Raw genomic sequence first — 288,358 nt, 5'->3', positions numbered from 1 at the left:
AAAAAGGAAGCGCAAAACGACAAAAATGAGGAATAAAACAACAAAAACTTGGGACAAATGTCGAAAGTCAGACAAAAACAATGAAAACAAGACAAATATTACAAAAAGAGACAAAACCACAAAAAATGACAGACACGAAATAAAAGGTACAAAAAAGTTACAAAGCGACAAAAAACACAAAACGACTAAAACGCTACACAAAATAATGAACAAAGCAAAGCACTAAGAACAAAAATAAGACAAACACTTGAGACAAAAGTCAACAAAAACAAGACAAATATTACAAAAAATGACACACGAGACAAATATGTAGACAAAAAAGTTACAAAGCGACAAAACCACACAAATAAGATGAAAAATGACAAAAGCGAGAAACAAAATGACAAAAAACAAAAGCAAGGCGAAAAGGAATCGCAAAACGAGAATCCAAGCGACAAAAGTCAGACCAAAAAAAAAGACAGAATATTACAAAAATGAGGCAAAACGACAAAAGAACAACGAACAATCTAGTATTTTACCTTAGGATCAAAATAACTTTTCATGGTCGAGAACTTATTTTAAATTTATCGCTTTACTAATTTACAATCTGCAGTTAATGTCTTCTCTGTAATTTTTACACTTTGAGGACCGGATGGACCCTCTGGAGGACCACTTTTGGCCCGCGAGCCTCATGTTGGACACCCCTGATCTAGAGCAACCATTTTCTATTTGTTCCAAACATTTATTTAGTAGTTTTACCAAAGAACTTAATGAAGCAGTGATTTAACGGCTGACATAAGGTTTGGAAGCAGAACGGTCTGGTTCACTTTCTGTAGTTTTTGAGAGAAATGGGTTCAAAGTTTAATGTTTTCCAGAATGATCTAACTGTAGGTCACTGTCGTGTTATGTTTGTGTTAGACCACTGTGTCACTAAAACCGAGACCATCAAATATTATGGAAATGATATGAACTCTGTTTGGATGTGTTGGGCTCAGACCTCTCTGCCTCTAACCTCCAGTGTGGGTGACGTGTCCTCTTTGTTTCAGATCGGACTCAGAATGCCCAGAACACGCTCTCAGGGCCAAGCTCAGTCCACGCTGCCGTTTCCTCGACGCAAATCCTGCAGAGCGTCGTCCCGTTCCAAGACAGAACCCCAGAAATCGGTGGCCGAGCCTCAGCCCGTCTCTCCCATCCGGATCGGACCGCTCAGCCCCAGACGTCCGGCCGACCTGCCCACCCTGCTGTCACCCAGGCGGCTCGCTGACACACCCACCCCTCTGTCCCCAAAGCAGCCAGTCGCCCTCCCAACCCCTCTGTCGCCCAGACAACCTGCAGCCCAGCCTCCTTCCTCTCCTGGTGTCCAAACCCGACTTCCTCTCAGCCCTCGGAAACGCAAAGGTGAGATTCTCCAAACCAGTTTTATCTTGTGCACTGAGAAAGTCTTTTCATAAACTGTAAATTATTTTAGGGCTTAAAGCGACATGTAGCACCCAGAAAGGTGACCTGAATAAACATGCGTTATGAGGACACAGCTGTTCGAGACAAAGGAACCAATCAGAGGGCAGAAATCTAGGACCGGTTGCCTTTTCTGGCTGCCTGTAGAGCCGGTCAGGTCTTTCTTGATTCCTAAAGAAATAAAACCAGCCATCCATTGAATTCCAGTCAGTAAAATCTGGATATCATGCCTGGAAGGTGGGATGCTGTTCCTAACTCTGGTTGGAACGGATCAGCTTCCACTGTGGAAAAGGACACGACTTGTGGGGATATATCCTGTGTTTGTGTAATCTGATCCAACAATCCAACACAAAACTCTGCACTAAATTCTACTTTGGCAGCTTCTGTCTTTTTCAGTGACTTATTTCCTGATATTTTGCTTCTCTAATGCATGTAAAGCTGCTTGTGACCCTCACAGGATGAGTGGTACAGGTCTGATGACAGAAGGAAGCTGCTGTTTGGTGTAATAAACATGTTATGGGATGGTGTTGGGGTTTCAATCAGACTGATGAACCGTTAAAGGACATTCTTCTTCAGGGCTTTCTGATGGAGGGCTGCAGCGATGGCAGAGACCCCAGGGCAGTAAAACAGCCCCACACCCTCCTCCCGTTGTGGAATGCTGTCAGGCCTGATCTGCTCTGGGTGTCTGGTCCAGATGAAAGTAGCTGTGAATAAATTAATCAGCTTTACTAACATGTTCACTTCTGCTGCTTATGTCTAAGTTTGGTTTGATGATCTGAAACGGTTCACCGAGAAAAATGATGGTTTAAATTGTCCTTAGAATCACAGACGAGGTGAAACAGTTTGGTGTTTTTTTTTCTCCAGGTGATGACAACGGCTGCAACCTTTCTGTGTTCAGTTCACCACCGAAGCAGAACAAGCAGACCCTCGCTTCACCCCGAAAGCTGGGTTTCGATGAGAACTCTCCAGTCGCGGCTCACCAGCAGCTGGTCCTGAACTCACCCCAGCAGTCTCCTGCAGCCAGATCGTCCCCGAGGAGACAGGAGACGCCTGCTGGGAGTCCTGTCCACAAAAACTCAGAGAAGAAGCCACCGGTAGCTCGACTGTTTGCAGAAAGTAAGAGCTCTGAAATGTGTGGTCAAAGGTCCTGATCACTGCTGCATTGAACAAGGACAAAAAAGACCAAAAACAACAAAAACTAGACATAATATTACAACACAGAGACACAAAGCAACAAAAAATGACAAAATGAGACAAGCGGCATGAAAGAAAACAATAAAAGAGATCAAAAATTAGAAAATAAAGTTACAAAAAGACATAAAATGAGACAAAAATTAAACAAATGAGACAAAATGAAACAAAGCAACAAAAAATGTTCCTATCATCTTATTTTCTCAGTTAACGGAATAAGTTCTTGTTCAGAAAGCAACAATAAATCACAGCTTTCCAGAGCTGCAGCTCAAATACTTTGATAGACGGAAAATTGAGAGAACCAGCAAATATTTCTATTTTTAAAAACGGAGTTTGCAGGGTTTTGATTGAATCACTTTGTCTTACTTGGTTCAAAAACAAAAGTAAACGTCGGATTTTAATTAGAATTAAAATCTCCTCTGGTTGAAGCCCTACTTTAAAATGTTAAGACAACAATGAGTGTTTTCTTAGACCTGCACCTCAGTGATCTCTTTGTTAGGATGGATTTAAGTTGAGTTTTTTGGTAGCGTTGTTAACCTGCAGCTTCACTGTTTCTCCTCCAGAGTCGAGGTTTCAGGACGTGAAGCAGGCGCTCCACACCGCCGTCCCCGAGCGTCTCCTGTCCAGGCAGGCAGAGCGGGCGTCCATCAGGTCCTTTCTGGAGGAGAAGGTGCTGCAGCGGCACCCCGGCAGCCTCTACATCTCTGGAGCCCCGGGAACCGGCAAGACGGCCTGCTTCAACTGTGTGCTGCAGGAGATGAAGGTGAGCTGGACCTCAGTGGAGCAGTCTGTGGTGTTTGTGGCTCTAGTGACACCTAGTGGAGGCTTTAGGGAACTGCAGAGAGATGCAGCTTCATCTGAGGAGGTCAAGAAATGAAGTTCTGCAAATCTCTATTAAATGCTTAACAAGAAAAGCACTCAGAGCAGAACTCTGCCAAGACTCCTCAGTCCTTCTGTCATTTCTGATGGATAAATTTAGAAAAAATTTGCAACGGATAATCATGACAACATAGAATGAGTTAATATAGATGTACCCACAAACAAGATGACCTTCTGCTGAGCACAGGCGTGTGTTATACATGTGTACGTTATGTATGTATACTGAATCATGTGACCTAAATATGTAGCAGGCAGCAGGAATTGATGGGACTCAGAAACACCCCCACAATTTAATCATTTGTTCCTTGTATCATTTCTGACAGATGAGTCCTCAGTGGTGGATTTATAGTAGGATCACAATCATGTGATCGTCAGCAGTCAGCTGATGTAGTGTTCCCTTGTCATAGTTACAGTGACGCCATCTCACAGTTATACAGAAACCTTTAACAAATCCGTGGATCCAGACTATAAGTCGCATCACTGCCAAAATCTAATCACTTGGTCTTTGTGTCATTTCTGACCTCTGAAAATTTCATCCAAATCCGTTAATCTGTTTTTGAGTAATGTCTCTAACAGACAGACAGACACCGATTGTCACATAACTCCACCGTTCCTTGGCAGACTTGTTCAGAGTCATGATGTGTGTCTGCACCAGCTAACCAGTGTGTGTGTGTTTGTTTGTTTGTTTGTTTGTTTTTCAGGCTGAGCTGTCGTCCGTTCAGACCGTGCTGGTGAACTGTATGAGTCTACGCAGCTCTCACGCCATCTTCCCGCTGCTGGCCGACAGGCTGAAGGCGTCCGGCGGACAGAAGGGGCTGCAGAGGCTCCTGACGGCCCCGGGGCCCACTGTGTGAGTAGAGCTGCCTCCATCCGGTTGTTTCTGATGAAGGTTTGCTTTCCTACCTCTGCTCACAGTAGCTGGATTCACATCGGCACCAACATGTTTAGCTCAGTTAGAGTGACTCATGCACTAAATGTATCAAACATTCGCAGGTGGAAAGTAAACTTTTTTTTAAAGATCTTGAGTGATCAAGAAGTCCTTTGAGAGTTTGCTGGTTGATGCAGGAGGAGCCTGACTCTGTGTTTGTCCCTGGCAGGCTTCTTGTTCTGGATGAGATGGATCAGCTGGACAGCAAAGCTCAGGACGTCCTCTACACCATCTTTGAATGGCCGTTCCTGCCCGAGTCTCGCCTCTGTCTCATCGGTAAGACTTCAGCCCACACCCAGAACTCTGTTTGTTTCTGCTCAACAAACAGCAGCAACTCGTGGTTTCGTCTGTTGGCTTTCTGGAAATAATAATCAGTTCTTCACTACGTTCAGCCCAATTTGATCTCAAGTAAAATCGCAGCATAATAACCAAAAAATAACCACAACTCCACATTTTCTCTTTTGGTTAATGCCAAAATATTCACATTTATTGAACTTTCTCTTTGTAAAACATTATGAACAAACTGAAAGTTATTAAGAAAATAAGCTCAATTCAACATTTTTGGCCTCAGTTTATCATTTACACATTACAACTTCCAGATCAGTTTATCTAGAAGGAACAAAACATTTAGTCTGAGACCTGCAGACACAGAATCATGTGTTTTACTTTAGGACCAAAACAGCAAAAGTCAGACAAAAATGAGACACAAATGACAAAAAATGAGACAAACAAAATGAAACAAAACAAAATACACAAAAAATTTGATAAAAAAAGTTGCAAAGCAACAAAAATGGACACAAGCAAGAAAAAAATGCTCAAATGACACAAACAAGACCAAAAATTAGAGAAAAAGAATCAAAACTGCCACAAAATAGACAAACAGAAGCGAGACACAAAAAAACACAAAACGACAACACAAAACAACGAATAAAGCAAAACACAAAATGACAGAAATAAGACAACAAAAAACAGAAGGGAGACAGAAACTAGTGACAGATATGTGAACGGTGTAAAGTTTGACTTTATGATCAAAACAACTCGTTGCACTGGAAAAAAATGCTGCTCTCAAAAACAAAAAAACTTATTTTAAGGACCTTGAAATAAGTGAAAAAAATCTGCCAGTAGAACAAGTGAAAAATGTCTTGGTGAGATTTCTTGAAATTTGTTTATAATATTGAGATTTCAAAATTAGCTGGGAAAACTTATTTTAACCTATTTTTTCCCAGGATTGCCAAGCTTAGGCGTCTTAAAATAAGCCAGACATGCTAAAAAAAAAAGAAATAGTAGATTTTTGCTTTGATGTAACCTCCTAATTTGAGACGTATTAAACTTACTTTGTTTTCTTGTAAAATACGATTCAAAACGAGATAATTTCAAGAATGTTTGACTTTACATATTTAAGATGCGTTGTCTTGAAACAAGTCCCTCTATCTGCTGAAATGTCACTTAAGTGAATTTATCTTAAACCAAGTGGGATGAGACGTTTTGACTAAAAATAAGACAAATAGACGTGGTCAGATTTAGAGTTTTTGCAGTGTGAGATCTATAAATAATGTTACATTTCCATTCATCTCCACATCTGTGAAGTAATCCTGACCCCCACACTAAACAAACTAAAGGAGGAACTAATGATGGATGATGATAATAATAATAATAATAACTTTCCTTTAGAACAGCGTTCATAAAGTGCTTTGACAGTTAAAACATGCGACACAATCAAACAAGATACAGACAAGGCAGAGCAGTCAATTAAAATAAATAGTAATGACCATGAGGTAAATGAATAATTAGATAGATTAGCACTCAAATCAAACAAAGGAACTGAGCAATTTGACAATTAAAGAATAAGATTGAAGGTTAAACTTAAATGGAAAATTAAAGACTTAGAGACATCACACCAGAGAACCAGGCAGCTAAAAGTAAAACAAAACAAGATAGAACATCTAAAATAAACAGAACTCGGTACAGAATAGAACAGAGAAACCAAATTAAAGCTACAAGTAAACCTGACATTAAATGAGGTCTATAAAAGAAGTTACTGACTGTGCAGGTCGTTCCAAAAAAGCTTTACTTATCCTTCTGCCTCGTAAATGTAGAAAATTCATCCGTAAAAAGTTCATAAAAGTTGTCACAGTACGGAGGACAAATTTAAAACAGCAGGTAGGGTTCAGGGCTTAGTTCAGGAAACTGGACTTCTTCTTGTGATCCTGAAGACGTTTCATCTGAGCAGCTTCTTCACTTCTGACCTCATCTGCTCAGATGAGAGGCGAAACGTCTTCAGGATCACAGGAAGTCCAGTTTCCTGAACTAAACCCTTCACCTGAAGATGAGCTGGATGAGTGAGAACCTTCACAAAACACCACTTACTTTTAGTGAAAAATGACAGTTTATCTCAGTCATTTTTATATTTTATAAAGTCATAAACTGCCCTGTGTAAAATGACTCTGTACTAAAGCATACAATGGTGGAAGCTGAATAAACAAATGATATATTTGGTAGTTTAATGGACTCACAACAGTTTTAGCAAAGATTCTAGTATATAAATAAACCTTTGAATTGGACAGATACCGGCCAGGTCACTCTGTTACTTCAAAGTTTGGAGCAAAATATGCAATTAATGTGTGTATTTAATGAATACTGTCAGACTTTGAGGCCACGTTGGTTTTCTGTCATCCTTTGATTGTTGCGGTTGTGAATCGGTCTGTAAAAGCATCCGTCTAACCTCCTGCTCCTCTCTGCAGGCATCGCCAACGCTCTGGACCTGACCGATCGCATCCTGCCCAGACTGCAGGCTCGTCCTCACTGCCGCCCTCAGCTGCTGCACTTCCCTCCCTACAGCCGCCAGGAGCTCGCCGCCATCGTTCAGGACCGACTCACGCAGGTAAACTCAGCCTCTTCCGATGTGTTCTCGGTTATTCTGCTGCTGGCTGTGAAGACTCATCCTGCTGTCTTCTCCTCCCAGGCGTCGGCTGAAGGGATCCTGGACGCCTCGGCTGTTCAGTTCTGTGCCAGGAAAGTGTCGGCCGTCTCTGGAGACGCCAGGAAAGCTCTGGACATCTGCAGGTCAGGATTCACCCTCCATGGTCCTTCTGCTGGCTGGAAGCACGCCTTTTCAGTCTAAACGTGTCTCCATTTAAAACATGCAGAGGTTGATGCTTAAATCAGATGATGATGTCTGAAACCTAAGCAGACGACAGTTTTTGCCGTTAAATTCAGATTAGAGACCTCGAGCTGCTGGAAATCTCTCATCACTCAGACATTTTGGCTGTTTTTTTGCTTTGAACAAACTGAATCTTTGGAGTAAAACTGATTTCCGTTGAGCTCCATTAGACTGAATGTTTCTTAATTTCAGGAGAGCCGTTGAGATCGTGGAGTCTGGTGAGAGAAAGAAAGCAGCTGGTCCAGAAGCTGAAGCTAAAGGTGAGTTCAGTTGTTTGTCCTCATCAAACGGTCAGTCTAAATGATTCTGCTGATGGATCAGAGGGCACTGAGCAGAGCGTCCTGTTGACGTTAGCTGATGTAGTTCATTCAGAGTGAGATGGCTCTAGTGCTGAAACCTTCTCCTGGGTGTTTGTTTGCAGCCTCTCGGGTCAGCCTCCCGCAGGTTGCTCGGGTGTTGTCGGAGGTTTACGGCGACCGCATGGCGTCTCAGAGCGGCTCAGACGGAGAGAGTTTCCCCCTGCAGCAGAAGCTGCTGGTCTGCTGCCTCCTGCTGCTCGTTCGCAACGGAAAGAGCAAAGAGATCGTCCTGGGAAAGGTGAGCCACTCAGCTGTGTTTAGAGACCAACAGCAGCTCTCATTGGTGCTTTAGTTTGCTGCAGATTTTCAACCACCTTCTGGTCTCTTTGAATGATGATGATGCAGCTTTAACGGTCAAAAATGATCCGGCCATGATGTTTGTCAGCAGAGAACACCTCCTAATAATCCTTTTTCAACTTGAAGTTTGATGACTTTTCCTAAAGTGACCAGCATCCTCAGCGTCTTCCAGCACTGATGTGAGCCGTTGTTTGTGTTTCAGCTCCATGAGGTGTACAGTCGGCTGTGCGCTAAGAGGCAGGTGTCTGCAGTCGGTCAGGGAGAGTGTTTGTCGCTCTGCAGTCTGCTGGAGAGTCGAGGAATCTTCTCCCTGAAGAAAGCCAAAGAGGCTCGTCTCACTAAGGTACGAACTGGACAAAGGATCAGTCAAACGCACGATAAAGAGCTTCCTTGGTCCAGTCACACTCTCATGTTTGACTTTTGTTAGTGGTTTCAGATGATCTAAGAGAAGCTCTAACTCAGGGGTGTCAAACTCAGTTCCTGGAGGGCCACTATCCTGCATGTTTTAGATGTTTCCCTCTTCCAACACACCTGATTCAAATGATCAGCTCATCATCAAGCTCAGCAGAAGCCTGATAACGAGCCTGATCATTTGAATCAGGTGTGTTGGAAGAGGGAAACATCTAAAACATGCAGGATAGTGGCCCTCCAGGAACTGATCTTGACACCCCTGCTCTAAATGGTTAATAAATCCACTCTGGGGCCAAAAAATTCTTCAGCTGATTTTGTTTCTCTTCAGACAGTTTTCATTAATGTATTGTTTTCCAAAAACGTCTGAAGAAACGTTGCTGAAAGCACCTTTGTCTGATTTTATGGGGGGGGGGGGAGCCAAGCAGTATTGATTAAAAGCATGAAAATAAAAACATCAGTCAATCAATCCCACAAGCTTTCACACTGAGATCAGAGCTTTAATGATTGAATGATTAAAGTTTGGTTTTCCTGCAGGTGTTTCTGAAGATCGAGGAGAAAGACGTTGAAAACGCTCTGAAGGATCGAACGCTGCTGGGCAGCATCCTGGCTGCAGGACTCCCCTCATGATCCCGTTTAGGATTTTTAATTCAACGATGAGCTGTGGTTTTTTAGTTTTTCAAAAGTTGTATTTTTATCTCATTTTTGTTGGGAAGTTGTACACTTTTAATGAAAGCGTTTTAATATTTTTTTGTTTATTATTCTTATTATATTTTTGTCCAGTGTTGAGCTGAAAAGTATCAGTCATGAAATAACAGCATTTGTTTCAGTTTCTGTGCTGAGAATAAACAAATGTGGACATTTAATCAGCTGGTCTCACGCTGCTGTTTTGTTGTTGTGGAACTTCTCATATATATGACAGCTGCTGCTTCTCAGGATTTTAAAACCCAAACAGATTCATTTTCTAATGAATCATCCAGGGATGACTTGGTCCTCATTGCTGCCTTTCCACATCCCGTCTCTGCTGCTGTCAGTGGGTCTGAAACGTTTAAAATGTGTGAGGCTGTAAAGCACAGTGAGAACGCCTTTCAAAGGAAGCTGCTTTGTGTTTTGTTTGTTGGGTTATGATGGCCTGAGCAAGCAATAATAACAGCCATTAAGATAAAACCTGCCAATTTAAATGGAATAAAGCCAATAACATAATAACTTATTTCCTTTTATGGATTATTACATTATCGACTGCAGTTACATTTTCAAAGGATTTTTTTTTACCAATGTTATTTTTATTGTTTCAACAACAAAAATATGATAAAGAAACAATTACATGTATTAAACAAACATGTCATCCCCCCCACCCTCCAAATTATTCAGATTCTTGGTTGGGGTTTAAGTTAGTGAGTTATTGTCTCTTCCAATTCACTATAATGGAGAAAAAAAAGGGGAAAGGAAACCCCCCCCACACACACATTTCTCCTGTATTGATTACTGCAGAGGACCACTGTTTACCGTTTACACGCCCTCTGGTCCGTCCATCACAGATCTGTTCTTGAAACATAGTTAAAGCGGTCCCACATCTGATGAAAATGATGCTGTTGGTGTTTTCTTGTCTGTAATTTTCTCTTAGGGGAGCGTTGAAGATCGCTCAGACAACTACTTGCTCACTGCTGGTCTGATGTTTTTCCATGAAAGGGCTTTTACTTGCTTTGCCATTAGTATACATAAATCTACAAATATTTGTTGATTCTTTTTTAACTTTAAATAATCTCTATATGAACCTAATATAAATAGCAGTGGGAATAAAGGTACTTGAATCTGTAAAATATTTTGAATACATTGTTTCCCTTCTCGCCACAATTTTTGTATTTCCGTACATTGCCAAATACAATGAAAAAGTGTACCTTTTCCTTTGTCACACTCAACACAGGTATCAGGTATAGCGCTATTATATCTGTTAAGTTTTTCAGGAGTTATATATGTTTGCATCAACCAATTATACAGTATTGCAGTAGCCTTAGGTGAGTGTTAGTAGTTCTTAGTTGTGCTTTAGAACAATCCTCCTCCACTGTTCCATTGAGAGGTCCACCTGTAGGTCCTCCCTCCAGCCGTCCTGCACATGTTTCTGTACTTCCATCTACCAGGCATTTATACATTTTGGAAAGTAAACCCCTCCTTAAACAGTTGATATTCATTAGTTTTTCTACGGTAGACATTTGCATAGCGTTTGATTTTGTTGCGTTCTGATGAAATTTCTCAACTGCAGGTATTTAAAAAAGTGATTACAGAGTATACTGAATTTATGAACTATTTCTCCAAATGTCATCAGCACCTTTTGTATGTTGTAAAGATCTCCTATTTTACTCAGTCACCTCTCTGGGATGTTTCTCTGATATTTTTTAATTTGATGCCACACTGGAATCATATTTTTCATATATATATATATATATATATACATAATGTAACTCGTTAATAAGCACCTCTGCAGAGGACTGATCAAAAACTACTGCGTGGAATTTATTTTTTGTCCTCAGCATTATCTTTTACAGTGTAACTATATATAGGTATGAAAGATATAACATTAAAACAAAAGCATAAAATACCCAATAAAGCAAAGCCAAGGGCTATTCTACATCCAGTTTTGCAATAAGACACATTCAAACGCTACATGTATGACAGCTTTTGTGTTTTAAATGTAAATGCAGAACATGATCACTGCATGTACTTCTGGGAAATGAAATGGAAAAAATATCAGAGTTAAATTTCAGCAATGGAGAAAACACTGAGGTCTTGAGTCTGAACATGCCACTCATCAGGACAAGCATGATAAAAACCAGTAGATGGCGCTAAAGGACCACTTGTGTCAACATTTTGCACTGATTGACTCTCATCTCTCATAGACGTCTATGTGGCATCAGCATTCATTTCTTTGATTTTTAAAGATCATTCATCATCAGAAATCCAGTATTTTAAAAACCTGCTGAGAAGACTAGACACTTAGATGCAGATGTGCTTGGGCTCAGTATAATATAAGTCCCACTATTTCAGACTGAAGAGAGACGCAGGAACTTCAGGGAGGATGAGCTGATCTCATCTGTTCAGCCTGGAGGACCGAGGAGGAGCAGGAACGGAAAAACTGCCTTCTGGTAGTCACATCATGACATCTTTCCCCCAACCTCCACAAACAAATGATTCCCGCTCAGGCTGATCGACTAGCCAAGGTTTTTCAGCAGAATAACAGTGTACTCACCTTCTATTCTCTTCAACATCTGGGAAATTTGGGGGAATTATTCCCTTTCTTGGCAAAATTTTAATGATAAAAGTGCTGTGCTGTATCTGACAGATTCAAAACCAGGAAGGACTGGAAACAGCTAAGCTGGTTCTGTCAGTGAATAACAAAATAATAATAATAATAATACATCGAATTTAGATAGCGCTTTTTAGGTCACTCAAAGACGCTTGAGTGTACAAAATACACCTACCAGCAGTTCAAAAAGATCATGAAGCACTATTCTTTATATTTTCCTTGTTTAAGATGAACATGTGGCTCACTTCATAGCAATATTTACTGAGAAATTCTATGAATGATTTTGGACATTGCTGTTTCAGTAAAAATGTACAAAGGAATAGATAAAATGTATTATTAGCATGTTTTACTCTCCATCTTACTGTTTTTTCTGACTTGTTTATGGTATTTCCAGCAAGAAGACATTTACTTAGCTTAGCTGTACCTGTGACACTTTTAGATTGGGTCTTACTACAACTTAGCTCTCTTTGGCTACTATGCAGCCAATGAGAAGCAAATTCATGTTCACTGGCAGATGACAAATGGAACAAATGTGACTTTATATTGTTTTGCACCATTTATTTAACAATTTATATAGACAGAGAACCAGATACAGCTGTTTCTTTACTGAAACTAAAACGTCAAGCTAGTCGTTGCGGTTTTAAACAGGACCAAGTGGAGCTGTATTATTCTATACTTTCCTCCTCTGGTATCAGTTATGAGAGATGAGTGAGCTGTTGAAGTGTTTCCTGTCATTATAACAGATGAGGTGACAGCAGTGAAAACTGAGCTACGCCATACCAAACAACCCTCTTAATGCATGTTAAAATGATGCTTTTACGTAAACTAATAAAACAGGGGAAGAACAGGGCTCAGAGTTCAGAACCCATCTGTATACCACATCTGCATTCTTTTACTGTGTACACTGATCAGCCACAGCACTGTACACAGGCAAAGGGATTAACAGGATTCATCTTGTTGCAGCTCGAGTAAAATGCCTTTTCTGGGTGTCGTCTCTCTGCTGCATTAGAAATCAGTTAATCGTCATATGGATATGGATTCAAATTTAAACTTCGATCAGAAAAACGTTGAAAATATCTGACAGTGTAGCATCCTTCTCTCACCTAACTGCTCTGACAACGGTCTGCACATTCTACGGCTCCTTTAGCGCTCCTTTAAAACATTCTCTTTCAAGGTAGCGTTTCCGTTTAGGTCTTCCTCATTAAGAAATTAACTAAATATATAAGATACGGTCTCTTCAAACACAACTTCAACTCCTTCAGTAGTACAGCTGATAAATAAATCTGTTTCTAGGTGTATGAAGTAGATTTTTATGAAGAGTTTGTCAGTTTCATTCTGCTCCTTAAAAACTATATTATTTACAGCAGTGGAGTGACTGCATACATGACTGGATTTAATCACTTCAGTAAAAAAAAAAAGAATATAAGAGTGCAGATATGTTTGCTTTAATGAATGCCAGTGTGTCCTGAAACACAACCTAAACACAAATGACAGCACTAATAAAGTGTTCTCTCACTGACGTGTATTTAATTGGAGTGCTGGATTGTTGTCTGCTTCATTTTGTCCTTCAAATGTATTTAATAGGTTGTTAGATGTAAATTCTGAAGAAGTGCATGGAATTTAGTGTGTGGTACAACATTTAAACTAACATTTAGAAAACTGCAGCATATTCAGTTTGTATCACAAAGTAAAGCAGCTGAACAATGAACAAAAGTCGCAATTTTTGTGTACAGTGGATACGGAAAGTATTCAGACCCCTTGAAATTTTTCACTCTCTGTGTCATTGCAGCCATTTGCAAAAATCAAACAAGTTCATTTTATTTCTCCTTAATGTACACTCAGCACCCCATCTTGACAGAAAAAAACAGAAATGTACAAATTTTTGCAAATGTATTAAAAAAGAAAACCTGAAATATCACATGGTCAGAAGGATTCAGACCCTTTGCAGCGACATTCATATTTAACTCACATGCTGTCCATTTCTTCTGATCCTCCTCGAGATGGTTCTGCTTCTTTATTGGAGTCCAGCTGTGTTTAATTAAACTGACTGGACTTGATTAGGGAAGGCACACACCTGTCTATACAAGACCTTACAGCTCACAGTGCATGTCAGAGCAAATGAGAATCATGAGGTCGAATGAACTGCCCAAGGAGCTCAGAGACAGAATTGTGGCAAGGCACAGATCTGGCCAAGGTTCCAAAAGAATTCCTGCAGCACTCAAGGTTCCTAAGAGCACAGTGGCCTCCATAATCCTCAAATTATCCTTGGTGAGAGAGGTAAAGAAGAACCCAAAGATCACTGTGGCTGAGCTCCAGAGATGCAGTCGGGAGATAGGAGAAAGTTCCACAAAGTCAACTATCACTTGTCAAGTGGGGCCTAGTTATTTGAGATCCCAGGAGCAACCACCACCTAAATAAAAGCTTTAAGCAGACCAATGAAAAGTTAAAATGAGAAACTATATAAGTTAACCACATGATTATGCTTATGTTTGATGCAAGAATGATTTTAATAGGCTGATATATATTCTGGAAATGATGATTGCTATAGAAGAGAATGATTTAAAATAAGTTATTTGATCATGCTAAGAAAAATGATTTAAAGAAGTGATTCAGTGTAACTAAGTGAGTTTTGAATGGAAGTAATCTGTGCTGTTCTGAGCTGTATGCAGACAGGATGGGAAAAGCAGAAGTCTCCTCAGAAATGAGGAACTTGGAGTTTCCACAGGATGACAGGATGGGCTCAGGCCTACATTGTCATGACAACTGAAGTGTGTGTAACAAGTGGATGTGTTAACAGAAAAGATGGAAAGAATGATGTATGCGTGATAGGAAGAAGGTTGTGTCTTAAACCTATGAATTAATTACCTGGGCGTACCTATTAGTTAGAATTGTGTGTGGAAATGTGTATGTGCTAAGCTGAAGTCGAACTAGGGTATAAAACCCAGAGACACAGACACTGAATTGGGAGTTCTCCCCCGGAGGGGAGAGATGCTGCTCGCCGGAGCTGCCGGGGAGCATCGCCAGAGTTCTGAAGAATCTTCACCGGACCCTTTTGCCCAAGAGACGTGAAGACAACGCGGGACTTAGGCTCCAGAGATCGCTGAGGACATCGTTGGAAGCAAAGTCCTTTTCTGACTTTGTTCAACAAGCGAAGACCACACTCTGCCAAACGGAGAGTCCTAAGAGGTTCTGAAGTTATCCAGAAGAAACCAATAGAGGGAAGAACCGACTACACCCGAAGAGGCAAAGGAGGCAACAGCACCGGGCTGTTCCCCTCCCCGGGGCTGGGAGACCCAGTGACCCACTACAGCCTGAACAGACGAGGGTTTTCCATCACCACCATACCACAGAGAAGACAGCTGGGGCGTAAGCATTAACGTTCCAGCCAATTCCAGAGGTAACTGCCAGACCACGATTGGCTTACAGGACTCCTCCGCTCCCCCCTGCCGAGGGATAAGATCCTTTTGTCCACAAAGAAGACATCGTACCGAGTCCTCCGGACAACTGAGTGCTTTTCCCAGACGCAAGACAAGACCGAGTGATACGGTAGTGGCCATGCTGTTCGCTCTCTCTCCTAAATTTAATAATTAGAGAAGATTGTCAGGTACGCTCAATTTATTTACTTTAGTCTCATTTTTAATCAGAAATAATTAATTGTTTTAATCATGAATTGATGCTGTGCTCTTGCTAAAATTTGCTTAATAAAACGCTCTGTTGCATTTAAAGAGAAGCCTAATGAAATTATTATAAACCACTGAAAATCTGCATAGTGGTAAAAAGTTAAGTTGATTGTGTGCATTCAATCCAATGGTTCTTTAAGGTTACTTAGTCCAAAGTGAGATTGTTTAAACATTACCCCTGAGGTTAGTTCTTTCCAAACCTCTAAAACGAACCCAGGAATAGCACCAAGTGCAGGCAAGTCCTTAAGAGAGAAGCTGACCGATAACGAATGTGAATGATAGATCAATTCTACTACTAGAAAGGCTGCTTGGTGGAATAGCATTTATCAGATAAGAGGGGTGAGACATTCGGATGCAAGGCAGTTAGAACCTGGGCGAGTATCTCTCGATTCCAGCTTAATTTATTCTGCTGAAACCTGTTAGGTGAAATACTAATAGGCAGATAGAATCTAACCCTTTAAACGGAGAGCTGGACCAACTTTAACCTGAGGCAAGGGTTAAAGAAGGCTATACTGAACGACACACTGCAAGCCTCCACCAGTCAGGAATTTATGGCAGAGCGGCCGACGGAAGCCTCTCCTCAGTGCAAGACACTTGAAAGCCCACATAGAGTTTGCCAAAAAACACATGAAGGACTCCCAGACTATGATAAATAAGATTCTCTGGTCTGATGAGACCAAGATTGAACTTTTTGGTGTTAATTCTAAGCGGTATGTGTGGAGAAAACCAGTCACTGCTCTTCACCTGCCCAATACAATCCCTACAGTGAAACATGGTGGTGGGAGCATCATGTTGTGGGGGTGTTTTTCAGCTGCAGGGACAGGACGACTGGTTGCAATTGAAGGAAGGATGAATGCGGCCAAGTACAGAGATATCCTGGAGGAAAACCTCTTCCAGAGTGCTCAGGACCTCAGACTGGGCCGAAGGTTCACCTTTCAACAAGACAATGACCCTAAGCACACAGCTAAAATAACAAAGGAGTGGCTTCAGAACAACTCTGTGACCGTTCTTGACTGGCCCAGTCAGAGCCCTGACCTAAACCCAATTGAGCATCTCTAGAGAGACCTCAAAATGTCTGTCCACCAACGTTCACCATCCAACCTGACAGAACTGGAGAGGATCTGCAAGGAAGAATGGCAGAGGATCCCCAAATCCAGGTGTGGAAAACTTGTTGCGTCATTCCCAAGAAGACTCATGGCTGTACTAGCTGAAAAGGGTGCTTCTACTCAATACTGAGCACAGGGTCTGAATACTTCTGACCATGTGCTATTTATGTTTTTCTTTTTTAATAAATTTGCAAAAATTTGTACATTTCTGTTTTTTTCTGTCAAGATGGGGTGCTGAGTGTACATTAATGAGAAATAAATGAACTTTTTTGATTTTGGAAAATGGCTGCAATGACACAGAGAGTGAAACATTTCAAGGGGTCTGAATACTTTCCGTATCCACTGTATGACATTTGGGCAAACTATTTCACTCATTCACAGGTGTAACCAAGGGCATCATTGACAAGGATCACATGGGTGAAGTTCCATCACATACGGTGAAAAAACGGTAATTTTATTATCATACTGTATTATATTCCTGTATTATAATAATCTTTATTTTGATGAATATGCACATCTGCAGGGAGATGCTTTGTTTGCTATTAAAAAAATAAAGAACATAATTACACGTGTTGTGAAGTTTTTCATGTGTGGTGATGATGGAATTAAGAACAGATTATGACTACCATATAAGTTGTTCAATAAAACAAATCAATGAAACAAACAAAACATAAAACAAAAGACTGAAAAAATATCTGAAATACTAAAAACCTATGTTCACTGATTAGCTAGTCTGTATAAGTAATTCTTACTTTTTTGACTGAAGGCTTCCTGTAAGCTATTTCAAAATAAAACTGAGTAATATGTCTATATACACAATTATTACTTATAGTTTCGGGAATATTTGTAACATATTTTCTTAGAGATAATGGTTGTGAAAGATCAATATTAACCTTAACAACAGATAACAAGTTGAATGGTGTTTGTAGGTTAAGTTTCCTGTAAGCTATTTCAAAATAAAACTGAGTAATATGCCTAAAATATACACAATTATTACTTACAGTTTCGGGAATATTTGTAGCAGATTTTCTCACAGATAATGGTTGTGAAAGATCAATGTTGGCCTTAACAACAGATAACAAGTTGAATGGTGTTTGTAGGTTAAGTTTCCTGTGAGCTATTTCAAAATATAACTGAGAAATGTTCCAAAAATATGTTCAATGATTAGTCACAGTTTCTAGAATATTTTATACATGATTTTCTGAGAGATAATGTTTGTGAAAGATTAATATCAACCATACAAATAGATGATGAGTAGATTGGTGTTGATCAGATTAAATTGTTGTGACCTATTTCAAAATAAAATGGAGAAATATTAATATCACACTCAATGGACACGCATTTTTCTGGTATATATTTAAATGTTTTATTTGTAGGACATAATGGTCGTAAAAGAACAGCAGAACACATGACAAATATTTTGTGGTTGGTCGGCTGAGAGCATTTTCCAAATATTGAAATATAAATAACTCTTGTTGACTGAACACTTCTTCTTTGTGAGGTGTTTTTAAACGCATTTTCTTCTAGATAATGCTTGTGAAAGATGCATGATAAACTTAAACAGACAGTGTTTGTCAGCAGTGGCGTATCCAGGACTTTTTTACCGGGGTGGCCTTGATGGGACACAAAGCTAGTGTGGGGTGGCTATGGCATAGCGGAGTTTAATGCCATGTACGCAGCCGACCACAGTTCAAACCCCAGTACTTTGTTGCATGTGACATCCCCTCTTTCTCCCATGATTTCCTGTCTCATAAGTGTTGAATAAAGGTGTCTATTCTGGTTTATTTTTAAATTCCATTTCCCATTATTACAGTCCTCAATTATATCTGGTTATTTTAACGACTCTAAATCAGTAAAATATGTTCAGGATAGGGTACAAATTTTCTAAGAGCCATTTCCTTGGATTAAAGTCCTCATCTCTTCACAAATTAGATTAGATTAGCAAAATTCAACTGCTCTCAACTCATCCTGTAGAATAACATTATCAGTCATCAGCTCATCAACTGTGTCACCTGTACTGTTGCTTTACTAACTGAAGTGCCATCTTGTACCAATTACTGCAGTAAGTTGCTAGGAACGCTAGATTCATAACATCGAATTTTAAACAAAAAAATTGTCTCAGATTAGTTATTTCACCGGTAATCAGCTGTGTAATACACAGGATGATGTAGAGAGCTGGTTAGATCATGGGTAGGAGAAGCCAGACACGGAGCTGAGGGGTTCTATCCGTTTTCTCAGCGTTTATTTCACTCTAGCTATGACAACCTGCTAATAATATATTATTCCTTACATACATCTTACATGTGAAAAGTAATCCCACGAGCTCTTGTTTCCTTACAGCGCTCATTAGAGCATCCATAGGCTGAACAGAAGTCCGGCATCTAAGTGCTGACTGGCAAAACCAGCATTGTAAAAAAATATCCGAGCACCTTGTATAGTAGCTACATGTGTGACGTTTCTATCATTGATTGACAGAATTAGGGTCCGAGCACCGAGGGTGCGAAGGACAGGCGGTGCCAGGGCACCGACTGTCCAAGGCACCAGCGGTGCCAAGGACCCTATTGAAACCCTAGGGTTTATTAGGGTCCGAGCACCGAGGGTGCGAAGGACAGGCGGTGCCAGGGCACCGACTGTCCAAGGCACCAGCGGTGCCAAGGACCCTATTGAAACCCTAGGGTTTATTATTATTAGGGTCCGAGCACCGAGGGTGCGAAGGACAGGCGGTGCCAGGGCACCGACTGTCCAAGGCACCAGCGGTGCCAAGGACCCTATTGAAACCCTAGGGTTTATTATTAGGGTCCGAGCACCGAGGGTGCGAAGGACAGGCGGTGCCAGGGCACCGACTGTCCAAGGCACCAGCGGTGCCAAGGACCCTATTGAAACCCTAGGGTTTATTATTATTATTATTATTATTATTTTTTTTTTTTTTTTTTCTCCCGTAAAGTAAATTGGCTTTTTGGCGGCCTTATCATACTCCAAAACGCGTGAAATTTGGCATGCACATCAGGACTGGCGAAAAATTTGATATTTTATGGGAGTTGCGCATGTGCGTGGCAAAATGGCTCTATAGCGCCACCTGCAAACTTGAAAAAGTAGTCATTAGGCCAACTGCCACAATGTTTCATGTACAGCTACAATATTTGGTGGGCATATGCAGAACATCTGGACACACCAAAAAGTCAATTACAGCCACGCCCTAAACCCAACAGGAAGTCGGCCATCTTCAATTTGCTGTAAATTTTTCAAACTTAATCGCTCCTCGGGAAATGACTTGCCTTTTTGGCGGCCTTATCATGAACCAAAACGCGTGAAATTTGGCGTGCACATCAGGACTGGCGAAAAATTTGATATTTTATGGGAGTTGCGCATATGTGTGGAAAAATGGCTCTATAGCGCCACCTGCAAAATTGAAAAAGTGGTCATTAGGCCAACTTCCACAATGTTTTATTTACAGCTACAATATTTGGTGGGCATATGCACCACATCAGGACACACCAAAAAGTCAATCACAGCCACACCCTAAACCCAACAGGAAGTCGGCCATCTTGAATTTGCTGTACATTTGTCAAAATTTATAGCTCCTAGTGGATAAGTCTGAGAGAACTGAAATTTGGCCAGTACATGCACCAGACCTTTCTGATGAAAAGTTATCAAAAACTCAACCAGAAGCCAAAAGGTGTGGCCATGGCGGAGCCTCAAACAACTGATCCTTCGCCATGAAACAGGAAGTGGTGTCTAATTCTTCTCAACATGCTCCAATCTGCCTGAAACTTTACATGTATGATGACAGTCCTGTCCTGATGTCATCCACATAGGGATATTCATTGACAGTCATAGCGCCACCTTGTGGTTTCAGGAAATAGACATCTTTTACACTTTCATGCCCTATTGTTACCCGGTTGATCATATTCACTTCAAATGCAGTGACAACAGCCTAAACACATTGATGATGCATCCCAGTGAAAATGGTGACTTGTCATCAAAGGGCGTGTCTGTGGCGGCCAAACCAATTTCGATGTTTCGCCATGAAAATTTAACGATTCATATCTCAGCTGAACAACATCCTATCTGCCTCAGACTTCACATGCTGGATACCAGGTCCAGTCTGAACACATCCACACTCATAAATTTTGAAAAAGTCATAGCGCCACCTGTTGGTAATAGTAAGTTTAAGGCCTTATATTTTCAGGTACAATGGCCCCAAACTTGGTGATATCATGCTGGAAATTGGTCAGTCGAGTCTTCACCTCTTGACAATCACACACTGTGAAGGGTGTGACATTTCATGCAACGCTGTTGCCGTAGCAACCAAATATCGCCATGAAAAACAAAGCCCTTTCTGACAGGTTAGGAATACTCCAATGCTCACAAAAATTACCACACACATCACCATTGACCCAAGGAACAACACTGTATGCATCTCGGCACTGCACATGCTATAGCGCCCCCTACAGTATTTTTAACAAACAGCCCCCCCAGCACGTTTCACCTACATCCATGAAATTTGGGAGGCTTATAGAGCACATCAGGACGCACAAAAAAGCCTCTTGGAGCCATGTCCTAAACCCAACAGGAAGTCGGCCATCTTGGATTAATTGTGAGATTTTTGATGATTTTTCTCATTTTTGAGAGTTAATACCTCCTAGGGGATAATTCCAGGAGACCTGAAATTTTGTCAGTCCACACAGCAGGACTTGGTTTGGAAAAGTTATCAAAAGTTTAACCAGAAGCCAAATGGCGTGGCCATGGCGACCATTAGAGTTTTGATGCTTCGCCATGAAACAACAACTGCTGTATAACTCTCCTCTGCATGCTCCAATCTGCCTCAAACTTTCCATGTGTGATCACAATCCAATCCTGATCACATCTACAGGCCAACAGACACTCTCAGTTGCAGCGCCACCTGTTGGAGGGACAATAAATGCTGTATAACTGGCCTCTACATGATCAAATCAGCCTGAAACTTTTCATGAGTGATCAGAGTCCAGCCCTCATCACATCCACTGTTTGAAATACACTCTGAGTTACAGCGCCACCTGGTGGTGGATGGGCAGGAAATGCTGTATAACTAGTCTGAACATGCTCCAATCTGGCTGAAATTTTACGTGTGATTAAACTCTGGTCCAGATGTGATTCAGAGGCCAGCACACACTCTCAGTCACAGTGCCACCTGGTGGACGTGCATGGATTCGCCGACCAGCGTGGATGCGAGGACCCGTCCATCGCTGCTTGCAGCTTTAATTATTATTATTATTATTATTAGGGTCTGAGCACCGAGGGTGCGAAGGACAGGCGGTGCCAGGGCACCGACTGTCCAAGGCACCAGCGGTGCCAAGGACCCTATTGAAACCCTAGGGTTTATTATTATTATTATTATTATTATTATTATTATTATTAGGGTCCGAGCACCGAGGGTGCGAAGGACAGGCGGTGCCAGGGCACCGACTGTCCAAGGCACCAGCGGTGCCAAGGACCCTATTGAAACCCTAGGGTTTATTATTATTATTATTATTTTTTTTTTTTTTTTTTTTTTCTCCCGTAAAGTAAATTGGCTTTTTGGCGGCCTTATCATACTCCAAAACGCGTGAAATTTGGCATGCACATCAGGACTGGCGAAAAATTTGATATTTTATGGGAGTTGCGCATGTGCGTGGCAAAATGGCTCTATAGCGCCACCTGCAAACTTGAAAAAGTAGTCATTAGGCCAACTGCCACAATGTTTCATGTACAGCTACAATATTTGGTGGGCATATGCAGAACATCTGGACACACCAAAAAGTCAATTACAGCCACGCCCTAAACCCAACAGGAAGTCGGCCATCTTCAATTTGCTGTAAATTTTTCAAACTTAATCGCTCCTCGGGAAATGACTTGCCTTTTTGGCGGCCTTATCATGAACCAAAACGCGTGAAATTTGGCGTGCACATCAGGACTGGCGAAAAATTTGATATTTTATGGGAGTTGCGCATATGTGTGGAAAAATGGCTCTATAGCGCCACCTGCAAAATTGAAAAAGTGGTCATTAGGCCAACTTCCACAATGTTTTATTTACAGCTACAATATTTGGTGGGCATATGCACCACATCAGGACACACCAAAAAGTCAATCACAGCCACACCCTAAACCCAACAGGAAGTCGGCCATCTTGAATTTGCTGTACATTTGTCAAAATTTATAGCTCCTAGTGGATAAGTCTGAGAGAACTGAAATTTGGCCAGTACATGCACCAGACCTTTCTGATGAAAAGTTATCAAAAACTCAACCAGAAGCCAAAAGGTGTGGCCATGGCGGAGCCTCAAACAACTGATCCTTCGCCATGAAACAGGAATTGGTGTCTAATTCTTCTCAACATGCTCCAATCTGCCTGAAACTTTACATGTATGATGACAGTCCTGTCCTGATGTCATCCACATAGGGATATTCATTGACAGTCATAGCGCCACCTTGTGGTTTCAGGAAATAGACATCTTTTACACTTTCATGCCCTATTGTTACCCGGTTGATCATATTCACTTCAAATGCAGTGACAACAGCCTAAACACATTGATGATGCATCCCAGTGAAAATGGTGACTTGTCATCAAAGGGCGTGTCTGTGGCGGCCAAACCAATTTCGATGTTTCGCCATGAAAATTTAACGATTCATATCTCAGCTGAACAACATCCTATCTGCCTCAGACTTCACATGCTGGATACCAGGTCCAGTCTGAACACATCCACACTCATAAATTTTGAAAAAGTCATAGCGCCACCTGTTGGTAATAGTAAGTTTAAGGCCTTATATTTTCAGGTACAATGGCCCCAAACTTGGTGATATCATGCTGGAAATTGGTCAGTCGAGTCTTCACCTCTTGACAATCACACACTGTGAAGGGTGTGACATTTCATGCAACGCTGTTGCCGTAGCAACCAAATATCGCCATGAAAAACAAAGCCCTTTCTGACAGGTTAGGAATACTCCAATGCTCACAAAAATTACCACACACATCACCATTGACCCAAGGAACAACACTGTATGCATCTCGGCACTGCACATGCTATAGCGCCCCCTACAGTATTTTTAACAAACAGCCCCCCCAGCACGTTTCACCTACATCCATGAAATTTGGGAGGCTTATAGAGCACATCAGGACGCACAAAAAAGCCTCTTGGAGCCATGTCCTAAACCCAACAGGAAGTCGGCCATCTTGGATTAATTGTGAGATTTTTGATGATTTTTCTCATTTTTGAGAGTTAATACCTCCTAGGGGATAATTCCAGGAGACCTGAAATTTTGTCAGTCCACACAGCAGGACTTGGTTTGGAAAAGTTATCAAAAGTTTAACCAGAAGCCAAATGGCGTGGCCATGGCGACCATCAGCGTTTTGATGCTTCGCCATGAAACATCAACTGCTGTATAACTCTCCTCTGCATGCTCCAATCTGCCTCAAACTTTCCATGTGTGATCACAATCCAATCCTGATCACATCTACAGGCCAACAGACACTCTCAGTCGCAGCGCCACCTGATGGAGGGACAGTAAATGCTGTATAACTGGCCTCTACATGATCAAATCAGCCTGAAACTTTTCATGAGTGATCAGAGTCCAACCCTCATCACATCCACTGTGTGAAATACACTCTGAGTTACAGCGCCACCTGGTGGATAGACAGGAAATGCTCTATAACTGCTCTGAACATGCTACAGTCTGGCTGAAATTTTAAATGTATGATTGGACTCTGGTCCAGATGCGATTCAGAGGCCGACATACACTCTCAGTCACAGCGCCACCTGGTGGACGTGCGTGGATTCACGACCAGCGTGGATGCGAGGACCCGTCCATCGCTGCTTGCAGCTTTAATTATTATTATTATTATTTTTTTTTTTTTTTTTCTCCCGTAAAGTAAATTGGCTTTTTGGCGGCCTTATCATACTCCAAAACGCGTGAAATTTGGCATGCACATCAGGACTGGCGAAAAATTTGATATTTTATGGGAGTTGCGCATGTGCGTGGCAAAATGGCTCTATAGCGCCACCTGCAAACTTGAAAAAGTAGTCATTAGGCCAACTGCCACAATGTTTCATGTACAGCTACAATATTTGGTGGGCATATGCAGAACATCTGGACACACCAAAAAGTCAATTACAGCCACGCCCTAAACCCAACAGGAAGTCGGCCATCTTCAATTTGCTGTAAATTTTTCAAACTTAATCGCTCCTCGGGAAATGACTTGCCTTTTTGGCGGCCTTATCATGAACCAAAACGCGTGAAATTTGGCGTGCACATCAGGACTGGCGAAAAATTTGATATTTTATGGGAGTTGCGCATATGTGTGGAAAAATGGCTCTATAGCGCCACCTGCAAAATTGAAAAAGTGGTCATTAGGCCAACTTCCACAATGTTTTATTTACAGCTACAATATTTGGTGGGCATATGCACCACATCAGGACACACCAAAAAGTCAATCACAGCCACACCCTAAACCCAACAGGAAGTCGGCCATCTTGAATTTGCTGTACATTTGTCAAAATTTATAGCTCCTAGTGGATAAGTCTGAGAGAACTGAAATTTGGCCAGTACATTCACCAGACCTTTCTGATGAAAAGTTATCAAAAACTCAACCAGAAGCCAAAAGGTGTGGCCATGGCGGAGCCTCAAACAACTGATCCTTCGCCATGAAACAGGAATTGGTGTCTAATTCTTCTCAACATGCTCCAATCTGCCTGAAACTTTACATGTATGATGACAGTCCTGTCCTGATGTCATCCACATAGGGATATTCATTGACAGTCATAGCGCCACCTTGTGGTTTCAGGAAATAGACATCTTTTACACTTTCATGCCCTATTGTTACCCGGTTGATCATATTCACTTCAAATGCAGTGACAACAGCCTAAACACATTGATGATGCATCCCAGTGAAAATGGTGACTTGTCATCAAAGGGCGTGTCTGTGGCGGCCAAACCAATTTCGATGTTTCGCCATGAAAATTTAACGATTCATATCTCAGCTGAACAACATCCTATCTGCCTCAGACTTCACATGCTGGATACCAGGTCCAGTCTGAACACATCCACACTCATAAATTTTGAAAAAGTCATAGCGCCACCTGTTGGTAATAGTAAGTTTAAGGCCTTATATTTTCAGGTACAATGGCCCCAAACTTGGTGATATCATGCTGGAAATTGGTCAGTCGAGTCTTCACCTCTTGACAATCACACACTGTGAAGGGTGTGACATTTCATGCAACGCTGTTGCCGTAGCAACCAAATATCGCCATGAAAAACAAAGCCCTTTCTGACAGGTTAGGAATACTCCAATGCTCACAAAAATTACCACACACATCACCATTGACCCAAGGAACAACACTGTATGCATCTCGGCACTGCACATGCTATAGCGCCCCCTACAGTATTTTTAACAAACAGCCCCCCCAGCACGTTTCACCTACATCCATGAAATTTGGGAGGCTTATAGAGCACATCAGGACGCACAAAAAAGCCTCTTGGAGCCATGTCCTAAACCCAACAGGAAGTCGGCCATCTTGGATTAATTGTGAGATTTTTGATGATTTTTCTCATTTTTGAGAGTTAATACCTCCTAGGGGATAATTCCAGGAGACCTGAAATTTTGTCAGTCCACACAGCAGGACTTGGTTTGGAAAAGTTATCAAAAGTTTAACCAGAAGCCAAATGGCGTGGCCATGGCGACCATTAGAGTTTTGATGCTTCGCCATGAAACAACAACTGCTGTATAACTCTCCTCTGCATGCTCCAATCTGCCTCAAACTTTCCATGTGTGATCACAATCCAATCCTGATCACATCTACAGGCCAACAGACACTCTCAGTTGCAGCGCCACCTGTTGGAGGGACAATAAATGCTGTATAACTGGCCTCTACATGATCAAATCAGCCTGAAACTTTTCATGAGTGATCAGAGTCCAGCCCTCATCACATCCACTGTTTGAAATACACTCTGAGTTACAGCGCCACCTGGTGGTGGATGGGCAGGAAATGCTGTATAACTAGTCTGAACATGCTCCAATCTGGCTGAAATTTTACGTGTGATTAAACTCTGGTCCAGATGTGATTCAGAGGCCGACACACACTCTCAGTCACAGTGCCACCTGGTGAACGTGCATGGATTCGCCGACCAGCGTGGATGCGAGGACCCATCCATCGCTGCTTGCAGCTTTAATTTCTCTTGTTTCTCGTGTTGACGAACTTGACCAACCATGGGCGTAACACCATCTCAGAAGTGAGGGGGACAAATTTTTCAGAGCGATTTATCATTCTCTTACATTTAATTGCACCGTCCTTAGTGGCTAAAGAACCACATAATCCCTAACAGCCACAGTACAATACCAGGGGACCAACTAGGCTAGTTTTTTAAACTATAAAGCATAAAACTTTAAACTATTAAATCTAAAGTTTTAGTGGCCAAACTCTAGTTGACAACAATGTCCCTTGAACATCTACTGGACGAGTAGCCAAAGGTGCTAAACACTGAACATGAAATGATCAGTACTGCCTGGTTTCTCCCTGCAATAGATATCTTATTCTCAGGAAGTTAAAATCTCTCCTTACCTGTAAAGACCCTACATCCTTGTCCCTGCTGCTGGCCTCTGATCCATCTCCTCCCTGACTCTGCTCTTTCTGTTATGGCAATAAACATAAAAAATGTGGTAAGAAAAATTCTGAAATAGCATTAGGAAGAGTAAAAGTTGCAGTAGAATTTAACCTCAAAATCACTTTAACCCATAGATACATATTTTTTTCTCAGCCACTTAAATATATTTTTCACCTCTGCAGACCCTGCATGGTCAACATTACTGCTGGCCGCCGCCTCTGGTCCATCTCCTGCCTGACTCTGCTCTTTGTTATGGAAATAATCATTAAAAAATCTGAAAATCAAAATTCTGAGATAGAATTTGAAAGAGAAGCAGTAAAAATAGTTGTAAATTTAACCACTTTTATACCATAGATAGCCTATTCTTTTTTCTCCTCCCTGACTCTCCTCTTTTGGGACCAAAAGACTTAAATACATGGAGAGCAATTGTGAGCACATCTTCTGCCCAGAAATGAAAGAGGACTGGGTTTATTCCAAGAATAAACTAATTAGCAGTAATGTAACAGAGGCAACCACATTTGAATTATTGTTAACTAGCTTAACATATTGATATATTGCCACGTTTTACCTTGTCATCATTTAGCTAACAAGTCTAACATTGTTTGCATCCAACAAGGTCACACAACTTACACGGTTTGTTTGGAAAGAACTGTGTAAAGTTTTTTGCTTCTTGCTGGCTCTGGCTGGTTTGCTAAACATTACTCCAGACGCACGTTCAGCACTGCTCAGCACAGCAGCACGTCTCCTGTGGAACACCTGCGTTAGCATGCGCTCATGGTGCATTCAAAGACGGCTCGGGAAAACACGTTACTGGATGCTAATAACGGGTTTAGCTGTTGTAACGGCTGAAAAAAGTGCGGGGGACAGATGTGGAAAGTACGGGGGACATGTCCCACACGTACCCCGCGTCCGTTACGCCCATGTGACCAACTACCTATCAGATCTGGGGTGGCCGCAGGGGTGGCCAATGAGATTTCAGGGGTGGCCCCGGCCACCCCAGGCCACCCCCTAAAATCGCCATTGTTTGTCAGGGTTTTTTTCTCCTTGATTATCCAAACAGAAAAATCACCGATTGCAATTTCGCGACGGTCCCTAAACGCTCCGACTGCCGCACGGAACTCCGACGGAAAGTCAGCCTTGCTCCTTTTAGTTTTCGCCACAGTTATTGTGGTTGGTGAGTTGATGGCAACTGTGAAATGTCTCTCCGACTTAACTGTACAAAATAATTTCAACCTGGCTGGAATTGGTGTGGTTTTCGCGACGCTATTAAGGCTAGAAACGGAAAAAAACAAGCGAATGTCGAATATAAAACCAATTTCACCTCGGTTGGGTGGCCTTGCGTTTGTCCATTACCCGCTATTTCAGCTTGCACGAATGAGGCAACCTCTTCCAAGCGTGTGTGGTTTATCCTTCGGAACAGTCGCAGTTTTCGGAAAAGTCTCTTTAAAGTTCTAACACTTATCGCTACAGTATGTCTGTGGGCTAAAAGAGAAAGTATTTCTTTATTACTAAATCCGAGTCCGAAGTATAATTTCACTAGTTCATCTAACTGACTGAACGGCATTTTGTAGAAGCAGTGAGCTGGTTGTTAGTCTCAAAAGCGAGAGGAGCTGGCTGCAGACCTCCAAAAGGTCGACTTTATTCTCGACATTATATTTCAACTTTATTCTCGACATTTCGACTTTTTTTCTCGAAATTCATGATGAAAAAAAATTCTACCCCCTCTCATTTTTTTTCTCACGGGTGGCCCTAATGCTCTTCTGTATTAAAATGTTTCTTAAGAGCATTCACAAAAATTCGCTGGATTTTGGTTGATTTTTATGTGAATGTTCTTCAGGAAAATATTAGAATAGAATAGAATAGAATAGAATAGAATAGAATAGAATATCTGTTTAATTTTGAATTGAATAGCCTGACTGCTGATGGCAAGAAAGATTTCCTAAATCTTTCAGTCTTGCAGCGCAGGGATAGGAGCCGTCCACTGATGTTTGTTGTTCATTGAGGCAGATGTGAAGTGGATGGTCCATGTTTGTAAGAATGGCCTCCATCTTGCTCAGTGCCATTATGCTATTAGAACCTTTACTGATATATATGGAATCACTTTAGATATTTTTAGGATTTTTTTTGGAAAGTTTTTTACTCATTACATTTATTTTGGGGATATTTTTTTTCCCAAAAACTTTTAAGGGAAACTTTAAGGGAATATTTGGAGTTTTTTTTTCCTGATGGTTTTGCAGATTTTCAGAGATTTTGGGAATTTCTTTGCTGAATTTTTGGATTTTTTTCAAACAAGGAAACAATACTTTTTGATTCCTGTAAATGAGGACAACAGGAGGGTTAATAACACAAAATAGACTGCACTGTCTTGTTAGTTATTTTATATGCTTTACTTGTTTATATTTATTGTACTGTGTTTTTAATGCATGAGGGTGTTTTCTATGTTTGAGTGGGCTTTTAAAAATTTGTCTTACAGCCATGACAAAAGATGAATTTGTTTTTTACTTGAAACAGACCATAAAGTTATCTATCCAGTTTAGTTAAGTTAGAGGAGAAGTCCAGTTGACTTCAGCCTGGTTTATTTCCCTTTAATGTGATTCTATGTCTGCATGGATCCTGCTAACTTTGCACCTTCCTCCTGTGTTGTAGAGATTCAGGGAAACGAGTAGAAGTAAACAGAGTGAGAGCTCCCTGCAGCTTTCCAAATATGTTTTTTTGTTGTTGTTGAGAAATTAGCCCCAGCACCAGCTACTTTGTGAACTGCATTAGGAATCTCCATCTGGGGCAAACTGACCACTGAGGTGTCATTTACACCAGCACCACTTTTTGAAATGGATGATTTTGTCTTCATCATTTTCTAAAAGCAGAATAATAAAAAGAAGTCACCTAACAGAAGAAAAGTTCATTTATCTAATATGAACACTTGCAGTTCAATGTAAATCTAACACCAAACATTTGTTCTTTTGTGAAGCTGCAGGGAATTCACGTTTACTTCAGTATACGCTTTGACCCACAGATAAGGCAGAAATAAATCAAAATCATCCGATAATTGTGGTTGGTGCAACAAGCTAATCCACAAACTGAGGGCTTCAGTCCTCCGTGAGGATAAAACAGAGCTGAAGTCAGTAGAGAATAAAGTTTAAAGGATAAGTTGGACTGTAGCTCCTCTGTGTGAACTGGATCTGTTAGATCTGCAGAAGATGTGATACTTCTCTGAGCAACCCAATTTAAGATTTGCCTTTTTGTTTTTTGCTTAAGGAGAAGGACGTGAATTTTTTTTTTTCCAGAGAATCTGAACATAAACACAAACATCAGTCTTTTCATTTGAAAAAAAGAAACAATATATATGCTGGTCACTTATAAAATGCTGTTACTACGGTAACAGTAGGATTTAGTTCCATCTTTAAATACCATCGAGGCACACACATATGAACTATTCAAATCAGACTTTATTCAAATAAGATTTATTCACAGCAATGCCTAAAGTGATGAAAACATAAGCTGTGCATGTTTTCAAATACAAATACAGTGAGCAAAAATGTAAACAGTCAGTGGAGATAAAACATGATGAAATATTCAGATGTATAAACATTTCATCGAATCTGCTGCCAGAAAACCACACTAGAAAAACACTTTCTCCAACACAACTCCACCGTATATAATAGCTTATATTTAATGTTTTTTATGTTAAATAAGGAACTTTCTATTATTTTACCATTAAATTAGCTGCTCAACAACAGTTCAAATACTTTCTTGTGATTGTCTGAACATTTGGATGCTCAAAAATAAAGTATTATAAACATAAGCAAAGAAACAAACACCACAATGTTTTTGCAAAAATCAAGAGACATTTTCTGGCGGTTTTTTTTTTCTCTTTAAGATCAAGCTGCCCTCAAGTAGATTCTATCTTCTATCTGGTCCACATGAATTTTTAATAAACCTGACAGTTCAGACTGCTGGCTAGAGAGAGTCATGTGACCCCAAACAGAGGATAAACCAACAGAACATTCCTCTTTTATGAAGCCCCTGCATGATATTTTAAAGCACATTTACTGACCTGACCTTTACTACATCGACCGTGAGCAACGACCCTCAATGGAACGTTAAAATGATGTTCACCTCTGAGTAAACTGTCCTGCTGTGACTTCAGACCCAAATTTGTTCAAGCCAACGACATTAACGACACAAACAATTTGAAATTTAAAGCAAAAGTGAATTTACAGACGTTTGCAGTAGGCTTTCGGTCTGTGACAACACGTCCAGCTCAGCAGATCCACGTGAACATTTACATACTCTGGGTCCATTCTAGAGAAAAAGTTCATTCTTTTTTAAACCTGTCCTGATTCATCCATGTGGGAGAAGCTTGTCTAAAAGAAAGGCTGATTTCTGAACACTTCTCTAACAGTTACTGTTGATCGTTTTAGTCAACTTCAAGAAAAACACCATCATGAAGCTAAAAGTACCATGAATATTTAGTCGGCAACTGTGACCCACGAGGAGACGCACGGATTCCCACATTTATAGTTTACTTCTCAACTTTTTCCACACCAAGTTTCTCCAAAACGTTAATTTCTGTCTAGATTTTGCTCCTTTAGGAAATTTTCTTGTTGTTCGTTATGAAAAACAATTAATGCAAACTCTCTAAAATATCAGTCGGTTCATACAATCAAGTGGTTAATATTTAAGTGGTTTGTCCTTAAAGTTCAAAATATTTCATGGATCCAGCTGCTTAAATGTGAGAATTTCCTGCTTTAGTGTCAAGATCATCTGTTCTGTGAAGGAGTCACTGTGGACTTAACTGAGACAACTAGCAGAATAATCCCTAAGAAATATGATAATAGATGCAGCTTTAAAGCACATAGCTGATTGTATTTAATATACTTAATCTAACTTACTGTAACGGAGCATTTTCACAGCATGGTTAGGACATTCATTTGAAAGGAACCTCTGATGCTTTTCCATATTTTCTGTCATATATGCACACTACTGTTCAAAAGTTTGGGCTCACACAGGTAATTTCACATTTTCCATGAAGCCTCACACAAAACTGCACAAGGGTCTTCTAATCATCAGTGAGTCTTCTAACACCATCAGCTAACACAATGTAGCATTATTATGGAGATATTCCATTAAAAATCAGCCGTTTCCAGCTAGAACAGTCATTTAGCACATTAACTATGTCTACACTGGATTTATCATTCATTAAATGTTGTCCTCATTAAAAGAAATGTATTTTCTTTTAAAAATAATGACATTTCTAAGTGACCCCACACTTTTGAACAGTACTGTTTGATATTGGAAAGTCAGCTGATCGTATATGAAGACAGCAAAAATATCACATAATGAGGTGAAAGCGATGTAAAGTAATCCTTGTAAGAAAGACGAATAAGAATATTTTTAACTGTCAATCATGCAGACTTTCTGTAGTGGAGTCCCAGAGTAAAATACTGGAAAGAGTTGGACATTAGGCCCCTTTAAGTAAAGAATCTGAGAACTTTCTTCACCGCCACACTAAAAACATTGCTGTTTCAGACTGGACATGTTGAAAATGATGAGGCGTTTCCAGTTGTCTCACAACACAGTGAGCAAAACCTTGTGAAAATAAATAGTAAATAAATCATTGTGCACATTCAGAGCAACGAGGTTTAGCTGGTGTGAAACTCATAAACATTCTCAGTGACTTTGATGCATTCAGCTTTAAAAGTAAACTCACAAACAGTTCGATATCTTACAAAGTGAACGTTAGCCCTCGGTTAGTCATGAGACGAGAAGATGACGTCTATTTACAATCTTTAGTTACATCAACAATTAACAGAACAGAAATTCAAAACCCCGTAACAACATCTAACACCTGCAGACTGAGCTTTACTTCACATCCTGTTTGTCTGATCGATGGAAAGAGATGAAGTTTGATGTCTAAACACAAGGAGGTAATCCAATATTCAGATTTAGAACAGTTCATGTTATTTTGGCTGCAAACATTCTCCTTTCATCCCATCTCTGGATATAAACTGAACATAGGAGAGAGGTATGGCAGAGACAGAGGACTGAATCAGGAGGCTGATTTCAGAGTGTGCAGCAGGAAGCTGTTGTGACACTGTTTTACAGATCTGTCATTCCTTCATTATTTCAGAGGAAGCTTCCTGGAAGGAATATGCAGCTTGAAGAAATGAATGTTCTTCTATTATCAATTTATTACTGGAAACCTCATTCATACAGATTTTAAACTGTGTGCTGGACTGTGTGAAGCTATTCTGATTAAATAATTTGTCAGACTAAAGGAAATCAGTGTCTACTTTGTTTTTGCATGTTCAGCTGAATTACCGATCATGGAGTTGAAGTGAAAACAATTTCATTTCACCTGTACCAAGAGAAAACTGCCTCTATTTGTCTGATAACTGGTACCAAATGATGTGGTTCTTTCCAGGAAGCCACTAGGAAATGAGTACATAATATATGACAACCGTGAATGTTTAAGCACCTTAATTGGTATATAAACACTATGTTCTGCAACTGAAAACGCTTAAAGAAAACCTTAAACACAGAAAGTATAACCTCAGAAAATAAAATGTGGCAGAAATTGTTTAGCTGAGGTGATAAGCTGCCTCCATCTGGATAGATCTCATCTGTTTAGTTAGAAAACGACAGCCTTCAGGCTGTCGCTTATTAATTAAATATAAAACAGTTATTTCTGTCTTCATCCTTGAAAATTTCAGTTTTTTATTTATTTATTCAATGACATCATTGTGAAATTAGTGGTCTTTATTATAGCACTAAAAGACTGCAGGAAACAGAGTGTGAGACCTGATTTCTCATAAAGCAAACAATTCTGTTGTCTTTATATACATAAACATAAATCAGCAATATTAAAGCGCTGCACTTTCTAAATCTCACCTCCTCTTTAGTTAAAAGATTTACTAAACCACTAAAAGGGGCTTGAAGTGATCTGTTTCTGTTTGCATAATCAGCCCAAAGAAGCTGAATTAGCTCCTGCTGTGATTTAATCTTTTCATTCTGAATGAAGAGAAACATGTGAAGCGTTTAGCACTGTGTAAACAGAAAAGATTGATTTTTCATTGAAATGAAAAGAAACAAGGAGCTGCTTGATGTGATAGAACCTGAAAAAACACCAACTATACTCTGAAATTGTTTAACAGTCCACTCATTGAAATTCATGTACTAAGACTGAGATGAATTTAAAGCCAGCACAGCTTAGAGCACAGCTTAGATATCATTTGTCCTCTAAAAATACCTTAAAAACTAAGTTATCTGATAAAACGCGCCTTTCTATATTTCTGCTAAACTATCCGGCAGTAGTTTTCTTCTAATTTAAGTCTTTAGTTCAAAATACTCAGATATCAAAAATATTCCAGTTTGGTCCTTTCTGTTGCCGTAGAAACACACAGCTGCCTTAGAGAGAGAGAACGGAGAAACATGACGAGTGTGAAGGAAGAGTAAGAGCTGGATAAAGCACAGCAGAGTGTTTGGAGACTTTCATGCACAGAAATAAAAATACATTCAGGAAGTGATTGTTCTTTTAACTCATGTAAAGAAAAGCGTAGAAAGAGTTCATCTCATCTGTTTGTTTGTTCATTCTCAAAATGCAAATAGTTTCCACACAAACAACAGAACCAGAGAAACACACGGAAGTCCGTCACATCTAAAAACTGAAACGTTCCTGCAGACTGAGCCGCTGCCGTCGGGGGGAAACAAACAAAGGGAAGAGCGACTTCTTAAAAAGCGTTTTCTTTTCTGATTCCTTTGAAATAAAGATCTGTTTCTCCAGAAATTTCATGAAATGAAACCCTTTTTTCCTCACAGCATCTGTATGACTTCACCAAAACATCAAGAGTATCGACCGAAAGAGCACTAGCAGCCTGCCAAGGAGAGCTTCGTTCAATACAAATGATACTTAACATATTACAAAGACATTTAAACAGGCTTTAGTCTATGAATAAATGAGCACACAAACTTTAAACTCAGTGTTTTCATCCTCAACAGCAGCGACTCACTCTGAAAGGAGCAAACAGGTGACGCTGCTCCTGTTGTCTCGTTAATTCATCATAAATAACTGTGTAATCTAAAATAAAGTGAGGAGGTGGCAGAGTGTACAAGGGAATACATCCCAGGTCTGAAAGGAAATGTCCTCTTCAGCATAGAAGATGTTAGCTGAACGCATGTTGGAGTGTTTCCGCTCCTAAACCTTTTTTTTGGCCACTTGGGGGCAGCAGAATCAGTCACCATGTTCATTAGCTGGTCTGCTTTGTTATTTTTTAAATACTATTATGTCTAAAGAAAAACACAAGTGACCAAAAGAGTACAGCTGTGATTAGACTATAAAGCTTCTTAAAGCTGAGGAGAGCTGCAGATTTATTTGTTTTTTTTCTCTGTGTGTTCGTCAGCATCAGTTATCGTTCACATTAAATACTGTTCTCACATCATCGTTTCATTCATTGCTGTGATAAACATATTAAAGACCGAGGTCAGAAAAGTTACGTCACATGCTTTAAATGGCCACTGTCTTCCTTATTATGGGGTGAAAATTAAGGCTGAGCTATGTGAAAACTGTAGTTTACGTTTTGCAAATTTAAATGAAGTCAATATCAAAAATGTTGAGCTTTCATTGTGATGAGCTCGTATTAGCTGAACTGATGTGACAAACAACACTCAATACTCAAATATCTTTCTGTGTTGCCATAACTTACAGAGAGAACTGACAAGTAGATTTCTCCACTATGACGCGTCATATCCTGGTCACAAGTTCATGAAAAAAAGCCCATTTATACAGCCATGGCCATAAGTTTGGACACAAGTACCATGACGCATGTGAATCTTAGAAAATACCACAAAATACTGAAGTGTTTGGGTGATAATACACAACTCCTGAGAACTATATTAAGTTTCATATTTAAAAAAACATCAAAAGAGTTTGGTGTCATTTTGTTATTCTTACCAAATTCGTTTGTGAAAGTACTGCATTTTTTTGTTATTTTCTTCTCATATATGTTTTGGGAACAAAGTTGTTCCAATTGTTGGAATTTATTGATAATATTATATCCCTTGTTGATTTGTTGACTAATTAAACTGGTGCTGTCAAAAATATTAGTTATGTTCTGTAATAGACATCAAAACAGACATAGGAAGTCATGCTGTGTCCAAACTTATGGCCATGGCTGTAGGATCTTTATTAAAAATGTTCTCTGTCTTTGTGTGAGATTTCTATGCTTAAGGATACTGCGACAGGCTTTAAAAGATCTGGTTTGGATCACAATGGAGTTAATAAATGATGTTGAGCTGGACAGTCCCTGAGGCTTATGGGTACTGCAGTATTTAAAGAGACTTAACTCACCAAACTAAGAGGAGGAAGGTGAAGTTGTGTCTCTGTCTGACTTCCAGAGGTTCCTCTCTCAGCGTGTTGCACAATAATGAGTTACACTTAAACTGAAAAAGCTACATTTTGCATCTACCCCTCCTTTCCTTTATTTTTCTGTCCAATAAGGAGACCACACAGCGATGTTTTGGGATGATGGGCTGTAACGAGACAACGTGGTTTCAGTCTGTCTTGTTAATCCCCCTCTAGAAACGATCTACACCTCCTGACATTTGCTCTCAAATAAGGAAGCGTGGTTTTCAGGGGTTTGGGTGGATCCCATCTCTACCTCAGCCGGGCGGAGAAGCAGCGCATGTACTCCGTCATCCAGCGGTCGTCCACTACTGTCAGCTGCGACCGATTCATCTTCTCCAGGTCAGCTGATCGAGCTCGCCGGCGGTCCAGGTTGGAGCTGCGCTTATCGGACTCCCTTCTGGTCTGAACGCAGGCGTCTGATGTGTGGCTCTGTGAGGAGAAACCAGAGAGAGGAGCCGTTTCCGAAAAGCACACCGGTGTTTCATTATTAATGTTGGCAGAGTGTTTGGTGACACGGCTTCACTTCTCTGGTGTCCTGTGAACGAGGCCGAGCTGCTCTGAAGGACTCAAACTGCTCTGACTTTTACTTCACACATCCAAGACCTTCACAAGGTCAGGGGTTAATTTAGCAGGAATAATAAGAAGAAAAGCGGTTGCTAGTATCAGTAATTTGTTATTTATTAAACCAGGTTAGTCCCACTGAAATCAGATTGTACTTTGGGATGACAAACTGCAGAGTATCCACAGACTGGAGATTGTGACTTCCATGTTTCCTTGTTTAAAGACAAGACAGATAGGAATGAATAATATCCCAGACAAATAAACACAAATGAATGAGATGTCGGGCGCTTAAAGATGTCCAGCTAACTTTAGAATAGAACACAGTGGTGAGTAAGGGGAGCACATCTGATGATGAATCTCAGCGCTCCATGGTACAAACTATCCAGCAGGCTAAGACAACTAGCAGAAGCCTTCAGCACATCTCCATAGTCAAAAACAGGCAAAAAGGTTGTTTCTAGCAATTTCTGTTTAACACAAAAGGAAAAGCAAGACTTGTTTCAGTAATAAAAGGCGAATAAGAGCTTTGTTTTTTTCTACCATACACTGAATGTGCTCCTTAAAAGACAAATCAATTAAAACTACTACATATTTAAAAGTAGATACTAACTCTATTTGTTGACTATTTCTTTAAAAAAAAAATCCAGATAGTGCTGATCTGGCAGTTTTTGAAGAACATACATTTAGTTTTGTCTGCAGAAGGTCAGCATCTATCAAAAGTTGTAAACACTGAAAGGCCTCAGCAGGAGTGCAACTTGTCCTAAAAGCTTCAGAAGAATAAATGTAACAAATTATTGCTGTCCTTCTGAAGAATGGTTAGCACGGCGAGGACATTTAATGCTCCCACTAGTATTAAAAACATGGTTTGCCTCTTAAAAGGCTTTTAAAATACACACAGTGTCTAAACTGAGACAGACACACATCACCGGACGTCCTGCTGACCTCCATCTGCCTCTCGGTCCAATCTAACCGACTCGATGGTCTCCGGTTCTCCTTCTCCTTGGTGCTGATCGGCGGTTGGCTCTTTGCTCTCGACGGTTTGCGGACAACAGCTGGTTTGCCATCATGGGAGCTGTCCTGTTGTCCCGGCTCAGAACGAGGGGTGCGACGGCGGTGACGTCGGCGTGGTGCCGGATTCACCGGCTCTCCATCAGAAGACGCAGTGTCAGCCGGCCCGTTGTCTGTTGCCGTGTCGTCTGAGGGTCCGCTGGTGTTCGGAGCCGCCGTCACCGAACCTCCGCTGTCCTCATTCACACCGTTTTCTACGACTGGAGCTTCAAAAGACAAACACAACCAGGAGCACACAGGAAACAGTGTTAGAAAGGTTAGAGTCACACAGGCAACATGATTCTCACTGGATTGGAGCAAAAATGACCAGATTCATCCTACAGTCTGATGAGTGCAAGAGTCATGTCACAGGACAGCTTCACAGTTTCACAGATCTGATCTAAAATAATATCCAGTTGCTCGTGTGAGTATTACGTCACTTATTTCTTGTTGAAATAAGTCTTCCTGTGCTTACGGACCATCAATATTTTCCTACCTATTGCAATTTCAGTGTAAAAGCTGGGAGATATGATATACAGTCCTCATTCTGTGCAAAATTATGCATCTAGAGCTATAATGGGCCTTCACCTGTCTGAATTGCGCAAATCAAGAAGATATCCTTCAATGTTTTAGTCCTTTTCAGTACAAGGTAAACACTTCGCACATCTATCAAAAAACAGGTGCGAAGAGAGAAAAACAGACCATGAGGACTGCAAAAAGAGGCCCCCGCACACTGTCCAACTTGCAATATATCCTTTATTGTAGTAGTGACGTTTCGGTACTAGACCTTCATCAGACAAACATTTTAAGTCCATGAGAAGCCATCTTAAATAGGGAGTGGTTGTTCCTCCACAGCCAATCCCATTCACACATGCACATGAAAGTCATTAGCCCTAATTTAATACAAAACACAGAACAATTAATAACAAACAAGCATAGTGACTGGCTAAGCCCAACTCCCAAAGGAACATGAAATACTGTTAAAAGAATTTTATAATATCCATCAGAGGCTCAGAAATGTATATATATACAAAGATGAACACAATCAACAGGTCATATGATTAGATAAACCTCATGATATATGTGCATATTTCATATGTATCCAGAAGTAGTTAAAACTAGACAGGATCTTCCACTCAAATAGGACATTAAAATTCATGCTTCAGCACAAGGTCACAGAAACATATTTAACAGCAGTTCATCATTTAAGCCCTTTGGGGTCAATGTTTGGAGGGTATAGATCCAGTAAGCCTCACGCTGTTTTAGTAGCTTGTCGTGGTCACCTCCCCTAAGTGGCGGGTCTACCTGTTCAATGCCACAGAAACGTAAAGAGGAAATGTCATGATGAGCATCATTAAAATGTACGGCCACGGGATAATCCCGATCGTTCCTACGTACAGAACTTTTATGTTCACTTATCCTATGTTTAAGTTTTCTTGTGGTTTTTCCCACATAGGCCAGACCGCAAGGACAGCGTATCAGGTAAATCACATGTGTAGATGCACAGGTGATAACACTGTTGATGGAATATAATTTACCTGTGTGAGGATGCGAAAAATAACTAGTTTTTCTAGTATTATTACATTGCGCACAACTGCCACAGCGGTAGTTTCCATTTGGGAGAGGGTGCAAGCGTGTCTGTATAACTTGACTGGATTTCATGTTATCATTAAAATTAGCACGAACTATGTGATCCCTTATATTTCTCCCTCTTTTATTTACGAACAGAGGAGGATCTTTGAACAAGGAGGCAAGTTCCGGATCGGACTGAATAATATGCCAGTGTTTATGGAAGACAGACCTGATTGCAGCAGAGTAGGCAGAATACTGAGTTATACACTTAACAGAAAATTTCTTTTGTTTTTTAACTCCCTTTTTTAACAACTCACTAACTAACCCTCCTAATCAATTCATCATTGATTTGGCTAGTTTTGTGATGAAATACAATTATTTCAGCTTTGAAAATGACTTCTACCAACAAGTGTCAGGGACAAGTATGGGTACCATCTGTGCACCTAATTATGCAAACTTATTTGTTGGATTTTTTGAGAAGAATTTTATCTTCAGTCCAGACAAAAATACACATTTGCTCAGGATTATAAAATGGTACAGGTTCATTGATGATATTTTTTGTGTATATAAAGGAACCCCTGATGAACTGGCAGATTTTATTACTGTGTTGAACAGTTTTGATAGTAACTTACAATTTACATCAAACTACAGTGATGAAAGAGTAAGTTTCCTAGACATGTGGGTCATTAAGAACAGTGGCTCTCTCATAACAACTATCTATCGCAAGGACACAGATAAAAATACTTTACTGTTGGCCACCAGTTGTCATCCCACTTCCTTAAGAAAGGGTCTTCCCATTAGTCAGTTTCTCAGATTGAGACGAATTTGTTATTCTGTGGAGGACTTTATTGAAAAGGCAGTGGATATGAAGAAGAGATTTGTGGAGCGGGGGTACCCATCATTGTGGATTGATCAAGCATATGAATTGGCTCTTAAAAAGACACGTTCTGAGTTGTTAAAAAAGGGAGTTAAAAAACAAAAGAAATTTTCTGTTAAGTGTATAACTCAGTATTCTGCCTACTCTGCTGCAATCAGGTCTGTCTTCCATAAACACTGGCATATTATTCAGTCCGATCCGGAACTTGCCTCCTTGTTCAAAGATCCTCCTCTGTTCGTAAATAAAAGAGGGAGAAATATAAGGGATCACATAGTTCGTGCTAATTTTAATGATAACATGAAATCCAGTCAAGTTATACAGACACGCTTGCACCCTCTCCCAAATGGAAACTACCGCTGTGGCAGTTGTGCGCAATGTAATAATACTAGAAAAACTAGTTATTTTTCGCATCCTCACACAGGTAAATTATATTCCATCAACAGTGTTATCACCTGTGCATCTACACATGTGATTTACCTGATACGCTGTCCTTGCGGTCTGGCCTATGTGGGAAAAACCACAAGAAAACTTAAACATAGGATAAGTGAACATAAAAGTTCTGTACGTAGGAACGATCGGGATTATCCCGTGGCCGTACATTTTAATGATGCTCATCATGACATTTCCTCTTTACGTTTCTGTGGCATTGAACAGGTAGACCCGCCACTTAGGGGAGGTGACCACGACAAGCTACTAAAACAGCGTGAGGCTTACTGGATCTATACCCTCCAAACATTGACCCCAAAGGGCTTAAATGATGAACTGCTGTTAAATATGTTTCTGTGACCTTGTGCTGAAGCATGAATTTTAATGTCCTATTTGAGTGGAAGATCCTGTCTAGTTTTAACTACTTCTGGATACATATGAAATATGCACATATATCATGAGGTTTATCTAATCATATGACCTGTTGATTGTGTTCATCTTTGTATATATATACATTTCTGAGCCTCTGATGGATATTATAAAATTCTTTTAACAGTATTTCATGTTCCTTTGAGAGTTGGGCTTAGCCAGTCACTATGCTTGTTTGTTATTAATTGTTCTGTGTTTTGTATTAAATTAGGGCTAATGACTTTCATGTACATGTGTGAATGGGATTGGCTGTGGAGGAACAACCACTCCCTATTTAAGATGGCTTCTCATGGACTTAAAATGTTTGTCTGATGAAGGTCTAGTACCGAAACGTCACTACTACAATAAAGGATATATTGCAAGTTGGACAGTGTGCGGGGGCCTCTTTTTGCAGTCCTTTTCAGTACAAAATGTTTCCCTAGACAGTGATTCTTTGTTGAGCTAGAGTGGAGAGAGAAACACCAAGTGGAATATTTGGCAATAAAATAGTTTGTAACTTAGCAGGACATTTAAGTGTGATCCAACCATCCATCATCTATACACCACTTAATCCTCATTAGGGTCACAGGGGCTGGAGTCTGTCCCAGCTGACTTAGAATGAAGGCAGGGGACACCTGGACAGATAACAGTCTGTCACAGGGCTACACATAGAGACAAACAATCACTCACATTCACACCTACAGGCAATTCAGAATCACCAGTTACCCCCAGCATGTTTTTGGACTGTGGGAGGAACCACGCATGCACAGGGAGAACATCTGAACTCCATGCAGAAAGATCCTGGGAAGGCTGGGACACAAACAGGGATCTTGTAGCTGCAAGGCGACAGTGCTAACCACCACCTCGCCGTGCAGCCCTTTAAGTGTGATAAATGACAGATAAATTACACAGAATATGGACTGTGGGTTTTGCTCTCTGTCTTTGGTCTCTTGTCTCTGGTTTTAATCATCGGTACGATCAGGATTAATCAGCACAGACAGAGAAACATTTGTTACATGCTCCTGTTCAATGAAACTGAGGAGGGATGTCGTGCCTGAATGTATGTAAACTGCAAGTCCTCCTAACAATGTCTATAGGCCTTTTATCTGCTGTAGGGAAGTTCAGAGCTGGTGTTCTGACAGCGTCCTGTCTGAAATGCAGCCATGGAAATGCTGAAAAAAGCACAATATGCTCCTCAGTGAGTGAGCAGGAGAAAACAGTCCCACCTGACCGCTGAACCTTCAGTCCAAATATTTTTAGCATCAGTGCCTCTTGAGGTAAACCAGCCTCTGGCCTTCCTACTGTCACAGAGATGCTCACACAGGAGCACAAAGAAACACTTCCTCTGTTAGACTATTCCAAACGTTTCCTGGAAGCCAGACAGGAAAAGAAGAGGTAGAAGAGCAAACAGGCTCGTCTGAAGCTTAATATTTCACTTTCAGCTACCACCAAACAGAAAGCACAGCTCAGTGGGACTTGCTAATAGGATTCGTTCTGGGACGGACATAACAGCTGCGATTAGTCATTTAATAGATTAATATACTGACAGAAAATTAATTAGTATCATAAATTATTCCAGTAAGTACTATTCTGAGTTAGATTTTTGTTTTTTCATGAAAAACTAAATTTTTCTTGGTCTCTGATTTGAACGTTTGCCCTTATCAACAATTTATTACCTTTAGCATTATTGTTTTTGTTTTTTATCTTTGTTTTATTACTGTTGTAAAGCACCTTGTGATTACTTTTCCTGAGTGTATACAAATCGAACAGTCCAAAACCATATTCTGTTGACAAAGGCACCACCGTGGACTCTGTGATGAATGTTTCTAACTATGACAGTTTTTAGACAAGACATTAATTCATTAATAAAGGGAATAATCTACAACATATTTGCTAATAGACATAACTAAAAGTAGCAACCAAACTTTGTATCAAAATGAACTGTAATCCATCAAATAGTTGTTGACAAAAATCAATCAAAATGACCAGCTTTAACATCACGAGGGCACAAGAAGTTCAGTTACATGAAGTTAGCAGGATTATTTTCTCGGGAACATGGATGTCTGTAAATAATGTCAAGGTAATTGTATTAGTAGTTGTTGTTATACTTCAGTGTGGACCGAAGAGGTGGACTGATTTACTCAAAAACCGACACTGCCATCACTGGAGTCATGACACCAGCGCGGCTAACAACCTGACACAAATCTGAGAGCCCAAAGAGGCGTCGTCATGCTGCTTGCTTTGTCCAAACAACAAATACATTCCATTTAAAATATTTAAAATGGAGAAAAGCAGAAATTCCTCATATTTTAGAATAAGGACCAAGCATATAGTGTGCATTTCTGCTTAAAAAAAAGCAAAATTGGTGTCTCAGCTAAAGGCTTATTGATGTATTTCAGCACATGAAGTCGTCTCCAGCTCTGTAATAATTACCTGTGGTTGGTGCAGCGTCTACAACTGGAGCCTCTCCTGTTCCCACCTCAGTTTCTCCATCTTCAGAAGGTGGTTTTGGTCCAGGACTGGCTTTCATCTCCCACAACCTCTGTTTGACCTCTGAGGACGTGGCCGGCGGGAGAGACAGAGGAGCAACTTTGTTCCTGGTGATCCTCGGCGTGGACCAGCCGCTGGAGTCCGAGCCGCTGTCCCAGCCCTCCCAGAACCAGGGCTTGTGGGAGTGCTCCATCACCCGCCGGGTCAGACGGTACTTCAGAGAGTCCTCATAGCATTTAGAAAACGTCTCCCATTTAGGATCCCTGAACTTCTTCATATATTCTGTCCTGACTTTTTTGGTCACCATGGTTGTTGTTACTGCTTGGTCCTGATCACTGAGGGGAAAAAAAAAATAAAAGATTGATATTTCAAAACATTTCAAAATGAAACACAGCGGTGAGCCAACAGCAGCTTCAGCCAGAAAAGCCTCACCTCTCATTTCTGGTGAACATTACCACTAAATCAAGCTGTGTCACATTTACTGGACAGTGCTGCACTTCATTGCACTTCAAATGTCTCCTGTCTGATCTGTCCGTTCTTTAGCAGCCACAGTTTTCTATCTCGTCTAGTCAGTTGTTAAGTCATTCCATATCATTTCAACCAGTGGTCCCCACCTGACCCTCTCAGATTTTGCTAAGTTTTTACATACATTTAGTAAATCATATATGATGGGAAAATCCAAAATTTGAATGCTTTATTGTCATTAGTTTCAAAGTTATGGCCATTTGAAGTAGGTAGGGGGGTACCCTATTATTGTCCCTATTATATATCTGTCCGACCTTCAGATTCACTGATTAAAATACATTAAACAGAGAAGGGTTTATAGAAGCAAGTTGTGCTTGGTGTCAAAATTTAGGGAAATTCCTGTAATTTCACATGATGTCTTATTTTTTGATACCACCTCTCCCACATGCTGATATTGACCTTTGAATCCGAAGGTCAGACAGATATTTTGGATTTTTAGCTGTTCATATTTCATGCATTACATACCATAGCACTTTCATTTTATACAGATCCAATCCTTAGATTTATACCACATAAAATCTCTAATGGATATGATGATTAGTTGTTATGTAATGGGTCGCCAAATGTAGCAGTTTAGAAGTTTCCTGATGGATAAAAATCACAAATTTGTCATTCTCTGTAACATGCAATTATAAATATAAAGTAAATATTTTCACATTTCTGAGGACTATAGGTCACTGTGAAATGATTCTGAAATTTTCAGATCTTTATCTTTTGTTGTTCAGAAGTTATAGAAGTCTGAAAATGATGGAAAATTTCAAGTCTTAATTTTGGCTGCAATAATAGGGTACTCCCTATCTACTTCAAATGGCCATAACTTTGAAACTAATGACAATAAAGCATTCAAATTTTGGATTTTCCCATCATATATAATGTAACAAATGTATGTAAAAACGTTTGCCTGGAAAATCCAGACTGACTTTATTTATGTATTAATATAAATACAAATGAAGGCAGTCTGGCATTGTGATGATACGAGACGATTTCCAAAAGGAGGGGCTAACGAATGCAGCTTGAACGAGAAAGAACCAATCAGCGTAACACAGACGTGATGCACAAACAAATCGACCTTGAAGCCATGTAGTCCAAACAACAATGGCATGCAGCCGAGAAAGCGTCGCGGTGAATGATTACTGCCGTTTTTGTCACAAAAATCTGTGAATACATGGGGTACTCTCAAGTAAAACACTTATTTTTGAAAAGGCTACGCAACAAAAGACTCCTTTCGAACGATTAGCGGTGTTAGGAATAACTTTAAATCGGAGCCAAACCAAGTCGGTGCATATGTGTAAAAGTTGCTTAAATTTACTCACGTTTGGAACGGGATTTTCCTCTGTACAAACAATGGCAAGAAGCCGAAAGTAACGAGCCATCCACTGCCTCCTCATCGTCGGAAACGTCAAGTGAAAAGAGGCAACGACTAACGCCATCCAAAACGCCAAGAGACCACAAAAAGATTCGCTTTGGCCCCCCTCCTCCGGCATCATCTTTATGGGTAATCCAGGCGCTGAAGATGACGCAGCATTAACTTCCGCCTCCCGTGCTATGATTGGTCGTACCAAACTGTACCGGGAGGGAAACGCGATTCAATTCGCACAATGCCAAACTGACTCTCCTGTATCTCCTAACATGGAGATTCAGTTTAGATTTTCCAAGCTATAAAAACTTCTGAGAGGGTCAGGTGGGAAGTTTTCTTAAAATTGGTTGATTTCATACGGAATGACCCAACTGTGTGGTGACAGAATAAATGCATATAAAAGATAAATATAGCCTCCAAGTCCGAAATGTTAAGCTAATGTAGAAGAAGTCTCCCTTAGATAGTATATTCTCTCATGCTGATAAAGTGCTGTGTAGAATGGTCTGACTGCACCTCATTATCATTCTGCTATAGGGGAAAAAACGCTCTAGCATGTTTGTATTTCTTTATCCTAAGCACAATTGTTGATTTTCACCACAGAAGTTCTTTAAATACTCATGTAAACCATCTGTGGCCAAACTTTTCTCTTCTATTAATTAGCATTTTGCTGTTTTTTTGTCCCTTTCATTTCATGTTTTTACTGCACTGTGTAAAACACTGTAATTTGCTATCGTGTTTAAAATGTCTGCTCTCCTGATTTCATCTATAATTGTTTTCCCAGTTGCACAGACAGGGCTGAATAAATAAATATATGTCAGTTTAAACAAATACTCTCTATTGATGCAATCTGATGACATTCTTTAAAAAAGGTAATGATTCCTGTAAAAAATAAATAAATCTGGAACTACTTTTCAGGGATCTCTGTGCAGCACGACGCTGTGTAGAACGGTCTGACTGCAGCACCTCATTATCATTCTACTATATGCGTAAATAAAACACTCTAGTGTGTTTGTATTGCTCTAAACCAAGCACAATAGTGTAAGCAGGACTAAGAACGGGATGCTGTGATGGCGGTCCCTCAAAATAGTGATGGGGGAACTGTTCTGGTGGAACATTTGCATGCAAGGAGGCGAGTACTGTCAATAAAATGATCAATTCACTTAAATGGACAGGTGACTACTTATCACCATGTGTAGTGTCTTTAGTTTTTCCAGTCAAATCATTATGTCTGGTTTCAAAAAAACAACATGGTGATGGCCAAATGCCAGACTCAAACTATTAAATACAATCTATAGATAACAGTCATTAAGGAAAACTATAAAATTCATTCTCCTTAACCAACTTCTGGGAACAGCATAAACGTTAAAAACTACTTTACTACTTTATTTGCCAAAAGACAAAGTCTACCACAAATCAAACATGAAGGTGCCATTTCCAGACATTCACAAATGAATGTGTGACTCCTGAGATGTGAGCTACACGCGAATAAAAACCAACCTGATGCATTCAGAGAGAAACATCAGCACAGCAACTGAAGATGCTGCAGCTGCAACGCATGGGCGGGTGGATTTCTGGGGCCAAACGTTCAGATGAGAAGATTTTATCTGAGCCAAAGGTCAGCATCGGCACTGCTGTGTTGTACTTTCCTTGCTTTCCCACCCCTCCCTCTCCTCCCATCCCTCCCCCTTGCCCTCCTCTGTCCTTCTCAACCCCCCCGGCCAGCAGGCAGATGGGTCCCCCCTATATAGAGCCGGGTTCTGCTCGAGGTTTCTTCCCTGTTAAAAGGGTGTTTTCCTTGCCACTGTCGCCTTTGGGCTTGCTCTGGGGGTCAGGCATATGGGTTCTGTAAAGCGTCTTGAGACAATTTGACTGTAATTGACGCTATATAAATCAAACTGAATTGAACTGAATTAACAGCACAGCAGTATTAGACTCAGAAAGCCTCCTGCAGGGCTGCTAATGAATCAGGACAGATAGCAGTTTGCATGCACTAACACAATAAAAACAGCAATGAACCTAACAAAATGCACATATTACTTATGGCATGCAAGTATTTTTACCAATTGATAAATCTAATATAAAACCTGGATTCTGCAACACACTGATGCGCTGATGTGTAAAACTAAAAGTGATGCAGTGAGCTCTTCATACGAACTCACTGCCAGCGTGCAAACCAACTATGAGGAAGCAGTATTTAGTGACTGTGCACCACAGATCTGGGACAGAGAGGACATCACACCTGCTCAGACAGGCTAAGAACATCTTTGAGGTTCTGACTGAAACTTAAAGTCGCTCTCTGGTCACACAATTGCATTTGCCCTGTTCCACTCAGACTGAAACTACCCCAGATGGTCGTTGATCCACCCCCGTGTTTTACTGTAGGGGCAGACAGTCTGGTTTGCAGCTTCTCCAGGCTTCCTCCTAACCAGCGAGTTGGCTGGACTGGACAGCAACTGACAACTGGATTCATCCCAGAACAGAACTTTAGCCCAATCATTAACAGTCCAATCCAGCAAAGACTAACCAGCTTTCCTCTGTCTTTCCTTGATGAAGGGCTTCTTCTGTGCTCTGTGTGACTTCAGACCAGCTTCTACAAGTCGCTTTCCAACTGTCCTTGTCGAACAAGTCCCATTTCTCCACAGTGTTCACTCATTTCTAAGGACCTGGAGGTCTGACAGTGATTCCTGACATAGGTACAGATGAGTGACGGTCATCTGGTGAGTAGAAAGACCTTTCCTGCCGTGACCAGCTAGCAATTTGGTAGTAGCATGTTCGGCTTGTTTTTTCTGGTACAGTCTTGGAGATCTTCAGTTTTCTCACTCAAGCCAATTTCCAGCAGTGCCAAAATGACTGCCTTTGTGGCTTCACATAAGTCTTTTAGGCATGTGTTTTCAGCACTGTGTGAGAGCTGACAGCTTCTGAGTTGTGCTACGGCTTGAAAGTCAGCAGGAAACCACTCCAGGCCTTTGCTTAAGCATGTCAAACAGGCAACCCGGTCTCACGGGGATTCGTGAAACTGTCACGCAAGTTTTAGTTTCGGTTTCGTGCGCACCAACACGGTTTCGTCATGTTTTTCGTGCCGCTCACCACGAAATGTTTTTCGCTGTGGTAATCACATCTGAAAGTGGTTTATACCGGCGGATTCATGACGATCTAAGCTGTCCATCGGCGTATACTGCTTGTGTGATTGCGTTTGCGGCCGCCGGCCGCCGGACATTCTTGAAATTCCTATGCAAATTGGTAAGTGTACCACCGGCTTATGGTTAGGTTATGGTTAGGTTATGGTTAGGGTTATGGTTAGGGTTATGTTTAGGGACGATGTCATGCAAAATATAGCGTTGGATTCGCCACGGTTTTACATTAAAAATATAATATACACATTCTTTTGAAATACGTTCTGAGTGGCACGAAAAGTCCGCCGTTTAAAATACATTGGTGTGCATTTCGTGGTGAGCGGCACGAAAAACATGACGAAATCGTGTTGGTGCGCACGAAACCGAAACTAAAACTTACGTGACAGTTTCACGAATCCTCGTGAGATCGGGCTGAAACAGGACAAAGCATTATGTGATCAGCTACATTTTTTGTCATGTTCATTTTATTCTTCAGGTAACATACGGGCATTAAAATGAACAAGAAATTGAAGAAAACAAGGGTGGTCTAATCATTTTTTCCAAGACCATATGTAGAAAATATTGTAGCATTTCCATACATGTAAAATGTCCTTTATTTATTGTGTGTATTAAATCTGTATCTATATATATAGTGCAATATCCTTTATTTATTGTGTAGATATCATTCATAACATCCGCTTCTAGTTGTTAATAGCCTTCATTCTGTGCATCTTTTACTCCGTGTTTTTATTCTGTTTTAATCCATGCAGTGCATCATAGTTTCATGATGTGATAGCATCTGTGATGTTAATTACTGAACGACAAAAAAAGAGTTTGAATCTGAATGAAAGCTGCTCCACAGTGAACACTGAAATTAGCTTGATTTTTAAAAAAACTCATATTGCAAATAAAGCAGGAATACCCGTCAGAAAAATCACGATTAGATATTTACCCCGAATTGTTCAGCTCTAAATCATGTCTGAACTGGAAACCAATTCTAAAGACAAATATTGACAGAGAAAGCCTCATCCTGCAAAGTTACAGGCTCCTCAGGTTTGTTTCTTATGAAAAACTGTTTTTGAGCTTGTCATCAGTAAACTGCAGCTACAAGCTCTAAAGCACTGACGGCTCATGATGTGTTCCCGCATGTAAAAATAAACCCCAAATGGAGAAGTTAACAAGGGAAAAACCTGATTTTCACCAGAGGAGTTCTTTAAATACTCATCATAAACCATCTGTTCTCAACCTTTTTCTCTTTGGGTTCTCCGGTCTCCTCCCACAGTCCAGAAACATGCTGAGGTTGATAATTGAGGTTAATTGGTGACTCTAAATCTGGGGTGTCAAACAAGCGGCCCACGGGCCAAAACTGGCCCTCCAGAGGGTCCAGTCCGGCCGATGGGACAACTTTGTAAAGTGTAAAAATTACACATCAACTGCAAATTGTCAATTTGTAAAACTAGAAATTTTAAAACAATTTCTAGACCATGACAAGTTGTTTTGATCATAAAGTAAAATATTAGATTGCTCATTGTTCTGTTGCCATTTTGTGTCTCATTTTTGTAATATTTTGTCCAGTTTTTGTTGTTTATTGTCTTTTTTGTCTGATTTTTGTCATTTGTCTCACATTTTTGTCGCTTTTTTGTCACTTTGTGTTTCCTTTTTGTCTTGTGTTTTTTGTCTTACTTTTGTCATTTTGTCCTTTCCTTTATTCGTTGTTTTATAAATCGTTTTTGCCATTTTGTTTCACGCTTTTGTCATTTTTTTTGTCTCATTTATGTCATTCGTCCATTTTTTTCGTTCTGTAACTTTTATGCCTATTTTTTATGCCTTTTTTTGTTTTGTGTCACTTGTCTCATCCATCCATCCATCCTCCATACACCGCTTTATCCTCACTAGGGTCGCGGGGGGTGCTGGAGTCTATCCCAGCTGACTCAGGCGAAGGCAGGGGACACCCTGGACAGGTCGCCAGTCTGTCGCAGGGCTACATATACAGACAAACAATCACACTCACATTCACAACTATGGGCAATTTAGAGTAACCAATTAACCTCAGCATATTTTTGGACTGTGGGAGGAAGCCGGAGTACCCGGAGAAAACCCACACATGCACAGGGAGAACATGCAAACCACTTGTCTCATTTTTTGTTATATTATTTCTTGTTTTTGTCATTTTGTGTCTCATTTTTGTAATATTTTGTCTTGCTTCTTTATAAAATAAAATACTCTGACTAAATGTTTTCTGTCTTTGATCTGTAAGTTGTATGTGTAAATGATAAACTGAGGCATAATGTTGTTGTAATTTAATTTATTTTGCTTGATGAATTTCAGTTTGTTCATAATGTTTTGGAAAAACATAGTTTCTTAAATGTGAATATTTTCAGAAACTTCTTTTTTGCACTAAAACAAAGGAACTATTTTTTAGTTGTGGTTATTTATAGGTTATCATGCTGTGATCTTACTGGTCCATTCCACTGTAAATTGTCTCTAAGTGTGAGTGTGCTTGTTTGTCTCTCTGTGTAGCCCTGTTATTGACTGCTGACCTGTCCAGGGTGTCCCCTAGCTTCACCCTAACCTGCAGCACCTGGTGACGTCACCGTGCCAGGTGTGGTCTACCTGTAAGCCCCGCCCACTGGCTCCCAGCAGATTATGGTCAGAGCAGAGGAGGATTGAGGCTTACTGTAGCTTTACTGAGCTACAACTACTGCTCACACTACTCCACTAACACACCGTCTATTTTAGTCCACACGCCTACATGCAATTGTTAAAAAATATATTTGTTCCCAATGACGGAGAGAAACTCCATCAATTATTAATTTATTTGAGCTGACTAACACCTGAGCCGAGGACCACACTGGGACAATATTCATGGTCTATTCTTCTTCTAATTATTGCTAATTTAATGATGTGTTTCCCAGTAACAGAATACTGGAAGTGTCTGTTGTTTTGAAGGCTGTAATTCTCAGTCACACCCCAGTTCGTCGTGTTTTTAGGATTTTGGCCCAATAATAACGCCGCAAAAAACCCTAGTGAAGTCCACTGTCTCTTTTGGAAGTCAAAAAATGAAAACAAGCGTGTACATTTACGGTTTAAAATGACGAACCGTGTGAAAACAGGCTCCAGCCATGTCCACAGCCGCTACCTCCACCTGCCTGCTCCGTTAAGCTCCGGTTGTAAACACGGTGACAGTTGAACGCGGAGGCTGCCGGTAAGATATTTAAGTCATATATAACATTAACTCACCAGGACTTGGTTCCTGCGGGCTCCAGTCTGATTTACAGCGGGTCTGTCCCTCCAATCCAGCGGTCAGACGACGAGCATCGCTCCGCTGACTGACAGCAAACACCAGAGCTGAGCTAATAAGCTAGCAGCAATGCTACACGGTACTTCCGGCTGAGATTTTCAACATAAAACAGCTGCTGGTAAAAATGCAGCCCAAGCACCGCTTGGTTCTACAACTGCATATTGCTTGTATTACATCGGCTGTTTTTTTTAAATGAATAACTTATGTGATCTTTGTCGACATTTACAGACGTGATCAGCCAAAAAAATGAAATAAATCAATAATTCTAAATATAAACCTCTCATCTGCTGTTCACCTGCTGATAAATTGTGGGTGCAGCCTTTAGGTGGCATATTTTTGGTGTTTATAAGTTTGGAAGGATTTGGGATCAAATTTCATAAAGGATGCATTTTAAAACATTTTTTAATGTACATGGGAAATGCCTACATATAAAATACAGTAGTTTTACATGAAGGATTTTTTAAAAAAAAATCTCATTTTACATTTTAAAATGTTTTCTTTTTATGAAAAGAAGTTGATAAAGTAACACAAGATTCCTCTTCAGTTTAGGGTGGGTTTGCAAATCTATGAAATGAATCATTTTCATTTTTTTATGTTGATTACATATTACCAAGCAGAAGAAGTTTCATTCTGACAAAATACTTTTAACAATTTTTTTTTTTAAACTTCGAAATGGGTCAGTTTTACCTGCAACATAACAGGAGGGCTTAGAGACTGACATTTGTAATTATTTACAAAGGTACAGTTGAACATCTGAGCTAAACCAGGCTTGTCAGCTATTAGCTATCATCCATCCATCCATCCATTCTCTATACATCGCTTTATCCTCACTAGGGTCGCAGGGGTGCTGGAGTCTATCCCAGCTGATTTGGGCGAAGGCAGGGGACACCCTGGACAGGTCACCAGTCTGTCACAGGGCTACATATACAGACACACAATCACACTCACATTCACACCTACGGACAATTTAGAGTAACCAATTAACCTCAGCATATTTTTGGACTGTGGGAGGAAGCCGGAGTACCCGGAGAAAACCCACACATGCACAGGGAGAACATGCAAACTCCATGCAGAAAGATCCCAGGCCCAGGCCGGGATTTGAACCCGGGATCTTCTTGCTGCAAGGCGAAAGTGCTAACCCCTATGTCACTGTGCAGCCCTATTAGCTATCAGCTGGAAAAAAAAAAAATTCATTTTCATAAAAAAGATCTGTGGTTATTCATTAAATATTCAGAGCTATAACCTCACATGCCTTGACCTTACAGTGATAATGGTTACTTCACTATAGCAGACACAATGTTGTAACCAAACACAGGAAGGTGACTAGCTCATGTGACTTTATTGTGAAAGAAAGCCCCTGTGCTTGTAGTATTTCCCTCTGTCTTGACAGAAGAAGAGCAGAATTGTAGGAATGAAACCAGAAATATGATTTTCCATCAAGATGCAGGAACCAGACTGCACATGCGTGCTCAGCCTTCATATGTGCAGCGAGGACAACAGGTGACAACCTGCTGAGAACAGAACGACCAGGCTTTCACTCATTTAACTACAGAAATACAGACTGACTGCTGATCTCTTAAAGGGCCACTGCACCAATTTTACACGTCAAAGATCAGCTGATCAGTACTACTCACTTAGCCTGAGTTTAACAGTTTAACAATACTTTTTATTTTTCTCTCTAAAAATTTGTCAAAGTTTTGTGAAAACTAACTAATGGAGGAAATGTAGGATCCAGTTTGACTTTTACGACTTGGTGAATATCTCGGCCTCTATTGAATTGATCAAAGATTTCGAGAATCCCTGTTTGTTCTGTTCAAAACAAGTTCTTCAACCTCGTGGAAATATAAACTTAAATCAGTGTAGTTACCCTGTGGCACCCCTCACGTCGTTATTCTTTATATTTGCACTGTTAATGTCAGCATCCTCTCAGACTGTGATGCCAAATATAACTTTGAAACTCAACCAGTGATACTGTACTAACAATATGAAATAAATGTTTGTGGGAGGTAAAGAATCCAAAAGGCTTAAACAACTTCCTGATCTTTTTTTCTTTTAAACTCATTTACAAGAGTAGAAAACAGTAGATAAAATGCCTTTTTGACCAAGCAGGGAAAGCATCTCCATCAGCTAGCTCTCAACTGACCTTTGCTTGTGATATGTTTGGTAAGATGTCGTTTGGATTAGTTCTGTCATTGATTTGTCCGTCCACTTCACACCAGTGAAGACAGGACGCTTGAAATTCATTATTCCATAGCCCTGGCTCACCATCGTTTCCCCAAATCTCCAGGAAAATATACATCTTTAAAGGTATTATGTGATTAGTTTTTGGCAGTGAGCTGAAGCCAGCAGCAGGAAAAGGAAATGAACTTGTCTACTGTTAAATTATGACATTGTTGAGTTTGGCTCAGACGTGCTGCTGGATTTATTTGACTCTGTGTTTGTCTTGAAGCTTTAAGAGTCTTATAAAGTTTATTGTGGGTCTGGTTTCACTCATGTCTTTGGAATTTGACCAGTAAAGCTGAGATTTCTGAAACCCAACTGCTTAAGCATATTTATGTGGAGATTATAACTGGCAGATGTTTTGTGTCAGTATTAAACAGTTTTAGCTAAGTTTTAATGTTGTTTCACAAATCTGTATTACATATTAATTGTGCACTACTTATTTTTTAGCCCCTGGAAGAAGATCTGTTCAGATATAGAAATGTTTTAGAACTATTTCTCCTGGATTTTATTTTCATTCAATGCTTGATATGTAAACATCACAGAACTATGGTTAATGAGTTAAACTGAATGGACACTTGTACCATAAAATGCGCTTGTTTCACATATAACCAAACTGTAAACACCAGGGGTGTGCTGGAAGTAGAGGTTAAAGAATATTTATTCATACCAATTTAGGACTTTTTTATTACAGCAAAATGTATTTATAGGATGAAATAGAACAATAAAGAATAGGCTAGAGCTTTACTGGTAGTGCAGGGTCAGCAGAAGAGCAGTGCCTTGAAAGAGCATGAAAGATAGTGGAGAAAAAGTAGAATTATTTGTCAGATATCAATAGTGATCAGTAATACCCAGTTGTACCAAAGTTACAGTATTGATAACTGTAGCTATAATCAGACCAGCATTGTCCAGCTCTATCAAAACAATAAACCCCAAAACATACATCTAAAAATGTTCAGAAGCGTAACAATAACGGAGAGCAGTCAAACGTGAAAATCTATGGCTTTTATTTGATTTGATGACTTCTTTTTTGGTCTTTTTTGTGTTTTTTGTTTTTTTTTAGTCTCAGTTGGTCCGAGTTGGAGTGTGTAGTACCTCGAAGCCAACACTCGCATACACACACCGAGCTTCATTCAATACATCACATACACAACAGGAGGAATAAATAAGCTATGTACAGGTTAGACGCCTCATGATCCCTGATGGTGGAAATCAAAGTTCTCTTTACGAGATGATGTTGTTCCAGAGTCCTGTGACAGCAGCGTCGTATTGCTGTGGATCCTGAACCTGAGGTTTTGGAGGCACCGTGTTTAGAAGCACTTGCGGTGGACGATGCTGGGACCGGCCTCGTCGTACTCCTGCTTGCTGATCCACATCTGCTGGAAGGTGGAGAGGGAGGCCAGGATGGAGCCACCGATCCATACGGAGTATTTACGCTCAGGAGGGGCGATGATCTAAACAAAGACAGGAAAATAAGACACATTTATTTTATTGCTTGCTCCTGTTACTACACCATCTTATTACGTGATGCAAGGACAGACATTGGGTATTAAAGCTTTTCAATCTAACTCTGAGTTTAAGATGCTTGTTTTCAATGATTTTCTCATTATTTAGGTTAACCCTCCTGTTGTCCTCATTTACAGGCAACAAAAAATATTGTTTCTTTGTCTGAAATTGTTTTTTTTTTAATTCAGCAAAACAATTCCCCAAATTTCTGAAAATTTGCAAAACCTTCAGGAAGAAAATTCCAATAATTCCTTAAAAATTTCCCTTAAAAGTTTTATTTAAAAAAAAAAAAATCCCCCAAATGTTGCAAGAAAATTCTTATAAATATTTTCAAAAAATGAGTAAAAATCTTCCCCCAAAAAATCCTAAAACTATCTAAAATGATTACATCTATCAGTAAAACTTATAATATTTTCTTTAAGAACATTTTTAGCATTTCTTTTTTTCCACCAAAAAATTTTCAAAGATTTTCCGAAAATGTGGACATCAGAAGAAAATATTTTTTTCCCCCACATTTTCAAACTTTAAGTCAATTTTGACCTGCAAGATGACCCGAGGGTCAAACCTGTGTAATAGTGTCAACAGTTAACCAGAAGAGTGGAGGCCTTTATAGCCATGTTACAGTTATGACAGATGGATGTAATTTCCAGATGTGTCTCCATAACTGTTCAAGTGTAGCCCTGAGCGATGTGGAGTTGAATGAATTCATACTCCTTCTTGTATCAGTGAGAAGAGTGTCAGTGTTGTACCTTGATCTTCATGGTGCTGGGAGCCAGAGCTGTGATTTCCTTCTGCATGCGGTCAGCGATACCCGGGTACATGGTGGTGCCGCCGGACAGCACATTGTTGGCGTACAAGTCCTTACGAATATCAATGTCACACTTCATGATGCTGTTGTAAGCAGTCTCATGGATACCAGCAGACTCCATACCTGTTAGGGTGCACAGCAGAGAGATTCATGTTAAAGAGAGAGAAACTACAGCAAGTATTGTCTTCATGAAATTTCACTTGTTTCCACATCCGAGGTTGCATACAAAGACTTCTCATGATTAATACAAAATAATTCTCACAAATGAAACCTTTAACTTTTCATTATTCAACAAAAACCTTTCAGATTGTATCAGATTTTCTCTCCACAAAATAAAATGAATACAGTTCATAGTACACACCGATGAAGGAGGGCTGGAACAGGGTCTCAGGGCAGCGGAAACGCTCATTGCCGATGGTGATGACCTGACCATCAGGCAGCTCATAGCTCTTCTCCAGAGAGGAGGAAGAGGCAGCGGTGGCCATCTCATTCTCAAAGTCCAGGGCAACATAGCAAAGCTTCTCCTTGATGTCACGCACAATCTCACGTTCAGCTAGAAACAGAGAACAAAGATCAGGCTTTCAGCATATTAAGTCAAAATAACAACCCAAGAGGATTACAAACTGCTGCACAACTGGAGGTTGCTGTAGAAGCCCAAGTAACAATGTTTACATATTTACAGGAGGAATCAACATAATTTTATTACAGATCCATTAAAAAACTTACAGTTAAAGGTCCAAAACTAGGATTAATAGAAAATGTATTATCCGAGAGAAGGGAAAGGGATAATGTCCTGAATTTCAGGTGGCTGTCGGTAGTTTGTGCTGATAAAGTGCTCACCGGTTGTTACAAAGGAGTAGCCACGCTCAGTCAGGATCTTCATGAGGTAGTCGGTGAGATCACGACCGGCCAGGTCTAGACGCATGATGGCGTGAGGCAGAGCGTAACCCTCATAGATGGGCACATTGTGGGTCACACCATCACCAGAGTCCAGCACGATACCTGGGAGTAGACACAGAGATGTTAGACATATGTTTAAATGAGGTCTGTGATTAGCCACATGGAAAGGTTTGAAAAAGATCATAGCTTCTTTAACCCTCATGTTGTCCTCATTTATGGCAGCAAAAAAAATTGTTCCTTTGTCTGAAAAAAATCCCAAAATTCCCAAATTCATAAAAATTTGCAAAAACATTCAGGAAGAAAATTCCTTAAAAAATTCCTATATTTGGCAAGACATAACAAAAATAATAAAAAATTATAAATATTTTCAATAAATGATTAAAATCTTCCAAAACAATCCTAAAAATATCTAAAGTGATTACATATATATCAGTAAAAGTTCTGACATTTTCTTTGAGAACATTTGGGGAAAAAATCAACCAAAATCCAGCGAATTTTTTTAACATTTCTTTTTTTCAACCAAAAAATGTTCAAAAACTTCCCAAAAATGTTGAAAAAGTGGAAGTTTTCACTGTGAAATTTTTCATTTTTTTCCACATTTCTAAACTTTTAAAGGGGTCAATTTGAACCACAGGACAACATGAGGGCTAACACTGTGAAGTTTGTGTTGCAATAATCCTTTCTTGAAGCCGTGGACCTCAGACTCACCAGTGGTACGACCAGAGGCGTAGAGGGACAGCACAGCCTGGATGGCCACGTACATGGCGGGGACGTTGAAGGTCTCAAACATGATCTGAGTCATCTTCTCTCTGTTGGCTTTGGGGTTCAGAGGGGCCTCCGTCAGCAGGGTGGGGTGTTCCTCAGGGGCCACACGCAGCTCATTGTAGAAGGTGTGGTGCCAGATCTTCTCCATGTCGTCCCAGTTGGTGATGATGCCATGCTCAATGGGGTACTTCAGGGTCAGGATGCCCCTCTTGCTCTGGGCCTCATCACCCACGTAGGAGTCCTTCTGACCCATACCGACCATTACACCCTAAGAGGGAGAGGGTGGCAGGTAAGGCCTAACTGTTCACATGTAGCTTGAGACAATTGACAATGTCTAAAATGACAGATAGGTTTGTAGTTTTTATCTGTGATGCTGCGGCTCTTGTCTACCTGGTGACGGGGGCGGCCCACGATGGAGGGGAACACGGCTCTGGGGGCATCGTCTCCAGCGAAGCCAGCCTTCACCAGGCCGGAGCCGTTGTCGCACACGAGGGCGGTGGTCTCATCGTCGTCACACATGTTTGCGAATTCTAATGGGAGAAAGTCAGAGGTGAGACTTTAATACAGCAGGAAGACTAAACAGCACTTAACACGGTGGGGAAAAAGTGGAAAGAATTCCACAGCAGTTGGAGATTAATTTTCTGTCAATGAAATAATTGTTTTGGGTCAAAAAGATTTTAAAAATTCAACTTTTGTTATATCGTACATATCGTTGGGGCTGTCTCTCTAACATAATATTGTAATGCCTTAATTGATTGTTGCATTTTCATTCAGACTAGAAACAAGTGGCTAGAGCAGCAAAAACACAACTCAGCATTTAAAAATTGGCCGTTCTAGGCTGATTTAACTTCAAATAATATTTTAATTAGAATGCATTGCTAATTTAGCTTCTTGTTATAGTACCTGTATGGCATTTATAGACAAACATTCTGCTGCTGTTCTTATAAAGTATTATTTTAAATTATTAGACATTGTCTGCATGACAAAAGCAGCAAAATACATTGTGTTGGTACAATGAACACACACTCTGTGTTGTTTAAAACTGAATAATTACATGCTAACAACTATAACTCAGTCATCTTAAATAGCCTCTCTCAGCCCTGCAAAGTCTGGACTGTGTATATCATTAAACCAGAGTGTATTAATCAGCTAAAAACAGGTTACTCCGACTGTCATGACAAGTAGTCATTAAGAAGCACTGTTAAACCTCCCACAGTATAATGATGCCTTCAATTGTTCCCCATAAACTCCAAAATCTGATCTGTCCTCTGCTGTCCCTCCTTGACGTTGCTCTTGGTGGTTTACTGGTAAACAGTCTTAAATCAACATGAAAGGCACTTTTAGGAGGACAAAAGTAAGCTCAGAAACAAATCAAAATGCTATCTGTACACTACACAAGTTTCTAATGCGCCTGTTTCTTTTGCAGTGTGCCTGTTTTGGCAGAATTTCCGACGGCCCTGAAGGCAGCAGGTCTGGCTCCCTGACAGGAGGTTTCCTCTGTCACAACAGAAGCGGGTTTTTCTACCGGCTGACACTGACCTGAAGCCGGCTGCGGTTCGCTGCCAGTTCCCTTCACTGAACCACTTAGTCCGGATTATTCTCCATCTGTTTCACTCACTTAAACTACAAGCACCGACTTTAACTAATTATCACAACAACTCTCTCCTTCCTCCACCCGCCCCGACGCCCCGCTCCTCCAAGCCGCTTACCTCTGCTCGTCTCCGGCGGTCAGTGAGGCAACTTTGCTGGTTCCAGCTGAGGCGGTGACCGGCAGCGACCACCGGGGTCCTTATATACATCTAACCCCCCGGACAGTTTCCTCCCGTGCAGCCAGCTGGTAGGAATGTCCCGGTATCCACCAGGAATTCAAACGGCGCTTCGTCCATATTTGGTCGCGCGCGGGGGTCGCCGCATGCATGCACGCAGAAGCTCGCGCGTCGGCCGGGCCATATATGGAGAGAAAGGCCGCGCGAGGCTGCCGCGGAGCGCACGAGCCCGTGTATGGAGCGAGACCCACCGAGCGACCGCCGCACGCGGAGGACAGACAGTGATTTTAGTCCAGAAATGCAAAGTGAAGAGTTTGGAAGCAGGAAAATTAATATTAGGCCGTAAAATGGCACAGCTCCTTCCATTCACAGAACACTTCAGTGATAAGCTGACAGGTCCCTCATTTATTTTGTGATAACGTCGATGTAAAGCAGTTCACTTTTGTCCATGAAAGACTTTGCGTATCTACTTCTTAACTTGTTTAGTGTATGAATGCAAATCGACAACTTTAGCAATCAATAATCAGTTACTGGTTTAAATAAACAAAAGCCAATGGACTGCTGTCATAGGATAACAAACAGTTATAAAGTTATGAAGACAACTGTAAACAATAATGACTCCAACTAAAATTGTTTTTCTGTGATTGGCTTGACTAAATCTGAAGTATTAAATACACAAGCTGCATTCCTCCACTGTTTTTCTGTTACACTCATTATATGAACCATTACAGGTGTTCAGTTAACATAATTTTTATTCAAAATTTTGTAGTTGTAGAGAAAAATGGCTTCAAAGAAAAAAAACAACAGGACATTTTTGAACTGAATGTTGTAGAATGTGCCTTTCTGTATCTTTTTTGTGTTATTGTATTCTGCACAGTAAGTTCATTCACAGTCTTTAATCAATGCAGGTTTAGAACAAAGGTTAGATGCTGTGTCTGGTCCAGATCTGGGATGAAGATGGGGTTGTAAATGCTCACAGAGTCTAAGAATCAGACTAATTCCTGGGCAGGTCTTCTGTGGCGCAGACAAGGAACAATCTGGATTGTTGGTGAAATCACAATGATAACCTCCTTAAACAGTACAGAATCACAATCAGCTTTTATGGCCAACACAGCATACAAGGAATTTGGTTTCAGCTGTTGGTGTCACATAAGAAAAGAGAATAATAAAAATTTATACAAAAAAAGAAGAAAAAATAGTAGTAATGAAAATAAATAAAACACAATATATACAGATATTTACAAAACTAGAAAGTAATATATAAACACAGAAGTGCAAAATGATAATTGCCAGAGTGATAATACATTGCAAAAAGCAGAGAATGCTGTTGTTGGTGTAGGGAGCGCACTGCTGAGGCCGTCATCTGTGGCGCCATCTTGCATTTAAGTTTTCTTTTTTCACAGTTGGCCAATATTTGTGCAATACTCCTGTCACTGGAATGGGAAATGTTTTTAAGACGCATTTTTCCATTGAATTCTTTTCACAAAATCACTCTTGTACGTTGAATACAATTTTTTACATTTTTTACATCTTATGTTTATTGTGTTTTCCAGAATAATCAAACATTCCAAGCGCCACTATATTTAAGATGTGGGTCACTAAATTCTAGATCATAAAGTATTACTTTAATTATATAAAACTCAGTTTAGTTTTTTTGTGGATTAGGCCACTCTGCTTCTAACCCCCCCAATTATCCTCATGTCTCCTCACAGTTTTACCTCCTGAACCAATTAAAATAGCTTCAAAGCACCAGTTCAACTTCCATAATTTTCTACTTGCCAAAAAGGGACGCCATCAACTACACTGTGACTGAAATGTTATTAACACATCAAAATGATTTGATTTCATTCAGAGAGTCAAATATTAAAGACATAACCAATAGGATAATAACAAATCCATTAATCAAGATATTAAACATACCAAATATATGCAGTCCAAACATCAGAGACAACACTATAAAGTCTGCCAATCATAGGGCTGCAACTACCAATTATTTTCATTGTCAACAAACCTATTGATTCCTTTCCTGTTTAATTGATCAGTCTTTTGTTTGTAAAATCTCAGAAAATGGTGAAAAACGTAGATTACTGTTTATCAGATTTCAGAAATAACATCTTCAAATGTTTGGTTTTGTCCACAGACCAAAAATGTTCTGTTTACGGTCATAGGGAAGTAAAGCAATCAGAGAATATTCACGTTTAATATGCTGGAGTCAGAAAATTGAGACTTTCTTCCTTTAAAATCACCCAAAACAATTCAGAAATTATCAGAATAAATGACGGTGAAGGGACAGTTTATACGTTTATAGGCTGAGAATCACCTGAAGCAAAGTCCAGAAGACCAAAGGACCTGAAGAGTGTTTAAGCACAGAAAGAAGTAACCTGAATTTAAGCCCTCAGTGGAACGTAAGTGACTTTAGAAATACAGCAAAAAGTCCTTCTGTGGAATAGCTAAAGTGAAAAGTATTGAAGAAAATAGTAACAATTTAAATGCAAGAGACAAAATGTTACTAATAAAATGAGCAGCTAAAACTGAAGTGCTAAAACCAGAAATTAAGATAAAGAATATTGCTGAAGCATTCATTTCTTTGAACACGTTGAACATGTCAACAGAAGTCATACACTGTATAAAAAGCTGAAATTCAAACACTGAAAGTATTTGCTGTGTAAAATAAAACACAAAAAGCAGCTGAAATATTAGTTGAAGTTAAGTAAATGGTGTCTTTGTGCTGTATAATACAGTAGTTAAAGCTGAAGTGACAGTTTGAATAGAATTACTGCAGAAATCTATTCAAATGGAAAACCTTGAAATAAGTTCAAGTGAAATACTGAATGAAACTGACAACCTGTGTTAAGATTGGGGTTGAATTTGGCCAACCTTCTGAGGGTCAAGCATCGAAATAAGGTGAAGAGAAATCAGTAAAAGGAGCTGAAATGTTCGCTGAACTCAGGAAAAACAATGAGGATGTCTGAAACAAAGTCATATTTTGCATATTGATGCCTACATACAAGCAGCAGATTTATTAATGAGAGAGGAAGGAGTGGAAGAGAGGAATAAACAGCTGATCTAAGGTCGTGGAGAATTTCTGTCTAACCCCCTGAGATTCCTCCAGATTTGTTCGGAGGTTGTGTTTCTCAGCTGAGAGCTCAAACAACAATATCCACAAAGCAGCTGAGAGGCATTCACGCTCCATTTATAAACAACAGGCTCAGGACCTCCAACACGTCAGACAGCTGCAGACGGAGACCAGATTCCTCTGAGAGACAAAAATCGAGCCAACAGACCCCACTGTGTTTACCCAACTGTTAGCTGAGCTGGCCGAAGTGTCAGGATTCCCAGAAGCCAGGAGGGTTTTCAGATGGATGATGACCTGAAACTATGACACAAGACTGTAGCCATGAACCCAAATGGGAAGAGGACGTAACTCAAACATACTTTCCCTCTTATAGTCATCACACAGAAAAACATTTGAATCTTCAACACAGTTAATACATTCACCGGCCACTTTATTAGGTACACCTGTTCAATTGCTTGTTAACACAAATAGCTAATGAGTCAATCACATGGCTGCAACTCAATGCATTTAGGTATGTCGACGTGGTAAAGACAACTTACTGAATTTCAAACTGAGCACCAGAATGGGAAAGAAAGGGGATTTAAGTGACTTTGAATGCGGCATGGTTGGTCTGAGTATTTCAGAACCTGCTGATCTACTGGGATTTTCACACACAATCATCTCTAGGGCTTACAGAGAATGGTCCAAAAAGAGAAAATATCCAGTGACAGCAGTTGTGTGGATGCCTTGTTGATGTGAGAGGTCAGAGGAGAATGGGCAGACTGGTTGGAGATGATAGAAAGATCACTCAATCATTTGCTACAACCAAGGAATGCAGAACACCGTCTCTGAACAAACATCACATCCAACCTTGAAGAAAATGTTCTACAGCAGCAGAAGACCACACCAGGTGTCACTCCTGTCAGCTAAGAACAGGAAACTGAGGCTACAGTTCACACAGGCTCACCAAAACTGGACAATAGAAGATTGAAAAAATGCTGTCTGGTCTGATGGGTCTCCATTTCAGCTGCAACGTTCAGATGATCAGAAATTAGCGAAAACATCATTGAAGCATTGATCCATGCTGCCTTGTATCAACGGTTCAGGGAGCTGCTGCTGGTGGTGTAATGGTGTGGAGGATATTTTCTTGGCACATTTTGGGCCCCTCAATACCAACTGACCATCGTTTAAACTCCACAGCCTACCTGAGTATTGTTGCTAACCACGTCCATCCCTTTATGACCACAGTGGACCATCTTCTGATGTTACTTCAGGAGGATAATGCTCCATGTCATGAAGCTCAAATCATCTCAAACTGTTTTTTTAACATGATAATGAGTTCACTGCACTCCAATATCCTCTACAGTCACCAGATCTCAGTCCAGTAGAACCTTTGGGATGTGGTGGAACAGGAGATTCACATTATCGATGTGCAGCCGACAAATCTGCAGCAACTGATGCTATCATGTCAATATGGACCGAAAACTCTGAGGAATGTGTCCAACACCTTGTTGAAAGTATGAAACCAAGAATTAAGGCAGTTCTGAAGGCAAAAGAGGGTCCAACCTTTTACTAGCACGGTGTACCTAATAACATGTACCTAATAACTGATTTTAAGCAAAAATGCTGAAAAGAATTGAAGAGCTAATCAAAAACAAGACAAACAAAATAATGTTATTATTATTAATAATAATAATAATAAAATGATCTCAAACAAAAATATCTTAAAATGAAACTCTAAAAGTAATTTTAATGAAATCCTGATAAACTGTTCCAGAAATATCTCATTATGGCAGAATAGGGAGTTAAAATACAAAAATAAAATGGAGCTACTGAAAGCAGTTGAAGTGTAAAGCTGAACACCTGCAGCTGAAGCAACCATTTCTTTAATGTTCTGCTGTCTGATCTGATTATTACTAGTAAGAGTTAGCTGAAGATGAAACAGTAGAAGGAGGTAAAGAGTAAGCACTAAAATAAATTGAAAAGTCGGTTGAGGTTTAGTTGTAGAAGGTTCCAAAGTGTTGAACCAATACATTCATGACTGCAAGTAAATTTTTATTAAAAGAAATGTTTTCTGTCCTGTGTTTCCATGGAAATTGGCAAAATCAGCAATTTATGTCTATACAGTACATATAATGGCATCTCTGTGATGTTTACCTGAGAAGTTCTGAAACATTAAACTGAGGTTTGTAGAATCTGTTAGATTAGTTACGTACAGCTGGTGTCCCTATTCTAACCTAGTTTCACTATTTTTAGAGACCAGACCCTGAGAGTCCTCTGCAGCCTCAGTGGCTGTGAAAGTGGATCATCGTGGAGGATTCCTGTCAGGGTGGCAGGCAGGCAGTCGAGGAGCCCAGATCTATTTATAATCAACGCCTGCTGTTCGTCACTTAACACGAGGAAGTCCTGACGAATGCAGGCCAGCTCCTGGAGTCGGTCTCTGACGGGCTCAGGTTTCTGTCACTTTCTAGGTCTGACGGCTCCGATGTCAGAGGAGACACTGGAGGCATGGAGAGAAGAATTTAAATGGAGTTCCTGCAGATAAAATGTTAGTCTGCAAGCTCAACATTACAGAGTCTTTATCTTCATATTATATCATGTTTCTGATATCAACTGCTTTAATGCCAAAGTGGAATCAAATAACTCTGCATAGTATTTAGCTACTTGTTTATGTAAGTAGTTACAGCACTATAATTCAAGTCCTCCTAGTGTGCACGGCTGAGCAGAATATAAACATTTAGAACATAAACTACGTCTCCATGCAGCTATAAGGACATTTACAGTGGATTCAAAACATATTAGAGCCATTTCACTTTTACTCATTTTTGTTTCAGATTTGTTTCTATGTGAATAAAATTAGCATTTTTCCCTTCAACCTATCACTTAAATAACCCAGAATGACATAACAAAATCCTATTTCTACCATTGTTCCTGTTTTATATTATCATTTAAATCAAAAACAGAAATCTGTGGTTGAGTGTATCCTGGCTTTTAAAGGGGGAAATACTTGGATTAGCTTGTAGGTTTTTTTAGATCTTTCTTTTTGACAGGATTTAAAACAGTCACAATAACCTCTCCCATTTTCCTTTATTTCGGACCAAAACTAGAGTCTAAAATGTCTGTAGTTTCTGAACAACTCTACCTGTATGTATGAATGAGCTATTTTTTTTTAAAGTATCCAAAAATAAAGGGGATACAAAAACAAATGGACCTTTGAAATCAGTTTAGAGTTATTTCTAACCCTCCCCTTAAACTAAGAACAAAGATTCATATATGATAATTTTTATTCTGTGTTGTAAAACACTACAATATGTTCTGAAGGCAGTAAAGACTTTATCAGTCACTGCAGTGGACATTTATTAAGCGGTTTAATTTGGTAATTATGTATTTATTCATACTGAAAGCTGAATCCAAATGGACTTCCTGAGGAATCTGAAAGGATGAGGATACGATGTCCCACATTCTTCCAGTTTAAAGGTTCTTCTGCATGTATCTTTTTACCATTTTATAACTTTAACTAAATTTTCAAGTTACTTCTATGTCACCAATAACAGATCCTTTCAGTCTTATTTTATTTTCTAGTGTGTGTTCTCTTCTGTGAATAAATAAATGTTTAAGTCTCACTGCTATTTGATCACTTCTTTACACTTAAAAATTCTTTACCAAATATGAACATCTTGTCTCATAAGCGTCAGCAAATGACAGCAGAACCCAGAGATCTGCAGCTCAAATACAGATGTTTGGAAGTTTTTCTGAGACTATAGTCGCTTGGCTTTGAGGAACAATTATTATTGTTATTATTATCAGTTTATTTAAAATGAGGATGAGGATAACAACGCCATACTGACCTCTCTGTATGTTTTTATAAAAATATCAGTCTAGGTTCAGAAATACCAACACATTTATTAGAAAAGAGCAAAAGTAAACAACTCCTGAAAATGATTTGAATGCAAAGGGGAGCAGAAGTGCAGCGGGTGTTACTGGGAGGGGAGGCAGTCGTCACATCTGGGCTTCCAGGTAATGTTCATAATTAGCTCGAAGGACAAATTCAAAATAGGGCTTTGATTTCAAACTGCTCAGCTCGTCCAGCTCCAGCAGCTCTTTGACGTCGGGCAGGTACGTCTGCAGAGGAACGCCTGGATGGAGGAGAGTTCATCTTTTAACGATTATTCTCAAATACATTCTTAAATATGAGAATGGATTTGAATTGGATGACTAAATAGAAACCAAACGAAGGAAACTGACTGATTCCATCTTTTGTGATACCTGAGCTAGAGCGTACTGATGCTGTACTCAACAAAATACTTACTGACTGACTGTTGAAAATCTAAGTCTGATTGTATTTGTGGATGAAAAAGACTGCAGGATTGAACCCCTTCACTGGTTTATTCAAATGTTTCTCACCTTCCTGTATCAGTTTAAGGAGGATCTTGACGAAGATGCTGTCCTTGGCTGCTTCCAGAGGGTCGTCGTTGCCGTCAGCTGAGGACCAGCTGAAAGTCAAACAACGCGTACAACTAAACATCCCAAGCCTTTGCTTTAATGCTTATCTTCCTACTTTTTGTTTTCCAAAACAGAATTTGTACAAAATCTTCCATCAGAGACAAAAAATTTGCAACGTTAAGCAGTTTTTTATCCACTAGAGAGCAGCAGAAACAAGGTGTTGTAGTGAACTGAACCAAAGCCAGCAGTTACAGAGCAGCATTATCGTTTATTTGTTGTGTGCAGTTGTGTTCGTGATCACTTGGCAAGTTCAGGGTTATTTATTCACTCTGTTGGCTCAGTGTTTCAGTCTCTGACAACTTCTTTGAATACTGAATACACTGTGTTTAGCAGCCAGTCTGCTTCTGTCTGCTGTATCTACTGCATGACTGGAGCTTTTTCTGCCGCAAACTATGTAGTAAGTAGACAGTGAACCGCGAAATATCACCAACGTTTTTAGAGTAACATAAATACCAGTGGCTATTTAGGTAAATCCTCAGCATCACAGTGAAATGATTCAATAAAAACTGGACTCTTACTCGTCTCTCCGGAGCGCTTTGCCCAAGATTTCACATTTGAGCGACTCGATGTCTACAGCGTCCTCCTGCAATACGAACACAGAAAATCCACATTGACTTTTAACTGCCCTTAAGCCGGACTCCTCAAACCTCGAACACGCCAATAAAAACAGGAAGCTACCTCTTCGATGTACTCCAGCAGATCCAGAGCCTTTTTGAAGTCGTACTCGTTGGCTCGCCTGTTGTCATCACAGATGTACAGCTGCAGACGAGGAAGATATATTTAAGAGTACTCGAGCTGTTCTACCCCTCTGTGCTTACACTGATACCTCTGACTTGTATCAGAGGAGGAAATCTTGTTTTCTTCTTTTGGAAAAAGGCAGATTTCAGCCCGATTTTACCACAATTAAACTTATTTTTGATGTTATTTATGAGTAACTAAAAATGATCAGTTGTATCTCTTTTCAAAGAGACAGTGGAAGGAAAGAAAACAATCAGATCAACAGTAGGATAATGGTGTGATGCACATGGTCAGGCCCACTGGGAAACAAAACAAGAACTGCTCAGACAGCATGTGCCCTGACCAGGAAATGCTTAATCTTACAGTGACAATAACTCAAGTGCTCTTGTTACATTTAAGCCCGCAATTTGATCCTCCATTTGGTTTTCTACTGTTGAGCTCACACTACTGCTGCTACCTGTGGCTGTTATTGGTCTGGTTGAGTTAGCAGGAAAAAGCAGACTTTCAAACAGTGGGACTGATCTCTTTTAGGAATAAGAACGTGGCACAAACTGTATTTAATTACCTGTAATCCCATAAAAACATCAGTCTGACCAAATGGGATCAGATCACATTCCAGACACAAATCAAGTGAAGATACCGTAGTGTATACAGCGTCTAGTAGTGCTGAGTGGAGGTGTCTGTGGGTTTTCACCTGTATGAGGTTGTGAGCGCTGAGCAGAGGCATGGTGTCGGGGTTCTGCTGCTTCTCCTCCAGCAGCTGTCGAGGCAGTGTCTCCTGGTGCAGCAGGAAGCGCTCCTGCTCCACGATGTCTGATTGGACAGATGAACGACCGCATCAAGTGTGGTTAGAGCACATGTTCACCAGCACATACTGCTCCACGTAGTTTTTCAAAGCGCCTTACATCTATACAACATGAAGCTCTTCTGAACTTTCATTCGCGGAAAAACGGAAAAGCTGTGGAAAGCCTCATTTTTGGCGTCTACGTGTCTCAAAAAAGTAATTAAATGAGAGGCGACAGTGAGCTGACAGCAAACACCCAGTGTTCAAACACAGCTCCAAGCAGTGATTTTCATCCTACATTTTAATTAGCGACTGACTGATGACCAGGATGTGTTTTTACCGTCCACTTGTTTGGTGAGCGCGTCCTCTGGCAGGTTGGAGGCCAACACCGTGAGCTTACTGAGAGCCAGCAGAGTCTTCTTCTTCACAAAGTAACGTGTCTCCATGTTGGCCTGGTTGTAGAGAGTCCTGTAGGCCTGCACACAATCACATCGCTCATTTTACAGGAAAATTTATAAATATTAATGTGCGCTACAAATATCAAGTATGTATTTCTCTTTTATTTCCTCATTTCTATTATTTTTAAATAACACACAGATATTAGTCCAACAAATCAATAAATTACTGCTTTACAGTTTTAAAGTCAACTCAAAGCAAATTCTGTTTTACATTCCAGAATGATTTAAGGCTCCACAGAGCCTGTACACATAAACAGTCTGACCGTCTTTTACTATTAAGTTCAAAATGAATACAGCTAGAAAAGCTGAGAGGGCTGTCAGATATCAAAGGGAAGTGGCGATAATAGTCTGAATAGAGCGTTCTGTGTGTTCGTGTGTGTGTGTATGCGTGTGTCTGTGTCTGTGCGTGTGTGTGCGTGTCGTACGCTTTGGTAGTCGTGGACGTGGATGTGGTGCAGCCAGCTCAGGTGCTGGTGAGCCTGCAGGAAGCTGGCCAGCTGCTGGTGCTGAGCGGCCGGCTGGGACAGCAGCTTCCCCCTCTTTCCCTTCTCCATGTACCAACGAAACAGGAAGTCGGCAAAATTCTACAACAAGAACGGACACATTGGACAAAGAGAGCGTCAGCATGTGTTTATATGGATACAGCAGTTTTTGAATCATCCAGCCCATGTCTGTGTGTGTGTGTGTGTGAGTGTGTGTGTTTACACATGTAACCGTGTGATGGTAAAAACGAGGATATGCCCTTAAAGCTGCTGTCCGGAGTTTCCGTTTGTTTTCAATTTATGTATCATTTTTTAACAAAGCTTAAACGTGTTAGTCTAGTTCGACACTATAATATAATGTTAGTATGACGCGATATGAAAATTTATTCCTGAGCTCCGCCTTCCTCTCATAGACCCCCATGTTATTCCAAAAAGCGCCGGTTGCTGCCGACCAATCAAGTTCGAGCTTCAGCTTTGTCATGCTGTCAATCAACGGTTACGCGCACAGCAAGCAAGCCCATGCAGAGGTGGGCGAGCTACGCACTACGCAACCGCGCGCACATTTGTTTTGCTTGTGGAGGAGCTGAGAGAGCATCAGGGCTCAGCAACTTCCAGAAAAGTTACCAATCCCACGGCTTGTCAGGCCAAGAGACTGCAGGACGTTTTTTGGCTCGGGGTGCTCGCGTCGCGTCGCTCCCCGACCACAGCCTCCATAGCCCGCCTGACGGCTTCGTTTAGATACCCGACCTCTGGAGGAAGATGTTGGGGCGTCTGGGACATACTCTTCGTCAGAGGAGTCATGCAATTCTGAACTCTAGATAGAAATAAATAAACAATGTAACACATATACACGCGTAAATGCACTAAGTTTGATAAACAACGTCATCGAGAGGGATACACGAGTGTAATCACATATTGAAACTTTACTCGTTCGTCCTAGCAGATTCATGTTATTTTGGTATTAGGACAAGTTAGACTCAATACAGCATTCTAACGTAATTCCTTTATTATTTACTAAATGTACTAAATGCAGAAGAGGGGAAAACAGCAAAACAGGCAAGATGCTGCAGCACTCCGGGCACTTCTCTCATGTACTGCGCGCGTGCACAAATAAAGGGGCGAAATCAGAGGGAGGGAGGGTGGGACCAACAGCGTTTTGGGAGACGCTGCGATTCAAACTCCGGACAGCAGCTTTAAGTGAAACCTGATGTACAAAACAAACAATCTGGGGTGATGATGACAGATGATGAAGCTGACAAATATATTTAAATAGAAAAACAAGGATGTGCTGATCTACACCGGCTTCTCACAAATAAATGAATCCCAGGTTTGGTTTAAACCACAGGATGCCCACACTACACCTAACATTTATTACTTTCTGAGTGATGTTACGCTCTTCATAGTCGTTTTAGTATCCTGTAATTTTAAAAAGAAATAGATGTATGTGGCAACTTTGCTGAAAACAAATTAACAGAAGGGTTGTTTTGTTAGAGAGGATTTTTGTCTATCAGTTTGTCAGACCCAGCAGGACCTACACATACACTCTGAGCAGCACACCAGACCTTCAGCTTTCGTGAGGAAAACTTGTCTACCTGATCAGCGAACTTGGCCATGTAGTGCTGAAGGCGGCTCTGGTTGTCGGTCTGCTCACACATCTGAACCAGGATGTCGAAGTCACAGTACTTCTCAGCCAGCGCCGCCACCCACTGGTACTGACCCAGCTCCACTGCAACACACAGCAGCAACACAATCACTGAGAAAAAGTGTCAGGTGATGCTCAACATTCAGGATTCTTTGATCGACATTAGTTATGAGTTTCTGTTATCAATACTTATGTAAAATAATATTCAGCATTTTTGCCTTTATCTGTATAAAGGGAAAAAAACAGACCAGAGAACACTGTTACACAAAATACATCTTCACCATTCAGCCACCAGCTCACCCTCTTATTAGATGCTTTAATCTTTTAAATATCACAGTCAGTATAGGTCACAACAACCCATGATGTGTTGGTCTCTAATTTTTAATTTCTATGATATTAATCTTAGATCTCAGTCCTCTTTAATTGTCCACTTACGCAGCGGTGCCAGCAGCTCGGAGCGCCGCTGGCTGTACTCCATCTCCAAGCTGTTGTAACGCTCCTGCTGGGCTCCTGGAGGCCTCTGCTGCTGGAGAGACGTCAGCTGGGCCACATAGCCGCCCAGGTAGATGTCCAACAGCGCCACCAGCTGCTCACAAAGGGCACTGCGCAGCTCTGAATCTGCATGTGGATACACTGAGCGCAGGATGACCTCGTGCTGGCGGGAGAGGACGGTACGAACGCCACCAACCCCGCCTGATGCTGCAGGAGAAAAGGTCAGGAGGAAGAAAAGGGCTTCATAATTTATAGCACTCCAACAGGCACTTGGCCATTCTGAATTTAAAGTCTTGAACTTCCCACAGCATTGAGATAAATAAGAAAAGGCTTGAAGCAATAAGGCAGCTACTTATAGTCAAAATGTTTACACCCTCCAATACTCAATATTCTGATATTAAAGGTGTCCTGTTGAGCTTTTGAACAGATTTTCTGAGTAGGACTTCGTGAATGATGTGAGAAAACAGGTCAGCGTGTCGCAATAATAACAATAATGTGTTCTATTCTGAATTCCAAAACTTCTCGGTGGGTGTGAAAGGCAGGTTGTCTTTAAAAATAAGAAATCATGACAAAACATACTGGAATTATCAGAGAAAGAAGTGTAAAAGCTAAAAAACAGAACAAAACCGGTCAGTCCTCAGCACAACCCTGAGGGCAGGAAGGACTCAACTGCAACCAGCAGTCAGAGTTTCAGGGATTTTCTGCTAAATTGAACTGAACTGAACTGCAGGATGTTCTTAGAGCAGAGAAGACAAATCTATGAATTCTAAAAATGTAAGAAGTAAAATATCTACAAAATATAGTGAACATTTTTTCCAGTACTGGTAATACCTGAGGTCCCTTGGAAAAATGTTGCACGTGTTGATTTCAGTTTTTTTCTGGTAACCAGAATAATCAAAGAAATATAACTTTCTTTGTGACTTTTTCATGATTTATGAGATTCTAACTTTGTTAAACTGCACAAAAGACATTTCTGAGTTCTGTGTGTTTAGCTGTGGATGTGCTGCTTCCTTAGAGGTGCAGGACTTTACAATGCAGTGAACAATGAGCCCACAGTGAGTGTACATGAAACAAAAGCAGAAGACATCCAGAAACTGCACAGCATTCAGGGAAGGAAGGTTCACACAGAAATGATTTGCGGTGGTCTAAAATCCAAAACCTCATGTTAAATTCTTAACAGAAAATCATTTTGGGGCTGCATAGGACTTTACTTTGTGCTTTCAGTGAATTTCTGAGCTTTTTGCTATCAGTGCCCAAATCAATTCAGAGCTTAAAAAGTAGATGAACTCATACTACCTGTCCATGGGATGTACTCAGGCTCTGCAGCAGCATTTTCAGACGCTCTGTACGTGGAGGCCTTCGTCTCTCTGTACTGACCAGCAGCTTGAAGCATGTCCTGCTCACACACAGTACAACTTTTCATGTATTACCACTATCTAATGTGCATTTATGGAGTTAATCATTTGTATTCTCTGTCTGGTTAGTGCACATCACCCTTCATGAGGTGCTGGACTGTGCGTTTACCTTGATGATGTTGTTAACTGTGATGACCACCTCGGCCCACTGCACTGAGTCCACTGGGTTCTCCTTCAGACTCCGCTCCTCCTCCTCCAGCAGACAGTCAAACACCGAGGAGACCTGAGATACCTGTGAAAGCAGCAAAACAACGGTCCAGCAGCCTGTCAAACCATGTAGACATTTTCACACAGTCAGACACAGACCTCTCTGAAGAAGACGTCAGCAGCAGTGAGGCTGGGCGGCACCGAGGTGTTGCTCCTCTGCAGTGCGCTGCTGATGGCCCGGTTGACCAGCTCGGCGTGTTTGGTGTGGTGGTTCTTTAACACCATGGCCGCCTGCAGTTTCTCAGCATGTTCACACAGCAGCAGGCGTGTTGCCATGGGAGATGAACGCACTGTCACCTGACTGAGCCGGTCCAGCAGACCCACCTAACAGGAGAGGAGTGTGTGAGATGAACCTTAAAAACGGATGCTGCTCACTGAGTACACAGAGTTTACATACACTTGTAAAGACCATGCAATCTATGGCAGTGTTGACTCTCCAATGACTCCTATAACTCTGATCATGATGGAATGATTAAAGCACATGCGTCCTCACATAAACAATCTTGCAGTCTGGTTTTTCATAAATATATTTGAAGTTTTCTGGAAATGTGACAAAATCATTTCTCTCTCATGTATGATGTGTGTTTGGAGTCACTCTCTTGTTGAAACATCCGCCTGCATCCATGATCCAACCTTCTGCCTGATGATTTTAGCTCTTCCTGAAGAATGAGATGCTAATCCTCCTTCGTCTTTATTCAGTTGACTTTGTAGAAAACACCAGCTCCACTGACACCAGAACAGCCCCAGAGAATAATACTACCACCACCATGCTTGACCGTAGGCTGAGTGTTCTTGGGGGTTAAGGGCATTGCTTTCTCTCCTACTAAGTTTTTGTTTCATCAGACCACAGAGCTATCCTCCAAAGGCCTTTGGTGGTCAGTAGCAAATTTCAGCCGAACATTAAGGTGTCTCTTCGAGCAGAAAAGCTTCCTCATGGCACAGCAGCCTCTCAGCTCATGGAGATGTAAAACTGCAGTCATGGACTGTTTCAAAATGACTCCAACGACAATTACCTGACTTGTTCAAGTGTTGGTGTATTTTTGACCGAGCAGATTCCATCATATTTCTAAAAGATCTATACTGAATTTAAGAAAAAGTCAAAATGCATGTGCATGTATTTAACGATTCCATCATAGAAGATGAACAGTTATACGACTCATTGGAAACTCAAGACTGCCTGGTCTTTAGATGTGTATTTAGATTTCTGTGTACAGCTGCAATGACAGCAGGAGACACATCATTTTTACTTATTCAGACCTGTGAAATGAAAATGCTGTTCCTGTTCGTACTGTGTTGCAAAATGACATAGGCTAGATGTTTTTACACTCTGTGTAACCTACACAGTCTGATGTAATCTGGTTAAAGTGCTGTGTCTGTCAGGCTACTTTCATGAAGCCTAAATGTTCAGTTTTTTGTGAAACCGCCACATCAGTGTTCACTCAGTCATAGCTTTTAGTGCTGATAACAGCTGGTGATTGTGTTGTACTGGACTGCATTACATTCAGGTGTTTCTAATATTCAGCCTCTCTTCTGCATGTAAATAGGAAGGACAATAAATAAAGACAACGCTCAATATGATGTTGTCCAGTTTAATATAATCACTAATAATAATCTCAGACATATAACATTTAACTAATTGTTTATGTGTGTGTAAATAAGTGTGTGTCTTTACCTGGAGCAAAAAGTCCATGAAGCAGCCATGAGCCTTCATCTTGTCCTCCAGTTGGTGGAGGATGATCAGAGAGGTGAGGGGAAAGCCGGCACTCTCTGAAACAGCAGAAACAAAATGTTAAATGAAAAGTAGTGGCAAACAGTGGCTGAAAGTGTGTCTGCTTGTTTCTAATGCTTCAGTTCCTGGCTTTAAACCTGTTTCAGCAGAGAGAGCACAGCATTGGCAGCTTTCAGGCAGTAGGCTCATCAAACACTATGACAGGTTTAAGCTTTTTAATGGATGGTTGTTCACTCTGTTTATCCCCCTCCCTGTCCTCCTCACCATCGGGGACCGACTCGGCCCAGCGGGGGTCAGAAGCCGGGTAATCGTCCACCAGGTCCAGGTTGATTTGAGTCACCATGCTGTCCAGCTCAGCTCCCTCCTCTCCATCATCGTCAGTAGGGAAGAGCTCATCTGTGACTGTCTGAGCCCCAACCAGGTCATTACTGACAAGGAGAGGGAAATACTGTTAATCTAGAATATTACAGGAACTATATGTATCATGAGTTTATAAAGGCTAGATTGTAGTTCTTAAGATGTGCTGTAAGGCCAAATGTGTTGAGAGGTTTTAACTCTTTACGCTTCAGTGCGTCGTAGGTGTACCGCCGGCGGTACACCTACTAATTTGCATAGGAATTTCAAGAATGTCCGACGGCTGCAAACCCGATTATACAAACACTATACGCCGATGGAAAGCTTAGATTCTCATGAATCCGCCGGTATAAACCACTTTCAGATGTGATTACCACAGCGGGTGAGAAAAACACATTTGTCCGACAAAAACAAATATTCATCCATCCGTTCTCTGTACACAGCTTCAACGCACACAGCGCGACTCACATTTCCGGGTTCATTATTACACACAGAAAAAAGGATTCCACAAAAAACGGCCATAATCCAACCTTTTACATCCAGACAACACAAGCCAGTAAACGATTTTGTCCAAAACATGTCCTGAAGTCGGTATAAAATCCACGAATCGGTCGTTTTCAAGGAAATGCGCCTCGCGATGTGCGTCCAATATTCCCTGTATTTTTCGTCATTTTTTTAAATTTAAAAATAGAATATTAGCGATTTTTTGTACTGAAAACGGCTGGAATTGACTGAAGCTTAAAGGGCTAACTGTGCAAAGTGTTAAAGGAAGGATGTGATGCTGACTACAAAAAGAAAAAACATTTTCAGTTCATCTCTCCAGAGAGACACTAATGGTGTGCATCACGTTGGTAAAGTGCCACAAATAACTAAGTAACAGATGAAAAGAAGAACACGAGAGATCAGAACAACATTCCTCTCTTTACTTCCACACTGAGAAACTAGTAACTTTGACGCCTTGCACATACAGTATATTGGACGATTCAGAAGACTCTCAATTAAATATTCCAGATTTTAAAAGGTATCTGGAAGCTGTTTATTTACGTACCGACAGAACTGCAGGAAGGCTGCCTTCAGAAGTCTGGTTTTGTCCTCCTGAGCTACAGGCTCTGCTCTGGTCGGAGTCTCCATCGCTGAAACCTTAACAACAACAAAAATTACAAATTCACAATAAACTTAATCAAGTAAAGATTGGTTCACATGGTTCCGTGCTATTTTCTCCATTCATCTTCTATACTCTGGTTTATCCTCTGTGGGGTGACGGTGGCTGGAGCCTATTCCAGGTGACTTAGGGTGAAGGCAGAGTGCATCCTGGACAGGTCTCATTTAAGTTTCCTTTTGCTCTTTTAGTCTTTATCTAAAGATCGTCACTCTGCAGGCACTGCTAGAGTCTTACCTCCGGTCCTGCAGCCAGTGAGGAGCACAGAGAGTCCTCCATGGTCTCCGGCAGGATGGAGGCGCTTTCTCTGGCCACCAGAGCCACCAGGCCGCTGTTCTGGGAGAAAAACACCGGCAGGTTGGCGCAGCAGCCTCCTCCACGTACACCGTCACCTGGACAAACGGAGACGTCAGCACAGACAGATCCTTAATCTATTTGGTGTTTACTTCTCCCACATTTTAAAGCCCAAACAAAAATAATTCCTGTAAATAAGAGCAATGCTTAGTGAACAAGTACCCTGAATTAACTAAAAATTTCTGTCTTTGTCAGCTCATCTCTATGTTTTTTTTCTTCATTAATCAGTAAACAAAACATTTTTCCTAACTTGTGAAGCTGGTGGTTGTGAAGTTTAAGTTCTGAATTATTTTTCTGCAGGGTTCAGTTTGTTCAATAGAAAGCAAAAATATTTAAGTCATTTTCACAGCACCTTAAAGCTGCTGTCCGGAGTTTCCGTTTGTTTTCAATCTATGTATCATTTTTTAACAAATCTTAAATGTGTTAGTCTAGTTCGATACTATAATATAAAGTTAGAATAACGCGATATGAAAATTTATTCCTGAGCTCCGCCTTCCTCTCATAGACCCCCATGTTATTCCAAAAAGCGCCGGTTGCTGCCGACCAATCAAGTTCGAGCTTCAGCTTTGTCATGCTGTCAATCAACGGTTACGCGCACAGCAAGCAAGCCCATGCAGAGGTGGGCGAGCTACGCACTACGCAACCGCGCGCACATTTGTTTTGCTTGTGGAGGAGAGAGCATCAGGGATCAGCAACTTCCAGAAAAGTTACCAATCCCACGGCTTGTCAGGCCAAGAGACTGCAGGACGTTTTTTGGCTCGGGGTGCTCGCGTCACTCCCCGACCACGGCCTCCATAGCCCGCCTGACGGCTTCGTTTAGATGCCCGACCTCTGGAGGAAGATGTTGGGGCGTCTGGGACATACTCTTCGTCAGAGGAGTCATGCAATTCTGAACTCTAGATAGAAATAAATAAACAATCTAGCACATATACACGCGTAAATGCACTAAGTTTGATAAACAACGTCATCGAGAGGGATACACGAGTGTAATCACATATTGAAACTTTACTCGTTCGTCCTAGCAGATTCATGTTATTTTGGTATTAGGACAAGTTGGACTCAATACAGCATTCTAACGTAATTCCTTTATTATTTACTAAATGTACTAAATGCAGAAGAGGGGAAAACAGCGAAACAGGCGAGATGCTGCAGCACTCCGGGCACTTCTCTCATGTACTGCACGCGTGCACAAATAAAGGGGCGAAATCAGAGGGAGGCACCAACAGTGTTTTGGGAGACGCTGCGATTCAAACTCCGGACAGCAGCTTTAAGGGCAAATTAATTCCCGTTTTAACATCATACTGGCAAAAGTATGGGAAATATGCCTGAACGATATTATTCTGGATTTAGAGAGCATTCCTTTGTTTATTTCATACATATTTCAGCAGTGACCAGCTTTTCCTAACAATACGCTGAATTCATCCTTTAAAACAGTCCGTTTCTGGATAGGCAGCAAACAACTGATTGATTCATTGATTAACAATAATTCATATAAGCGCCATAGATTAGTTTACTTATGGTCAGCGATACAAAACATAAAGCATTAGACAGATTTTTCTAAAGTCATAAGCTAAAAGAAAATGATGTTAAGATCAGTTGATCACTTTAAATTTCCTTGTTGTTGAATGATGCTACAGATAAAAAATTACATTTGCATTAGTGATTTGATGCTGTTAGGATGTATTATTGTCACTTTGTTCCTTAATTATGATTACTTGTAAAACCTTTCTATAACGACCTCATGATCACTGCAGTCTTCTAAAACTCCATCACTGTTTGGCTTGTAAAATTTTAATGGATGATTTGTCATCAGATTTTAGTTCATTTTAAAAACCCAATGATTCTTTTCTCATAAATCCTATCTAGTGGTAATACGACACAACAGGCAGCAGAACAGAGATGGTTCCAAATGAGAAAGAGAACTGTGAACAAGGCATACGGCCTAATTGACATCTGACATCCATTCCTCACCTGGTGAGTTAAAGCTGATCTTCTCATCAGGCAGTCCCCCCCTGCTGGTTCCTGTGGAGCAGGCGAACACCAGCTCCTCGTTGTAGAGGAAAGCGGTGGAGCCAGGGGAGCGTGGCAACACCAGCCGAGTGGCCTGCAGGGCCTCCTCACTCTGAAGAAATAACACAGCACGACAAAAAAAAAGAAGCTTTAAAATCAATGAGCGCATCTCCTATTTTAATAACAGGAACTTTCATACATCATAGAGGAAATCTAAATTCAGAACAAGTCAAGAAGTCATGAGTAGTCAGTTTTGGATTCACTTATTTTCAGACAATCATCAGACTTTTAGAGCCACACCAGTGGAAGGTGGATAGAATTTCATTTGTGCTGCTTTAATGTTTTATTCTAAAAAGAAAAAGGAAAGTTGCATCTTCTTCCACAGATGCCTCACATCTCCTTTTTCAGTGACTGCAGCAGCACAAATTATATTCTATTCTCCTCCATTACAATGAGATGGAGGCAGAAATAAAAAGTGACTACAATAGTTTGCATGGCAAAGTTCCAAAAAGAAAAGCACTCAGAGAGAGCAGGACTCTGCCAAGGCTGCTCAGTTTTATGATTTTTGAAGGATAAGTCTGCGGTGGTGGATTTGTAATAGGATCGGAGTCATGTGATCGTCAGCTGACAGTTCACTTGTTGTCATGGTTACAGTGACACCATGCCGCTATCTGGCAATGATACAGAAATCTTTCACTAATCCGTGGATCCAGACTATAAGCCGCATCACTGCCAAAATCTAATCACTTGGTCTTTGTGTCATTTCTGACCTTCACTGAAAATTTCATCCAAATCTGTTAGTATGTTGTTGAGTAATGCTGCTGACAGACAGAAGGACAGATTAACGTCCTAAGCTAGACATATCCTGATCATCACATAACGCCACTGCCTTCCTTGGTGGAGCTATGAAGAAAGGCAGAAGAAATGATCAAACTGAACCTTTCATACATACAATATACAGAAGGCTCTGGATCCTGTGACAAACTGAAGTGAATTTTAGTCCAGTATAATGATCAGGACTGACCTGGAATGGAGAGCTGTACTTGGTGACCTCCACCATGAAAGAATCGGAGATGGAGGCTCCGCTGTCCTGCAGGGTGACCAGGCAGAAGTAGGCCAGGCAGGGAGTGTCTGAGGGATGCCAGGCTGCAGCCAAAACCACCAGACCGGCCCTGAAAGCACACGAGTTCAGCTTCTGACACAGTACTGCAGTAAAGTTTTAGGTGCTAGGAGGAAAGCCAGGATGTTTTCAAAAGTAATGCTACGTAAAATTATTGTTTTACCAAATAACTCCAAATGATGTACAGACAAAAATAAATAAATAAATCAAGAAAATATCTGAAATAAGCCAATCATTGCAAATTATTCAGATCACATCAGACCAGGAAATGTGGTAGCGACTGCCTCCATAGTATGCACAATGCTATATTTAGGAAACAACAGTGTTGCTCACTTGATAAATGTCAAATAAATTGAACTTTATAAGATGAATCAGAGAAGAATTTTATACAACATCATAGAAATTTAACATATCTAAAGGTTCAAGAGTTAAATCAGATTATATAATAAATGATGACCTGGCGAATGGAATCTAATGGGCTCGTGCCGTCTTAAATCATCACATTTTTGGAACAATTTGTAATCACAGACGGTTGAGCAGAAGGCCTCTGATGACTTGCGGTTGAACAACTCCCAGGAAAATCAAAGACACTTACTGGCCGAGCTTCATATCCAGATACGCCACATTCGCTCCTTCCTTCATCTCCTCATAGTTGCTCTCTGACCCCTGGTGGAACAGACATTCTCAGTAAACGGGTTGTGTGTTTTAATCATCATTGCCGCACATTTCTAGTATAAATTGCATAATTCAGACATTTTTGGCAGTCTACCAGTTCTTGCCGATCAGGTACATCAGGCTAGTAAGGTTAGCCTTAAAGCTGTAGACAATGTGGGATCTAATGTGTTAACCAACATTACATATTTAAATCTGTCTTCCTGCACAAACAACCTGCCACTCTTCTGCTCACATATTGCCACACTGATACTGTGGAGTTAATACTAAATGTAAGCATGCTTGAGATAATAAGATAACTTCAATAAAGTTTTGTGAGTATTTTAGTGCCTCAACTGATGTAACAAAAACGTTATCTGATAAATGTATTTTGCTTTCTTGTCGCAAAAGAAAACCCAAAACAAAATAGCGCTGTGGATCTGTTTTAAATGTGGTCTCGTGCATCCTTGTACTGACCCAGATGGCGTCGGCGATGCTCTCGGTCAGAGCTCTGCTGACATCCCAGCTGAGGACCTGATGCTCCGAGCTGTCGTCCACCTCCCATTTACTTAGACTGGAATTAGTTAGTGTGTACAGGCAGCTGGTTGCCTCCACCCACAGCACACTGTGTAGCTGCAGGGGAAACAGAATCAGATCGGAGAGGCTCACCATGCTGAACACGTAAGCCAGGTGCTGAAAATGCTTCAACTGACAGGAAAAAACAAGTGCATTCACTATTCAGCTTCTCATTCTGTGTCATAGGAACTGTTTAAACAGTTCCTGGATATGCATCAAAACAAAATGTTCATTTCCAACCGTGGCTAAACTTTGCAATAAAATACTGGCTAATGGTTTTAGTTTTATTTAATATACATAACATATAATCCAATACAGATAGTTTAGACGAGAATGCCTTCAGATCAATAACTCTGACAGATCTACAGCTCTGCCTCTAGAACATCATGAATTTGAACTCGTTAGCTTTCACACAGTGGGACATGTGGCTCTTTACTGGGCCATGCAGCAACATCAGCAAGTCATTTTTTTAAGGATGCTACGGCATTACTTACCAACATGTTGGTGTTCACTAAGATTGTTTTTGTAGAGTGAGTCTTTTAGCAGCACTTCACTGTAAAATTGATCAACTGAGCAAAAACATGAACCGACCAAAGTGGAATCTCTTGTATGACTCACTGTGTCGTTGGCTGGTGAAGAGAGGATGCCGAACAGGCTGGAAACACGACGCCCGATGCCAGACAGCATGCCCTGACCCTGCTGCAGGGCTCGATACTGGAGCTTTCCTGACAAATCTGCACTCGCTCTTAACAGCTGACCCTTTACCGACGACAAGACGAAGCTTCCACCCTGAGAGAGAAGAGGGTCAAGTCAAGAAAGACAGAGGTATAACAGCAGCAGGAACATCTGTCTGATTAGAACTGAATATACAAACATAACTTTAAAAGATGATTTTACCACCAGTTTTTCATTATGATATGTTTATGTTCCCAGTGATGAATTTCAAATGAAATAAAAACTCATGGATTCACCATTCTGATTTTTTCTAGATCAGCTCTGCTAATGAATCAGCTCCCAAGTTAGACATTTTAAGCAATACAAAGAATCAAAATAAATCAGATTTGCCAAGGATCTACTTACTCTGACAGCAAACACAAAATTGCAGAGATCTCCCAAGTCCACATCTGTCTCGGTGTAGTTGCCCTCTTGGGACAGGTTGGGCCAGAGTCGAGCCGTTCCTTCTGCAGCCACCGCCAGGACAGAAATGGACTGAACGGCAGCGACTTCCAGAGGAGCTGCCGACGTCACGGCCACAAGGTTGGCTGTGTAGTTGTACTCACTGCTGGGCAGCTGCAGCTCCTTACACACAGACAGCTGAAGGAAAACAGAGTTTAGTTTGAAAATTTACAGATATCAGTTATGCATTTGTCCATGGTTTCTCTACGGCTGCAACTCGCTATCATTTTAAGATGTCAGTCCTTTTTGTTAATAATTTAGTAGAGCACAGTTCATATATCAGCCAGTGTTATCACAGACATCAGTATCAGTGTTTATGTTGTCTGTTATGCATCAATATGTTTTTATATAAGCTGTGCAAAAGAAGACACTTAAAAACTTTGTCAACACAAAGTTTGTTCAACAGAGCAGCTCCAGCTCCACCGCCTACAACACTCTCAACGCTGTCTGCAGCACATGTAGCAGAGTGCATCCAGTGAGTACAGTGGTGTTGAGTCAAGTTTTGTCTACATGATAAGTAACTAGTGTGTGGAAATGGCTGGAAAATTTACAAACAATGACCCTATAATTTTTCCTTTTCAATATACCACATATAAGCAAATATATTGATAAGCACAGAGTGAGTGAACAACCAAACTATAAAATACAAAGAGAGAAAAATGCTTTATTGCAACAGCTAAACGATTGGTCAACAGCTCAACAGTTCTTACTGGTATTTTTGGACATAAAATTTTACAGTTATGCCACTGCAAATTAGTAGGTCAGTTGGAGTAATCTGGGATTTCTGCATCTTCGTTTATTGAGCTTAACCTTGAATTTGATAGGACTCTCTATTGGAAATGGTATGTTTTTCGGGTGAGTGTTCATGCTGCATTTTCACAGTTCTGAAACAAATTATTTCTCACAACCTAATGTCAGGAAATCTGAACCTGTTTTCAGTCCCAATTGATGACAACACAAACACAAACACACAACACAAACCTTTGTAGCTCCAAAAGCTTCCCAGTCTTCTCAATTGACCTGACTGGAACAGGTTGTCCTACAGATTCACCTACTAATTTGCTTTCCCTCCTATATTTCTCGCAAATATAGGAGACAATATATATCTGCCCTAAATGCTTAAGGGCAGATTGGTTTGTTCAAAACGAACATACACTAGTGGCTTTGCATTAAATATACATTACATATTAGTTATTTGTGCTACAGTTTGACTGCTCTTTCCCTTCATGAATACACTGGTAGGTTGGCATATTGTAACTGAAGTGCACCTTGGCCACAGCAGTCTGACAGATCTTCCAGATGATCAGTCGCTCACCACAAACCATCCATGCCCAGCCGCTCTCGTTCACCTTTACTGATATCTGCTCATCAGCTAGAGGAGCAAACACAGACAAAACTGTTAGGAAGCTACACTGGAAAATGGTCCACGTTACTTTTAACAAACCTTCAAAATCAGGAAAGTATAGTAAGAGGAGAGTCAACTGGGGGACATCACAGAAAAAAAACAGAATCTGTTGGTCTGAAACCCCTGAAATCAAACAAAAATCTTTTTTTCTCCAACAGAGATGAGGCTTCTCCTACCATCAGCCATTGTCAGCGCCTCCATCACTTTGACGGGTAGCGACGAGCCGAACGTCTGCACATCATAGTTGATGGTTTCTGCAGCTGCATGGCTCTGTACTCGAGTGGGAGTTGACCTGGTGGAGAAAGACATGAAGACAGCAGGGACAGATTCTCACCAACTGGATACTGAGATGAAACTGGAGTCAATGTGTTGCATCAATAAATGTTTCCAAAAGTTAATCTTCTTGCTATAGGTGGAAAAATAAATCCAATCATGATCCTGCAGGCGGTTTCAATCATTTTTGGTGCAAAAATAGTGAAAGACTGCCTTCAAACAGAGACGATTTGCTGTTCTGTTTTTTTTTGCACATCACTGCAAAAAGAATGTTATTTCCAGCCTTATTTCTCTCATTAATACACACAAGACAATACTAGCAGACGCACTGTATACAACAGAAATGAGTATATCACATGAATGTCAAATGACTAAAATGTGATCATCTTATAAGTATGTTTATATCTTATAAACAGATATAAACAACATCTGCTCTCGTGCAATATTAAAAATGAACAGTTTGGATTTACTATGTTAAAATACAGGCCTCATAATAGAAACTCACTGTAACAAGTCAGTACACACATTACTGAGCTTCAGATACATTTTTCACTGCTTTGTAAACAACTCAATTTCTTGTAACATTTTTAAATTCTCCTCAGCATGGAAAATACCTAATTTGTGGAGAAATGTTATATTACGCTTAAGAGACATTTTTTCGGTTGCTGTTGGATCACTGGAGGGGTTGTAATGCTCTGCCTTTATCTTAAAACATCCAAAGGTTAGATTCAAGCCAGGCAACATGCCTCATGCATGATTTTGTCCGTTTGATTTGGATCATTATCATGCTGGAATATTAGTTTTCTGTCAAGCTTCTGCAGACAGGCAGCCATCTTGTCAGACTGTATTTTGCATTTACAGGTATTTATGGTGCCATCTAAAAATGTCATCTCAGCAACACCTTATCACCACCACCATATCTGTGTGTTTCTCTGTCAGGACTATGCATTCACTGGGGTAGTCCTGGTCAGGTTCACACCAATCATGCTGGACTCCATCTAAGCCAAACAAACTGATCCTGGCCTCATCTGTCAGTCTTCATCAAATTAAAGCCTTTATTGTCACTCTATGACAATGCATACAATGAAACTGGGAGTGCTGCTCCAGCTGGTGCATTACAAAACTATTTAAAGAATAAAACAGAAGCAAGAATGTATCAATATAAATATAATACTAAATAAACTACAAGGAATTTAGTGGTATAGTAGAAAAGCATAGCGGAAAATACATACAGGAATTACAGTGGGTAACCAGTTATTTCACGTTCCAGTTATTTCATAGAGGAGCAGCAGTGCGTGTATCCAAGAGGAAAGGTAAAACGTTACTGCTGAGTGTTTGGTTTCCACTCACCTCACCGACAGAGACGTCCTGCGCGGGGAGAACAGGAGGCTGCTGGCCGCACCGGAGACGCTCTTCCTCCCGGTGGTCCTGCCCTGCTGCCTGCGGCCGGAGCCCGGGGCGGTGCGGGGGCTAAACATGCCTGCAGTGGCACCTCGAACTGTTCAACAGTCGAGGAATATCTACTTTCTGTTTGTAAGAGCGTAATGACACGACGTATTCACCACATCCACAGGTCGACTCCAAACAACGCGCGGTGAAGTCGCCCCAATAAAACGTCATCGTCTTTTTCTTCTTCTGCTTCTTCTTCTTCTTCGTCTTCTTATATATTTCCGGCAGGCTGGATGCCTTGCGGCACATTGCTGCCTCTCACAGGTCTCAGTGAGAATGCAAGACTTAGACCATTCTGTATGATTTCCACCGAATGCAATCTTTCAAAAAAATTACAGTCTGCAGCGGTTGATTTGTAGTAGGATCGCAATCATGTGATCATCAGCAGGCCGCTGACGTAGTGTTCACTTGTTGTCATGGTTACAGTGACGCCGTGCCGATATCTCACATCCATCCATCCATTCTCTATACACCGCTTTATCCTCACTAGGGTGCTGGAGCCTATCTCAGCTGACTCGGGCGAAGGCAGGGGACACCCTGGACAGGTCACCAGTCTGTCACAGGGCTACATATACAGACAAACAATCACACTCACATTCACACCTACTGGCAATTTAACCAATTAACCTCAGCATATTTTTGGACTGTGGGAGGAAGCCGGAGTACCCGGAGAAAACCCACGCAGGCACAGGGAGAACATGCAAACTCCATGCAGAAAGATCCCAGGCTCAGGGATCATAGACTGTATAATAATAATTATTATACAGTCTACGGTGGGGACCAGTGTTTACCTGTGCAAGACGAGCTTCATGGTCAAAAACACAGATGACCCCGTGTCCCCACTATCTGTACATAAGTAATACATTACCAGCGACCTGCTATAAGGGCTGACATACTTGATGTTGGGATATACAAGGAGTACACCGATCAGGCATAACATTATGACCATTGACAGGTGAAGTGAATAACTCTGATTAATTCTTCATCATGGCACCTGTTATTGGGCTGGATATATTAGGCAGCAAATGAACATTTTGTCCTCAAAGTTGATGTGTTAGAAACAGGAAAAATGGGCACGTGTAATAATTTGAGAGAGTTTGACAAGGACCAAATTGTGATGGCTAAACATATTGTGATAGACTTTTCAGCTGTATTGCCCAACCCTGAAAGCATATATTATGAAAATAAATCTATTTCCTAAGGAGCTAAATATTGCAAAATTATCTGACTGTTTTTGTCTTGAAAAAGGGGTGAAGGAAGTCCTCTCAGTGATGCACACTGGTGTTGTTCCAAAAAATGATCCTCTGCCAAAATAAAAAATACATCCTTTTGTGATTGTCCTACAGGTTATATCTCTACAATATGAGGCTTTGATGCATTAATAACATTTCACTCACAGTGTAGTTGATGCAGTCACTTTCTGGCAAGAAAATGACATTATATGAGTTGAACTGGTCCTTTGAAGCTATTTCAAGGGAAATGGTTCATGTAGAAAAGAGGAGGTAAAATAATACAGACGCATGAGAATAAATTGTTTTGTGGATTTAAACCAGTTGGTTTTGCAGACGATCACTTTTTTGGCACAACACTGGCAGTAGTACACGGACACACCCACAGACAACACTTCCTAAAAGGTGAGTTTAAAGCAGTGACAAAAGAGGGACAGTCACACCCAGAGGAGCAGGAAAAGATTGTTGTGTCCACAACAGGTAAAACAAACATAAAACTGAAACTATGTTATTTGGAAATGTTACAGAATATTCTCGGTGTGAAGAGAGCAGTTTTGAAGAGAGAGAGAGCGAGAGAGAGAGAGAGAGAGAGAGCCGAAGTAGAAGAACGAGCTAAAAGTGAAACTAAGCTTGTCCTTCAGAGGTAACAGGACATGTGCTTTAGTTTTTGTTTAACTTATCTTTACTTTAACTGCCTGTTAAGTCACTATCTAGCCCTAATAAGGGAACATAATAATGGCGGAACCTGAACCACATGTGAAATCATATTAACGTTTTTGTATTTGCTGTAAACGCTGCTGTGTCTCTGTGTTGACAAAGGTGAGGTGTGTTTCATACAATTAGTCTACAGCATTACCAGCACCTCTTGACTGTGGAGGATCATTTAACAGTGGCAGTGGAGATATCCAGATCAACTGGAAATGGCAATACTTCAGAATAAATGAAGTTCTGCCTTCAAAATGTCCTTTAACCTCCTAAGACCCAAGCTTTGGTTTGGTTTGCATTTTAGTTTTTTTCTACTTACTTGGGATAAGGAGTAACGAATAAATATAATAACTGGATAATATCTAATATCTGATTATTATGTTTATTACATTTACATTATATATATATATATATATATATATATATATATATATATATATATATATATATATTACTAGATTTACATTGTTATTACTATTATTATTATTATTATTTGTAGTAGTAGTAGTAGTAGTAGAAGCAGTAATATTAGTATTATTATTAGTATTAACAATATGCCCTTTTGAAAAAAATTAAAAAACAAAAACATGTCCACATATGTGGACGGCAGGTCTTAAGAGGTTAATTTAAAGTACAAGACACAATTGTATTTAATTACATTTGCTATACTGATACACTAATGTGTTAAACTGAGACCAAATCGTCTCTAGGATTTGTTTCTCTGTGCAGTGTGTTTTGTGTTTTTTGTCTACTCATACAGCTGATCACAAACAGCTATGTCCAGTATTAGTGTTTCATTTGTGAGGTTGGATTTTAGAGGATAATATTGTTTTGTTGACACTACCCATGACTGTAACTTTGCGTTTTATGTGGGCAGCCACTGGAAGGCAGTGACGTGATCTGAATAGTGGGGTGACATGCTGTTTTTTGCTGGTTGAAAACCAGACATGCTGCTGCATTCTGGATCATCTGCAGAGGTTTGACTGCATGAAGGGAGGCCTGCCAGTAAGGAGCTGCAGTAGTCGATGCATGATATTATGAGAGCCTGTTAGTAGGGAGGTTAATCAGAAAAAATAGGCTTTTGACTTCAAGTCATGATGCAAAGGTCCCCTTTGGTATGGAAGTACCTTAGGGTCGTACAAATAAATTTATCCAAAGACACAAGTGAGATCACCCTTTGTATTGGAAATAAACACGTTTTTTCAAAAATGTGGAAAATGGGTTTTTTCAATCCAAAAATACTAGAGTCCATATCTTTGCTTCTGTTGCAGGTATAATGACAAATTTGGTGTCAAAGTGTACATTTTTAGGGTCAAGGAATCCAAAAAAAATAGGTTTCAAGTTTTAAAAAAAACAAAATTTTTACCGTTACCATGACAATTATTGGTAAATATTCATATTTCACATAAAAAATTGTGTCATCAGAGTGACTACTTACCTTTTTCTTCAAAAAAAACTTTTGTATTTCAGCAGTGGAGGTACTTCTTTACATTACATTAGTCCTAAGTAGCATAATATTTCGACCAGTCAGGAGCATAGCATGTGCCAAGATGCACCAGGGACTGTGACAGCTGTAGCAGCTGTTGAAGGTCCAAAGTGGCAGGTTAACACTTTGAGGTTGGTATGACTTTCTCATTGAATAGAAAAAATCTTTTTTAATGTTAGATTAGTAATAAGTAGCTAGCTAGTAACTAGTTAGCTATATTATAGCTAGCTAGCTAATAGCTAGCTACATTGTTGTAGTACTGGCCATTGCCACCTTTGTGGCCCTTGGACAGAAGATCGACGAACTCTGGATTGCCTTTGGAGTACGGCGACACTTCAGGTACAGATCATTTCATTCTTTTAGCTCTAATTTCATCAGACCAATCAATAGCCATTTTTCCTTTACCAGGTACATTCCAGCACATGCTATTGCGCACAGTCTTGGACCATCCAAGGCAATGGCACTGCCAGCATTTCATGCCCTAACAGGGTGCGACACTAACTCGGCATTCTTCAGCAAAGGCAAGAAGACAGCCTGGTCTGTGTGGCAGTCCCTGCCTGAGCTCACCTTACCACTTCAGCTGTTCTCTGGCCCAACTCCCACCATTGAGATGATCAGAATCCACACACCCATGCTCCAGAGATTTGTTTTGATGCTCTATGGTGTATCTGAGGACAACATCACAACTGTGGATGCTGCGCGACTCTCCCTCTTCCTTCACAAAGGAAAAGACTTTGACCACATGCCACCGAGCAGTGATGCACTCCATCAGCACCTCCTTCGAGTAGCTTATCAGGCAAGACAAATTTGTATAGGGGCATAATTTAAATATTGCTAAGAATAAGAAAGGGCATTTGTATCACTAATCATGTTTCTCTTTAGAGTGGACATGTGTGGGGCAATACACTTGTCAAACACCATGCAAGAGCAGCAGGATTCCTCAGACTCTACACCAACTCCTGTACCCACTACAACTGCCACTATTTCAAAGGACTTGCCAGAACTTGTCATTTGCAAGTGTAAGACTGACTGTAAGGCACCTTTCAAATGCTGCATGCAGAGGCTGCCTTGCATGTCTCTCTGTGGATGTCATGGCTTATATTCCCACAGTGGTCATACATCTAAATAGGAAACCATCTCAGCGATGTATTTACACTAAACTATTAGTGTCTATCACTAGAAAATTGTAGGTATGGCAATACCAACTTCTAAAATGTGAACATATTTATGAAATTGTTGTCTCATTACTCAGTTTCTCTACATCCATAATATACATTTTCAATGTTTTAAGTTGTTATTTATTAAATTATTATTGAGTTGTGAATGTTTGGCATGCTTTGTTAAATAATAAATTGCACATTTTACCTTCAATTTTCATCTTAAGAAGAATATTATTGTTTTTTTAGTTTTGGAACCTATTTTATTGGATTCCTTGACCCCAAATATGTCCGCTTTGACATCAAATTTGTCATTATAGCTATAACGGAACCAAAGATATGGGCCTCTCGTGTATGGTCGGTGGCCATTTTAAAAATGGCCGCCCAAAAGGTGATCTCACTTGTGTCTTTGGATAAATTTATTTCTATTGCCCTGAGGTACGTCCATGCCAAAGGGGACCTTTGCATCATGATTTGAATTCGAAAGTTGATTAACCTCCCTACTATGTACCAGGAGCTGTGCTGCATGTTCACACAGGAATGATCTGATCTTCCTGATGTTGTACAGAGTGAATCAACATGACCAAGCAACAGAGGCCACATGAGCCTTGAAGGTTTGCTGGTCATCGATCACAACACTAAATGTAATACAGCACAATTAATTTATACCAGTGCCACTAATTGTCCTTTCAGACATGGAAGAGAGGAGTGCCTATGAGGACAAAGGCAAGGAGGGAGCAATGTCTGCTGAGACTTCTTATTCAGATGGGAAAGAATCTGGACATTCAGAAACACAGTAAGTGCATACAGTTTATGGTGTAAACTGGCTATGATTGAACAACATGAAACTTGAGACTAAAACAAAGAGAGAAGGAGAAGTAGGTGCTGTAACTGTCCTTTTTGCTATTGTTCAGTAATGTGACAGATACTATTTGGTTAATTTTGTATTCATAAAATGTCAGAAAGTAGAGAAAAATACTCCCCAGAATTTACTACAGTCTATGGTCTGAAGAAGGGCTTCAATTAACTATTTAATTTCATTGTTGATTGATCTACTTTTTTTATTGAATAACTGTTTGATCTATTACTTAGCTTGAAGAAAAAGAATAAATATATCAATAAAAATACAAGAAACATGTATGTTTTCTGTAATTACTACAAAGTGACTTGAATGATTAATTGATTATAAAAAATATATAGTGTATAGTGAAAGTAGGTGGAAGTCATATGTCCTCACATTCGAGGCTTAAACCAAAAATGTGTTGATTGTTCATGCTGAATAAATTACTGATATTAACTGATTTTTAAATAAGCTCAAATAATTATTGACCAAAAAACTTAAATAAAATTCTGTCATCTTTTCTGGATTTCAAGAATGTTCCAACTTGTGTGTGTTATTATTAGTGAAAGTACAATGTATTGTGTAAAAGTACAGAGTTCAGACGTCCTTGTGGTGATATCACGGTAGATCTGAGCTGCTGCATGTCTGAGGCTACATTCCCTCTTTTTTTTAAAAAAAAAAAAAGATTTTAGTCTTATTTCCTTACAAAATTGTCATATATTAACATTCAGATAAGTATCAGTTACTCATATAAATTAAAATGCATGATAATAATTAGACTGGAGAATATAAAAACAAAACAACAAGGATACACAAGTACACACACTTTTCAGCAGCTTACTGCTTATTCTGTTGTTCAGTTGGCTGAGTGACTTCATTTGAGTTTTCAGGTCTATGAGAAAAGGTAAAAACTTGAAGTGTGATTTACCAAATTTCTGCTTGTGAATTAAAAAAGAAAATTGCATATGGGATGATGAAATCAATTAGATATTCTAGATTGGCATTTAAATGATGACACTAACAGACAACATCTTTAAAGTTAAAGATTATACATTATCATGTGGGGAAAAGTGAAAGAGATATCAGTGTTTAAAAGTTTGGCAATATGACAGCAGGATATATTTTAGGTAAAATATTGAAATATACTTCTACAGCCTTTTTGTAAGCACAATGTGTGTAAAGTAAAAGTAGCTTTTCACAAATCTGTGGTGACAGTCTGACACAAAACCCTAAGTAGTTAGTAATAGTGACATGTGCTCCATCCCCAGACTGTACATAAAGATGTACTATACCATCTTTCTGTGTACTGCAACACAGCATTTATTAATTACAGTGTCACTAATCTCCCAGACGGACTGAAATCCAGGAGACGAGTGACTTTGGGAACAGAGAAGAGGAGCAAGCAGTGTTTGCAGTGTCTCCTGAGCCTGAACTTTTTCCACCTCTGTCTGTTGCGAAATTTTGTTCAGAAGTCACAGATTGTGGTTATTCAGAAGAACAGTAAGAGCGCTCAGTTTATAGTCGGGGATGGGAATTTTCCGCGGATCCGCGGATTTCATTTCAAGGATCCGCGGATCCTTCCGCGGATTTCATTTCAAGTTTGAACACTTTATTGTCGCTGATACTCCCGCGAGATGGTAACGCCGTTAACGATAGCGAAACGGCTTTTCCCTCACTTAAACGGCTTTTCCCTCACTTTCGCAAGACGGGTTTAGGGTTAGGGATAGGGATAGGGATAGGGTTAGTTTTAGTGTTAAGTCAAAGTTGTTCATGGTGACGTTTCATCTGAGACGGAGTGTCAATGTTTACTCAACCGCTAGAGGTCGCTTAACATCAAAACGTAACACTCGGTCGTAATACGGGCGTGTACAGACGACCTATGTGGTCGTTTTTTCAATGAGGACAGGCTCAACTGAAGAGTTTCATATGGATTTGGTTGCATTAAAAAAAGAATAAGAATAAAAAAGAAAAAGAATAACAAGCCTTAATTTTATGAGACGATCTCCATAGTAGTTTCATGAAGCTACCTCCAAGAGAGGGAGGGGAATTCAAAGATGACAAAATCTCCTTCCAGCACTTCTTATTACAACTAAATAAATCTGTACTCACAGATCTTCTCAGGGTGAACTGCCAGAGGCTGACTTGCTGGCTGACCTGACATCAGTATTGGCATCCAACCCTTCAAGCCTGAAAGAGGTGGATCTGACTAGAAAGTCTTTGAAGAAACGGGAGGTGGAGCAGCTGTGTGCTAGTCTGGATAGTCCACTCTGCAGACTGGAGACTCTGAGGTCAGATTTTCTATGTTTGATCTGTGATGAAAAGTTGATCATGTTAATATTAGCTACCGTGTAAAACCTAAATAATTAGGAATCAAGACAATAAAATTACAAAATTCGACATAGAAATGTCGAAAAATGCATTTCATCCATCAGTAGTGATTGACTACAAGAGTTCTGACAAAGACCTGCAATTATCACCTTCTTGCTTTCTTCTTTATTTAGACTGGGTCACTGCATCTTGTCAGAGAGATTCTATGCTGCTCTGGTCTCAGCCCTCAGGTCTGGCTATCTGAGAGAGCTAGACCTGAGTGGAAACAAGTCTCTGACGGACTCAGGCATGAAGCTGTTGTCTACTGGACTGGGGAGTCCACGCTGCAGACTGAGGACTCTGAGGTCAGTTCATTTAGTGTTGATCACACCATAAACTGTCTAACTTGAAGACATTTTTACTCCGCCAAGGAACACGGCAGAGTTATGTGACAACCCCAAATGGTTTGTCTGTTATCAACATTACTCAAAAACTGACTAATGGATTTGGATGAAATTTTCAGGGAAGGTCAGAAATGACACAAGGACCAAGTGATTAGATTTTGGCAGTGATGCGGCTTATACTCTGGATCCACGGATTTGTTTAAGATTTCTTTATCATTATGAGATAGCGGCACGGTGTCACTCTAACCATGACAACAAGTGAACGCTACCTCAGCGGCCTCCTGATGATCACATGATTGTGATCCTACTACAAATCCACTGCTGTGGACCATACATTTCTGAAAGATTGCAATCGGTGGAAATTATACAGTAACTGAGCAGCCTTGGCAGAGTACTGCACTCTCTAAGTGCTTTTCTTGTTATAGGAGGTGCTTACTAAAATATCATCTAAAGTTCCCTAAGAAGTTGTATGTGTGGTTTGGTGCTGTATACAAATATTGACTTGAACTTTACACTTGTGTAGTTTCTTTTTTTGTGGAACACGTTTACTTTTCATTATGCTAGTATGTCTTCTCTCTTTAGTCACTTGCATCACTTCAACTCTTAGCTCCTTCCAGCCTCCATTACAAAGTTCCTAACTGATACAAATCCTCTAATAATTACAGACTTGTTTGCTGTGAATTAACAGAGAGCAGCTGTGCCTCTCTGCTCTCAGCACTTAAGTTAAACCCCAGCCATCTGCAAGTGCTGGACCTGAGTGGAAACTGTCTGCAGGATGCAGGAGTGAGGATGTTGTGTGCTGGACTGGAGAATCCATTGTGTAAACTTAGAACTCTGGGGTAAGACTGTCTTGTGAAACCTTTGTTGTTATGAATATTACCTAACCATTACAGTGACCCAGTTAAAGAGAACCGATAAAGGTTTTTGTAGACCGTCTGTGTGTAGCCTAAGCTATCTGTCAATGCAGGCTTCCACAGCACAAACCCAACACTGTGCGCTTCTGCCTGTCAAGTAGTAGTTTTGTGCCTGTACAGTGTTCTTTGTGTTCACTTTACTTTGCAGGTGAAAAAAAACATTACATTTATGTAGTCACAGAAAAGCCTAAATGTGCAGTTTGCAGGAGAATGTATCTAATGTAGCTATCAACTAACATCAGGTATTCCGCAAAATGTTTGAGCTTGTTAAAATAAACCAGGCTTTTTAGTCACCGGGTTTTACATTGAGCAGGATTTGAACAACAGCTACACGGCCTCCAGCAGCTTGTTATAAATGTTTCATTCTTTGTGCAGGTTGAGCTCTTGCAACTTGTCAGAGGAAAGCTGTTTTTTTCTGGCCTTAACCCTGATTTCCCATCTTGAAGAGCTAGACCTGAGTTTCAACCGGCTAGGGGATTCAGGAATAAAGTTTCTGTCTGATCTACTGAAAGAACCTCATTGTAGGCTGAAAACTCTGAGGTAGAGAATTAATTTTTTGTTCTGAGGGAAAATTGTGATCGGGGGGTTTGTATATTCAGGTCGTTCTCTCTTTGCAGGTTAGCACGTTGCCTGTGCTCACATGAAGGCTGTGCTGCTTTGGTCTCATCTCTGAAATCTAGCGACTCTAAACTGACGAAGCTGGACCTCAGTAGAAACAACCTGCAGCATAAAGGAATGAAGCTGCTGACTGAGTTTGTGAAAAGTTCAAGCTGTAAACTGAAGACTCTGAGGTCAGTAGAAATTTGGAGTCAGTATTTGGTGCATTCAGCGCTATTGTGCTAAAGTGAGTGAGTGTCAAACTGTCAGATGGGGAACTGTAATGAAATGCTACGAAGAATTAGAGTTTCTGATGCTTAAATAATTAGGTATTTTTTCACTTCTGTATTTGCTTAGAAGTTACTGATGCAAGCATGTATTAAGTCATATTTTGTTTTTGTTGAATTGCTATGTCTCACAATAATCAGATTAATAATCAAAGTAACTTTAAGCTTAAATCCAAGTTCTTCTTGTTTCACAAATGTAGTCCTTATTGAATCTCTGCAGTAACCAAGTGTTGAAGGGAAACCCTGTTCAGCAGCATGTGAAGTGAAACCATAGCTTTTTTGACCAGCAGCGTTTGTTATCCCAAGTTTTATGATTTAGTTCTGTTGATATATGAGTGAGTTTATTAGTTGAGTTGCTCAACATGTAAATATGTGGTACTAATGTCACGATCTAGCCTGGAAACCAAATGAATCTGAGAGCTTGTGTAATCATGTGTCTGTCCTGCTTCTCTTCAAACTGATTTTTACCCCATCAGCCCCTCTGAGACGGTCACAGCCTTATCTAATATGGGGTTGGTCTGATATATTGATTTTACAAAGGAGTATAGTTGTATTTTTGGAGTATTTTAATGTTGTAATGATGTGGAATAATCTGGACAGTATATAACAAAAATAGAACAAACGACTGCACTAAAAGACATTTTTTTCATCTCTCAGTGCTCCATCACATGTTTAGTTGATCTGACTAAAGTTGATCCACTTATGTCCAGAGGTATTTTGATCTGGGCCCATTGAGAACATCCATCCATTATCTATACACCACTTAATCCTCAACAGGGTGGTGGGGGGCTGCAGTCTATAGAAGCTGACTTAGTGGGCAGGGGGCACCCAGCCTCTCACAGGGCTACACACGCAAACAATCACACTCACATTCATTTCTACGGACGATTTAGACTCACCAATTACGCTCTTGTTTTTGGACTGTGGGAAGCTGGAGAAAACTCATGTATGCACAGGAAGAACAGGCAGACTCCACAGACAAAGATCCCAGGCCCAGGGATCTTCTAGCTGCAAGGCGACAGCGTTGTCCACTGCAGGCCCATTGATAACATGCTTTGGAAAACGACAAAGAAGCAGCAGGTTTAAGCCAACAAATTAAGGTTTTGAAAATGAATGAAAACTTTTTTATGGCTCTGTCAGTATGTGCAGATACTATTTTACTGGGAACGTTATGACAATAAAACCTGGTTATGGTAGACTATAGACATAGTTTGTGTACCTTAACCTTACTGTGCTTCCACTAAATAAATACTGGCATTAGTTCCGCCCTAATGTTAGAATGTTGAATCACAACCATAAAAATCGTAATCCTCACACTAAACTATGATGCCATCATGTACAGCAGAAGCTCCGTCATGTTATTGTTGAACCATAAGTTCTCCTTGTTCTTCTCTGCTGTTTCTCACTTTCCCTTGTGACCTTTTGATCCTCTGTTGGGCTTCATCTTTTCCTCCTTTCTGCTTAGGATTGAATTTCCTCTGGCACGCTTGTTACTGTCACTTCCCTCTGCTCTATGTTTTGTAGGTGCAAAGTTTTTTTTTGCCCTCTTGAGTATTAACTGTCTTGATTTATACTCACAGAGTGGACTATGGACGAAACTTGATTTCAAGTGCCATCGGTGAAGCAGGTGTGTGTTGACAAAGTGGTCCTCATTCATGTAAGAAAGGACACAGGGGGACACAAAATGACTGCCATGCAATAACGATATGTATAGTAAGTACTACACAGGTAATGAGAGAAGGGCTCAGTGCATTGAGAGAGGTATAGGCAGCATAACTAGGGGCAGAACTAAGGGGCGTCACAGAGGTCAGTTGTGCCTCATACATGTGGACTCCAGCTCGCCTCAGGGTCACACGAGGCAGCCATAGCTATAAGATTTGTCAAAAAGGAAGATTTTAATCCTGGTCTTAAAAATAGAGAAGGTGTCCGAAAGTCTGAAAGCAAAGAGTTCTGCTAGGATAATGTGCTGCAAGGTTAGAAAACAGTGAAATACAGAAATGCTGTAAATCATGCAAACTAAAGGGATATGAGTTAAATGTATTTGAGGAAGGAAACATGTGCATTTAGGCCCGATATTTGAAACCAGAAAGACAGCAGACAAGCCTACTTTTAATATTACTGATTCCAATTCAATAAGTCATCTCATTTTAATGCATGTCTTCTCTCTGACTGCTGCTGTTATCATCACAGGAACAACAGAGCCCAAGCTGCATGAGCAGAGGAAGGTAAGAGCAGAGCTGTTACTCTGACAGTATTTATGGGTGTGAATTAATGGTGGAAAGTACTCAGTAAAATCAAGAAACAGAGAGGGAGATTTTAAAACTGGGATCACATTTCATAAAACTGATCATGTGTTGACATTTCAAATAGTATTATTACATTACATTTGGTAATGCTTACTCTCCAGAATTCATTCTAGTGTGTACTTTGTTTACACTTTATTAAGCACTTCCTCACATATCACAGGAGGTCATCTAATGAACTGATTTAAAAGTTTCAGGATCCCTCAAGGAATTCTGACTGACAACATTATCCTTTATCGTTTTCTTAATACCGAGTGATTTTTTTCGACGGTCTAGCATAGTGATGTGTTCATAGCATACTACTAAAAATCCTGCTTATAAAAAAATACTTTTGTCTTTTTTTGTCTTTGTGGGATCCAGTGGCCATCACATCCATCACTTTCTATATACCGCAGGTAATAACATTAAATTGCAAAATATTATTTTTCCTGCTTTAAATGATGATAAGCTCTCTCTTTCAGAGGCTGAGGTTGACTTTATGTAACATCTCATTTACTGTCAGTCCAGCTGTGGTCTCATGTTTGTTTTAATACAATGTTGTGTAAATAGTGATTTTGGCATAGAATCATTTCAGGGGTTTATTTAGTTTTATTGTATAGTTTTGTGTGTGTGTGTGTGTGTTTGTTTGTGTTGTGTATGTGCATGCGTGCATGAGTGTAAAAAAGTGCATGGCATAATAACTACCTTCTAATTTTCTATTTCACTGAAAGACGAAGACAAAGTTTGCTTCTTTCAAAAATGTCTGGATTGAACAAGTCTACAGCATCACTTCACCACAGTGCTGTGGGTAAGTACATGAAGTATTTCTTGATTGACTTTGGGTGAGATGAAGCTTAAAACCCCAACCTTACATCTGTTTGAACTCTGCATGTTAAGGTACCAAGCAGGACATTGATTTGCCCATCTCCAGTTTGATGTTGTTTTCCACATTTCTACATTGACCCCTTTGCTTGAAGATTCAGCTGTAGCCATGGTAGTTATGGCTTTGTAATAATAGAGGACACTGGATGACAGAAACCACGAAGAAGTTAAATGTGTAATTTTAAGTTGTATTCAAATATGTTTAACATATTTAATGTCACCATAGTAAGTTTCAAGTCTTTGATTAAAGGCCATGAGACAGTTCCTGTGAAACTTGATTCAGTTGATCGGTTCAATTCCTCTCTTCTTTCAGTGATTGAGAGCTGAATGTTCTTTTATTTTGAATGTGCTCTTGTCTTCATCAGATGAGTTTGATCTCGAACTGGATCCAAACGAAGCAAATGCAAAGCCTGGTACAGACCGACTGACGGTGAGCATAGAGCAGCAGATCCAGGATCATTTATGGGTGTAATACTTTTTGGTTCTGGATACAATTTTCCTGCATATTAATGGCCTCTAGCTTCAGAGGACACAGCAACAAGTTGCTAAGAATGGAAAACAATGCTTAGCTTTTTCTATTTTCCAGGACATTCCGCCTTTTACAAGGGAGAAGTATTCAGCTGCACGGGCTTTTTTACACAGGTAATCAGAAAACAAATGTACCTTTTATTTCCATGTTTTAATTGTTAAAAATATTTCATTATAAGTAATGATTCCTTCTTATGTCATGAATTAGACAAATCATGTGGAATCGAGTATACATACAGCAGAGTGTCACAATGTGTGTGTGTGTGTGTGTGTGTGTGTGTGTCTGTGTGTGTGTGTGTGTCTGTGTGTCTGTGTGTCTGTGTGTGTCTGTGTGTGTCTGTGTGTGTCTGTGTCTTGTGTTAACCACCTTTACATTTGCACATACAGTCTTCCAGAGTGGAGACCTATATTGGGTAAGTGCAGTTTCATGGACTGGTACCTTAATTACTGCACTTAAATTTACTTTCAGACAGCAATACTTTACAGGAGGATTAAAGTTTTATGCTACTTTTTACTGCCTCTGTAATATTGTCAATCATTCATGTCCATCATTTGTAAATGTTCTTTTCAAAATATCCTTTTCTTTCATAACAAATTCATCAGATGTCTCTGATCTCACACTGGGTCCAAGCAAAACCAAAACACAGCTTGACTGGCTGAAAGACAAGCCAGAGAAGATAAAGGTGAGCAGTTCATCCACAAACATTTGTCAGTGTTAATTTATTATTTATTACTCCGTCCAAAGGAGCGAGACAGTGATGATCGGCGTTGGTTTGTCTGTGTGTCTGTTAGCAACATTACTCAAAAACAGATTTGGATGAGACTTTGAGGGAAGGTCAGACATGACACAAGGATCAAGTGATTAGATTTTGGCAGTGATGCAGCTTATAGTCTGGATCCATGGATTTGTTAAAGATTTCTGTATCATTATGAGACAGTGGCACAGCGTCACTGTAACCATGACAACAAGTGCACTCTACATCAGCTGCCTGCTGACGATCACATGCTAGGCTTGCGCTAGCCGATCGCCACAGCACCATTGGCGCATCGTTTTGCTGGATGGCGCGGTCATTCTGAACCGTATGAGCCACAGTGGCGCTCTATTTTTCTTGTAAAAAGCAACAAAAAAGGGTTCGACTTACTTTTTCTTCGAAACGCCCGAGCGATAATATAAGAAAAACAAGCTTTTTCTCTCGGCAGGCGTCGGAAATGGTCGGAGCCACCCGAATCTTGATCACGCGCCCAGGTCATGACCCGCTCTCAGCCAATCACAGAAAAGTATGCTATCTTTACTGTGTGAAATCTCTGAACGGTGTGCCACAAGGCGAGTCATTTGCGATCAGGAAAAGCGAGAAAGAGGAGATTACCGCCAGATGCTCAGAGCAGCCAAGGAGGAGTGTAAAAACGATGAAAATAACAACATACATACATATAAGTAGAAATATAATAGTTAAAATAGAACTGTTTAATTGAGCATTTTTTACCTCAAAATGCACCAGAATGCAGGAAAATGACTCAATTTTTCCCGCTATCACTGACATAGAAATTTGTGGCTTTTTGTGGCTCATTGTTATTCTTATGCGTGAGCCACAGTGGCTCTTCATTTCAAATTCCTAGTGCAAGCATGTTTTCACTTGTTCCCACTTACCTTGCTGCCTATTCAGCCTGTGTTTGTCCTTGGTCCTTGGTCATGTCATCTGTAAACCTTTCCTGTGCTCCTTGCCTGTAGTCTTTAATAATAGCCTTCGCTAAGTAGGTTCACAGAGAAAGTCAAAAATTGACACTTTAATTGTAACATTTTAAATATATGTAAAAAAAGATATAATAGTGAAGTGAAGATGGTGACATATCTGCAAAAAGATAAACTGCGGTCTTATTGTTCTGCAAAAACACTTTTTTTCATCATAACTCATAACTAAGATGAGAAGGAGAGATAGTGACCATATTTTATATTCCATCTATTAAATTCCCTGCATATAGTGTGTAATAAGTCTGGACAGACATGAATGTTCATGTCACTGATGAGATAAGGTGCTCAAGGCCATAATTCTAGTTTATCACTTCAGTGCCAATGATTACTAGTTGTCATGTTTCACAAACTAATTTTGTGTCTTTCTAAAATTTAGACTCCATCACGGTTTACACCTGATCTGGTTAAGGAAGATGGAGTGACTTCGTACAGGTAATCCGACTTGTACTTTGGCAAACATTGTTTCCTCTGTTTTTATGGCTGTCATTACATGTCATTCTAAATAGATAAGATTTTTATCTGTTAAGTGGAAAGATTATGTAACATTGACCATTGCATATCAGTTACAGTATGTTGGATGTTTTGGTGATGGTTGATATAATTTATTATTGTTCATATGTATCATACCACTGTTGAAATTTAAGCTCCAGTGTGTCTGAGACCCATTAGTCAGCTACCGTCACATCTGCAAGCTATAAATGTGACCTTATATGTTAATGTTTATTTCTGACTAAAAACTTGGAAACACAAAGAATTACAAAACATAACTAAAAGTGTCTTTTGCCATGTCCCTTTTGTGTTTGTATTTTCACTGAATAGAAAGAACATTAAAAGTTAGACAATGAATACCAAAAATAATAATAATAATAAACACCATTTGTACGTAAAGTATGCATGTACAACAGTATGTACATGATACAAATACAACTACAGAAGCATGTGCAATATACAAATTGATAATGTGCATTGGATAATACAGAAATGGAGAGAACTATGTTAATATTAATAGTTGTTTAACGGATGAGTATGGACGCATTAAGTTTGAATATATAATGTATTATAAGCACAGCAGAAAATTGACAGTGTGGTGGAAGTAGGGAGCTGTAAACAATACAGACTACAATGCTAAATTTTCTGCTGTGTTTCTAATCCATGTTAGATTTATACTTTATGACTCATCTGTTAAACAACTGTCAATATTGACTTAGTTTTCTGCCTTTTTGTTTTGCTTATCCTAATGAGCACACTCAGCAAAAAAAATTGTGCATAATAGTGTGGTAGAAATAGGGAGCAGTAAGCAGTAGGTTCGACAGGTTAGTGGGGTCAGTAGCTACAGATCAGGTACATGCACACCCAGACTCAGAAATACCTGAACAAAAGTACAGGGAAGGAGAGCAACAGGAAGTCAACAGCATCACCAGTAAAGAATGAAAAAAGACCATTGTGCTCTTTTCAACTTGTCTGTGCCAGAAAGTGACAAAAAAGTCATAAAGTAAACGAATAAAGTCAACTTACTCAAAACTGCAAGCAATGTTTTAACTACTGAAAGATCTTTTGCTCAGGATGAGGTTTTACACAGCAGAGTCATGCTGATTTGTTAGTGTGGCGTACTGAGGTTTTAACATGTCTGTGGTATTTCTGTTGTGTTGCACAGGTTCAAGGGCCTGCGTCCAGGTGTATTCCAGTGTGATTTAACTAGGCTGGTGTTTACAATGACCCGTCAGGGGGAGGTATTATACCGGATCATCCAGTGGGATGAGGGTCTCCTTCTCTCAGCTAAAAAGGTCCCTGCAGGTCCACTGTTTAACATCCAGGGTTCTGAGAATGCCGTCTCTCAGCTGCATCTCCCACACTGTGAAAACCAACCCTGTAAGTATGTCCAGTCTGATACTTAGAAATATAAAATCAAAGCACAGTTATTTCTAAGTATGTGTAATATTATTTAGAATTAAAGATAAGGAGACTTATATTTACAGATGGACGTAATGAGCTCCTGTATGTGGCCCACATCGATGATGATGGAATGAGCATCATTCAGCCGGAGGAGATAACGGATACTCATGTGGTTGTGAGTGTCCCACACTTCTCTGCCTTTGGCTTGGTATGGGATGTGGTCATGAGTTTACTAAACATCCAGAAACCAATACGTGGCCAAGTTCTGCTGTTCCACCGACTGTACATGAGGCAGAGTCAAAAACTCAACATTTTTCTACTGCCAGAAAACGTGCCGCTGCCAGAGGTAAGAGCCTGTCAATAGTTATTATTAATTCATGAAGTCACCATTTTTGGAATGAGCAAAAATTAGGTTTGTCAGTCAGTGATAGAATTTCTTTCTATATTTGTTTTAGAGTTTATGTTATACTTACAATTATTCTCTTTCATGAATTCATTCGTCACAAATGACTCTAAAATTCAACATCCATTTGTTTGGGTATATTTGAAAGGTTTTTGAGAGACAGATATTACTCAGATACTGAATACAGTGAGAAAATGTAATCACTATAGTTAATAAGAAACTTTTTCCTGGCACAAGCCTTTCTCTGATGATTTTGGGTTTTAGTTTAGTTATGTGCTGTGTTATCTTTCAAAATATAATTTTCTTTGTGCCTTTTTTGTTAATTTGCTGTCTTCCTTCTTACAAGTGATATTAATTGCTATGATGTCTTATCCAGAGAAGTCTTTATTTAAACTAAATAATTTTGCAAAATGGTAAGACATGAAAGGATTTTTCTGGTGGGAGCAATGAGCTCCAGGCATTCTTAAGTATGAATTGTATATTTAACACAAACATATGAAAAAGTTGAATGTTTGGTCATGTATTTAAGTCTTACTATGAAATGTTAAGGTATTTTATTCTGTCATTTGTTGTGTAAATGCAGTGGTTATGACTGGTACAGTCAGTCCCTCCTGAACACCAACACATGATGTGAGGTGTCAGTCAGCTTTCACCACCACCATCAAAACAAGGGGAAACATCCTCTTAATAAAATATGGTGATCTTTCATCCTTTTTTTTTGTGAACAATTTTTTTAATTGCTTTTCAAGTAGAACAGGTACAGCAGTCCGGTACAAGTAAAAGGTACATTGCAATCTAATAGAAATAAAAAAATAAGGAAATTAAAGGAAGAGAGAAAAAAAAAACAGGTGACAACCCCCCACCCCCCCAAATTTGGATCTATATTAAACTTTTACAGGATATGACAGACCATGTTTAAACAAGAGATCCAAATAGACATAGAAGTTACAGCAATTCCTGAATCTTACCTGCCATTGATTGCCAAGCCAGAATAGTATCAGCTCCAGCACCGTGCATTCTTGCCACTGAAAGCTCCATATTTATTATGTCAATATATGTGTTAATCCAGTGGAGCTTGGTAATTGTATGTGGAGGTTTCCAGCGTAAAGCCAGCATCTTTTTGGCAGCAGTGATGCCCGTTAGGAGGATGCGTCTCTTCCAGCATGCCAATTTTAAAGGGGTGATATCATTCAGGAGTAGCACAATGGGAGAACATGGCACAGTGATTTCCAGTACATTAGATAAAGTAGAACAGACCTCACCCCAAAAAAGCTTCACATCCTTACATTCCCAGTACATATGTAAATATGAGCCTGTAAGTCCATCTGAGCACAGGGTGCAATTTGGAGATGGTAAACGTTTCATGAGAGTTTCTCCTCGGAGTGAGGTAAGTCCTGTGGATATAATTGAAATGGATCTGTTGATGGTTTGGATTTTTAGAAGCAAAGACAATTGAGGACCAGATCTTTTCCCATTTCAATGAGTCACCTCCATTGTAGTGCTTCATTTCGTTAGACCACACATGTACAATAGGGAGGGTTTTGTAAGAAGAGTCCTGGATAAGTGAACAAATTCGAGAGACCAAACCTCTTTTTCGTCCTTTGTTGTATAATATGGAGTGCAAAGGGTGAGCAGTAAGAGGAGAATTCCATGGCACTCCGTATGCTTTCATAGATGATCGTAGTTAGAAATACAGAAATAAAGATGATCCAGGTAATTGGTAAGACAGTTTCAAATCATTGAAATCACGAAGCCCATTCTCATTATAAATATCAGCCAAAACATGGATACCCCTAGAGCTCCATTCCGGAGATGAGAATAGGACCCCCCCGGTGAGTAGGGAATAATTATGAAAGAGTGGACTATTTCTGTGCCATTTGCATGTGTTCTTAGATTCCTTCTCAGTAATAACCCATGTTGATAAGAGGAAACTCATTATGGCACCAAGTCGCAGCTTAGCTCGTTTCAAAGGGACAGTGGAGTAAATCAGATCCTCTAATCTGTGTGGGGATGCTCGGTTCTTTTCTATAGGTTTCCAGCAGTGGTGTAGTGTGTCACATATGTTTTATGTTGTTGAGATGAAGATAGTTAAAGAAGACCGCAGAGACAGGACGTGCTTAAGGCTGGCTTTCTTTTTACTGTGTGTTCTTGCTCTAACTTCATTGCAGGTGATATACCAGTAATACATGTGGTAGCGCTCCTAGCGGAGACTATTATAACTACACATGAAATCTCCTTTTTTTTTTTTTTTTTTTTTTTTTTTTTTTAAACTTAATGAAACATGCTTTCAAACCAAACACTTATTGTCTAAAGTGAAACAATGTAAACAACATTTTTCTCAGCATGTCTTAGTTGACATTTACTATAAGTATCTTTTAGGTGTTTTTATCACCCTGCCATAGCGAGATGTTTTAGCTGCTGGACCCTTGTTATTTGGTGTAAAAGTCTGTGACGTCGCAGCTGGAACAGTGTTACCGTCTTCTGTGTGTCTGACTTCAGCAGTAGATGTTTCAGAGTCTATAAGGTCACCTTCAGCTGCTTCTTCCTTGCACTTAAGCAAATGTCTCCTATTTCTCCTGAAGACACCGCCTTGAGGTGTGCGAACGACATAAGAGCGTGGCAGGTTGTGGTCACTTTGAACAACTGCTGGTTGCCATGTTGTGCCAACTCTGACTCGAATCGCTTCTCCTTGGTCCAATCCAGGAAGGTGCTTTGCTCCTCGGTCGTAGTAGTGCTTTTGTTTCTCTTGTCTTTTCTTAAGTTTTGTATGAATGTCTTCGTGTAACTCAGGTTGAAGTAATTGAGCGCTCGTTGGTAGTTTGGTTTTCAGACGTCTACCCATTAGTAGTTGAGCAGGTGACAGCTTCACTCCATCCAGTGGTGCGTTTCTGTATTCAAGAAGTGCAATGTATGGGTCACCTTGACTTTCCTTTGCCTTTTTGAGCAGATTCTTCACCGACTGAATAGCTCTTTCACTTTGTCCATTAGATTGTGGGAAACCAGGACTTGAAGTGATGTGTCTAAACTCCCAGGTTTCTGCGAAATGTGCAAACTCTTCACTTGTAAATTGGGGTCCATTATCAGACATTAATGTATCTGGGATTCCATGACGAGCGAACATGGACTTGAGAGCGGTGATCACTTGTTTGCTTGATGTCTGTGGGAGTCTTGCTATTTCTGGATATTTTGAATAGTAATCCACACATATCAAATATTCGTCCTGATCAAAATGAAACAAATCTAGTCCAACTTTTGCCCATGCTCTGTCTGGTATTTCATGACACATAAGTGGTTCTTTGACATTGTTACGCTTGTATGAGTTGCAGACAGAACATTTCATTACAGTGTCCTCAATTTGCTTTGACATCCCTGGCCAAAATAGGATATCTCTCGCTCTTTCTTTACACTTGACGATGCCCAAATGAGCTTCATGTATCTTTAATAGCATCTCAGCTTGCATGCTTTGAGGAACAATCAACTTGTCGTTTTTAAACAACAGTCCTTCAGAGTATGTGATTTCTTCTTTGAAAGTCCAGTATTTTCTTATTTCAGGGATAACATGTTTTATGTTTTCCGGCCATCCTGACATGACTGCATTTTTCACTTGCTGCAGCTCATTGTCATCTGCTGTTGCTCTTTTGAACTGTGCCAATTTATCTTCAGAGATAGGGAGGTTAGTTGAAAGGGCGTTTATTTCTAGTTCCTCCTCCAACACTTCTGTTTGCTCATTTAGAAATGCTCTGCTGAGTGTGTCGGCAATGTACAAGTCTTTTCCGGGTTTGTAAGACACCTGTAGGTTAAAGGATTGAAGTCTCATTAGCATCCTTTGTAGTCTTGGTGGGGCTTTGTGTAGTCCTTTTTTGAACACAGCCTCCAATGGCTTATGATCAGACTCCACATTGACTTGCTTTCCATGCAAGTATTGCTTGAACTTTTCACATCCATAAACGATTGCTAGAAGCTCCTTTTCTATTTGAGCATATCTCTTTTGCGTGTCTGTTAGTGCTCTAGAACCGTAAGCAACTGGCTGCCCTTCTTGCAATAATGCAGCTCCTAAGCCTTCTGAGCTTGCATCTACGGATAGAGTCACTTCTTTGTTAATGTCATAGTACTTCAAAACAGGTGTATTGCATACAAGAGTCTTTAGCTTTTCAAAACTTTGAACCTGTTGAGATTCCCAATGCCATGCTACTTCCTCTTCTAATAGCTTCCTGAGGGGAGCACTCACCTCTGACAAATTGGGAATGAACTTTGCCAAGTACTGCACCATGCCAAGAAATCTCATCAGCGCAGCTTTGTCCTGTGGCTGATGCATGTCTGTGATAGCTCTTATTTTGCTTGGATCAGGCTTGAGACCGTCCGCAGTCAGTATATGTCCAATATACTGGATTTCTGTCAGTCCGATTTTGCATTTGTCTTTGTTCAGTTTTAAGTTTATGCTTCTCACTCTGTCAAGAAGCGCTTTCAGTCTTTTATTGTGCTGTTCTTTGTTTTCTCCCCATACAAGAATGTCATCCATAACATTCACAACTCCTTCCAAGTCCTCTAGCCGCTGAGCAATGTATTTTTGAAACACCTCAGGCGCAGAAGAGACACCAAAGGGGAGCCGCTTGAACCTATAACGACCAAATGGCGTGTTAAATGTGCACAACTTAGAACTGTCTTCGTCCAGCTGTATCTGCCAGAATCCATGGTTGGCGTCCAGGACTGAGAAGTACTTTGCATTTGGCATTTCTGCGACTACTTCCTCCACTGTCCGAAGTGGGTAATGTTCTCTTTTAATGGCGTTGTTGAGGTCTTGAGGATCAATGCAAATCCTGAGTTTCTTATTGGGCCTTTGAACAGTTACCATACTGTTAACCCAGTCCGTGGGCTCTGTTTGCTTTTCCACAACTCCGAGCTGCTCCATCCTTTCTAGCTCAGTTTTGATTTGGTCTTTCAGTGCTATTGGAACTTTTCTCGGTGGATGAATAACAGGTGACACCTCTGGGTCAATCTTGATATGGTGTAGTCCAGGTACACACCCTAATCCTGTAAAGACATCTTTGTATTCTGTGAAAATGTCGGTATCAATGACTTTCTCGATATTGTAAAGTCTTTTTATCAGTCCCATTTTTGCACAAGAACCTCCTCCCAGTATTGCTGGTAAGTTTGACTCTATTATCTGAAACTCAAGTTGATGATTTTCACATTTGTATTCACATTGGAGTAATGCCTTACCCAATGGCTCCACCTTGTGTCGAGAGTAGGTCACCAACTTGAAACTTGACTTCTGTAGTGCGTGCTTTGGGGCCACTTGATTTAGTAATGATAGTGGTAGCACGTTGCAATCAGCACCGGTATCCAGCCTGAATGTGACCTTTTGACCATTTATTTTCAGCACTTCTTTCCACTTTTCATCATCTTTGTTTGACTTTTTGCCATTTCTTTTCCTGTTTGACTGTACTGCTCCAATAAACAGCTCATTTTGCTCCTGTTCAATCTCATTTACAGTTCTTTCAGTGTTTCTCTGATATTTTCTGGGCTTTTTAGACCTGCATACACGGGCGTAGTGGTTTTTACGTGAACAGAGCTTACATGTTTGGCCATATGCGGGGCACTTACCAAACTCGTGTTTGTTTCCACATTTACCACAGTCTTTGTTCTCGTTAGCTTTAGCCTTTTTTTGTAGTTTAGCTTTAGCAAGTTTATTGACCGCGATGTCACTCTCTTCATTTAGCACTTTCATGTGACTTTGTGTGGCTTCGTTTGCTCTGCAGATGTCAACAGCTTTAGTTAATGTGAGGTCTGGCTCTCTTAGTAGTCTAGCTCTGACATGTGCGTTATCCACGCCGCACACAATACGATCTCTGATAAGGGAATCAGTTAACAGTCCGAACTCGCAATCCTTTGCTTTATTTTTCAGATCTGTCACGTATGCGTCGATGCTTTCATTTTTACCTTGAGCCCTTGTGAAGAACATGTGTCTGAGATATGTGATGTTCTTTCTTGGTTCGCAGTATGCACGAAACTTCTCTTTTAGCACTTCTATGTCTTCGTCTCCGGCCACATGTAGAAAAGTAGCGCATTGTACTTTTTGTGACTTCTCCGAGATACCGCTAGCAATGAGGTACAACTCGAACTTCTGGATCCACGTTTTCCAGTTCTCCGCCAGATTTCCTTCGAGGCACAAACCGTTTGGTGGCTTTAGTTGCTCCATCGTTCACTTCTGACACCATGTCACATATGTTTTATGTTGTTGAGATGAAGATAGTTAAAGAAGACCGCAGAGACAGGACGTGCTTAAGGCTGGCTTTCTTTTTACTGTGTGTTCTTGCTCTAACTTCATTGCAGGTGATATACCAGTAATACATGTGGTAGCGCTCCTAGCGGAGACTATTATAACTACACATGACATAGTGGTCCCTGGAAAAGTGGGTATACTCTTAATTTTCACCTTTTTTAAATTAGTCCAGAAAAACGCCCTGTTTTAGAAACAGTGACATAGAAGACTACTCTATTCAATTTATTCAGTCATTTCTACTTGCCCACTATTATAAAATTATCATGACTTGATTAGGAGCAGTTTGTAGTTATTACTGGTCACACAAGCAAACTGGATTAATGTAACGTATTTTTCATGAGGCAAACATGGTGTTTCAGTTACTTTTGAACATTTATTTAAATAAAATACTTCAAATTTGAAGTTGACAGTGCATCCTTGTTCATATTTCATCATGAATTAAACCTCAATATTGTTTTAGGTCGAATCTTAAACTACCTGTCCCCATTCTTGTGTTTTTACTTACTTTAAAATCAACTACCAGCCTAGAGGTTTTCCCACATTATCCCAATCTAGCTAGCTTCAGACTTACGTTTGAATAACGTTAGCCTTTGTTAGTCAGACTCAGCCCGACACTCAGTTTAACCCGTTGTGCTTCAGTTGCGCTTCAGTGTCCCGCCCGCGGTACACTTTGAGATCTGCATAAGCAATTTGCTAAATGTCTGAAACTGCAAACACGATTATACAAACACTATACGCCGATGGAAAGCTTAGATTCTCATGAATCCGCCGGTATAAACCACTTTCAGATGTGATTACCACAGCGGGTAATATAAACACATTTGTCCGACAAACAACGAATATCCATCCATCCGTTCTCTATACACGGCTTCAACGTACACAGCGCGACTCACATTTCCGGGTTCATTATTACACACGGATGAAAATATTCCACAAAAAACGGCCATAATCCAACCTTGGACATCCAGACGACACAAGCCAGTAAACTATTTTGTCCAAAACATGTCTTGAAGACGGTACATGATCCACGAATAGGTCGTTTTCGAGGAAATGCACCTCGCGATGCGCCTCCAATATTCCCTGTATTTCTCGTCATATTTTTATTTACAAATAGAATATTAGCGATTATTTTGTACTGAAAATGGCTGGAATTGACTGCAGCTTAAACCACTAGCGACAAAATATCCTCTCCTTGAAATGTGCAGTCATGTTGCCAGTAGTTTAAAACAATGATTCATTTGGAAACCACCTTAAAACTTACCTGAGAATTATATCGTTCATGAAAGTAGGTTCGCTCGATACGTGCCACTCACTTGAGAGGTGTTTATTCTGACTTTCTCACATTTCCGCGCATCTTTCAAGCAGACCTGTCAATCAACTGGAGTGCCACAGAGGTGTTAACAAAATTTTCCTCTGTATGACCCGCCCTACTCTGCCTCTGATTGGCTCATCCCTAAAGTTAACCAATCGAATCAGTGAAGGTAGCATGTACCAGCCAATTACAGGCAGAGGAGGGTTGTTCATGGCTTCATCATCCTTAAGGAAAAGAGGGCTACCTGGCACACAGATATTACTGAATGATGCGCACCAGAGAGCATTAGAAGTGGGTATACGCAATGCTAACTGAAAAATAAGTGGGTATACGCCGTATACCGCCGTATACCCTGGACTACACCAGTGGTTTCCAACACGGATCAGAATTGGGGTTAAGCCAGTCTGTGAGTGGTCTCAGTACAAATGACCAAAAGTAGTATTTGAAGTTGGGCATGGAAAGACCACCTTCTGTTTTATCACGTTGACGTGTGGTTAATTTCACACACGTTTCCCTCCCCGATTAAACTTAGAGACCAAAGAGTGTACATTTTCCCAGTAGTTAATTGGGGGTGGTAAGGGCAACATCGAAGAAAAAAAATTTATGCGTGGTAAAATATCCATTTTAATTATTGACACACGAGCTTGTACTGATTTTGGCAAGTGAGACCATCTATTTAGATCCGCCTCAATTTTATTATGGACGCCCTGAAAATTCTTGCTGGCAATAGTAGTTAAAGAAGGAAAAATGTCCACCCCCAAGTATGTAAATTGTTTGACCACTGGGACATGCTGAGGTAATGAGCTCAGGTTCAATTTAGAGTTTAGAGGGAGAAGCGCAGAGGTGATCTTTCATCCTTTTGAGTCTCCAAAGCACTGAGACAGCTCCAGACTCAATAACAACTTATTATACTACCCATCTTTAAGCAGTGTGCAGTGAAATACTTCTAAACGTTATCATGTCTGTCACTTTTGTACCAAGTAACTTTAGTGTCTCCAAGCTTTAAGCAAAGGAATTTATGTAATCAGAGTAGTGAAGACAATGTCCAATAAAAAATGTTTTAATTCAACTGAAGGTGAAAAGGCAACAGGGAAACGCAGAGTACATCGAGGCTCCTTCTTCCTGTCAACTCATCCAAGACCAAACCTACAGTTTGCACTGTCCTGAGGCCTACAGAATACAACCTGAGGTGAGTACTTCCAACACAGCTTCTAGAAAATATGTCAGGTCATGCTGGAAGAGGCTGACAGAGTAAATGAAATGTGTCTCATCTCTAATACGATAGTCTGATTCAGTACCTTTTTGTGATTGGTTCAAGATTCCATCCATCTATGTTCTATACATCGTTTTATCCTCTGTAGGGTCCCAGTGGGGGGCTGGATCTATTCTAGCTGCTCTTGGGTGAAAGCATTCAGTGCATACACCAATCAGTCACAACATTTAAACCACTTTCCTAACTGCTTGTGCCACCAAAACAGCTCTGACATGTCAGTTCCTGGTCGGGTGTCTTGAGACGTTGGCAGTGGATCCTATGGACCTTGTGATTTTTGGGGTTGTACCTCTATGAAATGGAATTGTTCTGAGGAACCATGATGCTCGATCAGATTGAGATCTGGGGAATTTGGAGGCCTGGCAACTCCTTGAGCTTTTTGTTGTGTTTCTTAAGCCAGACCTCAGCAATTTTTATATTGTGGTAGGCTGCCATTAGAATGTCCTGTTGCCAGTTATGTTTAGGTCGGTTGTACGTATGTGTCAAAGTAGCGTACACATGAATGACCCAAAGTTTCCCAGCAGAACATTACACTATTGTGCAACGCAAACAGGAAGAGAAAGGTTTAAGCGCAGTGCAAAAAAAAGAAGCAAATAGCCTGGGGGTTTGAGGCAAAGAAGTGATGGGAAACCAAAAGCAACATGGGCTACATGTGAGAAACATGCAGGAAAAGAGGCAGGACTCTGATTTTTGAAGCTAATTTGACAAAAGTGGTGTTTTTTTTATGGTGAATTGACTGTTTCTTTTTATTATTCTGCTATGTTTTGAAGATTTTGAGAGATGATCAGTGAGATTCACTTTAACTGTCAGTGGTTATAATGTTGTGGTTGATGTATGTTAATTAATCAATTTAGTATTTAGTGTGTAATATCCTGTGAGGTTAGCCTTATGCAGTTCATATGTGTGACACTGAGTTTAGTGAAAATGTAAAAAAATAAAACAATGAGGTGACATTTGGAGACACTTCAGGTGTTGTTTCCAGGTTTGTCAAAGTCGTTTCAGTCATTGTAAGTATATATAAACAGTTTCAGTTGTGCACTTTTAACTCTGCATTAACATGAAGTAAACATAAGAAATGTGTTATGATTTGCAGTGTGCCTCATTTGAATTAAAGTATGGACCAAATTACCACCCGACTTTTGAGATTCGGCTACCTCTGAGCACAGAAGATACAACTGTGACAGTCCAAGACCATGAGGGGAAACATGCCTGGGAGTATCATGTTGAACTAAATGGTAAATGAGGTTTCATTCAATCAGAAAATACTCATTCCCACATTCTAAAATTCACTGATTTACTCCTTCTTCTGTTGTGCTTTTTTTTTTTTTTTAACTTGAACACAAAATCAGCAGTTCTACCTTTAGTGGTCAGGGAACTGAAGCAAGTTGTCTTTTTTTATTTGTAATTACTGAAATTTTTCAAAAATCCTGAGTACTGTCGAATGCTTTGCCCCTGAAAGCAACTGTATATATAAATTAAATCTCAGCAAATCAAAGCATGTCCTTCACAGTCTTGAGTCTTGTCATTTGTTTCAGGTTTAACAACAGCCTTGACCTCACTTGCCCTGTCAACCCCATCTCCAGTCAGTGACCCAGCCAGGTTCCCATTTCCAACTAAAGAAAGTGGTAAGCAGTACTGTTGAATGAGAAACAGAAAACCTAGCAAATGATTACGTTTCTGTCGGAAATATTGTGTGAATTTTACTTTTTAACATTTTGCAGAAAGTCTAATTCCTGTCTTTTATCTTTGAATCTTTGAATGTGCAACCTGCATATCTGTCATTATAGATAAACATATAATTAATCCAGGATTAAGTCTCAGAAGTTACTTGACTCAAGGTTCATTTTAGTGGTATGATTATGATTTGGGTTGATATACCGGTCTAATTTACATTTAATGCTCTGCTTTGATAAATCTCCACATTTAATAAACTTGGTTAATCTCCCTGCATGGGGGTAGTTCAGTGAATCTTCTGCTCTTGGTTTCAGTTTCCACTTCAGGCTCATTGTCACAAGACTGGGAGTGTGAACCCAAGCAGCAGGCGTAGACAGGAGGGTGAAGTTAAATATGATTTAATTAAAGAAAACCAGAATATTAACTGAACAGAAACACTGAGTGAGGGAAGCCGGAGGGAAACAACGGAGAGGAAGAACTAAACTAATTAACAAAGGGCGGACCAGTAGGCCGAGAAGAACTAAACCAAAAACTAAACTAAATAGTGGGGAAGATAACTCACAGCAGTCCAGGGTGTCCAGTGTCTGTCGCTCTCTGTACCAGCTGGAGATGAACGTGAGCAGCTCTGTGTTCTCATAGCCTGTGCTTGAAAGAATATTTAAAAACAGGAAAAAAAAATTAAATCTGAATGTCTGAGTGCTATATCTTCTCTTATACACTGCTCAAAAAAATTAAAGGAACACTTTGAAAATACATCATATTTCAATACGGGGAAAAAACAAACTGGATATTTACATTGATATGGACTGGATATTGTGTTAGGAATGAAAAGTGCCACATTGTTTGATGGGAATGAAACTTATCAACCCCCCAGGAGGGCTAAATTCAAGACAGCCCAAAATCAAAGTGAAAAACTGATGTGGCAGGCTGGTCCATCTTGCTGAAATTCCTTGGCACCAACTCAAAATGGTATTCAGTAGTTTGTATGGCATCCATGTGCTTGTATGCATGACTGACGATGTCAGGACAAGCTCTGAATGAGACGACAGATGGTGTCCTGGGGTATCTCCTCCCAGAACTGGACCAGGGCATCGCTGAGCTCCTGGACAGTCTGAGGAGCAACCTGATGGTGTCGGATGGAACAAAACATAATGTTCCAAAGGTGTTCTATTGGATTCAGGTCAGGTGAGCATGGGGGCCAGCTAATGGTGTCAGCTCCTTGATCCTCCAGGAACTGCATGAGTTCTCTTACCACATAAGACTGGGCATTGTCATGCACCAGAAGGAATCCAGGACCACTGCACCAATGTAGGGTCTGACAATGGGTCAAAGGATTTCATCCTGATACCTATTGGCAGTCAGAATGCCATTGTCCAGCCTGTAGATGTCTGTGCGTCCCTCCATGGATATGCCTCCCCACACCATCACTGACCCACCACCAAACCAGTCACACTGAACAATGTTACAGGCAGCATAACGTTCTCCACGGCTTCTCCAGACCCTTTCATGCCTGTCACATGTGCTCAGGGTGAACCTGCTCTCATCTGTAAAAAGCACAGGGCACCAGTGGTGGACTTGCAAATTCCTGTGTTGCCAGCCGAGCTCCACGGTGCCAGTCAGCGAGCACAGTGGGCACTAGAGAGCCCTAAAATTCTGACACTGGGCCCTCAGACCACTCTCATTACATCTTTCTGATTGTTTGGTCAGAGACATTCACACCAGTGGTCTGCTGGAGGTCATTTTGTAGAGCTATTGCAGTGCTCATCCCGTTCCTCCTTGCACAAAGGAGCAGATACCTGTCCTGCTGATGGGTTGAGGACCTTCGACAGCCCTGTCAAGCTCTCCCAGACTAACTGCTTGTCTCCTGAAATCTCCTCCATGCGCTTGAGAATGTGCTGGGAGACACAGCAAACCTTCTGGCAATGGCATGCATTGATGTGCCATCCTGGAGGAGTTGGACTGTCTGTGGAACCTCTGTAGGGTCCAGGTATCGCCTCATGCTACCAGAAGTGACACTTACCCTAGCCAAATGCAAAACTAGTGAAAAACAGTCAGAAAAAATAAGGAAGGAAAAAAATGTCAGTGGCCTTCACCTGTAAACTCATTCCTGTTTTGGGGGTTGTCTCATTGTTCCCCCTCTAGTGCATCTGTTGTTAATTTTATGAACACCAAAGCAGCTGAAACTGACTAAAAAGCCCCTCAGTTACTTACTTGACCAGATCAGTATCCCACATGTTTCACTGATTTGATGCAATACTTAGATTAAAAAGTGTTCCTTTAATATTTTTGAACAGTGTACTATTGGACAGTATGAAGCATTTTTGTTAACACACATTTTACCTTCTAGATTATTAGGGATGGGGTTATACAGCGGTATAACTTATTATTTAATGGCTATTTCTAGTTATTTCTATTTCTACTTTTGTTTTTGTACTAAACTTTTCCAACAACTTTAAAAAATATAAAATATACCCTGGACTAATATGTGACAAGTGAGAATGACTTACAAGCAAAAATACTGCAAAAGAGCCCTCAATAATTGCTTTTAATTTTAATTCTAGTCAAACAGACAGACAGACACACACACACACACAATCTTGTACTTCTATCTTAGTGAGGACATCCATAGGCGTAATGCATTTCCTAGAGCCTTACCCTAACCTTAACTATCACAACTGATTGCCTAACCCTAATCCTTACCCTAACCAAACCTCAATTCATACCTGTTCTCTAAAAACAAGTCTTCACCCTCAAACATGGCTGTTTCAAAGTGAGGACTGGCCAAAATGTCCTCACTTTGTAAAAATGTCCTCACTTTGATAGTTAAATGCAGAAAATGGTTCTTACAATGTAGCAAGTACCAACACACACACACACACACACACACACACACACACACACACACACACACACACACACACACACACACACGTATATATTTGGATATATATATAATTGTAAACACCTAACTTACAATTTAAAGTGTGTATACATTGTTTGGGGCACCCTGTATATACATATATCTATATAGATATTGCAGAAGTTCTGTTACACTCGGTTTCATGATCTTTAGAGACGTTTACATGTCAGAGTGAAAAATTCCATTGAACAAACTGGAAGTTCTACCTTGTGGGCTGGGCACTTGTTGTGCTGGCCACAACAAGTCTGACATAGATCTTTCAGATTTTCACCATTCTTGAGCCTCTCCGCGACTGTCATCCAGCTGATGTTCAGCTGTTTGGCTATGTCAGACTTGTGGCCAGCACGAAGAAGAGCAGATATCTCAACTCTTTTGACTTCCATCTTGATACAACTTCACCGGAGAGCAAATTTGTATTAATGACACCTGCCTATAAGGTAGAACTTTCAGTTTGTTTAATGGAAGTTTTCATGCCGACATGTAAACGTCTCTAAAGATCATGAAACCGAGTGTAAAAGAACTTTTGCAATATCTGTATATATATAGATATATGTATATACAGGGTATATATATATATATATATATGTAAGGTGTTGTTTAGTGTTTTGGCTGTGACTGTACTAAAAGAAATTGCACTTGAAGATCTAAGAGTGATTCATAATGCAATATTTCGCAAATTGTGAGGTGTCCATAAACTTTTCTCTGCCACTGTATATATAGAGTGGTGGAGCCTTAAAGTATACAGTATATATTGTAGCCTTAAAGTATACAGTAAATTAAGACCATAACTTTTAAAACTCACTACTGGTTATTGAATAGAATTATTTTCCTACCTGTCTTCCAGGTCCAGATTCAAGTAGACAAAATCTACAAAGAACTCAGAGTTTCCCAGGGAAGGAGGAGGAGAAGCTGTTCTCTGCTCGGACAGAGTTTGTTAACAGAGTGTCCACGTCTGTTATAAAGGATCTGCTCGATAAACTTCTGCAAGAGAAAGTTGTAAACAGCGGGGAAATGGAGTCCGTACGAGCAATGGCCAGCAGGGCAGAACAAGCAAGAGAACTGATTGACATGGTGTTGAAAAAAGGGCAACTGGCTTGTAAAATTCTGATTGATGCTTTCTGTGAACTAGATCCATTTCTTTCTGAATTCCTGCAATTACAGTGATGCAAAAATAGCAAACAGTGGAATAATGATAACAGTCTTAGATCAGTGAATTTGGAAAACTGGGCATAATGAGAGAGTTTACAGTTAAAAACTTGTTTTGAAGTTTTACTCTGATACACAGAGTTTTGCTAAAATGCAAATCTTTTTGATAATGAGTAACAGCTGTGCCATATTGACTGTCAGGCACAAGCAATGCTGCCTGCTAACTGTTCAACATAGTTTTTGTCTTTGAACAGATTGGTGCAAATATCTATTTAAGTAATCGGCTGATATTTGCACATCAGACTGAAAGTTCATATTGCAAGCTGTGTTTTGTAATACATATTTTCATTACAATGTGTATTTTTATGTGTCATAGTATGCTCAAGTACAACATGGCTTGTGGCCCTACCACCCTGAATATATGAAATTAGAAAAGGGAAATAATTCAGATGATGATATGTTTTTGACTGTCGCATGCATATTTATTATTTGTGTTAAAGATGTTTAAGATGTTATTCTAGATATTTTAAAATGCAAATGTTATATCAATTTTGTCTGTTCATAAAGAACCCAGACTACATTTATTTAAACATTTTTTGCTGATATTTATCATAACTCCTCACTTCACTGCTTTTGCACTTTACTTAAGGAAGCTTTTAAGTTTAACATTGTGGGATCCTTTTATGGGTTTTCTCTTTGTATTCAGTCATGGTAATGCTTAATACAGTCTGTACTATGCAGTGTTCACTGTATATAAATCTAATAATATTACTTATTAGATTAATATTGCCCTGCTACTTTAATATTACTTTCCAAGCATGTGGAACTCACATCAATATGTTGTTTCCTCCTCCATTTCGACGTTGCACTTCCTGAAAAAGTTGTCCGGAGTGTGCGTCGATGCAGACTCGCTATTTAAGGGCTGAACAGTCCACTCCCCCTCCGCACTACGCGGTTTGGGACGGCCCTTAATATGGAGGACCCTCCGCGGGAACGCACAAACGGTAATGCACCTAAAAGTTGCGTGCCAACTGCCATTAAACAAAAAGAAGAAGAAGAAGGAACGCGCAAACGGAGGGGTAGTGTTTTTTTTTTGTTTTTTTTTAGAACAGTATACACAAACAAACAAGGCACATATAATCATCATCATTAACGAACTTCAATCACAGATCGAGCAATCAGAGTAATTCCAAATAGAAAAGAAAAGGAGGGAGAGAGAAGGAAGAAGAAAAGAGAAAGAGATAGATAAAAAAAATAAAATTTGTGAAGGGACTTTTAAATTAAATCAAATTTATCTAATAAAGAAAACAAGTGAAGGGCTTTCCTATTTTCAATTAATTTTAAAGATTTACAAAAAAGTAAGAACTCATTCTTCCAGTGAGTAAAACAGGGTCTAGATTTAAAGTACCTGCATTTGTGAATAAAGAATTTCCCTAAAAGCAATAAAACATTCAGCATAAATTCTAGATTCTTATCATCTTTAAACACACCAAACATAATAGAATCTTCAGTCAGGGGGAAAAGAATGTTTTTTGAGAATAACCAGCTCCTTAAGTCACACCAAAAGGGATGTACCACATTGCAGTGAAAAAAAACATGGTTCAAATTTTCAACATCCACATCACAAAACACACAGTTATTTACATCCAAATTAAATCTTAGTCTTAGGAATTCATTTGTAGGGTAGATTTCATTCAAAAGTTTGAACTGAACTTCTTTGGCCTTGGGAGGTAATGGAAGTGAGATATAATTTTTCCTTATGTTTTTAATTTTCTCCACCTCAAATCGTTTCAAAATATATGATCTTTTGATTGGATTTGGATAGAATTCATTTAACAACAGTCTTCTAATAGCTTTGTTATTACATGCACGATCACAAAACTCAATCCCCCCAATGCACAATTGTCTCAATCTTTGGGAGACTTCAGAATTTCGTATATCTTCTTTTACCATTGTTCTCAAAGAGATGGGTATTGCACTTATTACTTTTGTGTATTCCTTGAAACTACATTGTATTTGGTATTTTTTGCAAAAGTCTTCATGTAATAACGGGTTCCCATTTTCATCTAACAGGTGAGCAACAGCCCAGACTCCTTTTGAATTCCATTCCACCCTACAAACTGACTTCCTGTTCAGCAATATATATCGGTTATTCCAGATTGGTGTATTGTGAGGAGTAAAATTGTGGCAGTATATTAATTTCCAATAGAGAAGAACTTGTTGATGAAAATCAGAAAGTTTGACCGGTAACGATCTACATTCAAAGTCACATCGCAACAGAAAGTCTATTCCCCCCACCTTCTTGAAAATCATGTTAGGAACAGTGAACCAAAGTGAATCCCTGTTTGTGAGAAAAGATTTTAGCCATTTTAATTTTAAGATGCCATTCATAATGTCAAAATCTATCGCGTTTATACCCCCATCTTCATACACTTTGACCATATCATTTTTCCTTATGTATTGACATCTGTTTCTCCATATAAATCTAAAGTTTAAAGTATTTATCATTTTGATCATTTTCTTCGAAATTGGTAAAGAGAAGGCAGGGTAGATGACTCTAGACAGACTATCCATTTTTGTTAATAACACCCTTCCAAAAATGGAAACATCTCTTTGAAGCCATCTATTTAACATAGATTTACATTTGTCCACTGTATCACAGATATTTCGTTTTTCAGTCAACATTTTGTCCTTGGAGATAATAATTCCTAGGTATTTGACTTTCTTTTTCACTTCTATATTACACACAGATTGTAATTGGCAATCATGTAACGTTAGAATCTCACATTTTCTCAAATTGAGTTGTAAACCAGAGGCCTTTGAAAAAAAGTCAATAGATTGCAGAGCCAGTGAAACTTGATCAACCTTCTCCAGAAATAAAGTTGTGTCATCTGCTAGCTGACTTATCACAATTTCTTTCTCCAATACCTTCAACCCCCTAACCCTACTGGTTTTAATTAAAATAGATAACATTTCAGCAACCATTATGAACAATAATGGTGAACTCCCACAACCCTGTCAAATGCCTCTCTTAATGTCAAACCTGGGAGATGTACCATGACCTAAACTTACCGAGCTATTAATCCCATTATACAGTATTCCAATAACATCTATAAATTTATTACCAAAGCCAAAATGCTCTAAAGTTTTTAAAATAAAGGAATGTTCCACGGAATCAAAAGCTTTGTAAAAGTCTAAAAACAAAATGAATCCCTTTTCATGAACAACATGACTATAGTCGAGCAAATCCCATATAAGTCTAATATTATTGTGAATTGATTGGCCTTTTAAAAAACCAGATTGAGTCTCGCTAATTATTTCAGATATACCTACTTTAAGCCGAGCAGCAATAGCCCCTGAAAAAATTTTGTAGTCTATATTTAGCAGCGTGATTGGTCTAAGATTGTCCAATATCCTTTTGTCTTTGCCAGGTTTAGGTATTAAGGTGATCAAACCTTGTTTCATAGTAGGCATCAGCTCTTTTTTATCTATACATTCCTTGAGTGCATCAAACAACAAAATTCTGATTTCCTTCCAAAAGCATCGATAAAAATTTGTTGTGAGTCCATCTGACCCTGGGGATTTGTTTAAAGCCATCTTGGGAATAACAACATCTAACTCTTCAATTCTTAAATCTGACTCACATAACTCTTTAAAGGACACTTCAATATGAGGGATAGAGTTCTTAATCTTGTCAAAAAAAACATCAGCATCCTCTAAGGAATAATGTGAGGAATAGAGATCAGAGTAAAAGGCGAAAACTTCCTTTTCTATACTCTTAATATCTTTGTTTTCCACTCCATTGATAATCAGACTTGAGATAGAGTTTCTCGTTTGTCTACTTTTTTCCAAATTACTAAAATAAGAAGAGTTCTTTTCTCCTGCCTCAATCCATTTTGCCCTCGACCTGATAAACGCACCCTGAGCCCTGTCAAGATAAAGATCATCCAATTTAGTTTGCAATTCTATTAACTTCATCTTTTCCTCAGGACTCAAGGCTGGTCTATTACAAATCAGAGTTATATCCCTAAGTATTCTACTTTCATTGTCCCTTTTCTTCTTATTAAGTTCTTTGCCAAATTGAATAGAAAATTGTCTAATTTTAAATTTAGTAAACTCCCATTTGCCTATTTTACTTTCAAGTGAGTCATTATTGCCATTTTCCTTTAACGGAGGGGTAGTGTGTAGGGGGCGGTTTGGGATTCAGCCCATGGTAACCATAACAGTAACCGAAGCCAGACAGAAACAGCTGATCAACGATAGCTCCTACCGATCAAAGATGCGAGCGGCGAGCTAGCTGGTTAGCCTAGCATAATTTGATGGAGGCTGACTGGGGGGCGGACAACCACGATGGAGCGGCAAAGACAGGCAATACCGTTGTTTCAGCAGGTTACTGAGATGTATTGAAACTCCATCAGCTTGGATACAGTAACTGAGGACGGACAGGAACAGCACGATATGCAGTGAGTACCGTTTTTCATCCGTCGGAACCATGGAACTGAGTTAATCCCGCTAAAAGTTTGAAGCCACCAGGCCCACAGCTACCAGTGCTAAGTTAGCCGGTTAGCTAGGTGCATGTAACCTCCTCCTCTAATGTGGAAACTTGACAGCTTTGCACTAGATTTGTTTAAGACTCCAATTGTTTCGAACTTCCAGGCTAACTGACACTCACATTTACAGCATTAGTTTGGGCGTTAGGAATGGTTTTCGCGGCAGTAAACACGTTAGCGCTACTTTGCTAGGTGAGTAGGTAGGTTAGCTTCTGGAGGATGCTGTGTTCTGGAGGGTTTATTTAGCCATGAGGATGATGGATCGGAGTTTAAGGACAGCAACAGAATGTACTGTACTTTACAGTCCTTGCCAACTGGAAAACGGTCAGATTTGAACAGCTTGTGCTTCCGGTTGCCGGATGAGAGAGAATGTGATGCGCAGGTGTCTTCTCCTCACTGTGACACTGTTTGGCTTGTGGTTGTCAGGTCATGAAGCGGGCTCGCACTGAGCAGATCCAGTATGTGGTGTCTCAGTACCTGAAGAGGAGGCAGTATGTGGACACTGAAAGCTCCCTGAAAGGAGCCAAGCTCTTCCAGTCAGCTGAAGAGATGGCTGCCAGCCTCACAGGTGAGTAAAGATCAAGATTTGGTGTGGCAAGAATAATATGTGCTGCAGCAAAATTAACAGGATAGCACGATCTATGCACAACCAGACAGTTCAGAGGCAATAATTACTCGGACAACAGAGGTAAAAATGAACCACATACCAGGTTATGATGTGTTTCAAAATGATTTCAAGCAACAAGATAAATTAATATGCGATTTGCATTTTAATGCATTCCATTAAAATCCATCCCATTATCTATACACAACTTGGGGATCCTTTTGTGGGGTTTCTCTTTGTATTCAGTCATGGTACTCCACCACTCACGCTTAACACAGGCTGTACTGTACAACAGTGGTCCCCAACCCCTGGGCCGCGGACCCGTACCGGTTTATGGGTCAATTGGTACCGGGCCGCACAGAAAGAATGCATAACTTACATTGTTTCCGTGTTATTTATTATCTGATTCTGAGCGATGTTTTATTTTTTAAAATTAAAATTAATTCTCTCTGCCACGTCTGTCTATGACTCACTCTTGATACGTGTCAAGATGCTTGCCTCGGTCACATGTCTTCCCTACATCCACTACCTACTTAAAGGGCTCAGGCCTAAGCTAGCAAAATGAACAAAAAACAAACGTCTTTAGAAAGTTTCTTTGCGTAGGGTAAAAGAGCCAGTGAGGACACAGAAGAACAGCCTACGACTTCAAAGAAAAGCAGAGCTGCTTTTAACAGACAATACCAGGAATCCTACTTGAAATATGGATTGATTGCAACAGGTTGTTCTCATGCACCGAGCCCGCTCTGAATAATATGCGGCGACCGGCTCTTTAATGAGGCGATGAAGCCTTCAAAACTGCTTCGTCACTTGGGGACCAAGCATTCTGCATTAAAAGACAAGCCTTTGGAGTATTTTGAAAGAAAAAAACGTGAACAAGAAGGACAAAAGAAGCAATTACTGAGAGCCACCACATCAACAAATTCGAGTGCATTGAGAGCATCTTCTTAAGAAGCCGTTCACTATTGGTGAAGAATTGATCCTTCCCGCTACTAAAGACATTTGCCGTGAAATTCTAGGAGAGGCTGCGGTTAAAAAGATAGCACAAGTGCCTCTTTCAGCTAGCACCATTACTCGGCGCATTGGGGAAATGGCAGAGAACATTGAGACACAGTTGCTGGAGAGGATTAATACATCACTGTGGTACGCACTCCAGGTTGAAGAGTCAACAGATATTGACAATAAAGCAATACTTCTTGTTTATGTGCGATATGTTTATCAGGAGGATGTGCACGAGGACCTGTTATGTGCACTATCGTTGCCAATCAGAACCACAGCCGCAGAACTGTTGAAGTCGCTGGATGACTATATATCAAGAAAACTGAAATGGTCATTGTGTGTTGGCATATGCACAGGCGGAGCTGCTGCCATGACCGGACAGCTGTCTGGTTTAACTGCTCGGATTAAGAAAGTTGCACCTGAATGTGAGTCTGTGCATTGTGTCATTCACAGGGAAATGCTGGCTAGCAGAAAATTGCCACTGGAACTTAAAAGCGTATTGGATGATTTAGTCAAAGTTATTAACCACATCAAAGCACACGCCCTTAACTCACGCTTGTTCAGGCTGCTTTGTGAGGTGATGGACGCGGAGCACAGACACCTTCTCTTATACACAGAAATAAGATGGTTATCCCGAGGGAGATCGCTGGCCAGAGTGTTTGAATTACGAGAGCCGCTGCAAAGATTTCTCTCAGAAAAAAAAGTCACCGCTTGCTGCACATTCCAGTGATGAGGAATGGGTTACAAAACTCACTTACTTGTGTGACATATTCAATCTGCTTAATGAACTCAATCTGTCACTTCAGGGGAAAATGACAACTGTCTTCAAGTTGGCAGATAAAGTAGCTGCATTTAAAGCCAAACTGGAGTTGTGGGGATGGCGTGTGAACAGAGGTACATTTGACATTTTTCACACATTAGCGGGGATTTTGGAAGAGACTGAGCCGAAGCCTTCATTCTCCCAGCTGGTGCATGATCACCTGTCTTTGCTTTTAAAAGAGTTCAAGCGCTACTTCCCAACCACAAAAGACCCGCGATTTACCAAGGAATGGATCCATGACCCATTTGCCAACAAACCAGGGGAATCCAGTGTGTCTGTGCAAGAAGAAGATCAACTGCTGGAGATCGCAAATGACGACGGCCTTGAAAGTATGTTTGAGACAACAACTCTGCCGGTGTTCTCTATTAAAGTCATGACAGAATACCCTGAGATCGCCACAGCAGCACTGAAAACCCTGTTGCCATTTCCGACGTCCTATCTGTGTGAAGCAGGATTTTCTGCAGTGACAGCAACCAAAACAAAATTACGGAGCAGACTGGACATAAGCAACACACTTCGGGTGTCATTGTCTCCCATTACCCCTCGATGGGACCGTCTTATTGCTGAGAAACAAGCTCAGGGCTCCCACTGATTCAACGTTATGGGGAGTTGTATTTGTCATGCACTTTATATGTGTTCTTGTGGTGTATTTTATGTTGAAGGCATGTTTAACCTTTACCATTACAAACAGAGAGTGTGGGGCTTGGAGGCCGTTACTCACGTTATGATGTTGGCGCAATGTCACGAGGAGGCTGCTAATAAAGTTGCATACACAGTGGATTCACGTTAATTATTATGTTTAGAAAATACCAGTTTTTATGCCGGTGTCATATAGAAATCTGACCCCCGGGTCACTTTTCTATATAGAATTCTGACCTGCGGGCCACTTTTCTAGTGTAGAAAACTGACCCGCCCCATAGAATTGTGACCCCCTATATGAAAATTTTAAATTTTGCTAATAAAATTTTTCTGCTATACTTACTTACTAGAAAAAACATCTTTTCACCATCATAGCCTATAATTTACATATGTTAATGAACATTCTACAAACTACATTTCTATATGTACACTCGTGGACAAAATTGTTGGTACCCCTCAGTTAAAGAAGGAAAAACCCACAATTCTCACTGAAATCACTTGAAACTCACAAAAGTAACAATAAATAAAAATTTATTGAAAATTAAATAATCAAAAACAGCCATTACTTTTGAATTGTTGATTAACATAATTATTTAAAAAAACAAACTAATGAAACAGGCCTGGACAAAAATGATGGTACCTCTATAAAAGATTGAAAACTATTTGACCAGAGTGACATGATTAACTCAGGTGTGTCATTTAATTGACATCACAGGTGTTTCCAAACTCATAATCAGTCAGTCTGCCTATTTAAAGGGAGACAAGTAGTCACCCTGCTGTTTGGTGAAAAGGTGTGTACCACACTGAACATGGACAACAGAAAGCGAAGGAGAGAATTGTCCCAGGACATCCGAAAAAAAATTATAGACAAACATCTTAAAGGTAAAGGCTATAAGACCATCTCTAAACAGCTTGAAGTTCCTGTGACAACAGTGGCTCATATTATTCAGAAGTTCAAGACCCACGGGACAGTAGCCAACCTCCCTGGACGTGGCCGCAAGAGGAAAATTGATGACAAATTGAAGAGACGGATCGTTGGAATTGTATCCAAAGAGCCCAGAGCAACCTCCAAAGAAATTAAAGGTGAACTCCAAGGCCAAGGTACATCAGTGTCAGATCGCACCATTCGTCGTGGGTGTCTTGAAAGTGTGCAAGGTACGATGAAATCTGAAGACTATCAAGGCATTCTGGAGAGAAATGTGCTGCCTAGTGTCAGAAAGCTTGGTCTCAGTCGCAGGTCATGGGTCTTCCAACAGGACAACGATCCAAAACACACAGCCAAAAACACCCAAGAATGGCTGAGAGAAAAGCGTTGGACTATTCTAAAGTGGCCTTCTATGAGCCCAGATCTGAATCCCATTGAACATATGTGGAAGGAGCTGAAACATGCCATTTGGAGAAGACACCCATCAAACCTGAGACAACTGGAGCTGTTTGCTCATGAGGAGTGGGCCAAAATACCTGTTGACAGCTGCAGAACGCTCATTGACAAATACAGAAATCGTTTAATTGCAGTGATTGCCTCAAAAGGTTGTGCAACAAAATATTAAGTTATGGGTACCATCATTTTTGTCCAGCCCTATTTCATTAGTTTGTTTTTTTAAATAATTATGTTAATCAACAATTCAAAAGTGATGGCTGATTTTGATTATTTAATTTTCAATACATTTTTATTTATTGTTACTTTTGTGAGTTTCAAGTGATTTCAGTGAGAATTGTGGGTTTTTCCTTCTTTAACTGAGGGGTACCAACAATTTTGTCCACGTGTGTATGTATGTATGTGATAGAAGTATAGATTAATCCATATTAATTTGAAAATCTGCAAATATGACAACACTACATCACAGGGAATTTGAATTAGAAAGAAGGAGGTGTTAATCATAGGTAATCGATTGAGTTAATCTTTGCCTATTGTGAGGTTGTGAGTAGATTATCCTAAAGGCTGAAGGTGTTTTTCTCTGATCACACCTCATAGGTGTTTCACATGAGGTGTGAATTAACTCAATTATATAAAGGGCCATGAACATGTCAAGTGTCAGATATCCACCTGATATCCATGAGTACATACCAAGAGTTATCAGCCGATCAGCTTCAGTAGAATGGAATCCAGTGAATTTGACAGCATATGTGCTTTTCTCAACAGTCCAGAAGTAGCCAGGGTAAGTTGAATAAAGTATTTAAACTTGTGTTTATATTACTTATGTGTTGTGACCTAGGTCACTTTTCCATGCTATAGAATATTGACCCCCACTAATAAAATCATTATTTTCAATAATGTGTTGTAAAGTTTTCATCCAGTCTCTCTTATATGCTATAAAGTATTGTCCCTCATGATTTTTCCTATAATCTTATATATTATATATAATTATTATTGCAATATTGAAAAATATAATGTATTTGTAAAACACAATAATATTATTTAATTAATGTAAAGCCTTTGACACAGTTAATCACACAACGTTAATTAGAAAACTTGAACAGTATGATATTAGAGGAGTTGCTTTACAGTGGATTAGCAGTTATTTAAAAAAAACCAAAACGATGCCTACAAATGGGTGAACATCAGTCAAACTGTCTTGAAGTTGGTCACTGTGGCCTTCCACAAGGTTCAGTACTGAGTCCTAAACTTTTTAATCTCTTTATTAATGATATTTGTAAAACATCTCAATTCCTGAGATTTATTTTATTTGCTGATGATAAAAATGTTTTTGCATCGAGATAATTTACAGCAATTGTTGCAGAAAATCACATTGGAAGTTGAAAAAATTAGCAAATGGTTCAAGCAAAATCAATTATCACTAAATGTAAATAAAAGTAAAGTAATGATATTTGGTAATAGTAGCTTTAATGCTCACGATACAATTCAGATTGATGGTACAGATATAGAGAGAGTGCATGAGACAAAATTCCTTGGAGTCATAATTGATGATAGAATTACGTGGAAACAGCATGTAAAACATATCTCGATTAAAATATCGAGAAGTATTTCAATTATGGCCAAAGTGAAGCATTTTTTAAATAGCAAATCCCTTCATTTACTATTTTGTTCTCTGATTTCTCCTTATTTAAATAACGGTGTTATAATGTGGGGAAGCACGTATATGAGTACATTAAAACCATTACTCGTACTACAAAAAAGAGCTGTTCGTTTAATCCACAAGGCCCACTTTCTGGAACACACAAACCCATTATTCCTAAAATCCACACTTCTAAAAATGTATGATATTGTGGAATTTCAACTGGCTCAATTTTTATTCCTAGCTAGAAAAAAACTATTACCTAACAATTTACATAATAAATTTCAAGATCGAACATGTTGCCATAGATTACGCAAGGAATTAAATTTTATTATTCTAAAATATAGGACGACGAGGAAAGGCTTTAGTGTCACAGTTAAGGGGTCGAGATTGTGGAATAATCTGGATACAGAACTGAAGCAAAGCCTTAATATTGTCCAGTTTAAACAGAGATATAAACAAAAAGTTTTTGGAAAGTATAAAGAACAAATAAATCAGTAGGAGTAATTGGCCCAATGATTTAATATTTATTTAATGATGTGTGTGGTGTGTGGGATAGCTGTATATTATTGCCATTCAATTTTTGGCTATATAGAAATAAATTGTTAATAAAGTAACCTTATTCGGGGTGGGATTAAATAAGTTTTGTCTTCTTCCCACTCCCTTTCGAACATGTATGATTTGTAAATTTATGTGATGCCTTGTTTTAGCTGCGGTTTTATTTTGTATAAGCTGCATTAGCTGTCTGTTAATTTCATGTTCGAAATAAATACATTTCATTTCATAATTTTCATGTGTTTAAATATTTTTTACAGAATAATTGGGGGTGGGTCACTTTTCCATTGGGGGGGGGTCAGAATTCTATAATAGCAGACCTGCCAACCTGTACGCATTTTGTGTAGCAGGTATGCAATTTGAAAATACGCTGGTACGCTCCGCCTCATTAAACTACTCAAAAAACTGCAGATATCTGTGAGTGCTGTTAGAAATGTGGACGTGCAATACTCATGCCTGACAACACGATGCAGCAGTGTAGTGGTGCAATTTCAACCAATCATCATAGAGTAGCGCAGAATAACGAGTCTGCAGAACCCTTGTTGGCCCGCTCTCTCCTGTCCTCTGCCTCCCTCCGCCTCTCTCCCCGTTCCCCGTGCCTCCACCCGCAGCAGCTGGCGGTTAAAATGGTAAAATGGTGTGTGTGTGTTTGTGTGTGTGTGTCTTTTGGAAAATATGTACTGTTAATAACGTTACTTTCACGTTGAAAATACGATGTCATATCGGGGAAATAAGCACCGAGAGTTTTTTTCGTATCGACATGAGCGCGAGCTGTGTGCGTGCGTGCGTGCGTGCGTGTTTGCGTGTGCGAGATTAAGTGGTACGCAAAATATTTCACCAAGGTTGGCAGGTCTGTAATAGAAAAGTGACCTGGGTGTCAATTTTCTATCTGACGTCTGTCTATCTTTCTATCTGGTCGTATCATTTTATTTTGTTGTATTTATCCGCCACACTTTAAAAGCCAGTCCGTGAAAATATTGTCTGACATTAAACCGGTCTGTGGCACAGAAAAGGTTGGGGACCGCTGCTGTACAATGTTTACTGCAAGCAAATCTAATAATGTTACTTTACTGCAAACAAATCTGATGTGTGATACCATACCGTCCATTATCTATACACTGTTTTATCCACTGTAGGGTCATGGGGGGCTGGAGTCTGTCCCATCTGACTAAAAACATGTGCTTCAGCTGCTCTTTCCTGGAAGGGTTGTGTTGCTCTACCACTGTAATTGATGTACTCTAAAAGTGTTCTGTTGGAATTAACTGAGGCGACATGTCCATGTTATAGTTTTCACTTTTCTTCTTTAGCAGCTTTATGATTTTAACAGTGTGCCTTGGATTGTTATTCTGCCAAGTTTCTGCAGCCTGGACGTCATCTTGTCAGCCTGTATTTTGGAATATTTGTAAATGTCATCTCACCAACACCTTTTGTACCCATGGGGCTCATCATATCATATCTCATCATGTCATCACTGAGAGGCTATTTAGTTGATTACTTTTGCTGTATATTGTATTTGACAATCTGAAAGGTGTCATGCTGCATAAATAATGTCTTACCTCCATTGATATATTTCTAATTGTTCTTACCTTTTCACTCTCTCTCTGAGCAGTGCAAACAGAGTCAGGATGTGCCAACGTCGTCTCTGCAGCACCCTGCCAGTCAGATCCACAGCAGTATGAGACTCAGTACTCCAGGCTGCGCTCTTTTCTCTCAGGTTTGACATCCACACTGCATTTCACAACTGTAGATGAGTGTTGATTTACATGTCTGTATGTTGTGCTTAGACATTGGCAACGGTTAACAATTCAAAATTCTGCTGTAATTTGTTTTAGAAAAACATCTCCATAGATCAGCCTCACTCGTCCTGTTTGGAATGTGATGTTGTTTGGTGAAAAAGCCCTCAGAATACTTTTTATTTTCCCTAAATAGAAACAGAAATATCCTGGGCAAAAGAGGTGAGCAGCATCCTGTATCCACTCTTCGTCTACCTCCACCTGGACATGGTGCGCTGTGGCCTGAAGGGGGCGGTGGATGGCTTTTACGGTCGTTTCCATGGTGCCTTTCTTCAGGACAGCGAGCAGCGTGCCACTGTAGAGCAGCTCCGCCATGTTCTCACTGCTCAGGACATTACAACCAATCCCAAGCTGAGTGCTTTCCTGGAGCATAAGTACGTGGTTCACCTGACGGAGCCGGCCCACAGCTACCTGCTGCGCTACCTGCAGAGTGATGACAACAGCGCCCTCTGCAGGGCCCTCAGCACTCACCTGCAGGTGGAGGTCACCGCTTCGAGGCGCACAGACTACCAGCTGTATGGAGCTGCCGGCGGTGCAACAGCTGCCCCAAACTCCACCTCATCCTGGGCGGGAGTGGACGGAGCAGAGGGTGGGGAGGGGGTGGAGGTCCCTGCGGGGATCCCACAAAGTGAAGCAGCACTGGAGGCTCTGCAGGACAGCATCAAGAAAGTCCGTGAGGGCCCCCCCTCGCTCACCACCGTCTGTTTTTACGCCTTCCACCACACAGAGCAGATGCTGAACACCGCTGAGGTCTCGGCTGACAGTCGGCTGCTGGCCGCTGGCTTCGACAGCTCCACGGTGAAGCTGTGGAGCCTCCGAGCCAGAAAGCTGAAGGCCAAACCTCATCAGGCGGATGTGTCGCATATCCACCTGGCCTGTGACGTACTGGAGGAGGATGTGAGTAGACCCTGCTTTGGTTCTTAATGCTCGCATAGCATGTTAGGTTATTGTTGTATTTCTTTCTCGGAGTGTTTTTTTACTGTCACTTTATCTATACAATATCAGTAAATGGAGATAACAATCATCACACTTTTTCAGCTTTCAGAGACCAGGGTGAGATTTTCCAGTCAACTGTTTTCATCGGAGACATTCAAAAGTGTTGAATTTGCAGCAAAAAGTTAGCCTAGCCATGCTACACCCATGTTTCTGACGGCACAAGGGTCTAGGGAAGCTCGACAGGGAGGGACGCGGGCTAAAAGGTTGTCTATCAAATCCCTCTGCAGCAATTGGGTAGGTATACAACCAATCAGCGCAACGAATAGGCTGACGTGGTTCCGAGAGCACCGGCGGATTGTGGCTAAGTCCCATTAGCTTCCCAACCAGCGGAGCCGTGGAGCCAACTGGTATATTAAGGATTTGCCATATCCCGTCGGCATAAGTCTAAATACGTCTTTCTTCTCAATGAAACACCTCAGTGCCGTCCTTTGTTTATCTTTCAAGTTGAATTTTAGCTTCAAATCTTTAAGGACTGTGGCCAAAGCCCAGTCGAAAGATAACTGTTTATTGTGCGCTGGTTGTTTCTATCAGAATCGTCACGCCTCTGTCGTCACTTCGTTATGCCCGCCTTCTGACTCTACACTTCATGGTGATTGGTCCGGCCAGTTTTAGGAGAATCCAGCCTCGAGCCTAATGGAGGGTAACTAGACCCTCCCTGGCAGAGAATTAAATTTGTTGCCGTGGGTTGTCTAGTGCGGCTAGGCTAGCAAAAAGTAGCAACTCTTCAGGAACCTTTCCTCTATCATTTTGTTTGTTCTATTAAAGTAGATCATTTATAAATAAAGTGACCAGATGTTTTAACATACTTATAGATATACAAGTACGTTGAATAGAATAGAAATACTGTAATGGTTCTTTACAAACAGAATTTATTTATTAAAGCAAGGATTTTAATTACACTGATTACTGAAGATTTTACAGCCATCAATATGGAGAAGTAATATCATAGTAGGCCGTGTTTAGTTGGAGCAACAGCAGTGTTTCCAGTTGTTATATAAAAATTTTATAGAGAAGCAGAAAGTAACTTTGCCTGTGAAACTGTAAATGATTGGTTTGATTAAAAAAGGTAAATAATTAGACAATCACTTAATTTGTCAGTCTGATAACTAATCAATCACTATGAGTCATCGTTTGTGAATAAAAGGTTTTCTATTTTAGATTATTTGATTTTCTTACTCTGATATGGTTTCTACTGAACTGAACAGCTTTGGATTTTATACCGCTTGTTGGGCAAAAGACATTTGAGGAAGTCTTTCTGGATTTCTGACGTGGATAACTTAAACAATAAATTAAAAAGAAACAACTGATGAATTGGTAACTCTGTAACTAGAAATTCTAATCTATTTTAAATGGTTTATTTCATATATGTCACTTTTTCTGTGGTGTCTCTTCAGGTGGATGAAGAGGACAGCTCCGGCAGTGAGATAAAGACGCTGCGAGGTCACAGCGGCCCGGTGTTTCGCACTGCCTTCCTGACAGACAGCTCCGGCCTGCTGTCCTGCTCTGAGGACACAACAATCCGCTACTGGGACCTGGGCAGCTTCACCAACACGGCGCTGTACCAGGGCCACGCCTACCCCGTGTGGGATGTGGATGTTAGCCCCTGCAGCCTTTATTTCGCCAGCAGCTCCCACGACCGCACCGCCCGCCTGTGGACGTTCTCCCGTACATACCCGCTGCGGCTGTACGCTGGGCATCTCTCCGACGTCGACTGCATCAAATTCCACCCAAACTCCAACTACCTGGCCACCGGCTCCACAGACAAGACTGTGCGGCTGTGGAGCACACAGCAGGGGGCGTCTGTCCGCCTCTTCACCGGCCACCGCGGCCCGGTGCTGTCGCTTGCTTTCTCTCCTAATGGGAAGTACTTGGCATCCGCTGGCGAGGACCAGCGGGTGAAGCTGTGGGACTTGGCATCAGGGACTCTGTTCAAAGACCTGCGGGGACACACAGACAGCGTCACCAGCCTGTCCTTCAGCCCGGACAGCAGCCTGGTGGCATCGTCATCTATGGACAACTCGGTGCGGGTGTGGGACATCCGCAACTCCCACAGCGGGACGCCGGCCGACGGCTCGTCCAGCGAACTAGTGGGACTGTACACTGGAAACACCAGCAATGTGCTCAACGTCCAGTTCATGGCCTGTAACCTTCTGCTGGTGACCGGAACCGCACAGGAGAAGACGGAGCAGTAGCCACGGCTGATTGGTGTTTGTGTTTGAATGAGTCCAGATGTTGGTTTAAAGTTCTGTTCACCAGGCAGACTCTGAGAGGCTAAACCACACCCCCAACAATTCGACTTGAGTTTTCCTCATTAGTTTTTGGCTCAGAAGAAGAAGCAAGACATTTTTTTTCTTAAAGTCTCATTCCTCAAAAACTGGCTTCGATATTCATTTATAGATTATTAATAATATTACCAAATTCTAATATTACCAGAGTGTTGACTACATGTCAGTATTGCAGAACTCCTCAGTTTCTCTTGTACCTGATTATTTAAATGTGTAAAATTTTCTGCTAATTATAGGAGAATATTGTTAATTATGGATTACAAAAAAACTTGCACCGAAAATGATCCTGACCTGCGTGAATACCAAAAGATAAAAATGTCTGACGTCCGTCAGTTTGTGGAAATTTGAGCGACTTTAGCACTGATTAGCATTGTGATGTACATGGGTTCCTGGTGTACAGAGCGTAGGAACTATTTCTGCTGTGTTCTTGAGTTGCACCTCGTTTTCCTGCTAATTATTCTAACTATTGCAATAACAGTCTGATACTTTGAGAAGCACGTGCTCTTGTTTGGAGTCAAAGAACAAGATGGATATCAGTTTGGTCGCTGTGAATCCAATACTACAGACATATTTTACAGACTAGCATAAAGACTGGAGGCACAGTAACATTCAGTGAAATGTGTTTTCAGCCATTAACGTCCACTCCTGCCTCTGAAGTGTGTGCAGACAGCAGCCACTGCAGGCAGCTGGGTTTGATTCTCATGGATAAAATGTTCTCTTGATTTAAAGCCCTGACTCACCTTTCATGCACTACCATGGATGATACAAATGTTGGATTTAAAACGTGGCTGCTTTTATCTGTGAGTAACAGCTGCAGTGATGAGTACGTTTATCGGTCAGTGGATTGACAGAAAAGGAAAGGGAAACTCTTCTCAGAATCATTTTAGCAATTTTGTAAGTAAACAAGAGTCAAATGTTTGCTGTTTCTAGCTGTGATCTCAAAACGTGGCTGTGTGAGCGTGTGACATGGTTGGCAGGAATGGAAGGGAGAATTGAAACAGGCAGTTTTCACTATTTGCTGTCATTTATTGACAAAACAATGAATCCGTATTGAATATTGTCTATTTGCAGGCCTTTCAGACATAAACAGTGTCTCATGTTCACTGGTACCCATCGAGTTGGACTTCTGAAAGGGTGACGAGGGTCAAACACAAACACTGAGTGACCGTGTGGACGTTAAACGACAGAAAACCAAGTGGTTGTTTCTCCTCACAGCAGCAGTGGAAGCTGTTGGTCTGTCGGCCTACTGCAGGATGAGGAACAGTGTATGTAGTCTTATTGAGGACGTTTGTAAAAATCGAAGGCTGCATTTTTCGCACTATTCTGTTTGTAACTGTGCAATGCTTAAAAAGTGTAAATATACTGTATTTTTGTAGTTTTGGGCTACCAAAGTTCTCGTCCAGTTTGTGGTTAATGAGGGCTAAAAAATACAAACCCAAAAGCTGATTTGTTTTTGGTTTGTTTTCATACAGAAAACTTTTTTTTTTTTTTTACATTTCATTCATAAATTCAGCCTGGACATTGTCCTTTATGTTTGCCAGTAAACTTTTGTTCCCTCCTGTAGCCCTAAAACAGAAATAAATAAAAGAATTTATTTGAATTAATGCTTCTGTTTGTACTTTTATTATTTTGTTGCATGTATAATGCGTACCACGAAAGCAAACGTTAAACATAAGATAGGATAAACCTTCACTAACCACACGGAGGGGAAATTTGCATCATTCCAGCAGCAAAGACAGCAAATAATGCTCCCTGCAAGGATCAAGCCAGCAGTCTTCCCCTCCACCCTCTGTCTGATTGCACACCCTACAACTCTGAGGCGCTTGTTCTTTTGGACTTTCTAGTTTCTGTTTTTGTGCCTTTACTCCACAGCATTTACAAGCAAATGATACACTTTTCACTCCACTGAAATGAAAGTAAGTATATAACACTGTGATGTGCTGACCACACTAAGAAACTGCAGCACTGCAAACATCATCCATAATGACCATACAGTTCAATCAGCAGAATGCTGAAGCATATGGCAGCTGCATGAATAATCAAATATAAAGATGTAGACATTAATGCATCTATAATTCTGAATCTACTGTATTTTCATGTAAGTAGAAAATTGGAGGATTTCAAATGGGAGCAGATTATCGACTGAGCATTCCTTGTATGAAGCTCAGGCTTCCTTTAGTCTGCTGAAGCAGTGTTCACGTGACAGTCTGGTGGTCGACGCAGTTCAGTCAACCTGTAACCATGTTCACCTGTTAGGAATACAGCTGAGAGAAGAACATGGGAAAGGCATGGGGGTCATTCCAGAACTGAAGATCATTTGGGCTTCAAAATTGTTGAAAAATGAACCTTCTCTTTTACAATTTTCTGCTCCATATTCATCAGTAATAGGTAATAAACTATCAAAGGCTCGATTGGCTCAGCTTACACATCAGTGGTACCATTTTTATTCCATGTTTTGTTTTTTGTTTGCTAGCTGTACTCTAATCACAGTAACAAGGATGCTAATCCATGCTAATGCTAGCTTTTTCGATGGAAAAAATCAAGAAAAAAGTAAAAAGAATTGGTCTTATTCTGAAAGTATGCATAACAGGACTGCATGAGGTAGAGTGAGGCATTCAGTCAAGGCTGACAATGTTATGAAAATACGAAAAATTGAAGAGAGGACATAGCTTTGCTCTACCCATTCTTTTGAAAACTGGTTGATGTTAATTCCAGCGTTTCATGTGATCCACTGTTTTCTTCTTCTACCAGCTAGAAAGGCTCTGCTAATAAGTTGTGGGACACACGTTCCATGCATAATAATTATTTAAAATATTATGTTGATTACATTTTTTTGCCACTATTACAAGAGACATCGATGAAAAAATAATATGAAAAGAAGGAGATTTAAATGTCATTTTAACTGTTTTATTTGAGACTCTATTTGGTCATCAGGGTGGTGGGACAAGAGAAAATGCATTTTAGGGGGAACTCAAGACTGACTTGATATTTTAAAACATATTTCCAAACATTCTTGTCTCCTAAGTTTTTTTTTTTTTAGATTTGGTCTCAAGACAAGTAAATTTACACAACTGCATGTTTTAGTATTTTGTAAACAGATTATTTGAAATTTGATGGGTGGGACGTAAAATGTCCTCCAGTTCTGGAATGACCCATATAAGAATCAGAAGCTGTCATTTGGAGCCACAAGGAGCTTTCCCAGTGTCTAAATGTGCTTCTACTGGAGGTTTGACAGTGTAAAACACTTTGAGGAAACTGGATCAGTTGCATCCAAATGAAGTCACAAAACGACCACCAAGAGTGCAAACTGACCAAAGAGACCAAAGAGATAACAGTCACATGAGGACTATAGAGGACTAAAATGTCAGAGAAGATAAGAAAAACAACTAGAAAGAGACACAAAATTATCATACTGTAAAGAGACAGACAAAATTAACAGAAATACAAATTCAATACGAATAGAAGAAAGGATAACAAATACAGCTGTGCTCATAAGTTTACATCCCCTGACAGAATTAGTACAATATGTGGCATTCTTTAATGAAAACATGAATGATCAGTGCGTGATAATAAATAACTTTGTCGAACCACTAACCCTAAGTGAAAGAAAAGTTTTTCCATGATCAAAAATATATATATAAAAAAAATAGACAATATTTCACAAATTTTGCCAGGGTACGTAAAGTTATGAGCACAACTGTAGATGAAATACCCCATTAGGATGCAAACTGACTTGACACAAGGATCACAGAGATGATGCAGTCATAAAGATACAGAAAATAAAAATATAGATTCCAAAGATAGCAAGTGCAGTCGCAAAAACCATCAAGCACTATGAAGAAACTGGCTCACATGAGGACCCCCATAGGAAAGGAAGACCAAGAATCTCCTCTGCTGCTGAGGAAAAGTTCATCCAAGTCACCAGCCTCAGAAATAGATAGTTAACAGCAGCTCAGATCAGAGCCCAGATAAATGCCACGCGGAGTTCTAGTAGCAGACACATCTCTACATCAGCTGTTCAGAGGAGACTGACCAATCAGGCCTTTATGGTCAAACAGCTGTCAAGAAACCACTGCTCAGGAAAAGCAACAAGCAGAAGAGATTTTTTTTTTAATTTGTAGATGCATGTTCACCAGTGTTCTCAGACTCTTGGACATCATTTGTCTGGTACTTTTTCTTCTAGTTCTTGAAGTAGATGTACACTGACAGTCAATAGAAACTTTGAGACCATATTTTTCAACACAATTTTTGTTTTGAAGTCCGAAACTGGATTTTCTTCATATGAATCATTTGTTTAGCATATTGGCATACAGAAACAAAAATTTAAAGTTTCAAGAATTATTTCAAAATAAAGAATTTCACAAAAGAAAACGGCACCTGCCAAACACAAAGTCCCAACAGTCAATACCGAGTATGGCCTCCATTTGCTTCGATGCAGGCAGCAATCCGTCGGCGCATGCTTTGGACCAGGCTTGGTCCAAATGTGAAAGCTGCTGCTTTCACATTAATAACGAAGTACTGTTCTTTAGGCTGCACCAGAGTCAGATGAAGGGAGATGAAGAGCAGGCAGAAGATGCTGCTCACGTCCCTCACTCAGGATGTTTAGAATAGATTATCCTTTATTAGACCCACAAGGGAAGATATGCAATGTCGCAGCAGCAAAGTCACAGTAAGAAAAATCAAGATAACCCAAGAATAAATTGAGAATGTGAGCTATTGCCCTTTGGTCCTACTTTTGGTCTAATTAGAAGCAAACTCACACAGCCCCACACACTGCTGCGTAAATCCACACTGTACTTCAGCTATGACAGGAATCCAGTGACTGTGCAGCAGGAATGTGGACGTTATACCTGACAGTGTGGAGTCTCTGCTGTGACAGTCAGGGTGCAGCAGAGACGACGACTCTAAATCTGTCTGAGCTGCTCAGAGACACACTGGGCTCCTCAGCACAGAGATAAAGAGCAAGATGCCAGCCTAAAAGAGACGTACCTGTAGTAGTTCATCCCTTTACTTTAGAGTAGCTTTGTGTTACTTCATGGCTGTTTATCTCGCTTGGTGGTGATGCTGTATATCTTTGGAATCTATATTTTTATTTTCTGTATCTTCATGACAGCACCTCTGCATCTCTGTGATCCTTGTGTCAAGTCAGTTTGCATCCTAATGGGGTATTTCATCAACAGTTGTGCTCATAACTTTACGTACCCTGGCAAAATTTGTGAAATATTGTCTATTTTTTTTTGAAAATATGTTTAATCATGGAAAAACGTTTCTTTCACTTAGGGTTAGTGGTTCGACAAAGTTATTTATTATCACGCACTGATCATTCATGTTTTCATTAAAGAATGGCTCATATTGTACTAATTCTGTCAGGGGATGTAAACTTATGAGCACAGCTATATTTGTTATCCTTTCTTCTCCTTTGACCCATTGTCAGACCCTACATTGGTGCAGTGGTCCTGGATTCCTTCTGGTGCACGACAAAGCCCAGTCTTATGTGGTAAGAGAACTCATGCAGTTCCTGGAGGATGGAGGAACTGATACCATTAGCTGGCCCCCATGCTCACCTGACCTGAATCCAACAGAACACCTTTGGAACATTATGTTTTGTTCCATCCGACACCATCAGGTTGCTCCTCAGACTATCCAGGAGCTCAGTGATGCCCTGGTCCAGTTCTGGGAGGAGATACCCCAGGACACCATCCGTCGTCTCATTCAGAGCTTGTCCCGGCATCGTCAGTCATGCATACAAGCACATGGAGGTCATACAAACTACTGAGTACCATTTTGAGTTGCTGCCAAGGAATTTCAGCAAGATGGACCAGCCTGCTAGCCGAGCCGCGCTAGACAACCCACGGCAACGAATTTAATTCTCTCCCAGGGTGGGTCTAGTTACCCTCCATAAGGCTCGAGGCTGGATTCTCCTAAAACTGGCCGGACCAATCACCATGAAGTGTAGAGTCAGAAGGCGGGCGTAACGAAGTGACGACAGAGGCGCAACGATTCTGACAGAAACAACCAGCGCAGAATAAACAGTTATCTTTCGACTCGGCTTTGGCCACAGCCCTTAAAGATTTGAAGCTAAAATTCAACTTGAAAGATAAACAAAGGACGGCACTGAGGTGTTTCATTGAGAAGAAAGACGTATTTAGACTTATGCCGACGGGATATGGCAAATCCTTAATATACCAGTTGGCTCCGCTGGTTGGGAAGCTAATGGGACTTAGCCACACAATCCGCCGGTGCTCTCGGAACCACGTCAGCCTATTCGTTGCGTTGATTGGTTGTATACCAACCCAATTGCTGCAGAGGGATTTGATAGACAACCTTTTAGCCCGCCTCCCTCCCTGTCGAGCTTCCCTAGACCCTTGTGCCATCAGAAACATGGGATCAGCATGGCTCGGCTACCAGCCTGCCACATCAGTTTTTCACTTTGATTTTGGGGTGTCTTGAATTTAGCCCTCCTGGGGGGTTGATAATTTTCATTCCCATCAAACAATGTGGCACTTTTCATTCCTAACACATTATCCAGTCCATATCAATGTAAATATCCAGTATGTTTTTTCCCCATATTGAAATATGATGTATTTTCAAAGTGTTCCTTTAATTTTTTTGAGCAGTGTAGTTGTTTTGTTTCTTTGTGAAGTCATAATCCTCACTGATTGTTCCACAAGATGGATTTACAGTCTTTTTTCTATTTTCCTTTACTCAGACACTCCTTGTCGCCTTGAATGTTTTTTCCCCACACTGATTTAAAGGGTCTCAGTTTCAATGTCACAGCACAATCTTAGAATTTCTCTAATTTTTCACTCCTATTGCTCTTTTTAACTTCTTGTTTTATCATTTTCTGTTCAGTATCAAACATGAGTTGTCTGCAGACCAAAGCTGTTCCACTAGATTCATTTTTTCAGGAGATATTCTACATTATGTCGTTAAATTTCATGGGTGCTAATAATGATGATCAGGACTGTATGCCAAAGTATTGCAGTCTAATGTAATAATAGATAGGATCAAATGTCACACATTTAAAAAAAATGTTCTGAAATTGCAGGAGGATCCAGTTTTGAATCATTCAGTGTTGCAGTGATACTCCACAGGGGTGGAGTCAGATTTGTTGCACCCTAAAATAAGTTTCTAACCTTTCGTGGCCCTTTATGTGCAACAGAAAGACCTGCTGAAAGATCTGAATCAGATGATTTCTGGGAAGAATTCATTCCTAATGGTGTAGCAACAGATAAATAAAATGTCTAGAAATTACCATTTCGAGGTATTTAATGTATCTGTTACCACACTAATAGGAATGAATTCCTCCTGTGTCCTGCAGACCAAGCCCAAAGAGAGAGAGCGATAAGAGACAAGAGAGAGAAAGAGAGAGACAGTCATCAGGGCGAGGTTTGCTGCCACAGGAGGACAAACCAGTTTCTGTCTGGAGGGTGTGCACCTCGGAGCCCTACCCACCTGACAGACTGGCAGTGCATCAAACACACAGCAGGACAGCCACTCCATCACACTTCACCTCACACCTGCTTCTCCTCCACTCGCTGAGGTTCTTCCTGAAGAAGAAGATGCCTCTCCAGTCCACTCTGTCCGGCAGGCACTCCGTCAAGGCCGAGAACACACAGTATGATGGGAGGTCGTTCGAGGAGCTGAGGCACGAATGTCTCAAGAATGGGGTCCTGTTTGAGGATCCAGACTTCCCTGCCGCTGACTCCTCACTCTACTACAGCCAGAGCGTTCCTGTCCACATTGAATGGAAGAGGCCAAAGGTATGTAGGCGCAGAACATTTCAGATTTCAGCTTTAAGGAGTGACTGACGGGTGCTGTTTGGAGGATTCTGCTAGGAAAATGAGAAAATGTCTCAGACTGAGTTCAGGAGTGTTCTTGAACTCTATGAAGCAGATTGGATTTTAAATGTTGAATGAATGAAATATGGTTTTGAGGTGAACAATTCATCTGATAAAAATAATAGTATTTTCTGGAAGACAGATAAAAACACAGCATATTGTACAAAAAACCATGGAGTGTTTAAAAAACATTGTTGAAAGAAATAAAGGACAGCTGAAAGGAAATTAAGACTCAAATACAATCACAAAAGCTCTTCAATAAAAGCATGTGTTAGAAAGATAAAAAGTTGTGTCGCTTATGCACATTCTTTTATGATGGATCAATAGCTGCTTTCATAATCTTAAAACTGATCTGTTGTAATTAATCTAAATTAAAATCAATGAACTGCAGCACCAGAGCGCTCTGTGGCCGTTATCTGAACAAGGGTTTTCAGCATTATTAGACATGTTACTATGGCACTCAATAAATGGAATGAAAGTTTTTCTTAGGTTTGTTTTTCTGATTTTCAATACAACAAAAGCAATTAAGTATTTGTAGTCTCAGCTGCAAAACCAGTTCTGCAAGAAAAGAGAGTAAATAGAGCCAAGTGCAGGGCCATTCACCTCTCTCTGAGCAGACTTTATCCCCGCTCACGTTAACGCTGTCTGCAGCAGAAGTGGTGCAGCATCATCTGTAGCTGCTCACAACTCACTTTCAGAAGTTTAGTTCAGCAGATCAGCTTTACATTAACACATTTGTGGAAACTGTCTTGATTTTTTTCAGTGAAATCTTTCGATTTCTGCAATGTTGTTGCTCGTTTTTGAAGAATTTGCCTCTTGCAGGTAAAGTTTTGTGCATCTTCCCTGTTGACATACCTGCACCACTGACCTGGCAAGAGTAAACCGGAACATTCGTGTTCGTTGCAATTACTCCACATTTCTGTGCTGGGTGTTCCTTCTCAGTGAATGCCTCAGCTGCCTGCTTCTAGTGTGTATTTTGTGTTGTGGTGACTGGGCATTCAGGCTGATTAATATGCCTGGAATGTGAACACACCTATCAAAGGTGTCACCCGTCATGTTTTTTTTTAACAAACCAACCTGTTCTGTCACCTCCTACAGGAGCTCTGCAACAACCCAAAGTTCATCGTAGGAAGTGCAGACCGGACAGACATTTGTCAAGGACAGCTTGGTTGGTACTCCAGTGATCTGCATGAGTTCCTTTTTACTTTTTCAAATGCACATATTTGACTCATGTATGAATGAAGCACCTGTTTGCCATCACAGGGGACTGCTGGCTCCTGGCAGCCATCGCATCCTTGACCCTGAAAAAAGATGCCATGGCTCGAGTCATCCCCCATGACCAGGATTTTGACCACAGATATGCTGGCATCTTTCACTTCCAGGTACACTGCTGGGACACTCGTCTCTGAACAAGCTCTGCTTCCACATCCTGTAGTTGTGTCTCACTTCCTTTCATTAAATAGATGCATCAGGAAGACCTTGTGTAAGCAGCAGTAGGGTCCATTTAGATGGGATTTATAAACACTGTGTACCAGAGATAGCTGCACCTGCTTGGTCAAAGTGCTGTAAACTCTTCTCTGTTGCTCCCTCAGTTCTGGCAGCACAACAAATGGCTGGACGTGGTGGTGGATGACAGATTGCCTTCAGTGAGAAATCAGCTCATCATGCTTCACTCTGCCTCCAACAATGAGTTCTGGAGCGCTCTGCTGGAGAAAGCCTACGCCAAGTAACATCACCTAAACCATTTTACATCTAGCGACTAACAGATGATAGCAACAAAGATTCTATATATCCTCCAGTTGCAAAGTCCACCTTCCCCAAGTGAACAAACAGTCACCTTAAAACTAAAAACTCTACTGTTTCACTAGGTTTGATCACTTACTCACTCATCCGTGCTAACTCGTGTCATGGTTTTCTGTTTATTTTAGAATGTACGGCAGCTACGAGGCCCTGAAGGGAGGCACCACAATGGAGGCCATGGAGGATTTTACTGGTGGTGTGGGGGAAACGTACGAAACCAAAAAAGCTCCAGGCAACCTGTTCTCGATCATGAAGAAGGCGCTGGACCGAGGTTCCATGATGGGATGCTCTATTGATGTAAGGACCTAATTACTCTTCATGTTCTGTTTTATAGAATTTAATTATTAACTTCCACACCTCAGATATGAGCTTTAGTCAGACTTCAGCCCAGCTCCTCTGATTTCCAGATCACCAGCTCTGCAGAGTCGGAGGCCAAGACGGCCAGCGGCCTGGTGAAGGGACATGCATACTCCATCACAGGCCTGGAGGAGGTAAGGCTCTGCTCCTGATGGCAAGAAACCAGCTTAGATGTAGATATTGCTATCATCATGGCAGATCTATTAAAATCATCAATGGAAAATGATGAAAGCTTCTAAATAATTCAATTACTTCTGCTAGTAAACCATGCAGAGCAGTGCAGAGTATTTCAGCACCTTTAAAACATACAATGATACAAAAGCTCACTTGTTACAGTGATCTTTTGAAAACTGTTCAACATGATCATTCACCTGCAAACTGTGATTTTTGTTGTTAAACGTGAACTCAAAGGTTTCCAAAGAAAAACCAAAACACTCCTGTAAAAGAAAACACACATTATTAAGACATTATCCGTCAGTGGCACAGCAACACATTTAAAGCCACGACTGAAGACTGCATGCTTTTTAACCAAACAACCAAACTCTTACAGTCTCAGTAAAGATATTTCTGTTTTTCAGGTGCATTTTAGAGGGCAGAAGGTCCAGCTGATCCGGATCAGAAACCCCTGGGGTCAGGTTGAATGGAACGGCCCCTGGAGTGACAAGTAAGAATGCTTGCTTTTATAATGTACAATGTATGTGCAAACAAATTTAAAGTATACCCATATACAGATTATAAGGCAGCAAGAAGTGATCAGCTGGAGAAACTAAACAGCAGTTGTGTGTTTTTTTGTCTCCTCTCAGCAGTTCTCTGTGTGTCAACGCCATTTTTCACATCATTGCCTCTTGTAACTGTTTCTAATGTGTTTTTTCAGTGAATTGTTGCTTCTCCCTCATTCCCGCATGTTAAAACCTTTGGTCTGTTTCAGGTCCAGAGAGTGGAATTATATTGACTCAGCAGAAAAAAATCGCATCCTGCAGAATGCAGCTGAAGATGGAGAATTCTGGTGAGGATACGCGCTGAATGCAGACCAAACTCAAACATAAGATACGTGTGTGAAAGTCTGTCAGAGCATTGGCTTTATAGTGTAATATTTGTATGTAGTCATGTAATAAATGAAAGGTCAGGAATATTATGTTAATGAGCCCGAACGTTTCATACCAGAGGCCACAGGAAGTGTGCAGTTATGGACCAAGACTTTTAAGCACATAAATCTATAGAAAGAGGAATTTATTATCACTGGATTTCAGAATTCTTACAGATCTTTGACAAAATGGGAATAAATACCCTAAAATTCCCAGACTGGGTTTTAAAAAAGGAGGAAAAGATGAAAAACATTTAACATCTGGATGACAGGATATAGCCTAAATGAGGAGGACATCAAACAACTTTCACAGAGCAGAAAGAACAAATCTGAAGTACATCAACACGTGTACAAACAGGGATCTCAGTGCATTTTCCTGCAAAATACACCTGAATTAAGAGCTCCTCAGCTTAAGGACAGCAAATTTCCAGAGCACACAAAGGGGTTGGATCCCACTGCTTCATTCACAGCCTTTTAATGTGCAAACAGACAATCCTTGCAGCACTGCTGTGTCTTAGACAGAGCCTAAAATATCAAGAAGTCATTGTTAGTTTTTGTGGACCTCAGTGTGCTTTTGTTTGGTGCAGAGCCAAATAAGCAAATTGGATTTTAAAAATTACATTCTCAACAAACTGAAACTGGCTATAAACTATGGTTGTCTTTAAAGCAGTGCATTACTTGATATTTAAAGTCTGCCGGGATGTCTTTGAAGCACATTGTGAATGTATTAAGTTGATTAAAAAAAACAATGATTGTGGTGTTTGTGTCTCCAGGATGGAATTTGAAGACTTCAAGAGGAACTATGACAAGGTTGAGATCTGCAACATGACCCCTGACTCGCTGACCGATGACACCAAGCGCCACTGGGAGGTCAGCTTGTTTGAGGGAAACTGGATTCGTGGCTCCACTGCTGGAGGCTGCAGGAACTACATCGGTGAGACCACCACATCTGAAAATGAAAGATTATTCTCACACTTCACACATTGTCAGGCACACTCAGAGGTTAAAATGTTGAATTGAATGATCTTTTTTTCTGTATTGATTTGTTGCCTTTGAGCACAGAGTGACTGAAATGCAAACATATTTGTGGTGGGCTCTGTAACTTGAACTGCCCTCTCTTAAGCTCAGCGTCTTTAATCTGCAGACACATTTTGGACCAACCCACAGTTCAAACTGCTGTTGGAAGATGCAGATGACGATGATGATGTGTGCAGTGTGGTGATCGCTCTGATGCAGAAGAACAGACGAAAGCTGAGGAAAGAAGGCCTTGACCTGGAGACCATCGGCTTCGCGGTCTATGAGGTGTGAAAGAAACATGTTTGAGACTCAGACTCCTGTCTGTGTGCTTTTCAGGGTTTTTTGTCTAGTTTTTTTTTTTTTTTTTTTTGCAGTTTGTGATCTATACAAGAGCCGTTTCCTGGCAGTGTTGTCATCAGAACAGAATTTCCTATCGTTTGGGTCAGGAGTTAACACTGGCTTCAACTGCTCATGTTCCTTTATCTGTACCAAGATGGGCTCATTTTAAATGTAGGACAGAGCATCAAAGTTGGTATAACTGACTTAGTAAAGATGTTGTCCTCAGAGTGTTCTTGGGAAAGTAGTGAGGGTATAATATTATATGGTTACATACATTTATGATAAAAAAATGTCAGATTGTATGCAAAGTTAATGTCATACTATATATTTAATTATATTTTACTGTGATGCTACAGATCAGCTAAGAAGTACAGATTTATGCAGGAAGCTGAGAAATATTTTTATTAATTGTACTATATTATTAATTAATAATAGGCTCCAGAAGATGAAGACCAAGCGGGGAAGGATTTCTTCCGCTACCATGCGTCCAAGGCCCGCAGCAGGACCTACATCAACATGCGGGAGGTGGCAGAGCGCTTCACACTGCCTCCTGGAAAATACCTTCTGGTTCCCACCACCTTCCAGCCCCACCACGAGGCCGACTTCCTCATCCGCATCTTCTCTGAGAAGAAGGCCTCGGCGCTGTGAGTGTTCTCTAAACAGCAAACTACAAGTTGATGCAATCCTGAAAAAATAAGACAAACCACAAAAACCACCCCCCAAAAAACAGAGAAGTCTCAAGTCTAATTAATACTAAAATCAGAAATTGTTCTCTTCTCCTGTCCTCCTGTTTACATTTTATTCCTTCTGCTAAATCCTTCAGAAATCCTTCTGTCAATCAAATACACAATCCATTCAGACATTATATCATTGTTGTGGATTTCAAGGAGAGTTTAACCCTCTGAACAACAAAACCCAACATACAGATGATTCAGCCTGACAGCATTTTTCAGAGCCAGAAACTTTGAAAACAGAAAAAAATCATTGGATTTTCATCATTTTGATGGTTCTTGAACTAATTATGTGCGATGGAGTTTGGCCAGGAAAAAGATCCAAAACTAAATATTGAAAATTGTCATGTTTAGAATAGAATAGAAAAATTAAATAATAATAATAATAAATGAGAGAACATTTCATGCCTCATTCAAAAATTTGCCAAAAAATCCACTGTTTGCAGAAACCAGATTCTAGAAAAAAATCAATAACAAACTATAATTCTGCGCTCCTTGGTGTAACCCTGCAGCCATTAGTAACTCAGCTGCAACCAGCTGTCTAATGGTAAAAATTCAGGGGCTATTTGTCTGAACTGCAGGATGTGTTTACACAAAGGACACACGTATGGAAAGAAAATGAAGGTGGAGTTGATAAAATATCTGCACCATGTTCAGCCACATTTTTTCCTTCTTTGGCAACAACTGTAAAAGCATCGTACATGCTGATTCCAGACGTCATACAGCACAAAAGCAATTTCTGAGTTCTCTCTACTTCTAGTCATGGTTGTTCTGCTTCCATAGAGATTGCAGGATTTATTATTGCAGTGAAAAATGAGTCCACACTGAGTAAAAACGTGATATGAGCAAAAAGAAAAAAGTGGGGATTTTAATCTGACAAGAAGAACATTCTTGGGGTAATACAGAGTAAATGTTGAAAATAAAAACCTATTTTAAAAAATAATAAAGATTATATTGGCTTGTCTTGAACTCTCTTGGCTTCTTTTCCTCAGAGAGATGGGCAGCAACGTTGATGCTGACCTGCCAGATGTGAGTAGATCCGCCAGGCGATGATGATGATGATGATGATGATGATGATGATGATCCACCTGCTCAGCTGAGTCTGTTCTTACTGATGCTGTGTTGTTTGTTCCAGCCACCCATGCCCACCCAGCCAGAGGAGGAGACGGATGAGGAGAAAGGCCTGAGGAGGCTGTTTGACCAGCTGTCTGGAGAGGTGAGAAAGCCGCAGCTTCAAGTAAAATGCCGTTTTACATTTTTACAGCACACACCAAACTGTGGAGTTTAGCCTCAGTGATCCCAGCAGCAGCAGGCAGCTGTTAACATCAAGTCATGGTGAAAGTCTGATAAAAATGACTGTTCATAACCAGCTCAACACCAAACAGCAGCAGAGGCTAGGTGGTGAAGAGAGAAAAATACCGATCCACTAAAAAGCCACATATACCACTATGTCCAAAGGGAGAGTTTTCAGCAGTCCAAATGAATGATAATGTTATTCTATACAGTAACATCAGATGTCGCTCCTCCATGTCTACATTAAAATAGCTGAGGATGGTTCAGTATTTTAGGATGATGAGATTTGAGCAATTTTCAAAAACAGCCAAAACATTTCGCCAAACATTAAAGAAAATGTGAATTTGATGGTACTTACTGTAAACCTCACAGGGCTTTTCAAACTAGAGTTTTATATTATGATAAAAAGTACTGTTTATAGTTAGGGTTAGCATTATGGTGCTTTCTGTGTTTTGCTTTAGTATTTGTCATTTGAAGTGTTCTCCATCCTGCTGCGTCTACAGGACAAGGCTATCTCTGTCAGAGAGCTGCAGCAGATGCTGAACGGCGTCCTCAGCAGGCGTAAGTAAACACAAGTTTTTGACTTATTGTATGTCCATTTTCTTCAGTTTTCTTTAGTCTGTCTTTTTTCACGTCAAATTCTGTCAAATAAAACCTTTTCCAGATCATATGTGTGAAATGAAAATCAGCTGGGAAATAAAATTGCAAGAAAAAATATGTGAACCCTTTGGGATTACTCTGATTTTTTTATAAACTGGCCACAAAATGTGTCTGATCTTCATTTAAGTTACAGCAATAGACAAACACAGTGTGCTTAAACTAAAAGTGCACAAAAATTATATGATTTTATGTTTTTATTGAACACAACATGTAAACATTCACAGTGCAGGGTGGAAAAAGCATGTGAACCTTTGGATTTAATAACTGGTTGACCCTCCTTTGGCAGCAATAACCTCAACCAAACGTTTCCTGTAGCTGCAGTTCAGACCTGCACAACGGTCAGGAGGAATGTTGGACCATCCCTCTTTTCAAAACTGTTTCAGTTCAGCAGTACACTTGGGATGTCTGGTGTGAATCGTAGTCTTGAGGTCATGTCACAGCATCTAAATTGGGTTGAGGCCAGAGCTCTGACTGGGCCACTCCAGCAGTTCCTGTTTTCTTCTGTTGGAGCCATTGTGCTGTGAATTTACTTCTGTTCTTTGGGTCGCTGTCCTGTTGCATCATCCATAGTCATTGAGCTTCAGTTGGCTTCACTTTTCCTGCAAAATGTCTTATTAAACTTAGAAGTTCATTTTTTGGTTGATGACAGCAATCCATCCAGGCCCTGAGGCAACAAAGCAAACCATGAGGCTTCTGTCTTGGACTACTTCTTTTTAATCCTTAAATTTGACTCTGATTTATGCAAACAAACTAGCAGCATCTGTGAAGATGATGAATAATTTTATGTTTACAGCTTCTCTAGATACAATGATGACTTAAAGCTTGCTTCAGCTGCTTTAAAGGCTGCGACAGGCTTCACTGGGCAAGTCTAAGAGGCAACTTTAACCTGCTGACCTGTTATAATGAATTCAGTTGTTTAAGGCAAAATTCACAGAAAGTGTCCCCAGTCTTTGAAATCTAGAGACAAGGTTGCTCATCCTCCATGTTAATATGTATAATTCTGGATACACACGAGTTGGACAACATTACAAATGAGAACTGAATGCACAAGGCATCATAGCTGCTTTTTAGGTGCTTAGCAAACATAGAATAAAATATAAACAGTTCAACAGGCTCACTGAAACAACAAATACATAAATGTCATTACTGAAATGTGAAGTTCAGATATTTGCTCGCATTTATGAGTGTTAGGCAGAAGTTGAAGCAAAACCCTCAGCACCAAGAATAAATGTGATTTGAAAATAATGTATAAAACATACATGTGTGACACTGGTTAGAGATCAAAATCATCTCTAGCAGTCTCATATGTTCAGTGTGTGGCTGCTCTCCTCTCACCTTGCTGTGCTGTGCATTACTCGCGGTCAGATTCACTAATATCTTTACAGATGTATTGCATGTAGTTATTTTGTTGAATTTTGTGTCACAGTTTTAATCCTTTGTCCTCAGGAAGAGAGATCAAATTTGACGGTCTCAGTCTGAGCACCTGCCACAGTATCATCAACCTCATGGATGTATCCTTCAGAGTTAACGCCTCACTGCTGATTTTAGACGACCTGTGTAGAAGTAAAGTTGTCTTGACTTCATAATTTTTTTTGTTTTGTTTTGTTTTTGCTGAAGTACAAGCTACATGGGGTCTCTTCACAAAAATCTTCATCAATCTGTGAGAAATATTTCATTATCTATCTATCTATCTATCTATCTATCTATCTATCTATCTATCTATCTATCTATCTATCTATCTATCTATCTATCTATCTATCTATCTATATGTATGTATATATATATATACATATATATGTATTTATATTTATATTATATATAAAATATATTATATTTTCTAACTTTTACACCAAGCACATCATGAACAAACCAAACTGTCTAAACTTGGTATACTTTCACTACTTTTTTCCTTTTGCAATGACAGCAGCTTGCCTTAGTAATATGTCTGTCACTGCACATTCACCCAGTAGTTGTTGTTATATATTAGAGGTGGACTCATGCACTCCACTGTTGTAGATTTGAATGCATTCAGCAGTTCCTGATGTGTTGACAGTGTTTTTTTAGGTACTGCTTTGCAGAGGATACAGTCCTCCAGTATCTTTCTTCCTGTATATGGTGAACTAAAGAACCCCTCAGGAGCATTTTTTCCTCTGATTTCTTGTTGATTTTTATCATCCAAACCAAGTATTCTAGGCTTAATCATTTGCTTTTTCTGCCTGCTGCATTACTCCCCATTCTGTTGGAAAAATCATTTATTTGCATGGTGGTTTATCTCAGCTGGCCTCATAGCGTCGTCTAAAAGATCACACACTGTGGTCTTCCATCACTGCTCTCTAGACACCAAAGACTTGTGGTGAACTGGTGTTAGTTTGACTGAGTCAGGTGACTGCAATGAACGACGACTGAAGAGTTCACTGAGCGACCAGCATGATGTGTTGACTGATAGCAGTTGTAACGGTGCTGATGTGTCACATCATATCAGAACTTTTTTTGGCTCAAAGCTAGTTTAAGTATAAGTACCACAGTGGTATTTGTTTTATGGACCATGTACTGCAAGTGGTGTACATGTACATGCACTTTACATTCCATTTTAATGAATCAGTACAGTTTTACCAGTAATTTAGGATTTTAAGAATCATTTTCAGCTCTTTTAGAACCACAAAGCTATATTTAACGGCTGCATCAGTGATCTCCTTGTTTTTTTTGTTGTTGTTGGTGTATGTATAAGAATTAGAAGAACAATTTAAATATTATGGATAAGTTGATGAGTAAAATGCTTTTGAAGTCTTTTCTTGACACAGTAAACCAGGTGGACAACACAGGGAAGCTGGAGTTCCAAGAGTTTAAGGTGTTCTGGGAAAAGATGAAGAAATGGATTGTACGTTTATTTATGTGTTGAAACAGCAAATCATCTCTAGTGGTGCAGGTTTGGGGAGTCTTTGTAGCTCAGGTTGTTAAGAGAAACCGGTGTTGTTGCAGATGCTCTTCCTGTCCTTTGACACAGACCGATCAGGGAAGATGTCGTCCTATGAACTTCGCAGCGCTCTCAAAGCTGCAGGTGAGAGTCAGCTGAATTCTGTCTGAAGAACACCCCAGTTTTTCCAGTTTTTTATTGGAAATTCTATATGTTAATATATGACTGTTGCCCTGAAAAATGCCTTTTTGTATAATTCTGAATTGTACATTATTTTTCAGTTTGGGTAACCTTTGAGAACAGCCTCTAGCAGTTCACCACTTGCCTTTTTTCCATTTTAAGCTATTCACTGGACTTGAACTACTTGAATTTCGATTAAAAAAATGGAAAAATTGTAGTGTTCTAAAACCATCGACTGGTAGTGTATGTTTCTTCTCACAGTCACATGAAGATGTTCATCAGAATGCGATGTTTTCAAATTAAAAATGTGACTGAAGGACCTTTTACTAACTGCTTTTCTGAGTGAAAAACATCTTACAGTTATTCTTAGCGGATGGACCATACTCCGTGGCAAACAAGAAAACTCTATTTAAGTCAATAATATGTAGATAAAAGCCCAAGATAAAGCCAGTAAAAGGACCTTGAGTTAAAAGCAAGTCCATTATTTTGTATACTCAGTATTGCACATTATAAAATACTGTATAACTGTATTCTGGTGAGAAATACTGTTTACTTGGTGATATGCTTGCAGTATATTATAGTACATACAAGTTATCCCCATGTTTAATACACTGTATATTTCAATACATGTTTGAGTTCCATATTATGCATATAATTTCAGCAGCTAAATTACATTTGACTATTATATATGCTAATATGAGTGAAAGTGGTAGTCGATATGTTTGTTCTGTCATGAACAGGAGCAGTGAAATGGATAATGAAACTGACAAAAGCTATGAACAGTAAAAATTATAAAAAGAATTAACAAAAACCAACAACACTACATCCAATCAAATTAATAGCCATCAGCTTTTGGGTATGATTTACGGTTTATTCATGTGTGCGTTTGGGTTTGAAAGCTAACTGCTGCTGTGTTCCTGTGAAGGAATGCATCTGAACAACAAGCTGCTGCAGCTGGTGGGTTTGAGGTTTGCTGACGACAGCTACGACATCGACTTTGACGATTACCTCACCTGCATCGTCCGTCTGGAGAACATGTTCAGTACGTAAAAATGTTACTATGAAATTATCCACTAAGTATCCAGTAACTACATCTATGCTTTGAAATTATCAAAGTTAAGACTGATGTTAAAATGAGTTTGAAGAAGCTTTTGGCCACTTTGACTGACTGAAACTGTGCGTCTTATGCAGGAGCTTTCCAGGCTTTGGACAAATTTAAGAGGGGGCGGGTGAAGATGAACATCATGCAGGTAAAACCACATCTATGCATCACCTGATTCACTTCATCTGTGCAAGTAATTCAGCTGTTTGTTTAGCCAAACCTGATCCACATATTAGAAGGATTTAACAGTCCTGTGGCTGCTTTTCAGGCTTTTGTTTAAGTCCCTTTACTCTGAAAATGTAAACAAACTTTTCTGAGACTTTATTTTCGCGCAGATCTTTTTGAATTCACTGTGTTTTTTCCTCTTTACTTCACAGTTCCTGATGCTTTCGATGAATGTTTGAGGAGAAGCTGAAAGAAGAAAAACACCAGCAGAAGAACAAAACACAGCAGACAGTCATAGAATGAGATAATCAGACCATAGTGATGCATGCACACATTTTCTTTTCCATGTTTCTCCACATCTGTCCAGTTTATCTGCCATTATTTCATCAAATAATGTGAAATACTGTCTGAGCTGAAGTTTTTTAATTTGGGGGGAAAGGGTTTACCTTTGGATTTTGCTGACTTGAAATTTTGGTATGTTTTCTCTGCTTGCTGGATTAATGGAAATACATTTTGAATAAAATGCTTGTCTTTGTCTTTTCTCTCCCATTTATCATTTTGCAATACCTTAGGTGTATGAGGTGACCCTTAGAGAGGACCCCTAGAATTGAAAGCACTGGACTAAAGTAGGTATCTGTGCACCAGTTAGTTAAATTAAGATTCCTCTCCAGCAATTGCAGCTGCAAAATGCTGCTTATATATTGATGCATCATAATATACCATCCATGGCAGAATGATATTTTTTTAACATATATAGTACGTTTAACCAGTACTTCCTCTGTTTGTCACTCAAGGGGCATTTGGATTTGCATTTTTGCATTATTGCTTTTGTCATTTTAAAATTTTAAAATAGTAAACAATCCAAACACACACCTATGAAACACATTAAAATTCCCCATTAACATTGCTTTGACCAAAAAGAAACTAATGGGAAATATTTCCAAAACTTAAAAAATTCTAAATTCAAACAGTAAAACTCTTTTCCTTTCCCTTCTTTCTTTCTTTTTTTTTGTTTTTTGTTTTTGCAGTGGATGGATGGACATGGCAATTATTTATGATATGCTGTTCACGTGTGTGTTTTCTTTAAGTTGCGTTTGAGACACGGCCACCATGGATTTTATTTTGATAAATGCAGATGATCTTTATGCAAGAGAAGTGCAGTGTAAAAGGCGTCTGGATTGTAGATTGGGTGGGAATATTATTACAGAAGGCACAACAAAACAAATTAAATTCAGCTGGAAAAGTAGGAAGCAAAATGAGTTGAAACCATGAATGTCTAAGATGACGTGGAAAAAAGTCATTTAATGGGTGGTGAACAAAGCATCTTTTTTCAAACCAAGAAGTGCTGCTAATAAAGTCACAAATTTAATTGTTTATACCTATGTTACCTGATGTCTTCATTTCAATTAGCTGAGAGACTCAGTCCACAAAATTAATATTCCTCCTGGAAAACACCCATGACACAGATTTTCTATGTATTAACTGGATTAGAGTAACCTTCTGCCCAAATATATGTCAGTAGATGTTCCTTCTCTTTGATCCTCAGAGTTTGACATTAAAAAGACATTTTCACGTTCCTTTTTTTTTTGCATTGTGAACATGATTTTCTGCAGATTGCACAGTAACAGGTTTGTTTGGCTTCCTGCCCATCTACTGTAGGTGTGGAAGAAATGAAGGTCTGAACCTGCTAAACTTTCACTGAACTCAAAAACTGGCTCTGGTAAATCTCTGCTTAAAGATGTTCAGTGTTCCGTATTTTTCTTATTGTCAACAAACAAAGGACTCAGGCCAACAATGAACCAACTCTGCTAACAAATATAGAATCTAAGACCTGTAAAAAATAATTTCTGTGTACCACAGAGCTGTTTGTAGTTTATTTTAACTCAGTCCCACACACATTGTCTTTCTGTCACACACGCTCAGTTTAGTCTGCTAATGAAAAGAGTCATTCAGCAGTTTTACTTTATGGAATAAAGAAAATAAATTTTATAAAAACAAGACATAATATTTATTAATATACAGAAATGGGCTTTTCTTTGTTTTTCAGCACGACCTGTGTTATTTGTCATTGCAGTGCATAGAAGACAATCACAATATGCAACACATCCTATGTCTTCAAAGTGTTGCATAACTTTTACCGGTATCATAAATATATCATATATAAAAATATTTCAGTTTTCCTCACTAAGTAAATGTGAAATACGATCGTTTATGCACTTGTTTTTGAATGCCGCTATTTTTTAAAAAATAGATTGAGGTATCTATCTATCTATCTATCTATCTATCTATCTATCTATCTATCTATATATATATATATATATATATATATATATATATCTGTCTATCTGTCTATCTATCTATCTGTCTGTCTGTCTGTCTGTCTGTCTGTCTGTCTGTGTTGTTTTTAATTGTTTTATTTTGTTAAATTATGTGAGCTACTGTCTTGTGACAGCTGGTTTATTAATAAAGCTGTTACAAAAAACATTTGGACTATACTAAGTCTATCTTGTGGAAGTACAACCACTGTCTAAAAACGCACTTATTGCGTTACTAACGAAACATACATTAGTATTTAGTCATGGAGGAAAAAACAGGATAGTTTTCGGCAAAGAATGCAACATTATCGCATGTGTTTCTTATCAAATCGCACTGATCTCCTCTCAACCCCCCCCCGCGGTTATTGGAGATGGTTCTTTCCAGTAATGGCTGCTGCTGCATGGCGAAGGAGAGCCCGGCGTGGGTAAACAACGGCGATAGCTTGAGGGTTTAATCGGTTTTATATTGTGACAGCTATTCGTAAACCAAGTTTTTAGGGTTCTTAAACGTGACCTGTTGAAGAAAACCGCCAGAGATTATTTTACAAAATGGTAAGATGAAGTTTGTACGCTCAGCTAGCATGTTTAGCTAAAAGCGGCTAATGTAGCCCATCAAAATCACACTGTAGCGGCAGAAACTGGGTGAAAAAGTGATTAATTAAATGTATGTTTATTGCGATTTTTTGCGAGTTTTAATTTAGTTTGAAAGTACAACGATTAAATTTTGTTTTGTGGCCAACCATCGTACCTGCCTTTTTATCAGCATTGCAAGACATTTGGTAGAAAATGAACTTTATTTTGATTCTGAGTTGAGATCCAGAAAGTCAGATGTGGATTTAATTCTCCAGAAATCCCAAGAGCAGTCGTTGAATTTTTACATCATAGGAAAGCTTAAAAGTTGTCTGTTGTTAAAATGACTAATCGGCCCTTTGCATTCTTTTGATATCAGGCACCTCTCAAGTTTTTAGTTTTTTAGTTCGTTATTTACTACAGTCCTTTAAAGTTCGAATATAACCTGTATACAAATAGGGCTATGCATCATTATTAAGGTTTGTAGTGAACAGTGAGATTAAATATATTAAAAACTATTTAATAGACTGTTGAAAATCTGTGAAGTTGTGGGGTTATTGGTTTGTGTAAGATACACTGACTGAGGGTCATAATGTAGAGAAAATAATTAGTTTCTTTGTCTCTTCCAGCCTCACAGAAAGAAGAAATCATTCATTGAAAAGAAGAAGGCCGTGACCTTTCACCTGGTCCACAGAAGTCAGAGGGACCCGCTGGCTGCAGATGAGAAAGCACCACAGCACGTCCTCCTGCCTGCCTCAAAGGTCCAGATGAGCTGTGTGGGATTTCAAATGTTATCTTATTCTCTGCTCAGAACTCTGATTCAGAAATGATGATTTTACATCAGTAGTCCATTATCTTATTTGCTTAATGACCAAGAACAGCAATTAAGGATGCAAACTGTACACAATTTCTTTAACCTGTAACCGTTAAAATGAATCATTTTTTCCATTTTGAAGTCCTACACATAACATTTCCTAGTTGCTTTTATCAACATTCAAACACAACACACCTGAAATATCAATCACCAAACACCTTGTTTAACAACTAGGATTTGAAAATTCCCTTGATGCTTGTAATATAATTTTAATTTGTTAAATTATTTCATGCAACTAAATAAAAGATAGTTACTCATTAACACGCCTAAAACAATAGAAACCAGTAACCCATGGGTGCAGGTTGTATATATCTGTGAATTCCAAATGGTACATCCAAATAGTTTGTAAGGGTTTTTAGAGGCTAGAAGAGTTTAGCATCTCAAAAGGAAATAATCAGTGAAACATCATTAGATTTATTTGCCCGCCTCTTTAATTTGACCAAACAGACCACACAGTGTGCCACAGTTGAATTCATAAATGTTCTAATGTCATGATTGTGCATTTGACGTTACTCAGGTGGAAGCGGAGAAGAGGCGCGAGGAGCAGAGGCAGTTTGGTGTTTTCTTCGATGACGACTACGACTACCTGCAGCACCTGAAGGAGGCGTCCGGCGCGTCTGAGCTGGTGGCAGCCGGGGCCTCGAATCCTGACAGACAACCTTTACAGCTCCAAGATGAAGAGGAAGACGAGGAGGAGGAGAGAGACACAGACAAGGAGGTGCCTGTAAGTTCAGCCATGAAAGTCTTTACAAAAGTTCTTGTTTTTCAGTTTTGTTCAATTACTTCTAACTGAGATGATAATATTTTGGTTGTGAGTCGGGGTAAAAAAAAAAAGCAGGCAATAGATCAATACAGGACTGCATGATTTTTTTGTGTGTGTACAACGCCACCATGTGGCCGTTCAGGGCCCTTTGTACATTTTTAAATAAAGGTACTTTTATCTGCATTTTTTTTTTACAAATAACTCCTAAAGTGTGAGCCGCAGAAGCAAAGTGGTTTATCTCCTGAAGTTTTCTGTTAGTCTAATGTGGCTTTTACTGTTTACATGTGAATTTATCCCAAACAACTGCACATCCAAATGTCACTTTTTTCTCTGATGTGACCTGATGTCTGCTTTGTTTGATAAACAGGCCGCCACCATCCATCTGCCCTCTTCAGTGTTCGCCTCAGAGTTTGAGGAAGAAGTTGGACTTCTGAACAAAGCTGCTCCTATTTCAGGTAGAATCCTCACTGGTTACAGTTCCAGTCATTAACAGTAGTTTCCATACACTAAACACCGTGTCTGTCATGGCAACCTTGAGTTTCCTGTGACTCCTAGAAGTCAGATTTTATTATTTTTGTGAATTATGTCACAAAAACCAGTCATGCATTTTGTTCATAGATTTATTTGAGGTTTTCTGGAAATATAATAAAATCTGCTGGGTCTTTGCAAATGAATGTAAACTTTTGTTCACAAGCAGCTCATGTGATGTAATCAAGCTGTGATGATCAGTAGGATCTATGACAGCTACCTGAAGCTGCTGCTTTGTTGCCGTCGGGTTCGATGTCACCATTTTTTTGTGTGTTTCTGTTCAGGACCCCGGCTGGACATGGACCCTGATATTGTAGCTGCTCTCGATGAAGACTTTGACTATGAAGACCCCGACAACATCCTGGAGGACGACTTCATCATGAAAGCAAACCGCTCTGGTGGGGCGGTGGACACAGAGTAAGACGTCAAATATAACTCGGTTTTTCTTTTCATTCCTGATTTTTTTTGTTTACCAAATTTTAATCTGCAAAATTCAGCATCCTACAGTGCAATGCACAGATTCTGTTGTAACAGATTCATTGCCCCCGTCTCCCCCTCACCTCCTCCCCACAACTGTTTCTCCCCACCCATAGAAACATTAAAGTAAATCAAATAAATAATAAAAATTGTGTATCTTTAAAAAAAAGATAGAGATAGAAAAGAAAAACAAGCGTACCTCCTTGCCGTACTGCTGTTATGATCTACACAGTGAACCAGACGGTAGTCCTGAACTGGTCCACGTCTGTCGGTCGTATTATTGAGACCCTAGTCTAATGAAATCTATTGCCGTGTTCCAGAACTCTGCATTAGGAGGTGAAAGACGGCCAGTGTTTGTTTTTCACTCGTGCCAGTGACAGCAAGTTTAATTTTTTGTAACTTCAGAAATGACATTAGGCTCCGAGGTGAAGAGAAGTTTGAGGGAGGTGATGGAGGAGATGCCTCTGTGCCAGCAGTGTCTGCACACATTCTGTTTTTGCGTTGCTGCTCTGTACATATCTTGCCTTTCTCCTCCTCATGAATGCAGATTTCTCCTGAAATCCAAGAGTTCATATTCTGAATATGACAGAATTTCACACCAATGTCTAGTCGGAGGATGAAATGATGACGTGAACACATTTTATATCCAAATAGTCAGCCTCTCAGTGACAAAGTGTTCTGTAAAAGCCATTATTCAGCACCATAACTTAGGAACAGGAGAGAGGTTGGTGGAGACTTGTCGAGGCTTTAATTCAAGCTCAAACTCACTTTAAAAGTGATGATTCAAGATATCTTTCTGAGTGCTTATGCAATAGTGTCAAAGAACTTTGTATCTTTAAATGGTCTGCATGTTTTTGATGTTTGCTGTCTATCACTGTGATTTCAGTTTGTATTGTTGTCACAGCTGTTTGCTTACTGTGGTTCTGACAGCAAAGCATTTATATTCTAAATACTGGCTGATTTCTGTTTATGATCATGAGGTTAATTTTGTCTGTCTTCTGTCAGTTTGCTGAAATACACAGAATGAAAGGAAATATTTGAGGATTTTCACATCTGACCCTGATTTCCTGTTTGTGTGTAACCTGTGACAGAGGAGCCTCTGATGATGATGATGAGTGGGAGGATACGGACGAGGAAGGAGATTTTGACTCTGAGGGTGGCTTTTCTGGTGATGAGGACATGGACGGTGACCGCCTTGGTCGAGAGTTTCTGTTCATGGACGAGGAGACGAAGAGTCGCTTCACAGAGTACTCACTGACTTCGTCTGTGATGAGGAGGAACGAGCAGCTCACCCTGCTGGACGACCGCTTCGAAAAGGTGAGCTGGTCTTATTTAGGCTGAGTGACTAGTTTTTAAAGTCCACTCCTCATCTGCACGTTCAAAAGACCAATTAAATTTTACTTCTATAGCGGCGATCACAATTCAAATCGTCTCAAGACGCTTTAAAGAACCTAACATGCCTGAACCCCCAGAGCAGCCCTAAGGCGACAGTGGCAAGAAAAAAACTCCCTTTTAATGGGAAGAAACCTTGAGCAGAGCCCAGCTCATATGGAGGGACACATCTGTCGCTGGCCGGAGACCTGAGAGGGACAGAAGAGATAGAGGGGGTGGAGGACAAGGAAACATTTAACACACACTGGGATACATGCATGACAAGAGTAACATAGATGATACATAGAAAGTACAAGCCAACATGTAAACGGATTCATAAGTTTACTGTTATGGTGTAAGACTCTGGTATTAAATATACTGCACATATATAGCTGGTAGTAAGATTCAAACAGTGTGAAGATGAGCATATGAGCATAACTGCACCACGTTAGTAAAATCACAGATCAGTGTGTTTTCAAGCAGCATTTTTCTCTGTTAATTTCTGGAATAAACTGATTGAAATATTTTTGAGAGGTCTTTAAGGCACAGAAAAGTGGCTTGATTCAAATAGTGACCTTCTTCACCATTCTGTAGAGTATTCAAAAGGCTGGTTGTGAAATTGATTTGACTTCTGATCGTTCTGATTCATTCCAAGCGGTTTTTGCTGAAAGAAACAGGCGATCATACCAGACTTCACTTGGAAGTCTGTTTTTTTTTTAAATGTATTTTGGTGCCCGTTATTGGAGCTCCACAAAACACACTCGAGGGTCTTTGAAGGTTTGAAACATATAAATGGTTTGTAATAATTCTTTGTTGATGATTACTCTTACATCCCAGTTATTTTCTGGATGAATCAGTGAGGCATTTGGTCTATAATGAGACAGAGAAATGGGTCCATGCCAGTCACCAATGATCCAAAGAGAGGTCAGCAATTCCAGAACACAACCATATTCAGATTGCAGTTACGTAAAGAGAAGCAGAAAGAGAAATAAAATAAAACAATAAATAAACTTCCAAACAGCTGTCACCGGTTGTTAATTAATTTCTTAAAAACTTATGTCTGCGAATCATCGTTTGAAATTTGCAAGTTATTTCCATGAAAACGTCTTCCTGCCCTAAAATAGTGCTGATGTAGCTGCAGCTAGAACATGCAGGTTTGTGATTTCACAGCTGTTTCTTCACTTTTAGACGCTAAGATGAATCCACACTATTCAATTCAATTCAATTAATTACAGTCAAATCGTCTCAAGACGCTTTACAGAACCCATATGCCTGACCCCCAGAGCAAGCCCAAAGGCGACAGTGGCAAGGAAAAACACCCTTTTAACAGGGAAGAAACCTCGAGCAGAACCCGGCTCTATATAGGGGGGACCCATCTGCCTGCTGGCCGGGCGGGTTGAGAGGGACAGAAGAGGGCAAGGGGGAGGGATGGGAGAAGAGGGAGGGGTGGGAAAGCAAGGAAAGTACAACACACATTTGGATACATGCATGACAGGATATGTGACACAGACAAAGTATAAGCTAACATTGAAAACTGACTCATAATTTACTCTTATGATGTACGGCTCTGACATTAAACATACTCCATATATAGCTAGCAGTAAAATTCAAACAGTATGTAAGTTAGCATAACAAGTATAGTGAAGGCGATGCAGAGTTAACTGGTGGAAAAAAGGGGAGTTGGAAGCAGAGGGCTGGAGGAAGGTCAGTAGCAGCATCCCACAGTGGACATGGTGGAGACTGGACCAGCTGGTGGAACATCAACCGCAGATCTGAAGCATCCAGCTCTGGGACCAGGGACACTCGGAGAAATAGCACAGGGGGAAACAGAGTGAATGTACTGCAATAACGGTATACATATTAAATGTAAAGGTAGATAGAGAAGGGCTCAGTGCTTCAAGAAAAGTCCCCCAGCAGCCTAGGCCTATAGCAGCATGACTAGAGGCAGAACGAAGGGACGTCCAAGAGGGAGTCAGCTGTGCAAATGAAGACACAAGTCGAACCCCTGTGGGTCACCCAGTCAGCCCCAACTATAAGATTAGTCAAAAAGGAACATTTTAAGCCTGGTCTTAAAAATAGAGAGGGTGTCTGCCTCCCGAACCCAAACTGGGAGCAGGTTCCACAGGAGAGGCGCCTGATAACTGAAGGCTCTGCCTCCCATTCTACTTTTAGAAATTCTAGGAACAACAAGTAAGCCTGCAGTTTGAGAGCGAAGAGTTCTACTAGGATAATAAGGTACTATCAGATCTTTAAGATATGATGGAGATTGGTTATTAAGAGCTTTATATGTCAGAAGAAGGATTTTAAATTCTATTCTGGATTTAACAGGAAGCCAGTGAAGAGAAGCAAGTATAGGGGAAATATGATCTCTTTTGCTAACTCCTGTCAGTACACGATGGCAAGTTGTAATATTGGAGTAATTCAGTCACTGAAGGCAGAAACAGATTTTGAAGAATAATAAAACCTCAGAAAGCTCCATCCTGCAGGCTGACAGGGTTGTTCTGTCTGTTGGTAACAAATGAAACCCTGGAAGTTTAAATGTGTTTCTGAAATGATTTCGACTGTTTATTTCACTCTTGATTTATCTTCTAAAATATAAAAACCACAATAAGGTAAAAAAAAAATGTTTACCAGAGTTCAAAAGTTTACCAGAGTTCGACTTGAAGATTACGCGCCACTGAAATAATTGTGTATTATTGTGTCATTTGTTGTTTTTATTAGAAAATGTTATTCTAAAAATATAATATAGTAAATAAAACATAATGATTAAATTGGATTAATTGTATGTTTTCCAAGAACACCATGTGGGCATGTTAAAAAAACCAAAAGGTTCACTGGACGGCCTTTAAAAGGTTTTGCACCAGATGAGTTGTTTTAAACTGTGCTTTATTTTGAAGGTTTCATTTCATATTACTTCCTGTTTTACTGGTGCAATATTAACATCTGTCACATCTATGCTAATTGATGGATTGTATTAAATGCAGTTATTTTATTATTTATTCAGTGTGTTGACATCTAATATAGACAAGTTTACAGTGTGTTTGTTGACCAAACATCTGTCCCCTCTGGAGATGCTTACATGGTGTGATCACAGCAAGCTTACAAATACATGCAGTTGTTAAACAGGAAACACTGCAGAGGCACAGAGGAGCCAGTACCTGCCAGTTAAAGCAGTGTCCTTCAGTGAATGCACCCTCTGTGGACGGTGAGCACATGACGTCGCTGCACACAGAAGCTGTTGTGGTTTCTCACCCATGGGTGCCAACCTGACAACAGTAAGCATTCAGCCATGCAGGACTGACATGGAACAAAAACGTAGCTGCTGTGCTCCACCTGTACAGACAGATTCACCTGGGAATGACAGGTCCAGTCATTAAACTTAAGATACATTGCATCATGATAAAACGGTGAGACATGTAGCAGTTTATTGGATAATTATTAACACTTAATGATAGTTACATTGTAAAAAGTGGCTCTATGTGATTGGTATAAGCTGAAGTTCAGTTTTATCCAAGACTGTACCTGTAGAGTGCAATGCTCAATGTGCAAAGAAAAAAAAGAAAAAAACCTGCTGATTAACTCAAATCTTATTTGTCTTGGACCTTATAGTACAAATGTACAAATAAACATACTGTAACTGCTCCGCTCTGATATAGTGAAGGCCACGCGTCATACATGTGTCTTTTAATTTATTTTTCTCCTCAGTCAGCCGACACCATGAAAACTATGAAAATAAAGGACATACAAAACTTTCAAATACACACAAAGTTGCACAAAAAGCATCTTTAATTAGACAAGTGTCAAAACTAAGTCTGTCTGTCTGTCATTAGATGGGTCCACTATGCTAACTTGTAACAACAGTGTATAATAACCGTCCATACAAAGCACTTTAACAAACATGAAAAGCACTCAGAGAGCACAGTACTCCACCAAGGCTGTTCAGTCCCTCATATGGAGGGACTGAAAATGCAGGGCTGAATCCCTGCAGATATGTCATTTTTTAGCATGACTGTGTGGTGCATCACAGCTCTACTCTGTGATAGGGTTCATACCCAGTTTGGATACTTTCATGCAGTAGACTCCTCAGCAGACTGACTTTTCCAGTCTTTTATATCTAATATGACATGCATGCTCAGTCAAAAACTGTGTTGTTTCAGTTTTACGAACAGTTTGATGACGATGAGATCGGTGCTCTGGACAACGCTGAGCTGGAGGGTTTTATTGAACCAGACAGCGCTCGCCTGGAGGAAGTCATCAAAGACTACTTCAAGCAGAAAGCAAAAGAGTGAGTGGTTGCTATTTTTCCACCGTCTTGATGTGATTTCTGATGGATTTGTTTTGTGATGGACAGTTTTTTCAAACATAAGATGAGTTGTTCATCTTCAAATTATTGTTCAGTTCAACGTGGAATTGTGGCTTTAAATGACTAGTTTGTCTTATGTTTGTCGGTCAGGTCCCTGAGGCCGGAAGATTTGGGTCCTAAAGAGCTTCCTGCTGTGAAAGAGGAGGAGGAAGACGAGGAGGAGGAGGAGGAAGAAGAGATGGAGACTGTTGTCATCGAGGCTCCAGAAGAGAAGTGGGACTGTGAAACCATCATCAGTGAGTTTTTTACTTGATGTCACTTTACTGTAAAGTTATGTACTCTACCAGTCATAGACACACCTTCTCATTTACTGTTTTTCTTTATTTTCATGACTATTTAAATCTTAGGTTCTCACTGAAGGCATCAGAACTACGAATGAACACGTATGGAATTATGTAGTAAACAAAAAAGTATGAAATTATTCAAAACATGTTTTATATTTATATTCTTCAAAATAGCCACCCTTTGCTTTGATTACTGCTTTGTACACTCTTGGCCTTCTCTGGATGAGCTTCATGAGGTAGAACCTGAAATGGTTTTCCAACAGTCTTGAAAGAATTCCCAGAGATGCTGAGCACTTGTTGGCCCTTTTTTGCCTTCACTCTGTGGTCCATCTCATCCCAAACCTTCTGGACTGGGTTTAAGTCAGGTGACTGTGGAGTCCAGGTCATCTGACCTAAGCAGCACTCCATCACTCTCCTTCTTGGTCAGATAGCCCTTCTACAGTCTGTAGGTGTGTTTGGGGTCATTGGCCTGTTGAAAGTAAATGATGGTTCAACTAAACACAAACCAGATGGGATGGGATGTCGCTGCAGGATGCTGTGGTAGCCATGCTGGATCAGTGTGCCTTCAGTTTGGAATAAATCCCCAGCAGTGTCATCTGCAAAACACCTCCACACCATCACACCTCCTCCTCCATGCTTCACAGTGGGAACCATTCATGTAGAGACCATCTGTTCACCTTTTCTGGTCTCACAAAGACACGGCAGGTGGAACCAAAGATCTCAAATTTGGACTCATCAGCACAGATTTCCACTGGTCTAATGTCCATTCCTTGTGTTTCTTGACCCAAACATCTCTTCTGCTTGTTGCTTTTCCTTAGCAGTGGTTTCTTAGCAGCTGTTTGACCATAAATGCCTGATTGGTCAGTCTCCTCTGAACAGCTGATGTAGAGATGTGTCTGCTACTAGAACACTGTGTGGCATTTATCTGGGCTCTGATCTGAGCTGCTGTTAACTAACCATTTCTGAGGCTGGTGACTTGGATGAACTTGTCCTCAGCAGCAGAGGTGACTCTTGGTCTTCCTTTCCTGGAGCGGTCTTCATCTGAGACAGTTTTGTCGTAGCGCTTGATGGTTTTTGCGACTGCACTTGGGGATACATTCAAAGTTTTTGCAGTCTTCCAGACTGACTGACCTTCAGTTGTTAAAGTAATGATGGACTGTTTCTCTTTACTTAGCTGATTGGTCTTTGCCACAATATGGATTCTAACAGCTGTCAACTGTCAATCAACCTGACTTCTGCATAACAAAACTGATGGTCCCAACCCCATTAAGAGGGCAAGAAATTCTACAAATGAGTCTTGACAAGGCACCCCGTGAAGTGAAAACCATTTCAGGTTCTACCTCATGAAGCTCATGGAAAGAAGGCCAAGTGTGTAAAGCTGTCATCAAACCAAAGGGTGACTATTTTGAGGAATCTAAAATCTAAAACAGTTATTTCACAATTGTTTGTTTGCTACATAATTCCATATAACTTGCTTCATAGTTTTGATGCGTTCAGTGAGAATCTACAATATAGAAAGTAATAAAAATAAAGGAAAAAAATGTTGAATAAGGTGTGTCCAAACATTTGACTGGTAGTGTATTAGTCTGAGTGAGTCTGAATGAGTTTCCTTATCAGATAATGACGTTAATTTTCAACCATCGAAACATCCAGTCAAAGTCCTCTTTAACAGCTTAACCTGTGATTCATTCAGCAGCTCATCTAACACCAGTAAATCCACTAAGGTTAGGTAATTATTGGTTCATCCATACAAGTTGGGCATGGATGTTGCTGTCTTTCCAGAAGCATTACTGTAAACAGATTGTTACAACTAAAGACCTACGGTTTCCCTCAACTTTCAGTGGTGTTCAGATGCAAGCTAAGCTCAATGTCTCAAAATTCAGGAAGAAAAAATGTAGCATATGCCTTTAAAATGTTGAGGTATGCCTTCAAAGGTTCCATATTGTGCCATTTTTCGACAAATCATTGCAAGTCACCTGACCACACAGTGTGTCTTTCAGTTTTTCTGCTTAAAAATATAGCAAAGACAGTTAATTTTACAGTGACTGGATAAGCTCTGGTGTTAGGCCTGTTCTGAACAGACTGTTTTGCTCAGAAAACCGATGAGATGCTGCTTTTCCCGTCTTTTTATCTCATGTTGCACCTCCGAGTTTTTGACAACCACAATAAGAACGGATTTTTGCCATATGGGACCTGAGCAACAAATGAAAATGTAGTGTTTGAGACAACAACTGCTAATGTGTTCATTTAAAAGAGATGTGCATTTGTTAAAGATCATCGTTTAGTGGAAGTTGTGACACACAGTCAGCAAATGCCAGAAGTAACTCTGAAGAAAAGGAACAAAATAAACTTTATAACCAGGACTGTCTGTAAGGAAACATTATTGTTCACACTGCAGTATTTTAACTGTCAGAGATACAGAATCTGGCTCTGATTTGTAAAAAAAGCAACAAAATAACTAAACTGAAGTGAAGTGTATTCAGTTTACTTATGCTGGACTCATGAGTTTTCAAATCCTCTCTCCATTCTCAGAAAGACACACAACACAAGATTTGAAGAGGTTATGGGGGCAGGAGCAGAGCAACGCCTCATGTGATCTCATGGGAAAACAAATGGGAACAAAATAGAGACTGTGGTGGAACAACTTGCAGGAACGCTAGCGATATATTCCAGTCAGAAACACAAAAGCAGAAGACTGAATGAGGCTGGATGAGAACAGAAAGATGGGATGATGGGTTCAACACAGGCTGTCAGTCCTTTAGTGGACACTGAAGATGAGATGTTAACTGTCAGTTTGAACATTGGTGGCTGGTTTTAGCCTCAAACGCAAGAATGTTGAGCTCTACTTGGTGACTCTGATCATACCCATCTATAGTTTAACTTGTAAATACCAAACATGATTGATATGAAGGAGTCTTTGAACAGGTTTCACACTGGATCTGTATGTAATTTGGACCAACATCGGTTTAGACCAAGATCCCAGACCAGAGTTGTCCTCTGACTGTCAGAAGGAGTGAAATGTGTCTGGAGCCAGCGTAAGCATCAATTGCAAATCTAAATTTCAGACCTTACATGTCTAGAGTGAAATACACAATCTGCATCTTTATTTTCCAGTTTTAAAGGTTGTAAAAATTCAATGATGTCTTTTGTTAAAGTCTCACATTTAGCAATTCAATTTTCAAATGTCAACTCATTGATGAAAAGTGAAATCTTATACATTAAGAAAGAGTCATTATTATTTTAATTGAATGTGCAGTGTTTATAGTGAGACACTGATATTAGTATGTCTGCTTTAAACACTAACTGTGTTTCTTCCCCAGGTACATACTCCAACATATATAACAGACCCAAGATCATTCAGGAACCATCAAAGGTATGAGAAAACTTCTTTTATCTGCTAAAATATATCATACAAATGTTGAATAAGAGCACTGATCACGTGAATCATTAGGTTAAGCATCCCATAATGTCAGTGCTACTTGACTAACTGCCACATACGACCTCTGACTGCATATAAACTGTAATTTATGGACCTTAAGATAGTTCTTTTTTTTTTTAGCTTTGTTCGTCCTGCTTATCCAGGATCAGATCTGATATGAGAAGCTGTTGTCATATACCTGGGATTGTTTCAGTTAACAAATCATCACACTATATATTACAAATGGATATCTAAACTTTGAAAGTGTATTTAAATAAAGTCGCTATAGGCTCCTGTTTTTAGAAAGAGTCTCTGCACTAAAATGCCTGATAAACACAGTGGAGCATTCAGCAGAGCCACAGATCTCCTCAGGAACTGGTAGAGACCAAACACAGAGCTAAAAGAGAGGACTTCGATTCTCCTGGGGAACACAGACATGACTTCAAATGAATGATTATGTTTTGTAGCTACTGGATTTATAATAACGGAGTAATTTTAAGTAAAGTGATGTATAATTGTTGTCTCCTACAGATGGCCAAAGAAATCTGTTACTGCATGTTTTAAAAACCTGAGGTTATAAGGGTGTGGATTATTGTTGTGAAAAGTATGCTCTGAGACAAACACTTTACAGCATCCATCCATCCATCCATCCATCCATCCATCCATCCATCCATCCATCCATCCATCCATCCATCCATCCATCCATCCATCTATTTTCTTCTTCCACTTATCTGGGGTTGGGTCATGGAGGCAGCAGATCCTTCCAGATGTTCCTCCCCCAACGCTTTCCAGCTCTTCCTGGGGAACCCGAGGCGTTCCCAGGCCAGATGAGATTCATAATCCCTCCAGTGAGTTCTGAGTCTATCCTGTGGTGTCCTCCCAGGCGGATGTGCTTGGAAAGCCTCATAAGAAAAGAATCCCCAGAGGAATCAGATGTCCAAACCACCTCAGCTGGTTCCTTCAGAGGTGAAGGATCAGCAGCTCTAATCTGAGCTCCCTCCGGATGTCTGAGCTTCTTGCCCTTTCTCTAAGGCTGAGCCCAGCAACCCTATGGAGGAAGCTCCTTTCAGCCGCTTGTATCTGCGATCTTATTCCTTCGGTCACTGCCCAGAGCTCATGATTGTAGGTGAGGGTTGGAACGTAGATGGATGGTAAATCGAGAGCTTTCCCTTACGGCTCAGCTCTTTCTTCACCACGACGGTTCGTTACAACGCCTGCATTACTGCTGACGCTGCACCAATCCGCCTGTCCATCTCTCGCTCCGTTTTCCCATCACTCGTGAACAAGAGCCCGAGATGCTTGAACTCCTTTGCTTGGGGAAGCAGCTAACCCCGAACTCAGTGGAGCAATCCACTGGTTTCCAGCAGAGAACCATGGCCCTGGACTTGGAGGTTCTGATCCGTGTTCTCGGTGCACTTCACAGCAGCATATCGCAATACTGCAGCAGCTTTAGAAAAAGGCTAGAAATGAACAAGGTGACACATTTTTGGGTTTAACAACACGATGAATATTAAAGAATCTGGCTTTATAATTTCACTATTTTCTTATTGCTAGTAAACAGGACTTTGCCAACTTACTCTCTCATTTTTCTGTGTCCTCAGCCCAAGCCGATTCGTGTGTCCAGTAAGACGGGCATCCCCCTGGACGTCCTCCCTACCAGAGGCCTGACAGCCAAGCAGGAAGAGCGCATGACGAGAATCAACGACTCTGACTTGCCTCGTGTCTCCACTCAGCCCCGCAACAAGGAGGAGAGCAAAGAGGAGAGGAAGGCAAGGAAACAGGCTGTGAAAGAAGAACGCAAGGTGAGGACGCTGCTTAGAGGTTGACCGACAGGAATGCTGGCTTTAACAGCTGGTGTGTGACTGTTTTAAGTAGTTCTGTGTTGGTTTTTTTAACAAACTGTAATGCCTCGTTCATCCCTGAGGGAAAATGTGTCACTTATCAAAGATTGTTGTGTAGTAGTAGGAAGGGAAAACAGCAGAATTCAGAGCTTTGCAGTTCATAAGATAAGATGAGCCTTTACGAATCCCACAGTTTTACAGCAGCAAAGACAGTGCAAACATTATGGAAATTAAGTACAAAATAAAAAATATCCAAAATAAACCAAGGAAATGTTGACATAAGTATTATTATTGTACAGATTTTTATGCATTTAAATTCAGTTCATAATGCAGTGTGCTTTATATTATCACGTGGAACAAATGTTAGAACAAAAAGGTTACAGTGAAGACCTGCTTTAAATCTTTAGGCTTGTCTGTAAGTTTGGGTATTAATAACTAAAGATATAACCAGCAGAGGTTAGTCTGCCTCACCAGGACTGTGTGATTTTATTCACAGTAGGGCTGCAGCTGTCCGTTATTTGAGTAATAGAGTCCTCTATCGATTGTTCTGGCGATTCATCGAGAAATCAGACTCTGTGCTTGGCATACATGCTACAGCATCAAAAGCAGAAGTGAGCACGCTGTACAACAAGAATAACCGTCCTGGTGGAACATGGGTGGACATGTGGTCCAGTACAGAGGTATAGTTCATATGTAGTATAGCACATATGTATTATAATACATATGTACTATACTACATGTGTAGTATAGTACATATGTATTATACTGCAGTTCGTTTACTGCACAAAACGAGTCAAATGATTCGTTAAATGCTCCTGTTTGACGAGTTTGAAGCAGAAAGTCTGAAAGAAAGTTGAAAACCACCTTCATGAAGCCTGTGAACTCTGCTGAGGTTTTAGTTTTTGTCGACTCACACAAAGAAAGTCTGACTCTGATAAACTGTCTTCATAGTTCATCCTCTGATCTGATAAACACCGTAAACACTAGAAAAGCTGCGCTGGTTAAAATAGAAGTGCCCCGTCAAATTTAAAATCCCCTTATAGTTTATTGATTATAGGTCTGGACCAGTTAGTGACCTGTTAGTATGTAGTGGATTAAACAAAGCCTTGATTCAGAGAATAATCCAGAGAGTTCTAAGTTTGTGAGAAAAGGAATCTTATCTTTTATACTGAGAGACTGATGTAAAAGTACAGCATAAAATTTTAAACACTTGATATGAGTTAGGCCTTTTTTGGAATTTGTTGACAGTAAGAAAAATCTAGGCATATATCTTTGTTCACATATTTACCAAGGCCGTCATCAGTTCTGCGATTAATCCTTTAAGTGATAGGGAAAGCTGCCAGCAAATAGCTGAGGTGTGTAAACTTTTGTACAGTAAGTGTTAAATTTACGTCTGTGTTTTGTTCAGGAGAGGAGAGCTGAGAAGAAAGCCAACAAGATGGCGTTCAAGGAAGAAAAAGTCCGACAGGAGAAGCAAATGTTGAACCTGAGAACAAACATTCAAGGCCTGAAGCTTTAGTGGACGACTGTCTGTGTTCTGCCTGGACTGCCTTTTTACCTGTTGGTGGAGCCATGTGTGGACACGCTGCTCCTCACTTCAGCGGATGGGAAAGGACCTTAAACCAGAGGGCTAGGAGGCTCTGGGTTTTTAGACCAGAGGAGAGTTTTCTCAAAGCAAAAATGACTTTTGTCACCAATAAACCAGCTGAGAACTTAATGCTGTTACCGTTTGGCCTCCAGGAATACTAAACGTTCTGCATCCAACTTCACTTTTTGGTACTAGCCAGATGTTAGTACTGTGTACTTAAAACGTGTGTACTGGAAGTTGGCCTTGAATGCCTGATCATACTGCTAATCTTGTTTCCTCATCAGATATTCATTTAAAATCATGTTTGTCACTTTTAAAATATTATCAGCTGCTCATGTCAAACTGCATCTCAAGGACATTTTGGAAAATACACTTGTTGAGAGTTGTATTCAAAGATTTATTTCACTCACACCTGTTTGCTAGCAAAAAACAACATATGGGATGTATCTTGTTACCGGTGAGCTTTAAGGAGCAGCGACAGAACTTTTCTGATCAACAAAGAGCTGCTTTGTTTCTTTTTTCACTTCTATTCAAATAGTAATTTGGGCTGAAAACTGTATCAGAAGGAGGAATTGGACACACCTGGAAACAATCACCATAAAAAAGTGAATTTTGATCAGTTGTTTGTTTTGTCTCTCTGTTTTTTTGTTTTTTTTTACATTAGTCAGGACAGCTGTGAACATCTGTAAGTTCTACACAGCAAACAGCAGCTACAAACGTGCGATTGAAAAACGCAAGTGAGCACCTGAATGCTGTCAGATTAACTTCCTTCCATCATTTGTGCTTGGCTTGTGTACATTTTGCGGAGGGCAGGACAACCACACTTAAACTGCAATGGTTTTGCTATGAAGTAGAGTCATTAACATAAGTCTGCAGATACGAAGACTCACAGAAAGTGAACATCCGAGCAGAGTCACACACTTTATGATTGAACAGTGGGACAGCCCTGAGCCATCACACCATTCAGCTCTGACCTGTTTTATTACTGTGTTTAGGTCACTATCAGACGCGCTTTACCGTTGCCCTCATACTTTGTCTGTTCTATCAGAAAAGTGATACCAAGGGTTTGGCAGTGGACGTGTCATCTGACCACATCCAGAGGTGTTGGTAGGTTGATTTACACTACTGTTCAAAAGAAAAAATAAGGATAATTTTTTTTTCAATGAAGATAACATTAAATGAATGATAAATCCAGTGTAGACATTGTTAATGTGGTAAATGACTATTCGAGCTGGAAACAGCTGATTTTTAATGGAATATCTCCATAGGGGTACAGAGGAACATTTCCAGCAACCATCACTCCTGTGTTCTAATGCTACGTTGTGTTAGCTAATGGTGCTGAAAGGCTCATTGATGATTAGAAAACCCTTGAGCAATTATGTCAGCACATGGATAAAAGTCTGTGTGACCCCAAACTTTTGAACAGTAATGTATTTCCTAAAATATCCAGTTTATCCCTTCACATTTAAGAACTTTGGCTTGTTTTGCTAAATGCATAAAAGCAGTTTTGCAGAAGAAAAAAACATTTTATTAGGACAATAAGTTTCAGCTTTTACATGCAATACAACCACAGCCAAAATTGCTGGGGACGATAAAATAAACGATTCATTCGTCTTTATTAGTGGAAAAACGGGTGTGAATTCAGCTTTTGTGTTGATGTCATCGTGCTGTACTTTTCTCACAGGTGATAAGAATCAGTGTGGAAATTCCCTTATCCTCTGTCAAAACAAACATTCAGTGCAACATGAAGGGTTACACTGGACCTTTTCTCCTTAAGAGAACTGTTGAAGCAGAGTTTAATAAATTCACATTTTGTATTGGTAATAGAAGCAGGCATTCTTGGTCAGCATATGTGGCAAGTACAGATTAGAAACTAATTGGGCCCCACACAATAAAACAAGAGAACCGTTGTAAAATTTAATGTGAGCGCTTTTTAAAAGATCATGTTAAAAAGTTAACTGTATTTGGCAAGAACAAATTCAACTCCCAAGCATTAAAGAAAATAAAAAGAGCAAACCTGAAGTAATGTAAACAACAAAGCCAATCCTCTTTAACGCAGACTACGACCCACCCACACAATACTGCAGACCTGTTCTGCAGGTCACAGGTTCCAACAGCAGCAGATGAACACAGCTGCAGTTGTTTTCAGGTGTGGAAAGACATTTGTGACACTCCTTCTACCAGGAGTGGAAAGTCCTGATATGAGCTGCCCAGCATTCCTTCAGAACTCTTACATGTCACAGTAAGAGTTTTTAATGCCCTCATTATTATTTACATGTTTCTAGGGGTAATAAACATGAAGATAGATTTGTTTGATTTGTCCTGAGTTTTACTGCCGTCACTGTGCAGAACAATGTAGCTTAATGGAATCTTGTCTCCATGATTATTTCTTACAACCAAAGAGAAATCGTTTCCATTTTGACTATTTAAAAAAAAAAAAATCCATTTAGTGTTCTATAAACACCACAACTAAAATTGTGTCACATTTGGATAAATCTATACAAAAAAACTCAGACACAGATTAACCAGTGCAAATGTGACACCAACCATCTACATGAATAGATACCACTTAATAATGGGGAGATGTGTCTTTTTCAATTCTGAAAGCATAAATGCTGGAGAAGATGTAAACAAAACACTGAGCAGATTCTTCAACTGAACGTGTGTTTGATGTGTCCTTCATCTGGAGATTGTTTCCTTGACAGTCTCGCTTTGGTGTTTGGAAGCAGCCATTCTTTGACAACAATCTGCTCTGTTGCATCTGATAAAATGCCACAGGAGCAGAGGCCAGCTGAGGGTGGTGTTGTCTTCACAGAGACCAGACAGAAAACAGCTGAAGGGTGCCTGGAAGCTCACCAGATTGTCTCCCGGAGACAAGAAGCTTTCATAACCACTGTAGCCTCTTAAAATGTGGGTGGAGACACCACACTGTTGGAAAGTCATTGTCCAAAATGCCTCATTGTTCAGTATACCAAAATATAAAATATCCTATTCTATTCCAGAATGTGTTTCAGCTCTGTGACTTCCTCCAGTTCCTTTCTTTCAAAAAGGCTTAACAGTGCATCGATTATTGTTGCATGTTCATTTTTTTCGGAAGCTGTCTGCAGGTTACCCTCAATGCTGCGTAAGGCCCTAAAAATCTCCTTGGACCAAGAAAAAGAGGGTTTTCATTTCAGAGTACAGCTTTAGCTAAGATCTGAAGCGGCAGTCAGATGGAGCATTAGGATACAGCATCACTCCTGAGTGCACAGGTTTAGTCTCTACTGGCCACAGTTCACCTTGAGGTGCAAATATACAAACTGGTCCTGGGTTACCTGAGTTAATACCATCACTAAAGCAACTTCAGTCCCAAAATAAGTCCTATGAAAGTTGATTCACTACCCCTTGTAACCTGTGACCATGTCTCCATCACCAAAGTCCACCATCACAGCGTGTGGACGGTCGTAGGCTGGCACAAATTCCTGTTCGTCCTCTTCGTCCTCTTCTGGACTCAGAGAAACACACTCTGTCCTCACGGAATCACCTGCAGAGTCACTGTCTGTCCTGCTTCCCTCAGGTATCATCTCTGCATCTTCCAGCTCCTGGTCGCTGCTCTCTGAAAACGCACTACCCATGTAGTGGGATGTGTCAGGAAAGGGTGAAGCAGGGTCGTTGTTGCTGTGCTGGTCGTCCTCAGAGCTGACCGACAGCCTCTTCAGGAAGGAGACCGTAGAGGTGACTTCTGTGGGCTTATTGTGATGGCGCATAACTTTCGGGTTGTGGTCCAATCGCTGTGTTTGAGACCAAGTATTTCATAAATGTTAAAAACAACTTACACAACGCCACCACCAAATATGTTTTTCATGTTTTTTCACTTTGACACCTTACCAGAGCATTGGGTTCTTTGTCAGGTACGTGCATTGTCCAGGCAACCGACTTAAAAATGCAAACTACCACCACAATGATTATGAAGACAAGGATGCAGAACAGTATAACAGCCACCATTACCACATGGATTTCTGCAAGAAAAAACAAAGTTAATTTATTATTTGACTCAGGTAGTGGAAAAGTCAAAGCACGGATACAAATAAGAAATGACTTTACACCCCTGACAACTGAATTTATTCTAAAATTGTGACTCCTTCCATTAAAATATTCCCAGGGAACCAAAAGTAGTATTACAAGGTGTGCAGGAATGTGCACTCTCCAAAGTTTTCTCACAAACCTTAAAGGGAAACATAAAACAAAAATACTCCCATAGAGAACAAAGCGGAGCCAGCTCAGACAACTGCTGGACAAAGTACGAACCACAGATTGGCGACAACGCTCAGGTTTTCTGATGTCACTCCTTATTTGATTATTTTTTTCAAATTACAGAATATATCCCCTTTGCGCCCTACAAATTGTGTTCTTTTCCAGAGTCTAAGCTAACCCGTTCCAACCACACAGTGTTTGGAGGAGCATTAAAATGAGAGTAAAACTAGAAACATATTCTTTTTAGACGGTAAACAAACGGCTGGCCTCATCGATGGGACCACAGACGTCCCCTACTCACTACTCTCCTTCCACTTCCAACAAACACACCGACCTACTGCATGACATTAACACACAGCTTCTAAAATAGGATTAATATTATCCTTTGAACTGAAGTTCAAATGTGCACAAATAATTTTGCACACTATAAATATTGCAATTAGTTTGAGGACTTTTTCTAATCATACCTTGAATCTCTGGACTTGCTCTTTGATTAATGATACTTGTTTTTCATTTGTCTTCTTACACTCATGGTGTATTAACTTGCCATCTCAATATTTTATCTTTTAAAATGTTCTACTTGCCACTGTGTGTACCGTCATGCAGCAGAACCCCAACACAGATTCCTCATATATAAAAACCTTCTTGTCAGTGACACGGTTTCTGATGATTCTGTAATGAAAAACTGCATAGAATTTTGTAAAAGATCCACAATAGACTATTCTTTGACACTTTATATCAAATAGTATTCTAATTAGAAAACTAAATAGGCTCTCCTAACACCCTATTACAATCATTTTTGCAAATAACAGCCTAATGAGAAATCAAATACAATATCAGATAGGCATATATTGTTGCAGCAGCTGTCCAGGTGGCTGGTCTCAGACCATTGTGGAGGTCCTGGTCTGATGTGGTTTCACGTGATCTGTGGCTCTGAGGCTGGTTGGATCTACTGCCAAAATCTCTGAAACGCCTTTTGAGACGGCTTACAGTAAGAAATAAACATTCAGTTCACAGGCAACAGCTGAGCCTGCTGTCTAATCAGCATCTTGATCTGCCACACCTGTGAGCTGGATGGATTATCGGAGAAGAGCTCACTATCACGGATTTAGACAGATTTGTGAACAATATCTGAGAGAAATAGACCTTTTGTGTACGTAGAAAAAGTCTTAGATCTTTGAGTTCAGCTCGTGAAAAATGGAAGCAAAAACAAAAGTGCTGCGTTTCTGTTTTTGTTCAGTGTAGCTAGTGAGGGAGCATAAACAGGTAAATTACTTCACACAACAGACTGAGAGAAGGAAAATAGATAGACAGATAAAGTATGTGATTTGGTCAGCAGGGTTAGTTATTTAACGCCCCACCCTGTTCTCCATCTTAGCGTGTAAATACTGAACTACTTCCTTGAAGGCATGTCTGAGTCACAAACACTATACAACAGAAGTCCTACATTCAAACTGAATCACTTTTCAATAGCTGCATCTCAGCTGAACAACAGAGGTGAAAGGTCCAAAAGTGATTCTTTAGAACAGACACACTGAAAACACTCAACGTAGAAAATCAGTGCAACAAAAGTGAACGCATCCTGTGAAATACGAGCTAGAAAACCTGAGAGTTCTGAAAGTAAATGAAATACACCTGTGAAAAATAATTCATTTAATAATGCTGGGTTTTTTTTATTTTGTATAAGAGCAAACACCCTTCTGTTGTAGTCAGAAATAATAGAATTAAATGGTGAATAGGTAACTGGTCTGCATTTATTAAACACTTTTTTACTTTACTGGCACTCAAAGCAATTTGGAATAATTCAACAGTTCAGTGATTTCACACAGTGGTGCATTCCCCTCTGGTATATACTGCATTTGTGGATACAGATATCATGCTCACTTTACATATACGTCACTGAATCAGTGTTTCTAAGAAAACTCAACAGTCATGTGGGTTTTTGCAGCATTATCCTTTGAAGAAACCCTCCCAGTCTGAACGTACCAGTTGAAACACGGGCACAGATCTCCGCCGTCTCTCTGAACTGGTTAACAGACTTGCTATCAAACAGCATTCCTTTCAGCCTGACGCACTTCTTCACTCCCTCAGGGAACAGCACATCAAGTTTGCAGGTGTTTACTCCCATCATGCATTCTTGGTCGAACGGTTGCTGAAACCATGACAGAAGAAAACGGAATTATTACAATAATGAGCACAAAGCTCATTTGATCTTATTTTAACGTATTCTGAGCATATGTAGTCTCTGCAGAGGATGAAACCTGGACAGAAACCAGTCTAATAATCAATTCGTTCATGAACAGTGCACTGAGTTCAAACTGTTTTGTCGATATTTATTGTTATTTATAAGGCACAAATATCAAACTTTTACTGGTTTCAGCTCTCAAAATTCAGGATTTTCTGCACATTTCTGTTTCATACTATTGTAAAATCTTTGTTTTGACCTATGAGTCTGACAGAAAACGTTATTTAAAGACTCTGTGACATTATAGAGCTTAATAGATTAAACAGAAATAACCAACAAATAAATAGATCATTTATGACTTCACCCCCCAAATACCACTAATAAAGCATTTTAATGGAGTTATTTTTCAGTTATTTTATCTTCTGTACATAAATGAGACATAACGCAATGTCATTTTCAAAATAATAATTTAAAAAATAATGTAAAAATCTATGAAGATGTAAGAGCAAATACTTTTTACAATGTCCAATGTGCAATAATGTTCTTATCAGTGCACCAAGGCTGTTTATGGACTGTTCCTATAAAGCTTCATGTCACATCATGCCCTCCCTGTATTCAGGCTGTACAAAAGTCACCTACTGTGAGATATTAAATGCCATCTGTGTCCAAAAAGTGCTATTAAGATTAAGGTGGATTGTGCCTTTTTGCTGCTACGCTGATTTTTCTGCTTCAACTCAGCATCAGCAAAAAGTTTCCTTAGTGTGCAGGCAGATTTTCCTCCTGACAGATCCAAGAAGTGCTGAAAAAAAGAAGAATTTGTGATCCAGCTGCTGGAAAAGCTCAACTAATATCAGCTTTTCAGTGCAACATCCATTTTTACATCAGTCCTAAAGAGACAGTCAGGTGTCACATGACAGAGCAGGGTTTGACATTCCTGTTTTTCCTGTTCATGCTGCCCAATCGAAAGAATCCCTTCCTCGTTCACTTTAGTGGCGCTGATGGCAACGGCTGCATTCTCTGTTCTTATATCCTTCCACTGCAGCTCGGCAAAGAAGCACTGTTCAGAAAATTCACTGCACTGTTTGGAAGAGAGCTGCTGAATTCAGCCTCACATCAACTCCAGGTGAACCTTGAACTCATACAACGCCCTGAACTGTAAATCTGATCCCCACCAGTCACACCGGAAGCTGTTTAGCAGGAACTCTTGAATAACCAGTGTGCACCGGAGGAATGAGTACTTTATGTTCCCATGGGCACCTGGCTGTTGTTTTAAAAAATCATCCTCAGGGGAAAGCAATCTTGTTTTTACTTTTGTCTATGTTGTTTTTGTAAATTGCTTTTTACTGTTAGAATTGTTATATTCATTTTTATATGAACTCTTCCTAATAATACTGGACATATGACACAACAAGACAATTATTTCAGAAGCTCATAATCTTAAAAATCCACTGATAAAAATTTTGTTTTTTACTTTTACACGTCAATTTATATGTTAGATGGGATATCATGAGTGCTCTCGTCAGTCAACATTCTTATCTTCAAACTGCAGTGAACTGATTCAAACTGGCTTCATAGGCGCCAAACACAAAGAATCCATCCTTTCAGCTTGCAGGAGGCTTTCTGTAATTGCTTGCGATTTTTTCCGAAGTGGTTTCCAGTTTGGGGCTGCACAGTGGCTGGAGGTCAGCACCGTCACCGTGCAGCTAGAAGATCCTAGTTTGTGCCCCCGCCTTCCTGGGATCTTTCTGCATGGAGTTTGCATGTTCTCTCTGTGCATGTGGGGGTTTTCTCCAGCTTCTCTGGCTTCCTTTCACAGTCCAAAAACATGCTGAGGTTAACTGATGTTTCTAAATTGTCTGTAGGTGAGAGTGTAATTGTTTGTAATGCTGTGACAGACTGTTCCCTGTCCAGGTGTCCCCTGTCTTCATTCTAAGTCAGCTGGGATAGACTCCAGCCCCCGCCACCATAAAGAGGATTAAGCGGTGCATAGATAATGGATAGTTCAAACATGTATGGTTGGATCATTCCAATTTTCCAACTTGCTACTGTGTAGAGTAGTTTACTGTGATTGACTTCTATCAAAGTCATTTTAAGGCAGGAAGGAAACATTTACATGGAATTTAAATATGTATCTTGGATACACAGAGAAGTTTTCAGCTGTTTAATCAGTGATCAGAGAGGGACTTTATGAAAGATTTGAAAATGTATACAGAAATCTGTCCCATAAATGTGACTTGTGGGTGTTTCTTGTACACAGTGTTTAATGTATCTCTTCCCTGATAAAGCATACGCTTAGTTGAAAAGTCTGAAGCCTTCTTTGTTTACATGCAAACTTCAGGGGGACCAACATATTAAACCATTGCTCTCTAACACTAGTAGTGGTCAAAACACATGGTTGAATGCTTACATATCATACCACACACCAAATACAATAAATAAATAACCCACTTTAAAACCGGGTACCGTTAACAGTGTGTGCACTGGTGAATGCCAGCCAAGTCTTACTTACAATATATTCTGTGCCATTTTTCACTGAAGAGACGGTGTACGAAAATACGTGGGCAGCATCTGTCTCCAGCTCCTTGTAGAAGTGGACAGGATTTGGGAAACTCACTGTGGCCCCCGACCCGTCCTCTTTAACATCCACAGGAGGGAAATCCAAATAACCTGACAAGAGAAATTTAAGTGAACTCTCTACATAAATCCTGCCTATCTAACTACAAATATCTGCATATTACTTACATCGTGTATCAACCGTCTTTAAATAATTAAAGGAGAATGAGTTTGACTGCACTCCTTCAGATTCCTTTTCTCCCTGTATGGCCGATACGGTGACGTAAAGGAAGCCGTTGTAGTTCTCTTCAGATTTCCAGACGAAGTGGCTCAGATCAAACTGACGATCTGTGGTTCTGTTCTCTTCCCGGTTCCTTCAGTAAAAGCAAGAAAGCAGCAGAATAATGAATTCATGCCAAATGTACAAAAACTTTAGAAAATATACAAGATTTTTATGTAAAGCTACATGTAAAAACTCATAATCTAAAGCAAACAGTGTATTATTGTAATTATAATCAACAATATTTCTTTATTGACCATAGTTTTACTTCCCCCCCAAAAAAAGGTAAACTCTAAATTACTTTACAGGTGGACAAAGTTCTCTTAACATTAATTAGTCAAATATAGAGGATTGTTATATCAAGTTCTAACTAAATATAAATACTACAATTGATTTTGTCTTATGTCAACACCAGATACTTGTATTCAGAAATTACTACTTGTACGGTATACATTTATGTATTTTTATTATTATTATTTTGACATTAAATTACATAATATAACCCAACTAACAAGTGGACTTTTCTGTAGTATTCAGCCTGGTTATTTGTTTTGTAACATCATTAAACCATGTTCAGCCAATAAATAAATAAATAAATAAAACACATGATGTTAAATTAAGGCTAAAAAAATACTTCAGTTACAGAGAATTACAGTTGTTCATGAGGTGGTTTTTTCTGTTATTTTACAGTAGTTTTTGGCACCACAGTTGCCGTTTTCAACAGATTTTTTACAGTGTAAATCTAACAGGAAATTTGTTGGTTAATCAAAAATGAGTGCAAAAAGTTCAAGGTTTCCAGCTGTCAGCTCCAAAATTTGACGAAGACAATCCCAGGTTATTTACCATATTACGATTTATACTTTCATATTTTTCAGTAGAATAGCAGCTTATTCTTACCCAGAAGATCCGCTAACGTTTACCCAAAAGGTTGTGTGCGGTTGCAGTTCGCTGTAATCCCAGCTGACTGAGACTTTGGCATTATGGCAGATCACATTTACGTTTGTTGGAGGTGGAACTGGAAGAAAGAAAAGCAAGACAGACTATAAAACAAATATGTAACTGAAGGTCCATTCATCTCAAAACAGTTGGACATCTGAGCCAGTACGCTGAACATAACAAATCTGGATTTATGCATTTTTAAAATTTTTAGTAAGATGATTTTCATCAACTTACATGGATCGTCCCAGAATAGGAGGACATTTTACATCCCACCCATAGAATTTCAAATAATACATGTACAAAATACTAAAACATGGAGCTGTTGTGTAAATGTTCTTGTCCTGAGACCAAATCTAAAAAAAACTTGGAGAAAACAATGTTTGAAATTTTTCTTTTAAATACCAACTAAGTCTGGAGTTCCCCCTAAAATGCATTTTCTCTTGTCCCACTCCACTGATGACCAAATTGAATCTCAACTAAAACAGTTAAAATGGAAATTCAATCTTCTTTTTATGGTATTCTTTTTTTCACTGATATCTCTTCTAATTGTGGGAACTTTTTTAAATCAACATAACATTTTAAATAATCATTATTATGCATGGAACAACTTGTTAGCAGAACCTTTGTAGCTGGTAGAATAATAATAAGAAAACATTGAATCACATGAAACACTGGAATTAACATCATCAAACAGTTTTCTAAAAGAATGTGTAGAGCAAAGCTATGTCCTCTCTTCTGTTTTTCACATTTTCAGAACTTTGTCAGCCTTGACTGAATGCCTCACTCTACCTCATGCAACCCTGTTATTCATATTATACGGAAAAGACATTCTTTTTACTTTTTCTTTACTTTTCTACATCAGTCAGTTCGTCCTCTTGGTCAGCAGTAACAGCTAGCTAAACATCTCGCTTCTACTCCTGAGAAAAAGCTAGCATTAGCATGGATTAGCAACTCTGTCACTGTGATTAGAGTAGGGCTAGCAAACAACAAATAAAACATGGAGTAAAAATGGTACCATTGGTGTGTAAGCTGAGCCAAACAAGCCTTTAATAGTTTATTACCTAATACTGATGAATATGTAGCATAAAATTGTAAAAGACAAGGTAAATTTTTCAAAAAAAATTTGAAGCCCAAATTGCCTCCAGTTCTAGAATGACCCATTTTCCAACAGCAGACTGATGACAAAATAACTGAGAAAGAAAACTGATCTCAGACTCCATCTGGCCATGCTGTAGTTTACAATCAGCGTCATTTCAACTCTGCTACAAGAAAATGATGTACATTTCTCCCCCTACCCGGAGGTCAAGAGTCTGAGTGTCGTCCTCGAAGGTCATTCCAAACCCACATCAATACCATCACTCGGTCTGCACACTTCCATCTTTGTAACATCAACCGGAACTCCCTCCCACCTGACATCCCAAACATCGACACGCTGGACATTTTCAAATCCCACCTTAAAACCCACCTGTTCAAACATGCAGACTCATTCTGACTTCCATTCCTTTCTTCATCTGTTGTTTTAAAACAGCTACATTTCCTTCTTTAAATTTTTAAAAAGATCTTTTAGTTTCATATTGTTTATTTAAATGTGTTTTAACTCTGTTTACTTTGTAGTGTCCTTAGGTGTTCTGAAAGGTGCCTATATATTAAATCTCTTACTATTATTATTATTATTACATTGAGACAGTCGTACTCCCCTGCAGAGCTGGATGCTTAGAATGTTTCATGAATTAGTGCCAAATCAACTTTGGAAATATGTTACTCACCCAGGTGTAACTCATAAAATGGCACCTGATTGAAACTAATTCAGCCTCAGTCAACAGTCCTGCCATAACTCCTGCCTGAATTACAGTTTTAATGTTCAGTGTTTGCCGAAGCTGTCATTTAGCTCATGCTCTCTGATAAGAACTGGCTGTTGTATGACATTTAGCAAGGTGTGTCTGAATGTCAGGTTGCACTTTTATTACTAATGACCTCATGGCCTTTTTCAAGTGCCAGAAATGTGCTGAAGTGCTGACAGTAGACAGGTTTGATTTCAATCAAAGACTTGAACCAATGACCACCTCTCCTGGAGCAGAAGAAAATCATCAACGATATCACTCGCAGGAATGAGTAGGAGTGATCATCTCTATGTTTCTTTCTTTGTCAGGACCAAGTGAATCTCTCTAAAGTTTTGTAAGTTTGAGTTTCTTACATGCTGGTGTTGGGACCAGAATCAACTTTCAGCTACAGTGACGGAGGCAACAATCACTCAACCAATCGGACCTCTACAGACATGAGATTCTCTGCAGTTATAACACCACTGCTGACCAACAAAGGGGTGAGCAAAAAAAAAGAATTTTTAACACCATTTTGCAGCCATAAAGGGTGTGTGAAGCACCAACACATTCTACTGAACAGTTTCAGTGAAGCACCTTTAAAGCACCACCCTTTGTCTTCTACCTTAGCAGCACTGTGTTACTAGGTATGTGGCTGCAAAAAGGAAACAACAAGAAGAACATAAAGCACAAAGCGCTGTGGTTGCTCTTCAGGATTCCAATGGTCTGAATCAATCGTTTGTCTCTGGAATTTAAATTTATCTTACAAGAAGCGTATCACGGAAAACAAGAAAAAACTGATCACAGAAAAACAAACAAACTAAAAAAAAAACCTCGCCAAAAAACACCTTCATGCAAGCTTTGGTAGCAGTAGTGGAAAATGACATTTTGGCCGTTTAGCAGCCATACCAAATGCTGGCGGATTTCAAAACCACATGGAAGCAGTGAAAGCTGTTGTTGAAGTTGCGTCACAGCCGGAGAAACCACCACAGAGGGCTGCAGGTGTTCATCCTTCTGTGTATTTTTGTGTGTGGTACATTTCTTTCATAATGCATTTTAACAAAACATCACACCACAGAAGCTCTAGAATTTTTTGACCGCTGGATGTTAAAAAACACAAAAGCTTTAGTAAAGATGTGTAGTGCCCACAGCTGTCACCAACACTGGAAAATATGGGGACTCCTCATGTTCTAGACAGGCTGTTTGACGAGTACATTTACATTTTTAGAATTTCAGTGCAGTCCGTGTTTCTCTCTCTGCTCTGCACATCAACTCTAAAAAGATGTTTCATCATGTTAAATGATTGCTCCAACAATTTGCTCCTCTATGTACCATTTTTGAGCCACGCTGCAGTTGTTTTATAGAAGCAGAATGTTTTATTTTCCTCTCTGTCTCTCTTGCCGTCTCCTCTCTGCTCTGTGGACACACTGCCTGCAATTCACCTAAAAGCTCTCAGATTTTTTGTCTCAGCGCTGACCAACCATGGCCTCTCGGTCACGTCCAGCAGTGCTGATGTTCTGTATTTACAGGACCTGGCACAAAGGAGTCATTCTTAACCTGAAATACTCACATTAAATGAAGTGACTTTAATTCAGTATCACAGTTTTAAGCTTATGTTCCTGACAGAACCATACATCACATGATACCTTCTTGGACAAAGTCTAAAATCCAATGATTATTTTCGTTTTACAGTTTTCTTCTAAAAGAAATGCTGCGATATTGGTGATTTTGTTTTGAAAATTGTCAGAAAATCCACAAATAACTCCCTTGAATAAGACTGTGGTTGGCATAACAGATCAAGTCTAGCCAAGTTTATTTATGCAGCGCATTTAAAACCTGAGTTAAGTCCTGGCAGGCAGCAACAAAAATATGCATAAAAAACAACACAGGAAAAAGATTTAAAACTCCCTTTGCAAAACAAAATTAAATGGGCATAACATACAGAAACAATGAAAAACAGGACATTAACTTTAAAAATTGAAAAAAATTAAAATAAGTGAATAAAAAAATCTGTCATAAATACAAATTGGATATTGATGTGAAAATCTCAAACTAAAAATGATTACTTCTTGCCACTATTTGAATCCCACAGGTGTAGCATGAAGTAGGCCGGTCGCCTTCTTCTACAGAAAATGAAGTTAGAAAAACACTGTTGTCTAAAATATAATCCCTTTAGAGCAACCAGAGAAACAGTTACAGAATAAAAACAGGATTCCCAAATACTTCGGACCAAATGCTGTTCTGGTTTGTTTACTGGATGTTTTTATTCAAATAATTCAATTCTGAGGAAATTGAAACAAATGTAGTGACTCACATAAAGTGAGCAGGTGTTCATCAGAGATTTTCCCAACACACACACAGATATTTTATGCTTTGCCCTTTGCTTTCTAATGGGGACTTTTACAGTGTCGCAACTGATCAGGTGAAAGTAAACTCCAGCACATGAAATGATCTGTGATGAAATGATTCAGAGCGCAGAATGTGAACGTACCACAGAGGACCGGTTAGTTGTGTTCCCAGACAACAGCAACAAGCATTCATCAGGGAAATGAGACCTGGGGCAACTTTAACTCTTCAGGTGAAAGAGGAACTGTGACTATTAGGACTTTTTGAGTTGTAGTAACGTCTACACAGAAGTCAGACCTCACAGAAACCCCATTACACTCACTTCTGCCTTCAGAAACATCCAGAAATTCAACATTAAACTGAGAATAACTGTCAGAGCTTCTCAGTGCTTTCTCTGTGTTAAAAAAAGTCCAGAGTTTTGGTTGCTTATTGATGGGACTGTAAAATGGCACCAATTAAAGGGAAATAACCTCGGACACCTGTAACTCTTCAGAAAAACTTTTATATGTCTAAAGTCTAAGAACATGGCTGACTTCCAGTGAACGCAATACAACACAAAGTCTCTTGTTTGGAGCTTTAATTGATACTCATTCTGTAATCTACCGGTACATTTGGCACAGGTGACACTGCAGAAACTATTTCAATTAAATTTGGAGGATTGTGTGAAATCCCGTTGCCATGTGAACCACTGGTTTTTTGTTCTGGATTTCTGTGCATTTCAATTAAGTCCAAATGAGGGGGTTAGAAGCAGAGTGGTCTAATTCACAACCACAGTTTTATATAATTTCTGTAATATTTTATATTCTAACTCACAGTGGCGCTTCCACTGTTAGACTGTTCACATAACTTTGAACCTACTTTTCTCAAAAACTGCACAAAGTGGATTAGACCACTCTGCTTCCAAAGCTCTCACATATAAATTTGCCAAAATATTTCAGTATTAACCTGAAACACTGACAAACCCCTGCCACTGTAACCTGAACATGAGCTCTGATTGGGGCTGCAGTCATCCAAAGTGGAGGTCAGCTTCATAACTAGTGGCTTTGTCATGTACAAATAGGACAAACGCAAACCGCTGACAGAACTTTAGATACACAGTCTTGTCTAGAATGTCACTGAGCTCCACCAAACCAACTGGAATAACAACCACAGAACAAGATCAATAAAGTACGCCCTCATACTTTTGAGCACATGTTGTACTGGTGTATTTATAGATATTCATCCCCACCCTGACATATATGTTCTATACACACCATCTATTAATCAGTAAGTCATTTTTCTCAGGTAAATTAATTGTATTTTAGAAATGCTGGTGACGTCAATTACTGCTTCGCTTTGTTCAACCTACAATTCAAAATCATTCAGTTTTCCAGGATATATAATCAAGGAAACCCAGAAAATCTTGTCACGACTCAAAATAGATTTTTTTTGGGCACCGTTGCTCAGCTGGGGGTCTAACTAACTGATCATTTATCCAAACAGCTGAGAATTCACAATTAGATGACTAAAAAAAAAAAATCACAAAGCAGAAGTGGAGAGTTCAGGAACGGCCTCATCACAGCCATGATTGAAATCCCATTGAAATGTTTTGAGGGGATTTGAAACAGGCAGAACACACAAGAAAGCCGTTAAGTATCTTGTGAGTTGATGTCAGACATGGTGGACTGTTGTGGAAAACACCGACAAGAAGCTACTTGGTCTAAAGGGAACAATCTGATTCCAGAGGTGAATAATACATTTGTTGATATTTTTGTCCAATAAAGGACTGACAAAGGTCACTTTTGTAGAAGCTGTCTTCAAATACATCACCTATGTTGGAAGACTCAAAGTTGAGCCTCTCCTGCACCAAAGAGAGTCAAGTGATTGCTCATCCAAACATACTTTTTTTTAACATAACTGTTACAACTAAGCAAACATATTTTCATTCAATTTTGCAATATTTGAGTGTAACAAACACATATTACATGCTACATATTAATTTGTATGATTGAATTCATGTTCACAAATTAATGTTCAGTTTCTCCCTAATGTTGGCTCTTTCCTGATTTTTAAAACGTAAATAATCATTTAGATATCTTATCATTTTCACCCTGTCTCTTATTTCTAAAGAAAACAAGTTACACAAATAAAATGGGGTTGAGTGGAAGTAACACGCGCTTGCTTATTAATTGAAAACTATGAAATGTGAACTGGATTTTTTACCTGGTTTTAGTTTCTTTTGGACTGTTTGGACTTCTGTTGCCTCTAGTTTTGATTAACACCAGGTTTAAGAGAATGAACCGGCTGTCAGACCAGCTAATGATTTAAGGAGAGTCTTCTTACCGGGCACAGCAGAAACCCCGCCGACCAGCAGGAGCAGGACAGTGAACGCACCGTCCGGCAGCATGTTCAGGCCTCCGTCCACCGACAAATCAAACCGGAGTGACCGAATCACGGCTCCTCGTTCCCTCAGCAGACCGTCAGATGAGCGGCATGCGGAGCTTCTCGTCAGCGCCTATTTCTTTCCGGTTTGTTCCTCTGTAATTCCACAGAAAGTTGAGCAAGAGCCTTGACTCACATCCTCGACTGATCATCCTCCGCCGAGAGTCACACTGACACCAAACAGGAAGCTCACCTGAAAAACACCTGGCTGACGTCACTGAACGTAGTCAGCACCACGGGCTGGTGTTTTCAACATAAAGGTCGTTTACAATGATAATATTAATTCTACTTAATTCTCACCTCAATCTCCCTCTAGTCCTCCTACTACTACTGATAATAATTATTTTTATAATGTCACTAACACTAATAATTATAATGTCATTATTATTCTTATAAGTGATATTATTGTATTTTACTTCTATGCTGCTATTAGTGATAATAATAATACTAATTCATTCATTGATTTGATGAATACATTTGCTCAGTGAAAGCAAGGGGCTGTAGTCATGTGATGAGTCTGTCCCAGTCGACTCAGGGTGAAGGCAGAGGACACCTGGACAGGTAACAGTCTGTCACAGGACTACATATAGAGACAAACACACTCACATTCACACCTACAGACAATTTAGAATCACCACTTAACCTCAGCATGTTTTGGACTGTGGGAGGAAGTTGGAGTACCTGGAGAAAACACGCATGTACAGAGAGAACATGAAAAAAATACAGAAAGATGCCAGGGCCAGGCACAAACCAGGGATCCTCTGGCTGTGAGACGACAGTGCTAACCACAGATCCAATGTGCAGCCCAAGGTTGTTTATGAATAAACATAAAAAAGCACTTCAGTATCAAAATAGTTTAACGTAATTTTAAAATGTCCAGCTGACTAAAGTATTTGTTATGAATTATACATTACCATTCAGAAGTTTGGGTTCACTTAGAAATGTCCTTATGTTTGAAAGGACTTCATTTGAGGCACTTTACTGTACGTGAGTATTTATTTTTTGTGTTTTTTGTGTTACTTTGTACATTTTAAAAGTACACGACAGGCCAAAAGTTTGTAAGCAAGATCAAATGTGTACAAAAAAGATAAGAGTCACTGATGTAATTTGCAACAAAATATGAAAAGTCATTCATCATCAAACACATTTTTACTAATTATCAGGTATTTGTATCTGTACTCTTGTTTCTTTACTCAGCTGTGACAAGCAAGAGTCACAACTTCACTGCAAAAGTAAAAAAATAAATCACAATTGCGTTATTCACTGCAGCGCTTTGATTTTTGAGAGACTGCAGACAAAAATTCTAATACATCTCCACTGTGTCCATATCTCTATGGAAAGTCAAAGAGCTAAAGTGAATAATGCAAACTGTTATTTGTTTTTTTCTTTACTTTGCACTGAAACTGCTACTCTTGTAAATCTTCTTAACCCTAAAGCTAAGCAGTTCTTTTCTTTTGTTAACATTTATTCAGCAATTATCTGTCAACTTAAATGCATACACTATTGTTCAAAAGTTTGGGGTCGCCTAGGAAATTTCATGTTTTCTGTGAAAACTCCCACTATCATTCATATGCTAACATAACTGCACAAGGGTTTTCTAATCATCAATGAGCCTTTCAACACCATTAGCTAACACAATGTAGCATTAGAACACAGGAGTGATGGTTGCTGGAAATGTTCCCCTGTACCCCTATGGAGATATTCCATTAAAAATCAGCTGTTTCCAGATAGAATAGTCATTTACCACATTAACAATGTCTAGACTGGATTCCTCATTCTCATAAGGACATTTCTAAGTGACCCCAAACTTCTGAGCGGTAGTGTATCTAAAGGTAAACAGAGGAAAATCAATGAAAGCAAAGTCTCATCATGCAGTGAATACATCTCAAAACCCATAGAATTCAAACAGTTTTTTATTATTTTTACCTTTTTAAGAAAGACTTTGTGAACAGAAGCTTGAAGTCACTTCCAAATGTAGTGTAAATAATGTGACTTTTACTGTAGTGTGAAGCTCATAAAAACAATATATTTGAAGTGTATCAACTTATATCGGACTGTACACAACAATGCTCTGTCCCGGAGCACCGCTATGTGAGAAGTAAAACTACAGGAGATCAGCAATAGACAAGAATTTCAAGTAACTTTAGATTCAACCAGCAGTTCTGAGCTGTTTGGCCTTGTGAGCACTGCTTTCATCCGAAAAACAGAACCCCAGGGACAGAACTTTAATAGATATTTCACAAAACATCCTCTCTCTCTCTATACGCCGCTTTATCCTCAGTAGGGTCACGGGGGGTGCTGGAGTCTATCCCAGCTGACTCGGGTGAAGGCAGAGGACACCCTGGACAGGTCACCAGTCTGTCACAGGGCTACATATACAGACAGACAATATTTCACAAAACAGAAAGATTAGTGTGAAAATCTGTAAAATCATGTTTTTGTTGTTGTTTGTTTATATTTTAGAATTCGACACATCTTTATACAAGCTGTGAAAGTTTGCAGGGGATCAGAGCCCTGGTACACCTGAAAACGAGCTCAAACCATCTTCACATCTCAGGTATTCTTCAGGCATATGGGTTCTGTAAAGGGTTTTGAGACAATCTGAATTGTAATTGGTACTATAGGAAAAAATGTAATTCCACTCAAGTGCAGCTATAAAAGCAAAATCCTGTACTGATGCATCAATAGTAACTATTTATTAATGTCAGATTAAATATTTTTCACTCACAGGATCTCTTTTAATACTGTATTTCTCTTTGCATGAAGTATTTCTTCACTGTTGTTTTCTGGGAATCTGGATCTTTCTCCTTCTATTTCAGTGTGAGTTGTAACAGTTGGTACTCACACAGAATTTTTAAAAAAAAAAGTGGTGTCAGTGGGATTACTGAGAGAAGCAGCAGTGGTGTCATGACAACTCTGACTCTTCCCATGATCCTCCTCTCCACCTCGGCATGCCCGGCCCTCCTATCTCTGCCCATTCAGCCGGCCACGTGAGCAGTAATTACAGCGGCCTTCTGCAGGCCCAGGCCACTAATCCTGCAGCTACAAATCCCCCCCAGCCCCACCCAAAGCACTGAGCATCCCGCTGGGTCTCCTCCAGACAGATGTTGAACCTAACAGCTGGATTGTGGACATGCTCGGAAGTTTTTGAACAGAATAGCTGCCAGCATTGTCATCAACAACATCTGGAATTCCACAGCAGAAATGATAATCCTATTGGGTGCTATTGTTTAATGAACAGAAATTTGCCACTGATTGGAAGGTTGGGAGTACTGAAGGACATTTAGTTGGGTGTTCTGTGGCTGAGACATGCAGCGTCCATTAGATGGGTGGTTTCAGAAATGGAGGACACTTGGGCTTCAATATTTTTGAAAATTAAACCTTCTCTTATGATTTTTTGTTACATATTCATCAACAATAGTAAATAAACTATCAAAGGGTTGATTGGATCAGCTTACACATCAGTGGAAAAATTTTTATTCCATGTTTTATGTGCTGTTTGCTACCCCTACTCTAATCACAGTAACAAGGTTGCTAATCCATGCTAATGTTAGCTTTTTCTCAGCAGTAGAAGCCCAGATGTTTAGCTAGCTGTTACTGCTGACCAAGAGGACGAACTGACTGATGTAGAAAAGTAAAAAAAAAGGGACAAGAATTTGTCTTGTCCTGATAATATGTGTAACATGTTTATATGAGGTATAGTGAGACATTCAATCAAGGCTGACAATGTTCTGAAAATCTGAAAAATAGAAGAGAGGACATAGCTTTGCTCTACTCATTTTTTGGAAAACAGTTTGATGATGTTAATTCAAGCGTTTCATGTGTTTCACTGTTTTCTTCTTCTTCTATGACCACTTAGGTTGTTTGTACACACCCGTATTACAACCGAGTGTTACGTTTTGAAGTTAAGCGACCTCTAGCGGTTGAGTAAATATCGACACTCCGGTGTCTCAGCTGAAATGTCACCATGAACAAACTTTGACCTAACCCTAACCATAACCATAACCATAACCTTAAACCCGAAAGTGAGGGAAAAGCTGTTTCGCGAGGGAAAAGCCCGTAATTAAATCCCTTAATGCCTTCCTGTCTCCTGTAGGGGCGCTAACCTAAATACGCTCTCATGGGTCGTATTCAGGGGCATGTACATACGACCTGTGTGGTCGTATGAGTTTGAGGGCTTGTTGAAAGGTTCTGTTAACATGTTGTGGGACATTTGTTCCATGCATAATGATTATTATTTAACATACTATGTTGATTTTTTTTCTCTCCTGTAATTACAAGAGGCATCAATAGAAAAAATAATACAAAAAAGGAGATTTAAATTTCATTTAGCTGTTTTATTTTAGATTCAATTTGGACATCAGGGGGGTGGGACAAAAGAAAAATGGCATTTTAGGGGGAATTCCTACGGAGCCCCTAAAGGGACATGCGAAAAATAAAATTTAAAAAACATTTCACGTGCTCACTTGAAAGTTTCTGGTGCGCACCTGAAAGTTTCTGGTGCGCACCTGAAATGTTTCACGTGCGCACCTGAAAAGTTTCTGGTGCGCACCTGAAAAGTTTCTGGTGCGCACCTGAAATGTTTCTGGTGCGCACCTGAAATGTTTCATGTGCGCACCAGAAACTTTCAGGTGCACACCTGAAAGTTTTCTTCTCCACAAAATGACAGTACAGGAGTTGGTGCGTGTGTATTTTGACTTGGGACTTCATTATAAAGAAATTGCTGCTTTGCTTGCAAGTCGTCATGGTCATGTCGTGTCCGAGAGAAACCTGAAGAGGATTTTGAAGTCCTGTGGTCTGTTTCGGCGTAAAGGATACACCGCTTTGGATCGTGTATTTGATTTCATAGAGGAACAGCTTCAAACATCTGGCCAGCTCTGCGGCTATAGATGGATGTACACAAAATGTAAAGAGGCGGGATTGCGTGTCAAGAAAGAAGAGGTGCGCTTAATTCTGAAAGAACTACATCCGAGGGGTGTCGAACTCAGAAGGAGGAGACGGTTCCATTGCCGCAACTACTTTGCTAAAGGGCCTAATTATATTTGGCATTTTGACTCTTATGATAAGCTTAAACCATTTGGTATCTGCATCAATGGATGCATTGACGGGTTTTCCCGGAAAATTATCTGGATGAATGCATTCTCCACCAGCAGTGACCCCAAAATTATTGGGGGCTACTACATGGAGGCAGTGCAGAGATTAAATGGCTGTCCAAGGATTGTAAGAGGTGATTGCGGCACGGAGAATGGTAAAGTCAGAGACTTTCAGCGTTTTCTCCGTCGCAACATTCCCGACACAACAGGCATCGACAGCTACATCGAAGGGGCAAGCACAGCTAATCAGCGCATAGAGAGTTGGTGGGGCTTTCTCAGAAAGGAATCCATGGAATTCTACATCTCTCTCTTTACTGACCTGAAGGACCGTGGATTGTTTGGAGGCACATATTTGGACAGAAATCTCATTCAGTTCTGCTTTTTGGGCATCATTCAGGTAAGGTCATAATGGTATATTAAACCCTGTGAGTGGCGACCTATATATAGGCTACGTTTTTTGTTTGTTTGTTTTTGGAGATATTCCCTAATTTAGTGAATTTGGAATTTGGGAGAGACTAATGTCTTGTTGTGTCCCCTAGGGTTAGTTCATGTTATTAAATTGATGTCCTACAAGAATCGTGCATAATTAAAGCAAAAATGGCTTTAACTTTTTGAACATGCATGGGGGTGCACTGGTCTGCTGGGCCTTTTCACCCGATGTCAGGTCTTACGCTGTCTGATGTTATGCCTCGTGAAAGAAGGATGTTGTCTAAGGTGTAACAAATTTATTGTGGTTTAAATCCTTCACAGAAACACAATAAACACATCAGTAACAGCTGATCGATTGCCTTGACAGAACAGCTGATCTCGGACTTCTTCTGTGCTCGGCACAATCACTGGGTGAAATATTCTACACTTCAAAGCAGCCGCGCCCCCTGATGGCCATTCTCTGTAGCGGCACAGAGCTAATTGACTGCCACAGGAGCAAATTGAGAAGTAATTCTGTACTTTAAGAGATGGAGGATACAATATTTGCAATGGGGTATCTGTGTCAATATTTTTTGTATTTCATGTGACTACAATATTCAGACAATATTACTTGATCACTGTGTGATTCACTGTACAACTAATGTAAAACTTTATAGTCCAGTCTGAAAGACCTATAAGGGCCACGCCACACTGACACAGCTAGAGCTGTGCACTCTTGTCTCTGCTCTTTGATATCTTATTTATTCTTAGTTATGTAACTTTGTCAAACCTTAACACTTTATGAGAAAAACATGAGAAAAACAAATTGTGTATTATTTCTTACTTTCTCTCTACTTTTTTTTCCAGGACGAATTAGATGAGACCATCCATGTGTGGGATTCACATCTTATCAGGCCATCAAAGAATGAGAGGGTACCGAATGGTCGGCCTCGTATCATGTACATGTTTCCTGACCTCTATGCATGCGATGACTGCATTTCCCCGGTGGACAGAGCTGATGTACAGTTGTGTCAGAGCAACTGCACATTTCGGCCAGCAGTGCCATGTGACACAGACATCTACGACCTCTGCAGCATTATGATGGTGGAGTCACAACTTCATCTTCCAGCTGATGCTTATCAAGCAGTGGATTTGTACCTGCATTTGAGGAATGAGATAAAATCCGCTCTCTAATGTGACAGAGAACACATTTTTATCCAAGTGACTAAACTGATTTAATGCTTTATTCCGTTACCATCTAAATTATATAATGAAGCACAGGAATGAAAGGGAAACTGACTCTTTATTGAACAATATTCTGCTATTGAAAGAAACTGCATTTGCTGTAGCCTACCAAATAGTTAATATCAATGGTGCCTGCACACATTTCTGACTTATCAAAATGATTGAACTTAAATTGTCATTTGGACTTAAGTAAAGTTTTCAACCTCTTAAAGTAAAGCCACAGAAGTAAAAAAAAAGAAAAAAAAAGAATGTTTGTTTCTGTTTTGTTAATGGCTACTATGTTTTCTTGCTTGTTACATATGAATGGAAAATAACATGTTTTAAATGTAAATCTGTAGAAATGGTATAGAAACATTCACTATACAATATCAATAAATCAGTCACACCAGACAGGACACTGTCAAACTCTTCGTACTTACTCTGCTTGTTCTTGCACCTTTATAACTCCATCCTGAAAGAACCTCACCCATAAACATGAACTTGCAAAGGATACAATACTGGTGTGTGTGTGTGTCCCAAATCTAACTACATCACGGTTATACCATTAATCGTTTTCACAATAATAAGACACACTTGTAAAAACATTCACTTCATTGACTACACAATATCCATCGTGAAGCAGTCACCTGACAGGACACTGTCAAGCTCTTTACGAAAATCAGGGTATGAGCTGTAGGTGCACGGTAACTCAAGCACTGCTCCACATGTGTGTGCTACAGGTCTCCGGCTCAATCCAGACAGTGTATTGAAGGTCATTTCAATCGTATCTTTGCACAGTACAGTCGATCCTGTGCAGAAGCGCAAGAACATCTCCAGCTTTCTTTGGTCAGTGTTTCTCACGTACCATATCAGGTGGTTAAGTGCTTCCTGCTCTTGTGGATTTAGGCTGTCAGATGATGACTTTATCATCTTGACCACTTTTTTGTTAGTTGGCTTCTTGGATTCATAAAGCACCATTATGCTGTCTTTTGTTATGTGCATTGGCAGGGAACTGTGAATAATGTTGTGGAAACAGTCAATTATGAACTTTGGCTCTTGAAGAAGAGCTTTGTGGGCCATTTTCAAAATGGCTGCCCGCAGGTTGTCTTGAGAGGGCAGGATGTGTGAGCCCATTCTTGAAAAAATCTCAAGCAAGTCCTCCTCAACAGCTTCATCTATGTTGCCCTGCATTGCTTTTTCAAGTGTTGCACGCTCACTCTCTGAAAGAAATCTTGCAAATGACATCATCAACAGATCTTCATCCACTGAAGTAAGTCCTTGGCAACAGGCAAGAACAAAAGCGGGTGATAGCCTGACTGGTATGATTTTGTGGTCAAGGTATCCACACTCTTCCAAGAGCTTCCCATTTCTTCTCTGAATAGTCTGGTTGCAGTCTGGGTACTCTTTCATCTTCCCCCTCACACTGTTCCAAAAATTCTTCCCAGAATGCGGAATATGCCTCTCTTGATACCCCATCACTGTCCACAGCCATCTCATTTGTGAATTCCATTTTTAATTGAGCATTCAGTACCTTTGGTTCCATAAAGACATTGAGAACATCCTCAACTATATTTATCCGCCTCAACTTCACAAAGAGGGGCTCTTTTTCAGGTGGGTCTGGTGCTGCTGGAAGACTGCTTGAAGATGCAGGCCCATCATTCAATGTTGAGTGCTGCAAGTTAAGAAAGAAGAAAGGAAAAAAAATTAGGAAATTAGATGTGAATAATGATTGCTTAATCCATTAATGAGAAGAAAATGTGTCAACACATCATTAATAATCAATTAGCATGCAAAAATGCTGCTGCTGATGTGGTTCCAGATTTGCTGCTTTTCTGTTTTACCTTGTATGTAAAACAGAAAATTTCTGTTTTAATCAGAGCACTTTTCTAAGTGCTCTGATTAAAAAGTAGGGATGCAAACAATCGATTATCGCTTAATTGTCGATAGGAAATTACTCAATTAAAATAAATTAATTGCAATTAATTGTGAACCTGTAATTTGCTTCCAACAGACAGTTCATTTATTTATTTTCATGTTTCAAGTCACCTTAAAGTAGCCTTGTCATTGCATTGTTCCATTTGTGAATGTGTTGCTCCCTGCTGTTCCGAACAAATCTTTTATTAAGGAATATGATTTGCATTTTCTCTTTCATAAGAAAGATAAAGCATTTTTGTAGAAAGGGTGCGATTGTTTGTCTGTATATGTAGCCCTGCGACAGACTGGTGACCTGTCCAGGGTGTCCCCTGCCTTCGCCCGAGTCAGCTGGGATAGGCTCCAGCACCCCCCATGACTCGAGTGAGGATAAAGCAGTGTATAGAGAATGGATGGATTTTTGTAGAAAGGAACCTGTTGATTCATAGGCAAATTCAGCTTCTCAGAAAAACTGGTGCTTATTAATTAATCGATCATCGATTGATAAGATGAAACAACTATCGATTAATGAATTACTCGATAATTTGCACCCCTATGAAAAAGTAATCTCAAAACATCAGCTTTGAGTTATAATAGATGGAGTGACAATTTCTAACTCTTTCTGTAAGTTTGTGTATAGAATATTTGTGACAAATTTGAAAGGAAACAGTGACTGCAGTAATATTTTGCCGCAATGTTGTAACTTAGATCTGTACTATACCTGCTGAGGGTCCAGGTCATTAGGAGGATTCCAGGGAAGGGTGGTGTCGCCATCGTCATCACCACCAGTGGGTCCAAAGTTAATTTCAGAGTCTTCAAAATTTTCGAAGGGGCAAAGAGGGGAATCTGACCCATCACTCAACGTCAGAATTTCCTCACTAAACAGATCTGAAGTTTGTCCCAAATCGACCTTTGGTTCAGCTCTCTGTTGGTAACAATATGAAAAACAAACAATAACTAACTTACCAATGCAGCTTTTCAACATTAATGTACATACTGTATAACACAAATGTTGTCATTGTTTACCTGCACTGACCCACTGGGTTCTGGCTGTCTTCTTGTAGGCCCACTCTTTGGGGATCGTCTCTGCAAAGACGTGCACAGATCAGCAAATGATGGCTATGATTGACAGGTTGTTTAACTGTTCAGAAATCTGTCACAATAAAAATTAAAAGGGAATCAAAAAATTACCTTTTTTGGCCTCTCATTTCTGGGTTCTGAGTTAGATGACTCATCAGTAATAAGCACTAAACCCTTTGCCTTGGAGCATGTGTAGACCCGCAGCATTTTTAATTTACTCTGTTCATATAGCTGGGCCACTGTTACTTCAGGTGACACAACATTATGGCTGTAATCACGAATATCAAATTCGAAGTCTTCCACCGGACCTTTGGATGATTGTCCATTAGGAAAAAACAGATCTTTGCCTGTCTGAAGCAGCTCGCCCATAGTTACAGATTTTTGGACAGACAGATGCCGTGTTCCGCCTCCATTTCTCGTTCTGATTTGGTGATAAGTGCCTCTCTCAAAGTTGAGCCATCCCATCTCAACCCACCGGGTGACTTTGACTGCGAATGTATTGCCAGCACTGCGTTCTCTGTTCGTGGTAGCAGAGTTTCCCCGTTCCTCCAACCTGTGCCTTATGTTCTGCAAGAGGGCAGACTTCACTGTCTCTGTTCCCGCTCGGTATTCATTTGTTACAGCTCTCTGACGACAAAATGCCTTGAGTGCAAGCCGGTCCCCATATCTTGTGATATACCGTCCTAATTCTCCATCGGTTGATGCGAGAGGTACGGACCCGTACCCGTAGCATCTGTACTAGAGGTACGGACGTGTTGAGGTCACTGAAGAGCTGGCGATGGTTATTGCTGCACATTACAGGCAGTTTATATGAATGACTTTGACGGGGAACATTGTATAATTTAACTAAAAATACACCGTCTCCTCTCACACTTTACGTAGACAATGTAGTTTTTACGCTTTTAGACGCCGTGTCTAAATTGTTTGAAGTCCAGTTCCTATTAATTAGTTTACCGCGTTCAGTGGTGGAAGCGGCTGACGAACTCCATTGCAAATGTTCCCATTTAATTTCGGACGCTAATTTACAAGATAAAGTTAAGGATGTCGAATATGAAACAAACACTCGTGAATGGTGAGAAGCAGCTCTTTAATTCGGCATGAATTTAAAAAACCCACAAACTCGATTTACTGTGATATTGTGAGATTTGTTTGTGGTTATGTAACTTAGCCATTCAACAGAGTCCGCTAACATTAAAGTGACTGACGTGCAGGGTCTGTGTTGACAGACGCAGAAAATACGTCAGGGTTTTGCTTAGGTTGTTAATATGTAATAGTCTGTCGCTACTTTTGAAGGTAAAAAAAATACTTGTAGTTTGCTGGCTGTTAGTTCCGCCATTCATTCCGCAGATTCACCTCGAATCACGGAAGCGCCTTCATCAGCGTCGCCGGCTCATTAATATTTATGTACGTCGGATTACCAGCCAATCACGAAGCGTGTTCATCAGCCGGCTCATTAATATTTATGTACGGCTCATTAATATTTATGTTAAGGGAAAGTGCCGTATCCGTAGGCCACAGGCTGCGGGTACGGGTCCGTATCTGTAGACACTACCTTCTCCATCAGTCATAACATTAATGACGCTGATGTCGATCTGTGAAAAGACAGGCAAGCGACAAAAACATTTGAAACAGCCATCGAGAAAGCAACGTCACTTTGTAGCCTAGCATACAATGCATATTTCATATTTACCTTGTTTCTGGTGCGCACGTGAAACATTTCAGGTGCGCACCAGAAACTTTCAGGTGAGCACGTGAAATGTTTTTTAAATTTTATTTTTCGCATGTCCCTTTAGGGGCTCCGTAAATTCCAGATTTAGTTGGTATTTTTAAAAAATATTTTCAAACATTGTTTTCTTTAAATTTTTTTATTTTTTTTTTTAGATTTGGTCTCAGGACAAGGATATTTACACAACAACTGCATGTTAGATGGATTATTTGAAATTTGATGGGTGAGACCTAAAATATCCTCCAATTCTGGAATGACTCATATGAGTGAAGCTGCTTCCAGGAGTCCGTTTTAACAAATACCTGCCAGCCCCAGTTAATGCCTGGGTGTAAAATGCAGACATGAAATATATCATTTGTTGGTCACCGAATTTTAAAATCCAAACAGTCAAGGTCATAAAATACTTATTTGTTAATGAAGCTGACTCTGTGCGTTCAGAGAGGAACTGTCATGTTAAAACAAGAATGAGACAAACACAGAACAGTTTCAATGCAACAAAAGGAGAAAGAGTAGAAGTGGTGCCTGTTTGAATTAACTGGGGTTAATTAGGATAATTGATGCTGCTTTTAAACAGTCTTGAACATATGCAATGTTTACATCACCACAAGTGCTGTTGTCTGAAATGGTAGTAGGAGCTGGGAAACAGTGGTTTTGTGTTTGACCCTGTGGGTTAAATTCTGCCTTCAACATAAATATGTGGACAACCAAATAAAAGGAAATCACAATCAGTATAACTAAGCAGCAGTCTAAAAGCCAACTGAGTTTTATAGTAAAATTAGCTCCATAATGATGGGAAAACATTATATTTGCATCCCAGATTCAACCATAATACAGCTGGTAAAGTATAGTATAGTCATGTAAAGCTAAGGCCTAAGTTAAAACTAGAAAAAAGATCTTCAAGCAAAAGCTACACAAAATTGTGTTGTCATGGATGCCCTTCATCCTCTTCTCCAAACATTATTTAAGCGCCTAAAACAGCAACCCAGACAGGTTAATCTTCTGCCCTGCTGCTGATAACAATGAAATCAAATACAACATCAGGTTTTGGATTACTCACACAGAACACTATTGCAGTGATTATCTGTCCGGTCATTCCATCTGTTGTAAGCAGCAGAGCTCTGATTAACCCTAATTGATTTAAAAAAAAAAAAAAACACGGTAAAAATCATGCAGATAAAACACAGGTGATGTTGTAGAAGTACCAGGGGAGCCACCAGGGAGTTTGGGCCCCATGAAAAGAAATTTTACTGGGCCCCTGTAGCGCCGGACATAAAGCCGGCAAAAATATTTTGTGCTGTTTACATAAAACTGTGCATTTTAATGATATTTTTGACTATTATTTCTCATATTTGTGAAAAGGACAATGTGACAGTTACTTGGTAGGGGAAGCATTGAACACTCTGAATACAATGTTTCATTTATTTACTGCAAGATTGATTCTCATTCTTTAGCATAAAATTTCCCCAAATTAAGTTACATACCTGAATAATACAAAACTTGAACATAAAATAACCTCTTCCATTAAATAAATTGTAATTATAATCTGTGAAGAAACAGATAAAAGGTCAGAGGTCTCATCATGGAATCTTCGCCTTTTCTTCTGGCGGCTGCAGTTGCTCACCTCCTTCCTCAGTTGTGCGTACTGGGGCTTGTTTAGGGGTAGGGGACTCGCAGGCCTCATAGACAGCAGCTGCTGCTGCTGCTGCACTTGACGTGTTCAAACATGCATCATTTTGACACAGGGGGAGGAGGGGGGTTGATTAAATATGGGCAGCTTGCTAAATGTGAACAGTAAAATATAAAATTCCAGCGTTTTCTTCAAAAATATGACCTAATATGGGGAGAAAAGTGAGCTAGCTTAAAAATCACAAAGTTAAGATAGAGTAGAAACAACAACAGGCTAATGTTCCAGAACTTTCCACCACATGAACCAAACCCACCTTGTTTTTTTGAAAAACTGGATAACATATTGCAGGCCCTTGGCCTCTCTCTCCTGCCTTATTTTTTTTTTCTTTTCTTTCTGACTACCTGACTTCTGAGGCATACTGTCGTCACCCTACTCAGTCTGACTGAAGCACCGCGGCACGCAGCAGTTCAGCTGAACTGAACCAAAACCGGACAGTATCTCTGCTCACTGGACGCTGTCGGGGTTAAGTCTGTGTGAATGCACAACACTGCTGACGGGGATGCCATACAGATTCATGTCAAAAATCCCGAACTATCCCTTTAAGTCCTGTGCAAGTCCTTTAAAATAGTGGCAGTTGTAGTGTAGACAGGAGTTGGTGGAGAGTCTGGTGAATCCTGCTGCCATCCCCATAGACAATTGTCACATGGTGTTGGACAAGTGCCCTTGCCCCATACATGTCCACTCTAAAGAGAAACATGATCCGTGATGCCAAGGCCCTCCATTATTCTTAGCCATATTTATATTATGTCCCTACACAAATTTTTCTTATCTGTTAAGCTACTTGAAGGAGGTTTATCACTACTTGGTGGAATGTGGTGAAAATCTTTTCCTTTGTGAAAGAAGAGGGAGAGTTGTGCACCATCCACAGTTGTGATGTTGTCCTCAGATACACCACAGAGCATCGGGACAAATCTCTGAAGCATGGGTGTCTGACCTGGACTACAGTAGCTGATTGTTTGTCTGAGGACTTTCATTGCATGCTGAGCTATAGTGGGGCTGGTAGGCAACTCTGAACAGTGGCAACATGTATGATTTTGATGGGTGAAGTAGCCTCTGTGATGCTACGGCATTTCTGCAGCTTTTGGTCTATATGGCAGGATTTTAACTCATCACCTGCACTACATAGTGACTCGCACCACTGCAGGAGGGTCCTAGATCTTATCTACATTTTTTTTTTTTTAAACATGATTGCAATCACTCATCTTCCCCCTGGACAGAACTCTGTCCCATTTGGAGAAGCCTGCAAGTTCTGCGTGAATCATGTTCTTTGATTTCTCCAGTGTTTTAAATACGATTCAGCCGGTTCTTCTGAGGGACAAGCTGGAGGTCACAGGGCTGGATCACCACCTCTTGGGCAGGATAATGGACTACCTCACAGACAGACCACAGGTTGTGAGGACACATGACTGTGAGTCTGACATGGTGGTCTGCAGCACAGGGGCCCCACAGGGAATGGTCTTGGCTCTGTGTCTTTTCACCCGGTACACTGCAGACTTCATGGACCACTCAGTCAGCTGTCATCTGCAGAAGTTCTCTGATGACTCTGCAGTCGTCGGTCTCATCTCAGATGATGATGATTGGGAGTACAGAGAACTGAACCAGGACTTTGTGGACTGATGCCAGTGGAACCGCCTCCAGATCAACTCAGGAAAGACCAGAGAACTGGTGGTGGACTTTCACAGGTGCAGTCACACACCCCCACCATTGGTGAACATCCAGGGCATGGACATGGAAAGAGTTAACTCATACAAGTACCTGGGTGTTCACCTGAACAATAAACTGGACTGGTCAGACCACACCACAGCACTTTAGAAGAAGGGTCAAAGCAGACTCTGTCTAATGAGGAGACTGAAGTCTTTTGGGGTGTAGGGGACACTCCTGAAGACTTTATATGACTCTGTGGTGGCATCAGCCATCTTTTATGGAGTAGTCTGCTGGGGCACATCACAGCTGCTGACAAAAAGAGACTTGATCGGCTGATCAAGACAGCCTGCTCTGTCCTGGGGAGCCCCCTGGACCCAATGTAGGTGGTGGGAGAAAGGAGGATATTAGCCAAGCTAACATCCCTGCTGGACAGCATCTCCCAACCCACGCATGACACACTGAGGGCACTGGACAGCTCCTTTAGTGACAGACTGATTATCCCAGGTGTGTGAAGGAGCGTTACCGCGGGTCCTTCCTTCATGCTGATATCAGACTTTCCAACAGACCACACACACACACTCAATAACAGTTAGCAAACTGTCATATGCAATAAGCTAAAGTGCAGTACATTTGTGTATATATGTATAGACCTTTTCGCAGTGACGTCAGAGTCTGGGACACGTGACCATACCTTCCTTAGCAACGCACGCCGCCATTTTAAGAGGGGGCAACAAAGTCATTAGCAACCGTGATTTGACCGCTGAAACCACGCGGTTTTGACCCGGAGAAAAACGTCTGGTGATTATTTCGGAAATCTTGAGCCAAAAGCCAAGCTACGGTATAAAGAAAAAATAGAACTGGTTGGTTTGCAGTCATGTCCGTACCAAATTGCACTGGGATCATGGGAAAACGACCCTACTACGTGGCCAGATCTTCATTGGCACTCCATTTACGAGTACCTTATCAACAGCCCAGGCATCCACACAATGGAGAAGATGAAGACTTATAAAAGCCTGGACTCATACGTTTTCTTTGAGGTATGCTTATATTTATACGTTTTTGTGCATACAGGTCAATGTCAGAATGATAAATGCCTTGTAAGATACGGCTACACCAGCTCCGCTATGCTAAGCTAATGTTAAGCTAACGGGGTGAGCCATTACAACTTTTAATTTCAAGTGGAAGTAGTGTATGTATATTAGTTAGATGTGCATTATCAAAACTAAGAGTCAGATATCTGTAAATGAGCTCTACCCACCCTAGGCCCAAGGGTATGAGGTGCTAACAATAATAAGGACAATGCTTCTGATTACAGCATAGTAGTTAGCAGAACGAAAGGGAGGAGAGAAGGTTTAAAAATAGCAGTGTGAGTAGAAAGACCCCTGACTTTTTGTGGGAAGCACAGCTGGCACTAGCCTAAGCTAAGTAGCTAGCCCTCAACATTTCAGATAATTATAGACATCATAAGCTGCAGTCAATTCCAGCCACTTTCAGTACAAAAAAAAAAAAAAAAAGCTAATATTCTATTTGTAGATAAAAATATGACGAGAAATACAGGGAATATTGGACGCGCATCGCGAGGTGCATTTCCTTGAAAAACGACCTATTCGTGGATTATATACCGACTTCAAGATATGTTTTGGACAAAATATGTTACTGGCTTGTTTCGTCTGGATGTCCAAGGTTGTATTATGGCCGTTTTTTGTGGAATATTTTCATCTGTGTGTAATAATGAATCCGGAAATGTGAGTCGCGCGGTGTATGTTGAAGCCGGGTATAGAGTCGGACAAATGTGTTTATATTACCCGCTGTGGTAATCACATCTGAAAGTGGTTTATACCGGCAGATTCATGAGAATCTAAGCTTTCCATCGGCGTATAGTGTTTGCAGTTTCAGACATTTAGCAAATTGCTTATGCAGATTTCAAAGTGTACCGCGGGCGGGACACTGAAGCGCAACTGGTTAAGCTTATTAATTAATAATTTCAGAAAATAAGTTAAGGGGTAATAGTTTCATGAAACACAACATACCATTGACAAAATGCTGACTGCAAACATAGGACCATTTTGACTGTGGGCTCCATGTGGTTCCATTATTGTTAATCCGCCTCAATGCTGTGAGCCATAAACTCCTTTTCTGGCCCTTTTCAGTCAGAATCCTGTAAAAGGAAATGTTTTTGTTGCTCCATGACTGAGAACTACAGCCAGAAACAGCGCAGGTTTTGGGCATATCTGCTTTTAGTTGTTCAAATCAGGAGGGAAACGTGGGAAAGTAATGGTCGTCAAAGCAAAGCATACCCCTCTTAAAAATGGCGGAATCGCGTTGCTAGGGCCGGTGACCGGCGGTGAAATTCGATGATGACGTTTCGGAAAAAGGTCTATAATAACAAAGCTAACTAGCTAGCAAAATGTAGGCTATGTACTTTCTTCAATAATGAAACTAAGTAGTTGGTAGCTAGCTAGCTATAATGTAGCTAACTATTTATTGATTATCAAACCTTAAAAATTATTTTCTATTCAATGAGAAAGGCATATTTTGAAACAGAAAAATGAAAGAGCGAACCATGGGTTCAGTTACATGTTTTCCCCTTTAGTTTATTTCTTTGAAGTCACTCTGTATTTTGGATTTGTGTTTGGGTGGGATTTGGTAGCTTGGTTTGGAAATAGGCTTCATCTCTTCTGATGCACAGTGCTCAAAGTACAACAGTCAAATTAATGAGCCGCTGATTTGGTGCTCATCACAAATATATAAATGTAATATCCTTGAGGAAAGGATTTTCCAAGTTTATTAGATTTTTTTTCTGCCCACGGAGGAGAAAATGTTAGATCACTTTTAATAGACACATTTACACACAAGACATCTCTGCCAGCTTGTGCATTATACACTATGAGGAATCTCTTTAGGCTCCATTAGCAGCTTGATCTCAATGGCTTCTGTAAATCCCCAGGAGGAAGGCTCATTGAGGACTAAAGTGCGTAAAGATTCTGGTTTGCAAATCTGGGCTGATAATTAAGCTTCAGCTCCAGCCGATTCGATGGCACTGTCACAAATTGGTGTGTGAACCCAAGCAGCAGGCACAGACAGGTGGATAAGATTAATAATGATTTAATGTAAAAATAACAATTTATACGAACAGAAAACTCTGAATACTAAAGCCGGGGGGAAATAACGGGGAGGAGTAAGGTTAACTAAATCAAACTAAACTAAGGACGGATGTACTCACAACTGAAGAAAACAAATAATCAGGGAGGCGCAGAGGAAATCCAGAAGCTGAGTCCAAAAGGATAAGTCCATTAGGGAAAAGCAGATGAGTCCAAAAACTGATGCAGTCCAAAGGTAGAATCTTACATGAACAGAGTCATGGCTAAGCATAGCTGAGGGGAAGAAGGGAGCTTAAATAGTTGAGGGGAACAGGTGAGTGAGGTGAACTGATTAGCTGCAGCTGGAGCCAATGACAGCAATCAGGCGGCTGAGTGCAGGCAGACAGGGGGTAAACGACTGGGAGAGAGACAGGAGCTGAGGCCGAATCCTGACAGGCACTTCTTAAGCATGTGTGTAAAATCTGATGATGACTCCCGAAAGGATTTTCTCATGAGATGCTGGTGTCAATTCTGCCCAAATCCAGGTGTGCAAAGCCTCTAGAGACTTACCCAAGAATACTAAAGACTGCAACTGGACTGAATCAAGGATCTGAAAACTTAACTCAATAAAAAAATTCAGATTTATATTTTATTTTTAATAGTGCAAAACGCGTTTTCTCATTTGTCATCATGGGTTACTGATTGTTGATCAGAGGGGAAAAGAACCGGTGTTTGTGCTTTGGTAAAGCTTTGATTAAAGATTTGCATCATTTAACAAGCCGGGCCTGATTGGTTGTTGTGATGAATTATCCATTTTAATGACAGTGCTCACTTCCCCACATTCAATGTTCCAGCAAAACAGTTCCCTCATCGCTATCATAGGCACATAGCATCACAAGCTTAGCACCTAAGATCACTATGATTACTTTAAAGGAAAACGAACATGCCAGAGCATTTCTTCCCCTATAGCGAAAATGATATGGAGGTGCAATGAGATCATTCTACAGAGCTGAAACAGTGCTTTGAAGAGTGGTCTAGCTATACAAGACTACACTTAAATCCGCAGCACTATAAAGTTAGCAACAAGTGAAGCAGTCTGAATGCTTTCTGACACAACTGCAGTACATTTCAACGCAGCTCCATGGCAGCTGAGAAAACCCCCATCCACGTTGATTAAACCGTAACAACTTTGTCTATCAAAGTTAAAATTTTACTTTATTTTTTACATTGAAATAATCCCTTCCTGCCTTTTAATGGTTTAGATGTGACTCTGCACTGTGGCTTCCTCTAAAAGTTAATGCTATAATATATAAATATTGAAACAGAAAGTCTCACCCTGCAAGTTGACAGGATTGGTTCCTTGGGTTTGTTTTGAATGAAACCTTGAGACTGCCATCAGTACACTACCGTTTCAAGGTAGAAATGCTCTGCTAGGCTACTGGCAGCTTATTTTGCTAATCATATGTCTTTTAGAGTAAATAAAAACGAACAACAACTTTATAGATAAGTTAACAAAGTAAAAAAAATTACGAGGGGGTCTGCTAGGATCATTGTGTGTTGTCTGACCATACATTTCTGTTCCATTATTAGAAAAAAGAAAATAAAAAAATATGATATTCTAACAATATATAGTAATATATAAAGAAGCAAAACAGCACAGTTAAACAAAATGGATTAAAAATAGCGAGGAATCATTTTAACAGATGAACAATAACATCTCTCCTGAGATTAACAGTGGTGGCCTGACCTCTTTGCCACTGGGGGCCTTCCATACAATTAAACGTACGGTTAATCTCATGGTAGTCAATTGTATACATATTTAATCAAATATTGCTTGCAGGTATTTACTCTCTCATGCAATATTGCAATGAGGATTAATGCAAGGAGGTTGCATGCCAGCGGCCGAAACAGTCGCTTTTGTCTGACTCGTGTTTGTCCTTCTGTCTGCTGTAGGTTTTATTCACATGTATGCACGCACACTCAGGTCAGCTGCGCGGATGTTTCATGAAAACTTCACATGTAAACTGAGCCACTGACAACCTGCACCAACCACATTAATTTCTTACACACTATATTGAACCCCAAACCAGATGTGTTTTAGCAAGGGAAGCCCACAAATAGACATTAATAGTGACTGTAAGCAAGCTGTAGTATCACAGTCTTAGTATTTTGTGGAATGTAATCATTGTCAATGGCAGCACATCTGGTTTTCAACCATCCAAAAACAGCACATCACCCCTCTGGTTCAGTCGCCTCACTGGCTTCCAGTTGCTGCCCACAGAAAATTCAAAACTCTGACAGTTGCATTTGAAAGGCAATCCGCATGTTCAATAGCAGTCCCACTTCTGTGCATGTTGCCTAGATTACCCACTGACTGTATATAAAGATGGATGTACCCTACTTCTCTTGACTCTTGGCTAATCCAAACATCTCTGCGCCATGGTCGGCCTTTTCATGATACCTGTCTCTCAAAGCAGCCATGTCCCTAATTCATTTACTGTTCTGTTTTTCTTTTAATAATTGTGCCCTTGTTTTCTGACTTCTGTTTTTGATCTTTTTACCATTCTGACCTTTTATTTATGATTTCCTAAATGTTTTCTTTTGTTTTTCTTTTAATAATTGTTGTCATCTTCTGTCTTAATGTCTTTGTAAAGCACTTTGAATCGCCTCGTTGTTGAAATGTGCTATGTAAATAAATTTGCCTTGCCTTGCCTAATTCTGTGTAACTTTATACTTTAATGCAGTTCAAACATGTACTCGTCTGTACTGTGCTGCTCCAGGTCTGTAACCCTGCTCTCCACAAACTGCTTATCCTTCTCCACATTCCGGATGCAGAGCGTTTTAATTTCCTCGACCAGCTCTAGCTTAATTCTCTGCTGCATCCTGACAGCAGAGATTTCCTCTCCAAGAAAGTCGAGTGATTTTTTAATGTCGTCTACTTCCTCAGCTGTCGGAGCCTTTTTTGGTCCCATGATCACCTGTTTGCTGGTCGGCTGCCAGCTTGGCCAGCTGTTAGCTTAGCGACTAGTTTAATTGTCGGCAACTATCTGCAATTTGCTGTCCTAAATCTTTGTCACAAACCACGCAAAGGTTGAACTGGAGGCTTCAGCGGGCATTCCAGTGTCTGTGATCCAAAAAAAGTCCAAAATAGTCCAGAAAAAGGTAAACTTCTGTCTCTTCTAAACCTGCATCTCAGACATTCAGTCAAAGATCCGTCAGACCGCCAGAATATGAATCCAAGCCTCAAGTATCATGAGTTGTCAGTTATGTCAAAATCCACCACCTGTTCAGTGGTCATGTTTATAGGAGCCTGTCCCATAAACATGTTTCTGTCTGTGGTTGAGTTGGTCATTTTGACACAGGGTCTAAAGAGATTGGTTTGTTTTTGGAGCCAACCTCAAGTGGATATTTAAGAACTGCATTTTCTGGCATTTCTTCATTGGCTCCATTTTTCGACCTCTGTGACTGACGCTTCACATTACTAGACCCATTTGCAATCAGTCAGTGACTTCAGGATTACTGCCAAACACTGAACCTGAGTTCTTTGAAATCCACTCTGAATTTAATCTTAGGACTGGGTTATAATTTCTGTGAACCGGTCCTTCAGATGTGCTGCTTTCATTGGGAACTCCATAAGTTTATAGTTGATCTGAGCAGCAGATCCGAGAGGCAAACTGAAAGAAGTTCTTTACAGATACACGGGAGATGTTTGTCATTTAAAAAGGGGGATGACGGTGCACATTTTCAAACGCTGATAATGTTGTAGTGGGTTGTACACATGAAAAATGCCACAAATAGAGTAACAAATAAAACATCTACACAGCTGGCCAATCGCATTGTTAGTGCTGGACGTTGTTATCTGTAATCTCGGTTAACCTTAATTTAAGCTAATAAGCTCAAACACACACACACACACACACACACACACACACACACACACACACACACACACACACACACACACACACACACACACACACATGCTCACAGATGTGTAGTTCTACCATCAATTTGTTTTTTTCCTCGAGTATGTTCCACGTGCTTCAGGTTTCGTGTAAAGAGGAGCTCCGCCTTTTTCTGTCACCAAGCTTTACTGGCATGCAACCTGCACACACACACACACACTCGCATGCACACGCCACACTCTGTCTATGATATAGGGCAGCTGCAGGACTGTAAATCCCATCATTGGCCTGAATCCTGTTGCTCTGCTGCATGTGTGGGCATGTGAGCAGCTGCTTAGCCGGTGGCCCCTCCCACCACCCTCCACACCACTGGGCACCAACTCACACATCTCACCCTTGGTTCCCCCCTGACCACCCGTCGTCCCTGTCAAATTCTCTGCTCTGCTTACTCTTGAAACCTCTGGACCAACAGCTGGACACTTTAGTCGATCACCATCCACTGTCTATAATCCACAAACACGCGTTCCTCCATCCATCCAGCTGACTACTGCCACCGTCACCTGAGCATCATGCGGGTGCTACTGGAGAGCAGCTGGATGAGGTTTGGACCAGCAGGCAGAGGGTCGTACGACTGGGTGACAGGACCCCCTCCGACACAGGAGCAGCAGGTGTGTAGACTTCAGGTTATCCTGTGTAAATCTGACATATTCAGCTGGGGAATGTTTGAGGATAAAATGTTGCCATGTGATATTGGCAGCTTATTTCACTAATAATGTCTTTCTGTTTACAGTCAACAGAAAATGAAGGATGCATTCCTACCAAATCTCTTTTTGTTTCTGCATGTGTTAATAATGATCCTGATTTTAAATGCAACATTTAAAGCTTGAATGATTAAATGATTTAACTACAATGGAATTTACAATATACTTTTAAAAATACAATATGTAATATTTAGAGACAGAAGTAATAATACATACGAATGCTGCAGGGTGGAGGAGCTACAACGTTTTAGGGTTGTTTTTTATTTTGGACCTTTGGATTAAGTTTTACAGTTGTCATGGGAATTCTAAACACTTCAAGGATTTTTTGTTCATGTTGGCTTAAAACTTGAAACTGAAAGGTCACTCTAGGCTTTGGATGCAGCAGATCACAAGAGGATAATCATGTGATTGGAAACTCCAGAAACATGACTAATTGAACTTTGAAACGAGTTTTCTCTGTCAGCTGCTGTTTCCAGGATCAAGAGTAAACTCTGCATCTCATCGGTGGGTTACATGTACTAGTTCTTGAAGATGACTCTTTGACTCTGAAGCCATTAAGCATCACCCCATATACAGCTGAAAGTCCCAGTAAATTTCTGAAATTGACACATTTAATTCTAAAAGGTTTAAATTACAGTGTTGTTAAAGAGTTTTAGGCATCCAGTATGCCACACCATCAGAGACATCAAATATCCACCAGAGTTATAAGGAATCACCCCCAGCCCTGCCACAGATGTACATAACCTGCGGTTGATCCAGCCACCGCTACAGGGCCGGTCGATAACTGGACTCTTCTCTTCTGTGGTTCCCGGTGGTGGAACGAGTTACCAAACTCTATTCGATGTGCAGAGTCTCTCTCAGTCTTAAAAAAATACTGAAAATTCAGCTCTTCACTGAACAACTTTTCACTTGACAGACTGCAAAATAATTTTTTAAAATCCTATAACGTCTACTGCTTGTAGACGCCACGGCCCTATTAGGACTCTTGAACTTGTTTGATGGCTCTTCTTCTGGTTGTTTTCTTCTGACTAAGTCCTTTCTTGAGTTGTATGTACCCTCAGATATACAGTGGGTACGGAAAGTATTCAGACCCCTTGAAATTTTTCACTCTGTCATTGCAGCCATTTTCCAAAATCAAAAAAGTTCATTTTATTTCTCATTAATGTACACTCAGCACCCCATCTTGACAGAAAAAAACAGAAATGTAGAAATTTTTGCAAATTTATTAAAAAAGAAAAACTGAAATATCACATGGTCAGAAGTATTCAGACCCTTTGCAGCGACATTCATATTTAACTCACATGCTGTCCATTTCTTCTGATCCTCCTCGAGATGGTTCTGCTTCTTTATTGGAGTCCAGCTGTGTTTAATTAAACTGACTGGACTTGATTAGGAAAGGCACACACCTGTCTATACAAGACGTTACAGTTCACAGTGCATGTCAGAGCAAATGAGAATCATGAGGTTGAAGGAACTGCCCAAGGAGCTCAGAGACAGAATTGTGGCAAGGCACAGATCTGGCCAAGGTTACAAAAGAATTTCTACAGCACTCAAGGTTCCTAAGAGCACAGTGGCCTCCATAATCCTCAAATGGAAGAAGTTTGGGACGACCACAACTCTTCCTAGACCTGGCCGTCCAGCCAAACTGAGCAATGGTGGGAGAAGAGCCTTGGTGAGAGAGGTAAAGAAGAACCCAAAGATCACTGTGGCTGAGCTCCAGAGATGCAGTTGGGAGATAGGAGAAAGTTCCACAAAGTCAACTATCACTGCAAGCCTCCACCAGTCGGGGCTTTATGGCAGAGTGGCCGACGGAAGCCTCTCCTCAGTGCAAGACACATGAAAGCCCGCATAGAGTTTGCCAAAAAACACATGAAGGACTCCCAGACTATGAGAAATAAGATTCTCTGGTCTGACGAGACCAAGATTGAACTTGTGTTATTTCTAAGCGGTATGTGTGGAGAAAACCAGGCACTGCTCATCACCTGCCCAATACAATCCCTACAGTGAAACATGGTGGTGGGAGCATCATGTTGTGGGGGTGTTTTTCAGCTGCAGGGACAGGACGACTGGTTGCAATTGAAGGAAGGATGAATGCGGCCAAGTACAGAGATATCCTGGAGGAAAACCTCTTCCAGAGTGCTCAGGACCTCAGACTGGGCCGAAGGTTCACCTTTCAACAGGACAATGACCCTAAGCACACAGCTAAAATAACAAAGGAGTGGCTTCAGAACAACTCTGTGACCGTTCTTGACTGGCCCAGCCAGAACCCTGACCTAAACCCAATTGAGCATCTCTGGAGAGACCTCAAAATGTCTGTCCACCAACATTCACCATCCAACCTGACAGAACTGGAGAGGATCTGCAAGGAAGAATGGCAGAGGATCCCCAAATCCAGGTGTGAAAAACTTGTTGCGTCATTCCCAAGAAGACTCATGGCTGTACCAGCTGAAAAGGGTGCTTCTACTCAGTACTGAGCAAAGGGTCTGAATACTTCTGACCATGTGATATTTCAGTTTTTCTTTTTTAATACATTTGCAAAATTTGTACATTTCAGTTTTTTTCTGTCAAGATGGGGTGCTGAGTGTACATTAATGATAAATAAAATGAACTTTTTTGATTTTGGAAAATGGCTGCAATGACACAGAGTGAAACATTTCAAGGGGTCTGAATACTTTCCGTAACCACTGTACGTCACTTTGAATAAAAGCATCTGCTAAATGAAATTCTAGAATTGTAGACTTGTAGAATCTAGTGTACAAAATGATCACCTGACAAACATCTATGATTTAGTCCCAACAGCTATTAAAATCTCAGTATTTTGTTTTACAAAATGGAGTAGTGGTCAGCACTTTCACCTTGCAGCAAGAAGATCCCCGGTTCAAATCCCGACCTGGGGCTGGGATCTTTCTACATGGAGTTTGCATGTTCTCTCTGTGCATGCGTGGGTTTTCTCCGGGTACTCCGGCTTCCTCCCACAGTCCAAAAATATGCTGAGGTTAATTGGTTACTCTAAATTGCCTATAGGTGTGATTGTTTGTCTGTATATGTAGCCCTGTGACAGACTGGTGACCTGTCCAGGGTGTCCCCTGCCTTCACCCAAGTCAGCTGGGATAGACTCCAGCACCCCCCGCGACCCTAGTGAGGATAAAGCGGTGTATAGAGAATGGATGGATGTTCTACTTTTCAGGGTTTACTGTTGTGCACCAAAACAGCAAATCAGTTTCAACTTCACGACAAAACTGATTCTGATTCCACATGTCATGCACGCTCTTCTGTTTTCCAAAACAGCATTGGTTTTCTTGAGATCGGAGGTGCTGTATGTGTTGCAGATATACAGATTGTAAAGCTATTTGAGATACATTTGCAAATGATGCTTTTGGTCTATGTAAATGAAATGATTTTGACTAGACTCTATAATCCACATTTTATAGAGAGACGTTGTACATTCCATGAGCAAAATCTACACAGTCTAGGAGACCTTCTGGTGTATGGTGATTCCACAGTGGGACACCCTTGAGCCCACAGGTGTATCAGGACTGTGTAGGTTTTAGGCATTGTCACTGGACAGACTTTTTTTCTTTGTTCTGATTCCTAAATGAGGGTGATAAAACTGTGTATTTGTTCTGATTTACTCATATAACATTTTTAGCTTTGAAGCTGGAGAATCAGAGACATAAAACTAATAATAGACCAGAACTGTGGCAGAATATCCTTCTGTTCAATGTAAATAGTTTCAGTGTAAAACTGTATCACTGTGTAGATTCGTATGAGGTTACAAATGTAACTAGGGGAGGAAAAGCACTTTTTCATGATATCTTTCAAATTGTTCTCCAGGGCTTTAAGTGGAATGAGTGGGAAATGGGAGAGGACAGGAAGTCAGAGCTGGTGGTCTACATTGTCCTGCCGGTCGTCTCTGTCCTCCTGCTGGCTCTGCTGGTTGCTCTGATCTATCGGCATTGTTCCCACAATAAGCTGAGCCTGGCCAACATCATTGCTCTGGACCTGCAGGACGCCGAGAGCAGCGCTGAGTTCCTCTCCTCCCTGACCAGGAACGCTGAGCGCCACACCAGCACCAGCTCTGATGGTTCAGATGGGGTCTTTGTCATGGTCTACCTGCCTCCACCTTATGAGGAAACTCTCACAAAGATCACCCGGGCTGCCAGCCTCTCCAGCTCGAAAGACGTGGAGTCGATAAAGATAGAAGATCTGGAGGCCAAGCTGTGTCCAGAGCTCAGGTCCAGCGGTCAGTATGTGTGACATGGTGTTTATGCCACAGTGTAAAAAGACATTATAACTCCAAGATTTGTTTTTTATATATATAACTTTGTTGTCTGTACATTATACTCAGCTTCTTTAACTATCATCCAGTCCTACCGCTTTGTAAAGATGTTTAACCTCTTTCATCACCTATGTTGGATTTTAGCACACATTACAGCTGCTGTCAACTCTTGTCAACCTCATTTCCAGCAGCAGATGGGTCCGTGTACGTCGCCGTCATTCTATTTTCGATTTGGGGTCAAAACACCAAAAACGGATAACGGCCGTTTCCCGTTTTTCGTTTTCAAAACAAAAATCGGAAAACAGAAAACCAATCCGTTTTCCGATTTTCTTTTTTCAATAAAAACGGATATCAAAAACAAATTAGAAGTTAAATTTCATTTTTTGATATCCGTTTTCTAACTACACTTTTGCAAGACAAACATCAGAAATGACGACGTACACGGACCCACTCTCCTAGAACCAAATCAAAACATAAATGTTGTTAACCCTTTAAGTGCAGTCAATTCCAGCCATTTTCAGTACAAAAGATCGCTAATATTCTATTTTTAAATAAAAAATATGACGAGACATACAGGGAATATTGGACGGGCATCGCCAGGTGCATTTCCTTGAAAACGACCTATTCTTGGTAAATATACCGACTTCAAGACATGTTTTGGACGAAATATTTTACTGACTTGTTTTGTCTGGATGTAAAAGGTTGGATTATGGCCGTTTTTTGTGGAATCTTTTCATCTGTGTGTAATAATGAACCCGGAAATGTGAGTCGCGCTGTGTACGTTGAACCCGTGTATGGGAGACGCCAGTGTTTACAAACAGTGACGTCACGAAGTCACGTGATTACCGCGCTGGTTGGCAAAAGGAACCAGAGGAACAATGGCTGATGATAACGATGCGAACTATCCTTCCGTGAAATTGTCCGATTATGCTCAATCCTTATCACCTGAGGCCCGACAAATATACGTGAGTAAGCTGAGATATCAGGGAAACAGTAAAACCTTGCCAGATCCCTACAATTTGAAGACTGGGTGGGTTGACGATCCTTCATTGTGACCGGACATTTCCTTCACCGACATTTATTTTTAATTGATTGACACCGCTGGGCAGTTCACCCACCCAAAAATATATAATTATGAATTAAAAATAATATATCTTCTATTAATCTTCAACAAGATGTCAAAGAAACGTCAAGAAGTTGCTGTATTTTTTGTCTGCAGTATGGCTTCTATGTAACAGTAACAGACCTACAGCATTGGTGATCGAAAATAGGACAATTCTAAATAACGATCGCTAGACGCATACAGAAACAAACGTGGTTACAAATAGGAGGCTGCTGGCTTAAGGAGATGTTATTGAATATACTTCATTCGACTTTAGTATACTTTCATCGCCTAAAAACCGATCGGTAACACATGACAACACTGAACCAAACCGAAAGTGTAGAGATCGCTTCACGCGAAGGATGAGACACTAAATCAATATCTTTTGGTAAATAAGCTCAAAGTTGGACATACTAAACATGCTAAACTGTTGAATAGTTTACCTGAAGAAAAGTGGGAGCCACAAACACGATCTCTGCTGCTTACTGGGGTACAATTTTCCTGTTGATGGCTGAAGCCACCGCCATCTTCTCTCTCCTGACATCGGTATTCGGTGAAATTTCATTCCTGATCCCGTCTCAAAATGCTTCGTACAACCAACAGCTACACACGCTATTACCATTGTGGTAAATACATGTGCAATTTCATTCATGAAAAGCGATAACTTTACGTATTTGTTTCAAACCCGATACCGTTCTCGTAGCAAGCCGTTATGTTACTGCCGGTTCTTGCCAACCAGTAGCAGTCTTGTACCACGTGACCATAGCAAATGACGACACGCTGGCGTCTCCCATAGAGAACGGATGGATGAATATTCGTTGTTTGTCGGACAAATGTGTTTTTCTCACCCGCTGTGGTTATCACATCTGAAAGTGGTTTATACCGGCGGATTCATGAGAATCTAAGCTTTCCATCGGCATATAGTGTTTATATAATCGCGTTTGCAGCCGTCGGACATTCTTTAAATTCCTATGCAAATTAGTAGGTGTACCGCCGGCGGTACACTGAAGTTTTTAAACTGCACAAACACATAGTGCTTCTCTTACATGTTAACGTGCTTGGTGGTAGGGTCCATGCAGGGATCTTACCCTTAACCCTGCCCTCACAAGCCTTGACATTTCTTGATGACAGGTAGCCGGTCATCATTTTGCGGCCAAATGATGATCCAGTCTGGAAGAACATTTAATGTTGAAAATTGTGTATTCTGAGCTAGAGCACCCAGAAGGTGGCGATGTTCACATTATTACTATGACATTCAGATATAGTGGATGAGATTGTTCACAAAGTATATAAAAACTAGGCATGCAATTATGATAGACCGCTTCGGCAGTGCTGTTCTGACTATTACATTTATTTCTTAAGTCACCCTGCTAGTCCTGTGAATAAATAAGACAGCAGTGAAATCCATTGTACCCAATTTGCTTGCCCTTTGGGGTAACTCTTGTAATATTGGGCTATAAAAATAATAAATAAATAAAAAACGGATATCAAAAAATGAAATTTAACTTCTAATTTGTTTTTTGATATCCGTTTTTATTGAAAAAAGAAAATCGGAAAACGGATTGGTTTTCCGTTTTCCGATTTTTATTTTGAAAACGAAAAACGGGAAACGGCCGTTATCCGTTTTTGGTGTTTTGACCCCAAATCGAAAATAGAATGACGGCGACGTACACGGACCCAGATGGCAGCAAATCAACTCTGTTGAATTACCCACTCAAACAGCTGATAGATGATTTACGGACTAACTGGGGGAGAAAAAGCAACATTCAGTCATTAGAGAGCCAACCTGCAGCTAAAGGACATGGATACCATCCACAGCAGGAGGACAGTGTTGCTCTGTATCTGCCAGATGTGTTGTTGGACACTCCTCTGTAGGTTGTCAGCTTGTTTTGGTTTTCTCCTGCCCTCTAATATCCACAAAACAATAAAGTGTAGCCTTTAACGCCACTTCATTATAAATGATCACTCTAACTGAACATTTCTTTATTTCTCTTATTGGCTCTGTTTGGTTGGAGAAGGTGCTGCTGGAGCTAATGGGACTGTTCTGTGTATCTGGTCCCACAGCACAGAACTGAACATACGGTAATGTTGATGAAATCAAGACTATCTAGAGAGCATCTACAAATTTCCTGACAGTCCATCAAATATTGTTGGTGAGACTCATCACTACAGTCAGCAGATTCCATCCTATACAGCAGAAACCTTGAACCGCTATGAAGTCGAGATGTTTCTCAGTGAGTGAAAACCTGCTGGTGGAACAGATGAAAAGGTTTAAGAATAACTGCAGCTTACTGCAGACTATATATATATATAACTGCAGACAATTAACAAGCAGCTAGTTAATAAGAGACACAGCAGAGAAACAGCTGTGCTATAAAGCATCATGACAAAATGTAATCAAGTGATACTTTGCCTAAGGTAAATATGTGAGCTTTGCTGATTGAAATGAATATTTATACTGTTGACCTGTCCAAGGTGTCCCCTGCCTTCACCCTCAGTCAGCTGGGATAGACTTCAGCCCTCCACGACCCTACAACCTGTTAGTTGATAAGTTCTTATAACTTGAGCCATTTTGACCTAAAAGCTTAAGCTGAATGAATGAATTGCTGAGAGTTCATTGAACTAATTAAAGTAAATTTTTAAGAAACATCCATCTATCGTCTATAACCGCTTTATCCTTTGAGTGGTTGGAATCTATCCCAGCTGACTTAGGGAGAAGGCAGGAGACACCCTGGTGTCACACAGGGCCACATCACATCCGACAATCAAGTGCACTCACATTCACACCTATGGACAATATAAAAATGACCCGTTAACCTCAGAATATTATTTGGACTGTAGGAGGAAGCCAGAGAACCTGATGAAAACCCACGCTGCACCAGAAAAACATTCAAACTCCACACAGAAAGATCCCAGGGATTTTCAATTCAATTCAATTTTATTTATATAGCGTCAATTACAGTCAAATCGTCTCAAGACGCTTTACAGAACCCATATGCCTGACCCCCAGAGCAAGCCCAAAGGCGACAGTGGCAAGGAAAAACACCCTTTTAACAGGGAAGAAACCTCGAGCAGAACCCGGCTCTAAATAGGGGGGACCCATCTGCCTGCTGGCCGGGCGGGTTGAGAAGGACAGAAGAGGGCAAGGGGGAGGGATGGGAGAAGAGGGAGGGGTGAGAAAGCAAGGAAAACACAACACACATTTGGATACATGCATGACAGGATATGTGACACAGACAAAGTATAAGCTAACATTGAAAACTGACTCATAGTTTACTCTTATGATGTACGGCTCTGACATTAAACATACTCCTTATATAGCTAGCAGTAAAATTCAAACAGTATGTAAGTTAGCATAACAGTATAGTGAAGGCGATGCAGAGTTGACTGGTGGAAAAAGGGAATTGGAAGCAATTGGAAGGGATCTTTTTTTCTAACCACCAAGCTACTCTGCTGCCCCCTGATGAGTACAGTAATATAATAAAATACGACCTCTAGTGGTGAAAACATGAACTGCAGAATAGTTTTCAGCAGTTTTATAGCTTTAAACATCTTTTAACCAGGATTGTAAGAAGTTAGAAGAAAGAAATGATTATACTGTTTGTTATATGGTGATGCTCTGTGACTGTGGGTGTTTATGACTGTGATGGACTGTAGACCTGTCCGGGGTGGACTCTGCCTCTCACCCAGCATCAGGCAGGAAAGATTCCAGCCACCATTCCACTCCATAGGATTGACTGGTGGAAGGATGGAATGATGTCTCTGAGCAAATACCCTGCAAATACACTGCTGTTCTTTAAGTTTAGGTCTGACAGGTTGAGACACATAATCAGATTATGGATTTCTTTTGAAATAGCAAATAAGAGTCTTTTAAGTGTTCTGCCGCCAGAATTAGCCCAGTGTGTGACAGTTTTACCTTTGACACCAAAATCAGTTTGTGGTGATTATTGAAACTATATTTTATTCCAAACTTGCCACTAGTGATACATGAGAAAAAATACGTCATTTTGAGACTCTGAAATAGAGAGTTTGAAGATGTTACAAGACGAACCGAGCCAAATGTTAATGAAGTTGAGGAGACTGGTGGTTTATTATGACATGAAATACCCAATGCTTACCTCCCAAACATCCACTGCTGCCCCTTATATCTGTGACAGTAATTACAGAAATCATTACGTGTGTAGTACAGGTGATTTACCATACAGTCAAATCATTTCTTCACATGTTGTCACTACAGTAACATGCTCAAAGTTAGATAAGCCTTTCAATAAAGCCCGTGTTCATGTTAAATGATGTTTTGACTTCCCATTGTTTAAGACTGTCCTGCTTCAGCTGTCAGGCTTTGTTTTACTGGAGCATGCATCAGCGTCATTCTCCATTCTAATGCACCTGTAAGCTATTGTGTAATGCATGCAAAGCTCTTTGTCTACAGCAGGACATACTGAAAACTATGTTCTGTATGCTGTCTGACTGGAAACCAACAGGACAGGTTTAATAAAGAAAGCTGTGCAGCAAAACCCCTCCAGAAAAGAGCAGCTGAAAAAAAAGGATAGCAAAAACATCTCTGCAGAAATATGGTATCCTCAATGGTGACGAGGGTTTAGTCTGCCATCACAAATAAAGGTGGATAATATGAAGCATTTTTAAAAGTCACCAATAAAAGGTGTGCTGACATGTTGCAATAAGTTCCTGCTGTGGGACCTGTATTTTCCTGTAATATGTTTTTCGTTCATGTTTCGTTTCCAAAAGACTGAAAGACCGACTGTACAAACAATCACTTCAGCATTGGGTAAAACATGTTTTATTATGTTATTGTCATAAACATCAGTTCATTAGACAGAAGAATGATCATACCAATGACAGTTATGGTACAAAATGACGTTTTTCATGAGCAATCTGCAAAATAATTGGAGGTTGTCTTTTCTTTGTGCTCCTCCTGCCAAATGAGTCTGATCCTGCAAATAAAAAAATAAAAAGATGAACGGAGCGGATCCACATCACTGAGGTATTCACATCTTGTCATTTTTTTTTGAGTGAAGTGTCTGTACTGAACTCATATTTAAGTCATAGTTCATTCAGAGTTTGTTACATTTAAAAGGCAGAGTGCCAAAAAGCAGAACATCCTACTTAAAGGTTTCATTTTGAAAATTGAAAAAGATGTAACTCACACTTGTCCTGACTCCTTAAAGTTGGGTGCACTGAAGCCGTTTTCTCTGCGGAAATATTCAGAATATGAATAGAAATACTTTTCACTCACAGTATTTTGATCAGGGTTCCTCTCTGATTCACAAAAGGATCCACAGCCAGCAGAGGTGGAAGCACTCATCCATCCATTCATTATCTGTTTCATCCTCATTAGGGTCACAGGGGGCTAGAGTCTCTCCCAGCTGACTGACTGTCTATCACAGGGCTACATTTAGAGACAAACAAGCACACTCACATCTACAGACAGTTTAGAGTTACCAGTTAACCTCAGCGTGTTTTAGGACAGTGGGGGGAAGCCAGAGAACCCGGAGAAAACCCACGCATGCACAGAGAGAACTTGAACACTCCATGCAGAAAGATCCCAGCCTCGGCCAGAACATGAATTGGGGATCTTTTAACCGTGAGGCGACAGTGCTAACCACCCAGCTACTGTAAAGTCCTGAGGAAAATATAACAACAATAAAGTTAGAACGTACACCAGATGGGTGAAGATCTTCAACAGGCATAGCAGATCATCAGATGTGTCCTCATCAACCAATTCTGGAAAGAAAACAAGAAGATTGGTTGAGGATGAAGATGGCTCCTAAGGCTGTACTACTGGTGTGTTGTAGGTTGTCAGCGAGCTGCAGCTCCCACCTGACACTCCAGGATGTAAACCTGAGCAAACAACGCTATATGAACACCAGTGACAGTCAAATTGGAATGTAGACGTTGTGTTTAGCTTTAGCTGCTCAGAAAACATCAGCTGACCCTCATCTGAACACTTAAAACAAGTAAAACTACAACTCACTGATGCAGTCCATCTTACAGATGTTGCGTGATGGAGTCGAGCCATCACTGCAGACCAGGCCACTGCAGAGCTGGAAAAGGCCATAGGGCTTACAGACGTCATTGTCCCCCTCCCCACTCGGTGGAATATGGGGCTGGGATGTGGTGTGACTCTGTGATGGAGGCGGCCTTGCATGTTGTCGCTGTCTGGTGTGGGGCTGGGCGGTCCTCAAACGGCCGTCATGTTCAGCCAGGCTGAACAAGCCTCTCCCGGAAACATCCCTCTTCTCTCGACTGTGAAGGTCTCCCAGCTCATGTACCTCACTGGTGTTAAAATGTGACACCCGCTCTGCATAACGGACGACTGAGAGCAGCAGAGACAAACAAACCAACAAGTCATTGCATGATTTCATGCTCATGATTTTATGACTCCTAATGTTTCTTGCTCCACCAAAGCTTCAACTTGCACACAGGAAATATCAAATTCTGACAGCTAGATTGCTGCAAAGGTTTACTGAATATTTACTGGACAACATCCAGAGGGGGAATCCAGTGTGTTTTGAGCTGAAATGTAACTTCACTGTAGTATGAAAACTTTTAAAAAGATGGCATGAGTTTTGTTCTCAGTGTAGTAATTTCTGTAACACTGATTCAGTTTCTTTTCTGATTGTCTGATAGGGTGTTCACTTTTGGTCCACCTGATTCACATTTGGATTTGACTGATTCCGTTTCCACAAAATTCAGCCATGATTTCATGTGAAGAAAACTCCTCTTTACTCAGAAGTACAATGGGACTTCCGTTGTTTTCAGTTAGTTCTAGTTTCCCACAACACCAATGTGACTTAGTGACTTTAAGTGACATTCTGCTGGAAACTCCAGTTTGGCTGCTGAGCTGTTTATAGAGCAGAATGTGGAACATCTCATTTTTATTTCCATGCCAGGTGTACTATGTAAACACTTTTAAATCCTCAGACTTTCTGATCATCTCCAGTTTTTCTGAAAATAAGATTTTATTGTGATCTCAGGCTTTTGGACCTTCCAGTACGTCGTGTATATGTGCAAAAATCTAAATGAAGGCCTAAGTGAGGGGCAGAAAGTAAGTGTGGTAGAGGCAGTAGGTTATCTGATCACATTCATATAACCTTAACTGTGGTGCCAATAAATCATTTCAATATGAAACAAATATGGAACTCGGTCAAATTCTCACAGTTCTTCTGGTTTACTCAAAAACAGTCATATAACAGTTCTAATTTTACAGTGTAGGTGTGACAGCAGTGAATGCAGAATGTACTAAACTTGAGGTCACCTATTTCCTGAACAGAGATATAATGTTAAACCTAACAGAAAGAAGAACATTCTTATTCTTGTTTCACATTTTACGTTATTGATCATATTAATGTCTGGCTCATATTCCAGAGCTGTTGATTGTATCTCCATAAAAGTCTCGCATAACTCCAATCTTAATTTCTCAACAAATTTTAATACAAGATGCACTTTTCATGTATTTTCAGTGTCAATAAAAAGATATTGGAGGCATAATTTTGTGCTCACTGTGTTCCCACACTTGTGCTTAACTTCTAATATGTGCTGTAAAGGGAAAAACAGGAGGTACAGGACCCATTTATGAGGTCTGCCACAAGCTACACACCAACAGATTTCCTTTCTGTAACATATAGTATGGCTATGTGACCTGTCAGAGTGTCTGTGATGGTTATTATGGCAGCAGAGTTGATCAGAAAACGCCAGTCAGTCAGTATTACCAAAAAAAAGCTCACAGACCCACACTGTGCAGCAGAATGTATTTATTAAGAGATGAAAGAAAGCAAAAGTTATAGGAATAATTTTGTTTTTTCCACCTCAGTAGAATCACTGATTGAGGATAAAAAGCAACACCATAACCAGTTTACATCAGTTTACTTTCAAGATCTGTTAGTTTTCCACAGCGAAATTGAAATATAATCACATTAGGTTAATTATTTGATAAAACAAAACATTGCAACACACTGTTTTGGTGAAAGCTCAGGATCACAGCTCCGTTCCGATGCAGAACTGGTGAAGAAGTTGCTGGTGTGAGATCCTGCAGGGCCTCAGCTGCTGCTCAGTTACACTCTTCTAAGAACCCCTTGGCACCATTATACCGGCGGGCTTTCCTCAACAGATACCTGGTCAATGGAAAACAGTGGCTATTGTTTCACAAGAAGCACATACTCTGGGCCCACCATTGTGTTATTTTTTATTTAACATTGCATTACATGTCTGCAGAAGTTTGTTTGGCTCTTTCTTGAATGAATACACCACTTACGGGCATTTAGCGTGGAGTCCTCAGTGTGACCTCTTTTCAGATTTGTATGACCACAGCACCAGTGATCGGCTCAGAGAGCTGTGGATTCAGCTGCTTGGTCGTTTTATTTTTGGTCATTTCTTTTGCTGTTGAACTGTGTTGCATTAAACTGATGGGTGTTTCTGTGATTTAAGCACATTAGCCCTTAGTCGGGCAAGTGATCATATTTGGTAACTTCTGCACATATTAAATATGGCGTTGCTCCCACCAGTGAGGTCGAGAAGCATGTGGTTTTTCCCAGCCAATCGGCAAAGATCACTCTAGGTTACAGCACATTACATCGTGGCATTTAACCAATCAGCAGATGTCTGGAAGGTGTCAAACTTTCCCTTTTTGGAAAAGACGGACTTGCGGCTCAATCCTCTTCCATATTTGCAGTCAAAATGCCAAAACTAACCATGGTCAGTTGAGAAAACCCAAATTAAAAATTTGTATGTCACAAAAGTAAAAAGTCTTATGTCCTCCATTAAAACTCTAAGGTTGAAATTTTGAATTTCAAAGCATTTCAGTGAGTGCCCTTTAAAAGTTTAATGTAAATGAGGCAGACAAAGTGAAGGAGAACACCCTCATACAGAAAAGGTTCTGTGCATTGCATAATTTTTTCAAATGATTAAGTGTAAACAGGCCAGTAAATTAACTTGTTATACAATCATACAGTATTTATTTAACCTTTTAATGGTTTGACTTGTGTGAACAGGAACTTACCGCCAGCGTCGAGTCTTTACAAGGCAAGCAATGTCATCTGATATGTCGTCATCAGTGAAGGCTACAGGAGAAAAAACAAACAATAATCAGCAATATGCAAAATTAAATACTTATCAGCATTTGCTCTTTCTCTGGGACTCACCTGTACAGGATGTGTTGCAACTATTTATGGACCAGCGATAACCTGAATCACAGAAGTAGCTGTCAGACAGCTGGAAGAGCCCATAAAAGCCAATGGACCAAGGCAGTTTTGGTTTTAGTCCCTGTTTCTGCTTGGGCTTTCTGCGGTGGAATGATCTCTTCTCACGTTTCAAAACTTCGCTGTTGTCCATGACCTCTTCTTCATTGATCTCCTCTTCTTCACTGCCCTGCTCTTCTTCTTCATCGCTCACCTCTTCTACATCTTCATCAACCCCCTCTTCTTCTTCTTCATTATCGACCCGCTCTTCTACTTCATCGCCCTCCTCTTCTTCTTCTTTGACCGCTTCTTCTTCGACCTCTTCTTCTTCGACCTCTTCTTCTTCTTCTTCTTCTTCTTCGACCTCTTCTTCTTCGACCTCTTCTTCTTCTTCTTCTTCTTCGACCTCTTCAACCTCTTCTTCTTCATCGACCACCTCCTCTTCTTCATCACCCTCATCCATGTCACTTTTTTGATATTCATCGTCCTCTATATTGACTTCCACATTCACTGCTTCCTCAACGTTCTCCTCCACCCCTGACTCCTGTGGGGATGGATTAGCCTCACGCTTTCGTCTGCTGCCATCACTGCTGTTGGTTCCATTTCCTGTATTTGTGGTCATTGGATTGATGGTAACTGATTCATTAGTAGCAGGTTGGATATCAGTTGGACCAGTCATTTCTTTGGTGGTGGTTCCATTGCCTCCTGATGTTGAGGGAGTTGTGGCCTTTGTTGTTGGCTTTGCTGTTGTAGTTATGCGTTTGCCGAACACCCTGACCAGGCTGGTGTTCAGACCGGACTTCCTATATACACTGTAGGTAACTGGAAGCAGGGCACAGAACAATCAAGGAAACAGAAGAAGAAGCAAAGAGACATAGTTAGTATGAGCCATTGCCTTCCTTTGACATTTAGAATTTACTGTATGTGACTTTATTTGCCTTGAGTGGCTACTTTTGGTAATTATTTGTAATTGTTTTGGTGTTTTTTAGTTTTGTATTAGTTTTTGTAGTCATGTAGCATCTCTTTACAATCATTTTGTGTATTGTTGAAGTCATTAAAGAATGAGCTCATTGAGTTTCCAACAAGAAACATCAACAATCAGGAGCCCCCCAGTCCCTTGGACCACTAGGCCTGGTTCAAGTATATTTACCACATATGAAATCTTTTCTCATATTATGACATGTAGCCAGGGATGGCTGGTATAAATGGGCTAACAGGGCTAAGCCCTGCCAGGCCCACACAAAAAAGATGAGAACATTATTTTTCAAATAACTTACAACAGATTGTTTTAAGTTTAGGTGAAACCAAAGGTAGCAACAGCACCAATCAGTCCAAAGAAAAACATAGAATATCTCTAAATGGGCTTTTTTTTTTTTTACAGCCCCAGCAGATACAGTCCGCTTTCATTCATTTCGTTCTTGTAAGTGATTGACAGGTGTCATGTCCCGCCCCCGTGATTTACTGATCATTTGGGCTAACTTCGGTCAGCCCACAGGCCTTTGACGCAGCGAGAAAAGGTTAAGCTATGGCGGGCGTTAGCATGAACGAGGTGGATTATTTGCTTTCTTGTCCATTTTCCTCAATGTCTTTGGAGGAAAAGCTGGAAGTTAAGAGACTGGGATCACATTGGCCGTCGATGTGAGCTTCTTTTAAAATAAGGTGGGCCCATGTTGACCTGTTAAAGGACTGTGACACCTTGTTTTTGCTGAGGTCATCTGTTGTACTGAAGGCGTGTTTTGCACTACATGTCGCCAAACAGTTGTAATAAGACAGTTTCAGCAGGCTATCTGTGGGCAGTCGTTGCAGATGGAACACGTTTTGTAGTGGTGTGTGTGTGTGTGTGTGTGTGTGTGTGAGAGAGAGAGAGAGAGAGAGAGAGAGAGAGAGAGAGAGAGAGAGAGAGAGAGAGAGAGAGAGAGAGAGGGGGAGAGTGTTGATGTAGAGCACTAAAAAAGTATAGTGTACCTGTAATTGATGCAACTGTGTGTATCATAGGTGATGTTGCTTTTGTAGCTGTGTTAACCATTGAATCAGTATTATGCATTTGTTAGCCCACCCAACAAATTTCACCACCAGTGCACCACTGCATGTAGCCATATCCAAATAAGAATGTAATGACTTGAAGATTCTGCAAAATCACAGATGACAATCAAAAACATTGATTTTGTTAATACTATGTTGTGGCCGTGTTGTTTAAAAGTCTGATTTTGGTTTTGCTTCAGATACACTGTGGTGAAGGCCACACTTGTGACTGAACCACTGAAATATGTGACTGCAGTCAACAATAATGCGAACCTTACTTGGAGGTTCGTGATGGAAGACAACTTGTTTTGAAAAAAGGATACTACATCCTGCGTTAGCACTGAGTGCTGAAACTGGACATAATCCATGGGGTACAGAATCCTCTGGTGTTAAACTACAACATAATAATAACTAGCATTATGTGCACGGAGCCTATCAAAACAAAAGCTAAAATATTTAGGATCGTGAATCGTTTCTCATAATTACTAGAAAACATTTCATCTAAAATATGTCTTTATTGTCTTTATATCATTGACTCACCCCATTTATTCAAAATGAAATAGCACATAACCACTTAACACTATTTTACACTTGATTCTGACAGAAAACCTGCATCTTAGCCCTTAAATAATAGGCTATTAGAAACAAGCATAAAACCATCATTATAAAAGCACTCTTAAAGTAGCACAAAGGAAAACTACTAATTGGTATACATTCTTAATTATCAGTAATGTAGGCAACACTATCATATATCCAAATTATTGGTACCTTAATGTGCATATTGTTGCTGCAGATGCTAAAAATCTGGACTAATAAATATTCTATTTTGCTTATAAAACACCAGTATGAATTTGTTAATGATATTTTTCATTATTGGATCGAATCTTTGAAACCAGCAGTAACTAAAGAGAGTTGTTCATGAGTTATATAACCAATAAAGCTCCACACCCACATTAATCCACCTCACCTCTTTCCAAGACTGCCTCCCTGTGTTTCTCAAGCCGTGCAGGCAGTTTGATCGCCTTACTCAGCTGGTCTTTTAGCTCACATTTGGAGACAATCCGGCTCTCAGAAAGGCTAGGCACCAGAACTGCCACAGCCAGTACTGCCAGCAACCCCAGCTTCATGTCAGCACACTCTGAAAGGAAATGAGGAAAATGAAAAGATTGTCGTGAATAAGGGAGTGGGTTTGGAAGCTATTTCCACGAATAAAGACAAAACTGCAAATCTTCCCATTTTATGTTTGTGTGCATCAACAAATGTGTTCAATAGGTCAGTATTCAGCACAGTTTGCTGTAATTGTGGCCTGCTAGTAGTGAGAATAGTTAAAAATGGTAAAAGCATGTCAGAAGCTAATGGAGAGCAACAGTTAGGTTGCAGATCATTAGTCCATGTTCTACAATGACACAAGCACGCTACAAGAAAACAAAAAAAAACATACAAACAAAATATTTAGAGCAAGGATGTCAAACTCATTTAGTTCAGGGGTCACATTTGGCCCAATTTGATGTCAAGTGGGAACAGGGAAATCAGAGCATAATAACCTATAAATAATAAACTCCAAATTTTTTCCTTCGTTTTAGTGCAAAACATGTGTTTTAAAAATGTTCACATTTAAGGAATTATCTTTTTACAAAAAATCATGAACAACCAGACATTTCTGAAGAAAAATAAATTAATTTTAACAATATTATGCCTCAGTTTATCATTTACACATTAAAATGTACAGATCGCAGTTTATCTATAAAGGCACAAAACATTTAGTCACACGTATCTGAACAATGTAATATCTAACTTTATGATCAAAATGACAAAAGTCAAAGAAAAAAGAAAAAGAAAGACGAGACAAAATATTACAAAAATGAGACACAAAATGACAAAAACGAGACAGAAAACAAAAAAAAACAACACAAACAGCATGAAACAAATCAAAAAAGAGACAACAAATTAGACAAAAAGGTTCCAAAGTGACAAAAAATGGACAAATGACACAAACATCAAATGACACAAGCACAATGAAAAATCCAAAACAACAAAAACATGAAACAAAACAACAAAAACATGAGACAAAAGGCAAAAGTCAGACAAAAAAAGAGGAAAAACAATAAAAACAAGACAAAATATTACAAAAATGAGACACAAAATGACAAAAGAACAATAAGCAATGTACTATTTTACCTTATGTTCAAAAAAACTTGTCATGGTCTAGAAAATATTCAAAATTTATCATTTATAAATTTACATTTTGCAGTTAATGTTTTCTCTGTAATTTTTACACTTCACAAATTCGTCCTGAAGGCCGGATTGGACCCTCTCGAGGGCCAGTTTTGGCCCTTGGGCCGCACGTTTGACACCCCTGGTTTAGAGAATTCGTTTTCTATACTAAAAATGTATTCACATTCAAATGTATTCAGGAGTTTCTGAACAACCAAAATGCTTGAGGGGTGTGAGATTATTTGACATGATTCTAGTACAACGTAAATCATGTTAAAGCCAAGTTCTGTAAGAGTAGGGTGTCATTTCTTTTCTTTCTCTGTCTTGTTTAAAGACACTGATTCTCATTTCTACAAATTTGATGAGCAAGGAAAAATTCACATGACTTGTTTCATATGTTTTCTTGAACAAAATATTTTTTCAAGACAAAAACATTGGCCTGTTTATCTACAGAACTTTCTGTTGACTTAAAATAAATTTCCAACATCACAACAGATTTTCACAAAGAAGAAATGAATTCTAATTTGATCTAAAAATTCAAACAGTCTACAGTTGGAAAATATTTTTTCATATTTCTTTGAGGATCAAACAAAGTGATAAGTAAAAAGAAAAAGCAACAGAAAACAGAAGGAAACTAAATAACAGATATCACTGAGATTGGTCTCACAATATTACAAAAGCATCACAGATAGCATCGCAATAAAAGCAAAATAAAGGAGAATGTCTTACCGTGCTTGTCCACCTGATGGATTTGATCACCTGATGGATTTGATCACCTGATGGATTTGATGAACTGATGGAAGCTGCCTCCCTGCTTGTGTCCGCTGTTATATCAGCATCAGCCAATGGACAGACCTGTTTCACTGCTTTCACAGTTCCTTGAAATAACCAGGCCACTGTCAAAGACACGTCACCCAGTACGTGAACACAACAATCACAGCTTTCATCCACTGTCAAACACCATCACAGTGCTGCGTTTCAGACCAAGTGTCAGTGCCATATCTACAAGTACAGCGTGTATGTAAAACATGCAGCAGTCAGCATTCATGATTTTTGTTCAGCCACTTGGTTCTGTAAAGAAAATTCACTCAGAGCCTCTCTAACTCAACTTCTTTGAGAAACTATGAAAAACTGAGAAATAAAACACCTGCACATGAAGAAAACACCTGCAATCGTCTGATTTATATGACAAATAAGACAACATGAGATTACGTGTAAATACTACAAGTTGTAGAGAAAAGGCAGAACCATGTTAGAAAGTTTGTTGTGGTAATGTGGTTATGTGTGTTCATGCTGGAGGAGTTCTTGACTTTGTTAGCTCACATATTTGTGTATTCGGTCACGTTATCGTTGCAGTTGCAGGCTGTTTCCTGCTGCGCATGAATTTTCAGATTCACTTGTTTTCAATGCAGCGCTCTGACAATCAGTGGGACAAACTGCTCTCTCTTTTTGGCAGATTGCATCTTTTGACAGTATGTTTTTGTTGCTTGTATTGTTTAAATGTCTATTATCTGTTATGTTTCTCTTGCAGTCATTTATCATATCTTTATGAGAAGCCTGAATATTTGTGGTCATTTAATCGTAATTTAATTTGACCCAACACATCAACGATCACATCAAATAGAAGCCCAGATACCCTCCAAGTGCCAAGTGCTTTACATCCAGTAAAGAAAAAATGAAATGTTTTGTCATTTTACAACATTTTTAGAACATATAAACACTGGAAGATTCATGTTTGGACAATTAAAGGACTTGGTCTTGCCAAGGGAAAGATCACGGTCACAGTCAAGAAAAGTCAGTGAATAGTTTTTCATGGTACATGAAGTGAAAGATGATAGCATGAAACTGAGAACAAATGCAGAGTCATTTTGGGTTTGTCACCATGAAAAAATGCCGACTGACCAGATCAGATTGTTCTGGGAACACTGTATCAGAAAGCAGAAAGAAATGGACAAACTGGTATGTCCAGGCCATTTTTGCTGTCTCATTGTGGAAACACACATGTTGGTGTTGAACTCACACAGCACATTGTTCCATTAAGTCTAAAGCTAAAGGATTAAGGTGCTGTGTGTCACTGTGTGGTATGCTGTGCATAACTGTGTTTGTGACAAATAAAGGTCTTGAACTCAGAGAAATATGTGTAAATTACACACTGCTCCTCCAGAAAAACAGTTACATTCTCCAGAGGGGTACCTGACAGGAACAACGGTTTCCCAAGAGCTTTTTCACAACGAAATAAAAACAAGGGCTATAGTGCACCTTTAGGAATGTTCACTCAGTGATTTGCCTTCACTACAATTCTACAGTTTCACCTGGCCTCTTTTGTAGTTCTTTTACATCTTCTTATGGTGGTTTTTGTATCTCATTGTGGCTGTATTCTGTATTTTATGTTTGTTGTGGATCTCGTGGCTGTTTTCCATCTTTTGTGGTCATTCTATATTTTGTTATGTTAATTTTACCAGTTTCTTTTAATTTTTTTAACCCATTTTACCTCTTCTGTGGTCACTTTGCTTTTTCTAAGTTTGTTATACCTACACAGCCATTCAAAAGTTTGGCATAACTTAGAAATGCCCTTATTTTGGAAAGAAAAATGTGAAGAGCAGTTTTTTTCAGTGAAGACACATGAAATGAATCAATGTGGTAAATGACTATTCTAGCTGGAAATGGCTGATTTTAAATGGAATATCTCCACATTTCCATCACTCCTGTGTTCTAATGCTACACTGTGTTATCTAATGGTGCCGAAAGGATAATTGATTGTTAGAAAACCCTTGTGTAATTATTTTAGCACATAAATAAAAGTGTGAGTTTTCATGGAGAACATGAAATTACCTGGGTGACCCCAGACATTCAAACAATAGTACATCTGTGTGGTTATCTTGATTCTGTTTGTGGTCACTTTGTGTTGTGTTTGTCGTTGTGTTTTCTGGAAACTATTTGATCCAAATGATTTTAACTTCTACTCAACAGCAAGCAAGCAGGAAGCAATGAGCAAAGTTCATAAAGTGTATGTGTCTGCATTCATCCCAGCGGTGACAGAGGTTCTCCAGGCTGCCTGTAAGATTGGATTCCTGTCACATTTTTAAGTCGGTCATCAGTTTTTAATTACTTTAACTCTCATGTCACATACATGAGAAATGACACTTGTCTCTGTTCAAAGGGAATAGTACACCTACATACATAGTTCACTAAGCATGTTCTGTACATTCTGTGTTTGTACAGACAAGTGGTTATAACCAACCAACCAAACCAAAGGTTCTTTATTGTCATATCATTCCACATTTGCACATGAAACAATACGAAATTAGACTCTGGTCCCGGTTTCAGCCATAACACAATATAAAACACTTTCATAAAAGACAATATAAGTATAAAGAGACACACTAATATATACAAACCTACAAAATAAATATATGTGTAATGAACCATCAGTTAGTGCAATATTTAGTAGATAAATAGAGAGCCTAGTGCAGTAGTGCAGTGTGTGTATAAATGTGTGTGCCTGTTTGCGTGTGTGCATGTGTGTGTATGTGTGTGTGTTTGCAGGGAGAGGTGGTGATGATACAAAAACAGAGTCTACAGAGACCTGTTCAACAGCCTGACAGCTTCAGGGAAGAAGCTGTTTCTTAGTCTTGTGGTTCTAGTCCGGATGTGCACAACCTTCTCCCTGAAGGGAGAGCCTGATCTGCAGAGCCTTCCTTTCTGCGGCCGTGCAGCTGCCATGCCACACAGTGATGCCAGTGCTTAGGATGCTCTCCACCACCCCTCGGTAGAAGCTCTTCAGGACTGGGCCTCCCAGACCGGCACGCCACAGCTTTCTGAGGAAGTAGAGGCGCTGGTGGGCCTTCTTAATCAGCTGGGAGGTGTTGTGGCTCCAGGTGAGGTCCTCAGACCGGTGTACTCCCAGGTATCTGTAGGTGGAGACCACCTCCACGTCAGCACCGTCGATGTGCAGGGGATGGGGGGGACGTCTGGCTCTGCGGAAATCCACCACCATCTCCTTGGTCTTCTTAACGTTGATGCAGAGGTTGTTGTCTCTGCACCAGCCAACCAGCAATTCTACCTCCTCTCTGTAGTGGGACTCATCGTTGTTAGTGATGCATCCCACCACTGCTGTGTCGTCCGCGAACTTCACTGTATGGCAGCTCGGATGTTTTGCAGAGCAGTCATACGTGAGCAGGGTGAACAGGAGGGGGCTCAGCACACAGCCCTGGGGCGAGCCACTGTGTTCGATAGAACCCACCCAAACAGGACTGTGAGGAGCCGTGTTCGCACGTATTGCAAGTATTCAGATCATCACCAACAAGCACTATAATAATGCAAAATACTCTGTGAAGTAAAAGTTCTGCAGTCAAACTTTTTCCTATTCTGCATTCATGTGCATTGGCAGCATTTTTGGTATGGCTGTTTGAGGAGATGTGAAGTATTTCATGTTAGGACTTAACAGTTAATCAATTACAAATCAAAATCCCAACTGAAAACAGCAAACTGTATAGGCTACAGTTTAGCGTATTCAGGATTTCTGACCCAGGGACTAAATATGCTGCTGGTGGTTTAACAGATTCATGCCGTCCTCCTTGTCGACATTCACACTTTGACGGTAGCTCCTGTGGTAACGCTCCATCATTTAAAATCTACTACACAATGAATTCTGAACTGAAGCATAGTTTCCTCTCAGTGGTCTTGTGCTGCTCAGATCATTATGAAAACAATAACTGATCTGAGCCAAGTATGAGCAAATAAATCAGTCTTAGGCCACTTTGTGTCCATGACTCTAATGAGGATTAAGCCGTTCTTAGACAATCGATGGATATATAAACATATATTTTATATATTGTCTTTTTACTTATTAACTGTAATTAAATAATCTCTAAAAAAACCCTCTCTTTCTTCTATGGGGCTCTAATTGATCAGAGAAAGGAGCTTGAATGTGTGGTCTCCCAAGTGACAAGGATAACAGAAATAAAATGTTGAGTGAAGTAAGGAGGAGTAATCTTATTCAAACCAAAGATTACAACAGCAGAAGAATATGCAAGGTAATCGCATTATAATACTGCAATTGCACTTTTTCACAAAGAGCACACTACCAGGAAGCTTAATGTTTGGTTTATTAACAGTAAAGGATTGTGAAAAGCTTCCTACAGCCAGGGGGTTGGGACTCCTTGGACTCGAGCTGCAGGAGAAAGCTGCTGTATTTATTCGATCCCACTGTGGTTCTTGTGCTGACAGAGAGAAAGAGGAAAAGAAGACAATGTTAGACACTCATGTACAGTTTTAGACGGGTAAATGAATATGAATATGTTCCCCTGACTGGAGCTCTGGAATTCATTAGTTGTGATCATCAACAGCTCGTGTTGCTGATATTTAAGTGGGACAAGGTTTATCAGTTATTGGTGTAACATGAAATTATATGAAATTTCTGATGTTCTTGGTTATCTTTTAGGTATTTAATGAGTGTATACATTTCCAGTAATTAGGAGTACAAAGTATCCCCAAATACTGCATTCAGCCACTCGGCATTATGTACAGTGTGTTTATTGGCAAAGCTAAGTGGTTGGGTGTAGGAACTGAACTCAAGTTAGTACGCAGGCGAATGACATAAAATCATATTTTTTTTTAGTTATTTTTTGGTCTTTTGTTGGCTTTATTAGATAGACATACTTGAGACACAGACAGGAAAGTAGAGAGAAGACATGCAGTATGGGACCATGAGGCTGATGCACATTTAATATCAGACCACTGTAGCCCCTGTTCATGGGTGCTCATAAAATCATGTTCTTATATCATACTCTTTAAGTATCTGACCTTGTGAATAAAGAGTCTCCTCAGCTGTAAGTCCACTGTGCTGCTAGTACTTCCTGCTAACTTCCAGGAACTATTGAGGGGCTCCATGATCGGTCAACACAGTGAAAAAAAAGGTCTATTGGAGTGAATGGAGATGACATGATGCTCTCTTTCAAGGGCTCTAGTGCAAACAAAGTTCCTTTTAATGAGTTCTATGTGTTTGAATGGCTGAGAAACACTGTGTACAGGCTCTCCATAAGCCAAATACTGTATTTGTTTAAGCAATACATGTTTTCCTGGGACATTTGTAGTGTGGACAGTCTGGACCCTCAAGGACTTGGCAAAATTGAGGTCATGCATACTCTTGTACATGCAGTAGCAGAGCAGTCAGCGACAGACCACCACCAGTTCCCACAGGTACAGTGTCTTTCAGGCAGGTCATGTTGTCTGATAGCCTCCATCCCCACAATGAAAGTCAGCTTTACATATGTAAATAAACCAGCATGTCTAGATACTGGTGATTAGGTCTGCAAGCAACATCTCCAGGTTTAGGTTCCTAACGCAGCTGGTGAAATGTCCCTTACAGCAACTTTCACTGTTCATCTTTAATTCAAGACATTTATTTGACACAAACACAATTCTACATAGTGTAATAATTAGGGTCCGAGCACCGACGGTGTCAAGGACCCTATTGAAACCCTAGGGTTTATTTAATAGTCTTTGTCGGCCTCGAAATTGGCCTTTTTGACCCCCTAAACATTTATGAAAACGCGTGAAAATCGCCATACACATCAGGGCCACCGAAAAATTTTATATTTTAGGGGACTGGCACATGTGCGTGCCAAAATGGCTCAACAGCGCCCCCTAGAAAACTAAGAAAATTCAGCCCCCAACAGGGTTTTACATAGAGCCACTAAATTCGGTACGCGTATCTAGCTCATCAAGCCGCACAAAAAAGCCTCTTGGACCATTACCCATAATCCAACAGGAAGTCAGCCATTTTGAATTATGAATCATATTTTGGACAATTTTGTGTCATTTTGGACACTTTTCAAAATCTATAAACTCAAACAGCGTAACCCCGAGAGGGCCGAAATTTGTCCAGGATGTACTCCAGCCATGGGTGATCAAAAGTTATCAAAATGCTCCGCAAAAGTCTGAGGGCGTGGAAATGGTGACCCATGGAATGCGGCCATTTTGAAATATGATTCATATTTTGTCGTTTTTGGACATTTTCAAAAATTTATTATTCAAACAGTGAATCCTCGACAGAGCTGAAATTTGTCCAGGATGTACTCCAGTCATGAGTGATCAAGATTTATCAAAATGCTCTGCAAAAGTCTGAGGGCATGGAAATGGCGACCCACGGAATGCGGCCATTTTGAATGCCTCGCTATGAAACAGGAAGTGCTGTATAATTAGCCTGTAAATGCTCCAAACTGCTTGAAACTTTACATGTGTGATTAGAGTCCGGCCCCAATCTTATCCACAGGTAGATATACTCAGAGTCATAGCGCCACCTGACGGCCATTTTGGATTTCTCGCCATGAAACAGGAAGTGCTGTCTAACCAGTCTGTACATGCTCCAATCTGTCTCAAATTTTACAAGTGTCATCAGAGTCCGGCCCTATTCACATCCATGTGACACCTGGCGGCCATTTTGGTATTCTTGCCATGAAACAGGAAATATGATTCATATTTTGTCTCTTGCCAAGTCAGGCCGCTTGGATGCGAGGACCTGACCAACGCTGCTTGCAGCTTTAATTATATAGTTAAATGCATTGTGCACCTGTTCCAAAACCGAAACAATGAGAATAACGAAATAAAACACACAAGAAATATGTATATATACATACATACACACATATACATAGATAGAGATGAACAAAATAAATCTGTAAATCAAAGTGAAGTAGTAAAATAATGTATATGTACAAGGTGAAAGAGGTTCCATGTAGATTGTCTGCTGAGTCTATTGCTTCAGGTTCAGCAGGCCTGTGGGAAGAAGCTCCTCCTCATCCTCCCTGTGTTTGCCTTCAGGCAGCAGTAACACCGCCCTGGATGGCAGCAGAGAGAACAGTCTGTGGCTGGGGTGGGTGGTCTCACTCGCTATCTTCCTGCTTTTAACCTGCAGCGTTTGTTGGAAATGTCCTGCAGGTTGGAGGAGGGTGGTTCTGATGGTTCTCAGTTGAGCGGACCACCCTTCTCAGGCCAAGAAGTCCTGCTGGGTGCTGCTGCCCATCCAGGTGGTGATATTCCCAGTCAGAACACTCTCAATGGTGCAGGTGTAGAAAGTTCCTGAGCACCTTTAGTCCGTCAGGCGTCTGAGGTGGTAGAGACGCTGTCAAGCTTTCCTCACCAGGGTGTTGATGTGACAGGGACCATGTCAGGTCCTGTGTGATGGTAAACACCCAGGTACTTGAAGCTCTCCACTCTCTCTGCCTCTGTCCCGCTGATCCCGAGTGGGTGGTATGCCCCTGCTGCGTCTTGCTGGAGTCCACAATCAGCTCCTTGGTCTTTGTTCAGACTGAAAACAAACACTGTCAATGATTCCTTTAAAAACGATCTTTCTTTGGAACGCTCCAGAGAGCTCATGCTAACTGTCTCACCAAACACTGGTCAAAAGCTGTTGGTGCAACAGAACTCTCTTTTGAGTTAATTGCACAGAAATAATTTGAATCTTTTGTGTCTTATTGAACACAATCTGTATAGAACTATGTTCTACAGTATATAGTTTGCCAAGGGCAGTATGCCAAACAAACCTTAATTTCCTGCTTATATTTGGTGCCATTTTAAATTGCAAGCCAGCATGCCTTTCTGGCCATTTTGATCTACAATCTCCTTCACAGTTGACTTCAAAACCCATCTCAAGTACATCACGAAACACAGCTGGACCTTTGGAGTGATCCTCAGTCTGCTAACGAAGAACATACTGACAAACCAACCAAAAATATCTTCAACTTGAAGTCATTTTAAAGGAGAGACTGTCTAAAAACTTCTCAATCAAGAATAGAAAAACTTATTTCTAAGTATTGACATTATGCACATAATGTCTTAATTGTTTTATATTCTTACACTGTACATTTTACATTGTCTGAATTGGTATGCTGTACTAATTAATTTATACGCAGATGATATATTACTTTATTTAGAAGAACCGGCTACTTCATTAAGGGAAGTATTTAACTTAATAACTAAATTTTCAGAGTTATCAGATTATTCCATAAATTGGACAAAATCAACATTACTTCCAATCACGGAAAATTCATGGAATCCTGCTGATCAGGAACCTCACTACTCTTTCCCTACAGACAACTTAAAATACTTAGGCATAAAAATTTCACCTAAATTATCTGAATTAACTCACTTAAATTTTGCCCCATTACTGGATAACATCACCAGTGACCTACAGCGCTGGAACAATCTCCCTATATCTCTTATGGGACGAATAGCTACTATCAAAATGAAAATCCTACCAAAAATAAATTACTTCTTTGCAATGATTCCATTCAAACCAACGTCCAACTGGTTCCAGTCGCTGGACTCGGCTATCACAAAATTTTACTGGAATAATAAAAAAGCAAAAATCAGTCTATCTACTCTTCAGAAAAGTAAATCCGAAGGAGGTCTAGAAGCACCAAATTTTATGCATTATTATTGAGCTAACCAGCTACAATATCTTATTCTATGGACACAACCTAACAGAGATGCCAACTGTTGGTTAGAATTAGAACAGAAGGATTGCAATAGCATCAGACTTTCAGACATATTCTTTATTACAACATCCATCAAACGACATAACTGTTCTACAAACCCAACCCAAGTTGTGTGGGTGTGTGGGGCGGGGGTTTGGGGGCTGGGGGGGTTGTGGAGGAGGATGGGGGGGCTGGTCGTGGGGGAAGTGGGGCTGTGGGCCGGTGGGGTGCCGTGGGGGTCTGCTATGGCCCGTTCTGCTGCGCGGGCCTTGGGGCTCTGGCTGTGTCGGCGGGGGTCTCTCCGGGTTCCTGGGCTGGCTCTCCGCTTGGTGGCTCCTGCGGGGGGCTGTGTGGACCTCCTTGGGCTGGAGGAGACAGTTCCCTCCTTTTGGTGGAGGTTTTCACGCATGCCAGACCCACCACACCGGCACCTACCAAAACTCAATAGAGTTTGTTCCTCCGGTCGCTGAGTCAGTGGAGGTTGCTGGGTTAGTGTCTGTGGATCTCACTCTGCTTTATCTATCCTTCTTGTGGTCTCCTGACATCTTCATGATTGATCCAGTTGGGATTTTGTCATATTTGGTGTTTGTGAAGGGTCTTAGATCTGTAACTGGTTTTAAGGTGTGAATTAAAGAGCACAAACAAATAAAATGCACCTTTTCTCTCAGAACACTGTCTATGCCTCACCTTTCTGTCTGTCCTGTGTTTGTTTTATGTTTCACTTGGGTGTGCACAGCCCTCAATGGCATAATGCAGGAAACAGCTTGAAATAAACATGATAGGTTAATTTGCCATGAGGACAGGTGATGGTCACAGTCACAAAGAAGAAAAAAAAAAATGCACATGAAGCTTAAGCAATGACACCATGGTTGGTTGGTGCATTTTTGAGCAGACTTGCAGACAAAAAAAGAAAAAAAAGGTATGCTGTCTTGGCCAGGTCTCTCTCGGAAAAGAGATTTTTAATCTCAAGGGACTTCCTGGTAAAATAAAGGTTAATAAAATAAAATAAGTAAAACATGCACAGTAACAGTTTAATGTTGTGTGTCTTTTCATTTACCCAGAGCTACCCAAACTGTTGCAGCATATGTATCTAGTGCAGTCATGACAATAGAAAATAGTGTTGTTGTTTATCTGAGGACCAGCCCCATTTAACTTTTTCCTGATCAAAAGGCTTTCATTAACTTGTAGATTCACTAGATAATGTCAGCATTTTCCTCATGAGCTGGCAGACATCAGTAAAAAAGTAAGATTATGAGCAAACTTTATGTTTCATAAAGACAAACATCAGTGTTTTCTCCACACCTCCAGTGTTTTCATGTGCTGTACCTACCATTGAAGACAGTAGTTCACTGCACTGACTTCTGTGGTTGCAGATTATTCATTATCTTTATTTATTCTGCAATTAAAAATGAAGAAATTTATCAAACATATTTCTGAATTTAAAAAGCAAAGAGACATCATTTACTGAGACCAAACTCAAGATGCAGCTACCAGTTTCAACAGGGGATGACCAACCGTAAAAGATGTATAATGTGCCTGCCTGGAAACCAGCCCCAAGTGACACTTTTGAGACCTCTTAGTACGCTTTGAACGTGACTGATTCAAGTACTCTTGTGTAAGGTTTGCTTAAATAAGGAAAAATGTCCTGATTTCTCCCAGAGCGAACGGGACTGAATGGAGTCGTACCTGCTTAACCTAATGTTGTTTGCAATCCAAAGCTTGTTTCTGCTGGTGTTTTAAAGATTGGTAAATAAAATATCTTGTTTTAAAGACAAACATAGCTGAACAGAGGGGGAGAAACTTTAATTGTAAGATCAATGTACAAAAAGAAACTTGATGCAGTAAATACAGGTCACTGCAAGGAGTGTCAGTAAAAACGAGACAAGAGGAATGTTCACAGCTTCTTCAGCCACTCCCTCACGTTGGAAAAAAAGAAGTCTGACTTTATTGACTGAAGTTCAGCTTCTGTAGCTTGTGTTTGTCCTAATTCACTTTAGGCAGTGAAATAATGCACCATTGCTGTGTTTATTCAAAGTAATTTGAAGGGGGTTTCTCAAGTTTAATACTAAAAAATGAATAAAAATTAAAAAGTGATATTATGTACTCATTTCTGTTATATATCATAACCATAGAGGGACTGTGAACCTCTGTGGTGGCTTTCTTTTATCATGCTGAATATTAATAAGTATTATTTCAGATACAAAGAATGATATGATGGAACCCTGATGTCTTGGTGTAGTAGCACTCCTGTGCCTTTGGGGGTCAGTGTTGTATCAGAAACTCCCCCTCTCTCCTGCTCTGCAGCACTTTCCAACCACAGTGAACATGATTTTGTACACATTAGGAAAAATGCAGGAATTAAAAAAAAACAAAACTTAGCATTATCTTTATAGCATTAGCATAAAATCTGCTATATATGGATGTACTTAAATTTCTACACTTTTCCCCAGATCCACACTCTATCATCAACACTTATTAGATCGTTTTTTAACGCACTGTGTACATGTTTTGAGTGCATGAGCAAGGACATCGGTGTCCAATCAGCTGGTGGATTACATTGTGTTTGCGTCTGTTTTAAGTCTTGTTATTTTCTAATTGACCACTTTAATCACTTGGGTAAGAATGTCACACATGTAGCTATGATATATGTACTGCTAGGTTAACTGGCATGTGCTCTAGTCACCTACAACCTGAGGGTAATTCCTTAAAATCAAGCCTGATCGGATCACTTGTCTATAGTGTTAGATAAAAGAAATGCACCTGTTCCAGTGGATGAAGGCCATTTATTTTGTAGCAAAATCTAATCATTATTTGTGCTTGATTAGAAAATTCTAATTGGGTTGCAATTTTTGAAAGAAAGCGTCTTCTCTCTCCTTTCCCTCCTCTGGCACAGCTGATGCACATTTAATATCAGACCAGAAAGAGATCTGTGTAACTTTAAACAGTCATTTTGCAGATGTTAACTCTGTGACCTGATTCAGAAAATCTTTTGAGGACCACCTCTGTCCACTGCTGATCCTGCACCCAGGTACTGCAGAGGCCCTGCTCCATGTTACAGCTGCTCTCTGCTGGTAATGTGGCCAGTCTATTAGTAGCTGTCAGATTCTAAGACTTCACTTAGTGCAGATTGTCTCATTTAATTCAGTTTAACTGGTATAGTACTGAAAGCTGTACTGAAAGTCTGTTGTATGAAATTATCAAACACCCAACAAACGTATCAGACTGTTTTAACTGAGCTTGAAAAAATACAGTTTAATTCACCTGCCTAACGATCAAAACACTCTAAAGCTGAACTTTTTTTAGGACAATAGATTTTTAAATTTTGCCTTATTTTACCTCTAATCATCTGTTTCTGTAAATTTAGACTGTCCTTTCATTATTTACTATTTTTATGTCATTGCTATTTTTATCAATCTTTTTATCAATCTATTAATCTTGTCCATCTTTCTTTCTGTCTGTCTACATCTTTTATTTATTTTCTTATTGGCTACACTGTAAATGAGGCCTCAGTAATTCATGCATTCTGCTGAAAAACAAACCCTGCTCAGTCCAAAAACAGGCAGCCAGCAGTGAAGCCTCTGGATCTCTCTGTGAACTTGCATTGGATCAGAGACAGTTAGGAAATGTAAATTTAACTTTCAGGATCTGTGACTGGTGTGTGTCTGGGGTCCTGTTTCTCCCTCAGGACTATCAACACCATCAGACTAGTCTCTATTACTGCTTTCCCACCACAAAAGTTCTATTTGGTGGAATCACTTCCATCAAGGAACTTTACATCTAGGGTGCCAAACTGCAAACTAGCCAGCATTTCCACCAATTTGTAGCAGAACTACCACTGTAACAGCAGCCTCTTTTTTTTTCTTTTTTTTTAGCAGAGAATGTTGTTCAGAGAAAAAACAAGATGGCCCTCATATTGTTTGTCTGCCCGCTTTAAGCATGTTGTTACAAATATTAGATTTTTCCTACATGAGTCAATTATGTCATGTAAACAGATCAGTATATTTAGCACAAACAATATGTGAAGTGAAATTATTTATCCATTTTTTCACTTTTAATAAAAACCATCCACCCATCACACTGTCAAAGTTGATCAGGCCTTATGTTATTTTTCTCTTCTCTATTGCCATGAATTTCACCACCCTCCAAGCTGGACAAGAGTCTACACAAGACCCTTCCACATACGTCCACCATGCAGCCTAAAAGTTGTGTCCGACTAGGCTACAGACGCAGTGGTGGACTGATTGTCACTTGTGTGCAGACATTCACAGAATACAAAGATGCAACCTATTGTGTGTATGGAATAAAGTCTTCAGTGTGGACTAGAAAATCAGATATCCGTTGTGAATGCCTGCAGAAGGCTTTATTATTGATTTTATTCAAATTTTCCCATAGGAGCTGACATTTCTAGTTACAAATTCTTTTACTGGTTGAAGCTAGTAACAACTTCAAAAGCTAATGCTAATTTAATATAGTGGGTCCCTATTATTAACATGCATTGTTGTGCATCATCTTATTAGTGAAGTGGGCACACCAGCCAACAGCTCCACCAACAGGGCTGACAAAGGCTCAAAAGCCACCACTGGGAGGGGACTGTACAGACCTGGTCTGACGAGACTGTCCTGCTTGAAAAACGACCACATAGCTCGTCTGTACACGCCGTATTATGACGAGTGTTACGTTTTGAAGTTAAGTGACCTTTAGCGGTTGAGTAAATATCGACACTCCGGTGTCTCAGCTGAAATGTCACCATGAACAAACTTTGACCTAACACTAACCCTAACCCTAACATAACCCTAAACCCGTCTTGCGAAAGTGAGGAAAAGCCGTTCGCGAGGGAAAAGCCGTTTCGTGAATTAAATCCCGTAATGCCTTTCTGTCCCCCGTAGGGGCGCTAACCTAAATACGCTCTCATGGGTCGTATTCAGGGGAACGTACATACGACCTGTGTGGTCGTATGAGTTTGAGGACTTGTTGGTCTGACTCACCGGACGTAGACCGTGTCCTAAATCTCCCATTGGTCAGTAATTCATGCATTTCTCCCTCTGCTGTATACACGCTACTGTTTTAAAACTCCTCCTGGCATCAGTCCTGCACAAGTTTTGATGAAGGTTTTGGACAGTGCAAAGGCAGGCCGGCTGGGGTGTTTAAGGGTCTGCAAAGAATAGGTTTTTCTGTCAACCTTTCAAGTACCTCTACAGAAACTGATCAGCTGATTGGGCTGGTGATTTTTAAGTTCAAATAAACCTAAATTATATGTTAATATGTTCATTAAACAAATAACTTATCAAGGGTAGTAAAGAAACCTAGCTGAGTAGCCTAAGGTTGACTAAATTCTATCAGGATTCGTAACTGATGAACTCAACCTTTGCATCTTTGTAAAGTTTTCATAGATGTGACTGTGAAATGTGAAATGTGTGATTCAGGGAAATATCTGACTAGAAATGCAACAGAATTGTGATGCATGTTGAAAGTGTGTGGAGTCTTGGAACTTCAACATTATAAAAATGCAGGATTTGTTTGTTTCTTAAATCTTAGACTAAGATGGATGCACTTTGCATAAAAGTTAATGGTTTCGGTAGGGAATCAGGCAAACAGCTTTATGACGCACCTTTGCAGATACACCACTGATGCACAATAAAAAGAGAAGACAGAAAATAAAATTACCCTGAAAACAGATGAGGATTCATAGAGTTAAACAAATCTTTATTTCCAGTAAATAAAAACAGAGTAAAATAGGAGAAGACAGTTTACTATGCACTGAAATTAGAATGTACTTGAATTACATTTAGTCCAGGGGCCACATAAAGCCCAATGTGATCTCCAATGGACTGCACCAGAACAATCAGAACATAATAACCTATAAATAATAACAACTTCAACTTTTCCCTTTGTGTTTGTTCAAAAACATACCGTACATTCTGAAAACGATCACATTTAATGAATAATCTTTTTACAAAACATTACCATCACCCTGAAATTTCCTAAGAAAAATAAGTTCAGTTTTAACAATACTATGCCTCAGTTGATCATTTACACGTGCATTGCAACAGACAGATCACAGAGTGTCTACAAAGGCACAAAACATTCAGTGTCAGCTATCTGCAGCTGAACTATCTAGTATTTTACTTTATGATCAAAACAATTTGTCTAGATCTAGAAATTATTTAAAATTTACAGTTTTACAAATTTACAGTTAATGTCTTCTTTGGCCTGTGGGCCGTATGTTTGACACCCCTGGACAACATCCTATAACTATTTTATAGTAGAAATATTATTGTTATCATCTACAATGTTGTTTCTGTGTGAAAACCTGCATTTTTAATTTAGCCAGGTGTCCTGTGTACTTAATACATATATAATACCTGGTGTAATAGCATGTAAACCAAAGCAAAAATGTGGAACATCTGTGGAAAATTCACAGAGATGTGATGAATTTAAGTGTGGATGGAGCGCCTGTCCTGATACACTACCACGTATTAGACTAGCGCTCTCAATATGGAGCCATGCTGAAGTATCACCGCACCTAACAGCAGCGGCCAATGACGAACCAACTAACACACAAACAGCCCCAAGATGGCCCTGAGAGAACCAACTTCTAACTTCTTATAAACAGAAGAACGAGATCTCATGATTGCACAACATCAGTGACAGTTTCAGTAGCAGTTCTGGTGCAAAAATATCTCATTGGCCTGAAGCAGTTTCCAAGTGAACTCTAATGAAAAAGTCGAGGACGTACTCTGGTGTTCCCCATCCACACGCTCACTCCCCCACTGTGTGAGCCTCTATCAGTCAGCCCATTAGTTCTCATCATGTCACACACAGCCCTAATGGTGTTAGAGGCACGCACGTACACACACACACACACACACACACACACACACACACACACACACACACACACACACACACACACACACACACACACACACACACACACACACAGCCGGACATAACTAAAACCATAAAACACAGGCCTCCATTATTGTCCATGTGTGTGCCTGTGTGTAGCTGTGTGTGTGACAGCGTTATAGCCACACATAGGTGTGTGTGTCCACCTTTTACCAGGTTTTATGTGTGTTTCCAGACCTGCTGATCAAAAACATGCAGTGGTGGAGCAGTCGGCCTGGTGGTCTGCCCTGACCCGGGTGGTCTCAAGATTTACAGCAAGGTGGTGTGTGTGTGTGTGTGTGTGTGTGTGTGTGTGTGTGTGTGTGTGTGTGTGTGTGTGTGTGTGTGTGTGTTCTGGGGGTGTTGTTAGTTGTTGCTGTTGTTGAATAATTTTTTTATCTCTTTACAACAGTCTCATTTCCAGATCAGGTGTGTTCGATGGGTGTCACAGACCCGTGGGTGCTACAGAATGACCACATCACCTTTCAGATCAGCTGAACTCATGACAGTGAGAGAACCACCGGCAGCGCTGTTGTTTCTGCACGCTGACATTAAGTTCAGCACTGTTTGCCTCCAGCAGGTAGCACAGGGTAATACCTGGATTTAATTCATCTGGCTGCCAGGGATCCGCAAACAGGAACCCTCTGCTGTTCTCAAACCAGGAAAGACTTCAGGTGCTACACTTCTGCCATCAGCACCTTTGGGCTCGGGAATCAGTAGGTACTCCCCTTTTGAATTGTTAAAAATGAAATCTAAATTTAAATTCTGTCCTGTCATCTGAATGTGTGGTGATATTTGTCATGATTTCAGTTGTGGTTTATATTTAGTCTTTGTGGTTTGAACTTTACTCTACTGGAACGTGTTTCCACTATTTCTGTCGATCTCTGTTACTATTTGTTAATTTTGTTCTTTTTCACTTTGATGCACTCAAAGCCTCTTGTCATTAAAACTAAATTACAAAAAGAGACAAAAACATCAAAGTAATCATTTTCTAAAAAAGTGGGTAATAAAGCTAATAACAGGAAATAAATGTGACTCCTGATGTGTGTAGTGTCCTTAAAACACAGCTGTGTTGTACTGAATGCTCTGTCTGGTGCCTCGGTACGGACTGAAGGTCATTTTAAATTGGGACAGAGATGGAAGCTGCTTAGCAATCTGCTCATAAACAAAAGGTCACCACTTCACAGAAATGAATCTTGTGCAGAATACACAGATAATGCATTGCACTTTTTCTAAATATGTTACAACCCAAGAACATCTGATTTACAACAGTGATTTGATCTGTGAAATGAAGCGGAGTGATGTGTTTGCCCCTGGACAAACTCCTGGCTCAGACTCTGAGGGAGGCCCAATGCCACCCAGGATAAAGAGGTGTGAGACCTGCCAACATGGCCACTAATGACCAATAAATGGCCAGCATGACTGACCTGCTCACACGGCAGTAAATCAAAGGATAATGAGAGAGAGGTGGAGGGGAGAGGAGAGCAAGCTCATTAGTTCTGATATGTACTGTATGCACATATATACATATTTACACACACACACACACACACACACACACACACACACACACACACACACACACACACACACACACACACACACACACACACACACACAGGAATCACGCATTTATTTAATACTTGCAAAAAGCATCAGATCATAAAATCCTTTAACACCTGTTGCAGTCTCCTTCTCATGAAATGTGACCCATCATACGGTAGAGCTAGACTTAAGGACAGGTGGTGGAGCCTACATGGTTACAGAATCTTGATTTAGATTTACCTGCTGATATGAATGCTTAAAAAATACAGCGCTGTAACAAACCCCTTATTCACTCAGTTAAAATAGTTGGAATTTCACAACATAGTAGATTATAGTATTCTATAAATTATGTATAAAACTCAGAAAGGAATTTTTATTAATTACCTCTAGATTTTTATTAATTTTCTATAGCATTACGTACTTTTATTTCTGCACTGCAAATTAATGAGAAACATAATTTCGTTTAACTGTGTACTGCGTGCATTGCTGAATGACAATAAAGGTGAACTTGAAGTTGAACAGAGATCTTCCCAAAACCAAGATTTAGGACAAAAGTAACGGAATGTTGAATTCTGTGAAAAGAACAATCACACTAAATCACACGTAAAATTTAAAAATGCAAATAAAACCAGCATGTTATTAAAATGCAAATAAGGAATTAAGAGTTTCATAGTGTTTGTCATGACAGAAAATTCTGATAGAGTGGCTGTGCAGGCCTCTCAGACATTCTAGTCATTTTGTTTGTTGTTTATTTCTGTTTTTAATGCTCATTGATTGTTTGTTATAAAGGAACAGATTACCGAATTTTATTCTTCTTTCTTCCCTTTCATTTAGAAGTTGGAAACTTTTGTTTAAGTACTGAATCGTTTTTTTCTTTTGTCAGTGAATGAAATAAGACTAACTACTATGGGTAAGTCTAGAGATGGAGCAGGAATTCACATTTGAGTTGTTCTACAGACCTGTGATGTGGTTCGACACCACAGCTGCTTAGAGAGCGACAGTGAACATCACATGTGATACCAGGCCTGGTACAGGCGCACTTCCATCGCTTCAGACGACATTACTAACAGATTTACATCCTCATAGTATGAGTGTTATGAGTAAGAGTGCTCACAGACACACAAATGAAATGTAGGACCAACAACATACACTGTAAAAAATATTCATACATTTTACGGTGAAAAACTGTCAAACCATGACAGTAAAAACCTGTAAACTCTAAAACAGTTTGATGCAGTTTATTTAACATTAAGCAAACAAGGTAATCAGTAGAAAACTTCATTTTTAATCAATTTCCTCTTGAAAAATACATTACTACTGCAAAGTTATTTCATGGAAAAATGCCATAACACTGTCATTTTTGCATTTATTTCTCAGAAAGAATCAAATTTTTCACAGTTGAATGTACAAACTGATAACAGAAACATTTCATAATATTTATAACAAGTAACATGGGGATTTATGCATTTATATCATGTCAAAAAAACAGTTCGTATCGGTCAAACTGATATACTTTTGTGTTAATAACAGGCATATGCTTTATTGTTTGACAGCTAGAACCACTATTTTTGTAATATTATATCAGATCCATTTGTAAAAATACACATATTAAATGTTAAATACACCGACTGTTGTGCTGACAATGGAAAAATGCTCCAATATTGAGAATAAGTCACGCAAACTTTATTTTATAGGTTTTTTCAGGTAAATTTTCAAGCAAAACCAAAATCTTTTTAAAGGTAAAAGTTTCTTTTTTAGTAAAGTTTGAAATGAAGCAATTTTTTTAAACCATAAAATCAACAGTATAAACACAATTCTTTACCGCGATTGAAGAAATGTTTGACAGTAATTTTACGGAAGTGTTCTGGCGACCACAGCTGCTGGAATTTTACCATTAAAGATAGATTTATTGTAGAGCATGCACTTAGAATAAATGTAAGTATTGTTATTCCATTCTGCTACTTATTTTACACACAAGACTGTGGCATCACACATCTCAGTCAGGGGCCGGCATCAGGTCTTCCATTCAGAGTCTGAGTTCAGATTAAAGCAAATCTGGACTTCTCTTTTGTTTTAGCTCATTCTTCTGCACTTTTGCTCTTGTTACAAGCATATGTCTTCATACTTGACCTCAAATAGTTTCATTTTCAATGGAAATCAGTTGCAGAATTGACCTAATAACAGTTTCACATGGATTCAGAAAGAGCTCTCTGTCCTTGCTGCGTTTTTGAGAATACATCAAAATTCTGTTACAAAATTAAAAATTGCTGCGAAAAAATCGTTTTGCAACAAAAAGCTCGATAAGGAGCTGCTTGTTAATACAGTGTGGGTTTGTGATTGCTGACCTTTGGATTTACCAAAAACAGTGGCATAAGCTGATCTGGAAGGGAAGGGTGAGATGTCAGACATTTCTGTTTACAAATAAACACATCATCACTCAGTCAACACAGACCAGTTGGACCCGGTCTCACTGTCTCTTCATACGAGCGCCTTTATTTCACTAATTACACTGAAATAAAAATGAATTTTAATAATCACACAACAAGAGAACTTTTAAATAAAGTAAAACAATCTCTAACACAGACTTTTACAAATGTATTTGTCTCTGTGTGTACTTTTTTATATCGGCAGTCACCTCTTTGTACAGGAGCTTGTTGATGAATGCATTTAAAAGTCTGCTTAAAGCTAAATTCTAATGTGTCAGAGAATTAAGGTCAGGTTTTTCTAAGTCATCACTTTCATTAGATGCATTCCTGTTGCGGGGTGCATAGGGAGCTCTATACAGCTCTTAGTCCTGTGTAGGGCCGTGGGGCTACCCACTGAGGCAGACAATCAGCTCTCATCCACACCTCACCACCCACACAGGCACCGGGACACCAGACAGACAGAGGCAGCACCGCTCACCACTTTGCTGTTTTCAGGCCTAAAATCAACATGGCCTAATAACCAACCAAACACCACGTAGCATTTTTACACAAAGATTCTTCTAACTATTATATATACAAATTAGTTAAATTGAAATTGAAGGTTATTTATAAAGATATTGTAGTAAACCTGCTGACATGCCATAAATCCACACTGCTTTATATTAAATAACTAAGAAAGCCTTGGAGTGTGGCCTGTCTGTTCTCCAGGAGGAAAGTGATTTCTCAAACTCATTTCTCACACAATTATTTATTTTCCTTATAAAATTTTTTATGTATTTCCTAAAAAGAAATATCTGTCATGATTATCTCAACTTAATAAAAAGAGCAAAATCAAAACAACTTCTGAAAACGCTCATTTTATTATTGCTTAGCTAAATAGAAGGTGGTTATTTTTAAGTTTGGACGGTTATTTAGTTGACATTTTGGTGATATCCATTTATTTTTTTATTAATAAGTGATGGTTTCCATAATAAATAACTACCGAATCTTTAAAGACTCGATTATATACTGACCCAAAATTTAAGGTGTAGCTCTCTGAAACTGCTCAAAAGACCAATTTTTCTAATTCTAAATATTTACAAATATGAGTTTGAGTTACTCTTTTAATTGTGTTTATTTATTGCCTTCTTTGTTTTTAATTCTTGTGAAGCATTTTGTGTTGTTCTGCATGAAAAGCACTATACAAATAAATAAAGTTTGAAGTTTGAAGAAATAATATGAACACAGCTGTTTCTGAATGCATCTCCTCCAGTTTGTGAAATGCAGAGGAGAAAATGCACCGTCCCTTCATAGGCATGTTTGGTTTGGTGCAATACTTCACTAAAATTATCTTTTTCTAAAGTGATTGCAATTATTTTATGTCATGTATAATATATGCAGCTTTTTTTGACCAATTAAGACTCAAAAAAGACACAAATTAGTGACACAGTTTTTTGGGAGGACCTGAACAGTGATGAAATGAGCTATCATTGAAGATTTCCCCCGAGAGTGCGACCATCCAGTCTGAGGGAAACGAAGCCCCACGTTGTTCATTCAAACCATTTATTTAGTCTCGAAGGGGCATTGAGGTTTCCCTCATTTCCAATGCCGTTGAGATTACAGACACAATAAAAACAAGTACCAAATAGTCTCTGGTAAATAAAATAAGATAAAATAAATAATTAAAATGAATAAAAATAAAATAAAATCATTTTGGCTCCACATAACAGCTATCTCACAGTACTAAAATACATTAAAACCTTTTTTTGTAACTTAGTGGAAACTTAAAAAAAAAATCTGTCTTAAGTGCAGAATTTTATGAAAATTCTGAATTGTTGAAGGTCCAGATAGTAAAGTTTTAGATAAATAGTAAACAAGCAGTCAGCTCCATTTTCTTCTGTTTATCTGGGGTTGAGCTGAGGTGGCAGCACAGCAGAGAAGTAATCCTCCAGCGAGTTCGGAGTCTACCCCAGGGTTTCCCAGTTAGATGTAGCCAGAAAATCCTCCAAAGAAGGTGCCCTGGAGGCATCCTAATCAGATGCCAGAACCTCCTCAGCTGGCTCCGTTCGATGTAAAGCAGTGGTGACTCTGTCCAAGCTGTCTTTTTACGGCTGAGCATGGCTACCCTGCGGCAGAAACCTATTTCAGCAACTTGGAAAAATTGTGACAAAAATGTCTTTGGTGTAACAATGACATTCCACTCCTAAATAAGCAGTGGACAGTGGTGCGGTGGCTGGCACTCACAGCTACAGAGAACTGGGTTCAGTCTTGTCCGGGTGTCTTCCTTTGTTGAGTCTGGATTCAGAGTTCTTTATTGTCGTACCAGCATGCACTGCATGTTGTCCCTGTGTTTTCTCTGACCTCCTGCCACAGTCCAAACACATGCTGAGGTTAATGGTGATTCTAAATTGTCCATAGGTGTGAATGTGAGTGACTGTTTCTGTATGTGACAGACTGGTGGCCTGTCTAGGTGTCCCCTGCCGTCCCCCTAAACCAGCTGGCATAGGCTCCAGGACCCCCATGATGAAGTGGTGTATAATAATGGATGCACAAATAAACTTGCATCACTTGACTTTTTGCCTTCTTAACAATAATGTGTTCCTGCACTTTGCAGCCTTGTTTTTGTAATGTAAAAAAACTTTTTCATTAAAATGTGATACGTTGTATCAAATATTCTTGAATGTAGACTAAAAGACTACTTGACTTCTGTGGGCTCAGCTTAACTTCTAAAGATTATGTCACAACTCTAAAAGTGTTGTGTTAATTGTTTTTTTGGGGTTTTTTTTATGTTGTTGTTAAGATAAAACATTTTATTTTGGTGGATTTTTTTTAACATGACAAAGTCCTTCACTGCTAGTTGCAGGAAAAACATCAGTCTGTAAGATATAAGGATGTAGATTTTATTCAGGTAACTATACAAAACCAATACAAGTGTAAACTTCAATAAAATGCTGTCAGTATGTACGTGGCATTTGAAACTTTCAACTTAAATTGAAATGCGCTATATAAATTGAACATCCATCCATCCATCCATCCTCCATACACCACTTTATCCTCACTAGGGTCGCGGGGGGTGCTGGAGTCTATCCCAGCTGACTCGGGCGAAGGCAGGGGACACCCTGGACAGGTCGCCAGTCTGTCACAGGGCTACATATACAGACAAACAATCACACTCACATTCACACCTACGGGCAATTTAGAGTACTCAATTAACCTCAGCATATTTTTAGACTGTGGGAGGAAGCCGGAGTGCCCGGAGAAAACCCACGCATGCACAGGGAGAACATGCAAACTCCATGCAGAAAGATCCCAGGCCCACCCCGGGATTCCAACCAGGGATCTTCTTGCTGCAAGGCGAAAGTGCTAACCACTACCACTGAGCAGCCCCTAAATTGAACATATTATTATTATTATTATTATTAAATTGAAATTTTTGCATTTGGCCTTTTATGAAAATCCAGAGGACAGCTGTGGATGAGACATGACTTTAATTACAGGCAACAGACTGGAGATGTTGATCAGCGTTACAATCTGGAAGACCTGCTTTTTGCACACTTCTACAGTTTGTCTTTTGCTATTTTTGGATACACTGGTATATGTGACCCACACCGAAAATAGGCCAAACATTTAAAGACCTCTAAAATATGTGTCACTAATATATCTTCAGCTTTTAATGTTGCTAAATCTGAACGTATATATTGTGATCAAAAGAGGAAAATGCTATAGGCAAATGAAAAAAACTGACAAAGTACCTATTTATTATTCTGCTATGATTATATACAAATGATTGATGAAGTGCTCTGTTTTTGTATGTTTTGGTAATTGGATTTTCTAATCATAAGTGAGCGTGTCACCATGTTTTACTGTATCCATGAACATCTCTTCAGCGTGTTACAGTGTTTTGTAAACTCTCGGTCTGTATTCTTCTGACTTACTTCAATCCATGTAGTAGAAACACAGTGATGCCACAAAGTCATTCCACGGGGCTATTTGATGTTTGTTAAATCAGCTCCTTTTGAAATTGGTTGGTCTGGTCGATATATTTTTTAGTAGGAGTGAAGAGTGACCCAAAGAAAAACTTTTCATTATACAATCATCTCATCCTACTGACCTGTAAAGTTAAATTAGAGTATGAAAAAGTTGCAAGCAGTTAAACTGGTTTGCTGCATGACCCAAAAGGAGTGAATGGAGTTCTTCCCAGTGAAAGCCAGGCTTATTAAAGCATGCGACTACAAAGATGTCAGGTTAAACATGATTCTACGCCTGGACATTACATGATCGGTTGCACCCAGAATGTAAAAGACAAAGTTGTAAATGACTGCTGTAATGTGTTGTGAAAAGATTCGTCTGTCTCAGTTATGGAATTGCTTGGTTGACCTGGAAGAAGGTCAACTGAAAATACGTGACAAATACTTGATCATAGATATGAAAAGTTCTTGAGATTTTCGCATTTTATCACTTAAACTGAACCTTCAATGGATTAATGTGATGTTTAAATGATACTGAAAAAAGTCAATCCCTACTGAAACTTTAGGCAGAGAGGCAGAAACAGAAGCTGATTTTTTTCTCCTTTGGTTTTAAAGTGTTAATACAGACAGATGTGTGTTTTGATGTTTCATAAGAAAATTCCCATGGGCTGAATGTTTGACATGACAGATAGGATGAAAATGGACAATGCAACAGGACACAGGTGACAGTGAAAGAGTCTGATGGAAACTCCAGACTTCAGAAACTGTCTTCAGACTCAACACAGTCTTGTTAAGAAAGCAACAGTAGTCGTCTTTCAAAATATGCACATTGTTAGATAAATATTGTATTGCTCACACAAGTTCAATATTGTGATGGACAAGCTTGTATTTTTAGCTTGCATACACTGCTGTTCAAAAGTTTGAGGTCACTTAGAAATGTCCTTATTTTTGAAAGAAAAGCAGTTTTTTTCCAATAAAGATAACATTAAATTACTCAGAATTACAGTTGAGACATTCTTAATGTAGTAAACAGCTGATGTTTAATGGAATATCTCCATAGGGGTACAGAGGAACATTTCCAGCAACCATCACTCCTGTGTTCTAATGCTACATTGTGTTAGCTAATGCTGTTGAAAGGCTCATTGATGATTAGAGAACCCTTGTACAGTTATGTTAGCGCATGAATAAAGGTGTGAGTTTTCATAAAAAATATGAAATTGTCTGGGTGACCTCAAACTTTTGAACGGCAGTGTATGTACTTTTAATGAAGTTGTTCCATGTGACCAAGATGCAAAATATAGAGACGCGCTTCACTAGTGAAAATAATAAAACATGCACTGAGGACGTGCCCCTGCTTTCTCCCATTGGGGCTGCAACAAACTTGATCATGTTATCAGTTCCTATCCTCTGTCAATGTTTGTTAAAATTACAAAACTATAGAAGAAATGTTTAAGCTAAAACAATTCCAGTAATCTTAAAACATGTCAGTTATTTTTTTTTCAAGGACCTAAGACCTAGACCCACTTCTGTCCAACCAACAGTCCAAAACACCAAACCCTCACATCTGAGAAGCTTTAACCTATCAATGTTTCATTTTCTTGCTTGATAAATGTAGTAAATAACTGATGAATTTTAAATTTTTGACTAATAGCTTCACCTTGAATATTTTATTTCTATACCCTAATGATGATGAAGCAACAAACATAAGAAATGTGAGTGACCTGTGGCAGCTTGACAGGATCCATTTAGTTTCTAACAGAACCCCCCACTTTGAACGCAACAAAAACAACAGCAAACGAGTGTGTTACTTTGTTTTTAATTGTGTTGGCACTGAGCTGGAAAAAGCAGCTTGACCCATGTTGTGTCCCTATGAAGGGCTGAGTCCATGCTGTGCTGTTGATTGCTCTCCACAGGCCTAATTGAAAGAAGGCTCCATATGGTAAGAAGCTATAAATTCTCCAGATCAATTTTTTTCTCTATTTCCTGGTTCTTTCTTTTTCTCTTTTCCATTTTTTTTAAACTGTCTATAAAAAGTGAACAATGGGCAGGCTGTCTTTGGTTTGGCTGCTAATGAATCCAATATTTCCCCCTTATGGCAAGAGCTGATTAGAGGAGAAAAAAACACATTTTGTCATAGTCTCTTTTGATGGAAAGCCCTATCTGTCTGAATGTGGTGTGCATGCATGCCTGTGTGTGTGTAAAGCACTGTGTCATAGCAACACAGCAGTTACGGGGTGAATAGGGCGACTAGGGGGTTTGTTTCAAAGTCTGCCAAGGGCCCAACCTCTTCTCTGCTTTCGTCTTCCTCCACCTTTCCTTTCTTCTTCTTCCCTGCCTCTTTGTCCTTTTCCATTCCACCCTCATCATACTGTTTTATACATTACAAACACCGTCACACACTTTTCTAATTATTGTTTGCGCTGCCAGCTCATTATAACCACTACATCTGAATCTGTGCTCATTGCTATAGCCAGTGAAAACACTACCTCAGGAGACCAAGTGACTTGTGTAGTCCCACAAACACTCAGTGTTGGCACCAATGCTTGGACATCAGTTGCCTACAGGGACACACAGCTACTGACTTTATTTAGCGGTCAGTATCTAGTATCTTAAGTTCTGTGAAGGGAATGCCTAAAGAAAGAAAAAGTCCAGGTTGCTTGGTGGAAACAAGGCCCTCTGGTGGAAGGGAAACAGAGCAGCAATGAGGGGTGGTGGGAAAGGAAGGAGGAGGAGGAGTGAGGGGAAAGGGAGGGGTCTGTATGAAGTAATGGCTGCCAGATGTTTTGGTATTATTGCAGGGAAAAATTCTATTCCAGCCGTAGTCATCTATCATGCTCGCCAGTCCACTGCACTTAGAGGCCAGCAGATAGACAGACAGGAGACAAGAAGAGAGATAAGTGTGTGTGTGTGTGTGTGTGTGTGTGTGTGTGTGTGTGTGTGTGTGTGTGTGTGTGTGTGTGTGTGTGTGTGTGTGTGTGTGTGTGTGTGTGTGTGTACGTGTTTATCTATACCGGTGGGACTTGGTGGGGACTTTGACCTGACTCCACGCTACCTTGGTGGGGACTCGCGTCACAGTGGGGACCAAAAATGAGGTCCCCACGGGGGGAAACAGTGTTTTCTTGGCCATGTTGTTGTTACTGAAAAAAGTAAAAGTGCAAAAAAGTTTCTTTAGGGTTAAGCATTGTTTTGGTCTGGGTTAAAGTTAGGGTTAGGGTTAGGGGTTAGATATGAATGGGAGTCAATGGTAAGTCCCCACGGGGATATAAGAACCAGACGTGTGTGTGTGTGTGTGTGTGTGTGTGTGTGTGTGTGTGTGTGTGTGTGTTTTAAGTTACTATAAAACCAGCTATCAGTATGCACTGTTGCATACTTCATGTAATGTCTCACTGTGTTTGGACTGCAGTTTTAGGAAATGGACATGGCTAATGTCTGATCGTGGAGTCACGTTGATCATATCTTAAGCTCACCTCTGTGCAATTACATAATATTTAGGAGCTGGCCAGGAACTTGCAGTTTATGTTCAGAGATCCAAGAAGCTCCTAGGGGCCCCCCACACCAAAATCATTTAGTATAATATCAGTCCTCTAAAATTGGTCGTACTCGTAAACTTTTCAAAAATTGTATCCATTTTCTGTCAGTGTCATGGACACAGTCTTATTAAGCAGACTCAATATTTTGGCCCTAATATAGAACATAGCTGTACGTTCAACAGGCACTGCTGAGGAAATTGTTCTGAAAGAAGCTGCTTTTCAAGATTGAAGCGTTTGTGTCCTCTACTGACATACAGTTGAATGATTTTTTAAAATGTATTTGATAAACAATCAAGCAGTGCCTTTTCATTGCAGGAATTTGTGGCAGGGGCAATGTGGCACAAACACTTACAGGAACAACCATCTAATCATCTCTTTCAGTCTTTCTGTTTGCATTGCTGTGTGGAATCTGACAGGTTCCACCATGATGTCAACTCTGACTACACCAAAATGACAAAATGTAGTAACTGGATGTAACTCCAGTTGTATGAGCACATAGGAAACAAAACAATGGAGATTTGTGATATTAAAATATATTATGGATTTTACATCATTGATGGTTATATTAAAGAAGGGAAGAGTGTTCTTTGACAAGGACATTGAGAGAGCAGGAAAATGAAGCTATAATCCTCTCTGAGTTTAATTTTTCTTTTTTTTTTTCCAGGCTGCTAATGAATTCCTACCTGGAGTGGGTCCTTCTTTTCCTCCAGAAAGAGAAAGAGGTTCTACACTGGATGGGTTTGTGGTTGGAACATTTACAACAGTTTGTGCTGCCTTTCAGCAACCCTCAAGTTCCTTCAGCGGAAAATGTCTGACTTATTTGCATGTTAAAGACAGCCAAAGATGACATTTCTTTCCTGGACACTCAAATTTCAATGGCTGACACAGTCATAATGCTAAACACTCAGGAGAAATTTACCCTGACGGATGCATTATAGGTTTAGAGGCTCATAGACCATCCATCCGTCCGTCCGTCCGTCCATCCGTCCGTCTATCCATCCATCCATCCATCCATCATGAGTCTATCACATGGCTATACATAGAGACAAACAATCACACTCACATTCAAACCTACGGACAATTTAGAATCACCAATTAACTGCAGCACGTTTTTGGACTGTGGAAGGAAGCTGGAGAACCCAGTGAGGACCCCTGCAGACACAAGAAGAAACTGCAAACTCCATGCAGAAAGATCCCAGGCCCTGGCCAGGATCCCTTAGCTGCAAGGCTACAGTGCTAACCACCGAGCCATTGTGCAGGCCACTTATAGACCAACCTCAGACAAATAGTCATTCTGTAGTGACTACACAGTCAAAGAGTCAAGTCGGTCGGGGTCAATTTTTTTGCGCTTTAAACTATAGGTCAATGTTCCATCCATCCATTCTCTATACACCACTTTATCCTCACTAGGGTCGCGGGGGGTACTGGAGCCTATCCTAGCTGACTCGGGCGAAGGCAGGGGACACCCTGGACAGGTCGCCAGTCTGTCACAGGGCTACATATACAGACAAACAATCACACTCACATTCACACCTATGGACAATTTAGAGTAACCAATTAACCTCAGCATATTTTTGGACTGTGGGAGGAAGCCGAAGTACCCGGAGAAAACCCACGCATGCACAAGGAGAACATGCAAACTCCATGCAGAAAGATCCCTAGGTCAATGTTACCATGTCAAATTCTGCATATCTACTGAGGACATTAATTGTGTTTGGTTCACATATTCCCACTGTTGTCAGCTTTGAGAGGTTCACCAACAGATGACTTGTAAGTTTAGAGACTCATAGATCATCCATCCATTCATTTTCTATACACACCATGATTTTTCAGATCCTACTTCAAAATCACAGCTCGGACTGAAATGGAGTGAACCCTGAAATCTTCTTGTGGCTAATGGCAAGTCGGTAAGTAACCAATTTGGACTATGGAGTCAAAGTTGATACAATTGATCAGAATAGCAGCACTAAGAACTAGACGAGCCCCCAGTAGAGGGCAGAACCACGCCCATGCATGATACTCTGTATCAATTTTGATCATCCTACGTATATCCCTTCCTACTTGATTTGTTGACCTCTAACTCCACAACTGAGCAGGGGACCTTGGACTGATCTTCAGTGCCACGTTTGATTATCCTGACTTCAGCACTTGCAGAGATATCTGACCGGACATACACACACACATACATACTTACCCAGTCAGATACCGAAGCGAATGCAGTAACCCCACTGACGTACGTCAGGCGTGGTTAATAAGCTGTAATGATCATTGGTCCAAAGCAAAGTGACAGCAGTCACAGAGGACAGTACTGAAGATGAAGCACCGAGGCAAGTGGAAACAAGAGAAAGACTCGGGGAGTACAGTACTCTACCAAGGCTGCTCAGTCGTATCACTTCCAACGGTTGAAATCTTGAAAAAAAATGTGGTGGATATCAACAACATAGAACGTGGCCATTAAATGTAGATGTACCTACAAACAAAATGACGTTGTGCTGAACACATTCATGTGTTATGTATGTGTACGTTATTTATGGACACCGAATCACGTCACATAAATAAGCAGCAGGTGGCAAGCATTGATGAGATTCGGAGACACCCTCACAATTTAAAATAATTGTTCCTTTTGTCATTTCTGTTGGATAAGTCCAGATAAGTCTGCAGCGGTGGATTTCTAGTAGGATCATAACCATGTGATCATCAGCGGTTAGATGACGCAGTGTTCACTTGTTGTCATAGTTACAGTGTCGCTATGCCGCTATCTTGCAATATAGAGAAATCTTTTAATAATCCATGAATCCAGACAATAAGCCGCATCACTGCCAAAATGTAATCACTTGGTCCTTGTGTCATTTCTGACCTTCTCTAAAAATTTCTTCCAAATCTGTTAGTGTGTTTTTGAGTAAAGTTGCTAACAGACAGACAAACGCACATCGATCGTCACATAATTCCGCCTCCTTAGTGGAATAATAATGGGAAGAGAAAGTGATGTGCACAGTCTCACTGCATCACATGTTTGGTGCTGATTTTTTCTACTGCTGAGTTTTACCCAATGGGCAGTGACATGCTTTCAATATGTTGCTTTAATGACAAAAATGTGCATCAGACACTTCTTTTGCTGTTCAGTGCCTTTGGAGTACTTGAGGAGAACTTTGTGCTGAAGAAGGTGAGGATGGAAGCTTGGTTTGTAACTGCAACAGCTGAGGGTTTAAAACATGGTAGATTTTTGTGGAGGCTGTATAGGGCCATCACCGACACTACACTGAACATCTTATCCTCAGTACAGGCTGTAAGGGATTACCCTCGTTTAAATTCAGGTCTGAAAATGATCCCAAATTACATGACCGATGATTACGCCAGTCAGGGAGTCAAAAGATGCTGTCAAACATAAGCTTTTTACTTATTAGGGAGACCTGTCCAAATCTGCTGGACATGTGCACAATCATCCATTGACAAACGATTATGAGCCTTTCTAATGGGTTATTCTGAGAATCATTGATTTAGCCTTCATGATTTGATGAACAACACTTTCTGCAGATCACAAGAACCAAAGTTCATCTAAGCTTAAAATATTTTATAAATGATGTCTCATCAGAAACTGGTATCAATAATTGTTGTGATTGTGGTATTTCTCTATGTTTTAGAGCTGACTCTTGCTTTTTTTCTCTCACAAGCTGAACCAAAGACATACAGCTTTCTTAGAGCATGTGTGCGTGTGTGTGTGTGTGTGTGTGGTCAGGTGCTGGCTATACTAGTGGGGACCAAATGTTCCCACAACTGTAAGAAAACTGAAAACTGTGTCACTTGTGGGGACCTCATTTCGGTCCCCACAAGTTTAAACAGTGTTTTCTTGGCCATGTTGTTGTTACTGAAAAAAGTAAAAGTGCAAAAACGTTTCTTTAGGGTTAGGCATTGTTTTGGTCTGGGTTAAGGTTAGGGTTAGGGGTTAGATATGAATGGGAGTCAATGGTATGTCCCCACAATGATAGAAAAGCACAGTATGTGTGTGTGTGTGTGTGTGTGTGTGTGTGTGTGTGTGTGTGTGTGTGTGTGTGTGTGTGTGTGTGTGTGTGTGTGTGTGTATGCGCGTGTGTGTGCGCGTGTGCGTGCATGCCTGTATGCGTGTGTGTTTGTGCCCCAGTCATTGTGGGGTCATCTCTGTCTGACGCCAGCTCTCTCACTAATTATCTGCTCTCCTGTCTTCACCCGAGGCCAGACTCAGGCCATTACTTCTTGCGTTAGTCTCTGTCAAGAAGAGAAAAATCCTCTCAAGAATCTTTTGTTGTTGCTGTTGTTCTTCTTCTTCTTTTCTTTTTTCTCTCCTCCCATCAACATGCCTCCTGGGATGTCAAATAAGGCCTTATCAATGGATTGCTGACTGACAGCTCCATCTGATATTGTGGCAACGTGAAGACCGGGAAGCATGTCAATAATTGATGTATGGGGTTGTTAGCATTTTAGCTGTGAACACAAGAATGCATTTGTTACTGTGTTTGACGTCTACACATTTGAAATTAATAATTTGCCACAAAAATATTCAGACCACAGAATAACTGTGGCTCTTAAACTCATATTTAATCCATAAATCCTGCCTAATAAAGAGCTTCTATTTATCACTAGAGAATGTTGTTATCATGCTTACACTGGTGGACCACTTCTTTACAACAGGTTATAGTTAAAATCTTTAAATCAAGGAATTGTGAAGTGTTCCTAACTGAGGTGTTGCAGTAGTTCCATACTTGTTAGACAGTAGCGAGTGTCCCAAAGTTCACTGACTGAGAAATGAGGTCTGCTTCTTGAAGGTCTGCACAACAACAAACACTAGCCGCAAAATGTAACAGAAAACATAAAGAAGCTCAGTTTGACCAGTCTCCACTCTCCACATGACATTTAGCATAGTTGAGGAGACGCACATCAGCCGCAGTAGGACGCCCGTTCTACCGCAGCAAAGGCACCACATCAGTTTGCCAAAGGAACATGATTAGACCTTTGTAGGGAAGAGTGTTTCTGGGTTTGCTTGACTGACAGGAATCTCAGCTGATTATCACTCCCAGCAGGTGCAGCAGCAAACATGAGCAGTAAAGACAGTTGAATGTTTGATGCCACCCAGCAGAAAATGAGCAACAAAGTAAAAGTGTAGATTTATAGGTAGAAATAACAGCTACAAGTTATTACATTCAGAAATGATCAGCGTTTTAGTATTGTGTCAACAAATCAAGCTTGTCTCTTGTTTTCATCAAACTGAAAGATTAGAAATAATTCTTCATAAGTGATTCATTACAAAGAGAGAAAGTTCTGTTGGGAAACAGCTTTCACTGTTCTGTTCTGTTTTTATACTGTATTTATGTATTACACTTTAATTAATTCTAATGTTTTGTTTGTCTAAATAGTTTTAAATTGTCTTAAATGTTTTTATGCCTCAGGAGCTCTTTTCAAATGTCTTTATGTTGTTGTCTGACCTAAACAGAATGGCAATAAAGCTGCTACCAGTAGTACATCCTTTGCACCGTAAAAACCAACATGAAAGAACCAAATTTCAAATGGATTAAATATATTTATCTCATTCTTCATTCACAGGTTTCATGTATTGAGGTTAACACGTCTGATCAAACGTTCTGAGTTAAACTGTCTAACTTCAAATATTACTGGTTTGTTGCCTTGGAATTCAAAGCAGGCTGAGAGAATCTTCACTTTTTCCTTGTTGGTGTCACACATCACAGAAGTGAATCACCACAATCACAGACCACAGCACCAAATCAGCCCACTTCCCACAGTAAGGACTCATTCACACAAATACAGCCAACGCAGCTTCCAAATGACAGCCGTGTCTGCTGAGGACCATTCACTGAATTCATGACCAAACTCCTCCAATACCAGAGTTGATGAGCTGCTTTTCTAGGAATAGTTTTGAAAATTGTGTCAGTGTACCATAATCTGAAGTCTTTTATGTATGTTTTCCATCACTTCACCAATTATAACCCTACCTCATCACATATGCTTTGAACCAGTAATTTATGCCAGCGAATTTCCCAGGACTGTACTAAACACTGTCTATAGCTGGATTATTGAACATCAGTCCCTCTTCACCACTCACTGCATGCAGCATGAACATTCATGGCCGTATTAACCTTCCACAGGGCACCGGGGCAGAAATGTGTTGCTTGGTCCCAAATGAGCTTCAATAGTTTCATTACTGCTCCAGAAAGCCAGACCTTAAGAAAATTAAAGTTTTCAGTCAATTTGTTTGAAAAAACAAACAAACAAACAAACAAACAAACGTTGTTGCTATGAAACTGATCATTTTTAAACAAAATCCAGTACCAGCTTCTAAAAAATATGGTTCATTTTATTTTATTTTTTGTGCTAGTTTTTCCAGTTTTGTCTGATGGTAAACTGAGCACCTCTGGGGTTGATGACTGTTGCTCAGAGAGAAGAAGATATTAGAACACAAAAACCTGAACTAAGGGATAATTACAAAGATTTTCCTGTATTTTTTTTTTACATTTTACATACTGATTAAGTGAATTAAGTGAAAGAAAACCAGCTGTCAGATGTATGAATACAGTCTCTAAAGTTTCTTCTATGATAAAATATTAATGTATTTTTGCAAATTTTCCTGAGTTAATTATTTGACATTGAAACAAAACAGACCAATTTAATAAAATGTAAATATACAACAAATGAGCTCAGTGTAAACTAAAGCCATTCAGGTCTGAATCGATTCTGAAGTTTGAGGATGAAGCACCCAACACAGTGAAGATTGTACGTCAACTGAGTACATTTCTGACCAATTTGCAGTTTACCAAATCATGCAGATAAACCAACTATTTAACCTATTATTGTTCTGTGTCATTACTATTTAGCATACAGGTTTCTACTTTATTAATTTCTCGAAGCTACACTGCAAAGGCCACCAAAGGACAAATTAAACCACAAGTCCAATGGAGCAATTAGAGGTTTCAACAGGTTTCATACAAATCCTCAGTTTAAATCCCCAGTTGAATCTAAACTGTTTATTTTATGTTATTATAAATTAAATGTCAAAACCACAATGTAATCACAATAACTGTGTCAAAGCCTCTGTTCACACCACTGCAAATCTCTAACAGGGCATCCACTTGACTAAAAAAAAATCTCAATGTTCCTTTAAACGTCATTTTATGTTTCAAGGCAGAAGCTGCAAATAAAATTGTACAAGACCCAATCTCTAACTCAAATCCACACATAAACACAGAGTTAAACTCCTCCATTTTAATTTTAATCAGTTTAGGTAAAATATGTTCTGGAACGTATCTTTGTCATTAGGACACCCTATTGAAATGTATTTGTGAATAAAACTGTGAATAAAAATTTAACACACACACACACACACACACACACACACACACACACACACACACACACACACACACACACACACACACACACACACACACACACACACACACATATATGCTCTTCAAAAATAGGGATATGACAATCTTGAGGAGACAGAAAATAAATAAAAATGAGACGCTTTATCCACTGACGGAGAGAAATCAGCAGTTTGCACCAGTTACCATGTCACCAGCTGGTGGTTTATTCAGTTCATGACACTGTTTACATCCTACATGAAGCATTATTTAGACTCCCAGCACATTTTCACACCACAACACGGACACCTCGTCATCGCCGTGACGTCACTACATTTACAACTCAAAAAGTAAAGAGAGAGAGAGAGAGAGAGAGAGAGAGAGATATCTTCACATACACCTTTAATCAAAGATACTCAGTATGTCCGTTATCAGTCAGCCACAGCGGCTGTTTGAATCCTTCTAACGGGCAAATTGCACATAAATATATTCCATTAAATAAAGCCGAGGGCACCTCAGCTCTCCGTGTGTGTGTATTTGTGTGTGTGTGTGTGCGTGTGTGTGTGTGTGTGTGGCTAGCTGGCTGGTTGGCGTGTATCGAGGAGAGAAACAGAAAAATGGTTCTGCCTATCCCAGCTCCCAGCTCGTTTCCTGGGCAGAAAGAAAGGGAGAGTCGCCCGCCCGCTCTCCGTTCAGTCTGGAGTGGTTTGAAGCTGTGCTCAGCTTCACAGTCTGCTAGAACATAACTGAAGAACGACGGAGCACTCAGAAAAACACCCCGGCCACCACGTAGCACTCCTACCCTGGCATGGCAGGGGAGTGGAACAGCGGATTCTACTGATTTATTGATAAGGTGGTCTGATATTTGAACCCACAGCTGCACGTTTGGATTTACGCTGTCAAATAACAAAACAACTGTTTTCTTTCTTCTAATTATTATTTATATTTATGTCGCCAAGTAACTCTGGACATAATATAGGCTGTATGAATAGGATTTTATTTCCGATGAAAGGTGGATGAGTTCTGAATCCCAGGTTATGTTCTGTCAGCTTTCAATGCCCTCCACGGTGAGGTGAACGGAGCTCCGGGCTGCACGGCGTCCTCCGTACACACCGCCGTGGGAAGCTTTCAGGTCCGGAGACACGACCACGAGCGTCAAAGCTGTTCAGAGCGCTGTCTGTGAGGCCGGGACCGGGACCGGGGCCGGGGGAGTAACAGGGCTGTCAGCCTGCAGCGGGGAGGCAGGGACCCGGCAGGGAGGCGCTACTGTTTGAGTTCCAGAGCCCAGACATGCTGAGGCCACCCCGTCCGCCCTTTGCTCTTCTTATCGCCCGCTGACGAGGAGGACGACGACGAGGATGAGGATGATGATGAAGTTGTCTTCGGGATCTCCACCTGCAGGCACATGACAGCTATTCTTATTATCCATCCTGATGTCACTGAGCCCCTATAGTCTGCTTTGTGTGGGCTAAGCATTTACATTCAGTCAGAAACAGAAAATCACAAAGAATGAAAACACTGAACGCTCATCTACAGTCAAAGGGGGGCAAAGAAAGAAAGAAAGAAAGAAAGAAAGAAAGAAAGAAAGAAAGAAAGAAAGAAAGAAAGAAAGAGGGTGTTTGATGCCACAGACATGACACTGAGATCCCTGAACACAACATTAAATCTCTCACAAACATTTCCCCTCCAGCTGCTGTGGAACGTTTTATATTTAGAACTCTTTATGTTTCGTATATATTTTTTATTTATTTTTTGCCAGCAGCTGTGACGCGTTGAGCGCAACATATTAAAAATAATATAGAACAGCAATGCAGCAGTAAAATCGCCTCTGTCCTATTTATTTTTTATTTATACAAACAGGCTGCTTTCTTCTCCATTTTGCACAAACACGCGTATAGGCCACAACCGGACGCACAGTTTCAGTGTATTTGTAAATCAGTTTAAAGGATTACAGAGTTCTGATGGCCATTATTTCTTAAAAATTTTAACAACAATAATAATAGGCTAAACAGTTGGAATTAAACAACTGATCTGCTCGGTACAAACTGATTTAGAGTGCAGGGACGGATTGTGAGCGCAGACAGAATCAGCGCAAACCCTGGATCCTGATGGGTCCTGATGCATTGTTCGGGCTATGTTCAACCGAATCACCGGGATCTTCTGGATTTAGTCCCGAATCACATTTCCATCGTGCATGGCATCGACCTTCATAAACAGCCTGCATCCGTTGTGCAGCTTTAAAATAAAATAATAATAATAAAAACTCTCCAGTTCAGCTCGCATTAAATGCAGCTTCCATCCCAGCAGCAGGGAGGACATCTGACCCAGAGAGAGTCCGTGAAACAGTCTGTTTCAATATTACGCTGAAAATATAAAATAGGAAGGCTTCCAAGTAAAATGAGTAATTTTATTTTTATTTTTGGTCACGTTCAAAGCTCATATTCTTCTTAAATATGGGAGTTTGTTGCGACAGGGCTCCTTAACACCGCGTAACGAATTTTCATGTTTTATTACTGCGCAAATTCATTTTTCAGTTTCAGCTTTGAAGCGGCTGTACGTTTAGCAATTTAAATATAGAGAAACGAAAGGAAAATAGCTTAATAAAAGGGAGATAGACTGGATGCTAGGTGCTCATAAAAGATCAGACAGATTGCGTTGAAGTGTCAAATCTTTGAATCTAGGGGTGACTATTTGCTAAAAAAAAAAAAAACTTCAAGGGTAAAAGTGTAAAAAATAAACTGGATTGGCAAATATATTATTTCTGTGTTTGCCGATCCGTTAATAAAGCCATGAGGTCCAATAAAATGCGAGTGTTCCCTGCAGAACGTGTCTGCAAAGCCTGCAAGCAAGTGGAGTGTTTGAATGAGAAAAAACAGAAATCTACGGCAGAAATCCAAATAAATTAATCCGCACTTACTCCATCTGCAATAATAATAATAGTAATAATAATAATAATAATAATAACAATAACAACAACATGAACAATAATAATAATAATAATAATAATAATAATAATAATAATAATAATAATAATAGGTGTGGATCAACTGCAATCATAATTTGACACTTGTACATACAGACTAAATAATGGGCTTCCACTACATGTTTTTATTCCACATGTCACTGCTGTGCGGTACAAGCAGATTCCATGAACATAGAATTGTTTCATGCCAATAATTATTTTTTACAAAATTCTAAAATATCGGTTTTAATTACATCTTGTTGCAATCACTAATTATTATTTTTTTAAAGTGTAAATCTTCTATGTACAGCTTCAAATGTGTGATGTCTCCCCCCAGATCTTCAGTATTTATGATACTTAACAGGAGGATTTGTAAAGACTCTTGCGGCAAACACTTGACATCAGTTTGGAGTCGGAGCCACTTGTCAGTTTCCAGACTGTTATTATCTGTATTAGTCAGCAGCGCCTCTGCTCAAATTAAAGCTCATCTTACAAATGTTACTACATTTAATTTAGCACCAAAATAATAACAAACAAGAAGAAAAAATAACAACAAAAAAGTAATTAATGAAAATAAAACTGCAGAAAAATCAAAAGACATGGTAGAGTAATTTTGTCACCAAAGCCTAATGGTTTTAAACGTCTGAAATGATTTCAGATGACGTAAGTTTTCTAATTCAGTTGCTACATATGAATATGCACATCTTTATAATACTGGATTCATGAATTAAAGTAAAGCCTAAAATTAGTCAATCTTATGAAACCAAATGTGTCTTCTGCACAAATTGTATCCCTGAAATATTTAATAATAATGCAACAAACTAAACAAATGCACATCAAACCAGTTCGCTTAAAGCTCACCCTCCTCCAGCCTCTCATTTTCACCATCAGAGATTCTTCCTCTTAGATTCACTCCTGGGTTCAGATCATTAATATGAGAGCAGACTGGGGAGGATCAGCAACATTAAGGGCTTACCTTAGCTTATCTCTCTGATCCATGTTTCATCCTAACAACACATTCAGGGAAATTTTTTTTAAACTAATTAAAGAATTGCGTTCACGGAGGATTTTTTTGGTATAGCAGGGAAGCGTGTATTTCAGTCCAGAACTGGGGTTTCATGAAAGAGTTGACATGAGTTATGAACATGACTAGATTCTCCTATTAGCAACTGCAGTTTGAAATGTGAGGAAAAAATTCTTTCTGGCTTCAATTAGGCCTCTGCGCCATACTTCCTATAGGCAGCAAGGAAGCAATTATTCTCTTGTATTCTCTTCTGTGCTGTTCCGACATGGTATTGTTTGTTTCCACACATCATGTCACTACTGGACAAGCCTCCATGTTGTTGACTGTGGGTAGCAGAAGATGTGGTGGGCATGATTTATCCTGAGATAAGTGTCAAAGCAACAGGCGGCTAGTCTTGTCTAAGTATGCAGAAACAGCGGCAAGATGCTTAGTTCTGTTTGCAGAAAATATAGATATGATCATAAAGAGGATATTTTAGTAACATAAAAATAAAATAACAGGAATTTGATAGTACTGGCTGCTGTGTTTGGATCGTGTGTTTGGGGATCAGCTGAGTGCAAAAGGCACATAATAAAGAGAGTTGGGACCTTAAATCTTTTGGATGTGCTAAACAAATAAATTCCCAGCGAATGCAGGCCCTTATAAATCTGTAGCTGTAGGATATGGGCAGCAGAGGCGGAGCTGGGATCGAAACTATGTGGATAATATAGCAGGCTGTGAGGGTAAAACCATCAAAAAGTGTTGTAAGGACTAATAGTGGTGGTCTGTATGGCTGAACCTGGCCCCTCCTGGCTCCAAGCTGTCTGAGAATGGCAACCAATTTTCTGGCTCCACTCTTACATAGGCTCGATCATTTGTACTATATGCCAGTTTTGTGTACAATCTTTTTTGTTGTACGGTTCAATGGTACAGGGAGGGACTAAGTTTCTTCATTTAGTGATTGACAGTTAAGGGTCAAGTGACCAATATGCAAACATACTTACATTTTACTGTTTACTCTCTCTTCATTGGCTTTTTAAATTGGTCTCCCAAGTAAATGAGGCTATAAGATTACCCTTCATTTGTGTATATGTGAGTGTAATTCCTGCACAGGAAACGCTGTGCTGCTGTCTCTTTTTTTCTCTGCTGCATAGCATGGCTGCTTGGTTTCTGCTGGTTCTCTAGGCTCTCAGTTAAAAAAACAAAACAAAACAAAAACATGGTAGAGTTAACTGCTTTTGGAGGTGTAGTCTGCACATTTCTACAGTGACCATGTGTCTGCATGGATGAAGAAGATAAGTCCATAAAAGATTATCATAAAATAAACATGAAAATATAAAATTCTAATCAATTATATTTATATAGCGCCAACTACAATTTAGATTACAGAACCCATTTGCCCTGAACACCCAGAGCAAGACCTAAATCATCACGAAAATATCAAATAACTGTTAACTAATTGATGTTGTGTATTAGCTAATTTAGCTCTGACTATACATATCCAGACTGTCCCTCAGTAAATCAGGATACATCCGTCCACAGCCAATCGGCACAATATTCCTGCCGGCTTATTATTGAATCAAAATAAAATCGCAGCCACCAAACTACTGCTGAATTCCATATTTTCTGCGGCTTTTGTCATTATGCAGGACGTATTTAGTGAGTTGAATTTATCACAGAGTTATAAATTCAACGAGCTAATTATTATATTTATAGTAATACAAAGCGGCGCTGGCTTATAGCCTGATTGTTGCAGGTAGAAACTAAATTTGCTTTATTTTTATTCACAAGTTTATTATTTAAAAAAAAATCTAAATTCCAGATTTTGCGTTGTCCCAGCCCCTAGGTTGATACACCAAATCAGGTCCGTGTGTGTGTGTGTGTGTGTGTGTGTGTGTGTGTGTGTGTTTATGGATCTTGGACTGAGTCTTCTCTATAAGGCAGCAGAGTGACCGTCAGCCTCGAGCAGAGCTCCAGGGCTTCATTTCCTCCAGCAGACAGTGCACTAAATGAACGCTGGTGTTGAGTCTGTGCTGTGTCTCCTCTCGGTCGCTGCCTCTCTGTTAACAGCAGACCTTATGAGACAAGGTGTTTGGATGCCCAAGTGACCTTCAGCCATTAATCTTCCTGAGATAAACCATTAAAGAACAAGGAATAACTCGATTTCCGAAAAGCAACTCCCGTCTTCTCAGCATGAAGATTGCCGGTGAAACAAGGTCATGATTTGTGTCAGGGGAAAAATAAGTGAATTAAAAAAATAAATTGAATTTATATGAATTTATATTTATATGAGTATACATTTATATCTGCATATCACAGCAAGGCTATGGTTTCTCCCTAAAATCTACCTACATAATCCACTGAAGTCTTTTTGTCAAACTGAAAATACGAAAAGGGCCTTTAATAACAGTAATATTAAGCATTTTTATCTGCTACACATTTTCTCCAGGGTTTGCTCTACATCTGCAGCGGGGCTGTTAGCTACAGCGTTTCTTTATTATTGGGTTTATGCAGCAAGCCAGAAAAAATATTACTTTCAGCTACAAGTGTAGGCTGTAGGTGTAGCCTGCGTTTGGCTAACGTTTAGGATATTTAAGTGATAAGTTGTGCTAAATGAAGCTAGCATGTGCAGGTTAATATGTGCGTATTAGTCTGCTCTCCTCTTCATAAACAACCGTTCAGGAGCGCCGTGGTGTTTATCTTACCGCCTCTCTCTTCCTCCGCTCCTCCCGAGCCTCCGTTTTCTTTAGCTCGGCCTTAAAAGCCTGCGTGTCTCCGTGCTGTCCGTCCTTGTCCAGGATGTCCATCAGGTAGGAGATGTAGCTGGTGGCCAGCCGCAGCGTCTTGATCTTGGACAGCTTGGTGTCGGCCGGGACGTTCGGGATACACTCCCGCAGCTCCGCAAAGGCCGAGTTTATGCTCTGGGTCCGCCGTCTCTCCTTACGGTTGGCCGTGGGTCTCCGCTTCACGGGCCGAGGGTGTGTGTGATGGTGGTGGTGCATACCGACCGTGTTTCCGTTTACCGAGATTGTGCCGGGCCCCGGAACCAGGCCGCCGGGGCCGTAGTGGTGGTGGTGGTGGTGATGGTGGGGGTCCAGGCCGCCGGTGGACCCTCCGCCGCTGTTGCTATGGTACTCTGGACTGTAGCCGGGCGCGAGGCTGTACTCGGTGGGAGACATATCCGCGTGGCTTATAAGCCAGCTCGTGAAATACGGAGGCGCACCGGTGTCCTCGTGACACCGACCGGCCGCCGCGGCGTGTAAGGAGTAGTGGTGGCTGTCGTGGTGGTGCATGACCGGGTGGTGAGGGAAGCCCGAGACCAGACTCATAGTGACACACACAGACACACACCGAGGCACGCGCACATACACATACACACTCAGTCACTCACTCACACGCACGCACGCACGCACGCACGCACGCACGCGCAGGTCCTGCTGGGATGCTGCAGCTGTAGACTGGTTTTGGCTGTTTAGTTGCTGCTCAGAGCAGATGTTTGCATCCTGAATGCTGCATCCAGCGGCTTCCGACCGTCAGGGTCGGTATTCCTGCAGCAGGAGGCTGGAGCCGGCCTAAACCCGTCTGTAGTGGTCCTCTCACTTCTGTCCAAACCACTCCTCCTGGGACATTGTTGTTCTGGGTATATAGTCACAGTGGAGCCTATTCCTCTTCTTCCTCCTGAAACTCACTCGCAGTATTACTTCTTTTTCTCCCCGCTGCTCCTCATGCCGTCCTCCTCCAGGAGTCAGGTAGATGTGAGCTTCAGCGCCGTGCAGCAGGGCAGGACCAGTCCGGCCAGACACCGGGTCACTACTGGCTGCTCATACTGAGCTATTGGAAATCCTGCTAGACTGTGAGAGAGTGGGAGAGAGGGAGAGAGAGCTTCACTCATACGTCATCTTTACTACCGGGGAGGAGACAGTGACCTCACAGTGTGTACCAGCCAATCGCGGCCCACCTGCAGCTCTGTTTACTTGTCCTTAATGTCAATGGGCCTGCTAAGTAGACCTGCTGGCGCGCGCGCGGGCTGGCTAGGTTTACGCGTACAGGAACTATTAGCAGAGAAGAATGAAGCGCGAGGATCTGTTCTAGTTTCATTGAACGCTATAGCAGCCTACACACGATGTACCACAAGGTTAGCAGCATAGTGAGGGAGGTTACTTATATATGGATTTTAAATTGTTTTTGACCAAAAATAGCTGCCTCTCATTTTGGGATGCATTTTTAAATCTGCACTTATTATTCTAGACACTAGATTAAGAAAATAAAATTGTTTTGTGTCTGGAGGGACCAGTATAAATGTATTTGGAAATAATTTATACATCACATTTTGACTAAAGACTGTGTTTATGTTGCCACTCCGCATATCCTCCATATTCAAGCAGATTAAGCCTGGCGGATTAAAGTGAGTTTTTCTTTAATTTATTACTTCTTCAGCAAACGTTTGTTAGATGTGCTTTTCTAATGGGTCTTGTTTAGGACGCGCTTTCCTTAATTTTATCTTAATGTAGCAGGAGCTAGTGGTTGAAATATTTCAATATTTCCAACAAACACTCAGCCCTGGAAACATGGGATATGTCAGTTAATAACAAAGTAGAATATAGTAAACACACACACACACACACACACACACACACACACACACACACACACACACACACACACACACACACACAGAGAGAGAGAGAGAGAGAGAGAGAGAGAGAGAGAGAGAGAGAGAAAGAGAGATATTTTCATATCGTGGTCTATATTCTCTATATAACAAAAATTACTGCACCCAAAGGTTCACATTTAGTTCCACTTTAAAATTTTCATTTACAATAATCAAACAAAATGGCCTTATATGTTAGAGGCAAAGGTTATAGGATATTCATTCATTTATTTTTTTAGTTTTGTGTGTGTGTGTATATATATATATATATATATATATATATATATATATATATATATATATATATATATATACACACACATGATAAATAATAAATAAATTCTCGGGTTATAGCAAAATTATAGACGGGTGATGTAGCTGCGACAAACGTCATATTTTTTTGTTAAATGTTTGCCGTCTCAACATTATATATATATATATATATATATATATATGTGTGTGTGTGTGTGTGTGTGTGTGTGTGTGTGTGTGTGTATGTATATATATATATATATATATATATATATGTATGTATGTATGTATGTATGTGTTTGCAATGTGGCTGTATTATGCGTTTCAACTGCTATTTACAGTCCTTCTAAAATAGCTAACTGCCGCTTTTAAAATTTAATTTGCAAAGGAATAACTCGTGAGGCCAAATACAAGCAGATGAAACTCGGACGGAGACGACTCAAAATAATAACACTATAGCACTAGACCTAAGGAAATTTAAAGCTATTTATATGTCATACCAAATGTCCAATACCAAAACCTTACATGCATAATAATAATAATGATTATCACAGACATTTGTGTTTTTATTTATCCATTAACAAATATTTTAAAAATCTTGATGTAAATTAGTCATAAAATATCGATGCCATCTTGCCGCCAGATGACATTTAAGTCCGATATAAAACGGTTCGCTGCCGTGTAGCTTTATCAGGAAACCTAAAACATCCCTGAGCAGCAGACAGCAGGATGGAGGCTGGTTCCGAGATGACTTTGACCGACCCTTTGACCGCTTCCTTCGGCTTTCGCAAGACGCAAACTCCGCTGCCTTTCCGGAGCAGCGCAGTTTTTCGATGTGTTCCTGCTCCCCATTCTCCAACGACCATTATTAAAGGCCACAATCTTTCTCTGCTCCCTTTATTCGGGCACTCATGTCCATATTCATCATCGCAGTCATCATCGGACACACTCGACGTATATCATTTCATAGAAGAGCCTCACGCAACAAAGCTCCATATCCTTGAGCATAAAAGTTGATGTTTGCAGCCATATTTCTGGGAGAAAGAGAAGAACAGATCAAATGACATGCCCCAAATATAACCCAGGACCCTGCTTGCCTTCAGTCATAATATATGAAAAAATAGACTAGTTGAGTCATCCCTTTGCATAATTATTTCAAAACAGAAAAAAAATGTTCTAAATAAAAATTAAGTGTGGAAGGAAACTGTATCAGATTTGTATTTTGCTCATTGCTACCAAATCAAATGACTGAATGGAATAGAAATTTGTCAAGAAACTGGCAGGCTTGTCTTGCTGACCTGTGCAACCTTAAGGGGGCAACTAAAGACCATTCAAGGACCTCTGAAGACTTTCCAGGACCTCTGACAGCTCACCTGATGCAGACACTTCCAGGATCCATGGAACTGGAAAACCAAGAAGCACTGCTGAAATTCAAACCACTGGAGTGACTTTGCACTTTGAATGTCTGTTTGCACGCAAAATAATGTGGCTCCACCACCCCACTCTTTATTTGGAGCTGAAGAAGAGGGAATGCATGGCATTGAATGGGAGACTGAAGCAAAATACAACGGCTGTACTTCCTACAGTAAAAAAATGTCAGCAGCCTGGACAGATGGAACAGGATGTTGTAATGGGAGTACAGGGAAGGACTAAAGCAGTGGACAGAGAAGATATAGAACAAGGAACACACATGCATTCAACACAGCAGAGCAACAACCAGACAGATACAGTTCTTTACTTAGAATTGTGCACAGTAGTGATTTGATACTGGAGTGCAGAAGGTCACTGCTTCCAGGCAGGTCGTGGAATATGAAGAACTCAGCAGAGGCCAGATGGCAGCAAAGCTTAATTAGCAATTTCGATGAAACAATGGGGTCCTGGAAAACACGGCAGAACCTCTGTGGACCACTATGACCAGTCACACCAGTGAAATCTCACAAGCAAGGACAACATCTCTGTTGCTGACAGTACCTGCTGTTCTTACAGTTAAGTTTGTGAAAATTAAATATATGCTTTGGGAAAGTATATTAACAACAAGAGTCAAGTGGTTCAACCAAAGACCGGGAAATCCAGCAAATAAAATGGCATGTTTGTGTCCTCCTGCTGAGCGTAAATCCAACGCTCACTGTCCTTTTTGTTTTGTTTAAATGTCTGTAAACTCCTCACCAGAACAGTTTTGCTGAAAATAGCTTCTTACTGCATCTGAGAATCCAATTATCGAACCAAAAAAATTAGCTGAAAGAGGCTAGAAAGCTCCACAGAGCTGCAGAGTGGACAGGTGAGAGACAATTCTCTGTCGCACTACTGTCATATAGTCACAATGTTATTTTCTACAGTTTTAAATATAGGTAATTTGATTAAATTCACCTAAAACGCAGAAATTGATCCATCAGACGTCAATGAATTTCAATGTGGTACATTTACTATTAATATGTCATGCCCTCCCCACATCCATTGTGAAGGTGTCTATTACAAAGAAAGTTATTTGTCAGCATCACATGCACACACACATACGCAGATATACACGTGTGTGTGTGTGTGTGAGTGAAATTTACTTTCAGCTTATGCAAGTCAGGATAGCTTACTGTGTTTGAGACTGGCATCAGTGGTTTTGTGTCACTAAGGATTTTTGGGATTTAATTAACCTGTTTGTAGTTAGATTAAGTTTATATATTATATATTATATATTATTACTATAAGATTGTAGGTTTATATATTTCCTGGTATTAGTGGTAAAACAAAATGTGTAAATTAAACCACAGGTAAAATGGTTAGCTATAGGCCCCAAACAAGTGATATTTGAAGGCTAGGACTAGTTTTATGTGTGAGTTGCAGCCCAAACATAGTTTTACACCACGTTCGGAGGCTCTAATTGGTTATAAATGATTGTTATAAATTCTAAAAGGTTTGTAGTCCTGATAGGATTTCTCCTGAGTAGTGTGGGAGACAGACCTGAGAAGGGAATTTTGGGTTGTAGAGAATGTGCGGAGGAATTCTCTGTGAGGAAGGCGTATGATTTATATTTGTTTAAGTGTTGAATGGGGAGCTGCATTCTGTGCGTGTGTGTGTGTGTGTGTGTGTGTGTGTGCGCGCGTGTGCGTGTGTGTGCGTGTGCGTGTGAGTGTGTGTGTGTGTGTGTGTGTGTGTCGGCCTGTTCTGTGTAATCCATCTATGTGAATGGGAGCTGTTGCAGTAATTTAGATCGGTTTGTGTCTCCTGATAATGATACATAATTAGACTGTAGGTCAGTCGGTCAGACTCCTGATCTCTCCCTCCCTCTCTCTCTCTTTCTTTCTCTCTCTGTCTTTCTCATACACGCATGCACAGACACACAGACACACAGACACACACACACCGTTACTTTCTCTCTCTCATTCTCACACACAAACACACACACACACACACACACTTCCCTGTCAGGTTTATTTATACAGAGGAGGAATGGCTGAGATCAGAGGAGAGGGCACATGGGGGGATAGGTGTGCGTGTGTGTGCGTGTGTGTGTGTGTGTGTGTGTGTGTGTGTGTGTGTGTGTGTGTGTGTGTGTGTGTGTGTGTGTGTGTGTGTGTGTGTGTGTGTGTGATGACGTGCAGGTACATTCCAGAGCAGCGGAAGTTTCTTTTCAGAGTGAAGTGCTGTTGTTGCTGCCTGGACTCAATTACAACCATAGCACAACTCTATACAGTCATCATGTGCTGTGCTCAGTCGACCCTATGAGCTGCAAACATAACATTAAAGGCACATTTTTAATTCACTGCTATAAATAAAAAAATGTAACCCCCTGATGTTGATTATTGGGCAAACTGCTATTGCTATTTAAAAAAAACACATCAGAAAAACATTCCTTTTTCCTTGAAAAATCCTTCTTCTTCTTCTTCTTCTTCTTCTTCTTCTTCTTCTTCTACCATCAGTCATCACAATCAGAATCAGCTTTAATGGTCAAGTTCATACACAACATACAAGGAATTTGGCTTCGGCAGTTGGTGTCACCCTAGGAATAAGAAAAGTGAATAATAAAATAACCAAAGAAAGAAGAAGAAGACAGACAGAAAAGAAATTATAATAAAAAATAGTAGTAATAAAAATAAAATAAATAAATAACATCATGGCTCATAACAATGGCTGCAAATAGCAGCTATAATGTGTATAACGACCCACAGTGCAACACAAATTTAGGAACAGTTACAGCAAAGTGTGCCACAAAGTAAGACTATGGGGAATCCATTCAAATCCAAAAGATTTCTTCATCGCTCCAGGGAGTGTGAATGTGCACATAGCATTCATGTGGACAAAGACCCTAAACAGCGATCTCCCTTTTTCACAACAATGGCACTAATTAATGTTGTTTCTCTGCCTATTATGTTTTGTGATATCCTGACATCCTTTATCACTGTAATGATATTTGCTGGTCAGAATCAGTCTTAAAAGATGTTCAGATATAAAAAAAAATAGCCTAACTAAGCATCAATGTTACTTAAGTTATCATCTACACATTAAATAAATTAAAGCAAGCTGAACCAAGCAAGCTGTTTGGTAGTTAATAACAACAGAATATGTTCTGCGGCACAGCTGATAACCAGCACTACAATTTGCCGGCTACGAGAACGAAAATGAGACATATGTCACAGTGAGTTACTTGAAAAGAACAGTATGTTGTCTATCAGCACCAACTGGACCTTCACCATCCATCCATCCATCCATCTATCCATCCATCCATCCATCCATCCATCCATCCATCCATCCATTATCTATACTCCATTTAAATCGTCTTTAAGGTCATGGGAGGCTGGAGTCTATCTCAGCTGACTTGAAGGCAAGGGACACCCTGGACAGGTCACGAGTCTATTTCAGGGCTACACAAAGAGACAAACAATCACACTCACACCTACGGACAATTTAGAAATACCAATTAACCTGAGCATCTTCTTGGACTGTGGGAGGAAGCTGTAGTATCCACGCTGCACAGGGAGAACATGTAGCCTCCATGCAGAAAGATCCTATTTCCAGGTCCGGCTGTGAACAGTGGATCTTGCAGCTGTGAGGTGACAGTGCTAACCACCAAACCATAGATCTTCATCTTGATGTAGATGATTCTGCTGTGAGTAGGATTACAGACTGGCAGATCATGCATGTAAATATTTGTCAGCTGATTTGATGCTGCCACAGATGTTATTTAGTGACTAATTTACACATTACTAAAAGCTTTACTAGCTAAGACATCTCTTACATTTGACTGCTGTAACATGGTTTTTTAACCGGCTAGTTTCCTGGCTATGAATTACTAAGAACTTAGAAAGGACTTTAAGCACAAACTTAGTAGAGGATTTACTGCCAGCTCTTGTAACTCAATCCTGGCGGACTGTTTGGCATCAAAAGGAGAGGGCTAAAAAAGCAAGGGTTAGCAAAACCAACAGTCATTCCTGAGGTCTGAATAGTCCCAGACCAGGCACTGCACAGGTTTTCTAGAAAATTTAGATCTTCCCACTGTGGGCAGCATCAATGGAAAACGTACAAATAAAGCACCTCCAAAGTCTGGCAGCCACGACCCCAATTGTTCTAATGATTCAATTTTCAAGGTGTGGATGACAGACAAACTGCATATATAATCTTTACTATTAACAAGCATTTGTTTTCAGCAACATTTGTTTATCTGGTACAAGCACAGTCAGCACACTTGCAGTGCCGACAGTTCACGCAGTCACAAATTTTGGGCTGCAGGTGGAGGCCATGAAAGAAGGGTTCAGGCATTAAGGCTGTTATTCACTCTAATTTACAACACTGATTAGGAATACATTTTCAGATTGATGGTGGGGACCAGGAGCTTGTTTTATAGAAACCATTACATTTCTGAAAAATAAGTAGGACGTACCATAGTCACTCACAGACAACTCGCTTCTTACAACAAATTTTAAATATACCACAGTTTTTGGATTTTTTAAAGTTGAGCTTCAACATGAAATGCTTTAGTTCAGATATGTATTCCTATGTCAGTGCAGGATCGCGTTTCTACCAGAGGGACACACTGCTTTCCCCAGGTTCTCCCTATATGATCAGTTCCATCCCTCCTAAAGACCAAAGGGATTGTTGATCCAGGGGATTTAGGGCCTTTGCAAAACTGAGAGCTCAGACTGAAACTTTAAGAATTACTGGGGCTGAAACCTGAGAGATATGAAAGGTTAGAAGGGAAAAGCACACCGTGTGAGACAACAACACAATAAATGCACCAAAAGTTATGTGACACACACTCACATGGTCACAACACACACTTCACAGAGATTTGTTTCGTAAGTGGATAAATCACTGGATCACCAGATCAACCAGCAATACTGGTTGCTTTACTTTTTCTCTTTGTATCTTTAAAACGTGCAAATGGTCTTTTGGATTCCAGAGTTTCATTTTTAAGTTTTGTTATTGATTAATTGATCACATTACCATTTCTCAGTTTTGTTAGTGTTTTACAGGATCACTTTCACAGTTTGAGATGATGGATGTCAGCCTAGGATTAAAAACAAAACTGTAACAAAAAAAAGGTTGTGATGCACTGAACTGTAGTGAAAACAGCATGGGAAAATACTGGGATTACCACCTTAATTCTCGAGCTTTTTTTTTTTTTTTTTGCCACGAACCTGCTATTGCTCGTATGACAGGGTTCTTTGAGAGAAAATTTCCCTGTTGTGGTCCAGAGGAATTGTCCCCTTTTCAGCCCCACAGGCCAAAGTGTAAGTGTTGTCACCAAGGGGATAATAGATGACTCATCTGTCTAGGATAATTTTACAGGGACTTTATATATTATTTATTTAAATGTTGCACTAGGGGAAGATTTATTGTGTTAAATTCTATCCTTCTGATACAAAATGATACAATTACAAATTACAATTAACAACATTACAGCAACAGTCTTTTATTAGTGGTCTGTGGATTGAACAATACAATACTTAACACCATAACGGTTGTGTGTTATCTTCTTGTCATGTGTTTCCCATATGACCAATGTATACATTTTAGTTACAACACTGGAAATCCTAATACATCCATAAGGCTAGATTTTAGTGTAGAATCTACACATAATTAGTCAAAATGACAGAAAAACTTTATTATTATTTGACTTAAACACATGACCATGTGAGTGTCACATCATTTTTTAATCAGTCAAGTTTTATTTCATTTCAGCTCATTTTGCTAGAATTTTTAAAGCTGATGCAGCCCAACTTGTGCAAGTTCAGTTAACAACATATTGTGCAATTAACATCAATGTTTATAGTTATCCAAAGTCTAACATGTATTGACAGCACGATTTACAATGTTATGGAAAACCAAAAAATATTTAGCTGTTTTGCTATAAAACTGCCACAATTTTCCATGAATTTTAAAAAACTACTTAGAATATTGTGCACTATTCCATTACAGACCAGGGGCCTCATTTATAACATTGCGTAGGATCCATACTAAAAGTTTGCGTACGCCGAAAATCTGAAATGGGCGTATGCCCTTCGCCCCTGATTTATAAAACTGCGTAAGCACAGCTGCACGCAATTTCTTGATAAATCACACACCAGCTGGAAGATTGCACAGGTGGATCCACCTCACATCCTGCACACAACACACCCACATTTTACCATGAATGGTCAATGCAAAGTAACTCATGAATGTATCTGTATACTAGAAAAGCACTCAGAGAGTGCAGACCTCCGCCAAGGATAGAGAGGAAAACAGGAAACCCATGCAATAAAGGATCATGAGCTGGAATTGAACCCGCATCTCTGACACAGTTCTGTTTACAAATCACCTTCTTAACCAGTTGAGCTATCTGGACACCTTGCTCCAAATTGTTGGATGACATACTAACCTATGATGTTTTTGTCATATTTTGGACCACATACTAAAACATACTAAAAAATTCAAAGTGATCCAGAATCCAGGATCCTTTCCGGATTGCCACCAAAATTAAATCAGCTCTTCCTCTCACCATAGTCTACATCCCCTCAAAATTTCATGTGAATCTGCCCAGGCGTTTTTGAGTTATCTTGCTAACAGACAGACAGACAGACAGACGGACAGACGGACACACAAACGCCGGGTGTCACATAACCTTCTTGGCGGAGGTAATAAATAAGCTGCTGATCCACGGCATTTTACGCAGCGCCGGCCGGCAGTCTTTTCACTGCTGTGCGTCAGGATGAATGAGTCATGTGTTGACCCAGGCCACCCTGCCACTAAATTTGTTATGATCATGTCCGATGTACAAATAATTTGTACACTGATGAATGTACATTTTTTCGGTTCACATAGACAAATTCATTTTCACTCGGAGCCCTTACAGCAACATGAGTGCAGTCAGTTACGCATTTGGGAAACTGGACATCGCTGCAAATTGCTGTTTAATGTTGGCCTGTTCACCCACAGTGTAAGGAAACCTGATATATTGACTGGTCATGTTTATAATGCCATCCAAAACAGCTGGCATTATTGCGCTGAGGGATGGTTGTGATATCCCAGACCTAAAGGACATCATTTAACTGTATATCAGACCCAGATAGGATTTAGACAACAAATGTAACCGCATATATTCTTCATATAAAACACATACCTGTCGGCCACTTAACGCTGGAAGGAGCCGGTGTCGCCAGAAACCCCTGAGTCATCAGCTCCTGTGTCTGTACCGGGATGGCGTGGTTTCGGCAGGTGGGTCTGTCTAAGACGGCCCAGTTCAGCACATAGATCCAAGAGTACTGCTCTCGGGAATCTGATTCGGCTTATTAGCCAGTCATTGTCATGGGCAAATCCCCGTGATCCCTAAAATCTCTCTCCATTCTTAACGTGACCTTCCAGCAATGCCAGCGCACACATTGTGCCACATTACGCACGGCTGTCACCCGCTATTTATCCGCTTGATCAGCGATTGGACTGATTGTCACATGCCTTTTCCAAATTAGTAATCAATCAGTGCCACTCACTGCTCTATATCATTTGAAGATGGAAGTTTGATATATGAACATAGTTCTGTAAATACAGTCGTAGGCCGAATGGCGCACTATATGAACACAATGAGGGTTTATGATTATCTGGCTCTACAAGTCTAATATGTGATAACAATAAAGGTTTGAGATCAATCTGGTTTCAATTCACCACTTCACCCTCCGGCACTGCCGTTCCCTCTGTCTCCAAAATGCGCATAAGCAAGCATCAAAGTTGGCGCACCGGTGCGCACATTCTCACGCCAAGTTTGTTTTTAGAAATCACAACGTACACAGTGTACACCACTTTCTATGCAAAGATTGTGATTTGCACCACTTTCTAGCCCTGTTCTGTGCGTAAGCAAGCATCAAGCATCAAGGTTGGCGCACTGGTGCGCACATTCTCACGCCAAGTTTGTTTTTATAAATCACAACCTTTGCGTAGAAAGTGGCGTATGACACTTTCTAGCCCTGTTTTGTGCGTATGCAAGCTTTATAAATGAGGCCCCTGGACCTTTAAGTGTGAAGCAGTGTGTAACATGGGCTGTTTCTTAAATGCCACTCCCACTGAAAAAGCACCTGCCCAACACTCACTGAACACAGGTTCCGTCACCTGGGTCAATATGACTTATGAAGTCCATGAAATCTTGCATCTTGCATCCATCCATCCATCTATACACCGCTTTATCCTCACTAGGTTTGCGGCAGGGCTGGAGTCTATCCCAGCTGACTCGGGTGAAGGCAGAAGACACCCTGGACAGGTCACCAGTCTGTCGCAGGGCTACATATGTAACGGAGTAGAATGGTGTGTAAATTAGGGCAAAAAAAGGTGCAACACTGCCATCTAGTGGCGCGGCAATTGTCGTGTCAGCCACACAGAGAAAAAGGACTCCATTGTGGTAAGACGTCCTTTAACATGGCCCGGGATAATTAGAAAGTTTCTTGGGCAGCAATGCCATAAAGGCAATTATCCGATCGCTGACAAAAACTGTTGGCTATTGGCGACTCATGTCTGAACCGAGTAGTGTCTCAGATGATGACTGCCATGACTTCTTTTCTCTCCTTTCCAATACAGAGAAGCGGAGAGGTGACACAGTGCCTGATAAAGTCGGCACGTTGAAGCTGCAACGATGTGTTACTCTGCAGCCACAAACTGAGCATGTTGTGTGGGGCCGGCTTCCAGCTTCAGCGCCTGTGTCAGTTGGCAGTACTGTGATTGTTGAGCCGACTCATGCTCGATGCAGACCCAGGAATGTCTTGGTGGGCAGGATTGTTACACCTATGTGGGGTGATAGATGTCTGCCCATGAGGGTAATTAATCCCACTAATGACGTCATTTAACCTTGCCAGCAAGTTGATTTCTCGCGATATTTGTGAGTTCACAAATCTCTCAAGAAACCATCTTGCTCCGCTCCCGCCTTCACTTTTCGTACAGCACCAAGTTGGTTCAGGCCAATCACGCAACAGTATTCGTGTGTGGGGCGGGATAATGTGCGGGATATCCGGGTGTGACGACAACACCAAGCGCCAGTAGATCAAAACAAACATGGCAACGGAGGACAACGATCGCAGTGTTTCCCCTGGATTGAAATGGCTGTGAGGCGGTGGGGTGTAGGCAAGGGCCAACGGGGGGGTGGGGGGGTGGGGGCGTGCGTGCGTGCTTGGTTTGTCCAGGGCAGATGAGCGGCGGCAGGTGTTAGCCGACCAGCTAGCGGGGGAGACAGGGGAGAGCAGCCGGCGGACCCGCATAGTTAAAAATGACAGCTCCGGTGGTTGGTGCTTTCCGTTTGTTTTTTTTGGGGCGCGGACCAGTGAGGCGGCAATTTCGGCAAAATTGTATTGAGGCGGTGGCCTATACCAGCGAGGTGGCCCGCCTCGTCAGTCATATAGGAGGGGAAACACTGCGATCGTGTAGATGCTGCTATTAAGTCAGTTTTACTTTGACCACACCATAGCACCTGCGCGCAACCCGATGACGACATATTAAAGTTTGCTGCGATTGGCTAAAAACAAACCTGTCAGAGGCAGAACATATTGTTGCATTGTCCAATCCGTGCCTCCTTCCTCCGAACGGATTTACATGGAGCGGTCCCAGATTGATATTGTGGAGTACTATCAAGTACTACACAATTATTAATCTGGCTATTGCCAGGTTAGACGTCATTGCCCTGAAGAGGAACACAAAAATGGCAGACGTGTTTCCCTGTGTTGCGGTGGAGGATCTGTCTCAGCCTGAACACATCCAAAGTCACATGCAATCTATGACAACAGCTACGGCGCCGAGGTCCAAGGAGGATATCAGGAGAGCATTGGACGAGCTTGGTCTGACTGATCTGGACTTGGATTCATGTGCCGTCTCTGACCTGTGGAGAGACAGACTCCTCCAGATCATCGAGAGCCATGAGTCAATCTTCTCACGACACAAGATGGACTGCGGAGAGGCATCTGACTTTGTTCTCACCCCCGTTTGGTCTGCATGAATACAACTGGATGCCTCAAGGGCTGTCCAACAGTCCTGCTACATTCATGCGTATGATGCTCTCCATATTTGGGGATGAAAATTTCACCAGTCTCTTGTGCTACCTGGATGACCTTCTGGTCTTTGGATCAACTGAACAGGTTGCACTTGAGCGCTTAGAGATGGTCTTCTCTCGCTTGAAGTACCATAACCTAAAGCTGGCACCGAAGAAATGCCACTTCCTGCAAAGGTCCGTTAAGTTTCTTGGACACATCATTTCTGAGGCAGGAGTGCAAACGGACCCTGGAAAGGTGGAAGCCATCAGCCAGGTACAGGTGTCTGATTTGATGGACAGCGACGGTGTCACGCGATCACAGAAGAAAATTCAGTCATTCTTGGGCATGGTGCAGTATTATCAGCACTTTATCGAAGATTGCTCCACTAAGGCGAGACCCCTTTTTAAGATCCTGTCAGAACGAGAGGCTGGAGGCAAACATAGGCACAGGATGGCAAATGTGAAAAGGCGCTGTGGTCAAGTGAGACTCTCACCAGCTGACTGGACATCTGAATGTCAGGCTGCGTTTGAAACTTTGAAGCACGACCTGTCAAACAGTGTGATTCTCGTACATCCCAACTTTGAGGAGCCTTTCATCCTGGCTGTGGATGCTTCATTTGATGGCATTGGAGCTGTGCTTTCGCAACTTCAACATGGAGAGACAATTGCAAGACCTGTCTGCTTTGCCAGCAAGACACTGACAAGATCCCAGTTGAACTATCCAGCTCACAGACTGGAATTTCTTGCCTCTGGCTGAAAGGAAGGCATTTTACTGCGTGGTCTGATAACAACCCCTTGACCTATATCCTTACAAAACCCAGGCTGGATGCCTGTGAACAGAGGTGGGTGGCGAAACTAGCAGCATATGATTTCGACCTGAAATATGTCCCAGGGCCCAAGAACACTGTTGCAGATGCTCTGAGCCATGAACCCTTTGTCCATTCCAATATAAGCCATCGATTGGTGAAAGAGCCTTGTTGGATCCTTGTTGGATGAAATCAATGGGGTTGTAGCTGGGACCGTGCAAGATGCCTTTCGACTAACGACCAACTGCCAGACCATGCAGACTGCTGTCAATTCCCCTGATGGGGATGAAAGTCCAGTGTGAGACGTCAGTTTGTCACCTGGAGGTGCTATTTGGGCTGAAGAGGTGTCAGCCATCTTGGATGCCCATCGCGCTGGTGGTGTCTCTCATTTGTCTGGCACCAGCCCGTCCTCGCTACAGTTGCCTGATGAAGACCCATCCTCTGTCATCCCACACAGTCAGTTGCACAACCAGCAGCAACTGGATGCTACGGTGAACAGAGTACTTTTTTATGTTCAGCGACATAAGAGGCCAAACGCACATGAAAGGGCGGCTGAATCGAGCTGTGTACTCAGACTGCTGAAGCACTGGAAAAAAATTAAAAGTTCTTAGTGGGATTCTCTACAGGGTTAAGAGAGACCGTCACATGAACAGACGAATCTTACAATTTGTTGTACCGGAGTCTTTGAAACATCAGGTCCTGAACGGTGTTCATGATGCGGCTGGTCACCAGGGCTGTTCAAGAACTCTATCTCTGGCCAGTGAAAGATTCTTTTGGACAGGCATGGCAAGAGATATTGTAATGCATGTGAATCACTGTCAGAGGTGTATTTTAGGCAAGACTCCTGAACCAAATGCCAGGGCTCCCCTTGAGAGTATCCGCACCTCAGCTCCTATGGAGCTTGTCTGCATTGATTTTTGGACAGTGGAGACAGGTGACAAGAAGACCACTGATGTTCTTGTTGTCACAGATCATTTTTCTAAACTTGCACTTGCCTTTCCCTGTCGAAACCAATCTGCGAAGCAAGTTGCTCGCTGCTTATGGGACAAATTTTTTTGCATCTATGGGTTCCCCAAGCGAATCCACTCAGATCAGGGGGCCAATTTTGAGAGCAGGCT

General features: G+C 40.2%; 11 protein-coding genes and 4 long non-coding RNA genes across 15 annotated transcripts in view; 7 read left to right on the top strand and 8 right to left on the bottom strand.

Annotated features, from left to right (window-relative positions):
• cdc6 (cell division cycle 6 homolog (S. cerevisiae)) overlaps positions 1-9,522 on the top strand; it is an 11,297-nt gene extending 1,775 nt beyond the window's left edge. Inside the window, exons 2-12 of the mRNA XM_022196519.2 lie at positions 1,026-1,377; positions 2,299-2,550; positions 3,189-3,388; positions 4,206-4,354; positions 4,602-4,708; positions 7,174-7,313; positions 7,395-7,495; positions 7,785-7,852; positions 8,014-8,189; positions 8,451-8,591; positions 9,194-9,522. Of these exons, the coding sequence (XP_022052211.2) occupies positions 1,038-1,377; positions 2,299-2,550; positions 3,189-3,388; positions 4,206-4,354; positions 4,602-4,708; positions 7,174-7,313; positions 7,395-7,495; positions 7,785-7,852; positions 8,014-8,189; positions 8,451-8,591; positions 9,194-9,286 (1,767 nt within the window). The 5' untranslated portion in view covers positions 1,026-1,037 and the 3' untranslated portion in view covers positions 9,287-9,522. The remainder of the gene's footprint in view (positions 1-1,025; positions 1,378-2,298; positions 2,551-3,188; positions 3,389-4,205; positions 4,355-4,601; positions 4,709-7,173; positions 7,314-7,394; positions 7,496-7,784; positions 7,853-8,013; positions 8,190-8,450; positions 8,592-9,193) is intronic.
• Positions 9,523-19,633: 10,111 nt separating this feature from the next.
• On the bottom strand, positions 19,634-26,906 carry LOC127533212 (uncharacterized). Its single transcript, XR_007940992.1, has 2 exons — positions 26,852-26,906; positions 19,634-21,913 (listed from the first exon to the last, which is right to left on the bottom strand). It is a non-coding gene; the product is annotated as an uncharacterized LOC127533212 (long non-coding RNA).
• A 3,876-nt stretch (positions 26,907-30,782) lies between these two features.
• ccsapa (centriole, cilia and spindle-associated protein a) lies at positions 30,783-52,506 on the bottom strand. The gene is made up of 4 exons (XM_022214378.2): positions 52,371-52,506; positions 44,079-44,470; positions 38,258-38,589; positions 30,783-37,186 (listed from the first exon to the last, which is right to left on the bottom strand). The coding sequence occupies exons 2-4, from the start codon at positions 44,440-44,442 to the stop codon at positions 37,007-37,009; spliced, it is 876 nt and encodes a 291-aa protein (XP_022070070.1). The 5' UTR covers positions 44,443-44,470; positions 52,371-52,506; the 3' UTR covers positions 30,783-37,006.
• A 3,135-nt stretch (positions 52,507-55,641) lies between these two features.
• Positions 55,642-60,526, bottom strand: acta1a (actin alpha 1, skeletal muscle a). The gene is made up of 7 exons (XM_022214379.2): positions 60,340-60,526; positions 59,021-59,160; positions 58,574-58,898; positions 57,806-57,967; positions 57,327-57,518; positions 56,907-57,088; positions 55,642-56,105 (listed from the first exon to the last, which is right to left on the bottom strand). The coding sequence occupies exons 2-7, from the start codon at positions 59,147-59,149 to the stop codon at positions 55,962-55,964; spliced, it is 1,134 nt and encodes a 377-aa protein (XP_022070071.1). The 5' UTR covers positions 59,150-59,160; positions 60,340-60,526; the 3' UTR covers positions 55,642-55,961.
• Positions 60,527-67,334: 6,808 nt separating this feature from the next.
• nup133 (nucleoporin 133) lies at positions 67,335-86,622 on the bottom strand. The gene is made up of 25 exons (XM_022214377.2): positions 86,330-86,622; positions 84,883-84,998; positions 84,570-84,673; positions 83,206-83,439; positions 82,744-82,914; positions 82,027-82,182; positions 81,494-81,564; positions 80,803-80,950; positions 79,740-79,890; positions 77,652-77,806; positions 77,304-77,395; positions 76,166-76,329; positions 75,845-75,939; positions 74,272-74,496; positions 74,075-74,197; positions 73,847-73,946; positions 72,494-72,757; positions 72,009-72,142; positions 70,360-70,518; positions 69,817-69,952; positions 69,387-69,505; positions 68,633-68,713; positions 68,473-68,537; positions 67,856-67,944; positions 67,335-67,587 (listed from the first exon to the last, which is right to left on the bottom strand). Exons 1-25 carry the CDS (start codon positions 86,455-86,457, stop codon positions 67,451-67,453), a joined length of 3,417 nt encoding a protein of 1,138 aa, XP_022070069.2. The 5' UTR covers positions 86,458-86,622; the 3' UTR covers positions 67,335-67,450.
• A 1,113-nt stretch (positions 86,623-87,735) lies between these two features.
• On the top strand, positions 87,736-94,120 carry LOC127533203 (uncharacterized). The gene is made up of 3 exons (XR_007940983.1): positions 87,736-88,137; positions 91,699-91,801; positions 93,958-94,120. It is a non-coding gene; the product is annotated as an uncharacterized LOC127533203 (long non-coding RNA).
• Positions 94,121-96,100: 1,980 nt separating this feature from the next.
• LOC110946419 (uncharacterized) lies at positions 96,101-98,580 on the top strand. The gene is made up of 3 exons (XR_007940993.1): positions 96,101-96,262; positions 97,936-97,982; positions 98,546-98,580. It is a non-coding gene; the product is annotated as an uncharacterized LOC110946419 (long non-coding RNA).
• Positions 98,581-100,158: 1,578 nt separating this feature from the next.
• LOC110972123 (NACHT, LRR and PYD domains-containing protein 1a-like) lies at positions 100,159-119,506 on the top strand. The gene is made up of 8 exons (XM_051945642.1): positions 100,159-100,730; positions 102,174-102,229; positions 103,452-103,666; positions 103,774-104,036; positions 112,764-112,877; positions 114,052-114,193; positions 114,494-114,583; positions 118,397-119,506. Exons 1-8 carry the CDS (start codon positions 100,263-100,265, stop codon positions 118,714-118,716), a joined length of 1,668 nt encoding a protein of 555 aa, XP_051801602.1. The 5' UTR covers positions 100,159-100,262; the 3' UTR covers positions 118,717-119,506.
• Positions 119,507-122,917: 3,411 nt separating this feature from the next.
• On the top strand, positions 122,918-136,553 carry taf5l (TAF5-like RNA polymerase II, p300/CBP-associated factor (PCAF)-associated factor). The gene is made up of 5 exons (XM_022223194.2): positions 122,918-123,161; positions 123,675-123,816; positions 131,489-131,593; positions 131,809-132,569; positions 134,063-136,553. The coding sequence occupies exons 2-5, from the start codon at positions 123,678-123,680 to the stop codon at positions 134,858-134,860; spliced, it is 1,803 nt and encodes a 600-aa protein (XP_022078886.1). The 5' UTR covers positions 122,918-123,161; positions 123,675-123,677; the 3' UTR covers positions 134,861-136,553.
• Positions 136,554-142,319: 5,766 nt separating this feature from the next.
• capn9 (calpain 9) lies at positions 142,320-154,974 on the top strand. The gene is made up of 20 exons (XM_022220277.2): positions 142,320-142,716; positions 143,893-143,962; positions 144,058-144,176; positions 144,387-144,520; positions 144,723-144,891; positions 145,002-145,085; positions 145,530-145,615; positions 145,880-145,957; positions 146,809-146,969; positions 147,180-147,337; positions 147,827-148,035; positions 149,115-149,151; positions 149,258-149,338; positions 149,919-149,976; positions 151,522-151,586; positions 152,885-152,953; positions 153,055-153,133; positions 154,095-154,211; positions 154,361-154,419; positions 154,649-154,974. Exons 1-20 carry the CDS (start codon positions 142,516-142,518, stop codon positions 154,673-154,675), a joined length of 2,061 nt encoding a protein of 686 aa, XP_022075969.1. The 5' UTR covers positions 142,320-142,515; the 3' UTR covers positions 154,676-154,974.
• Positions 154,975-157,120: 2,146 nt separating this feature from the next.
• ltv1 (LTV1 ribosome biogenesis factor) lies at positions 157,121-173,444 on the top strand. Its single transcript, XM_022220278.2, has 11 exons — positions 157,121-157,303; positions 157,951-158,082; positions 158,713-158,919; positions 159,326-159,413; positions 159,771-159,903; positions 161,055-161,280; positions 165,492-165,619; positions 165,788-165,933; positions 169,302-169,354; positions 171,001-171,201; positions 172,649-173,444. Exons 1-11 carry the CDS (start codon positions 157,301-157,303, stop codon positions 172,757-172,759), a joined length of 1,428 nt encoding a protein of 475 aa, XP_022075970.1. The 5' UTR covers positions 157,121-157,300; the 3' UTR covers positions 172,760-173,444.
• A 1,287-nt stretch (positions 173,445-174,731) lies between these two features.
• On the bottom strand, positions 174,732-189,753 carry ifngr1 (interferon gamma receptor 1). The gene is made up of 7 exons (XM_022220279.2): positions 189,504-189,753; positions 182,977-183,094; positions 181,989-182,173; positions 181,756-181,913; positions 179,048-179,213; positions 176,696-176,826; positions 174,732-176,598 (listed from the first exon to the last, which is right to left on the bottom strand). The coding sequence occupies exons 1-7, from the start codon at positions 189,565-189,567 to the stop codon at positions 176,206-176,208; spliced, it is 1,215 nt and encodes a 404-aa protein (XP_022075971.2). The 5' UTR covers positions 189,568-189,753; the 3' UTR covers positions 174,732-176,205.
• A 6,684-nt stretch (positions 189,754-196,437) lies between these two features.
• On the bottom strand, positions 196,438-200,833 carry LOC127533211 (uncharacterized). The gene is made up of 3 exons (XR_007940991.1): positions 199,265-200,833; positions 198,960-199,163; positions 196,438-197,999 (listed from the first exon to the last, which is right to left on the bottom strand). It is a non-coding gene; the product is annotated as an uncharacterized LOC127533211 (long non-coding RNA).
• Positions 200,834-225,262: 24,429 nt separating this feature from the next.
• Positions 225,263-231,771, bottom strand: LOC127533171 (uncharacterized). Its single transcript, XM_051945678.1, has 5 exons — positions 231,665-231,771; positions 229,689-229,859; positions 226,664-227,521; positions 226,522-226,582; positions 225,263-225,637 (listed from the first exon to the last, which is right to left on the bottom strand). Exons 2-5 carry the CDS (start codon positions 229,846-229,848, stop codon positions 225,574-225,576), a joined length of 1,143 nt encoding a protein of 380 aa, XP_051801638.1. The 5' UTR covers positions 229,849-229,859; positions 231,665-231,771; the 3' UTR covers positions 225,263-225,573.
• A 34,507-nt stretch (positions 231,772-266,278) lies between these two features.
• On the bottom strand, positions 266,279-273,895 carry hand2 (heart and neural crest derivatives expressed 2). Its single transcript, XM_022217344.2, has 2 exons — positions 272,770-273,895; positions 266,279-267,494 (listed from the first exon to the last, which is right to left on the bottom strand). Exons 1-2 carry the CDS (start codon positions 273,391-273,393, stop codon positions 267,363-267,365), a joined length of 756 nt encoding a protein of 251 aa, XP_022073036.1. The 5' UTR covers positions 273,394-273,895; the 3' UTR covers positions 266,279-267,362.
• Positions 273,896-288,358: the final 14,463 nt, after the last annotated feature.

Source organism: Acanthochromis polyacanthus, chromosome 3 (genome assembly GCF_021347895.1).
Source record: "Acanthochromis polyacanthus isolate Apoly-LR-REF ecotype Palm Island chromosome 3, KAUST_Apoly_ChrSc, whole genome shotgun sequence".
Taxonomy (NCBI): domain Eukaryota; kingdom Metazoa; phylum Chordata; class Actinopteri; family Pomacentridae; genus Acanthochromis; species Acanthochromis polyacanthus.
The sequence above is the reverse complement of the archived record's forward strand: the minus strand, read 5'-3'. Positions and strand labels throughout refer to the sequence as shown.

What these genes read in the sequence shown, in the direction of transcription:
- acta1a (XM_022214379.2), bottom strand. Translation starts at nt 59,149, where the DNA reads ATGTGTGACGACGATGAGACCACCGCCCTCGTGTGCGACAACGGCTCC. An exon ending in GTTCCAGCCCTCCTTCATCG is followed by an intron (nt 57,089 to 57,326) that starts GTGTGTACTATG and finishes GCACCCTAACAG; the next exon opens with GTATGGAGTCTGCTGGTATC. An exon ending in CCAGCACCATGAAGATCAAG is followed by an intron (nt 56,106 to 56,906) that starts GTACAACACTGA and finishes GTCTTTGTTTAG; the next exon opens with ATCATCGCCCCTCCTGAGCG.
- nup133 (XM_022214377.2), bottom strand. Translation starts at nt 86,457, where the DNA reads ATGTTTAGCCCCCGCACCGCCCCGGGCTCCGGCCGCAGGCAGCAGGGC. An exon ending in CAGTTAACAACATCATCAAG is followed by an intron (nt 73,947 to 74,074) that starts GTAAACGCACAG and finishes GTGTGTGAGCAG; the next exon opens with GACATGCTTCAAGCTGCTGG. An exon ending in GCGCTCACAACCTCATACAG is followed by an intron (nt 68,714 to 69,386) that starts GTGAAAACCCAC and finishes CCTCGTCTGCAG; the next exon opens with CTGTACATCTGTGATGACAA.
- taf5l (XM_022223194.2), top strand. Translation starts at nt 123,678, where the DNA reads ATGAAGCGGGCTCGCACTGAGCAGATCCAGTATGTGGTGTCTCAGTAC. An exon ending in GATGGCTGCCAGCCTCACAG is followed by an intron (nt 123,817 to 131,488) that starts GTGAGTAAAGAT and finishes CTCTCTGAGCAG; the next exon opens with TGCAAACAGAGTCAGGATGT. An exon ending in GCTGCGCTCTTTTCTCTCAG is followed by an intron (nt 131,594 to 131,808) that starts GTTTGACATCCA and finishes TTCCCTAAATAG; the next exon opens with AAACAGAAATATCCTGGGCA.
- ifngr1 (XM_022220279.2), bottom strand. Translation starts at nt 189,567, where the DNA reads ATGCTGCCGGACGGTGCGTTCACTGTCCTGCTCCTGCTGGTCGGCGGG. An exon ending in CGGGGTTTCTGCTGTGCCCG is followed by an intron (nt 183,095 to 189,503) that starts GTAAGAAGACTC and finishes TCTTTCTTCCAG; the next exon opens with TTCCACCTCCAACAAACGTA. An exon ending in ACAAAGAACCCAATGCTCTG is followed by an intron (nt 176,599 to 176,695) that starts GTAAGGTGTCAA and finishes TCTCAAACACAG; the next exon opens with CGATTGGACCACAACCCGAA.
- LOC110972123 (XM_051945642.1), top strand. Translation starts at nt 100,263, where the DNA reads ATGTGGAATCGAGTATACATACAGCAGAGTGTCACAATGTGTGTGTGT. An exon ending in GATGGAGTGACTTCGTACAG is followed by an intron (nt 102,230 to 103,451) that starts GTAATCCGACTT and finishes TGTGTTGCACAG; the next exon opens with GTTCAAGGGCCTGCGTCCAG. An exon ending in CCTACAGAATACAACCTGAG is followed by an intron (nt 112,878 to 114,051) that starts GTGAGTACTTCC and finishes TATGATTTGCAG; the next exon opens with TGTGCCTCATTTGAATTAAA.
- LOC127533171 (XM_051945678.1), bottom strand. Translation starts at nt 229,848, where the DNA reads ATGAAGCTGGGGTTGCTGGCAGTACTGGCTGTGGCAGTTCTGGTGCCT. An exon ending in GGAGGCAGTCTTGGAAAGAG is followed by an intron (nt 227,522 to 229,688) that starts GTGAGGTGGATT and finishes CCCTGCTTCCAG; the next exon opens with TTACCTACAGTGTATATAGG. An exon ending in TTGCAACACATCCTGTACAG is followed by an intron (nt 226,583 to 226,663) that starts GTGAGTCCCAGA and finishes TTTCTCCTGTAG; the next exon opens with CCTTCACTGATGACGACATA.
- ltv1 (XM_022220278.2), top strand. An exon ending in CAAAGCTGCTCCTATTTCAG is followed by an intron (nt 159,414 to 159,770) that starts GTAGAATCCTCA and finishes GTTTCTGTTCAG; the next exon opens with GACCCCGGCTGGACATGGAC. An exon ending in TGGACGACCGCTTCGAAAAG is followed by an intron (nt 161,281 to 165,491) that starts GTGAGCTGGTCT and finishes GTGTTGTTTCAG; the next exon opens with TTTTACGAACAGTTTGATGA.
- capn9 (XM_022220277.2), top strand. Translation starts at nt 142,516, where the DNA reads ATGCCTCTCCAGTCCACTCTGTCCGGCAGGCACTCCGTCAAGGCCGAG. An exon ending in GTATCATCAACCTCATGGAT is followed by an intron (nt 151,587 to 152,884) that starts GTATCCTTCAGA and finishes ACAGTAAACCAG; the next exon opens with GTGGACAACACAGGGAAGCT. An exon ending in AAAAGATGAAGAAATGGATT is followed by an intron (nt 152,954 to 153,054) that starts GTACGTTTATTT and finishes GTGTTGTTGCAG; the next exon opens with ATGCTCTTCCTGTCCTTTGA.
- ccsapa (XM_022214378.2), bottom strand. Translation starts at nt 44,442, where the DNA reads ATGGTGACCAAAAAAGTCAGGACAGAATATATGAAGAAGTTCAGGGAT. An exon ending in AGACGCTGCACCAACCACAG is followed by an intron (nt 38,590 to 44,078) that starts GTAATTATTACA and finishes TGTCTTTTGAAG; the next exon opens with CTCCAGTCGTAGAAAACGGT. An exon ending in GGACCGAGAGGCAGATGGAG is followed by an intron (nt 37,187 to 38,257) that starts GTCAGCAGGACG and finishes TTCTCCTCACAG; the next exon opens with AGCCACACATCAGACGCCTG.
- hand2 (XM_022217344.2), bottom strand. Translation starts at nt 273,393, where the DNA reads ATGAGTCTGGTCTCGGGCTTCCCTCACCACCCGGTCATGCACCACCAC. An exon ending in AGCGGAGGAAGAGAGAGGCG is followed by an intron (nt 267,495 to 272,769) that starts GTAAGATAAACA and finishes ATGTGCCTGCAG; the next exon opens with GTGGAGATCCCGAAGACAAC.